Source organism: Melopsittacus undulatus, chromosome 6 (genome assembly GCF_012275295.1).
Source record: "Melopsittacus undulatus isolate bMelUnd1 chromosome 6, bMelUnd1.mat.Z, whole genome shotgun sequence".
Taxonomy (NCBI): Eukaryota; Metazoa; Chordata; class Aves; order Psittaciformes; family Psittaculidae; genus Melopsittacus; species Melopsittacus undulatus.
This window is the reverse complement of record NC_047532.1, coordinates 3116974-3351670: the sequence shown is the minus strand read 5'-3', so window position 1 is coordinate 3351670 and position 234697 is coordinate 3116974. Positions and strand designations below refer to the sequence as shown.

General features: G+C 37.7%; 2 protein-coding genes across 4 annotated transcripts; both read right to left on the bottom strand.

The window, feature by feature from the left end:
* Positions 1-9966: 9966 nt before the first annotated feature.
* APOOL (apolipoprotein O like) lies at positions 9967-24732 on the bottom strand. 3 transcript variants are annotated; one of them, XR_004549736.1, is made up of 10 exons: positions 24689-24732; positions 21294-21404; positions 20584-20703; positions 19415-19469; positions 18400-18498; positions 17590-17681; positions 16897-16983; positions 15489-15645; positions 12539-13775; positions 9967-11930 (listed from the first exon to the last, which is right to left on the bottom strand). XR_004549736.1 is itself a non-coding variant. In XM_034064288.1 (9 exons), the coding sequence occupies exons 1-9, from the start codon at positions 24698-24700 to the stop codon at positions 13678-13680; spliced, it is 831 nt and encodes a 276-aa protein (XP_033920179.1). In that variant the 5' UTR covers positions 24701-24732; the 3' UTR covers positions 9967-13677. The 3 variants fall into 3 exon arrangements, 1 of the variants encoding a protein (XP_033920179.1); XR_004549737.1 differs by having other exon boundaries at positions 9967-11106; XM_034064288.1 differs by having other exon boundaries at positions 9967-13775.
* A 9346-nt stretch (positions 24733-34078) lies between these two features.
* On the bottom strand, positions 34079-216618 carry LOC101877319 (connector enhancer of kinase suppressor of ras 2-like). The gene is made up of 24 exons (XM_034064033.1): positions 216552-216618; positions 155342-155505; positions 134050-134252; positions 132617-132704; positions 124995-125036; positions 120658-120777; positions 109276-109335; positions 105121-105189; positions 92957-93103; positions 82886-83019; positions 82026-82231; positions 77210-77295; positions 76387-76641; positions 68038-68072; positions 60094-60142; positions 57394-57442; positions 55905-56080; positions 54612-54685; positions 48402-48473; positions 37864-37934; positions 37052-37155; positions 35142-35649; positions 34653-34852; positions 34079-34294 (listed from the first exon to the last, which is right to left on the bottom strand). Exons 1-24 carry the CDS (start codon positions 216616-216618, stop codon positions 34079-34081), a joined length of 3195 nt encoding a protein of 1064 aa, XP_033919924.1.
* Positions 216619-234697: the final 18079 nt, after the last annotated feature.

The following is a 234697-nucleotide window of genomic DNA, read 5'->3' as shown; positions in this document are numbered from 1 at the left end:
TGGAGGGATCAGGTGGTTACACAGAGCAAAATGACAGCAAGTTACAGAACAGCTCACTGGGTATGTCAGCAGTTGTGTTTGGTATATAAAAACCCTGTATAAACCCATTGATCAGTTACTAAATATAATGCTTGTTAGAGACATTTTGAAGTGTGTAAATTCAGTTGATCTAAAAGACTCAGCAGAAGAAAAGCCCTTACATACTTGGGTAATGCAGAAAACACCTCTAAGGTATAAAAGAAACATCCAGCCCAGTAAGTGCAATTAAATAAACCAGGTATTAAGGGTTTTAGCAAGGCCTGGGTGTTTTGTTGAGTCTTTTATGATTAAACATTTCAGAAAGATGCTGCCACTCCACAAATAACAGTGAATTTCTCTGATTTATGCAAAACTGAGTCAAAAATTAAACTAAATACAATTAAGATCAATTGAACATTGTAGCTTACAGACTTGCTGCTGTCTTACCAAACATATTGCTGGGGAAAGAAGGAAAACACCATGAAGAAACAAGTGTTCCATGTGGTTCATAAAACTCATAAGTGATGTTCATTTGCTAAAGGTGGCTTTGTTTAAAAATGGAATGATCTGAAGCAGTTTTCATAACCAAGATACCCTCTAGAGAGCAGCAGTTCAGGAGTTCCTCTGCAGGAACTGATGCTTTCAGATGCAGATGCTGGTTTCCCCTCTTGCCTCTCTCAGACACTGCTGTCTGACCGGCACGACAGCAAAAGCTCAATGGCTTTTTCCAAGCCCACGTTTTCATGACCACCACATCCAGCCAGGAGATGAGGCAGTAACATCCCATGGACTGCAGCTTGCAGTCCAGAGCAGGAGAAAGGAGGAGACCAGGTTGGATGAAGCCTTGGGTGATATGGTTTAGTGTGAGGTGTCCCTGCCCATGGCAGGGGGGTTGGAACTAAATGATCTTGAGGTTCTTTCCAATCCTAACTATTCTATGGTTCTGTGATTCTATGACTTACTGCAGCCCTCTCAGAATGAGTTAAGAATTAAACAGCACCATCTCCTGGTGAAGGGAAGGTCATGCCTCATTTTTCCCCACTGATTATCCAAGATATTAATAATTTACAACTATATTTAACAGGAACTGATGTCTCAGACTATTTTCTTTCTTTTCTCAGCCAGCCTAAAATATTTTATTCTCAAATGCTATTCATTCCTTCATATGTAGGATAACCACTAAAGTCCCGAATGAGGAAAAGAACACAGACACAAATCCATTCCCTTTCATGCTGCTTTGTATTTCATATTTCCTGTATTGTTTTTGAAATGCATTTACCCCTCTTTGATATCCACTAGTTCAAGCAATGATCTCTATATAAAGCACATGTCACCTAATGGAAAAGGCTGGCATGGCAGCACATGAGCTTGCCACAAAGGTGCCTGCTTTCACAGTGTGGTCTGTGGAGACCAGTACTAAGTCCCAGCTCGGTCCCAGACTATCTTTGTAACCCTGTTAAAGGCGACTGTCTACTCTGTCTCACAGGGATGTTGCAAAGGTCCCAGTGAACCATTCTGTTACAAAGGGGATGCAGGGAATTCATTTCAGATTAGATTTAGGAAATTTCTCCTTTCTAGAAAAGAAATAATTCTAGCCCCAAAACTAACTCAGTTGTAGGCAGTGAATTTTAAACAACTAAATACAGCTAGAACTCTGCAAGGGCTTACATACTACAAGTAGTTACATGCTGCCATTCACACTTCATGCAGCTGAGATGACAACACATTTAGTACAACCATATCCTTCTGATCATCTCCACTGATCCCCCCAGCCTCCAAAAACATCACTGGAAAGCATCACTCCCAGTAGGAAAAGGAAACTCAGATTAACTTTAATTTTACCAGATGACCTTCTTTTGCTATTCATAAACCATTCTGTTGCCTCACAAAATCCTGTCTGCCTTCTGCTGGAATTAGGAACATGTATATCCCCACACACCAACATCTCTTACCCTTGGTGGCTGCTGAAAACCGTGCCCCAAGTTACCACCCATTTCAGGTGTAAATGCACGGTTCTGGTGTGCTTCATGGTATGGAGAATTCATCTGGTTCCTGGTTGGAAGAATAAGGAGAATTTAGAGCATGAGTGACAGTTTGGAGGGTGTTGACAAATCATTTTGCACTGCTGGTTGGTTCAACAGCCATGTCATAGGTTTAGATGTGCTGTGGCAACGGCTACGTGAGAGCTATGTCTAACTACAGTTTTCTATGACAGAGGAAGTACCAGCAACACACACCAATGGGGGTCAATGAAAGAAGAAATAAGAACATGTTGTCTGTATACCTGGGACAGGTGTTGGTGGGGAAAAAAAGATAAAGTGATGAAATCAAAAAGCAGCTCAAATATCCAATGCCTGGGACCCAAGAATGGGTTATAAAACCCCTTTTAACTGCATCCAGGGTAACTTACCCAGCCTTTTTGCTTTTGCAGTGGTAGACACAGTAGGATATTACAACAGCTATGATAACCAGGATTATTGCAGGAAGAGTAGCTACTAAAATGAAATCTAGAGTGTTCCAACGGTGGTTGCATTTGGGGCCCATGTACCAATACTCCTGCCAGTCCACTCTGTAGTAATCACATCTGCAAACGAAAATACTGTTTTTTTAGCACATTCTTTTCATTTAAAAATAACTAATACCAAACAAGAGTAACCTGTTTTGCTATATGATTATTTATTATTGAATACTTTGGGGTCAAGGGATTCCATATTTTTCCTGCTTGCCTGAAGATATTACTCATCTTAGTAATACACATCTTATTCCAGATTTGATGCAAATGCACTCTGCCAGGCTCCAGGTCAACCAAGTCCAAGTTAGTATTCCAGTAAGTCCAAGATTATAAGCTTTGTTGAGAAGAGGGTATATTGCTCGAGTCATGATTCAGGTCAAAGATCTCCTTTTATCAGCTGCAAGCATGGCAAAGCTTTTGCACTTCCAAAACAGACCACACAGCTATAACTTAGATGTCACACTTCTATCTATCATTACAACACTAATGTACCTTCTATGAAACGCAGCATCACCACCCGCAGTAGATCACAGACTGTGTCCCTTCTGCTTTTAAGAGTAAGACTTTGAATGGGATAAGAATGTTGCTTTTTTAAAGCCAAGTTATCTTCATTAATTCAGGGCTTCTTTTTTTCCTCTCCCAAAGCATCACTTCCTCTGCTAATACAATGGACATCACTAGAATACACTCTGTTCTTGTCCCAGCAATTCTCATGATGGGAAGGTTTTTGATAGGCATTTTGCAACATTTGTTAGTGCAAACAAGGGGAACCTTTTCTGAACCTTGATCTCCCACTACAGAAAATTCTCCTCTTTATGGGCAGCATTTGTATGGATATGATTAGAACACATAATTATAGCTTCAAGAATGTAGCTTTCTATTTCTTTGGAGCTGCACTAACATTTAGACAGTGTACTCTGCTGGCTACAACTGGAGGCTAGCTGCACGTTCACAGACTATGTCACAGAGAAAGTAGTTCCTTGAATCCATCAGGTAACCATATGGGCTTCATCATTTTCTTGCTAGTTTCCTGTCAAGTCTAGGGGCCAAGCTATATGTCACAAAGAAATAAGCTGGATCTAGGAACAAGATTCTCTGCTCGGATTGCTTTAAAACAAGGAAAAAGAAAACACCACATAGTGAAGAACAGGATTAAGATATCAGGAGGGGTTTTTAACGTGAGGAAAAAGTTAAGTTGCCATTACCCAGCATAACTCAGTTCTAAGGTAAAATACATAAGACAGTAGTGAGCATGTGAAAATGGAGGATTACAGTGATTACCTACCTAATAAATGACATGGCTTACACATACTCTAAAAATGCTGCACTCAGATCCTAGATTTGATGCTTTGTGTGAACTTATACAGATTGTGAATGATGATCAACATCTATTTTCATGAATCACATTGCAAAGTCTAAACTTAGTTCATCATTAAGACTATATTTGGGAATTACATTTACATAACATATATTTACACAAAGAAACCACCACCCCCCTACCTGCAGAAAGGTTTTTCATTTTTACATTGGCAAGAGATACTGGTAGGACAGAAGTTCTCTGTATTACCCAGGCAGGCCCCATAGTCCTTAACTCCAGTGCAGCTGGCTGTAAATTGAAACAAACCCAATATTCAGTTACTGCAATTACACCATAACATACTGTTCAGTGGGCTTAATTACCTTAGAGATATAATTCATACCATGAACTCTGGCTACTTGGATATTAAACCTTGCTTTCCAGTGACTTGCCACTTCAAAGCTTTGAAATCATTTGAGAAATGGTTAAGCTGAAGTTACTTCACCCTGGCTTGTACTTGTCTTCCAGTTAGCCAGTAAACCGTATGGCTTATGTTAGTAGGACTTTTATCACATCATTTAAGTATGGTTGTATCTGAATCCCATTACGTATCATCTCTGGACTGTTGTTGGCAAGGTTAAAACTCATGACACCCACTTGAGACTCAAACCTTCTAATTAATTATAACCCAAATTAAAGCCTTTTTGTGTGTTTTGCATCGGGATTCTTCCTTATTTTGGTCTACAAAAGGATTTGTTTTGTGATACTGTCAGTTCTCCTCCATCTCTTTTGCTGTGTAAACATTGTGGGCTGTAAATCATGTTCCAGAAGTTAAGTGCTAACAGTACTTCACAGGCTGTCTAAATATAGTTTCCTCATCAGCAGGCTAATAAAGACATCAAAAGCCACCATGTTTGACACTCAAGCACTACATTCTCTCCTACCTGTTTCTTTCTGGTGTGGGATTCAGACTGAATGCTTGTTGTGATTTAACCCAGCAGGCAGCTGAACACCACAACTTCTTGCTCGCTCCCCCAGTCCAGTGGGATGGGGGAGAGAATTGGCAGAAAAAGTAAGATTCATGGGTTGAGATAAAGACAGTTTAATAGGACAGGAAATAGTAATGATATAATCAATGATAAAATAACCAGAATATACAAAATAAGTGATGCACAATACAATTGCTCACCAACTGCCAACTGATGCCCAGCTTGCTCCCGAGCAGCAGCCCCCAGCCAGCTTTCCCCCAGTTTATATGCTGAGTATACCATGCAGTCTGGAATAACCCTTTGAGTCAGCTGTCCTCCTCCTGCAGCCTCCTTACTGGCAGGGCATGAGAAGCTGTAAAGTCCTTGACTTGGTATAAACACCATATAGCTACAACTAAAACATGGGTGAGTTATTAGCACCATTCTCAGCCTAAAGCCAGAACACAGCCCTGTACCATGTAACTAGGCAGAAAATTCTATCCCAGCTGAAGCCAGGACAATGCTGTGCTCATCATTCATACCAGCAAGCTACGAGCTGACACAGAGGTTCTGGTGCAAAGCCACTGAAGTCTATGACTTATGGAGATGAATCTGACATCCTGATGTGTGACCAAACAAGCAACTGCAAGACACCACTGGAGATGCCGAGGAGAAAAACCCCAACTGTGACTGTATGTTGTAAGGCCAAGCACCATTATGATACTTGAAAAAACCCCAAAACAGCTGAATAAACTTTTGTGTAACTCTTTATAATGAGATGCACTTTTAGAACGAAGCCAGAAAGTTAGAACTGGAAGAGATCTCTGAGCAGATCCTTCTGAGCCTACCTGGCAACTGACAGGGGAAAAGTCAGTATCAGAGCACCATTAATATCACTGGTTCGTTATTGTAAGAAGGATTTTCCACCAGCAATGGATGGATTAACAAACTCATGATGAATGCATTATTAGGCAGAGGAACTATGCTATGAGCAGCCTTTATTTCAGAACAAGATGGAAACCCCGTTCCTCCCCCCTGGCCAAGGCAAAAGCATTTAGTTTTGCATAGCTGTGTCTGTAAAATACCCCCATGCTCCTGACAGTGCAGAACCCAAGAACTATGAAACACTTATCAGCAAACACAGACAAGCAGTTGTCACACAGAGGTCTTCACTGTCTTCCCAGTATGTAAAATAAACTCCACCTAAACCATAAGGAGAATTTCCTCAGGAGCAATACCTCTGCAATATCACAGCAGCACTGCCATAGGTAAGCCCAGACTCTGACAGACACATCCCCATTCTGACAAGCTCTAAAGCAAAAAAGCAGCCATGCCTTACGTTCTGAGGCTTCTTTACTCAGTGCACCACTGGCCATGAACAGGATGAACAGCAAGGCTTTCAGAACACACATCCTGAAGCTGATTGCCACAAAGCTTCTTCAGTTTGCACCCTCTTTTCTGCTCCCCTTACTGTAGCAAGGTAATAAGGATCATGGATTTTGAGCTTGTTTTACAGCATAAGAATTACTAATTAACTTGGAACAGATACTTCCTGGTAACTTCACCAGCGTATTTTCCTTTATGACAACTGGGTAGTTGCATAAAAACATCTCATTGATCTTGTTATTTCTATAATACATATAAATATATAAAATAATACATCTAAATATATACACAATGTATTCCTTTAATGACAGAAGCTTCAGCACACAAAAGTATCTGTCATAAGCATGTATTTGGTCTCATTTTAGGGTTATGTTACCTTTCAAAGATAAACTTCAAATGTATTTGAAACTGAAATTCCTTGAATATACTCAGGTTTAAAAAACACATCAAAGACCTGGATCAAGAGTATAAAAATTATGATTAAAGGTTATTATCAGGCTGCTCTTAAGATGTTTTTGCTCCTAGAAAAAATGAGGTTTTGCTGCAATAATTACTGCTGCTCTGATCACGGCTGCAGCATGTAGAACATTGCCAACACTTCTTCCTTCAACCCACCTGTTCCATTACATGGTTGCAGTGTTCGATTTCCTCTTGATTTCCTGACTTCCAGTACCATGATTTTACCTACACTTCTCCCACAGTTTGGCATGAAGTATCAGGCGTATTCCTCCTCATTATTGCTAGAACATCTGTTAACAGCTATGAGAAATAAGTGTTTAAAATCATAGTGTTGATATAGGAGTCTATACCAAGACTACTACTTGCAACTTAATGATCATTCTCACTAGGATTTTGCTAGTGACTCAACTGGGTGCTTTCATTTGTGGTATCCAGATGTAGCACAAGTGGAAGCTGTAGTTCTCTTTCAGATATATATATATATATATATATATATATATTTAAGAAAAACATTTAATAGGAAAAAAAACCTAAAAATCCCCAAGTTTAATTTTAAGAGTATACCTTAAACAGTATATACCCATATATAAAGTAAAAATCTGACTGCCTAAAACAGGGAGATGAATTTTGGGTAAAAGAAGGGAATGAGAAAGTCAATAGCCCAAGTTATATCCCAGAGGTTTGTCTTTCTACCTGGAAGCTTCTGCTTCTTTGCTGTAGCATTTTCTTCCAAGCCTGGGTTCCATGTTTGCACCATGAGCTGCTTTGAAAGTTGCCCAGCAACACCTCAGGACTGTCTTGAAATTCTTTGTCTCAAAGAATAACAGGGAGAAAGCCATCATGGACAGGAATGTGACATCTTTACCCAAGATACTGCCTTCCCTACATCACTTCTTAAAGGCTTACTAGAATCTTCCCTGCTCATCATTTCCAAAGTGAGCATCCATCCCAGCTACTGCTGAAGTATTTATACTGTTAAAACCACCCACATATGACTTATCCTCAGCCCTACCAGAACAGTTCTTTATAACAGATCCCAGAATCACACTCACAAAGAAGAGAGAACTTAACATACACCTCAGTAAAAGAAATGGCGTGATCCTTCATCAGGTGTAACTTGTGTTCACACACATGCTTTGCTCTTCCAGGTGATGGAATTTCCTCTCTGGTTCCAGCTCAGAGCTGCCAAGTGCAGCTTCAGGTTGTGTGATAAACGAACACCTTTACTGGGGCTTTGACACTGGATGAGACAGGGATGCAGAAATCACCTTTCTGTGATATTGTTGCCATTGTACTGAATGCAACAGGTTTGGACCAGGCCCCACAATGGGCTGCAGAGGCCATCAGTAAGTTTCTTCTTTTAGTGCCTACTTAGGTAACAACAAATCAAACAAATGCCATTATGCAGAAATAGAAATTATCTTTACATTTCACAGGGTACCCAGTTATAGAATCATAGAATAGTTCGGGTTGGAAAGGACCTTAAGATCATCCAGTTCCAACCCCCCTGCCATGGGCAGGGACACCTCACACTAAACCATGTCACCCAAGGCTTCATTAGTTTCTGGAACACAGCACAATCAAATGAAAAGTGATGCATTCCACAGCTACAGTCTAGGTAGACTACCCCTAAATTAATTTTATTTCCTCCAATAAAGAGCTATAACTAAAGCAAAGTTACTGACCAAAATTAATGGTGGAAGCCAGTCAACTGCTCATTAACCTTAACTGGTTTCAGATTTGCTTCAAGACAGCTTTGGAGAACACTTTCTACCACCATTATGTAGCCAGGGTTCAAAGGGAGGCACAACAGAAAGCAAGGTACTTATTTCTCAAATATTGATATTAGGACTACTACAAAGAAAGCACAAAAAAAGTTATCAACACTTACACCCATGTTAAGCCTCAGTTTAGACCTATTAGCTGATCACAGCACGAAGGAAGTTCTTTAATGTAAGGGTGGTGAGGTACTGGAATGGGTTGCCCAGGGAGGTTGTGAATGCTCCATCCCTGGCAGTGTTCAAGACCAGGTTGGATGAAGCCCTGGGTGCCATGGTTTAGTGAGAGGTGTCCCTGCCCATGGCAGGGAGGTTGGAACTGGATGATCTTAAGGTCCTTTCCAACCCTAACTATGATTCTACAGCATCAGAAACACAAGGACTTTCTTTTCATTGTTTGAGTAAAAGCAATCTCCTCCAGCCCATAAACGAAAAGGGCAAAGAACTGATTGCACCTTGATTGACTGTGTTGACTCTGCCCTGCAGTAAACTCACAACTCCCAAATGCACGTCCCTTTCACCACTTGAGTCAATGATGAAATATCCACTTCCCTCTCCTTTCTCTTCTATGTGTTAGTATGTACTGATATACTCATTTTTTGCCACACAAAACAGATCCTGCCAGTAGACTTTGAAATGCAAAGAAGTTTCTTTAAATGAAAAGTGTAACAAAATTTCCCAGCTTTTAGATCTCCTCCTCCTTAGCATTTCAGTTTGATTTGTATGCTTGCTCTGAAGTGAAGAGCACATCAATATATGGTAATATAAATAATATCATAACTTCCAGAATGGTTCAGGGACAGCCTTTCTTGACAGCTGCTCACCATCAGCATGTATCCGAGCTTTGCTTCTTAGAATCTCTGCAACTTGAAAACTACAACCTTGTGCATACTCATGTTCCTTTTTATAAAGGACAGGCTTTTTGGACCCTACTTTCTTTAGAGATTTAAAATACACTTTCTGTATTTCAGTGTATTCAGAGATACTCCGAACTTTCACAAGGTAACTACAAAGATGCCCTTTATAGTATTCCTTAAGTTATTCAAGAATTGTAACTATAATCTGCCATCAAAATAGCCACATTATTTATTCATACAATTTTTCTTCTTTTAAGTAGTTACACTGTAGGTCACTTCATGTATTACATTATTTATGAACCCTGGATTAGCAAGTTACTTTACCTGCAAGATTATCATGAAGTTGCACTGAGAGAAATGTATTTGCTATCTGCTTCTGTTGTTCCTCCAGTACAGATAAAAGCCTTCCTTCCCAAGCTCTGAGCTACAGCATCCTTTAGAAATCACCACAAAAAGAAAATGGAAGCATTCCTTAAAATTTAAGACACATTAATACTCAGCATTCTGGATTTTCCATGTGCTGTTACTGCAGTGATTTCACCAGGAATGTATGTTTCAGTACCTCAGAGGTGAAGTTTTTGCCCCCCAACATAAGTGCGACGTAGTCATGTTTACCAAATTAACTCTTAACATGTACTTCAGAGAAAAGGCATTGACAATCTTCCCTACAGAGAAAACAACATACAAAGCCTTTAAAAAGTATCACATCACCCTTTATTTTCAGGTGCTTCACAGCAATATGACAAAATAAAGGATAAATCAGTTTTATGCAAATAAAAAATTAGTATCAACAAGTTCCAGATCTCTGTATAGTCAATATAATCATAAATAAAAAACATGCATTAAATTAACACTTTCTATATTATAAAATATTATGTGACCCAATTAGGACCTTGAACTTTTTACAAATATATAAAGATTACAGTATATATTCTTACTTATATTACATTATTGTATTACTGCATCATGAAAGAAACTGTAAATGACCATTCATGCCACATTTGAGAAGCATTTGAGTGCTTCAGTATAAATTCATAAAACCATGTCTTGCAGTGCAACTTTATCTGCATATCCACATTAGTTTTACATTGTTTAACAGGTTTGTGTACCGAGGCTGGGATCCTGAGATCAAGTCAGGCACACATTTAATATGAAGACTCACAAGCATGGCATAATGGAGATTTGAATTTGCTTTTTTAAAGCCATTGCATAGCACCTTTACTATAAATTATTGATAGAGAGATGTGGCTTCAGCTCCTTGTAGTTACAGGGTACAAGCCATCTGAAGAGTATGATACAAAACGTAGATGTTCAGGTGTCTGAACTGAAGAGAGGAAGCACCTTTTTACACTGAAACACTAGGAAATGGCAGCCAAGGAATAAAGATTCACAGGCACCATTCCAATATTTGCACTAGAGCAGATTAATAATCTGATCTGGTTTGCCTTCATTTCAGCAAATACACTCCAAGCCTCTCTATAATAACCCACATCTTTTTTGGTACCTCTAGAAATTTCTCTCAAGTATCTCACATGGGTGAAGACAATGCTGACTCCAACAGAAGTTCTGTTAGCAAGGAACCATTGCAATATACCATATTCCAGGCTTTACTAAAACATTCCTTCCCACTACTGACAAACCTATGCTCCAGGACAGAAATACCAGCTGAGATTATGTATTTCTGAAAAGCAGAGAGCACACCCAGACAGGATAGGAAACTTTTCATACTTTGTCCCATTTTCTTTGGCTGCAGACAGGGCAAGAGTCATCTCCGGCTGTAGCTGTTTCAGTGCCAACACCTAAGGCAGTAATTTTATTCCCAGCTTTTCAACTGTGTGGGGATATTTAACAAAAACTGTTAACAGAAAACAAGTAATTGAGTAATTTCAGACAAAAATACAGCCTAAGGATAGCTTTGTGTACCATGTCCATTTATAGGACAACCTGTTTCTAAAATCAGGGGTTGCAATACAAACTGCTTGCATGGAACATCTAATTCCTGACTGTAACCAGCACAGAGTCCCACATACCTTTTGCAGACCAGACACTTTCATGTGTGCTATGAGGTCTGAGTAGTAATGACCTTGTAAGTATGGAAAGGACCAGACTAGCTTTTGGCACTGCACAAAGAGATTCTTCTAAGGCCTGCTCTTGCCTGGAAAGGGCAGACATGCTTGTTCTTTAACAGCTATCCAAGGAACCTTCTCTCCCTGCTCCCAGAAGACCAATTCTTGTGTGCAGTTCCCCACTATGTGCTGAAAAGCATCACCACAGTAAAGCCTTACTAAACCCATGCAAACCTGCATCATCTTGCCTTTCTTGTTGACTCAAAGGACGTAAGTTAGAATTTAAACAGAATCTAGGAGTAAAGCAGATGGTTTTTGCGTTATGTTTTTTAATCCAGAATCCAGTGAAAAGGTAGACAGATCAAATGCAGTTTCTGCCATCCAGTCTTGCACTTCTAAGTAGTCATTTCTTCCCCATTTTCACTTCCTGCCTTACATCTTCATCCGTTTCCCTGGAAATGGTATATGAAGCCCACATACTAATTTTCCTACTCCTCTCTCTGTGATGGAACACTAAATGTGTCTTGTTCAGGAGCTCTGTAAAGACTGATATCCTCTGATTGCTGCCTGAGTTCTGAGTTTCCTGGACCTTAAGAGATAATTAAATAAACAAAACACATGAAATTCTAAGTCAGCTGTCCTAAACAAGTTTCACTAATAGAATTTCCCTTTTTTAAACCTCACATTTACTGACTTCACTTTACTTTGGACTCTGTAACAAAGTCCAACACTTTGCCTGAAATTTGGATTCCAAAATATCAATACTTCCCTGTTTCTGAAGCATCTTAAAAGCCTTACTTACTCTTTCACTCATTAATCATGTGTGCTTTGTGGACAACACACTGTGCATCTCCTCACAACTTCTGCTAGTCCTTCAATGACAGTAGGAATACTGCTTGCCTGTATTTCACTAGTCACTTGCCTTTACATTAGCATCAGAAGAAGGAATCAGGTTGTGAAATCTCTTCTTACAGAGAACATGAGCAAATACCCCTTCATATCCCATTCACTGTCCAACCAAAATATGTGTTTGTCTCAGTTTGCTCTTGCTTTCCCCCTCAACTTTACAACAAAGCACATATTTTCATTAACTGAAAGGTAACAGATTTCAGCAGATCGAAGGACAAAGTACAAGCACATTGTCCTTTTGCAGTTTATACATTAGGGAAGTGCCACAGTAGATACAGGTGAGATTACCTCTAGGCAGCAAGGTGATCATTGTGAGTTGCACTTTGTTCAAGGAAGGCCAGCAGATCTGTTCCAACCTTTATATGAGCTGTTTTGGTTTTTTTAAGAGGAACAGAGATCCAATAGCAGTAGAAAGCTATACACAATGATAAAAGCAGTGTTAGAAAGTTTAATCCTAGGAAATTTAATGCCTAATTTCATTCTTATGGAAAATGACAGAATTTTACAGAAACCTTACCAAGATCAATGGGCACTGCCTACAAACTTCTGGGAAGAAAGAGCTGGCTATTAATTCTGCATTTTTAATATTTGTGAGCACTTTAAGCCTCAAAACTACAGATGGTTGCCAACTTCCTGAACACTACTAATACATTCTATATAAATTCAAGCAGTATCAGCTTCATGGATTAAGCAATTTGCATACAGTTCTTCAAAGTATTAGAAGCAGGTGAAAACTAATGCAGACTATAAAGGATGTTTTAGAGATTAGTCGTGTGTTTTTCCAAACTTAAGTAACATTTAAACACAAAAGCAGCATGCAGGACAAGATGCTGCTTCCATTCACCTTTGTGAAAGAGGCAGACAACAAATGACATCAAAATGAAAATAAAACAAACAAACCAAACCAACAAAGTGGCTTGTTTATACATGTATTGAAGATAATGCTATTAGGATGATGTTAACAACTGACTTTTTAGGGCTAATCTCTTGCCCTTCACTCCAGAGCTCAAAGAAGAAAAAGATAATGAAGCTTTTGCAAACCACATCCATCACATTCTTCTTTCAGATCAACGAACATCTGAGCCAAACTATAGACGTATGTTTATACTTTCAAGTATCCTTTGTGAAGTGACATTTATTAACAAGCTTGGCACAGAGAAACCTCATTGTGAGAAGACACAGACAAAAGTCACTTTCTCGGTGTCTCACTAACAACACTGACAATGAGTGAACCCTCACTACTTACAGGTAGTGAAAAACGAAACACTCACTAAATAGAACTATGTAAGTGAATAATACAAACTGGGATATAAGAAAATACCTGATGAAGTTATACATCACAGAGTATGTATCGTAAGGAATATTCCTTCCCTTCTTTCCCTCCCCCTATCTGTAACACTTTGCAAAGATTTGTCAGCATATTTGTCTTAGCTTCTAGTACTGTACATATCCACATCCTCTGGGCTGGATTGACCATGGTCCAAAAGTTTTGGATCAGGCTTAAATTTTGATGTCTTCACTGTTCCTGTTAGAGATATTAAAGAAATTTAATTAATATATATATTTGAGCTGTAGAAAAAAAAACACAACATATTGACACATTTTGAGAATTATTGTATTAGCAAACACAAAGGATCAAAATATGTACATTCTACTTAAAACTGTGTAAGCAATTCAGGATGATGAAGGTATGTTCTAATTATTAGCATACAGCAGTGGACAGGGAGCAGCTCTTCCTTTTGCTCTCTATGCCTTAATACTACTTCTTGAACACAGCAGAATGAGAGAAGAAATAGTGATGCTTTGCCCTACACATGGAAAAAAGAAGAGAAAGTTTGGGACATGGAAAAAAGAATCTCCAGTCTTGTCCTGTTGATTGCAGGAACAGATCTGTCTCCCAAAACCAACCACATCAGTATCTTCCCTGAAGCTGCTGCCAGATGGCAAGAATTCCAGATTAAGACAAACTCTTACCTAGTTTCACTTCATGACTTCCAAAACCAACTAACTTTTACTAAAGCAATGAACCCTCACACTCACCCTGAATGGCAGTGCACAAAGAATGACATATTTAGTGATACTGTAATTCCAGAAGCTCTCAGAGAATATAAAGGCAGGTTATCTAGGACTGTGCCACCTACTACTAGCCTGCTTCTCTTCCAGCTACATCAGCTGGTTTAACTGAGGGTGCCATGCTCTCCTGAAAGCTATACCCTGTTTGGACTAGTGAAAATAAACATCTCTGACAACACTAATTTAGGGCACAGGCATTTTTGGCTGTATGAGGGACAAAAACTAATGCCACGAGAGCAAAGACATTGGATATCTCTACACACTGAACCATCAAAGACAGTCTGGCCTGAAGCCAATGTAAAAACAGATCAAAGCATTCCACAACTAAATCAGGAAAAATACAGATGCAAAGCAAAGAAAGACGTGAATGTACATTATAGTGAAAATAAAGGGACTAAAACCACCATTCAAATATTTTTTGCTTAAAAAAAGAATGCTCTGGTAAAGAACACAGTAAAAAGAAAGAAGCAAGTTTCAGCAACCAGAAAGAGTCAGAAACTGCCCCTATAAAAGGTAACTATTTTAAGATTAATTCAGTTCTCCTTCAATAGGTAATTGTACTCTTAGCAACTGGCCTGTCAAAATAGTCATATGTTAAATAAGCTTACATGATCTAGTCAATTATCTCAACCACTTAAGCTGCACAAAGAACACCACTGCAAACAACCTAGCAAATAAAATCCAGTTCCTCATTTGGCAATTACACATTCCTCTTCTACCCGTATCTTAAGATATAGAAGCCATATGGAGAAGTGAATAGTAACTCAAATTAGCTGTTCTCACAGAAGTCCAGCAGTAATCCTGTAAGTTATACTTATGGTAGCCTGATAACAGAAAGATAAAGTAGGTATTTAAGGGAAGTACTTGACATCATGTCATTAACTAGCAATCTGGGATATGGTCCACACCACATGGAATGAAAGAAAACATTATTGAGTGAGAACAACAGAAATATAAGAATTCTGACAGTGTGACAGGGTCCACAGTGAGAAAATTATCACCCCCCTGAGGCTCTGAAGTATATATTAAATAACAATGTCTACAATATATTTTCACGAATAATACACTGTAACAGTCTGCTCTATTTTAAAGCAAGAGTAACTACAAAATGATGTAACTGGAGTTGAAAGTTGCCCCCAGATTACACTTGAAATGTGTAATTCACCTGATGAAGGCACTGGATCTTTATTACTCCAGGACTCTACTGGAGAAGATGCTGTTCTGTTAAATGATCTTGACTCAACAGCAGACTCAGGTTTTGTACTAGAGATTTCTTTCTTTTTCTTATCTTCCTGAGTAACTGATATTGACTCTTGCTGTACCTGTGAACCAAAAATTAAGTAGGAAAAAGTCACTTGGGTATATGCTTAATACTTTATGGCAAGTCTGAAAGCTTATCTTTAATATCTATATTCAGATAGATATATCTTTTATCTATATTCAGATATAATATCATAGAATGATACTCAACTAGTAATGTTAAAGTCAGCTGCAAGCAAGGAACACAGATGGAGAAACTAAAATGCACAAAAGAACCCCACAGTTCACATACAACTTCAAATTCACATGTAAGGAAATTTACTTTGTCATCAGTATATACTTCAGTCTGACCCCCTCAAAGTCCTTCACAAGGAAGGAACTCTTCATTCACAGATGAGGAACCTAGAGCCTTGCACAAGACTGGAATAGCAGTTAGTTTGTTCAGAACACTTACTCCCTTATTCAATAGAAAATGGAGAGGTAAATCATGGTAATAACCTAGTAATGAAAGACAATACATTGTTTTAGAACAGGCTTCACTGAGGGGAAAAAAATTAATAGGAACTGTCTTTATCACATCAATTCTTGCTTCACTCTCAGTTTAATGACATTTATCTGAATCTCATTTTGAAAACTCATAATTCCATTTGTGCTCCTCAGTCAAAATATAAGGTGAGGACTGTATGCAAATGAACATCATAAATTTAAAGCAAAAATACTTCTAAATCTTCATATAAATGAGGAATTTACATCTTCTTTAAAAAGAGAAAAAGAAACAAATCACTGTGCAAGCCTGAAATTTTACTCAGGAAAGTACTACTTGTGCCAAGGGTTTATACATTTTCACTGGAGAAAAGCCCTTTCAGGTTGCAGAACAAAGCACGTTTAAGTCCACATTGTACTAACCCAAATTCCATATATAATTTACACTGACATGTTTAAGCATTAAGCCACTTATACCTTCTGTAATTCTTTTTATCTTTATCCTAAATTCAGTGGTCTCCTTAGAACCAAAGCTTGAACCAAGAATGGATGATTTTTGTCAAGATCAAAAAAGAGCTATAAGAGAAACTTGGTTTTCTCCTGTGCATCTTGTCTGTTTTGTAGGACTACACAAGAGATCTCACTATATATTGGTGCAAAAGCTGTAATGACTACGGCATCAATTAAACACTGAAGTTATAAAAGGGTTTTGGTGCCTCACATAACACAGTAAGTAACCTTAACAGTATGAGCAACCACTACTTGACCTTATAATTCGTTTGTTTCTCCCTCTGCATTTATGAGTTACAGACATTACTGAGAAAGCCTACCTTGGTGACATCTTCATTTATTGCCCACAGTGATTGCAAAGCCCCATAGGTTTGATGGCTTGCAGAACGCAACTTTTTCCCTGCCACCTATTTAGAAAAATGTAAATTAAAATCAGCTTTAAAAGTACTACAATACACAGACCATTTAAATTAAATTAGTATTATTTGCACGATCTAGTGCATTACTCTTACGTCAAGCAAAGCTTAAATAATGTTCAAATTGGTGTTAGAAATCCACAGGTAGCACTCACATGCTACATCCACCTACCCAAAATGAAATCAAAACCTGATCAGCCAACAGTATTTTGGCAATGTCAAGTAGACAACATCAAGATGACAACAACTGGAAAACAAGCAATTCTAACAGGAGATGTTATCCTCTAGTATCTCAAATTGTGTATCTATCAAGTTTGGCAAGGCTTTATTTTTTATTTACTTTCATTTCAGCAGGATAAAGTAATCTTCATTTATTTGAGAAATGAGCATTAAAAATAGAGATGCTGCATTTTAAAATTCAGTCATTTAATTACTTTTTTATAATTATGCAATTAATATCTGTGATGCATTACATGTTTTAATGAAGATGCATGTGAATTCTGACTCCTAGTCCCATGACACTTGAAATTCAAGAGAAATGGGAATACTGAGACTAAATCCACTGTTAACATAGCATTAAAATAGATGTAAACTTACCTTAGCAAATACCACTGACTGAGCTGGGTAACAAACTGAAATTCCTAAAGCAGCAAGTCCTAGTGGATAAAAAATTTTCTTCCATCTAGAGCCTGTATAAAGCCAAGTATTTCAAATAATCAGACACCAAAGAAACGTAAAGCAAAGTATTTGTATCACCTAAGTGCAGTTGTTTAACCCCTAGCCATTGCTTACATCAAGTTTATCACTGTAACAGCTGGAGATGAGTACACAGAGCGTGATAATAGTTTAGTACAGTCATGTTTGTAAGAGACACCAATACTCTGAACATTGGTTTCTTGAATGAGAAAAAAGCCCAAACTAGATTTTCCAATATAGTGAAAACTGGTAAGAAGGTCTGTGTCATTCAGCTGCATCTATAAAATTATCCTTCTGGCTTCAAAACTGTTGAAATCATGCCTTCTGACATGTATTCTCTTATACTTGTCAGCCAAATGCCAACATTCTTTAGCATCTTCCCTCTAAATTCCCTTTTCACTGTATTCAGTAACCTTAGTTGTTAATTTGCCTCCAATTTCATACCATACACACAGTTTCTCAAAACCAATAATGAGCAAACTCAAAACAAATGTCCTACTTAGATCTTCTGTTGATACCACCACTGAAAATGTCTATATAATCCTGTTCTATTAGGTCTTAGCCAGCTTCTAAACAAAGTATTTGATAATGTTCCTTCAACTTATCAGTTACACAGGTTTTTACCTATGTTTCAGAAAAGCCTTTTGACCATTGAAATTACTACATGTGACATTCAACACATCAATAGTGAAAACAAGCAAAAACCCCTACCTTTCCTTGCCAGTGCTAGGCCTGCCAAGCCTGACATTGTAATGATACCGACATTAGGAAGAAATTCTGGTGGTGGATTCTTCAGGTAAACGTAAGCATCTTAGAATTAAAAACAACAACAAAAACAAAGTACAGCAATTCAGTATTAACCCTTTATTTCCCACGTAAGAAATAAAGATGGAAGCAAAATGATGAGTATCTTAAACTGAAAACAGTCCACAGCTGGATTTCTTTCTTAATGATTGAAGATGTCTGATCTTGCAGATGCATTCTCTGCAGCCCTTTAGACAGAAGTAAAATCACAGTCCTCAAAACACAACAGCAGTTTTTCTCCTTAGAGACTTTTTTGTGTGTTTCAGAAGTCCTTAATAGGGAAATTTAAGAGATTTAAGCTTTAATTTCACTTTGAGTAAGTATACATTAAATGAGACAACACATATTTTGGCATCTGCCAATATACTGCTTTTAGGGAAAATAACTGCTATCTGAAAATAATCGTTTCTGATACTGAACTTGAATGCAAATATTGCTTGTAACTTGTGCTAGGATTAAGAAGCCATTTATATAACTAAGATGGGTTGTGGAATTTCCATCCCCACAGATGTTCAAGACCTAACTGGAAAGAGACAACCAACTTGCTTTGGCCTTGCTCTAAGCAGGTGACTGGACTGGATAATCTATAGAAGCGCCTCTACAGGGAGACCTACAGATCTAGAGACATTCCAGCTTCAACAGTTCTTAGATACTATGATTTTAAGGGCAATGCTAAAATCAAAGGAATTAGAAGTACTATTTCATTGGTCATTTTTCTCATTTGAGAACAGAAACAAAACTCCATTGTAAATTAAGATTAGTACAGGTTTGCTTCTCCCAGGCTTGCAGAAAGCATTTCCATGCACTCCCCTTTGACCCTTTCCCTCTCCTCCCCCTGTAACTGGAGTCTGCTGTTTCAACCATCTAAGCTGCAAGAAGAAACAACAAAAATACCTAATTCAGAAATATGAGACTAGCCTACCTTTTCCAAATTGGATTGAATCCATGACTCCATTTTTAACAAAGAGAAAAGCATCCTACAAAAAAAGAACAAAACAAAACAAAACCAGAGGAAACAAATACACAATCTTTGCAAAGGGAGATGCTTTCAGTAAAAAACTACTTGGTTGGTATATGTGGCTTAAAATGAGAGAAAGAAATAGTATGTAACTCTAAAAAAACCCAAACCAGATCAATGAACTTCTAGAGAGGTGTGGGGAGACCTAGCCCCTTTTTGACTACCATATCTGTATTTTTAAATATATATATAGATAGATAAGATATATATATCTACACTTGGAGTAGTGCAGGATTTGTACCAGCAGAGGTCACTGCTAGTCAATCTCGGAAACAATGAAGGGCCTGGAAAAGTTTGGTACAGCTTTAGAACTCAATGATTTCAGTTACACAGTCACTGACAACATTTTCAGATCAAAAAAATGAGAATTTACAGAAAATACAGGAAGGCATTTTGATTTATTTGGCTTTTCAAATAATAAAGTCTACTTTGTTTGTAAGACAAAATACATGCATAAAAATGCATGTTAACAGCAGCCAGGGTAAAGCTGTCATTTACCAGCAGTTAAGAGAATGGTGATAGGTATCACATTTTCTCCTGTGCCCAGACTATTCGATAACAGGCTGTGAGGTATTTTGGATGACTAATTATTAAGAGCCTGCTTTAATAGTTACATGGGATGCACTCACTCTGTCTTTCCTGAAGTACCTGAATCAGGTCTTTTAACCCATGCTTCAGAAGCAGCTCTTTGTGGTCTGTACCCAGAGTTTCACACTCTTAAACACTACCAAGTTCTGCCAGCAAGGATTTACCTACGCAAACCTTGCTGCAGAAGTTAACCAAAAGACATTTCTGAACCTGACATCGTGGGCTGACCTAGATCCAGCTTAACACTGGCTGAAGGGGAACCTGTTCTTGCTGCCTTTGGATGCAGGAAACAGGGAGAACATGATGTTCCCTGTTACAAGCACAGCAGAGAAAAATGAGAGAAAGGTTCATTTCTACATCTTAAATTATAGGTGTATGGTAATAAAGGAACTGCAAAAAAATACTCCAGATTGAAGTATGCTGTCAAAGTTTTACTCTAGTTCTGTCTGGAATTGCAGGAAATTTTGGATGTAGGAATTTCTTACCTTGCACCATCCAATATAGTGGCCAGTTTTCTGTCTTACTGAAGAGAATTGCTTCTGCAAGTAACCAGACTGTTCTTCAATGTATTTCAATTTCAGAGGTGGCAGAGAATAAACTGATAGCTGGAAAGAAAAGTGCAACTGTACTACAGGGAGATAATTTTGTACACTGATGAGTATTTACATTGATTAGTGTTTTTCAGGACTGCAAAACCTTAGCGTTCCCAAACCAAAAGCTCTATATTGAATTGCACTCTATTTACAAACTTACTTTTACACAAGTGTGACTACAGGCTACGGAACTGAACATTGAAGTACTGTACAGCTTCAAAGAAACAGAATTACTATGATAAAAGCAACCTTTTATTTACAAAAAGCATGACCAAGAATAATTGGAAGACATACACACATCTTACTAGAAACTGTACAATAGAAAAACACTAGCATGATCAGTGTTACTCTTTTACCTCTGTTGGCTTCAGCCTGGAAATAATGTAATAAGGAAAATGAGATAAAACTTTACTACAGTTCACATATAAGACTTCATTTTATTTGTGCTATAATGGTCAGTTATTTAGGAGGCAATTTTTATTATCACATATTATTTAGCTATGCATTTTCTATACCAGGTAATATAATTCAATGGAAAGAGATGGTGTTTTGTAGATTCTCCTAGTATTATTTAAAAGACGGACACACAGCAAGATTCTTACCTGATGTGGTTTCACCAGCTGGCTTTGTGATTCCTTGTCTGTTGCTGCATAGACAGTCAAACATGCAAAGGGCAGACCCGAAGACAGAGCTGCCAGCTTTGCCACCTGGGATTGATGGATGAAAAAAGGGAGTCTTAATGAAGAAATTAGAACTTCCTCCAGTAAAGTCTGGATTTTACTATTGTGTTGTGCTTGACCAAATATGGGATTAAGCAAGTGACTTTTAAGACCTTTTTACATCAGTTTGCCCTTTAGGAGCCTCTTCTGTCATACACAAAGATTTTAGCAAATTACAGTGGTAAAGAAAAAGCTGAGAGATCATGGACAGCAACAGTGAAGAAGAATTTCATGTTCAAAGCCATGTTGATCCTTCCATCATCCCTTAATGTAAATTAAGTTCTAATCTATACAACATACAGGCACTCCAAGTCAATGAATTACTCTTGTTTCAGCAAAAAGCACCTAGGTTTTATTTACAGCATCAGAAAAAAATGTTATCTGCTTTCCAATTCAGAGAATGATTTAACTATTGTCTGCCTGGAATAACTGTGCTGACAGTCAATGAAAGTACACAGCAGTAACTGAATCTAAGAATTACCATTGTAACACACAACCATGGAATGTTACAATGTCAGTTACAGAAATACAGCTTTGGTCATGAGACTTTGATGTCTACTTAAACCACTATTTGGAAATAAACACTTTATGTTTCACAAAGCCAAAACTCAAATACAGCTTCATATCAGTATTTTTTAACTGATTGCCATACGATTCCAATGGGAGCAATGGGAGCACACGACCATAGCATACATTCAAAAACTTGCCACATATTGAAGCACCAGCAACTTTGGTGTGATGGTTTTCACCTGAAGGATTCTTGAAACTCTAGGAATGTGAAAACAAGGATGAAAAATGCTGCCAGGTGCAGAGCAGACACTTTGCAAGTTAAACCTGCAGCATACCTGTATTTGAAGCAAGGCAGAGGGGGAGATACCAAGAGTCATCAAAGAGCTATGTTTTTCCCACGTCGACTTAACTGTACTGGGAATTGTGAATACAGCCTGAAGGAAGACAGAGGTGATACCACCTCCAAAAATCCATAGAGAAAAGTCCTACACACACCAAAGGAAACTACAGTCATGCTGACACCATGCATGCTGACCAGCACTGTGGAAAAACTCAGTCACATGTTGACAAGAGGTTTAATGTATTTCATTGAGCATCAATGTACCATAATCGCTTATTCCAGCACAATGTGATACCAAGACACCATACCAACTTTCAGTAGATACTAGAAGGAAAATCAAATTTAAAAGTGAGAAAGCATGAAAAAGTAATATTGTTCATTTAACAAATGTGATTAATTTGTTTTAAAAAGTCACAACAGAATTTATTGTGCTAAAAGAGAAAGCTATACTGGGAATGATGAAAGCTGTTCAATTCCTGACTGACAATAACTGCTTCACTTTTGGAGGCCTGAAGACAAATGCCTAAACGTTTAAAAATCCAAGAGAACATCTGTACTATCTAACATTTATGCTGGCACAATTATTCCAAGGTTTCACTCTTCCCATTGAAATCATAGAGAACCAAGGTGAACCAAAAGCAATGTCACCTTGACCACACTAAAGAGGCTTCACTGCATTGAGTTGCTTATCCTCTTTATCTAATGCCTAGGTATATGAGAAAGACCTCAATTAGCTAGTATTATTAAATCTACTTTACACAAATTACTTCAAAGCATACTATGGATTAAAGAAGGAAAAGCCCACAGTGTTTCACTAAAGAAATTGAAAGTCATTTTACTTATGAAATCTTCTAAAGAAGTTGCTGAAAATTAAGAAATGGCAGAATCATGAATTTATATCAAAGACTAGGAAAGGAGGATGGAGAAAAACATCTGCAATAAGCTCAAGCTGTAAAAGTCCTGGAATTGCATGGCCAGCCAGCACAATGTATCCTAAACACCATCAGAATTACAGACACTAGAAATCACTCACCTTAACATTCCGGTCAGTGGCAAGGGTTAAAACAGTTCCTGTGCACCTCTAACATGGCCATCACACTGCAACGTGTGCCACTTGTAGCATGGCATAAAAAGCACAATGGTGGTTTCAAAGCACTACCAACAGACAGAGTTTTCAACTCAAAAGATACAGAACACAAACTAAAGCATAATAAACACAGATATTTAATTTATGCTCATCTCCAAGACCTTAAGTACTGCATGCCACTGAGACTGCAAATCCTGCTTCAGGAACTGGAAGCACGAGTAAGGAAACTTGCCCTAAAGGTAGGAAGAAGCCTCAAACCAAAAGGAGCATCATTCTGCTTTAACTCCCTGATACTCCATGGATTAGTTTTTAACTGTTATTTGACAGATGGTAACCAATGGAGAGTAAAACCTTAAGCACAAAACTGTTATTTTTTCATAGTAAATAGTAAAGAACCCACATAAAAGTCCATCACTTCACTAGAGGTACCACATCCTTCAGGTTTATGTACTGAACTACACTGCTTCAAGGTGACCCAGTCACACAGCAGAACCAAAGTTTCTTTTTCCGGGTACTTGTAACAAACTACAGTCAAATGTTTCATTTTCACCCCTCTGTCCTCTTTGCATCACGTTTTTCACACACATTTTAAACGCTTTGCCAAAGTAAATATAAAGATCCATGTGAGAGCAACCAGTTTATCAAATCCACTGTGACAACTGGAAAACCTGTTGTAACTATTTGAGAAAGCCTCCTTCATTGCAGGTACATTCCCTCCCTGCTTAAAGACACTGCGTTATCTCTATAATTGAAAACATTTTAAGACACTTGTGACCCTGTTAGCTTCTAACGGGGTGATTTTAACATTCAGCCATACATAACAATGCATTAGCAACAGCAAACATGTTGTATATGATCTCTTAAGTCAGGAGTGGAAGGCTGTAAGCAAGTGGAGAACTACCACAAGTGAAACACTTCTTTCACTCCCTGCCGTACAATTGAACCAGCTCTATCTCTGCTTCTGCAACACATGGAGAACACAACCCTCAGACCTCGTTACTTCCCCTCGGAGCTCCCAAGCTGCAGGGATACCCCTGCTCCGACACACCGCGGCCTTCCCTTCCCCGTGCTGGAGCAGCGCTGGGTGCCCCCGGCACAGCTCCGGGCCTGGGGAGCACCGGGCACGGCGGCCGAGGGGCTGGGGAGCGACCCGAACGCCGTGGGCCTACCCCGGTGCTCGGCCCGGCCGCACACACCGGGGACCGGCTCCCCGTGTGGAGCTCACAAGGGACTGGAGAGCCCCCGCGGGGCGTCCTCCGTCTGCCCCCGGGCCATGGTGCTCCGGAGCCGGGCCGAAGGACGGCAGCAATACCGCACTGCTCCAGGCCAGGCGGCACTCACCTTAACCGCCATGTTAACAGCGAGTACGGAGGGGCTGGCGGCCGGGGGAGGAGCCGGCGCCCGGGGCGGGCTCACTGCGGCCGGATCGGGCCTGTCGCAGCAGGGCGTCGGAGCTGCCGTTACCGGCTCTGGGGTGTGGGCAGTGCCTACGGTGGGGGCCGTGTGCCGCACCGGAGCGGTCCGTGGCTCAGTGACCAGCACGGAGGTTGCCGTGAAGTGGCATCTAACCAGTGCTCGGTTTGTTGTGTTCGGGGTTTTTAACGTTCTGACCCCAGCATCTGCTCCGCAGTACAAGGTAACTAATTCTGTTTCAGGCAATAAAGCGCAAATCCCAAATGTCCCCGGCTTCAAACATGGAACAGAAGGAAAAGAGTATTTGCTCCGGCCAGGGGAAGGGCCATAAAAGCCATCTATGGGCTGCTCCTGTGCGGCAGCCACAGCTTGAGCTGTTGGAGGGATGCAGGAGGCACGGGCAGTGAGAGAGCCCATAAACTCACAGAATCCCAGCTTGGAACTGCAAGGATGAGCTGGTCCAACCTCTCCAGGCCAAACATGACCTAGACTGGTGTTCCAGCACCCTTTGAATGGCGTGTCCGTAAGCTCTGTGTCCTCCAGCTTAAATCCAGGTGTGATGCCTGGCTGGAATTACTCCTGCTTAGCACACACACACACACGAGCACACAATGTAAGTGCAGATAATCTCGTTTATTGAAGTCCAAATTTACAACCGAAGGTACAACATTATTTCCCCTTCCCCCCCCCCCCCCCCCCCCCCCCCCCCCCCCCCCCCCCCCCCCCCCCCCCCAAACCAAAAGCTTTGCTTGAATTTAGGAAGAATAAATGTTCTTTTTAATAATGTACAGACTATATCTCTTAAATAAGTTAATATCTTTGAAAAAAGAGCAATATGTTCCTTTTTTAATGTTGCAGTGCAACTTACAACTTACACGTCTGTGCAATGTACCATGAGGTATATGCCCAGTGAGCAACACACAGTGAAGTTTTCCATTCATAAATTTTCGTTGTAGACACACAAAAAGTTAACAAGTTAATCTGTGATAGAAAAAACGCAGCCGGGTACAGTAATTCACACAGAACTCATCTGAAAAGAGGGGAAAAAGAAACCTAGTGATCATTGCCTATATAAACTATTGGATCATCTCTCAACATAGACAAGTATAAAATTAAAAATACTGTTGTGAAACTGAAGAAATACTGTATTATCCAGGGGTTGAAACCTAGGTTTACCTGTATTGGTCTAGAGCAGTTCATTTTCTCTCTCTGTAGCATCGATGAGCTGAGGGCCTTCACTATGGTATCAGGAGAGCATCTGCTCCTAGAAACACTTAAGCAAGATGGTGATTATAGAAGAGTTGCAGAATGCTCCTAAACTGTGATGTAATTCAGCCCATTTCCTTGACCAGGAGGTTCACCATCACCTCTCAGCTCAGCTCACAGCCCATTACAAAACCAAGGTGGAAACACGTATTTGAAGCTTGGACACTTCAACCTTTTCAAGATGGCTCTAAAATACTGGTTTTTCATAATGACAGAAAACATATATTTATTCTAGAAAGAATCATCCACAACATAACTCTGTGATAAATAACAGTTCTGCCTCTAATACATATATACATACTGCTTGTAAACAAAAAATACCCACAGGTCATGGAGTCTCCATGATTTTTATACAAGGCGCTATAGATTGTTTTTGTTATTGAAAACAGTCCTAGTGAAAGTTTGGTTTATAATCTCCTATTGCTACAGAAACAGTAAGAACTATATTTACAAAGAAACAAAGACCATGGAGACCCCATAGCATTATTTGCTAAAGATTTGAAGTGAGTGGGGTTTTCAAAACACACATTGTCAGCATGTTCAGATATAATTAACAGTACAGGTTGAATACCAGCAGTACGATACTCTAGTGCATTGGTATTTCAACCCCTGAATATACAAAGACATTACTACAGCCTACTTCACAGTTTAATGCAAGTAAAGTGCAAGCCATAGTACAAGGGTGTCATACATTTTCATACATGTAAGCATTATCTAAAAAAGGCTCTATACAAGTTTTATTAGCTACTTTAGTAAACTAGACGGAAGTCACCTATGGCCCAGCAATTAATGGTCTTACAAGGATATTTTCTTTGTAATACAGTATGTGTCAAATGTAAAAAGTTTATTAATACTAGTGCATTTCTCTTATATCCTAACCTGTTTGCATCTCAGATTTTTCAGCTGAAATCCTTGTTTCTCAGTAAAACAGAAGTCTTAACTGGTAACAGGGTCTTCCTGGCATTTTGGCCAGTGAACACAATTTGTTAAGACATATTTGTTGTGTGGTTGCTAGTGAAAGAAGCAAGATAGTTAACATGACTAATGTGGAATCTTCATTTGATCTGCAGCATTCAGACAGATGTGTTTCCATTAGTCAAAAGATCTGTACCGATACGTTCTCCAATGCCTGGGTATGAACAATATTCTGAAGTGCAGGAAAGAAGCTAGTTGGCCAAACAGCAATTTGTCAGAGCATTTTATCAGGTTTACAACATTGCTTCCTTTTAAATACTGCTCATACAGTGGCATTAATGCATACACCAAAGTCCCTAACTGTCACTGTTAACACATGTATGTGCTTGGTAAAAAAGACAGATCTGCCTGGCCTGCATTATGAATGAATATGGTTATTTTCCTGATGATAAAGACAGATGGTATCTGTCTGATTTTGTTAATACTTTCACTAAGTGCAGGTCCCAGAAGCATATCAGCTATTTCAAACATTGAAAAAAGCTTGAACAGTGTTATTTGTAATACTCCTTGAGGATGTGGAAGTGTGGTATCACCCATAAACCACAGAAAATGCATTAGTTTTATCCAGACTAGAGTCACCTGCCTACACAGTAGTGAATGGAACTGATCAGAAGTACAATATTACGCTTACATATAATGGGAGCAAAGCAAATATTTACTTAGGATTGGCTAAGAAAATAGGACTTAACTAGTTTTTGTTTAAATAACAATGTATTTTCCATTCAGCAACTGATATGGCTCAGGTCTGATTTTCAGACATGTGCTCCTTAACGCCCATTGAGAGACTCAGACACATGAGTGAATTTGTCTGGGATAAGAGGAGATGGGGAACCTATCCCCATAGCAGCCTGAGAAAGCCACTCCAAACTTTAGCTTTAATAAGGGAAAGACCTGTGCTCCTTTTCTTAAGGAATCTCTCCAGGACTGGGTCCAGAGTGGTCAGGATCTCTGCAGCAACATCAGATTCTCTGACACTAACAGATTTGAGTGTTGAAACACTAAATAAAATTGTATGTAGGCATCCTGTGCACTGCAGTTCTGGGGTAGCTGACAGGTATTGCATATGGGGTTTAAGTTCTGTTCATCAGTTGTGCTGCCTCTTGCCTTGGCCAAGGACTGTTTTAAGCAACCCATCTTTGTAGCACTTTGGCTCCAACTGCATGAAGAATTTGTCTGAACTCTTAGTGAAGAATGCAGTAATGTTTTCCACTTTGAGAAGCCATCTGGAATGGCAAAAGGATTGTGGTTTTAATCTTGCACCCCAGGACTTGTTAGTATCTTGGAGAAAGATAGTAAAATTCACGTAAATGCTGTTGCTGTTTGTGCAGCATAGGACAGTTATGCGCTAAACATCTGAAGAATGTGGAGAAGGAGGATTTGGATTTGATGGTAGCCCCCTAGAGAAGGGATATTGTGAATAACAGAGCCAAATGTGCTGACAATGAGAATCAAGCCCAAGCACAGGCATCAGAGATGTTAGAAGGAGCTGAAGTATTTAGCTCTATAGCTATAGGTTATAGATTTGAATATTTGGAAACAAGTGGTATGGTAATCATGCTATTGAGAGTGTTGACAGGGATATTATTATTCACATGGCTCGGCTGCAGCAGAGCAACAAATAATGGCAGGCACATTGGCAGGTCCAGTGAATGTTCACGTACCTACCACCGATCCTAACTGGGAGCCTAACTGGGACCAGGGCAGACAATATCAAAGGTGGATTTTATTCGGTATTAAGAATGTGGTCCCCAGGGAAGTGAACTGGGTTAAGCTATGCAAAATAAAGCAAGATATAAATGAATCACCTTCTGGATTCATGGGAAGGTTAAAAGAGGTGATGCATAAATATACTACTATTGATCCTGAACCAGAGGGAGGAAGGAGAGAATTAGGCCATTTAATAAAAGGGGGAAGATATAAGGAAAAAGATACAAAAGCTTAAGGGGAAGACCAGTCTGAGTTGGGAAAAATAATGGATGTGCCCTAGGAGACCTATCCCAGTCAGACCACCACTGCGCTGGTTCAAGTTCCCTGAAATGGTTCAAATGGTGGTGGAAAGGGGTTTGAGTCCCCAGTTATTAATATATGTATATCCATATTATTAATATAATTATCTATATAATTATTAATGTAATACAATATCGTGTATTGTGGGTTATAGTGTGTCAGGTTTCAACTAGGAATCTGTTATTGTATATGTAGGGGCATAAGATAAGCTCCAGAGTAAAATCAGAATGTTGACGAACATTGTTGGCTGTAGCTCTCACCCAGGAAACCAGGAAAGGGGGGACCTGCCCAAGAGGAAAGAGTCAGAAAGAAGGGTTACATGGTAAGGTTTGTGAACAGACTGCATTGGAAGAGGGAATGCCCTGAGGATCAAAATAAAACCCAGAGATTTAGGGGAATGTCAGGACAGGCAGAGGAAATGATGACTTTAGATGAAGACTGAGGAGCACAGGGGAAAGATACGAAACCCTCCCCAGCAGAGCCCCTGGCTACAGTTAGGTTGGGGATTGCTAAGGTAAAATTTCTTGTAGAAACAGGGTCTACTTATTCTGTTATAAATACTTTAAAGGGCAATGAAGCAAACAAACAGCTTCGGTCATTGGTGCCACAGTGTGGACAGGAGCCCTGCCTTTCTTTCAACCTTTAAATCCTAAAAATCAGCTAACAGATGTTGACCCATCAATTTTGTTACGTGTCTGAGTGCCCCATGCTGTTACTGGCTAGAGATATACTGAGTAAGTTACATGCATACGTTATGGTTAAAGAAAGAAAGTTCACATATATGTTCCTGATGAAAAGGCTGTGGAGGTCCAAGTTTTATGCTACAGAAACCAGCCACTGAGCCAGCTATACCAGAAGAAGTGGACAATGCAGTCACACCACTAGCAGAGGCTGCAGAACCAGGAACTATTCATCATTTCAGACATCAAACCAGTAAGACAGAAACAATATCCCATAAGATCAGAAGCAAAAAAAGGACTAGAGCCTGTAATAGAAAATTATATCAAATACTTTGGGACAAAAATGGACTGTATTTGTACTTCACATGGTAACAACCATTCTGGAACAGAAAAGCAGTCATTGTCTTTCCCCAGGCAGGCTGTTAAAATATCAGGCTGTTCTTTTAGAACAAGGGGACATAGAATTGAAAGGAACTAACATTTTGAAGACAGCAGTAGTTTTCAAAACTGATCCAGAAGCAGGAGAGCTGACTCACAACTGTTTACAGACTATTGAGCAGGTGAATTCCAGTCATACCACCTGCAAGATACATCCCTGAAGGATGTGCACTACAAACTGTTTGTAGATGGTAGCTGCTTTATGAAAAATGGAAACTGAAAAGCAGGATACACTGTGGTAACCAAACATGGGATCATAGAGAGTTCTGGAATTGTCAGGAAGTAAAAATTTGCTTTCAAGGCATATTAATTTGATAATACTCCGGTGAATATTGGTAATCATGTTGCTGACAAAGCAGCCAAGATGCTGTGGGTGAGGACTTTATATTGCCTCATAAGTACCAGTGTTTGGATAACGAAGTTCCAGGTTATCAAACTGAGGATGAGAAATTACCTAGTCTATTGGGAGCCAAGAGGAATGGTGTGTTACATCAAACAGGCAAGCAGTAATTTGCCAGCCTCTTATGAGAAGAAAACCACCAGGCAACTTATGGGGGAATGGAATTAATTGCTTAGTTAAGGATACGAACACAACCAGGAAGGAATCATGTAAGTCCATATGAACTGGTGTATGAGCAGCCTCACCAACTGCCTTTTGTTCCTGGTGATATGTCTTTGCAGGGAAAACAAGATCTCAGACAATACCTGCTGCACAAGGTTAAAGCTCTGGGGATATCTTGGTAGGATGTTACCCAAACTGTAGCTTGACGATGTAACTTCAAATCAAAGAACCCCAGACAGGCTATTGGAATGCTCCAGAAGAGAAAGGGTGGTATTGGTTGTGTAATAGTATTGCTAGAAAAGCCCTTCCCACAGGATGGAGTGGAACATGTACACTGAGTATTGTACTCATGGATATTACAATAATCAAAACCCTCAAACCAGGAAAAGAACAGATAAGAACCTTCCTAAAAAGGACCAAGATATTCCGTAATGCCATTGTTGATTGTCCTGCAAAACATCACAGTTTTGTGAGGTGGTTTCTCCCTTGGTTGGTGGTGAGTGAATTAGAAAAGATTATCATAAATACATCAGCAGGAGCTGAAACATCAAAGACAACATTATAGATGTTATGCAGGCATTACAGATTGAGGTATCCAGCCTATCTCAGATAACACTGCAAAACTGTATGGTGCTTGATCAGCTATTATCTTCCCAGGGAGGTGTTTGTACAGTTCTAAACACAAGCTGCTGCACATACATAGACCAGAGCGGCAGGATACCCACAGTCTGGCAGATATCTGGAAGCAAGCTAAGGTCTTATATCAGGCTGCTAAAGATGATACTTCCTGGGGATTTGAAGAATTGTGGCATGGACTTCTTGGCTACTGAACTGAATATGGTTAAAAAATCCTTGTTTGTGATCATTGTGGTAATAATTTGTGTCTGTGTCCTAGCATGTATGATGATTCAATTTTGTAGTTGTTGGTCACAATGGTGTATTAGAATCGAATATGGGTAAAGGATATAGAAAGAGACTTACAGGATAAATATATACATATATCCTGTAAGTCTCAAAGGGGAAAATGTAGACTTAAATTACAGGTTTAAACTAACAATAGAGGTGTGACTTTAAAGTAATAGTAGAATAAAGCAAACTGTTCTAACTTGCTAACACGTAGAGAGAAAGAAATGTTGGGCTGACAGGAGAAGGAACATCATGGGACTGATAGCAACTGAGGAGACAATAAATCAGACCAAGGATGCCAGCCTTTAAGATAGTAGAGTGGCATCCAGTGTGGAACAGAACAGATGGCAGGACATACAAACTGCTAACTCAGCACTAGGACCTTGTGAACGTGCACAGGCACTGAGGTCATTCAGTAAACACAGTGAGGAAGACTATCAGGGACCAGCAGAGACCCCCACTCAGCAAGAAAGCGCATTTGTAATTAGGATGCAGATATTATAATTAGTTCCCGGGAATGTCATGAATATGTAAATAACTCCCTGGGAAAGCTGTAACTATGTATGAGTATGCTAAATATAGAGCTGCTGCCTTTAAGCAACGGATGCACTCACCTTTGTGAAACAATTCACATGTGCACCCAGAGCTGCAATGAAGAATGCTGCTTTCTGAAACTCCATATTGAGTCTTCGAGAGTTTCTCTGACAGACTTTTATGGTAATAATATTTTAAATTGACAATAAATTACATTAATTTTCTCCAAACCGAGTGTGTTTTGCCCATGGTAGGTGATCTCCCTGTTTCAACCCACAAGCTTTTCCATGATAGTTTCTCCCCATATCCTAATGAGGAAGAGGAATGAGTAAACTGGTGGTCAGCCAAGATGAGCCCACCACAGCTGCTTTGTGCAGAGTGAACTAAAAAGAAGTTTAGTTCAAACTTCACCAGCTTCTTGAATAATGAGATGTCTTCCTGGATAGCAGGACCTCACTAAGATAATGGTTTTTCCTATGTTATACTGAGCTGTATAAATTTTACAGTTCTTGATGCATGAGAGACAAGATTTACCTCATGAAAAGATTATCAGTGAATACTTGTGTTTAAGTGAAATGATGCCAGCTGAATTCACATCCCCTTTGTTCTGCTTTTAGAAACATTCTAGCAAGCATAGTCAAAGAAAATTGTGAATAGGAATTTATGTTCAGTAAATGCTACTGAATATAGAGCAATTTGTTTGTTTGTTTGTTCTTTTAATCTTTTTCTCCAAAGGTATTTTCCCCAAAATCTGATTCTTAGAGATCATTCCCATCCAGGCAAGGAAGTGAAATACACTATGTGACTCATGTGTCTTCCTAAACCAATCAATACAGATTGGTTTTCAAATGGTGTATTGAATAACTTCACCCACTTGCTAATGTACTAACAGTTAAAAATTATTGCCAGACATTGTGTCATTTTGGATCATTTTCTCAGCTCTAGGTGTCAGTCTATTACAGTTTAATTGATTAGTTCAGGAGTTTTTAAACCTAATTCTCATCCTTGAAGCATGCTCTTTAGATTGCTGTGACTCACAGTCACGCGTCACTTAAATTCACAGTGAAGAAATTATGGAAACCTGCAGTATGTAGCATATTCAGTGCAGATGTTTTTTCTTTCACCATGATATACTTCAAATTACATTAAAATCAGTTTAAGTTGCAGCATTAGTGAACAACCAACATTGTTCTACTCATATCTTAATCTCTGTGCCATACCTGCTTGCTTATATTCTTTCACTTTAAAGGCAGTCACAGTATGTTTCAAACACAGTACCTAAATGGCATGTACAGTATGCCCATAGGGCCAGACTGGGATCTATTTGCTAGATGTACAGTGTTCATTTTAAGGCACACTATAGGGATTGAGTTTACGTTTTGATAACTCTGTCCTTTTATTTGCAATGATGGTCACTACCTGGAAATGTTGCAAAAATGAACATTCATCTCTAAGAGTGGCCAGTGTGTTGATGGTTTCATTTTGTGTTTTTCTCAAGAAAGAATGTGTGAGGATGTGAACTTCAGGGCATTTTAAAAGTAATGTAAACTATTGTGTCACATTTTATATACATAGATATGTCTTGATCTATATCTAAATACAGATATGTCTTGATCTATATCTAAATATATAAAATGATTGTAGGAGCTCATATTATAAGCTTTGTTTTAGTACAGTACTTTAAATATACTGGTATTTATTTTCAGTTACACTTCTGCACTGCTTCTTTCTAATGCAGAGCTTGATACGGACGTTGGTTGATAATAGCAAATGGAAAAAATTAATAAAGAATATTATTGTCTTATCATGCAATGTAGTAGGCATCCTGTGGCACTATTCTCTTACCCAACCTATTTACAGTACTGCTGAGTCCATTATCAATAAATATTACAGTATTTGTCTTACTCAGTTTTTCATGGCACCCAGCAACTCTTCAGGATCTGAGTCCTGTCACACGTGAGTTTCAATGAAGGAGTGTGTATGTGTCAGCATTGGTGCTGAGGATGCAATTTCAGAGGCTCCATTTTGAGATTTCACAGCAGCACTGTACTCACAAATGTCCAGGAAAAACTCATAGTTCTTTAGTTTCCAGTCTTTAAACTTCTTTGATGTTAAGTTGGGATCATCCAGAAGACTATTGATAACAGTAAGGTCCCCTTCCTTTGCCTATCAAATTCCAGAAAGACAAAATACATGTCAAAATGAAACTTATGCCACATTTTGTATTTTGTCACTTTATTCCTTCTTTCATTTTAATGCAAAGGGTTAGGGAAACTGCTATGGACATGTGAAACTTTCACCTACATTCAGGAGCTTAAAATGTGAGAACTCCATCACATGCCTATGAAGAGTGCCAAATTATTTACTTATTTATTTTCCTTAAGCTGGAACATGTTTGTTTTCAAGTGTTCTTCATTTCTTTGGACCTTAATTCTGAAGCTCCAAAGAAAGCCTCATCTATGGGAAACATTTATAATTTACTAGTTTATGTTGCTTACACACAAAATTAGTGATAAAGCCTTACTTTTAAAGTGCTCTTGAGAACTCTGATGTGGTGCAGCTTTTCATTGATAACTGGATCATTACATCGCTTTACAAAAGACTTGCGGAACTCCTGCTTGGTGGAAGGACGCTGCTCTCCAAACGCTGACAAACTGGCTTGTTCCAGGGATCTGTAGAGCTCTTGCAGACCATCTGGACTTTCTCCTATTTCTTTTACATTTTCTGAAAGAAAGTAAAGCCTAACAATCAACCTAATGGTTCAGGTGAAGGTTTTAAAATCAGCAAGTGATACTGCAACTTCAGGCATAACAGTCCTCTGATTTTTGTTTTGCTAAAACAAGAACATTTTGATCAGCCCCAAAGCTATGCTCTTAGCATTATATCCAAGCATTTAAAATATAAAATCGTGCTACATGTGTTTGCCAACATAAAACTGTTAAACCACAAAAATGGCAATACTGCTCTGGCTTTCAACAGCATTCAGAGGATCAGAACATCTGCAAAAGCTTACCTTCAGCACAGAAACTATTATGCCTTCTAATAGGAACTTTCTCTTCTAGCTTGTCATCTGTTCCTTCTATGGACTTTACATGGCCCTTACACCTCACATCTCTGTTTCGGGGAAGGCTTTGACTACGCTGCTGCTGTGGCCTGCTACGAGAGTTATGTCCCCTTTGACATTCCACCAAAGGGAAAGGCCCATCCTGCTCATAATTGTGTCGTCTCTGGACCGGTAGCGTTGCTTGTCTTCGTCTGTCTGGTGACATTCCAGGCTGGCCACTCATGTACTCTGCATCAGGAGGAACAGTCTGAAGAAAATGGAGCCCTGAACTGGTTAGTGGAGTTTCTATGAGATCCTGCCATGAGCGTCTCTCTCGGTAGGGAGGTCTGCATCCTGATGAGTGGGTGCTTCCTGCTACATCTTGCCGAGAATCCTCAGCAGAAGAATGAGAATATGTTGATTCACTTGAAAAGTGTCGACCTTGTTTGACTTCAGGGAACGGACTTGAGGAATTCACCTGAAGAGATACAAAAGCACCTGACGATAAAGCAATGGTTTAGACAGACCCAAGAAATGACTGTAGTGTAGAACATTATATGATATACACTAATAAAATGGTCTGATATGTGTGTTTTGATATGTCATAATATGAACCCCTGTAAACAGAATATAATTAGCAGTGAGAACCTTTATGCCAGTGCTATGTTTTAACCACTCCCTATTCTTGTTTTACACATTCTCTGCCCATGAGCAACTCCTGCTGGAAAGAACAGTATAATCCTGGTACAGATTTCCTGAAGACCCATCCAATTTGTGCTTGGTCCAGCAGTATGCTGTGAAGACAAGAAAGTCCTCAAAAGAAACCATAATTGGATTTCTTCATTTTAGGGAATAAGTATCCAGCCAAATAGGAAAAAACAAAACCAAACAACTTCAGCACCCAGAGGGACTGCTGAATTCTCACATTATTTTAGTTACTTCTGCTGGGTCTTTATATAATTTTAATTCCAAAACAAAGAGAAAGGCAAAAATGTGGAAAAACAGAAAGGGAGGGGCTTAACCTGTATCTCAGTTGATAAAACAGCATCACATGGGTGAAAATCAGTCTGAACTTCACCCATGTGATGCTGTTGTCTCAGTCACTCTTTCTTTGGTTCTGGCTGTGTGAGGATCGTGTCATTGACGCTGAAGAAAAATCTGAAAGAAAAATAGAGAACAGTCCTATCTGCACTTAGAAATACAGAGTAATTATCACAGCTTGTCTATGCTCCATATAATAGACATGTTCTTATTTGCTGCTAGAGCCTCTTCATATACAGAATGTTTTTGCACCTCAGTTATCAAAACCTGTCTGCACACAATATATTAGAAGTACTTTTATCAGCTCCTTCACATCTTATGACTATCAGAAGATACTGTCACTACTATGGTATTGTACACAATGCTTCATACCGTAAATAAGCCGTTGCCTCTAAAGATATGTTGCTTAAAAATATGTTTGTACTAGAACAGGATCACTCCTGAATGTGATCTATCTTAATCTCTAGCATCTGGTATCCAATATTCATACTCAGAAAGCAGTCTCAGTATCCCATCCACCACATTCTTTTCATATTCTGCAGAAAAGTCAGTATTTGACTATTAGTAGATACAGTCTCTCAAATCCTATAAAGGTCACATTCACAGTCTGGTGACATATCTGTGTAAGAGACATTTACCACAGCTTTTTTTTGCAATTGTATTGTTAAGGAAATATCTGGGTCTTGGTTTATGATGAACAGCAGTAATTTCATTCTTACAATGAGATTCATCTTTGCTCTGCCTTGATGACAATTAAATATTCCAAACCAAGGAAAATGCAAATAAAGACACATACATTTTGTGGTGACCTACTGTCAAATGCAGTATTTATAACTCACTGAGGGTGTTCGATGATAGCTGTCACATAGTGTTGAAGAGCCTTCCTGCTTCAGGGTCAAAGAGCCATCAATGTCATCCTGGTCGCTTTCACTCCAGTAATCTGCTAGCAAAGCATTCTGGGTTTCATTCATGTGCTTTACATACCATTAGCATGCAAAGGTAAACATTTCACAGTCACCTAGGCAGTCACTAAGGAGCAGACTCGTGAAAATGTGTGGCACATTGATATGTAGAACCACCATCAAAGGTTTTAGGACAGTGTTACAGAAAGCAGGATAGGCACCTAACTACCACCATATGTAAAAACCACCTTCTGATCACAGCTTTTCAAAGAGAAGCTTCATTCTAGATGTCGAAGGAAAGTTGAGCCTCAACACTTCGTTTCATTATCTCAGCATAACAGCTTCCACTGTGGGTAGTGGTGAAAGAGGCAAGGCTGGCACCTGAGCTCAGGAGATGCAAAACCAGTCCTAAAGCACAGTGACCTGTGCTTGTGATGTCTTCACTTGCTCCAAGGTGATGAGCAAACCCGATGGCTGCAACTGGGGAGGTCATACATACCTCACCCTCAGCCTTGCATTTTCCTTATTGCTGGTTTTAAACAGTTTCAAGAATGTTTGCTTAGGATTTTATTTTCCCTGATGGTGGCAGCAGTAAATACAGTGCTTCAAGGATAGGGATTCTTAAGAAAATTGATATTTTAAAAGATATGGCTAATAAAGAAGACAGTTATGACATCTCCAACTTTGTTCAAACAATGAACAGGTATGTACTCTCTGCTTTTTTCTCCCCATTATATCTGAAGCATTACCTTCATCTGGATGAATATCCTTGTCATCAGGTGTGTAACCAATTGCTGCGAGCCCCAAACGATTCATCCATCTAATAGAATAAAAAATGAGTAAGACAGATACTTAAAAGGAACATTTAGTGTAAATCCTAACACATTCTTAACATCTGGAAAAGTCAGAGACAATGCTTAGCCCAGAAACTGAACACTGTTAAAATCATGATTCAGCTATGTTCAGTGGTTAATTATTTCAAGTGAGGGATGTTCCAGTTCAAGTACAATGCAGCTGTACCTCTGGGCTTCTGTTCACATCTGCTGGAGGATGTTTGTCAAACGGAGTATCAGACCCATTGCATTTTATTCTGCTGCATAGAGAACTGAAGAATCATGACATCAAGTCTTCCTTACATCATCAAGACAATATGAATCATATGCACTACACTCTAACTTTAGCACTGACTGAATGGAAGTTTAGAATAGTCTGTGTAGAACAGAGAGCATCCAGCTCAATCTCCACATCAAGCAGACTCAAATCCTCTCTAAGCTGCATCTGCAAACTGTTTGTGTGGAGTGGTTTCCAGAGGCATTGCATAAAGGAGCACATTGCATTTATTCTGATTGCTACTTATATTAATTTCAGGAACTTAACCTGAATTGCAAAAATGCTATCAAATAAAACAGAGTTATGAAAATAATTGTATGAAGATCTCTATTAGGAAATAAGTTGTGTTAAATGTGTAGGATCAAAAACCTAAATCTGACAGTGAGAGTATTCCACTGGTTATTTGCTACTCTAGATTCATACTACTCTAGGTTCATACTGCTGGTGATGTAAATGCCTAGGCTTGTTGAGCTGTGATATCAATATTATTTTGCTTTGATTTTTTCGCATGAAATCTTAGGTTTCTGAAACAAGAGTTGGAATGTTGGAAATACATCAATATTTGCATTTTACATTGGATGTTGTGGTTTCTTTGTTCCAAAATTAATCAGTTTGGACAAAAAATAAGCTTGTTTCATTAGGAAAATACCTAGTATATTTTGTATATGGTATAGTGAGCTTTGGGGAAAATACCCGTAGAGTTTTTTTTACATAACATTACTAGATGTCTATAAAATATATAATTGAAAGACAACAGAAAAGGAAATGAACACACAGAAGGGAGAGCCACTTCTTAATATTAAGCAAATTGAAAATCAAGAATTGCCCTATTTTCATTAACAAGGAAATATAACCAAAGAGAAGAGCCCTATTAATAGACATCTGCAATGATGGGGATGCATACTGAACTGTTCCCTTCACAGTGACTAAAGTATTTACTATGTTATCCATTTCCTGGTATGTTTCCTGGTAATCTCCAGAAGCAGTTCTTTTTTCCTTAACATTGCAACATGAAATTTGTTAATAATTATGTTCTTTGTTAGTGAATCTTATAATGACAAAAATACCTTTCAAAAGCTTCAAGAAAGACATAAGCAAACAATACCTAGTACAAGGGCAAGTTTTTTTGCAGATTAAAACAGTGTAATTCTTTCCCACTTGAACAGAAAAAAGCTCCTAAGGATATATGTGAATGTGTTATTGATTTAATAGTACAGTAGATGGAAGGTGGCATACACAGTAGGGAGGCAAGATGAGATGGATGAGTGAACTCTCCACTAAAAATAGCTCGCAGCTCAGCATCTATTGATCTCCTGGTCTAAGCAACACTTGGCAGTTGCTCAGAGCAATGATCTTAATCTGTAATATTGGATATAACACTGACTCATTTCATGGCCTTCAGCAAATCATTCTACATATGTTACAACTTTCTTAGGTATCCAAAGGGGACAGCAACATTTACTTCTCACAAGGAATTGTTGTAGGGTTTAATTGAGTTGCAAAACTATGAACATATAAAGATTGTACAATAATATTGTTTTGCATTTCAGTATTAGAACAGAAGCGAGCAGGTTGGAAATAGAAATGGAAATGCTGATTAGTTTTCACAAGGGCAGGGTTAGAACTGCTTACAGAGAGATTGTTTGCATTGGCATATCAATAACTTATCTCTATCACAAAAGAAGGAAATTGCAAGTGGATTAACAGGTTTGCAGAAAAGATTTTCTACAGTGCTCCCCAGTCTAATTTCATTCCACAAACAGCATGCTGATCACTTGACATTCTCTTGAAAGATGTATTCTTTATTGCAGCAATTGAAATGACATCATCCCCTTGCTCATTATTAAGCATTTGTATGCACTATTCTTTCAACTGTTGTTCCTGAATTTCTAAACTCATTAGCACTGGAACAGAATAGTTTTAGTCATTCTTTACCGTATGCCTTTGGCAATTAAGCAGGATGCCTGAGCATCTTCAGCTAAGGTTCTGCTTACGCACCAGTGATAAATGAAGGCTCATTACTATTTTCAAAGTTAAAGCAGATTCAGCTGTTTTGGTGGTCAGTGCATGGAAATTTATATTGTCTAAAATTTCTTGCCAGATTTATCTTGTTGCTCATTGTTAATTGGAGATTCTTTAGATCTTGGAAGCATATATATAGATAACAGTCAAAGTGTTAATCTTCAAGAGAACATGGATATTCTTGGCATACACAGAGTATCAGCTTTATTCATATGGTCTCCAATGCAACTTCTCTAATGCTGCTCAGATTTTTCTCTTCTAGAGGGCCAGAAGATCCCCAGCTATAGTTACAAGTACTTTCTTACTTCATTTTAGCACAATTCAGAGTCAGCTCTTTGTCAAGACAACAAAAAAGGTTATCTGATGACATTCAGTGGCTTATAATGATAAAATCTCTTCTGATAAGAGAAAAAGAATCTTAATTTGAGGTTTTGTGTGTTTTAAAAAAGCATGGGTGAATGTTTTTGAGGTTAATCAGCAGTTATAGAAGTGCTAAGATTACACAACCTTTTCTTGCAGTTAACATCAAATGCAAGCTCAGTTCAAAGGAAACCTATGTAAACTTGATGAATTTACTTGATGAGCAAACCACTTCCATTTTCAATGAAACAGGCAGTCAAGGTTATAAAAAGTTCTCTGTGGAAAGCTTAGGAACTCAGCTATTTGGATCTGAACTCTTCATTGAATGCCTTGTAGGAGTATGTGTCAGAACTGGACTCTACAGTGTAGATGACTGTGCTTAATTGAAGGTCATGCAATGCAAGACTCTATGCTGTGCCTGACAAGCAGCAATAGTGAAAAAGAATCATTTATCTAATTTAGTTCATATAGCTATATCCCTAATAGCTCTTTGAACTTCATGTGATCTCAGAAAGACATGAGATACTCTGGCAGGTACATGAACAGCACTCTTAAGTGCATGTCTCTATGTATCTTGCCCCCCTGAGGCAGAAAGTTGGACTCCTCCCCAAAAGTCTGCCTTTCTTCTTTGATGATTTCAAATATGTTGTTTTGATAGTTAAACAAAGAGCATTTTCCACTGAATCAGTTGTGATGACATGGAGCTGTACTAAACATCTCAAGGATGCTTTGCTACAACATTTTGATGCAAGGAATAGTGATGGACTAAGGAAAGGGTTAAGAGTTTTCTTCAAACTATATATTGATTGTCTTAGTATAGGGAACAGGTATGTTCTTGCTCTTGTTAGTTAAACTATAATCCAGAATAGAATAGGTAACCAAAACACGTTTAAAATCAGGGACCCTATTCCCTCAAGAAGATGAATGTCTGACAGGAACTTGTTTCAGCTAGTCTCTAAAAGACTTGAGATTGCCAACTGGGGAAACTGTGCCAAAGGTGAAAAGTACACTTCTTACTTCATCCAGAAGACCCCGGCCCAATGGCAGTGCACAGGCACAGAGGGGAAGGGAATGGTATTAATGAGTTCTTGGAGCTAACTATAATAATCTCCTCCTATGCTTGTGAAATCTGATGAATATATATGTTTGTGTGTAATAAATAACCAGCTTGTTGAGCTCTCGGTGTGCGAGTTAGGAGGAGCAAACCCCCTCACACCTGGCGCCCAATAGGCAACCTGTGAGTTGTGAAGTTCTAGTCTGTAAATCAATTTTACTTTCAACATTGTGCAACATCTCTATAAGATGTGGTATCTGTCTTACCGAGGTACGTTGTAACAATTTACAAGGGACAAACACGTGTATTATATTGAGTGTAACTTATTGAACAAAATGCAAGAAAAGATAAGCTTCAAGTGTTGTCATCTAAATACATAAGTGAGTTTTGTACTTGTCTCAATGGTTTAAACTTTAAATAAATCAGACTTGACTTTAATTAATTCTGTTAATTAGAAACAGGCACTGTTGTCATTGCTTTGGGATAAAATAGAGTTGCATGATAGGTAGTTAAGTTAAATTTACTGAGTTAATTCTGGTTAGTACCAGGGGATTACAGCCCCGGGTGTCTTTTGGGAGTCTGATTCTATCCCCAGGCCTGGCAAGCGATGATTACAAAGACACTGAGGGCAATGATGAACTAAGTAGCTGTTGCAATAATCAAAACTTGGTACAGAAGAGTGATTCATGCTTGAAATGCCCTGAATTGTCAGGAGCACATTCTCTTACTGATAAAAACACTGGAAAAGGCTGAAGAGGACCAAAGAACTGGGGAAACAATTTTGCATAGCTTCACTGTCCTAACACACTGCATTAAAAATGAGTGCTGTTACTCATTGTACAAATGCAGGAAGTTTCTCTTTAGTGCCTCTTATAATTTACCCTTGCTGAGTGTGGAGATGAGCTGGTCCAAGGTCAGTGTGAGGTTCTGGGACTGAAGGCAATGATAGTTTTCATAGTGGCATCACACTTTACCTACTTGGCTATTCCTTCCTACAGTTTAGAGTGAAATAGCATGGGTAAAAAAGCCAAACCAACTTGGACAATCTCAGTTATAACAAATTTCAGAGAACAGTTACATTTAGTGCATGAGAATGAAAACCAGAGGCAAAAGGGTAACCATTTTTTAAAGAAAGAGGCGTGAGTCTGTAATTTCTAAGGTTATAGTAAAACCATTCCATAAATTCCTGGAGAACAGGTCATGAAATAGTGAGTTGAAGTATGTTGAACCATGTTGAAGTATGGTTCAAGTTCTGTATTTCCTTTCTTTCTTGCATCTTTTCATCAATTGGTACTTGTATGTTGTCTTGGGCTTGTGCAATAAATATGTCAGTGCAGGAAAATATCTTTCTTCTCTTTTGAGATTGCATCTACACTTCACGTAATTTAATTAAAAGGAAAAAAACCAAAACTATAGTGAAAGTTAAATTTGACTTAATCAAGTTTTTAAGTCTATTAAAAATAGATTCCCTTGAACTACTTATTTCATACATAGAATTTATTCCCTGCAATTTATATTTAATTTCCAATTAAAAACTTAGTATTCCTTTTTCTATTTTCTTTCATGGGGGTAATCGGATTCTAGAATCCTTTTTTTTTTTGTAATACAAAACTGTATTTTTAACTGATTTAATTGTTTTTGTACTTGCTATGCTGGCTTCTTGCTGACCAGTCTCTCTTACTGGACACCTAAAAAAGAAATCAGTAAATTTCCCATATTGGTTCCTAAGGTACATTCTTTTCAGTGTTTTCTAACGTTATACTGTTAACATATTCATTTAACAGAATAAAGGTTCCTGTAGTAGGTATGGCTAAAATGATGCCTTGATTTTCCTCAACACAAAAAGAAGCCCCAAAATGTAGCCGACGTCTCACAGTGAAATACAGCACTAAGCAGAGTCTTCTCAATGAGCTCATCTCTCCAAACATATCAGCTCTTAGCAGCCTGTATTTCTGCTATTGTATTTGTCACAGTTGCTGGAATTTGTTAGGTAAATTCATTCACGACTAAACTGCAAGTACTTTCTTATTTAATCCTTTGACACGACTCTGTTGATCTTGTTTCCTGCATTGTCTTCTTAGATTTGTCAGGCTGGAAGAAAATGAAAAAGCCCCAGACAGCTTCAGAGCTGGCAAGTGAACCATGGCAGTTTGTGCCCTCCGTGCATATGCATCTACTTCATCCACTTAATGGGATTTTTGACTTCTCCCTGTCAGCCAGCTGCACTACTATGCCTTTGTAGTCAGAAGGCTGGTACTTAAAGGTACGGAAGCTGATACTTATAGGAATCTGTTAAGATGACAGTAAGATATTTTCTTCATTAGTCAAATGTGGCTTCTGGATTTTACTCTTCTGTAGCCTTGTACTATTGGATTTACCATGTTATTCTGTATAACTCACCAAACATTTTGGGCATTCAAGTACTGGCTGCTGCACTTGCCTACAGCTTCCTCTGCTGACTGTGACATTATATATCCTTCAGCATGTGCAGCCACATAGTGTTCTCCAGATCTTACCAAAGTACGAGGGAGAGATGTAAAGCTGTAAAAGTGCTTGGCCCAAAAGAAAGCTTTGAAGACATGAAATATTCTTTATGAGCAAGAGAACTGAGTTTAGTATGGTCTGAAAAGGTATGAGTGGGGTTTTTTTGGGTTTTAGAGGGCAACTTTTGTAAGAATGGGATGATTTACTTGTGAAATTATATAATTTTACTTCCACATATTCTTATTCCACATATTCATATTCCAGAAATTAGATCATATAGGCCAAACAATTCTGTTAAATGCCTGGCTTATTTAATTATATATATATTACTTATTTTCATTACTAAGAACTTGAGGTGTTGCAGTGTTAACTTCTTATCTCCAGCACAACATCACAATATGTGACTGTGAAGCAGGTGCATTCATCACTGAGAGGTACAGCACTGCAATCACAAAAATCTGCTATATTAAATGCAGTTAAACTGTTTAACTCTCAGAAGAACTATACTAATTCACAATGATACTATTTACAGCAGAATCTGATTAAGTTAATTTTGTAATATGAATTAGTACAGAAAGACAATGCAAATTCTAACTCCTACACATTAGGGATAAATTCATACCTGAATGCTGATTTGGATTGGGTATTGGATAATTGTAATTGTTTACTGCAAACTCCTTAGAGCTATGCTATAAGCAACTGGTTCTCAAACTGTATTAACTGGAAAAGAGTATTTCACAAGTCTGTTGTAAGTAGTCCATAAATCACAGAAAGGAGGAGTTAGGTGACTAGCCAGGAAAAGGAGATTTTAAAGATGTACAGCCATGTACTTACACTTCTTGGTGTAGTATTTTCCAAAACATAAAAAGGTAGCTCCACTATTGCACTGTTCACTCCCATATACAGTGATTGAAACAGCTCTCTGGGGCCTGCAGCTAATTCTGATCAGAAAATTGTTTTACTGGTGCTGCAACTTACGAGCTTTTATGTGAGAACATTAAATTAGAGGAGTGAAGTGGCCTTGGGCATGGACTGTTTTTCCTGGATTTGAAACAAGTTTATAGGAACATAAAGGAAGAAGGAGAGAACACGCTGTTTATGTTTACTTACACCACCACTGGGAATCTCCATTTCAGGGATTCTTATTTGAAACTACCTTTCATGTTCTGCAGAATGATCTCTTTTCATTGGGAAAGGAACTGGGGAGCAAGAGGTCTTTAATAACAATTCAGCTCTATTTATTAAAGAACTGTTTAATTAGGGCAGACAGATCTGACATGATTACTCTCCTGCTCACTTCTCAAGGAACTCTTGGTTATAAGATGGGCAATGTATAACAGGAGCATGGCTCTGAAATTTTTACTTGCTGAGATATCTTCTTAGCTGCTACCTTATTGGTAAGTGAAGATTCAAAGTAAGATAGAACTGTAAAAGATGTATTAATACTTTTAATTATTTAACTGGCTCACCATCTTCTAATATTAACTGGCTCACCATCAAATCAGATGTTACTGATCTATCAAAGAAACCAAAAAGATCTTGTTTGCCAAGATCTATCAAAGAAACTAAAATGCCCAAAATTTAAAGAAGACATAAAAATCAAAAGAGATATGCATCCTGAACTTGACTTATTATCAATATAGATTTAATTCAGATTACTTCAATTTTCAGAGTTTCCTTTTAAGAGAAATATTGTGTTATAATCTTTCAGCTGTTTACCTGAAAAATACTGGGAGCAACCCAGTAGCAGATATTTGTTCTATTGTTTTTGAATGAATGCAAAGGTTTATGGAAGTTATTAATATTGCAAAGTTAACCCAGTTATACAAATCAAATGTGATCAAGTTATTGAGCATAAAATACAAACTTTTCTAAATTTAACATTTGGAGTCCATAAGGAGATTTTAAATGGACTGCAGTGCACACGTCAATCACATGCAAGTTTTAAGTAAAGTAGATATTGTAAACCAGCTAAATATTAAATTCAGTGCTTGTTTCCTTAGGAGTATTAAAGCCATGAACAGGTTACGCATGATATAATAATAGATGAAGCACTTCTGGGAAATAAGGCTTTTAACAAGCTTGGAGCACCCTGTGACCATGGCAAGCAAAAGATGAGCTCATCAATTTCATTATTAATTCATTCCTAAGAACACAACTGCGCTCATGTAAGATCTGACAAAACAGCATGAGCATTAATTTTGCAAAGCTAAGTCTGTCTGCACCATACAACACAGCAGGCAAAATTCAGCTGCAAAGGAGTGACTCTACCTGCTACATACAAATCAATTACTACCCATTGGTATACAGTTCTTTCAACAGCAACGTGGTAATAAAGGCAGGTTACAATATTCTGGAGTGGAAAAAACTATTAAACAGTGAATGTGAAGTAGGAAACTCTAAAAACAGCTGTTCAAACAAAACCTGGTGGCAAACACAGTTAAGAAAGGGTGTATGTTCCCCACACGGTGAATAAAGAGATGCTGTGCTCCTCTCCGTATTAAAACTCCTTTACTTTTCAGCATGAAAGCTCTACCATTCTACCAGCATAGAAAATCCAGTTAAATCTTGTGGTGGCTGCAGGAGTGTGAGATGCCCTTTTTCCTTAGATATTTGCTGGGAAGACAGAGATTTGTGAAATTAGTATTTCAAGTGCATTTTGTATCTATGAATCTTGCTTATCAGTTTTTGAATGTCACACAGAATATCTTGAAGAAGGAATTCCAGGAAGCATTTAAAAGCTGCAAGGGATGCCCCAGAGGCAGCATGGTAATCCACCATTTGGATTGGAGAATGAATTCCAATTACTCTACAAGAACAGCATTTCTGAAGGAAAAATAGGGCAAATAATACTTCAAAAGGCGTTCACTTTTTGTCTTCTCCCATGGGAATCAGTCCCCAAAAAGTCAGGAAAAAGGCTCTCAAGAATTCATACTAAATGATATGAAATGATAGTATGATATGAAGATATATCCTGGTACCTTCCCAATGAAAGCTGTAAACTCTCATAAAGAAGACCTCATTAGCTCCCTGTAGAAAAATCCATTGATATTGTAGGAGCAGTTTATCGAATGTATGTCAAGACTCCTTGCATCAGAGCATTTTATGGTATAATAGGAAGACATGATCAATTGCACTTCAGCAAATGATAGCTGTCAAAGTAGCTAAAATCAAGGGAGGGACAATGCACAGTAAAAATAGCAGAACATCCTCACTTCAATTTTGGACCAAAGAAATCTCAGCCATATCACATAAATGAACAATGGAACATTATTAACATTGGAGACAATATGTTTCAGCAAATTTATATCCTAAAAATGACAGCTAGTCACAATGAGATACTCTGGATAACTGAACCTCAGCATCATCCTCATCAGTGGATGATGAACTGGCCTCAACTCTTTCAATACAGCCAATCTTACACATCAATACACTATTTCCTGAAGGACTTCATAAGCCACAGGATATAAATGCTCAATTTAAAAATCATTTTTAGACATTAGTATTGCAAAGGAAAAGATCCAACTGCATTCTAAAGTAATTCAGTCTTTCTAAGTCTGCGAACAGAAAAAACTAACTAAACCTCAAAGTTTGAGACATCTATGTGAGGAAATATTCAAGGCTTCAGAACACCCTAACATTGTCCCATGTGTCCTTGCTTCCTACCTCAGATGGGAATAAACAAATTAGTGAAGTAACAGGAGGAGGTAGAACATTTGACTCTGCCTTTGAGGGCAGAGAGTTGCTGTCCCACCTTTATCTAACCTCTGCCTTCATCACTGAACCACAAAATAGAAACACAGAGTAATTTAGGTTAGAAGAGACCCCAGGAGGTTGTCTGTTCCCACTCCCCACCCACAGCAAGGCCAACTTTGATGTTGGATCAGGTTGTTCAGGGCCTTGTCCAGGCAAGTTTTGAATGTCCTCCCAGCACATCCAAGGGCATTTAAAAGCACACAGTAATGCCAAAAATAGAACTTTCCTAGCCCTGTGCCTTGTGGGGAGAGTGATGTGATGAGACCAACAGAACTAACTTTCCAAACACATCTTTGCCACATTTTGACATGTAGCACGACAGAAAATTTCAGCAAAGTGAGTCACACAGTATGTATTAGAATTAATGGAGAACTACGTGGACTAAGTACCGAGAACACTATCAATCAGCATGTCACCATGTTCCAAGAGTGTATTTCTATGTGAGATGAAATATCATTTTCAATTATTGGAGTGCCATGATAAAGAGGGAACATAACTTACCTATTCATTTCTTCGAGGCAGTCTGTTGCAAAGTAGAAGCTCTTTATTTTGGGGTGGCATGCTTTGAAGGCACTATGGAATAAACACAAATAAAAATACCTTTTATTTCAGACAGTTTGTCTATGAATATGGAAGACTGACCTGCTCTATGATTCTTTCTCATGTTAGGGGTTTCGTAGCCATTTTGAACCTTCAGTCTGTATCTTACTGGATTAAATGATAGATGGATTCCTACTGATCCAATTACATTTACATTTGCAAACCTACCTCCTATTTTGTAAAAAGCCCTTGAATGACTTAGAAATATAAATCTTTTCAATAACCACTGATATTATGCATCTGAAAAATCCTTGGATGAATTCAAAAATCTTATTGAGTATATTTAACTACACGTTAGATGTAGTCCAAAGATCAACTAAAGGAATAAGAATTTAATCCCATCACCTCTTCTCATATATTTAGATGACTGTGTTTTGTGTCCTACTCAGATACTGAGAGCTGCCAGCTTATTGTTATAACAGTCTCGTGTCTTTATTTCAACTTTGATTCTGAAGATATACCTGAATTTATCCATTTTTTTTACATTAATAAATGAGGAAGAGAAGGAATATAAAGATGAATAACCAGCCAGTAACTGTATTCAACTGGAGATGACATTTAAAATACAGGGCACTCAAATTCTTTTTTCCTTAGCCATTAGCCTGTAAGATCTCTAGAATAAACTTGAGTAAAGGAATGTTTCCTAAATTTGATGCAGTATATTTTAAATCCCCAATTATAATATTAATTTGAGTTTAACAGAAGCAGTATGGAAAGTTCTAGGGAATGTAAGTGGCAGGTTTGCTTTGTTTGGAAGCAGATAATAATGAAGAAGTTTCTTAGAGAGTCTAAATACTGAGTCACTTCTAATTCCAGCAATTGCTATGCCAAGTTACTCTAAAACCAGCCATATCCCAAGTAAATGAGTGTTTTATTAATTATTATGATTTATTGTACTTTTTAGAGGCAAAAAATGAAAGCTGAAGAAGCTTCACTTGGCACACTGACTTCCTTATAGATACTATTAATAAACATGTATAGAGTGCCAGGCTATCCTAAAAGATGTTTTAAAGACAAATGAGATAACAGCAGTTGTATTTATGTTGTTTCCTTTTACATGAGATTAGATGTGTATTAAGGTTAAGTTTACTTTTGCATAGAGAGTCATCATAAAACGTCTTAATTGCATAAAAGAAGAACTGAGAGATATGTAAATAATATTTCAGCATCTGGAGATTGATAATTGTTGCTGCAGATCCTCTTCTCCTTAGCTACTTGTGTTTTACAAATGGAAATAGTGTGTGCATGGGAAACCCCAAAGAGGGAGGAAACCTTCCTCATGCCCACTAGATGGCATACACTTGTTAATTATATTTGCTGAATGGGAAGATTTTAATGCAAGGGATTTTGATCCTTAATTTTAAGTACATGTATGATTTGGTTTACCTCATTAGTGTAATATGATTTTACTGACAAAAATTCTTATCATCTTTAGTCTTCTGCTTCTTTATGCAGAACTATTTACTCCCCTTATGCCAGCTGACTACCAGCAGCACGCAACTGCATTAGCAAAACTGGATATCCATCTGTGAATAGGAAATGTGAAATAGTTTCCTATGTCTTTATAGACACGTGTATAAATAAAAGTGGTATATTACACATTGGTAACTACAAAGTAATTAACAAATACTATACCTCCTTAAAGAAGTTCCTAACAGAACTTTTAATACTAACAATAGGAAGTAATTACTAAACAAATACTCCTGCACTGCTATACTACGGTATGCTGTTTTGATGGGTGTATTTTTTGCATCAGCACGCTGTTTTCAGTTGGTGTGAACCCTGTGCAATATCTCCACCTTCTACTGCTTCATTTGCCCAACTGTCTTCCAGTTCTGAGATTAAAGAATTGGCTCAAATTGGAGAGGATTATGTGGGGGATCTAAAGATTCTAATCCTCTTGACTAATCCTGATAGAGTATCACATGATGGAGTTTCTGCTTGTAAATAGGATTATTTTCCTAGTCAGGAAATTTACGTACATAAAAGCATTAAATGCCAATATCAGGGATTCAAAGTCAACCTTTTAGAATTTTACAATATGCCAGAGCCTGTGCGATAAACAGAACTGAAATATGGCTCCACTGTGCTCTTGTAATGTGATGCAATCTATGATTATGGGTTTGAATTTCACACTCACACGAGCCCTGCTTCAGTTAGGATACAAAGAGTGGATGGGCTGGAGAAGTGAATCAGGATAATGTAACAGATAAAGCCACTTTCTGTCTTGGTTGTTACACAATTTGTGAATGTGTCATAAGATGCAGAAGGAGCAGGATTTTTTCAAGGTATCAGTTAAATGCTGCAGGTCTGCTTAAGCAAAGGACTTCTCACATGCTAAGTCACAGCAAACAGACTTAATATAATAATTGGTTATTAGATATTCCTTAATATCTTTGAGCCTGATATTCTGATAATTGACTGAAAGGGTGAGCACTTAGAGATGCAATAATGTATTTTGCTGTTACGTATTTACACACTCTGGAGAAAACAAGCCTTTATTGTTATGAAATGGAGATCTCAATTCTGTGGAACCTTTTTATGTAAATGTTTTGCAGTTCTGTTTCTGGGCTGGAAAACATAACAATAAAGCCATTTTCATCTCCCAGAAGTGTCACGAAGATTATTACTAGGGAAGCATTTAGATATGCTAGCATTAAGAACTGCAGAAAATTCTCCAGGGAAATCTAGAAGTACAGAGGAATATGAATAATGCAGAAGAACAATACCTGCATTTTTACCTTTGCCTTTTTTTGGAGAGCACAAAACTGGATGCAGTAATCTAGACACGGTGTTAAGAGTAACAAGTGTAAGGGTATAATCACTTCCTTTTATCTATTGCCTGCACTCCAGTTAACACAGGCTGCTAAGCTGTTAGCTCTCCTTACTGCGGGGGCCCAGTGGTGGCTCAAGTTTGATTTACTGCCTACCAAGACTGTAAAGTTCATTTCAGAAGGAGTAGTAAAAATTACTGAAGCTGTAGCAACCTTTAGACAACTTCATGTCTACCTATACTATACCAATGACATTTATATAGAATTCAAAGTGCACAGTTCCAATAAAGAGTATGGTATGTGCTTTCATAAGTTCAAGACCTGAATATGCATTAACTATGCAATGAAAATTCTGACCTGGTGAAGATTTTTGGAAGTTCAGGCAAAGCCCTAGTTAACAATGAGTAATTATATATGCAAGTCATTACGGGCCATTGTAATTATGAGTATCTTTGAAAATACCATAATATGCAGGTGATTCCACATCACACAAACTTAAATACTAAGATTTCTAATACACTATAATGATTTTAAATCATGGAAATGCAGGTGTTGCCTTAAAGCAGTGGAAAGTTTCTCAGTGTCAATGCAAGAAACCTCCTCTCTCAGGGACAAGGTCATTCTACATCCAAATATAGCCTGGAGAGCTAAACCAGTCTGAGATAATGTCATGATTCATATAATAATCAGGGTACCTTCATTAAATGCATTAGAGAGGCACATCATCAAACCATACAGAATAATGCATTCAATTACTCTACATTCTTGTGAAATCTTTCTTAAGGCTATTTCATTCAATGCATGCTATGGCCATCAGTAAGTCATTCTGTAAAACAGCACTCTCCATCTGACAGAATGGTGGAAAAGACAAATCTCGGTTACTGTAGTCAGACTTCAAACTCTTTTGTTCAATAAAGTTTGAACATTTCACATGGAGGGCTCTGAAAATAACAGAAATTTGAGGGGAAACCCAAGCTGAGTACCAAAATGTTCTTAGCTTTGATTTTGAGGGAGCTGAAAGAAAACTAATGCTGTGATTTTAGCTGGACTTCTTTATGCACTAAAATACCTGGTGTACTTTTGGGGATTTTGAAGTTTTATCTTATAAATAAATGAACCTACAGAGAAGGAAAAAGAGAGGAAGAAGGAAAGAACTAGGTTTCTTTCCCCTGTTCTTATTAACTGTCAAGATAAGTGCTTTACTAGCTTTTACATGGACTCAATCATACACAAGTGAGGGCACAACCACATTCGTACTTTCAGATTTCAAGCTTGCAATGAATTTATGTTACAGAAACTCCATTGTTCAATGAAAAATCATAATGCTAGTGAAAAAGGTTTCCTAAAGTGGAAAGAAGTGAGAACTGGTCTTATAAAATCTGACTCTCACTAGCTTCCTGAAAAGGAGGCAAGAAAATCCTAATTGGAATGTTTCCCTCTAGCAGAGACAGTAATGAAATCTGAGTTAGAACTTTTCCAGCATATGCTGTGCCAACATGGGTCACCATCTCCTTAATTTTATTTGTCCCTATGCTTACCAGAACCATTAGCTTTTCAGTGGATTCAGGCAATGGCAATCATGCTTAGTCCTGCCTGGTATGACAGCATAGAGGAGGATAGGTAAGTGGTTTGGAAGTGTGCTTAGAGAGGCTGTGGATTAGAGTTGGTTGCCACACAAGCAGGGGCCTCCATTCACATAAGCCAGATATAGTAGAATATGAGTGGAACACTGGATTGGATTTACTTTCTCTGCAATTTTCAGAAGAGCAAGTAAAACAGGGGCAAAAGTAGGGTGCAGTTTTTACGATGGGTTAATATATAAATGAGAGTCCTTGAAGGAAGAAATCAAAGGGAGATGCAGCTCAGTGAACAAAGGGAATACTATTAATGTCTTTATTATACTTTTAGCCCTGGACTTACCTCTTTTTGAAAGGATTCGAAGCCTGAAGGTATTTAGTTTTCAATAGCGTGCAAAGTTTTAGTTAATCGGACTTTTTCTTGTGCACATACCCTACAGAAATAGTACTCTAAGAAGTATTCTGGGGAAATGTGCTCTAATGCTTAGAGGAAGTCCCTAGAAGCTATTTCTAGCTGTGCACAATGACCTTCTGTTTGATCTTTGTTAATTCCTTGAAATTTGGGAAGTGTTTTATATTATAACAAGAGTATTATTTTTGGGGTATTTTTGTTCAATATAATTATTAATATCTACTCATTAGAGGTATTTATAGTGCTCAGTTCATGCGTAACATCTATAGTGATAAAAACCATAATAGAAGTATGAATTGCACTGTCTTCTAATTCTCTGACAGACTGTAATAACCCAAGACAAGAAAAAGCAATTGAAGAGGTTTGATCTGATGAGCAGTCTCTGTTGTAATTTATATGGTCAATATTTTTATTGTACACATGTTCATAGCTGTAGGTCTCGTATTTCTCAGCCCAAAAATGTGTCCAGTCATTGGACAAGCACAACAGAAATTCAGGATGCTTAATTATAAGTATGAAAGCTTTAGTTAGAGAGTATCTTCAATACTATTCTGTGTAGCACCTCGTGGCAGGAAGTTTCAAAAACCCAGATGCTACATATAGAACACACGTGCAAATAATACAGGAGATACCAGCAAAGTGCTAGTCTCAAAGCACTGGGATTGCTCTGTTAAACCTGCTGTTTGACAGCTCTGCATTTTGCAATCCCAATACTACTTGCAAACAGTTTCCAATGAGTTCTGTTATTAAATATCCCTTAAGTGTGGCAAAGCTTAGTTTATGCTTTTTACTGGAAGCATAATGCAGTAGCAGCAATATGCACAGAAGCAATAACACAATGTTCATTTTGCATCTGGAACCTAAATATTTTAGCAGTTGAGAATAACACAATATTGGTTATGTAAGCTTCCTCCATAGAGGAGGAAATGAAGTTTATATTCACTATCCCTTGTTATGATATTTTTAATGGTATTTCATATGGGAGTTGTTTCTTTCACACTTGATTCTTATCAAGATGGTCATTCTGAACCTAAGAAAACTTTATCTTTTGATTAGCAAATTCATTGTGTTTTGCTTTATTTAAATGAAGTTGTAACTGGGCTATCTGGATAGCTGACCAAATAGTTATCCAACTCTTTTTAAGATAGTATATGGAATTTACATTAAGTTATATCTTTTATAACAAAGACAAACAATACAGGTTAGGTGGATCTTTTATGTTTTATGTACAGATTTAAAGGTTTTCTGTGAAACTTCCTTCTCTGGACTTTGCCAATTGTCAGTACTGTATTAGTATATTTCCAAGAGTGATCCTTTAATTTACAAATACAATTTACACATTACTTACTGTTTTCGTCTGCATTCAATTGCTCTGTCTATCCTGAACTCAGGTAAACTAATGAATCCTTCTGCTTTTTCATCCTATCAAATGAGAAGAAAAAGCAGTTGTGAAGAAGAACATGAAGAGAAATGAGCAGTAGCCATTTGGGTTTTATACTAAGAACAAACATCCAATCAATTGAAACACTGAACATTTTCCACGTTTTTACTTAAAAATATGTATTAACTTAATCATACAGTGTCAATAACTTTTATGAAGTAAGTAAACTGACAATTAGGTAAAGGAGGTACAGTGATCCTAATTCCCCTTTGCTGAAGACTGCAGAAAACCTTTCAGTACCCAAAATAGCATTCAAGACATTGACAGCGACAGAGAATTCTCAGTTTCTCCATCACATAGTTTACATTTTAAAACCATTTTGTGGATGCCTGCTTTTAAAGTCACGGTTGTGCAGACCATCTGTCCTGCTAATAGTAATTGAGAAGGTTCCTACAGTGAGCTCACAAGTGATTATATCACCCACAGATCTGAAACAACACTGGTTTGGTCTGACAAGAAACGACTAAAACTAAGGATAATTATGCTAGTAAAATTGTCCTCTTATGGAAAATATGGAGTAAAATATCAGTAATCAAAGCAGGCTGCGACACTGACAGTTTCGATCTGGCACTGAGGCTCAATGCACACAAATGGAAGAACAGCAGTCTAAGGAATTTTGGCTTCTCCCCACCATTATCTTTTCCCTACATATAAGCAGATTGCACAAGCGTAGGCCCAGTGATTTTCAATAACATTTCGCCAAGAACAGCGTTTTGCACATGAGAAACTGCCAACTCCAGACTAATTCAGCAAAAAGCAAGAGGAACATCTATATAAGAATAACTTTCAGATAAAGAGATCTACAAATTCAGATGTTCGCATCTGCTTACATAATACACCACTAACATGAATAGTTAAGCTGTATACATCCCCACGCACAACTGAAACTAAGGAGAGCTGAGTGTGAGCACTGTTTTAAGTCCAAATAAATGCTATCTGTGGATAAGCATCAGCGACTGACATATTCATTTCTTTAAGAATGACATGAGAATCTGCTATTTTATTAAGTTTGGAAATGGACTCAGAGACCTGAAAATATAATTTCAGTTAAGATATTTCCAGCTAGAGTGACCCAGACCTGACAGTTAAAGTGGCAGTTTACTAAAATATCCTATCATGCAGTAAAAATAGACTTTACTCAATAGAATTATAAAGCTTAAGGTTTCATTTTGGCTTTCTCTAAACCTTGAGTATACTTACATTTTGGTTTGTGTACCAGTACAAGGCTGAATCCTTCAGAATAAACCAGTACTTTTTCCATTTCTGGGTGAAATAACCTTTGGCATCCTTCTTCTTCCACAGCCAACCTTCACAATCTCCATGCCCCAAGTCTTTGCAGGAAATCCGTCTTCTGCTCCCACTCGTTAGAGAGCTCCCTGAGAAGGCAACAATAGTGTGAGACATCCCGCTGAATGGAAGGGTGAAAGAACTGTATAAACATGCTACTAATTTTTAATGACGATTCAATTCAAAACCCTTCAAGCCAAATTCTCTCCAATTTCAGGGAGAGAAAATGGAATGAACAATTTCCAGATTTGACAATGCTCTGCAATTTTGGCTTCAGCATGAATACAAAGTGAAATGGGCCTGGTTTATGTAATGCTTTATTTAATTACTAGAGGGTTCATTCCTCTTAGGGCTGCATTTTTATCTGATTAATATGGCTGCATCATTCCAAAGTAAAAATGTATTCATTTAGGCCTCAGTCTGAAACTTAAAGAAGGTCATAATCTATATACAGATGTAGACACTACTTCTTCCATATATCTTCTGTTACTACTTTTAGGAATAGAAGGCTTATCAAATTCTGGGCACTGTTAAACTCAACATTTATAGTCAATATTTATAGTCAATAAAAAAGAAAGATCATTCACTTCCATAAAAATGCACATGCTTACATGTCTTCTATCCTGAATTTAACTGAAGAACAGTATTTTATCTTTACTGCATTCTGTTTAAAAGCCCAGCACCAGGCAAAGTTGGGGTTTTTGTCTGTTATTTCAATACATCCTAATGAACAGCTTAAAATTGTGAGCCTAAATAGCAGTTTTTTGTCATAATTATGGCATTGTTTTTCCTGAAAAAGGCTCTGTAGGAGATTTCCTTAAAATGTTAGATATTTCTCTGTGAAAAATCAAGTTTATATTGCTACAAGAATTAAGTTTGTCGTACAGTGGAACAATTATGTTGTCCTACTGTGAAACAGTAAAGAAATGTAGATAACATCAAAACGCCATCCTTTGATCTGCAACATTGTACAACCAAGTTCCTAACATATTATTCATTTTATTATAGCTATGCTGTGTCCTGGTCAGGCTTAGAAGAATTAAAAATATATAGTACAATAAAAGGAAAATTTTCATAGAAAGGATAATGAAACAAATAGAATAAAAAGAGCACAGTGGCCATATACTTTCATACACATTTATTATGCGCTAACTCGTTTTCATGTGGTCCTTGCTTAAACAGTCTCAAATAGGCCATGAGTCAGTAACAAACAGAGAAGAACTTACATGAGAAGAAATTTTACCACCAAGTCTAGCAACATTGCACATTTATTTGTTATTTTACTTTGGGATTTACCATCAAATTGAGAAATAAGTTGAATTTTGGAATTTGATCCAGATCACTTCTTATGACAAAGTAAGTCTCATTTTCTAGTTCCAAAATGTTAACATAAGGAAGTTACCTTTTGACCATTTTCTGCTTTTTACCCTGAGGGAAGCGTAATGGAATGACTGCAAGAAAAAAACATAAATTGTGAAAACCCAGTGCAGGTAACAGTAGTAATATGAAAGGCTGGCATTCATTCCCATCTCCATGGTTATCTTAGGATCTGTTAATATAGAATCAGTTCTCATCTCATTGCTGTCATTTTTCTCTTTCTGCCCTTATAAGCATCATAAACACAGTGCTATGCCTGCAAATTAAAATCCCCCCTTTTCACCAGTCATTAATTATAATTTAAATGAAATCATAAAGGATTCATTGCATGAATGGTTGTGTAGTAGTTTGAAAACTAAGTATATAAACTCTTATGAATGACCTAATAAAATGAATGATACCTGAAGTTTGTTGTAAATATACATGAGATAGTTATACTCATTCAGAAAGAAACATCCATCACAAGCATTACATAGTTGGTGTGTAAAGTCACGTGCTCAATGACATGTTGAAGTCCCATTCCTTAATTGTTTCCAACTATAGAAAACTGAGTGTTTTAGGTTGGTGGGTTGACAGAATAACTCTGAGGAGAAAAAATGTAATTCTTACTTTTGTGGCTGCATCATAAATGCATTCTGAATTCTTAAGAAAAACCTAAAAGCATCTCATTACTTACAACTTTAACAAACAGGGATACTACTCAAAAGACGGTAAAGATTTACCTCCAACATGTAAATACTAGGGGAAAACTTACAAGTCAACATAATGAAGTAGCTGCCTGATTGGTAAGTTATGCTGCCATTACCAGTAGAAAAACCAGTGACATTCACAGCATGATAAACCAGCAGATCCAGGCCAAAAATAGCATAGAAAGGGCCAGTTTTAAATTTTTCTTGGCTTTTCCTTTGTGACAGGTAACATTCAGCTCCACAGAGGGCCTAGAAGAAGGGTGCCACAGTCCCTGAGCAGGGTATCTCCATGCTGCCTTAACTCATGATATGACTACAGATAATCCCCTTATCCCAGAGATCACCAGGTTGCTTACCTGGCATTAGAGCAGGTCATCATGATGTGGTCAGAAAGCAAACACATGCTACAAAAGTCCTTATTAACTGTTCTGCAGCATACTAATTGTTTAAATGTCGCAATATTAAAATTTAAAATAACAGGATTATAATTAAAATTAAAAATTATTTAAATCAATATTCAGGATAATGAAGGATTCCACCTTAAAGCACCAAAGAAAACAGCTAGAAACAGGTCACCAAATATTGGAGTTTTATCTCAAATAAAGTGGAGGAGGGGGGAGTTATTTTGCCCAGGCAGGGACCTGTTTGCAGCCCTTTGCAGTTCAGCCAGTTTACAGTGTTGAATGGCATGAACATTTTCTAGTGACTTGAAGAAATGAGCAGTTCCTGACTCCTGGGGGAGCTGGCTGAGAGAACACAGGTGTTCTGTGCTCTGTCTCAGGCTGCTCTGCCAGTCAGTCACAGTATATGAATGCTTCACAAGTATATTGTAATTCTGACAGGTGACAAGCTCTGTAAGTGCATATACGTTTTATCACTGTAACACAGCATGTATTCTCCATTTAAGCTGATAACTGCAAATCCGTCCCTTTGTTTTGAGCACTAGAGAAGACAAAGATTAATGCTTGCTCCTCTGCTATAGAACAAGGAGTAAAAACCAGTCAGAAAAGGAAAAAAACACAAGTCTGTGACAAAATATCAAAGATGCACAGCAACACTGGGGCTTTTACTCATGTCTTGCAAGTCAAGGCAGCAGTACTGATCAGTCAAACTGTGCCACTGGAGTTCTGTGGTGACTGTGACTAAATTCATGGTAGTCCTGCGGAGAAGGACTTGGGGGGGTTAGTCAATGAGAAAATGAACATGAGCCAGCTTCAGTGTGCACTCCCAGCCCAGAGAGCAACCGTATCCTGGGCTGCATCAAAAGGAGCATGACCAGCAGGTCAAAGGAGGTGATCCTGCCCCTCTGCTCCGCTCTCATCAGACCTCACTTGGAGCATTGTGTGAAGTTCTGGTGTCCTCAACATAAAAAGAACATGGTACTGTTAGAACAAGTCCAGAGGAGGCCACGAGGATGATCAGGGACTGGAGCACCTCCTGTATGAAGACAGGCTGAGAAAGTTGGGGCTGTTCAGCCTGGAGAAGAGAAGGCTGCATGGAGACCTCATAGCAGCCTTCCAGTGTCTGAAGGGGGGCTATAGGGATGCTGGGGAGGGACTGTTCATTAGGGACTGTAGTGATAGGACAAGGGGTGATGGGTTGAAACTTAAACAGCAGAGGTTTAGATTGGATATAAGGAAGAAGTTCTTTACTGTTAGGGTGGTGAGGTACTGGAATGGGTTTCCCAGGGAGGTTGTGAATGCTCCATCCCTGGCAGTGTTCAAGGCCAGGTTGGATGAAGCCTTGGGTGATATGGTTTAGTGTGAGGTGTCCCTGCCCATGGCAGGAGGGTTGGAACTGGATGATCTTGAGGTCCTTTCCAATCCTAACTATTCTGTGATTCTATGATTCTAAGAAATATATACACACTGACCTGCTGTGGTTGCACTGAGTATAGAAATGATACAAACTTTTCGTGTTCAGCTGTTTCATAATACAAATTTCAAGGTTTGTGATATCTTCTGTGGCTTTTAAAAATATGACAATTAATTGAATTTTTGGAGATATTTTTTTTAAATGCATTTCTAAATTGTTACCTTCCTCATGGATGTGCTTCCTTGATGGTCAATGGCAGAACTTGCATATCTAGGACAGGAAAGAAGAAAGATGTCAGATAACTACAGGGAAAAAATAATCTGAATGAATAGTGCACATAGACACACACTCTGCTTTTCCAGATCATTCCAAGTATGCTTACAGATGTGATCATGTACCAAAACTATTTAAAATACAGTGCTTTGAATGGAAAGCCCTTTGGAAATGTAACCATTGTTTTCAATGAACAGTGTTAATGTTCTTAATAAACACAAAGACACTCTTCATATTCTGGTTTAAGAACACATAAATTATCTGAGAATATTTAGTTCTGTTTCAACCACAGGCCTAAAAAGAACCCTGATCAGCTAGGATTCTAAAGCAACCAAAGCTATTCCTCCCTCCTAAGGACTACAGGTTTAGGATGCATTAATCATTCTTTGTTGCAGGAATATCCCTTATTTGTGCATTTCCTGCAGCATCAACAACATTAAACACAGGTACAGTGGATTCCTAGAGCCCAATCTAAAATGGTAAAGATTAAGTATTTTTAAGCAGTAAAAAGGTAGACATACATGTAATGTAGCAATTCTGTTTTAAGAGTAATTTGCATTTTGAAAATGGAGCAGCTTATGGATTTGTATTTGAACTGATAATTCTGACCTTCAGGAAAGACTCATAATGTTCCTTATTTTGCATAGTTGCAAAATGTCATCCCCATGTCACTACAGACTCAAACCAAAGCTAACTCAAACTGTGCAGCACGTGTCTTCCTTTGAGTTACTTTTCAGGTGTCATCAGCAACGTATACAGGATGCCATGAACATAAAAAAATTACATAGACTTTAAAATGCAAAAATACTCTATGGGGTATCCAAGCATTCTCATCACCAGATGCTTTCCTTATCAAATTATGAACAGTATTGGATATTGATGGAAACAGGACACTGAATCAGGTTCGACTTTGTCTGATCTAGCATAGAAACTCTTAGACACAATTCCCATGGTTTAGACAAAATGTCATGTTTTCAGAAGTAAGAAAAAGGAGAAATGGGAAAACCCTAAAAAATGTGATTGCTTTCGTATAAGTGATACAAACAGAAAAGGAGTGCTAGAATGGGAAAAGATTTGAAGGGAGAAATGGGGAAATTAAAGAAGTTATAAAAGAATTGTGGGCATTTTTAACATAATCTCAAATTCTGTTGGGCATATTACTATCCGTCTTCAGTCAGCAAGACAAGAAGGGGCGTTTTCTCATTAGATTATTCCCATTGTTAGGAGAAATCAAATTTACCAGGAGAAACAACTGCTTCATTGTCAGTTAACAGCATCTCTCAGTCCTGAGTCAAAGAACATTTCCAGACAGCAGTGAAAAGATGGGATACATAACATTAAAATTAAAACCATAAAGTTAATAGGCAAGACTCAGAAACTCTGAGCTGCCTCTAGATTACAAGGATTCAGAGAAACAACTGAAAATCAGCAAAGTTCAGCTTACAACAGTTAGTAAAGGAATGGACATAAGCCCAAACTGCTGCAAGGCAGATTTTGTCATTACTACTCCATTTCTGTCTGCCCGTGAGAATGCCATAAATGCACTTCAGCCCTGCTGGGCATTTCCCCCCTTGTTTCTGGTCTGTTTCTTTAATCCTGGCTTTGACCCATCTGGAAAGTGTCAGTTCCAATGCTCCCATTCTTTCTCTCAGCCAATATACAATATGAATAATACATCTGTGTTTTTAGGTAAAAAGTCCTTAGTCAAGTTTTATTTGCTTCCATGCAAACACAATAATGTGTCTCCTTACAGTAATCACAGACTTTCATCAGCAAATATGTTGTAAAGTTATAGCAGCAGTCTGCAACTGAGCTTTTGAAAGCTCTACAAAAGTTGGCGTGTTATGAAAGGTCAGGAATGGGTGTTCTAATGCACCATGAACTTACTTTTCTTATTTGGGCATAGTTTCTAACAGTCTGCAGGAGGTTTTTTACGTTTTGTGTTTGTTTTTCCTTTTCTTAAAGATTTTATGTGTATCAAATACCACTCTCCAAGTCTAATTATTCCTCAGATATTCAAATCTACAGGTCACAGAAGAAGAAATACTGATCATCTCTTTAGGCATGTAAATGATCTGTCCGACAGTGACAGACCCAATTCATTTAGACAGGAGGGAACCGTGGAATGTTGTCTGTTCTGGTTGGAATACTCTGTATTATAATTATTCTTCACCTTTCTTTTTAGAAAGAGAGTTGTTACAGAAATAAAAGGGAAAAAAAGCGGGAGGGGGTGGGAGTAGTATATGCATTGTATGGTTATATTGGCCTGGACCAACACATCTCAAATCAGTTAAAACAGTTGATGATCTCTAAAGTGCTTGTTTTCTTTTGTGTAATACTGGTTTTGAAACTGGCAGAATCTAGAGAAAGGAGGAGCCATCACTTATGAATAACTTATACCAATTAAAAAACCCCCAAACCAAACAGCAACCAATCAAACAATTATTTCAGGGTGTTTGCAGAAACATTCAATGCAGAGTATGACATAAAAAGGGAAAATACTAAGCAAGTAACTTCAAAAGGAATTTGATTTTGTAATAAAGCTTGTTCTAAAATACTTATTCTATCATACAATTTTCCTCAAATGGATTTCTGAGATACTCATGTTTGACAGAAATACAAAGGACTTGAGCAATGTCTATTGCAAGTGTTGATATGCTCTGTCTAGCTTTGTGGCATATACTGGAATTTCTATGGATAAAAAGGTTGCCTCCCTCTTATTCAGTCTTCAGAACTCAAATTGTGTTTGTAAGCAAATAAAAATAAATATAAAAAGGGAAGATGTAGGTACTAAGAAGCAAACACAGATCAAGGTTAAATACAGTCTAAATACGGTCTCAGTATTCAAGCAGAATGATGCTTCTGAACACAGAAGTAGAAAGGTTAACAAGATTGAGCTAAAAAAGGATGGGAATTACTTTGACCTAAGTGGAAACAGAACACAGAGAATGTAAAGGACTCAAGTAGGTGTGGTAAATTCCAAATCCCATCTTAAAGCACATGCAAATGAGGTGCAAGTGTACTGATAAGATCAGTATACAAGTGTACTTATAAGGATTTCAAATGGGGAACAGTGTTGCATGATTAGAAAACAGTGATAATAAATCTCTAGAAAACAAACTAGAATGGAAAAACCTAGAAATATGGGAATAGCAGAACTAGTTTAACGTGTTTTATAAAAGCTGGAGGAATCAGAATGCAAAAACATACTCAGTAAAAGATTTCTCATGAATGGTGGGAATTGTCACCTACCAAAGACTGAATATGTGAAATTAACAGCATAGCTGCACACATTTCTGCACATTTGCTTTCAGAGCAGTTGTATCTATTTAAAAGCAGCACCATAATGCTGAGTAACCTGCACTTTCTGTTCATAAAAAACCTCTTTTTATAATGAACAGAAGTGACTTGCTATTGCTTCACAAAACAAGTCATCACTAAGCAAGTGCAACTGTGAATACCACCTCCATGTTGACACCCATTCCTCTTTTCCTTTTGAGGAATGTGTTTTCAGTTTCTGCTATAAAAAGATAACAACACATCTATAATTATCCCATAAACTCTAGTAAGGGATAAAGTCTTAGCTTGTAAAATGTATAGAATATCTACCAAAAGGACTGTTTTCAACCAGCTGCATACAAATTAAGCATCCCTTGATCATGTAAGCAATGCTCATAAAGAAAATGAAATAGAATGGCTCTTACACAATAGCAGCGCTCATAACTTCCCAATTCTCTTTCTATTACCTGTAGGATCACTGAATCCATCACTGAATGAAAGTTATAACTGTCTCAGAACAAACTGATGTATCTTATTACATTGCTATTGGTTTGGCTTCTCCACAGGTGACAGGATACAGATAATAAATCCCAATGAATGAATACAGCCTAGAAACAACAATATTTCCTTCAAGTGTTACTTACCTTTTACCTCATGTTTCGTATCTGTAATAGTTACAATCAATATATTCTGGCAGTAATGGATAGGATTATAAACTAGAAGTAATAGAAAATGATTCCAGTTATAACAAACTGCAAATATATATTTACCATTGATTAAACAATTTTGGATGGAATAATTTCTTTGGTTTGCATTTATTTGACCAAACAAAGCAATTGAAACTTGTTTTTTGACTATTCCCATTTGTTGGGTTTTTTTGTTTTTTATAAATCTAGGAAAATTTCCAGTAGGTAAAAAGAGAACATTATTAGCCAGAATCTACTCCTGGAACAGATATACCTGGGTATAAATCATTGGTTCTGTCATACTGTAACATGCTCTGAGCATTCTGACTGGAGTTTTATGTGAGCATCCAAGTTGCTGCACAAGCTGTAAACAGACTGTTTTGAGACCTTTTCTTGCTAGTCCTCTGTAGGATGGCTCCTGTTTCATAAGATTACATAAATATAAGAGCTTAGGAACACAGCACAGATGATCAAGAGATAATTTCAAAGCTGCTGGTTAAACACTATGGACAACAGTGATGCCTGTGCTTGAAAACACACTGTTAATCCCTGCTGCCACCTGCATTTCTTACAAGCATACAGTGATTCAAAACACAGAGAGCCTGAGGGACAACTCTACTGCTCCACAGCAGCTATAAACAATTACACTATGGCACCATAATCCTGCCTTTTTTATGTGGCAGACACTTGGGAGATGTAAATTTATAGGTGAAAGGGGCATGCAAAGCTCCCTTGGGCCTTAATGTCTCACATTCTCAGTGCTATTTGGTTGCAGCTCAGTGTCAGGGGCACCATAATTAACTTGAGAAAAACCCCCTAAATTCAGCATATTAGGAAACACATTTGTGAATAAAGGTATTGTAGATACAATGTGAAATTTCCTCACAGCTGGTTCACAAGAACACATATGTAGCAATTTCCATTTATCTACCTGATCACAGGACTGCATTTTTAATCACCTTGTCGGGCTCCATGATTTATATTGAGGTTATTAAAACCTCCACAGTTATGTAACCTATACCTGACACAACAAGTCAATTCTCACTGCAAATTAATTATTGAGTATTTTGTAGTGAGATTTGAAATCCCTTCTCAGTTCCAAAGTGGCTCAGCTACTGGCTCTGAACTATGCTACAGGCTATGACTTGATACTTCAAGTAACAGCCAGCTAGCTCAGATGTATCTGTACTGTTAATGCAGTCACTGCACTATAGGGGTATCTGTACATGCAAAGTTGACAAAACAATGTCAAGACTGAAAGTATTTTCAAAGTGTTTATCTCCTCTGACCTCTCCAGCACTAACCACAATAAAACAGTTCCCAAAGCATGCTACTGTGGACATGACTAGAACAATTCTTAAGCATTCATATTTACAAAGATAAAATGTGCTATGAAAATAAAGCCTGAGCAGCATTTTCACATGGAAACTCAGTGCAAATATTCATAAAACCTGTTTATTCAACTAGCAGTTGTGCAGTGCATGAATGATACAATTCCTTTCTGCCTTCTCTTCCCCTTGCAGGCCTGCGTGGTTAGCTGAGCAGAGTAAACTCTTCAAACCCAAGGTGTCCATAATGATGGTTACATTACACACGCATGTCTAGAATCTAAATATCAAAGTTCCCTATTACTAGAAGGAAAATTCTCCTAAAGTAAAATGAAGTTCAAAGAACACAGAGAACTGCGCTTAAGCATACAGTCAGATGTCTGTTTGCAACAGTCGCAGCAGCGACTAAGTGATAGATGCCCATTATCCCTTTCTCCTCTGTAAAACAACTACAAACAGGATAAACTGCTTCCAGTAAAAGGAAATCAAATTGGCTGCTTCTTCAGGAAGCATTTAAGTTAGCTTGCCTTCCTGAAACCTCAGAACAATCGCACATTAGTGATTCCACCTCCAATCACAGTGTAATTTCCTAACTCATGACACCTGCTCACAAGTGAAGTCACAACTTCCCTGTGGCTGCCCTACTTTTCTAGCCACAAAACTGCTCCAGAGCATAGCTCAGATTTTTCTCCATTATCTGTCAGAGAGGGGCAGAGTATAATGTGTAAATGGACAGTATCTTATAATGAGGGGTGCAGGTGTTCTGCGTGGGTGGTGAAAGTCCAGCCCTGTGCATAGCGCTGGGCCAAATCTGTGATGTACATGTGCCAAAATAGTTTGGAGGAAACCAGGGTTGTAATGCAGCTTTTGTTCTGCACAAGCTACAATTGCTTTACATTCTGCTTATGTGATGAGTTTAAAAAGTGAGATATTCATAGTAAGGATGCAGTCACATCATGGAAACTCAGTAGGCAACTGCACAGTTAATTAAGATAATGCTATTCCATCCAAACAAGACTCAATCCACATAGTTTGTCTCTCGCTCCCCAAAACCTAACTCTATGTGATAAGTATCTGAAGGGGTTTTATTCTGGTTTAAGCTGTTTAAACTACTTAGAAGAAGGTTATTAGGAACAAGAAGCTGTAATTCTGCCTCTTTTAAAGTGTTTTTCAACATGTTGAAAAGATTGTGGACCTGAATTTTAGAATGATTGGGAGTAGGATTAGGAAAGGGACAGTCATTCTATGGAAGAATATTGAAGAATAGCCCCTTGCTATGAAAGTTTGCCAAAATTTCATCAAGTCATATGTCACTGGAAAATATGTCTCAGCAGATGTCCAGTAGAGACTTGTGTCCTGTCCACAAAGCATGATCCATCTGGATTGCAATGTCCCTGCCAAACTGAGCATGTGCAATCCACTTGGAATAATTAGGCATGCTTTGTTCTATAAAGAGCAAAATCTATTTGCTCCTTCTGGTTGCAAGAAACTATGGGTGTCTGAGAAGGAAGACAAAACTGTGGTGAGGCTTTCTTAGGAGTGGTATGTGATTTCTTGCTGTTGCAGAAAGCCAGGTAGGAAGGACCTGAGGGAAGGAGCAGCCATCCTGGAATGAAGGGTGAGAAAAGAGAGTGCAAAATGTAGGGAGAAACAAGTGTGAGCAAAGAACAGGACAAGAGCACCTGGTGTGAAGGAGTTGGGAGATTAAGTGAAAAGAGCAAATGCAGAAAGTTCACAGAAAACACCAAGTTCTGAAAGCTCCAACACGAGCAGTAAGGGCAAAAGGTGAAATCCAACAGTTAAAAAGTGACTGAGAATGACTTACACAAGATATATGCTGCTTTGGTTCTGAATTGTAACTAAGTGGGACTATATTGATTTGTGGTAAAAATAAAAACCTACATATAGCTGAGGTGATGGATGACAAGGTAATGAACTACTACAGTGGTGACAATGGAGAGACAAGCCTGTCTTGTATAAGATGAAGTAGAATTTTAACCTAGAAAAAGTCTTTCAAACTCTACATTTACCTCACTTTCACCTGTGATAACAGTGCTGTTCGATTCGGTTGAATGCTGTTTTAAATGCTCATAGTACCCTGCAACTGGTAAGCATCAATAAATTCTTTTACTGATTACTGTAATTACCATTACAACTGTCTCTGAAATGAGCTGCGATGTTTAATACACATATACAGAGGCAAAAATGCTGACATTCCTGAAAGATCAGGCAGGAGGTGACTTGTATTTACGATCAGCAGCCATTATCATTGTGCCTCAGACTTCCAGCTGTAATGTAGTGGTACTTATATCATTGAAGAGTATCATTGTGAACTGTAAATCCTTTAGATTGGTGAAAACACTCTAAATTAATAACTTATCTTACATTCAGTGCATGGTTTAACTTCTTAAATAGGTTTAGGCCATACAGAGGATGAAAAAATGTTATTAATGATATTAAATTATATTAATGCCAATGTCACTAAATTCTGACAGTTTATTTCTCAAATATTGCAACTTAATTCTGGGAGTAGACAAATAAATATAATTCATAGATACATTATGTAGGTATTTAAGTACAGGGTAACAGAAGTAATTACCTTTCAGTATCTCCGCTGATTGTGTCTCCTGCTCTCTGTAGAAGAAAAACAAATAGCATTAAGCACGACTAAAGACTATATGTACTTCCTCAGTGCCCTCAACATAGTGGTATCTGCAGCGAGAGAAGTCACAGAAGTAAACCACAGTAGTCATTCTGCAACTTTAAGGAAAAGGAAATGGAAAATTCAGTTCAATTTCTAACTAAATGTTATTTCACAGTGAAGATCAAACTTAAAGCAGTTTTCATCTGCACTTATAGCTTCAGCTGCTGCATAATTGGGATCAAAGCTCATTAAAATAAGAAAGCTAAAAATTTGTCATAGTGTTTGCAAAAATATTCATATTTAAAAGGGAGTTTAAATGTAAAGGACAAATATTAGAATGTAGTATACAGAAGTTCCGAAGAACAAACTGTCACCAAAACTTTCTTTAATGCTGTTCTTACCTAGCTTTATATAACTTGATTTATTACACTGGTTATTCCTCTGAGGTTTGGAAATGAATTTGTCTTGCAGTAGTAAGTGATTCAGAAATGGTACAGCTGTAACAGTAATTAAAAGAATAAAATCTTCTGACTGTTTTTGTTACTTTAAACCAAGCTTTTTGATGGAGGTTTCCCACAGCTTGAAATTTCAACAAAGTATGCTTTAAAATGAATGTGTATTTATTTATAAATGTAGAAATCTATACTTGAAAACTCTTTGACTGTACATTTTCTGACCAACCAAGCATGAAACAGATTATTTTTGTACGTATAATATTTGTGTTTTAATATCACCACTTTAGGCATAGAGTAAGGTACTTAATCACATGTGACTTCAGAGAACAGCTACAGAACTGAAACGGATGCTGCACATGTAAAAGACAGGAAGTCTGCTGGGTCTGTGTAACCACATGGGCTGTAACACAGATATATTAGACCAGCAGGCTTTTCTAAGAAGACTTCAAGATCTTCAGGGCACAAGTATGTATTTTGCCATTCCCCTCCTTCTCATATTCCTTTGGTGTATCTGTATACAGAATCATTTCTCATCTTTTACCTTGCTGTTTCTACTATAGGTAATAGAAGATTCACCACTTGAAGAAGGCAAAAACACCTTAAGTGATCAAGTTATCCTGGTATATAATATATATAATATATATATTAACTAGTAGGTTTGCATGGGACTGATGATACCACAGTAATATGAAAATACATCAAGAGTCTTGTTTGTCACCTGCTTGCATCTAATAAGATAGTTATCTAAGCTAAGATCCAACAGACAATTTCCCCACAGCATGACCATGTAGATCTACATGGCTCTTTTTCTTTTCTCTTCAGCACTCCTGTTATCCAAAGCATTCATCATATCCAAATGAGAATCAGCCTCCCACAGGAACATCGTGAGTAGACAGTAGGATTATTAATGGCAAAGATTTATTTCCAAACTATCAAGCATATGAAGCTACTGACAGCCCATATAAAGTCAAAAGTGGATCACTAAATCAGTACATGTTTCATAATGATTATAGGGCTAAAAATTAAAGAATGGCAAGCACTCCTCTGATCTTGCAGCCAGCACATTCTGTGACAGGTTTGTGTTTTAACTGCCACAGCTAACCCACACTCAAGGCAGAGAATATGTCATGGCAAAACTGTTTTCAATACCACATAAATGACACGTAATTAAACATGTTCACTTACATAGACTTTCCTGTCTCTTACCTTCTGCAATATTAGGATGAGACAAATTTTACAAGTGACTTTTGATTTTCTTTTGTTGCTACATTAACTACTAGCCTTTTACTTCTGGTATTCTTCAAATATTCTAGCAAATACAAGTATCAAAGATAGTTACATTCAAATAAGAGAACTTAGCTATAATAAATAGTGTGTAACTTGTGTAACTGCACAGTCAGAACATTGACAACTACTTACATGTGGTAGACTCCTATATACAATTTCAGCAACCTTATATTTCAGCAGTTGCTTTGTTCCCAAAGTAGAATTTTACTTCACTTACTAAAAGGCCACATTCATGACTAGCAGACATGTGGGAGACTCAGGAGGCACAAGTCTTGTCGTGCTGTCACAGACTATAAATTCACAAATTCTTTGAAATTCAGGTCACTGGCACCTATCAGCGCTCTTTAGTCAGCTGCACATTTATGTAGCTCTAGGGATTTTAGCGGACCTACTTCTGACTTGCACAAGTAGAAATGAAAGGACAATAAGGCCTGTGAAAACTAACAGGGAGATCTGATGGTCCTTTCCTGTAGAAACTTCTATTTGCTTGACATTTCTACAAATAACTGTCAACAAAAATTGTTTCCTAGAATCAAGATTTCATAATGCAAATAAATATTTCCTCTTATAAAGGAAACAGAAAACAAAAGGACCCTGAATTGCAGAGGTAGTGTGAAAACATTCAAAAGTAATCGTTGTAGTTTACTAGTGGGAACAACTAGAATAGCTGGGAATGAGACTAGAATAGTCTGACAGTGTTACTAATCTCAGTGGTCAAATGTAATGTATTCAGTTCCACCTAGATATGTCATTTATTCAGATGGGAAGAAGGTTTTCACCTTTCTGATGAATACTGTCCTTCTATACTCAGATACTGAATTCCATACAAAAAACGATTTCTTCTTCTGCTTCCTTAACTCACATACTCATTATCCTAAGCATCACTTTACATTATGTTTGTTTCAAAATCAAACAATAGCCTGTTGCCGGGGGCTTTACTGATCTCTCCAGCTCAGTGGGCTGATGCTTAACCTATTGAATACACTTGTGAAATGATTATGCTCAGCTAAAAATGAAAGCAGCATTTGAGGTTTTTCTTCCACTTGCTCTTTGAGAGGTGAGATAATAGAGACAGGAAATAATCTCATGCAATTTGTAGCTATGTACATTTCTGAAAGTATTCTGAAAGAATGGATAAAGGACGAGTGTCTTGTGGCTAACAAAATTTATCTTATGTGTTAAAGCAAGAAATAGTCCAAAAGGACAAATCACAACAATGGATAAGTCGTGTTCTGTGTTGACCAAAGCCTACCTTTGTCCTCATTAATCCACTCTTTTAATTTGAGTGAAACAAAAGAGTATTTAAGCATATTAACTTGTATTATCTCAAACTCTTATATTTTTTTCTGGAGCAGACACCAGATATGATTCTGTTGAAATAAACCAACTGTAACTATGGAATTTTAAGGAATGAGCAATCATTCCATGTTGCATACTAGGAATCTTCATTTTATACATGATGTAGAGGGACTAAAGTGGACATTCACTTGGATTATCCACTAAAGTTTAGAGAATTTTATTTTATCACAGAAAAAAATCAAGGTAGAATATAGTCCCATTTAATAAGAAGCATGGTGAAGTTTCACAGATTTCAAATGAAAAACATAATGCAGTTCTTCCTGATACAGCTGGAAATCCAATCACATGAAATTATGCTGGTAGATGGAATGTATTTCTGTCTGCAACTTTCCACTGTCACGAAGCACAAACATTTTCTTGCTGAGAAGATAAGATCATCTGACATGCAGCCCAGTATTCAGCCATGATTTTCTGCATAAGACTCCACAGGAAAGGGAAGGGAAGTGGAAAAGGGGAATGGCCTTGAAGTTGAAAGGATGCAGTGTAGCTCAGGAAGTTACACAGGCCAGGGAAAAAGACAGTAAATTCTTTCCCCTTCCTTTTTCTCACTTTCTCCATTCCTCTAGGGACAGGCTGCCTGTGACCTGTCCTATACAGGACTGTCCTTTTCTGTCATGCAATGCTTTCTCTCATCCTCCAAAGCCCTCTCCTCATTCTCTTGGTGAGGAACATAGGAAGCCTGCTGAGAAGAGGTAAAGGGCAGGAAACAATGTCTGAACTAGTGAGGGAGAAAAACTTGGAGGAGAGTCTTCAAAGTACAACAGCTGGCTTCCCGTGTACTGATCCTTTTGTCAGCAGCAGTGGGAGATGGTATTTGTATTGTGAGTTTGCATATTATCATTCCTCTGGATTATATACATTGAGATTATGGGAGCAATAGTATCAATTATGGCTAATATTTATTAACAAATGCTCATACCTCAGCTGAGCTTCACAAATGTTCTACAGAGACAGGTGCACATATTATGCTTGGTTGAAGGCAGTATATTATTGCAGGAGTCAGCTCAACCATTTTACTAAGTGGCTTCTTTATCCGAAAAGGTCTATCTGAAACAAAGCTGGTTTGTGTTGTGCAGATACATGACCTAAATTTGGTCTAACGTAGAGAATCCATACATGGTTTTCATTTTGCATTATGCACAGTGTATAAAGGGTACCAGAAGTTCAGACTGAATAGTGATTTCTCTTCATTAGTGGAGATCAAAGGCAAAACTTTTCAGCATGACAGAACTTCCTTTGTGGAATTAATTGCTCAGCACTAAACCCTAACACAGATCCAACTGCCTTCTTGCTTCTTCTTATTGCAAGTAGGTGTTTTTTACAGCAATAAAGGACAACCATAGTTCTAGACTAACACTGTTTTAGGCCTTTTTTCCTGGATTCAGGTTGATTATAAAGTTCAGAAATACTGAATGAATGTAGAAATCTACAGGTCATTGACAGTATCAATAAAAAAGAATATTTTTTAACATTTTATTTCCCTTTATTTTCCTTTGTACTGTAAAATGCCTTTTCCCTTTTGAACTCTTTATAGATCAATGAAGAGTATACTTTAGAGAATCATCTCTGAACAGAACTGTAAAGAAATATGTTATTGGACATTGCTACTGATGGGTCCTAGACACTTGTCAGCTTGAGCCTTCATGTGCACAGTTACAGTACAGCACAGATGCAAAGAAAAAACCTTATTTTAAAATCAATACAACTAGACAGAATTATTGTGAAACTACCCTAGATAGACTCATATTAGCTTCTCTGAGCACCTAGACTCCATATAATCCTCCTCATAGTGATTTCTCAACATAATTGCAAGGTAGGGAAAGAAGTTTTCCATATTAAAGAGGTTTAAATTAAAAGCAAAGACAGACTTTATTCAGCAATTCAGAAAGGAAATAAAACTGTGAAAAAAGTAATTCTCATCCTCGACAGCACAGTTTTGTTTCTCCCTGCAGGACCAGGAAAGAAGAAATAAGATATGAGGACTTTTCCTTCCTACAAAATTGGCAGTAAAAGATTCCTCCTTTAGTCATATGGAGCTGAATACGTATGATTCCCCCAGACTTAGTTGTTATAGCACTCAGGCTGCTTATCACCAAAAGAGGCATCTGGAACATCTGGCCCATCCCAGCATGCATGCATTACAGAAAAACCAGCTCTACATTGATTTTGGACACATTTTAGTTCTCAGCATGTATCATTAAGCTTTATGTCGTTTGTCACGCTGACTTCTGCAGCTCCAAGAACAGTTAAATAGCATTTACATCACTTTGTGCTAAAAGGCATGCATTACCAACTTCCTGGGGTCAGCAGGAAGGAAATAAAAAGCAAATTAAGCAAATGCTGTGAAACAATGACTAACCCTGAACTACTATAATGCTTCGAGTTACCTTTAAAACAAAAAGGGACTCCTGCCATAATATTCTCAATGACTATCTTGAAGCAGTCATTATTTCTGTTATACTGTATAGGGAATATTGAAATGAAAAAAACTATCTTAAAATTAATTAAAAATTAAGTCCCTTCTATATACTGAATTCTAATTCACAAAAAAATTTAGAAGATTCAATAGTTTATAATCCAATTTCTTAATATATGACACTACAAAACAAAATATCCAATTACTTAGTAGATAATAGGCCAGAACATTTACTGCCAAGTAAAACCAGAAAAGAGATCATTATCTTATTTGAGAATTTAATGTAGTAACCAGTAAATTCAATTTCAGAGTTTCAGAAACTAGTGCAGACCTAAGGCAGTAAAACCACACAGTTGAACACCATGTGGATTTTCAGGCTGGGTCTGGGGTATGAACTTGATGAGCTAATATTCTTCAGAATGATCTCTTGTCAATATAAAATAGAAATATATCCAGATTTTAACTCTTTTCTGGTAAGGCCAGAGCCTATCCCAACAGTGCATTTCAACAGTCTCTAATGGATATACTTTTGTGGTATCTACTTATACCTCATTATTTAGCTTAAACAATGTCTCTTCAGAAGTGAAGCATAGTAAACATTGGAAGTCATGTTCTAAGAAATACTTTATTGATTAATAATTAACCATAATAGCCTTGTTAATTGTAATTGACTCTTCCTCAAATTCTGTGACTCATGTAATTGCGTATCAATTAAATTAGCATTATAAATATATCCTGAAAGGGGCAGTGTTTCTTGACAGTGATATTTTACTGCAACATAGCTTTATGCATCATTTTATATCCTGGGCATACTGCCAATGTTGCATTACCTAAATATCCATTTTATATAGTAACTCTGCATCCTCACAGCAACTTATGAAATCAGCCTAATTGTTTAATTTTAGGTTCCAAATCAACATTCTTTCCAAAGCATTAATCTAGTGGTGAATCTATGCAATTACCCATTTTGTACAACTTCTTACGTCTGTGTCTGGTAATTTAAACTACTGTTAAGTGAGTGCCTTTTTTTTTTGTGTATGCATTTATGTAAGTGCTTAGAAAATAAAGCAATGGCTAAGTGACGCTGTGTATCTCAGTTCCTCCTTCCATCTTGCCATTCTTGTTGGCTTAAAAGATGCTATCAATCACCTTCCCTTTACTAAAGATGGCTAAGATCCTCTTTAGCATTATCATCTCAATTTTACAAAGCTTTTAGGTAGGCTTAAATTTTTATCTCTATCCCAAAGTTGTTCTGGGCATGTATTAAGTGTAGAGGAAATAATGGAAATTTGATTATAACAGTCCTGCAGTTTTGACTTCCATAAAAAACCCACCCAACCAAAAAAACGAAACCAGTTTTGTCATCTGATAGTACTGCCTCCAGGCAGCTGAGAAAGAACAAAACACAGAGCAGAAGAGCAAGGGAAAGGGAAGCTGGCCTCAGACAAGTTCTTATTATTTCTTTATTTTTAATATGAAAGCAACAAAAGCTGGTTTACAGTGATTTGGGTTGCTAAAGTTTAGAAGTATTTTCTCTTTATTAACCTTAATCTTGCTCTAGACTGAATTCTTGATAAAGTCTCATTATCTAAATAAATAAATATATTAATGTGCTTATGAAAGTCCCAGTAACATCTTTAGATTTGAGATGATCCACTTAAAACCTAAATTTTAATTCAGGAACACATCTATCTGTTATTTTTATCTCCCTTTTTGTTACCAAAAAGCCATTAAATATTCTTTGATATTTAACATTTTCATTCTGGGCAGATATCTTTCAGGACAGATATATCAAACAGTGTTTTGCTTCTCTTTTCAGAATTCTTTCAGTATTCAAAGTGGACAGATGCGAATATGAATGATTCTGTACTGGCAAGAACCCACAAAACCTGTGTCAGCAACTCTTGTATATTTGTTGACTCAGTTCCTCTTGTATATTTATAAGGCAGTTGACTAAGTGCCTGAGATATTCCGATTCCTATGACTATCTCCTGAAAGACTGCAAAGGTCTGTCTCTAATGTTCAAAACATGTATGATAATAAAAGAATTGATACCACTCTCTCAGTCAATGAATAATCATTTTATATGTGTCCACCTCTGTAATTACTACACATTAGAGTTTATGAAAGGGGTACTGCACTGACTTCTTGGGTAGACCAACCATCACAGGTAATATTATCTGGTTTTCCCCAGTTTCCTGTATTTCCTTCAGTCCCCTTACATTTGATGTATTATGCCATTAGTTTCATATTTATTGTGTTATCCTACAATATCATATTACTAATTTATCTTGCCTGTTTCAAATAGTTGCATTCATATTAACGTGCAAAGAAAGCCACAGAATGAAGAACTGCCCCCAGTCACTGTGACTTACAAACAGTTGAAAAAATAAAACTGTGTATTTATTGCAGACATTTCAGATAAAATAATATTTCTATTGAAACTTCTGTTACTACTGATGATGAGAAATAAATTGACAATAAGCCTGGGAACTCAACCAATAACTATCATTATTTAAAAGGTGCAATTAGCATCTTACCCCATATGACTCATATCACTTTCTTCAGAAGACAGGTGAGTCAACAGACAATCATCACTCTTCCAGAAATTACCTAAAGCCAGTTGATTCATCTACCATCTTATGAAATACTATTCAGTTTTCTGTAGACTTGCATAATTTTCTCATTCATCCTAATAAATAAACTACTGCTTTTCTCTCTGGATCTGAAATCCTTTTCTGTGACTTTGTGATCCAGATAATCTATGTAAGATTTTTATGTACTTACATGATAAAGTGGAACTGTATTGTTTTCTGCCAGTGAGAAATTCAAGCCATCTTGCTGTCCAGGTTCAAGCCTAATATTAATAGTAGATGCCAATACAGATGGACTAATAGCGTAATTTGTACTGCTTGGGGGTTTGCCCTTTTTTCTTGATCTACGACCTGTGTCCCTTTTGTTGTCTTTTTGTGTCAAAGGCTCTTCCTGGATAACCAGTATCTTGTCGTCACTCAGATATCGCAGGAGTGAATTCTCAGAGTCAGTTGTTGAAGGAAAAGAAAAGAAAGAAGAAACATTAGTAAGAGGAAACAAAAAGAGAATAATGATAAAGGAAAAAAGAACTTTGCTATCACCAAGCTACTTGCAAAGTTCATAATTCCCACTGGAATCAATAGAAACTTATTCAATTAGGACTGTTGGTCTGAACACTGACAGTACAATTGCAGAGTCTTGTTTCAAATACTCATTCATACTAATTGAAACCTGTTTCAAAGGACATAACATCTATAACATCATTTATTGTTTTCCAGAACTGTGAAGATTAAGAACTGATTGCTATTAACATACATCTGAATTTTATAAGTCTTTTTTCCCCCTTGATGTTTATCTCTTTTTATACTACAATTAGATAGAGTAAATCCCTTCTACTAATACAAACTTTTTAATTAGCAGAAACACAAAAACCCAGATACTGAACAGGTTCTTTTATGTTCTCTGTGGTGCTCAAGAAAAACAGACTGGGTTCCTGTAATGGTATCTTCATGCTTCTTAGGTAACAAACTGAAAATACTTGGAGAAGAGGAGAAGAAAGAAATAAAAAATACTCACCTCTGCTTCCCCTCTTGTACATGTTTTGCTCTTTTGACTCCTCTATCCAACTGTACTCAGTAGGCATAGAAACAGGCCTTAAATCTCCTGGAAACAATTCCAAGATAAACCATTATAATTTCTGGAGACTAAAAATAGAGGAGGTATAGATTGTGTTTATAAATTACAGTCATGACATGACCCTTCAGAGCAATCCTTTTATCAGCACCTATATACTATTAAAGGTGTAGCATTCAGGATCAATTAAATATCATATATGCTGGATTTTCCTCTTCATCATACCAGTGTGAAGGAAAGTACCGCTGACTTTGGTGACATTCCTTGTAAATGGGAAGTTGATTACAAATGTATTTTTGAACTCTGTTCTGTAAAAACTTGCTCACTCATTAAATAGATGTTTTGGAATAATTAGAGAATTGGTTTTTAAATGGACTAATACGCTTTAGTAAAACTAGAAAGACTGTTAATACAGATACAACATTATATATGTATCAATTAAACAGTAAAACCTGTCTGGCTTAGAAAACGACATGGTGAGTAATGAGGGGATCTCATTTCAAGAGCATGAATTTTAAATGCCTTAAAAAGAAAACATGGAGTGCAGTTTGGTAACAAAAGCAACAACAAAAAAAGAAGATTCAGACATTAGGGGTTTTATTAATACAATTTTATTGCTCTATGGCTGTAAGATATTAATGGGCACTAATCTTTCCCTGCTATACTATCAGTAGAACATTAATAGCAGGCCATTAAAGGAGGAATACTACATATCCTACTATAAAGCATTAGCACTCTGGCCTTGTCAGTGTGTATTATTATCACAAAACACAGAAATACACCCTCTACATTATGGTTTAAGTTCTGTCTGACCCATAAAGCCAAAGAGTCATTTTTCCATGTACTAGCTGACTAGACTTTGTGTGTTTATTGAGCACTCAAACACATTTTTTAAGGTAGCTTGCTACTGTTCTGTTTCTAGGATAATTATGGAACTTAAATGTGAACAAGTGTTTCTTTTTCATTATGAATTTTCCCAGGTTGATTAGAGTGACAAAGTATTTTCTGTGGATTATTTGCATGCCAATATGGTATTTTATTCATCATTCTTCCAAAACACAGATTTGTAGCTACTAAAATGTTGGGGGGGGGGATTTAAGAACAAACAGGTTTATAAGACAAGTATCCTTCTGGGTAACATGTTTGTCTGAAAATGGGAGGGATAACACACCTAAAGTACTGAGATAGTCCCATATTATACTTCTGCTCATACCATAATAGTGTATAACTAATTGTATGGTAAATAAATGTTTCCCTATCTGCCTGACTGTTGAAACTAACTACAAATGTATTATTCAACTCCTAATCTCAAATTTAATGTTAGAAGAACAATATAAATTAAGAAATGAGTCAATCAACAGGATGAATCGGTAATATGGAAAAGAATGAGAAACAAGTGAAGATTATGAATTAAAAAAAGAAAGAATACAAATAACCAATGAAGATCAATGTAATAAAACTTAGCAGTATTTCTGTAAAGAGAAGTAAGGTCTGGAGCTCTGGAGAGATTTGTAACACAAATATTAGATACCTCAGCACAATTGGCATCAGAGTAGAAATATAGGAAAGGAAGCACACAAACCAAACATAGGAACCAGTGATTTTGCATATTGCTTATTTTGCTTCAAAGTTCTTTTACAAACAAATGTAACTTATGAAATATTTTAACATTTCAACTTGGACATTTAGAAATATACAAAATTATTGTGCACAAGTATCAGCATAAATCAAAAAGAAAAAAACCCTCCAAACTTACTTACGATGCTTTTGCCTCTAACACATAAGCCAGAAACAATTTGACAATGCTTTGCCACAAGAACTCTAAATACCATAGCCTGTTAGAGTAGGACTAATGTTGTAGTATAACTCTTGGTAACACAAAAAATTCACTGCAGCAATGATAAATACAAGCTTAGCTTTAAAAAAAATGGTTCAAGAAGATGAATGTATCTGCCTTACCAGATTTTGCATATATCATCAGTATGGGGTGTCTCATCTGCCTGAGTATCCTGCCACCTACCTGCTGCATCAGAGACTGGTTTTTAACAACCACTTTCTGTTAGGTCCATGTCAGGAACTTTCTGAACTGTGGTTTATGTGAGTCCTTGCAATACTGAAAGTGTCTGCTCAACCACCAAAAATTCAGTTTTCATTTCCTTACTTTGCCCATGGCCATCGGGTTCCAGCATTGGATAAGTGTTTATTGGATCTACCACAAATCCCGTCTTTCCACCAAAAGACATATCATCACTTTGAAGGGTCAAATGCACATCTTTAAGTAAAAAAATCAAAGAGTACAAATAAGTAGAAAAAAAATCCTTATTTTGAAGTCTGAAATAATTGACAGATTAATCTGTAGTTTAAAACAATTTGGGTTTGACAATTGGTTTAGAAACAAAGACGTATTCTTGAGACTTTAAAATCAGATTCCTGCTAGATTTTCAAGGTTACAGAAAATCAGAACTGCCCATCAGAAATACTAGAAAAATCTTGTATATTACTGGGATCAGGCACAGAGCCCGACATTTGAAGTCATTGTGCAGCCTGATTTTATGAAAGCAAGCCAAATACATCCACCTGGCTTCAATTTTAATCACAGTTAAGACTTATCTTTCTTTCTAATTTTATTATAAAATGATGTCCCTTATCAAGGGGATAAAGACTGAATATTACCAGTCTTAAGATGGAATCCTATTCTTCAATGTTACAGCTTTTCCAAGCATCAAGTATATGGCTGTACCAGTTACTAAAAATATTCTATATCTCACAAAGATTTATTAAAGTTTCCCTGTTCTGAAAACACAGTATGTGAATGTATATACACAATCCTGTCCACTTTATAATTGCTATTTTGTCATTTTTACCATAAATCCAGCTGTAGTTATTAAAATACAAATACAGGACAAAAGTTTAATTGAGAAACATAAGATAAGCTTGCTTACAATCCAGTAGAACAGCAAAGTCAAGACAAAACTTGGGAAGATGGATGTCTTTTGTCAGGAAAGTCTAGCTACAGTGAATTACCACACTCTAGCAGTGATAGTTCAACGCATTTTGACATAATTTGAAGTACTCTTGCAGCTTTTTAGATTCTACCCTCTCAGCTCTTGAAACAGCAGGTGCCACTTATTAGCAAAGGGTAATACAGCTGAAACCTTAATCAAGATGAGCTATGTAAACTATGCCATAGACACCTCACATAAGAAAACCTCAGCAAACAGTTACTGACAGAGGAAAATGTACAGCTTAACTACCAAAACCTGTTTAGGCATCTGGAGCCATCAGTTCTAACTCTTCTAACATTTCTGGTGGTAAGAACACTTCAGTCTGAGAACAGGGATAGGAAGCTGCATTGGCTCTAAGTTCTGACAACTGAAAGAAGCAGGGGAAACTACATTTAATAACACACATGGTATCAAATCCTGCACAACCAACCACATTTGTGGCAGAGCAACGGAATCAGTGCCTGGATTGCTGAAAGATTTTCCTTCTTTTTTTCCCCCTGAAGTGTGTTCCATTTCAGCTGTTATTGGATCTTCCACTGTAACTGCCTTTGGTATTATCTCAATTGAACTGCAGCATGTTTTTATTACCTGGGTTCTTCACAGGCACATTTTTCTTTACTACTCTGAGCTTCTGAGAGATTTTCCCTTTCCTGGATATCAAAGACCAACAAAAATTAGGAACTTTTTTCTTTTTTTCCTTTTTTTAACAAAATGTGAGAAAGGAAAAATCCTGAGTCTCAGAATGTTTTCTGAGTCTCATTCTCAGGTGAATTAAGTAGTTATTGATGGCATTGCATACATATATATATGTACACACACATACACACCTCAAAATATAGCACCTAGCAATACATAATGCTATGATCAGGACAAGTTCTCTCTTGGCTCAGAAATAATGTTATTTTCAAAAGCAGATATAATAACAGTTCTTAAAAGAAAACTGTTAAATTGGTAAACTTTACAAAAAAATTAACTTACTGTCTTAAAATAAAACCACTAAAACTGTACGGAGAATACACTGTTATATTTCAATTGTGTTCTTCTAAAATTCACCAGAACCAAGGAAATAAGTTTTAACAGATGAGCAAAAAAAATGTCAATTCATTTTCAGCAATACATTTTATATAGATATGGATACTCATATACAAGGTACATACACATATACCTGTATACTCACATGAATTTCCATACATAAGAAATTGCTATATAAACCCACAGCAAATGAATGTTTTAATAGCATCTTTGGTTTTAAGCAGTCCCTATTCTAAGATTTGGAAATATATTTCTGGTATTAACAAATGCACTGTAGGATACTAATGTAATTATATCAGTTTAATATAGCACTGAATTTTGGAGGGCCTTGAATCTTACAGATACTTTCATACTCCATGTAAGTCTTTTCAGGCCCTCCACTGAAGTTTAGCAGGCCACAACACTACAACTAAAATACTCTCCAAGAGCTTGTGAATGAAATTGAGTAAAGCAAGATGCTAGCGATACAAATAATATGAACTTCAGTAGCATTCACAATGTTAAGTATGCACTTGAGAATAAATCTATAAACAACTTATCCCTGATCATGAATGTTGGTTTGTAATTCTACTAATCATTCCTTCATATAAACGTTTGTTGTTTATTATTCAGAGCCAACGGGTCATGGTCTAACAAAGAATGACAGATATTTGAGGGCACTGCAGTGTCAACAGTACAATCTCCAAATTGAGTCAATTAAAAAATGTAAGAGATCAAACCTACCATGAGTGGGTGTTTTTTCTCTCCTCCGCACTCCTGTAGCTCTGCTTCTCTCATACTCAGAGCCCACATGGTGGCCTTCGCTCTCGATTAGGGTGTAGTATTTCCCACTTTCATGCTCCAGAAAATAGCTTGGAGAGTCAGAGCCTTTCATCCCGGACTTTCCAAATTTGCTGATGTCATCACAAGACATTATTCCAATTTCATCCCTATAAAAAGTAAATCAGAAGATTCTGGAGAATTTAACCACTTTATGATAAAGCTGAAGTGTAAAACTGTCTCTCCTAAGCACTACAAATAAAAAGTCCTATAACTGAAATGCTATTATGTGAGAACTTCCATAAAAGTGATTCAACAAATGTAAATTAATGAAATCATCATTAGGTTTCATTTTACCTGTAAGATAAACAGGTAAAATGAATAAAGTTAAGATAAAGTTATTCAGGAGTTTTCTAGTACCTGAGAGGCAGTGCAAGGAATTGATTTAACATAAGGAGACAAAGGGTTCCCTTGCAGAAATGCATGCTTTAGAATAAGATTCAAGTGATCACATAAAGGTAAATAAAACTAAACAATTAAAGACTTCTTTAAATGCTTTCTTGGTTTCAGCCTAAAACCAGGTTTTGCTCAACTTGTGTCTATCTAAATGAAAGTTAAGTCTCTCAAAATAACGATACACTGCTTAAGCTTACTAAACATTTAATTTTAATAAAAATTACTACCAATTTTAATAATGTTAATATTTATATTAATATTCAGTTTCATTCTGGGGCTTTCTGTTTTGTCTGGTTTTTATTAATCCAGTGAAATTCAAGTGTAAACTTTTATTTTTCAAAGCCTGAAATTAATAAGGAAGTAAATACCTGGGGCCATAAAGTCCTGACATGGGAGACAGAATGAAAACATCTTGGAGCGTGGAGTTGTCCATTTTTGAGGACATGCCCATTGTACTCGTTGGTGTTGTAGAACTGCTGGTTGGACTGGTTGGAATTACAGGCTGTAAGAAGGAAAAAAAAGGCACATGAAGAATAAATTAGTGTTTTCTGTGCTAACAATGGAGTCAATGTGCATCATTTTAAGAATCTTGGCCTCTTTTTTTGGATTATCCTGCTTTTCAAATTCAACTGAACTTTCTTCCAGAAAGGTGCTTGTGAAATACTGTTTTACCAGAGTTCAAGACTAGTTATGAAAGAAACTGATAAAAGACCACTGAAATTAATTTAAAAGCCATCTCATGGGAAAAATCTGAAGCTCAGAATCAGAATAAGATTTTTAATCAATGCAGAAAATAAATTACATGGGGAAGGAGGGCAGACACTATCAAATGCCATTAATACAAAAATAATTACAGGACTCTGGAATACTTACAGTGAATGGAAGTATACAGAAGCAGAATGTTGGGTTCAATAGAAGATTTACTATTAACAAGGACAGAATAACTAGATTTCTTTTAAGAAAGCAGAACTTATGATTGATTATGATCAAATCATGATTGATTCTTATTTTTTTATTAATCCATAGCAGAGACGATTGTACCGCTGTGATACAAAGAGAGGTTCTGTGGTGACTACCGATAAAATAGAAAGTAACCTAAGCAATAAATGTGAGCAATAAATATTGAAATAATAGCAATAAATATTAATATAATATAATATAATAAACATAATTAAAAAGTATGATGGTCTTTGGGGATTTTTGCATTTTTAATTTTTAAATAAAATTAAAAAGTATTTTTTGCTCAAATGCCATAAGGAAGCTCAAGTCCATGGCTATAAGGACTAGAACCAAATATTCTGTGAAGGATACAAAAATATACACAAAGAGTATTTTTCATCACTGGTACAGTCTGAGTTTATAGTAAAGAAACAGAAAATATTTTTATTTAATATTACTATCCAGATTTTCTATGAAAAATTCCCATTCAAATACAAAATTGTGCTGAAATTGATAGTTAGTTTTGTACTATGGCTAGTTTTGTACAGGTGGAAAGAAAACAGTGACCCTAAAAATTGGATGAAAGCCATGAAGCCCACTTATAATCTTTTTCTAAATACAAGGTTTTCTATCTTCCATAGAAAAACACTGACATTATTTTTGTGTGATTCAAAAAGGAAAAACAATCTTAAATACTAAAAAAGGATGTTTTTTTACGAGACTAACATTCTGCATAGGGGTACAAATTATACTCTGCTATGCTTATTGTTAAGCCTCTTTCACTCTGATCAAATGTGTTAGGTTTCTTTCATGCTATCAATATAAATAGATAAGTGACTTGCAAAGACAAGAATAATTCACTACTTACTTTCTTATATCTCCAGAAATTAGGAATATGAAACACAAGTGAAATAACTGATGCACATATTCCTATTTATATCTCTCAGTAAGGTGAGTTCCTTCCAAGATGACATTCAGCTTTTTCTTTACTGTAATTTTCACATTATTTGGAATTACTGCCGTATTATTCCATTGCTACATTCTTTAAAACTTCAGTTAATTATTTCCAAGTAGAAATAATCAAAGAAAAAATTACATTTGCCCTTCTTTCATTTCATTACGTTTTTAGAGCTTTTTTCTACTTTTCCACACTATAATTTTCCAATTCTTAAATACCAGGTGCCCTCTTGGGTCAGAACTGTGTGCAAATTTAGTAAGCAGATCCTTCAGGGTGTTGGGAAAAGATGGAGCTAAAACAGGTGTATAACCTGTTGAATATTAAAGGATACATTCTTTGTTTCATGGCAAACCACTAACAGTTATTCGCTAGGCAAGGTCATCAAGTAGTTTTCCACCCATTCAATCTCAGTTCCATCTAGTCCTGAATTTTCTATGCCTTACTTATGAGGATGTCGTAAGAAAAGGTATTAATATCAGGGTAAGATAGACAGATTCTGTCCTATCCACCAGGCCAGGCAACTGCTCACATTAGCGTTTTAAATCTGTTTAATGATTTCTTCATAATAAATTCATGTTGATTTTACTCATCTGTTACCTTCCAAGTGCCCACGAACTGTTTGTGCATACTGAATGACTGACTTTGAATTCTCCGGCTCTTACATTTCCACTTTCTGAAGACAAGCATTATACTTCTTGTTTTTTGAATGTTACTATAATTCATCCATCTCTCAATTTACAATAAATATGCCTGAAAAATAATGGTCAAAGAGTGCCCTGCCCCCAACAGAATAAAACAACCCCCAGCTCTTCTTGCCTTTTCCATTGGTGTACTGTAAGAACTCATCTGCTGAGTTTATAGAAATGTGTGTTCTTGGAGTTCACTGTCCATGTAAAAGGGCTGTAATTATTTAAGGAAATACACTGACTCGTGACTGTTCTCAGTAAGTTGTCTCCTGCCTTCTCCCTCTCGGGTTTATTTATGTTCTCTATATTCTGTATGAAAAATACCTGTCTTACTGCTTTCCAAGAATTTGTGGGCCATTATGTCTTTGGAGCAGGGCCTGTTTTTATCCCTTTCTCACAGGATGCATCCAACTCAAACTGTATTGGGTGACTCTGCTGCTTGCTGACAAGAAATCTTCACTGAGCTGGCCTGGGAATCTTTAACGAATAGAAGAGAGCACCCTCTTTCTTCTCCTTTATCAGCACTCAGATCATTCCAACTAATTTGGTTGTTCTATGATCTGGAGCTTAGGGCGAAGGTACCTGTACTGTGAGCTCTAGATATGTCTGTGATACCAGACATGGAATTTCAGTGGGTTTAGGTATCTGCAAAATAGCACAGGGGTCTTCTAATATTATTAAAATATTAGTTTAAGACATGTGTGTAAATAGAGGCAGAAATGAAAAAAACCCAAGAAAAACATATTTGTTTATAGGGGACTTCTGAAAAGTGACATTTTAAGTATCTGCTGTTCTTATTCAATTTTTTTTTCAAGAGAATAGGTAATTATTAGTAAAATAATTAAGCAATGCTGAGATATCAGAATAAAAACCAAAGACAAATGGTAAATCCAACACTTACCAGAAACAAAATGCATTGCTGTAACTCTGAGGGAACTTTGCAAATATGGAGGAAAGTAAATATTGTATCTCTTTTGAAAGTGCTGTTCAAAACAACAAACAAGATGCCATGCATCCTGCAAAAAGCCAAGAGGACAGGATGCAGGAAGCTGATAAAGCCTGGTGGTACAGCAACAGGAAGCTTGAATACGGACATCCCTTACCTTTTGAGGGGGTATGAAGATTAAGGTTGGGGTACTGAGTCTCTGCTTTCTCCCTTGAAGGAATAAACTCAATCCCCAGAATTCCCCTGATGGGTGAATTCACAGAAAACACACAGGTGTCATTCTTCTACATGGATTGCCTGCGGTAAGGGAAAATGGGGCTTTGTAACTGTGTATCACCCTATACATTCCTAGAGCGTGTCATTTTTGTCAGAATAGATTAATTCATGCCAGTGATACAGCTGACTAATAAGACAATTTTCTATTTAAAAAAATATTAGTGTTCAACAATACAGATACTACTCACAATAAGAAACAGAACTCTCAATATTGTGGAGCATTTCCTGCATACTGGCAAGTTGGCATAGCTGTGCTGTAAGACAGCAGGTATGTTCATGGTGCTTTCAAGTCTTGTGGATTTTGAAATTTGAAATATATATATATATATATATATTTTTAATGTGTAGATGATAATTTTTGTCCTCAGAGCAAGAGAATACAATGAAATATTTATTATTATGACAGGAGTCAATAAAAGCATTAGTGGCATTAAGATGAAGAGAAAATGATGGTTCAGCATCTCTTCTGAAACAAGACATTTAGAGAACAGGACACAACTTTATTACTTGCTGCATTTTCTTTGTGCTACAAGATTTTCCTTGCCTATTTTTTATCACTGAGATAATGAAGTATATGGGCAGCACATAATTTCAGAATTCATCTAAGCAATTCTATCAGGGTACAGTACCTGAACTGTGAACTGAAAACTGAGTTGAGTGCTATACACCAAATCTGCTATTTTCTTTTCACTCTACAAGCATCTGTTCTCATAATGCTGTAGAATTTATCTTTGTACAAAGCAAGAACTCTCCAAATTCATATGGTTTTCAACATCTGAAATGAGCTGTTTAGCTAGAATTATTCTGAAGGTACTTACAAAGATGCAGACCATAACATACATTTCTAATACGCAAGATAAATTGTCACTGTTGACATAAGCTTTACTAGTCATATCACTTGACAGATTCTGTATCTCAAGTTAAATAATAAGAAGTGCAATAATCTGGATCAAGTAGTTGTAATTCAATTTGAAAAATTCTGCAAATAAGAAGAAAAAATGCAATAAATGTTTTATTTTATTTGATTGAAGTGGCTGGTGTGCTCACTTTTATAAAGAACAGAGCACTATTTGCCATTGCAGATGGAAGAATCATTTTCTATTGAGTGAGAAGGTAAGCAGAGAATTTTAAAATTAAGAGTCTCCTAATATCACATAATGTCAACTAGAGGCAAAAGGAGAAAATGGTATCTACTGACATGCCTTACTGAAAGATAATTGTAGCACAAAACATGTTAACATTCTGCTGTTGTTAATTAAGCATCAAGGGAAACTATATGCAGCAAAGGAACACTGTGAGATCAAGAAATAAATGTTATAAGGATTCATAGGTTGTGTATCATTAATAATTCATAAATTAACTGTGTGGTATAATTTTAAACGTAATTATTGTGGAAAAAATACCAGTAACACCTGTGAGTGCCTTAAGCAAGAATGGAAAACACAGCACCATTTTCTTAACAAATTCCCCCTGCATATTAATGGAGTTATAAAATACTGTTTCTGGCCTCTTTTTCTATAGGTTGTTGCTTAAACTGGTCGTTCCCTCTCCTACATTCATACAGCTGCTTACTTTTGTCCAAGTATAAAACCTTCTGCCTATGCTGAATGTATTCTGCTTATTTCTGTCAACAGCCTCAGACAGTGCCTGCTCTGTGAGAACCGATTTAATCCGTTAATGATAGAAAACTCCGGAAAAGCAAATAAATAAACCCAGAAGCATTCAACAAATTAAACTGATCTACAGAGTCTAAAAAAGCCAAAGTCAAATAAAGGCGAGGACATTCTGCCGCCAAGAACAGGGAGAGGGAAGTGAGATCATTGCTTTCCAGCAGCATCAAGCTGTTATGTCAGCTGTCCAGGAAACACAAGCTCTAGTATCATCTTGAAATGTAATCATGCTAGTTCCAAGTCATTAATGACAATAACAAATAATACCAGATCCAGGTGAGACCTGCAGAAAACAGGCAAAAGCAAAATTTGTATCTTGAAATATATCCAGGTCCTGATACTTGAGCTTGCCTCTGTGGCATGAAGACTAAAGAAGACCTAAACATGCTCAAGATGACCCAAAGTTGGCTTTTCAACATATTGCAAAATCTACTGTTAAGAAGTATCACTGGCAATGCTTTTTGGATTGTCCAAAATTATGTATTTTTTTATTTAAATTCCTCAATGCATTGTTCTCCAATTCAGAAGAAACATATTCTAGTACTTAAAGTGCCCTTTATCCTCATGGGCTCTTGCTTTCTGGATCACCAGGAGAAGACACATCACAGAAACTGTAGATAATTACACAAAAATAGCTTGGTGTACTTTCCCTTATCTGGTCACCACAATAAAGGTTAGCATGTTTCATGGAAAATGCTATGTATACAGTACATATTGTTTTCACACTAGCAAAGCTTCCAGAACTAGCGCTGCTTGTGAATAATAATTCTTTAATGTAATAAAGAGAGGATCTCTATAGAAAACCTGTTGCAAATGCATTTCCATTTTGCTGCCCCTGCAGGCTTCATATGAAGTTAAAGGAATTGTAAAGCATTCAGGTGAGGAAAAATTCCTTTTGAAGAAGAGCAAGTTTCCTAAGACCTACATGTCACAGTACTTTAAGCTTCTGATGGAATGCAATGTAAGGCCTGCACGAGTAAAATTACTAGAGAACTGTTGAATAAGCAAGGCTTCCCAGCAATCCGAGATTATCACTTTGTGAATGCTATTGAAGAATCAGATTTCGGAAAATCATAATAAAGGAGAGTCTTCACTTGAAGATCAGAGATCAGCCAGTGGTTGGTCAGCTAATTCCTGACAGCAACCTGGAGGTGGTGAAGAGAATTTTGCTTGAAAGTAAAAATCATAGAATCATAGAATAGTTAGGATTGGAAAGGACCTCAAGATCATCCGGTTCCAACCCCCCTGCCATGGGCAGGGACACCTCACACTAAACCATGGCACCCAAGGCTTCATCCAACCTGGTCTTGAACACTCTCAGGGATGGAGCATTCACAACCTCCCTGGGCAACCCATTCCAGTGCCTCACCACCCTTACAGTAAAGAATTTCTTCCTTATAACCAGTCTAAACCTCTGCTGTTTAAGTTTGAACCCATTACCCCTTGTCCTATCACTATAGTCCCTAATGAAGAGTCCCTCCCCAGCATCCCTGTAGCCCCCCTTCAGATACTGGAAGGCTGCTATGAGATCTCCACGCAGCCTTCTCTTCTCCAGGCTGAACAGCCCCAACTTTCTCAGCCTGTCTTCATATGGGAGGTGCTCCAGTCCATTGAATTTCCTGTGATTATCAGAAATGCTTACTGGTACTGGTACAAGAAAGCCAGTTACAACTGGATGAAAATGAACTCCCTCATGCAATTCACTTTCTGAATGAATCAGGTGTACTCCTCTATTTTCAAGACCTAGCACTGCAGCTGAGAGGTCTATATTTTGTAGATCCTATGTGGCCGTGTAAAATCATGGCACAGATTCTGACAGTGAAAGTGGAAGGCTTTTCTAAATATTCTAGAGGGTGCAAGGTGTGAAAGGATGCCTCTGGTCTGGTCCCAGCAAGGAAGGAGGGGGCAAACTTCCCGGTCTAGATGGTGCCTGAGCTGGTCCAGACAGAGCCAGTGGCCCTGGCAAGGGCATTTGGGAACAGACAAGACCATGGTGATGATGCGCTCCTCTGGTTGACGGGTAAAATCTTTGCCATGTTCCATAGCTCGGTTGAGGTCAGGGGTTGAGAAGTCACCTCTTCTTCTTCTTCCTCTGATTCACATAATGATCATTCTTGATCAGATGCTGTCCTGTGTAGTAAGTGCATTGTTTCTTCACTTTTCTTCACCCTTGCCTATTTTTGCTTTTCCCCTTGCATGCAGGGGCAACAGGTACTGGCACAAATTGGTCCTCTGATTATCACTGTGGTTGGAGTGGCTGCAGTATCTGTTGTTGGGGTTTGGATAGCTGCTGTACTTGTCACTGGGGTTGGTGCAGCTGATGTGCTTGGAATTGGATTAGCTGCATTGTCTGTTGTAGTCAGAGTTTGAGCAGCTGCTGTACTTGTCACCGGGGTTGGTGTGGCTGCTGTATTTGGAGTTGGAGTAGCTGTGTTGTCTGTTGCTTTGCCATCAGATCCGGAGACATGTTTTTCCCTGTGAAGGTGCTGGATAGTGTTGAGCAGGGCTCTAAGCATAGGACAAGTCCCAGCACATTGCCATGATTTGTCCCTCTCTGGTATTACTAGCAAGACAACCCACCTCATTTAAGTGTTTTACTAATTTTTCTGGATTTTGCACTTGTTCAGTGGTGAAGTTCCAAAGCACTGGAGGGGCCCACTGGCCTAGATATTTGCCCATACTGTCCCAAATACCTTACCACTCATGGCTGTCCAGCCTCGGGGAAAATCTCTTGTTCCTCTTATATTGTCATCTAATCCTAGACAAGACCCAAACCTGACTCTGCTTAACTTTTATGATCAGATGAAATAGTTGTGGGTAAAACACACTCTGTATGTGTGCCAACATGCTGCTCCCCATCACAATCAGCAGGCAGGTCTCAAGGGTACCCAAAGGCCATTCAAAGCCTTCAGAACTCTCAAATGGTGCTGTAAATATTCTGGTGGGAGGGCTGGGAACATAAGAGAATATCTCCTTCATAGGTTGACCACCTGAGGAGGGGAAAAAAGATGTGTAATTGCTAAACACTTGTATTATACACCTACCAAAGTATAGAGGTGGTGACCACACCAGGAATGCAAGCCAGATCAGTTTCATGATCAATGAGTCTGTTACAAGTCATTATGATAAAGTACAGTGAAACAAGAACCTTAGCCCAAGCCCCCCAGCTGATAAACACTAAAACAGCAAATACGGGCTGTAAGTAAGGTACAACATGCTGAAACTGTGATATCAAGAGCAACAACTTTGAGAGCCAATAAATCAGCATTGTGATGAGTGACTATTAATCCAAAACAATAGATGCTTATATCACAAATACAATTAGACACACTCTGGTCAGATCTGTCATTATCTCCACCCTTTGTGCCCCACGCTGGGCACCAAAAAGAACTGTTGTGGTTTAAGCACAGCCGGCAACCCAGAACCATGCAGCTGCTAGTTCACTCCCCCTTCCTTTGTCCCCCCATCTCCTGGAGGGATGTGGAGGAGAATCAAAAGAATGCAACTCCCACAGGTTGAGATAAGAACAGTCCAGTAACTAAGGTATAATACAAACCACTACTGCTGTCACCAGTAATAATAATAAGGGAAATAATAAGGGAAGAGAACACAACTGCTAACTACCTGCTGACCGATACCCAGCCCAACTCAAGCAGTGGTCTAGCCCTTCCGGGTAACTGCCCCCAGTTTATATAGTGGCCATGACATGCTGTGGTATGGAATACCTCTTTGGCTAGTTTGATTCAGGTGTCCTGTCTCTGCTTCCTCCCAGCTTCCCCTCCTTCCTGGCAGAGCATAAGTCCTTGGTCAGTGTAAACATTACTGAGCAGCAACTAAAAACATCAGTGTTATCAGCATTGCTCCCAGGCTGAAAGTCAAAACCACAGCACTGCACCAGCTACTAAGGAGAAAGATGACTGCTACTGCTGAATCCAGGACACAAGTAGATTCACGAGCATGTTATTAGAGCAAAGAATGTTTTTTTTCCTGCACTCTTGTGACAGAAAAAGCTGAACAGTCCCGATTCTCTGGGTGTCATCATGCCCTTTTCCTCTCCCCCAGAAGTAGCCACAGAGAAAGAAAAGATGGCACTAAATCCAAGTGCCAGCATTCCTGCACCGCAAGGATTACACAAACTCATTGAGTGAAGCCGCTGTATAGGATTTAGGCACTTTGAGTAATGAAAGATTCAGGAAGTGCCAGGCAGGAAGGAATTTTGCCTGGTTAAGCTTGAAGGGTTTGCTCTGTTCCATTAATTGAAAAATTATTCAGAAACACATTCATACATTATGTGATCCAAACAAAGCCACTTCGAAGCTCCCTCCTTATGAAAGTGCATAAACTTCTTACAGAATGTTATACAGTACTAAAGATAAACATGCACACTTACTAACTTACTCAAAACCTTTCCTTTAATGGCATTTTGAGTTCAGTCTTTTTATGGTGAGTCAGTTTCTCCTACATGTTGATGCTGTAGGAAGAACCAGCTGTGATGTTCACAGCTGATTTTTTTTGATAACAGGTTTTCAAGGAAGAAGCATGAAAATAGTATTAGAGGTTCTATTAGCACTGCTACCAAAAACTCAAACAGGATGAGAGATGTGGAACAGAAGCAGACTTTTCCTGACATTTAAAAGGTCTGATACAAACAAGTACTTTTGACAGACTGTGAAATAATGGAAACAGAGAGAAACATTGCCTCTGCCAGCCAACAGAGCCTTAGGCAGCCTTCTTCTTCAGTAACATTGCCTGCAAACATTCTCTCCTGCGAATTCCTGTGGCTCCCAACAAAACAACCTTATTGACACATGCAGTATTGACACACATACTTATCTCAGCACCCACTTTGAAAGAATTTAGGACTTTTTAGAGGCTTTTGTCCCTTTCACTGGAAGGAAAAATTCTAGTGTTTTCTCTTGAGTAAAGGTTTTACCATGACACAAGCATTGCAGCAGCCTTCTTACCTGAAGTGCAAGAGGCTTCCACCTCACATTCTTCAGGAGGGCAGGAGCAGAAACCAGGGTATTCTGAGGACGTTTTTTCAAGGTTAAAATCACTCCATTTGGGTCTTCCCACAATGCATTTACTAGGTTCTTTAACTGCCAGCCAACCTAAGGATAAATTCCATAATTGAATTTTGTAAGCTTTCTGTTTAAATGTGAAGAAAGTCTTCTATTAACCAAAAAGGTCTATTACAGCTCTGCAGACATAAGCAGTTTTTATAAACTGTCTGATTACTTCCATTGGACTGAAATGATGCTGCTGAAACCGTATTTTGGTTTTGGTTTCTCACAATGAACACTGTTTCATACTTAATAATCTGTGAGATCATTTTAGTCAAATGAGGAGGACTAGGAGTCATGAAATCATTTCAGCCTGGACACTGAAACAGTCCTTGAAACACTGCTCAGGAGGAAGACAAACTATGCTATAGCAACATACGTAACATATATGTAACAGCTTTAAGATCCTAACTGAAGATAAATGATCATCTACTTGATTTATCTATAGATAAATATAGAGAGCTGAGCAATTTGAGTTCCTGTAAGTTGTAAACAAAGCCGTAAAGAAAGATCACTAGTACTGGAAGGATTTTATATGTGCTGCTAACAAAAAGCTACTTAGAGACATTTCTGAATTTTCTTGACTATTTAAATTTGAATTTACTGTGAAGTGTTTATACGTGAAAACAGAAAATGTATTTTATGTGTTTTTTAAAAATAAACGTTTACAATATGTTATCCTGAACAGTTGAAGAGATTTTAAAACTGGAAAATAATATGAACGACAGTACATAAAGATATTCATGATAAAAGTACTTTCTTATACATTTAAACACTGCTGAATTTCTACCCATATTTCCCCAGGCACACAAGAAATTCACATTTTTCCAAACCTCAGCCAATCTGCAATGTTATGGCACTGAAGTTACTGCAGTTGTACTAGTTTAAAAAAGAGAATAAATTTAGCTACACTCTTTTGCCCTTTCTATATGCAACTGATGCATTAGTTTGTTCGCTATGAATAAAATGAGAAAACCCTCCTGCTTAGCACTCCACAGGGAATTATCATTAAAGTTGATTTACACAATTTCCTGAGTAACAGGAAGTTTCTTTAATATTACAGTCTAAAAATAAATAAATAAATCCCTTGCAACACCCAAATTAGTAATGATAGACAAATCCATTGCAATGCTTGTAGGATTTGCTCACATTCACTTCTAAAGCTTGTCTTTTTGGTCAATATACTTATGACCTGATCTAGATGACCAGAATTACATTACAAAGTTTGAAATTAGTCTCTCTTCCATTGGCACCTGGAAAATGGTATGATACCTAAAGCAGACTCTTAGTTACTCACACCTAATCTTAGCTCTGGGTGCCCAGGGCTAAACTATTGCCTCCATTTACTCTGATCTTGTTATTTTCAGGCAGTACACGAAGGATCTTGCTGAAGCAACTCAAATTACAAGAACAAGCCTATCTAGAAAGGAATTATTGTAAAGAGTAACCACTTGCAAGTGACAATTAGGTTACTGATTCACATTCAGCTCTGGGAAACAGCGAGGCATACATGTTTAAAGGGAGGTTTTGGAGAGTATTCCTAGCTTTACTTATTCACATCTTCTCCAGTTCACACATGATTTCCAGATTTGCCAGGAAGGAAAATGAATAGGTGCATGATAGACTCTTCACTTACCCTTTTAAATATTGCATCCTTTATCAAATATTACTTGAGCCTGGTGTTAATTTGAAGACTGGTGTTCCCTATGCACAGGTCTGCTAAACAGAGCACTATGCACAGGATGCTTTTCTCAAAAGCCAATCTCTCACAGAAAAGCTGAGCTCTCAGCACCTCTAAAAGTGCCTGTATTAAACTCTTACCTCCATTTTCTGTTCCAAACATGGCAGATTTTTACAGTAGTAATAAATGACCACAGTAAAGACCTGTCATAAATGTTATAACTGTCACAAGTCTTAAGCCTAGTGTCAAGCAGAGCTGTAACAAATAGGAATTGGAATGCTGGGTTCATACAGCACTGCTCCAAACACAGCCTTACTTGAGGCCAAACTGAAGCAGCCTGAGAGTGAACATTTAAGAATGAAAACCTTAGGGAATATAAGAGCAGTAACTGTACTGCTGTTGTATTGCTCTTGCATTATGCAAGCATGAAGTGCAGTTGTATTTGCTAGGCTTTTTAGCTACATTTGACCTGTGTGTGGAACTTCACTATAACATTTTAATCAGACTTGCCTTTCTGGCTATGTGTGTATTCACACTGCTATAAAAAAACAAGGGAAGATAAAAAGAAAAAAGAGAAAGATTTAGGTGCTTAGAACCAGAGAAGTCAGCATAAATCACCATGCTGTAACGGGGACAGTTTGTAATGGCTTTATCTTAGAGGAAGATAATATCTAATTACACACAAGGGTGGAAGGAAAACAATAAAGGTAACCTTGAAGAGATTTAAATTCAAATCCTCTTATAAGGGCTGAAGAGAAGCTAAGGTTCTAGCTTGTCTCCACAGTGGGCCAAAGTCAGGTTCCCCAGCAGGAACATTTGGTCCAGAAAGAACTGCAGTATATGCTGTAATTCTACAAAGGATTTTGTTAGCATACTATTTTTAATGTTGCTGTTTGATTGAAAACTTTCTAAAAACACACTGGCCACAGGAAACCAGAAAATGGTTGTAACTACAAGCAGGGCACAGCCAAATAACTAGTCAACTTGCCTTCCAAACAAACTCTTCTAGTTTGTGCTTTGTTTATAAAGTGGCAGGGGCTATATCTATCCATCCATCTATCTATCTATCTTACTCAATTATAGAATTAAAAATTAACTATTTTTGATTTTTATAAGATTGATGTAATTTCTTGATGTAATTGTAAGAATGCGGAAATCTTCAGAGTTCCATGAGCTTCTTTTAGAAAAGAATGATAAATAATTAAGTTAATGATAAATTATTCCAATAAGAACCTTAATGACAAAACCATTAAATACCAAGATCTATTAGAGAACAGTCTACAGTCATTACTATTAGGCGATGATAAAATGCTCTGAGGAGTTAGGACATGTTATTATAAATTGTATTACTAAAAATATCTCTGAAAAAATAGAAGTCATTACAGTGAATTAAAAATCCTGCTTTAAAACCAGTCCTTGAGACAGATTTTGACATTTATTCTTAAAGAATCAGTTTCTAATAGCAATTACTAGCTTCCAGCTACTCTAAGATATATTCAGCAAAAGGGCTTTTTGCTCCTGTAAGATTTTTAGCACACACATTCAGTTAATCAGATTCTACAATATGGGTTAAGATATTTCACTCAGTAATAAAAGTTAACAGTAAAATTAGGCTAATGAAGGAAAAAGACTAATGTGATACCTTCTGTATTTTCCTGAATAAATTAAATCAGAGCAATTATGATACCATTACATTCAAAACAACAAATCCAGAAGATTATTATGTCCTATTTTCACAGCACAATAAAGCTGTAGTCATGGTGCACTGTTCTCTGCTAAACATATTTGCATATTGAAATACATTGCACTAGTTTTGATCTTTTTATAATCTACAATACCTAGAATGTGGAAAGCCACCTGCCTACTGCAGTCTTACTTCATAACTCAACGTACAAAATACAGTCAGGTGCCACCAATAAGAATTGCTACTACAATGATACACAGAGTTTGTGGATGCTTAATAGCTTAAAACAACTGATTTTTAACTTCATCTTTGTTTTGTTAATTTAGATGCTGAATATGGAAGAAATCTTGAAGAATGCAACACAATTCACTGTAAATGCTAAGAACCAGGCAAAAGCTTAAGATTTTGGTGAAAGAATTGGTGAATACTTAGAATTTGGTGAATACTTAGAATTGGTCTTATCAATATTTTTTGTTGGTTTGTACACCCTCAGTGTGGAGAGAAGGACTCCAGGGAAAAAAAGTGTGTATTATTCTCTAAGTTAAAGGATTCATTAGTTTTCTCATTGATGGCATAAGCTAGAGTATTAGTGGAAACTGTAAAATATAGTAACTTAAAAAAATAATAGGTCCAAAAAATATTAGTCCCTACAATGCTAAATTTCTTCACCATAAAAGTATAATGATTTAAATGTCCACAGCAGTGTAGTAATTTTGCATACCTAAACCTGACAATTTTGTAGCTGGGACTGCATAATTAATATGCTTAGAAAAATACAACTAACTTTCATTAGCTGACAATGAACTAATTTGTTTCCTAGTTCTCTAATATCTTCTTTAAAGTCTCCATATAGTGACATTGTTCCTTCTCATGTAGGTGTGGATGGATTGGATTTGGAATGCATGCTATCAGCAATAGGGATTTTGGCTTTTTTATAAACACAAACCCTGTTCATGCTGGGCAAGCATCTTTCCTTCTCTTTAAAGATAAAGGCTACCTGGCCAGTGATGACTCAGTGATGATGGGTATAAAACACAAAGTAACACAACATATCCTTAATTCTACAGACACACACAAAAAGACTGAAGAAAACACAAACTGGTGAGTTTGTGGATGACTTCACAGGCTTTAAGTGAGTGATACCTTTGTCTATTAGAAGGAAATGAAAAACAAGGTGGACTGTTGAATATGTTGGTGTTTATCAAAGGACTCTAGTAGTCAAAACCACCACAACAGTTAATCACCTCCACACCAGTTTCTTCCAAACACATTATACACTTGTTATGGTACAAATGTAGAAGATACAGCTCAAATAATGGAACTAGGAGTGCATAGTGGATACAATACCTATATCCCTTTCTCTGAAAATTCTGGGAATAAAGCAGAAGCACAGTTCCACAGTTCCTTCACTGCCTTATCAAACCACAACCATCTATCAGGGCTCTCAAGAATGAAAAAATCATATGAAATACAAAAATACAGACTGCACCTCACAGAAGCAAGGTATGTTCACCTTGCTTGTGAAACTTGTGCATATTCTACTCACTGCATCATATAGCAGCTTTAATGTTACCTAGGATCCAGAGCTATAACTAAACAGGCATTTAAGACCTCCCTTGTTAGGCATTTAACCTGGAAATCAATTGTACAGAATTATCTCTAAAAAATTACAACATACTATATTGCACACCAGCTGAAAACAAGTAATCCTGCTTCGACTGCAGTAACCCTTACACGAACCAGGACAGATGTTTCCCCTCAAGGCTCTTCAAATATATAATCAAAGCCATCTGGATACTTACTTGAACCCCAAAAGTATGACCTCTCTTCATATTTACATTTAAAAAAAGAAAGAAAAGGCTCATGTAAACTCAACTTTTTGTTAAGGAAATAGACTATCCTTTCTTATTTTAAGTCTACAATTCACTTTTGCCTCATTAGGGAATTGGCTTGACTAACACGGAAATCAGAAATTATTATTAGACAAAAATGTGCAAGAAGATCAGACTACTGTCTGTCACTGAATGGGAAGCTCATTATTAACACCTGTAGTTGATTCACTCCTTAACACCCTCACTGTTGCAAACAATATTTGATGATGGAAACCCAAATGTTCTTCAATTATTCTGTATAGTAACTTTCATTAACTAATGCAGAAATACTGCAAGATTACAAGAAGATGCAGTATCTGCTATTGGAAGTCGTGCATTACTAAGCGTTTTTAAAAGGCAGAAACCTGAAAATAAGTAACATGTGACAATCTGTTTGGAAACTGAACAACATCTTTTGGGGGAAGAAGTTGTAATTCTTGTGTCATATTTTGTCATCCCTTTTCCTACTTGTATTTCACAACACACGGAATGCTGAAAGACATATGGTGTGACCTGGCACTACATTTAAAGGTTTACCTCCATCTAAAATGAGCTCTCAATAACACTCAAATTTACAATTCAGCAAACATATACCAAGACTATTAATTCAAATGCAAATAAATTAGTGCTGAAATTATTTCACTGTGCCAGGGCTCCTGATACCCTTATAGTATGTAATTTGACAATGAACAGTATGAAAGGGTATTAGTCTGCTGATCATGCATTTAGAATCATGGAACAGTTTGGGTTGGAAGGGACCCTTAAAAGTCATGTGGTCCAACTCCCCTCCAATATGCAGAGACATCTTCAACTGGATCAGGTTGCTCAGAGCCCCATCCAGCCTGGTATTGAATGTTTCCATGGATGGGGTATCCACCACCTCGCTGTGCCAGTGCCTCAACACCCTCATCATCAAAAATTTTTCCTTATATCCAGTATGAAACTCCCATCTTCTAATTTAAAAACATTGCCCCTTGTCCTATCAAAATGAGCACTGCTATGCAGTCTGTCTCCATCTTTCTTAGAAGCTCCCCTTAAGTACTGAAACCATAGCATACATAATTCCAAAGAATAACCATATCAAGTATGAAATTGCAAGTCCATTAGTTAAAAAATAAACCCAGCTATTTTAAGATAACAAAAGAAACATGTTACACAGTGAAGCAAAGGTGTTGGAACCACAAGAGCCCTTCTATGCTACTACATCAGTTTTTTACTCTTCTGCATAGCTGCAGGCAACTATAACAGAAGAACTGATGGAACTGATTCCATCACAATCCTTGGCAGCCCTCTTTGAATTTACAGATTTACAGGTATTTGTATGAACACTTGTTGTGGCACAAGATTGGTTTATACCTGAAAGAGTGAGTTCTCTTTCTGGTCTGTATAGCCTCTGTCTGTAAAGAAAGAGGAACTCTGCCTCAGACTTTGCTGCTGGGTTAACTGAACTGGAATCCTTACAAATATTATTTTTATATGAGACAGAGGATACATTTTCTTTTTTACCCATTAATTTTTTTAATGTTCATATTTAACTTCACACTTGTAATGACTGTAAATGACCTGAACATCACACGGTATTTCAGACACGATATTACCATTGTCAAGACAATGGCATTAAAACTGTTTCTCCTGGAAACCTCTTCCTGATTAATTCCAAGCTCATCTTACCATTTTCAGTCACATCACCTCTATGGCGCTCAGCTGATTTGGGATTAATTACTACATTCTGACTTCTGGAGTCTTGCCAGTTGCTCTTCAGTAACATCGAGCTTTCAACAGGCATTACTAAAACCATTATTATTGCTCTCTGTCCTATTAAATGACCTTCAAATTCTAATCTTAAAAGAAAAAAAAGAAGGAAGAAAAATTCAAGTCAGTTTTCCCCAGGTTATCAAACACTTTTCTATACAGAAATAAGTCAGATTTTTTACAGATGATCAGGCATCTAGATCAATACTTTTTTGGATCTGCAATGTATCTTGTGTCTGAAAAATTGTCACAGGTGGAACATTAGTACTATTTAATTTTCATAAATTGATGCTGCATTTCACTTCACATGCATTTTGTTTCGTATCTTTAGTTGTCCTTTCCTCTCTAAGCTACCTAAAAATCTTGTGAAGTATTGACTAGCCAGTTTTACCTTATTAGATTTCCCCAGTGTACAATATTATCCTAAAGAAGACTATTCATTAAAGAAATCTCTGCTTAGTGAATTGCAATAGAAAGTTTCAATATCTTCAATAAACTGAGATGTAGATGATTTTGCATTAAATTATCCAACTTTGCTTTTGTTGTGAGTATGCATATGCCTATATATTTGTTATGACTAATTTTCTTCTCTTTGTTCTATGTTCAACACTATCCATGCTATGGAAAATTGAAACAAGTGTTTCTTGGCTAGTGACTATCTTAGTGTTAATTTTAACCTATTTTAACTGCATTACAGTCCCAATTCTCTGATTAAAGAGTTATGTCCCATGTATAAATTTATCCTAAAAAAAAACCCATGAAATTCACTATTTCAGTGAAGCAGCAGAAAATACAGCATCCACAGAACCTAAAGTGTCATCATTAATTTTGCAAACAAAGAAATGTGCAGTGGCATCTTCAGCACAAGAGAAAAAGTAAAGATCTACAAAAGGGAGAAGTACTGCCTGTTGTTACTTTAGGGAGAAAATAAAGAGTTGGTATGGCAGTAATTCGGAATGTATAACTCACTTTTTAAAGTTTCTTATGCTGTTATACTAAAACCTAATAAGCAAGAACAAGAAGCAGAAAAGCAAATAAGGAAATTGGATCATGATTAAATGATCTTAACAGCCAGTGGTGAATCGCCCGATTTAATTAATTTCTTGCTTAAAGTACTATTATTTTTTTCTTTGATCTTTTTAATTGTATTACAGAGTGTTTCTTGGTCAGAGCAGATTCCGCATTTTAAGTCTTTTATTTCTACCTCTTGCAATTGTTGCATTGTATAATTTGCAAGTTGCTTTCCTTTGATACATTCTGAACTCTTTTCCTTATTTTTCCTAACTGTCAGCTGCGTTGAAAAGTTATTTGAAAAGTAAAACAAGTGGTCTTAGTTTGTTAATATTTTTAATATATTTGTTAATATAGACGGTTTCAGAAAAAGAAAAATGTATGAATATCATACATGGCTATCTGATATTTCTTACTCAATACAGATAATGCTTTATACAAAGTGGAAGTTGCAAATGCTCCATCCCTGGCAGTGTTCAAGGCCAGGTTGGACAGAGCCTTGGGTGCCGTGGTTTAGTGTGAGGTGTCCCTGCCCATGGCAGGGGAGTTGGAACTGGATGATCTTAAGGTCCTTTCAAACCCTAATTATTCTATGATTCTGATTCCACGATTATATTAATTGAAGGCAATAATCTGGAAAACATACAGCTAAAATGTTCTCATCACATAAGTCCCAAAATGCTTAACTCCACACATCCAGTGATTCAGTGGGACTGACACTGTCAGCACACTTAATCCTCTGCTATAGCTGCTATAGCCCCAGAAAAGTGCTTCCAGGATTAGAAATGCTGTTAGCTGCGCTGACTCCACTCCAATGCAGGGATAGTACAACTATTTCCAAGTCTACACCTTCTTAAATCTGTTTAAAAGCTTAGTTGTCTCACAGATTCTCCTGTTAAAATGGGCTTCCTGATGGAAAGAGTCAAACTGAAATGACAAGTTTTGGTTTTAAAGAAAAAAATCCAAGAAAAAGTGGTCTCAGTTTCATTTTTGCCCACGTATAAATAAAAAATGGACACAAACCTTTAGGAAGAATAAACAGCTAGTTGGTAATGGCTACATTCATGTAGTTTCATTGGTACTATTTTAGCACAGGAGTATCACCCTAACCATGAATGAACAAGAGCTCTGTAACTCTGTGCTAAATATGTAAAGTATTACGTAGGATGACAAACTAGAAGTGCTCAAATTATATAGCTTACCAAAAAAGTGTGAAGAGGTAACTTGATTGCATCCTGAAAATACCTAAATGAGAAACCCAATCTCCAATCTAATGGATAAAAATACACACTGAAAGCTTGTGCCAGACAAATGTAGACTACAATTAAAATGACTTTTTTTTCCCACCCCCAGCAATGAGAATAATTAACTATGGTGACAATTTATTACAGGTTGTAGGAGCATCAAAAGAAGTTTTAAAGCTCAAATCTCATTAAATGAGCAAATATGAATTCATCTAGAAAATATTTTGGGCTAGCTCAGTAAAGTCAGATTAAATTATACCAGTATTCAGTTATGGGATTGGAATCTATTAGAAGAGATGCATACTTATCAGAAAAGTATTTTCATCAGTGGCAATACAAAATGACTGCATCTAATCACCTTCAGAACAGATTCTTTCAAAACACATTGTGTTGAATGGGATTTGTATTTGATGGACTGCCAAAGAGCTACAGAAACTTCATTCTTAAGAAAATGTCTCTGGTAGAACAACAGAGATAAAATCTGTTGGATGCAAAGTCTGTGAAGCATACAAGTACCTGCAGAAAGTGTATTTCTGTATCTTTACATTGTATAGTTTAACCTGTGTATAAATTCTATGAAAGCATGGATCCTCCCCTACCAATAAACAGGTAAAATTAGGAATAAGAAATAACACTAAGACCTATATTTTTGCCACCTAGGCTTTTAATGCTTTGAGTCTCTGTGGAAAATTAATACAAGACTGGACATCGTGGATTTCACCAGATACATCTATTGTAAATCATACTTTAACTATCTTGAAAATTTTTGTTACAACTCAAGAAATATTTAGGATACTAAACATAAAAAATTGTCCCTTCACAGGGCAATGCTAAAAGCTTCATATGAAATTAATTCAACAGAATTATACAGCAGAGAAATAAACACCTTCTTTCAGCTCCAAAACAAGTTGAAGGGAATACGAAAGCAGTGGGCTATACCTCATGAGCTGGTTTTGCTAGTATTAAAATATTAATTACGTGGAAACTTAATGAGCTGTTGCCTTTGAACTATACTAGTGCATCAATGGAAATAATGGCAATTATAAGCATGATATTGATCATCACAACATGCAAACACTATTACTGTCTGACTTTCCAAAGTCACAGTGAAGAAAAGAGTGAGATTTTCCCAGCTATTTCAAAGGAAGAATAAAGTTCTGAAAGAAACAGCTTGTCATTTATCTCTTTGCTTGTTATAAACTTCAGGATGAATAATTAATAGTAAGGGATTTTTCAGAAAGAGGTACTTTATGCCACTTGGCTCAGCTGTGGGTACCATGCCCTCTTTTGGGAAGGGATTACAAATATCATGCACCTTGGACCTGTTGTAACAACACACGAAAGAGTTCATATCCAGAAAGGCAATTCTTGAGTAGCTGAATAAGGGGATTTCATTTCTGGGAGTAAAGATTAAATCAGGCCTCTCACTTGAAGAGTATGTTTAATGGAGAAAGCCAGTTTAATGCATATTTCAACTTGTAACTATGACAACTTGTAGAACCTCTCTAATATAGTTAAGAGCTGCCCATTGCATGAATATTTAAAGTGTAAATGAATAATTTATATTTCTTTTAAAGAGAAAATATTTGCTCTCTAATCATAAGATTTTAATAGTTTAGACTTTCATATTTCCACCTCCCACAGATGACAGACAGAAGGAGATTTCTTAATTTTGCTACTGCTGTGTTTGGAGATGGGGCTCAGCAAGACAAAGTTAAATATCCACGTTGTAAGCACTTTAGGAAGTTACTGTCACAATGCTACTAATGCCTAATAAGAAACAAATACAAGTGTTCCTTTCACCTGTAGTCCCATCAGCAATGCTTCCATTCTTCTGCAACATACAATTCCATTTTTTCAAAAAGGACAGTCTTCATGACATAAGATAATAGTGGGATGAAATGTGACTACATTCTCTTTAGTAATGACCAGATTTGTAACTAACATGACTTATAAGGCAGCAGTTTATGTCATCACAAAATAGAAAGAAAATAACCATGCAATCTTGGATGAGGCTGTGATAGAATTTTTGGGGCTCAGTTACAAATTATTAATGTCAAAATGAAATTATTAATTCTTCAGTGAAGTCACTTGTGTTTTAAGTCACAATAAAATCCAATGGATGCTGCAGAAACATATTATTGTATTTCCACATAAAATGAAATGTAGTTTTGTGTTCCTACAGCACACAATACAGCACACAGCTGTGAAAGAAATGCAATGGTAGGCACATTTAAATGTAGGCAAACTATGTACAGCAATACCTGAGGCTCAGCATATACTTCTCGTACACAGTTACATGATTTTAAACAGATTAATAGTTTTGCTAACTGTTATCTGCCTAAAATCAGCAAACAAGAATGCACAAAAGCAAAATCTTGACAAATTTCTATCAACACTTCAATCGTCTTTATGGTTTTTTCCCCAATAGATTCAGAATACACATCTGTTACAGCAGTTCTGCATTTTTAATCCAAATTCTGTATTAAAGAGAATCTAAAATCCTGTTCAAGAGAAGTTACACTAGCTGGCACATCTGTAATGAGAAGTCTAAGGGTTTCAATGAAATATTCTGGGATCCTTTTATAAAGAGTATGGTGTTGAACAGCAACTGTGCAAAATAAAAACTTGGCTTAATCCTGCTTGGCTGGTTACTGACTCAACTTGTGCCTTTTCTTATGAAACATAAGTATTGGTTATGATATTTTAAGAGATACAAATAATAATATAGTTTAGCAAAGTTATGTTCTAAGAAGAATTATGACCTTTTTTGGAGTGGGAATGGACAAAGGCTGCAGAATAGAATTTCCCAAAACACTTACCACAGTTTGATGGTTGACCTGGATCACCTCATCACCAGCATGGATCTTCTTACACTGGTCAGCAGGAGACTGAGGACAAGAGACAATAATTGACTTTACATGGGAGGCATGGAGGGGGAAGGGAAGAGCAGGAATTAAAACAAAGAATGTCAATGGAGGCAAAAAGCTGTGCCCAAAGAAGTTTTTGCTATCAGTTAGTAATAATTACCCATATTTATAAGTAACTATGTTTTTATTGGTTACAGATGGCAATTTGATGAAGTAATCTAGAATCCCACTCCCATGGATGGTGAATAGCCTTTTTGACTGGTTGAATTATTCTAGCTTCTTTACCTCTCTGTGGGGAGTACAAGTATCTTTAAGACAAATCTATAAGGCATGCAGGAGATCAGCAGTCATACTCAGGAGGAGAGACTTGAGAATTCAAGGCAACTTACTTGCATTGGGCACTAGCTTACAAGAGCATGCTACTGACAGAACTTGAAATTTAAGAGAAAATAAGAAATAATTGAAGAGCTGAGACATCACCTTGAGGAGCTGGGAAGTGGAAGTAAGCTGTTAAGTGGAAGTTAGCTGTGGAAGTTAGCTATTAAATAAGTAGATCAGCTAGGAGACTTAGACAAGCTTCAATATTTACTCTACTTGCTAGATACGGAGTCAGAGAGAGGAGAGGACAGACTGTTCCATTTCAAACAATGTAGAAGCATTGAAAACAAAATACTCTTGGATTGACACTTAAAGTTCCCAAAGTAAGCAGACTTCTAACAAAGGCAAGAAAAGAGCCACTTGCAGCTACAGAAAGTGGAGTGGCTCTAATACTGCTGAAGACTTTCCTCACAGAAAAGGAGTTACATTACCAAAACTTAGTTCAGTTTCTGGATCTCTTTTAGAGACAGCCTATATATATAAATTGCTCACAGCACAAGAGCCAGGTGTCAAATGCAGAGGAAGAAAAGATTTATCTGAACTCAAAGTGATTTGTAGATGCTCATACACATGAGCTCACTGTGCACCGATAAAGACTTCCAGGAAACAGGCAAGAGCTCTCCAGCTGGACAGTCTTCATCAACCAAAAATTCCACCCATCATTTCCACCCATAATTTCCATCCCTTTTATGGATGGGGATTAAAAACATAAGATAAACAAATAAAAGGAACCAGACAAGAGGAAACAATATTAAAAACCCCTAAATCGCCACTGGGGAAAAAAATGACTGCAATTACTTCTGAATAAAATGCCAAAGAGACTCATCTATGAGGATGTCAAATCTCTCCCATCGTCAGCACCTGCTGACTAATCAATAGATTCTGCAGCCTACACAGCTGCTGAAGAGTGGTAGGAAACATCATTAATTATTCAATCAGTAAGAAAAAACAAGCCAACAGGGCAAATAGCCAATATTTGGCATAGAGATTCCAAGCCCAGCTTTTACCTTCAGCCTGCTGCTTGCTTATCATTCCTAACCATGCTCTGGCCAGCCTCCCCAACACGAGCCATGTTCCAACACCTCATCTGCTTGATCTTTGCTTGAGCTTTCATGAGGTCTTCTTTTATCTCCTGTCTTGGGGAGTCCAGCCCTTGAGCTAAACTACATCGTCATGGCACACACATCTCAACTCCAGCCATCTGAGTCTTTCTGCGTTAAATTGAACAGTATTTTACCTATGTATTTAATGGGATGGTGTGAAGAGCTACCTGGCTCCAGTGTCACTTTCTCCTTTCAGTGGAAGCTTGCAGAATTTTGGCAGACTGCTGTTTTGCACAGGACTAGACATGTAACAGCTATTTCTGACATTCAATGTAAATGCAAACTCAATTGCTCTAAGCAGTGAATGAAAGGGAAGCAGGAAACTGAAGTACCACCATTTAGAATATTTAACTTCAGTTGATGTTTGTTGGAAAAGCAGAGACCTCTTTCTCTTTTTAACTGCTTTCCTGACTTTGATGAGGATGAGCTACTTGTTATCTATGAAAATTAAAAGTAAACGCTGGCTCTGAGGTCAATTATCCCTTCAAAAGGAATGAAAAATCAATTTGCTGAAACACCAGAAATTAAATGTCTTTGAAGCTGCTTTATCTCACGTGTGATTATACTTTTAGCAAGAACAAAAAAGCAGCTTCTTATGTGGGTGTCTTACCAAAAGTTTTGACATCTAAAGTTTACTCAAAACGAAAATCATAGTGACTGGCAGTGTAGCAATTATAAGTATATAAATATTTTCCATACAACTGTATTATAATTCTCAAATGAATTAGAATTACAGTAAAAAAGTATATTAATTAGAGCACGAGTAATTCAGTCTATGAACATAACCTGCTGCAACATAATCAAGATGGATCATTCATAAGTTTCAAGACCCAGGGTACACATACAGTTATTTTAATAGTTCTAACTGCTGCCAATGACATTAATATAAACAAGCTAACAAATTGGAAGTTTAATTTGCATTAGACCTGTCTTCACGAATTCTGACACACAAATCATCAGCCTTTCCATGGGTTTGCACTGTCTAAAAGCTGAGTGACAAAAACTGTGCTGCAATACTACCCAATATATATAAATCATGTAGAATGAAATATCTCATTTGAAGCTTATCCATATGGGCCAGCATACCACAGCAAGTATTTACAGCTTTGGCTAGCTGCATAGTGCTAATTTTATATTCCCTGGGTGTCAGCATTACATAATTTCAATATCCACTTTATAAAATCTGAACTTGTCACTTATCCAGCTATGCACTGTTTAACAGATCCAAGACTGAATGAAAAGAGTGTGACTAAAGAACCATATCAAAACCAGAAGGGATGGGTCCTATTATGAAGTCTGTGATGGTAATTAGGCTGCAGCAGTTGAAGCAGATTTTATTTTATTTTTTTAATTTTTAATTATGAATTGCAAGTTAAGTAACAAGAAGGGTATTTAGAAGCTACTTTGTTATTCTTGTCACACTGTTTAGTTTCCTATGATCAGCCATACTGATTCATGCACGGCAGCATTTATGTGTGCTTTGGCTAACACTTCTGGGACTACAATGAAAATTATAATACATTTTACTTGGTCTCTTCTGTACTTCTACTACAGATGATGGAAAATATGAAAATACAATGGTGCTTAAGTTATCCTAATACAATTCTTTCTTACACTGAATAATGGATGATAATTTTCATAACAGAACTTTTTCATACATGTTCACACAACAGGGCTGTTAACTAATGTTTTCTTAGCAGTGTCAAATCATCCATCCCATTCCACTCATGCACCAAAACCTGTTTGCTTCCTTCCACAATTCCTGCCTTCTTAGATATAGTTCTGTCAGTAATTACTGTTAGCTTGGAAAACTCTCTGCTTTATCAAAGATTATTCTATAATCTGCCTGATGTCAAATATAGTATCTTTCATTATCTTTCTCCATTAGTTGTGTTTTTCATCCACCCAAGCTGATGATAACATAACTGTTTTAAAATTTATTATTTTACAATCTATTTTATCAGATCACTTATACATACAGAAGCTACTCATTTTCTATGAGTCAGTTCCAGGAAAGGCATCATCTTCAAAAGTCTGATTACTCTAGCATTCTTTCTAAATTAATTTGGTAATTAAAAAGAAAAATCACACAATAAAATTACTGTTCATTCTGAGAAAAAAACCCACAAAGAACTCTTAGCAAACATGTATTCATTATTGTATCACAACATTTACTCACTGCATAAAGTAAGTTGGCTGCACATATTAAAGGCTGCTCAGAGGACAGCTTCACTCATCAGCAACTCTAATATACAAGTCTTATTTTAGACTAGTGATGATGGTCTTACATTAGAAAAGTTTATTTAATATACAGGACAACAATTTCATGCCAGAGAGAGCATCACCATGAACACTATTAGAAAGGAGTCTCTGAAAAGCCATTTAGAACAGACTTTCAAGATTTTCATTTTACTATATTGTTAGCTGTTAGTCACTTCACCACAGATATATTTCTATGTCTATTTTCAAGGGTCCCAAGTTTTTAAAAAGGCAATATGCTACATGTACAGCAGAGATAAAAAGCATTAGTAAAAGTGGCTTAATTTAAAGCAAGATTTCATATTACAAAATTCACTGCATATATACAGAAAATACTTGTATGTATGATAAGAGTCTTTAAGCTCACGTTTTCAGTTGTTCCTGTGATTACATGTAGCCCATCATATGTTGATTTGATATACATTCCCTGGAAAAAAAGAGCAAGAGAGGTAATGAATATTTTCAGGAAATAAACAAATGATGTTTGCATGATAATTAAAACAGTATATTTATTCCAGTTTAAGGACCATAACATTTGAACAGACTGGAAGGGACCATGGTCAATTAATATTTGTGAATTTAAGTTTAACAAATATGTATCAAGACCCATTATAAACAGCACAGTTTTCTTAATGCTTTTCAAATTCCAAGCAAAGGTTTTTTTCTGACAGAACTCAACACTGAGCATCAGTATAAAAGCTTGTGCGTATTCAGCACTTGAAATATTTAACATGACCTCTTTTCATTACAAGAGACTTAAAAGTAGTATCAAAACCTGAAAACACAAACAGAAATTGCCTTTAAACTTAAATGCCCCATCTTCAGAGAGTTACTGATTCAATAAAAATGAAACCACAGTCTAACTCAGAAAACCCATGAACCAAGGCTCATATTGCTGAGTTATGGAGAAAAATGAACTTGGTGAACTAACAGGAGCTTTGCAATTAATCCAGCAATAATTTGCTTCAAGGAGGCAATGAACAAGATAGAGAGAGACAACCAAAGTAGGTATCTCTCTGGCTATACACATAAACACACATACACACACACATACACAGAGAACCTTAAATATCAGTGAGACTCAATTCCTTGTATGCTTGCCTCTCAAGAATAAGGTCATAGCTTCACATCTCTCCCTAGTATGGTTATCCATCACATTTTGAAATCTAATTAATCTAATTGGTATACTGTACTGTTGATTTATTATTCTTTCAATAATTCTGTATCACCTTGTGCTATCAAACTGGAAGTTTAGAGCACCCAGCAATAAGAAAGAACATCTTGTTCAGACTAATCAATTTCAAGATTCCTGAACACTAATGAAGATCTTCAGGGTAGTTGTTTACTCAAACACTCCCCACCCCACCAATCTTACATCAAAAAAGGTAAAATACTACAACAGTAAGATCATGCTGCTCTCTACAAGTACCTAAACTGGAAGGGTAAAGAGAAGATACAGCCAAACTCTTCTTCAGAGTACACAGTGGGAGGATGAGAAGCAAGGGACAAGTTGGAAATCAATTAAAGAAGAAGTTGTTTTGGTTTTAGTTTTACTGTGAGGATGATAAACCACTGGAACAGATTGGAAGGATGTGGAATCTGTAACTGTGAGATAATGAAAACATGACTGGATGAGGCCCTGAGTAACCTGCTCTAGCTGGATCTGGTTTGATTTTTTTTGTCATGAGAAAATGTGACTCCTACTTTAAGGCAAGCTAGTTCAATTTCAGCAAGTTCTCATCTTATTTATATCTTAAAAGTTCAAAACTAGAACTGGCTAAAACTCATCAGGTTGCTTAACTCTGCCGCATAGAAAACTCCATTTTAGATTTTACTCACCATGGCTACGTCTTCTCATAAATGAGACTGCTTTATGAGCTTTTTGTAAAAAAATTATATCCAAATTAGAACTTGAAAGTCTTGAAATCACATTCATAAAATGTGATTAGTTGGAAGAAAGAAGTTTCCGGGGAGTCTTCCAGTATTTCCTTCTATACAGTTGGATTAAATTTGTCAGTCTGCTATTCTGCTGTCTCTGTACTACCTTCAACTGTTAGTGACAGACATCTCATTCTCTTTGCCAACTAATAGACAGGAGCACTAGATCACGAAAAAAACCTGAATGTTCTCACTGAGAATGGGACGTTGAATCTCCATTCAAAAATCTAAACATTTAAATCCATCTAGTATGTGTAATGGATTTCCATAGTGAAACTTTAGCCGGAATGTTACACAACACTGCTGCAGTCATCACAGAAGTCTGTTATTTTAACACATAGTAAACTTCAGTAACACATTTCCAACCACACTTTTAATATAAAATTTAATATCGTAATTTTAACACCCTACTTGTTTTGACAAGATTCATTCCTCACTTAAACCAACAGACTAAGGTTTTTAACACCAAAACAGAACATAGTGCTACCTTTTTAACTGGAATTCATCACATAATTCTTCATAAAGTTCTGAGCCGCCTGTTAAGCTTATGTCTATTTTTGGAAAAATTAAATTACAATTTTATCTCTTAACATACGTCATCTGAGAGACATAAATACTGACTAATCACTAAGAATTATCCTACATTTTGCTATTGCTCTTTCATCTTAGCTATTAAACTTTAAGAACAAACTATATAAAAATAAACAACTGTAGTGAATGACTCATAGCCTTCAAATTAACCTAGGTGGAGCTTTCATCTTTGTTTTCCCCAAAGGAAAATAATGAAAAGAGCTTGATTCCTGTTGATTGTTAAAGTAGAACTGTATATCCTTGACATATCTGTGTTATCCAAACCCAAGAAAGATTACGTTCTACCTAAGAATATTAAAATTGTTATATTTGTGGGTTTTAAATATAGTTCAGAATGCAAAGTGTTTTATATTGTATAATATATTACATATATACATTTTACACACCTATATTACACAGAATAATAGCTCAAAACTATTTTTCCAGTTGGGGGAAGGTTTTGTGTATAATACTCAAGACAAGATTGAAAGTACTCTTAAAAAGAACCCCCTAAAAAACATGGTATCATAGAATCATAGAATAGTTAGGGTTGGGAAGGACCTTAAGATCATTTAGGTCCAACTCCCCTGCCATGGGCAGGGACACCTCACACTAAACCATATCACCCAAGGCACTGTCCAACATGGCCTTGAACACTGACAGGGATGGAGCATTCACAGCTTCCCTGGGCAACCCACTCCAGTGCCTCAGCACCCTAACAGTAAAGAATTTCTTCCTTATATCCAATCTAAACTTTCCCTGTGTAAGTTTTAATCCGTTACCCCTTGTCCTATCACTACAGTCCCTAATGAAGAGTCCCTCCCCAGCATCCTTATAGGCCCCCTTCAGATACTTGGAAGGCTGCTAGTTTCAGTCCCCTGATCATCCTCGTGGCCTCCTCTGGACTTGTTCCAGCAGTTACATGTCTTTTTTATGTTGTGGACACCAGAACTGCACACAATACTCCAAGTGAGGTCTCATGAGAGCAGAGGGGGATGCAAGTGCACACCGCCAGCTCATGTTAAGTTTCTCATTGACCAACACCCCCACGTCCTTTTCTTTGGGCTGCTCTGAATCTCTTCTCTGCCCAACCTGTAGCTGTGCCTGGGATTGCTCCGACCCAGGGGTAGGACCTTGCACTTGCATGGTTAAACTTCATGAGGTTGGCATCAGCCCACCTCACAAGTGCATTGAGGTCCCTCTGGATGGCATTCCTTCCCTCTAGCGTATCAACAGAACCACACAGCTTGGTGTCATCGGCAAACTTGCTGAGGGCACACTCAATCCCACTGTCCATGTCACTGATAAAGATGTCGAACAAGACCAGTCCTAACACTGATCCCTGAGGGACACTACTCATTACTGGTCTCCAGCTGGACAATGAACCAACATACACCAAGTCTGAAAGAGCTTTATTTAGTCCATGTCATCTGATCTAGAGGCCAGATTATGTTCCCTGCTTCAAATCACTCATTTCCAACCCTGTAAACATTTTTCCCTAGCTCCCCCCGTCCTTGATATGCTGACTGTCTGCACTTGCCTGTCCTTTTACAATAGATAATGTGGTTTTTAACATTGTCCACAGTTTAATCCAGCTCACAATTGCTTTCTGTTGTAGGATGATTTTAAAGGACAATTTATCCTTCTACATGAAAAGACTCACACTAAGAAAAATATTATTTCTAAAGGACAATCTGTGTCAACCCTATTTTAGTGATTCATGTGTTTCATCCCCAACCCCATCCTTGCTTTTCTTCTCAAAACCAGCACTTGTGAAGAGAAAGACTAGAATCTCCAGGTGTATTTCAAGCAATACTGGCACAGGTTAGCAGAACCTCTCAAAAGTTATAATTGCTCAAATACATATACAAAGTAGGTTTCAAAAGTGGGTCATTTTCATCAAAGTTCAGTTTAAAAATTAATCTACTCTGTTTTATGAGAAATGTTTGAAACTGCAAAATGTAGTCATTTAAAAAGCTGTTAATTCTGTGAACCCTGAAAAAGTATTCACAGCCTGAATTAGGCAGAAAAGCTGGACCTTTCTTTCGATTTAATGGCCTATTGGCCATCTCTTTGTTCATCATTGTTTCATTCTGTTTCCACTGATATAAGCATTTTTAATGGTTAATAAGACTGAAAAAAAAGAAAAGGAAATATATTCTGATTATTTTTTCTGTCAGATAATGTAGTTGCCATGCAAATACTGATTGAATACCAAAGCTGAAGAACAGAAGCAGCAAGCTTATTTTCCCCAAGCACAGATATGAATAGCTGAGTAGATCCTGTTGTGACAACTGCTACTGCTTCTGGAACTGTTAGTTAGAGTTATTTTGTTTACAGTTACTTTCTATTTATCTGTGACTTAAAGCAGTTATACTGATTCAGCATATTCAAGAGCCATATTCTTCTGTAATAATGTATTTTATAGCTATAAGCATAATCTTTAATTAACCTGTAAACTAGTTTATTAAAAGAGGATCCACCTATCTGCTATTGTGATCCTATTAATGTCTGTTTACAAAATAAATGTGATGGAAATGAAGCTATGCTCTTGTAAGCTGATTATTCTCAAATCACTCTTTATACAAACTGCTTGCTAACTATTTCATAGATTTCAGCCCTATAAGCTGTAAAAGCAAAACAGCAGAAACATCAGCTAGGACTAAATAAGAAGAATGATTTGTCAGGGGGTTTCACAGTCAAAAAGCACATAAATGAGGGAACTTCCAAATCCTGGAATCAATCCCAGGCTCTGGATGGGAAACTTTCAGTGGGAAGTGGCTTTTTTTCTTCTTGTCTTCCACCTCTCTCTTCTGGTCCTTCCTCTTCAACATGAAGAGCTATTCCTCTCAAATAAGTTTATAACCCCCACAGCCTTTCCATTAGCTCTGATCTCCCCTTCTGTGTTCAGTTCCCAAATGCCAGTCTTACTACAAGCTTTTTCCTACACGCATCCAGCCCCAGAATCACTATGCAGACAGAACGGATGGAACTCATCTGCTTTAATAGTGATATCCAAAGAATATTTTGTCACTTCAAGTTACTGGGTTAGAAATAAATAGTTGCTCTTTAATATGTAATATGTCAAATGTGAGACTCCAAAGAATTACACTGATGTATGAGAGGTGCCACAGGACATGGAAATGTTTCACAGGCTGTTATATCAGCAGTCTGACTGCTCCCAAGTAACTCTGTCACTGGCCTCTAATGAGAGCGACTTGAAAGCTTTTAATTAAAACCTGACCTTTGAAAACCTATGGGAAGGAGCCAGCCATTTAAAATTCCATTTTGAAAAGACTATTCCCCAGAAAATGGTATTTCCAGTTGTAAGCAGAATTTTCTTGAACATTTCTTGCAGACATCTGCAAATGACAGCAGTGTAATTTTATGTGTCAACAACTATACCCAGGTTAATTCATAGATATTTCAGATAATGTTTAAAGAGCTCTGAATTTCACAATAAGACTATACTCTTTTGGTATAAACTCATAATTCCAACACTTCCATGCAAGCTATTATTGCTTTCTGGGTAACACTGACCTGTTCTCAGAGTGTTCATGTTTTCGTACCACTCTGATGAAATATGACAAAATACTTGTGCAGGAAAAAATCAGGGTTTTAAAACTACAGTCCAGTGGTCTGTGTGTCTTCAACAGCACTTTCAGAAGGAGAGGAGTGCAAGCTTGACTTTTACAACACAATGAAACAGCAATAGCCAAGATTCAGGTCTTCTTTTTTTGGTCTACCTCATATGCTGCAGTCTTTTACCTACATTTAAACTAAATGCCTCTACTTTCTTTACTACTATACAGTAGCATTATTTATACTTCTTCCACAAAAGCAGAGTTTGGTTTATTTTGGCTTTCTGGTCCTTTTTGTGCTCCCTGCCCCCCGTTTAACCAAACATTTTAACTTCCTTTTTTTTTTTCTAAGTCTTTAAAATATATTCATCTAACTCAAAAGAGAGTTTATTCTTCTTTCTTATGTTCCTTTTACTAAATCTTGCCTAAATAGAAACCCACAGACAACAAAAAGTTAAGCTTTGGCAACCTTTTTATGTTAAGCATGATAGAAGCTTAAGTTTCTTTAAGCCTTTAAAAAATGTGAACTAACAGTTGGACAGACATCAGTATTTCCACAAAAAAACTGCCTTCATATTCTGGTTTTTCTTCTTAGATTCTCTTGCAGTTATTTTCTTGTACAAATGGAAAGATTGGTTTCCATCACCTTGACTTACAAATTCCACAGAAAGAGAAGTACTATTTGAAAGGGTAAGTGTACATTAGATAGATGAATAACCCATAAAGAAAGGGTTTAAAGAAAGGGTTTGTTTCTGACATCTTGTCTCTTTGGTTTTGCGGTTATTTTCCAATGATACACAGCTGGTCTTAGAAAAATGTTTATTCCACAATCTTTGCTTCCCTTAAATTATTAAATGAAACTGGAAATGTTCCCTCTGCAGGAAAGTTAACAAGGCTGTGGACACAAGTAGCATTATCTCAATTGAAGGGTGACAGGTTACACTGTTTCTATCAGCAGTAGGAAGCCCAGACACAAGAGACAACAGCAAGGGGGGAAAAAAGGAAGAGGAATAATAGTGCTGCTGCATTCGGTAAGCAAAACGTTCCTCAGACGTCAGAAAATACAAAACCAAACAATATAAGCCCAACAGCCTGCCTGGTTAGAATTTCCTGCTTACGGGTAATCATTAATCTCCTCAAAGAAGATTAAAGTTGCATGTACACATACAGCACATTGAGGTCAGAACATAAAGAAAAAGTTTAGTATGAAATAATACTGGCTCTAATAAAAAAAAAATCCACTACTGACAATCCCTGATCATCCAAGAATAGGAGAAGAGAAAAAAACCCCAAGCCTCCAAAACCCCTCCCTGCTCCCATCCCAAGTCTCCATATCCGTCAGCTCATACAAAACACTCTGCTCTCTTAGCCTGTCTTTGATTATTTGACAGTAAAACATCCATAAGGAAGTTTACCATGCAGTGTAATGAAATGGAAACCTATCTTTCCCTAAGCAGTAAGAAAACAATTTGTAATAAACATCTGTAAGTATAAAAACAATCCAGTGTCCTTTGTTATGCTACAAATCACCCTATAAATAACACAAAGAACTGAAAAACAAAAAGCCAAGGAGGGGAATTTTCTCAAGTCACAATGTTGAAGTTATTCTATTCTATTTCACAAAAATACCCATATGCATGTTCTCTTTCTGTCAGAGCTGACAGTGCTTCTCACAATCTAACTCTTTCTCAGTACAGGAGCTTATTTCAAGTTTGTGAAATTGGCTGTTTGAAACATGCTTTGCTTTCCAGACATCTTGTTCAGGCTGATCATGCCATACACATCAGATGGAAATGCTATTACCTTATCCAGCACTACCATTCAGGAGAAAAAGGGTTTTACAATCTCTAAAGTTATTTTAAAATGAAATAGAAAATATATGGAGGGTGTTTCAGTATTTGCCACTGAAAATGTAGCAGCCAAATAAAGAAAAGGAGGAAGCAACTAGACTGACATGTATGATGGGTATAGTCAGGGAACGGAAAGAGAGAGGAAAAATCCCAGTATGTTTCTAGAGGCAAACAAATGCCTGCAGAGATCAGGATACAAACACAGTCATCAGAACTTGGAATGGAACCTAAAACGTGTGCTTCCCAATGCAAATTCTGCATGGCAAAAACTGCCACGAAACTACCAACAGAGAGTGTGTTCTGGGCAATGTGTAAGACTTTTTTTATAAACCACACTGGAAAGAAGAGAGTTAAAAACCAACCAAACAAAACACCCCAACTACTGAGCTCATAAAAGCATTGACATAAGGTTAGAAAATGCTGGAACTGCAGATGCACATTCAAATGACATACAGCCCCTTTGTGAAAATACTTATGATCCAGAATTTGTTTAAACAATTAAACACAGACACTGCCACACAGGAGTTCTGACTGTGCAACTGCATGGACTTGGTCCTGGAAATTAATCCAGTTCCTGGGTAAGCCTTTGCAATGTCTATAGGATTTCTGGCTCATGTGTTGAAGAAATTAGAAGGCAAATAACGAAACCAGTTTGCAAACGGAGGAAGACTTATAATTAAGTCAACTGAGTATCATTCCAGATAACTGTTCTTATAGAAATCTGAGTAATTTACACCATGTTTTTCATCAATGGCAAATAACTGTGTCAATTTTCTAGATGCCAAAATGCATGAATCTCAAGCTAGAGTCCTCAATAGCTCTGAAAATCTTAGCTACACTTAAAAACAAGAGAGACTATGTGTTAAACTTACACTCTAAAAGTAACAAGTGTTCTGAACAACTGTATGGTGGTAAGCTTCTCCTAAAAAATAGATTTTGGGGGATTTTGACCCAAATGACTCTGTTAGATTCCTATCCATAAATTACAATATAATTTTTCACAAGTGTTTTGTGGGGATGAATTAATTGGTGTCTATGAAGCACACAGAAGGCCCTATAAAAAAACCCCAAAGCCAGGAACTCACAATGAAATTAGTAACTCGAAGGAATACAGAGCTTAGCTGAAGTGTGGTAAATAAGACCTCAACCCCTACACTGAATGATAAGGATAAAAATGGAACTCTGAATACATTCCCTTCAGTGAATAGCACTCATTTTTCTCTTGAATGGAACAGAGATCCTGTGGAAAAAAAAAATCCACTGCTATACAATCATGAAAAAACCATTTGTAATTCATTACTCTGTTCTATATTTGATTCTGATTAATGTTTTCTTTTCCTTTTCACATGATTTTTCTTTTATTCCCATTTATAGTCCTTTTTCATATTTTCTTCTAAACAGAACACAGTGTCAGCAAAATTGATTATAAGGAACTTTCCAACCTAACATGTTACAGCGCCTTCACAATTAGGCACAGAAAGCGCTGTTATTCACCGTGATTTCACTTCTTCTTAAAGAAAAAGAAGAACAAGGAAAAAATAGTCAGGCAATTTTGATTGCAGTATTTGTCTCATGTCCTCTGTCAGCAGTGCCCATTTACTGCAGTTTTGTTGGCTATAGATTTAGGAGTGCACTGTGGGTGAAGACTAAACCATGGTTCTTCCACCCAGTGTTAAGAGTCCAGTCTACAGCATGATCACAGCATCAGCCCTATCTGCCTGATGTTCTGTTAGTAATGAGAGCCATGTGAAGGAAAGTGGACCACATGACAGACCACAACAATACAGTCAACAACTCTCATCTTGACACTCACACCTTAAAGGTTTAAATCATACTTTGATACTTTATGATAAGATGCTTAGAAAGTGTATCATTCATTCCCAGGGGCTCTGGAAAGACACCTGCCTAATATTGCACATTTTCAGCTCATGACCAGACATGCTATTTTTGAAGTAGGCTACGCTCTTTCTGTCCTCCAGCAGTCTACACCCCTGTCCTAGATCTAGAGTATCACTGAACAGGAAACACTAGCACTGCCAAGCCCTGCTTGCTATACTGCATCATCTCTGAGGAAAAAGCATCTTATCTCTGTTCACATTCTCTTCAGTACTGAGAGTGACCTTTCCTCTAAGTAGACCAGCAGAAATACATTGCAGTTCGTGATAGAAAGGAAAGCTACACAGAGATCCAGACTACTAGCATACAGGATGTATTAGTCCTAATGTGAGTAGAAAGCACTGACAGATTTACAGCATATATACTACACAAACTGTAAATGACCTGGTATTTCTGGGCACCCCTGCACTAAGCCAGAAATCAGACCAAGAGGGGAAACTGGGCTACAAAGGGAACACATTTGGCCACTGGGATGCAGGAGCACAGCAAGCAAATTTTATCTGTCTTCAGGATTACATACTGGGCTTTGCATCTGTGATGCCACAGAATTAAAATTAGATTAGTTTTATACTGTTGTAATGATCTTTGTTGACTTAATCTAAGAATAAAGTAAACATATGCAGTCATACAAAACCTCCTCATGTTATTAAAATACACCATTCTCAAATTAATATGCACACCTCAAAATCATGTTCTTGTAACTTCAACAGGATTTGCATTCAATTCATGCTATTCAATGTCAGAACAAAGAGTAAGATATTGAAATGATACACCGCATCTCAACTAGCAGAAATTTAACTGTAAATCATGCTGAACTGCAATCAAGAAACATGCCAGAATGCCTATAGTAACATACACATGCATTTTATTTATTGAAGCTGGGGTATTTGGCAGATAAGTCTTATGGTTACCAATTTCTCTACATCTTTTTTATCTCTTCCAGCTGATTCCACCAACCCAGGAACAACATTCTTGGATACCTCCTCTTTAGGGGCTGGGGGGATGTAAACATGAGAAAACCAAACCCAAACCCTGAGAGGGCAGCTGGAGATAGGAGGTTGCACTGGGAAAAGTAGTCTGTCTCTTGAGGAGAATGTGCAAGAACATCCTCATGCCTGCAGTGCTACCTTATGCTTTAGCTTTTATTGAGGTACTAGATTCCCTTATCCTCCTGCAGCCTACCAACAGCAGAATGTAAAGCAAAGGACTACTGGGAGGAGACAGAAATCTTTAACCACTGCCCCTAAAACATCCCAAAAATCCCTTGTCCAAAATATGTAACAGTACATTATTGTTTAAAAGTGGTAGCCAAATAACTATTAAACTATTACCTCTGAAGAAAATATTAATGGTGTGACCCATTTTACCTCAGAGCAGCTGTGGCATTCAAGACACCTGACTAGTCTGCTCGGTGAACAATAATTTATGGGATTCCATTTTGGGGTGATACTTCAGAAAGCTTTATTTGAACTGAATCCTTAGGGAGGCATATAACTATTTTCATGCAACCCCAAGAAACATGTCTTCCACTAATCATTTTCAAACCACATTCACAGTGTTTAGTTCATTTTATTTGTATATGTATGTATTTGGGGATTACTTTGGTACATGCCAAACCTGCAATATGGCTATCAAATGGCTATAACCTTTCTCTAGCTGCTCATGTGGTTACCAGTTGCACATGAAGCCCTAGGTGAAAAAAGGTTTTAATTTCTTAAAAAAATCACAATTCCTTTATTTAGATACATGTTAATTAAACCACTTTCGGAAATTTTAATCAGTTTACCAAATAAGTAGGACACTGCATGTAAATACATTCTGATTTCATGATAAATCAAAAAGTTATTGCCCTGAAGAACTGAGGCTTGTATTCTGTACTCTAACAGGTAAACTTTAAACTGCTTTGCTACTTACCAAACCCTCACTGGGCATAATGCTGGTGAGATGAACTACCTCAAGATGTGCTGACTGTGACACCAGAGAATCGGATGAGAGCGAAATGATGTGGTCACAAATCCCAGACAAGGTTTTACACTACGAAGAAAAACAAGTCAATGTGATTCCTCATATTAAACTGAAACGACTAGTGAAGAAGTTCTTATTCTGAGAACTAATTGAGAACAGATATTTTTACTTAGCATTGTAAAAACTACAGGTATATAACAGTCAAGAACAAGAAGTTCAGGGAACAGAAAATACCCATAAATTTCAGAAAAGTTCACATGCATACACATACATGTTCTTCTGATCAAAAGATTTTACTGTGTACTGAGAACAACTGCGTATCTGAACAATCTTCTCAACTCCAACTACACACAAAACCAGAAACAACACGATGAACTTCATCCTATCTGTCATTATAATGTATCAGTATAAATACAATGGAAGTCAAGTGAAAAATGTCAAAATAAATGCCTTATCCACCAACTCAATAATTTATTTCAGCTACCAAAAGAGCAACCCTACCAGCAGTGATCATTGGGTGAATTCTGCATTAAATAACTTAGAAAGTGTTTCCTTTGTTAAAAATTACATTGGCAGATGAGTGCCTTATTTAAATAATTTCCTGAAGTAAAATTCTTATGCATCTTTGCACACATCCTTTAACTGATATTCTGGATCACTGCAACTGTGCAATCATTTTGTTATCCTGCCTTCCAGCTAAAGATCTCAAAATCTTAATGCCAATCCACACAAACACCTTCGAAGTAGGAACTCCATTGCACAGTATTACTGAAAGATTAAACTTGTCTCTCAAGGGCAAACTGTAACTATATGGATTAGAAAGGAGTCGATCTGTACTCTTGGAGAATCTTCATATATAAAGATTGATTCCCAAGTTTGCTTGTGTTGCTTAAAGCTTTCGTTCAAAAAGACTATGCCTAAAAATATTTGAACCTAATCTGAAAGTGAAAGCATTCATATGGATGAATTTCTGGATTTTCTTCTGGTCAAAGTTGTGCTGTATGCAGCTATTTTCCTTTGGGGACTATACTCTCTTTTTCCCTAATTACAGCAAATTCTAGTGAAATCTCTTAAGGGAAGTTTTATTTCAGGCATTTACAAAAGCATGAAGACTTCTAATAACTCATTTGACATTATACATGAGTTAAACAAACAAAGTTGTCACAATGTATAAATTAACTGCCTGAATTTAGAGATTATGTTTCCATTCACTGTATAGTTACTCATCTGGAAATCCAAGTACAGCTCTGGAGTACTGGATGTAGCACCTGTATTCTGTACTAGCTGCAAGGTGCAAAGTCTTCCATTGAGATATGCGTGACTGCACCTAAAGGTCATCATTATCCAAAATATTTCTAGTAGTTTCAGCTTTGGGCCAGAACCCCTAAACAAAACTTTAGGTCCTGTCTTCTCCCACCAGAGCCATAGAAACTGACTTGATCAAAAAGTGTACCCTACTGCTTATTCTACATATGAATTTATGTTTGACCCTGTCTGTGAGTATATGCTTTCATCCAGCTTTTGACTTAGACATATCAAAACACTGTGATGATTTCAAACTGAAGCCCTCTCTTATGCCTAACATTTAAGATCATATGTATAGACTGGATGCAGACTAAATCCCAGGTACCTCACTTTCTACTTTCTGATGTAGTTCAAATACTTTTTCAGTAAATAAACTTTGGAATGAAATAAACAAAGAAGGTTTCAGTCAAATTTACTGTTATGAATCTGTAAGACTCAATAAAATCTATGTAGGAGTTTATCATGAGGAACATATTCAAGAAAATTGTATTAGAGTATATAAAAATACCAGTTTGCTGCAAAAGGAGTTCAGCAGATACAAGAGAGGACTGACACCAGTTGTAAATAATGCCAAGGCCAGGGTCAGGAAGTAATGTTTGGTATGGATTATCAACATGGGATGATACACTAACATTTGCTAAAGTATTTTGGGCACTGAAAAAAAGGGAAGAACCAAAGTCTTGAGTCCTAGCTCTGAAAGCAACAGAAGCAAAGTGAACACTCTCAAGATGGTGCAATACAACTGTGCTTCAGAAAATCTCAGACAAAAAAAGGGTTCTTCAACAAGTTCAGTACAGTTTTACAGGTTGTTCAACATCAGCATTCATTTGTTAGACTTCCCTCAATGGGCCATGACAAGAGACTCTCTAGGTAGCCACTAAGTCTTGAACAAGCCATACAAACTTGTATGTCACAAAAGGTTATTTTAGAATGGCAGCTACTGCTTGGATGGTAGAACGGATATAGTTAATAATCTGTATGTACTGCTGAGAGAAAGAACTAGCAGGTTGTCATCTATTTATTATGAGAGGCATACTATATTATATTAAAGAACTGAGGCAGTCCCAGTAATGACATTTGCTGAACGGATATCCAAAAGAAATCTGACTCTCCAACATGCAGTTCAGAGTGATCCTGATGACGACTCCTTCATAATTTGTCTTTTCTCATAATACTTGAGTGCAGAGTAGACACAGTCCAGTCCCATGACAACTGAGGGAATAGCATCTGTGCCCTGTGATCACAGCCAAGAACATTCTCCCTCAGTGTGGAGATATTCCAAACAAATATACACTTCAGTGAATATCTCCAGTAGCCAATGAAGAAAGTCAACCATCGATCATCATTCTATAGATCTGTATTTACTTCTAAGTATACCTTTCTTGATATCTTTCAGAAAGAGAACAAAAGCCCATGTGGTGTTTAAGAGATATAGATTCTCTTACAAATGTACTTTTTTACTTTAGAGCATCAAAATTATTTTTCTTATTTTTTATTTATTTTCATAAATATAGGGACCATAAAAGAAATCGGCTGTTTACAAAGCTTATTCTTTAATTCAGTGTCCTTGAAATAATTTTTTATTAAAGATGGTGATTCTTCTCACTTTACCCAGAGTTATGATGATAATCAGGTCAATTCTTAGAGCCAGGATGCTCTAGGTCAGGTAGTTTCACATGATTTTGCTCAGGCTAAGATGAATTCTACTGCCTTGGGATTTAGGTTCCTTAAGGTTCATCACACTCTCACTGCTGAGCCTGTGGAAGGCTTAAAAATGGAAACTTTTCTCTCTTCACTTCCATCTTTTCAGGTTACCATTAACAAGAGGTAGAAAAGTCAAAAGTAGTATTCCTGCTAAAGATGTATTTGTGAAAGTCATATCAATTAGAATCATGAGTTAAAAATATACATATATGTATCTATATATACATAGATGCACACACACACTCCAAATCCCAGAAGACCTCAGGTGCTTTTAGATGTCCATTTCAGAATCAGGTAAGCGATATCAGAATAGTAAGTTACTTTCTAAAAGTCACTGCACACTTTCTGAGTTTAACAGCACATAAATGTTTTATGACATATTTTAATCCCTGCTGGAAGCAGAGTATGTGTAAAAGGTTTGGGGTTTTTGTTTTCCTGCTAAAATGAGTCAGGCACTTGGTTAGAGCTTGTCAAAAGCTTAGCTGAACTTGTAAATCCTTTGAGATTTCCCTTTCACCACAGGATTTAACTCTGTCTCAGTCAGTACAAGTTTTCAGTGCTGGTAAAATATAAAGGATTTGAACTTTATAGGACAGTATCTAATCAATAACTTTTTATATAAGATTATTCCATTCCTCATCATGGTATTTTTGTGTGCACACTCTGCACCAACGGCTCAGTGTGACAACAAGTGAAGGCACCAGGTCTGAGGGATCCATTACTGGAAATCCACGCCAGCAATCCTAATAGGTGTATTATACTAGCAAGAGTACTGAGAAGCTTCTAAAACAATCTAAGAGCAATAATTATGCATTAGAAATTAACTATGGATATAACAGGAATATAAGAACAGTGTCAGGGGAGTGAGAGGGAGTATCTGACTTTGCCTGCTAAAATAAACAGGTGTGGGTGTTATTTTATTACTATTGTTTGGGTAGGATCTCCATTTCTTTATGTTGATGTAAAAACCCCACATTTTAGAGTGTTAAATCTAGAGCACTGGGGCAGTCAGTAAACTGGCTGGTAGGAAGCAGAGACTTTTACTAAGTTAGTCTCAGGCAGGGTCACAAAACACGTAAGCTGATCTCTCTCTTGCTGGTCTTCACCTTATTTATGAAAACTTGAAGTTTTATCAACTGCCATAATTCATTAGAAGCTGTGTCAAACAGTAAGGAACTTAATTTTTCTATAGTAGCTTTAATTTTGTTTTTTTAATATCATTCAAGTAAATGGGGTATGATTGGAGAAGAGCAAAGCAGAACACTCAGATTACTTACCACATGAAGAATTTTGTTTTCTGTTTCATACACTGTACAATCCTGTGGTAAAACAAACAATAAGTACACGTTATTTCAAATTTCCCATGAAGAAATAAAAGCAGGTTTATGCTGATAGCTATCTCCTACAGAGGCACGTGTAAAGACAAATGAGCTCTTGAGTTTGTCATGGCCAAAAGGTTACTTTACAATCTCAGGACACTTGACTTCTCTTGTGGCTAGTTAACCTCAGGGATCTATTCATCCCTTGACAGTCCTAAAACTCGTGTTCAGTACTAGCAACAATATAAATGTAAGCAGGGGGGACAGATTCATGATAGTGAGAAAGAAGTAACTGGATATAATTAATGTGGCACGTCAGATTTTCAATGATGTGCAGAGCAAGAGCTGCACTGCCTGGCCTTAAATCAGGCAGACTGTTTGTTACCTGTCTCACAAGCTGTGCAGGGTGCAGTCACGTCAGACCTGTCCCTAGGTAGATTGTGTTACTATAAGGCATGGAAAGGAAGAGCAAACAGACAATGTTTGACAAGTACAATGTGAAAGATGTTAAACATTGTGTGTCCATTCTGTCAGTTTCTTCTGCTCCATCTTTTGCTGCAAGGCCTGACTGTCTACACTGTGTGCAATGGACAGCAAACAGCAGTGGTCCCCTTTGCTTGCAGAAGTCACATAACTGCTTGAGCTTTGAACTGCCACACCAAAAAGGGATGAGAAAGGACACAGGGTTGTTCATGCTGATCACTGATCCAGGAATATCCAGAAGGTTTCACTGCCATAAGACCTCCCAAAGAACAACTCTGTCCCAGCTTTCCATTACACAATGTTGCTCTTAAGCACTTTAAAGCAGGCCTGAAAAACAATATTCCTGGTAAACCTCTGAATTTGCCTGTAACTTCTAGAGCAGCCATTGTATTATTTTAGTTATTTTTTAAAGAATAATAAATCTTATAACTCTGTAACTTAAGAGTTATTACTCTCTTAATGTCGGTTTTAACCTAGTGATATTACAGTGCCTAGAATAGCACCTTTCCTGTGTGGAACAAAGCACACAGATTCCTCAAAAGGGCCTCTACTGCTTTTTAATGTTTAGCAAACTTCCTCAGCACAGCTCTCTGTAAAGCAAGGCACAGCCATGGCAGAAGTGTTTCACCCCTTGCTGCAGGAGAGGCCCTGGGTGCACTGAGGCGGCTCCACCTCATCCTGCTCCCACCGATCAGCACTCCACATCATGGAATCATAGAGCCATAGAATAGTTAGGATTGGAAAGGACTTTAAGATCATCCAATTCCAACCCCCCTACCATGGGCAGGGACACCTCACACTAAACCATATCACCCAAGGCTTCATCCAACCTGGTCTTGAACACTGCCAGGGATGGAGCATTCACAACCTCCCTGGGCAACCCATTCCAGTACCTCACCACCCTAACAGGAAAGAATTTCTTCCTTATATCCAATCTAAACCTCTGCTGTTTAAGTTTCAACTGGTTACCCCTTGTCCTATCGCTACAGTCCCTAATGAACAGTCCCTCTCCAGCATCCCTGTCACCACAGTCTCTCCAGTTGTATTTCACTAAAACACAGAATTAAAACAGAAATACAGAAGCCTCATGTTTACCTCACAGAGATGAGTGTCCCCAGAAACCATGGTCACCTCTGAGGGCAGCCACAGCCGAGGCTTTCCCCCACCCAACCCCGGCCATGCTCCCTCTCCCCACAGCTCTAGAACCTTCCGTCATGGCGGGCAGCCCACTGCACTCCGGCACAGGCACCAGCAGGCAGCACCCGCCATCAAAGGGGAGGTTTTTGCATGAAAACCTGAGGAGGAAACATTCCTGAGGTATCTTCTTGGCATCTCCTTGTGTTCAGGGAGCCCCACACCCGACCCTGAGGCAGGCGGGAGCCCCAGGGCCCTGTGAGGGAGGGGAAGGACAGCCCTCCATGACCCTGTGGGGTCCTCACGTCACCAGCATCCATGTTTAGCGCAGCCTTCCTGTCTATAGTGCCATAGGTGCATTGATTGATTGCATTTAAGCAAATGGATGATTAACAGAAAAGTTATGTTGGGAGATTGTTAAATACTTCTCCAAATGATATGCCATGTTGGAAAGAGTTTTCTACAAAGCAAGATGAGGATTTCAGAACATATTTGTAAGGATTTGATGAGTCTATGATTCTGTGATGAGTAAAAACCAATCTGCTTTGTTTAGGTGTCTTAGGTGCTTAGGTTTTGTGTAAAGTTTAACTTATTGATATACCTAAAAGACCTCCTCAAGTAACTTAAGATTCCCTATAATTTCTCTTTCCTGGACCATAATACCTTTGCAATAACAGTTAATTATTTTAAACTTCCCATTAAACAATTCCAACATCCCCACTCTATTTACTCTAGAAGCAGATTAGCTTTATGATCAGCTCGGGTTGTGTTACTCTGTGAGAGAAACAGCAGCAAATCTCTGCTCCGCTTGTCCAGGGGCTTAAAACCTCAGCTGTATCCCACCACTGAGGGATACAGTGCCCAGCTCCCAAGCTATGTTCCTGGGGTGCTGCTCTGAGGACCCTGTCCTTCAGCCCATCCATGGCTGCTGCAGATCTGATTCAACCTGCCCAAGATGCTCAGCCCCATGTACAGGCAACTACTGCAGCCTCTGCCCCAAGGGTCATGTTTGTTTTGGAGCAGCAGCACTTTTATAGAGGAATTAATCTCTAAGTGAACACAGTTTAGAGAATATTGTGACAGAATAAGAAAGTTAAAATCAGAAGACTGAGAGTGCCAAGAAACACAGAGAAGAATTTATATTAGCATTTCATGGTCAAGTATTCCTTTGATGTTTCTTCTGTATTCATACTGTTATTTTCTAGAGCACAAAAAAAGAATTCAATTAGTCAGTGTGGATGGCAATGCCCAAGGCAGTTTTCCCTACAAGTTTTACACACTTCAAACAACACATCCACCATCTCCTTTTAACCCTCCGAGTACCAAGAGAACAAATTGATCACAGCAGGGCATGCTGCTTGACTTCAGAGCTAATGCTCCTTTCTAAATTATTCCTTTAATTTCTGTGCTAGAAATGCAATATGAGCTTCATTCTGAACAAACTTAATTACTTCAGGTCAGAGAATAGAAGCCTTTTGTATAGAAAAACTGAAATTTTAATGTTTTGTAGAGCAGAATTAATGTCAACTATACTTATGTTGCACATTCAAGATTACATTAGCATTAAAAATGTTAATGGCTTTGGGATTCCTTCCAAAATAGATACATATTGACTTTTTTTACTTAAATACATCAGACTAGTTTAACTGAGAGGTTAAAAGCACTTCCAATATTACACTAATATATTAAGATATGTAGGTCACAATATTCTTCTGATATATTTTTCTCTGATACATAGCTATGCACTAGGGACCTCATTAAAAAAAATAGAAAACCTTCCAAAACGAACATGTATAGAATTTTGATCCATTTTTCTTTGGAAATAAATAATAGTTATAGTGATGCTCTTCCTACATCCTCCTTAAGCAGGATGACAGGTTTAAAATGGTTTGAGCTAAAAAACCTCTTAACAAAGCACCTGCATTCTATTTCCCCTCTGTAAAATGGTAAAATACAGGAATTATCAGAACAATCACAGCAGCAGTGTTACATACAAGTCAGCTTCTGCACTCTGCAGAACATCCTACCTTTCAAAGGTACAGTACACATTCGCAACTCTATGATAAAGTAAAACAGCATTATTTGAATATTCATAAAGAGAAAAGGTCAGTAAGACTTGTGCTCACCCACACTATGTTCATAATTTAGGTCCTATTTCCAAAAGGGAAAAATGCAAGCACTACTGAAATTTGCAGATAGATACCTTAAAGAATGTTTTATAAGAAATGTTGAGGACAGTTAACCAGCACATAAAGGTAGTAATACAAGTAAAATATTTAGTTCATTACCTTAGCACAATAAACCTGCATGAGTTAAGTCAACTACTGAAAAAAACCCAACCCTATAAAGGAGCAGCCTGGAAGAGAACTTCAAGCTTTATGATGTTTGCCAGTTGAATGCCATTTCCCAATATAACACTGCACTAAAGATCTATTGCAAGCTTCGTGTGGTGGATATGACAACATATTGCTTGCATACATAAAATCAAACACTTCTGGAATTAAAAAGAATGAGATTGCTCTGAAATTAGGCAAATATGCAGTGGTAAATAGACTGAAGTAACTTATTTTACTTGGTTTAATTAAGGTAAAGACTCGATCATAATCTATATTTAGAAAACAGTGAACAGATGTTCAATAACAAAATGTTCTTTAGCAAATGCAAGCCAAATAAGATGGAGGGCCTGAAAGCTGAAGTCTGCAAAGTTCAAACTGAAAATAACACCCACATTTTTACTGGCAGTTGCTGAATCACAGAGTAGTTCAGGTGGAAGGGACCTCTGGAGGTTATCTAGTCCAACCACCTGCTCAGAGGAGCAAATAAAAGCTATACCAGGTATAGGAAACTACTGCGAAACAATTTCTTTTCATGGCAGTACACACTAGATAGCTTTAAAAAACAGAGCTTCATCCTGAACTCAACGTGTTTGGATAAAAGTAGGGTAAAAATCTGTGTTATAGTCTCTGAATTTATCTCAGTGAGGATAATTAAACATTAATGAAGGGGAGAACAAGCAAAAGTGTGTTTGGCATTTGTTGGAAAAAAATTAGCCTGAGTTGTGCTGACATTCTTTCATGAGGCACAATCAAACTTCTTGTTTAGAGGCCATTTGTTCGTGCAGTATAATGGATGTACCAGAGCATCTATCACAAGTTTAAACAGACAGAAACAGCGAAAAAAATCAGAAACCCATTTCTATTAGAACAAGTGAACTCTTTCTACTCAATGAAAAATTAACCAGTGCCTACATTTTATGAGCAAAATTCCAAACCTGTTCCTCCCCTGTTATTTCAGTTATCTTCCCCCCAGGGTAACCTTGGCACTAGAGCATGACCAAATCCAAATTCAGTTAAGAAAGTCTGGTGGATTCATTTTCAGAGGAGAAAGGAGAGCTAGTCTACCTTGAAGCTAAAGTTGCACTTCAAAATGAAGTCAGCAGCTCAAACACTGCAATACTCTGTTCTAACATGCTTTTTTTGCACATTGTCATCAGCACATTTTGATAGGACATCACACCTTAAAATCAGGATGTGCCTGCAGCTTTCCGCATAATGCTATTCTTTCATAGTTTCCCTGCTTATTCTAGTGAAGGTGATATTGTGAGAGATAAAAAAACTGAGTAAAGTACAATCCCAAGCATAAATGGACAGGTTTAAAATTCCTCTAAAACTAAAGATCAGTGTTCTCATAACCAGTATGAAAAAATACTGTTTACAGATAAACAAGTGAGTGCTTACTCATCATAGCATTTATGTGGTGTGTAAATAATAATACCCAGTTCATATTTAGTTTAAATTTCAAGTGAAGATTTCATCTTCACAGTTATACAGAGAAGGAAAATGACATAAAAGCTAAAAAAACCTACTTCCTAATTAGAGCTAAGAGTATGTCACTCACATACGTAAAGTACATCCCAGCAAGAAGCTTCACAAGCAGTGTCTGTATTAAACTAAGGTTATGCAGCAATGCCCCCTATTCAGAAGGAAGTTCACCCTGAATGGTAGCTGTAAGTTAACCACAAAAGCATGTTAATTTTGCACCAAACAAATCATCAGGTTGAAGGCATTCCACAATGTGCCAAATGCACAGCCCTGACTGCTACTTTCACACTGACTAAATTAGACACCTAACATATACATTGTTCATGAAACAAAGAGTACGTGAAAGGATCTGGGATCCAGGTTTCTATTAGTTCCACCTTTCAATTCATATTTTAACCTATAGTTAAGACTGAAATTCTGGGATAGGTGAAACATTTCTGCTTTCACACATTAAGATCAATTTTCCTCAGATTTAGTAATGTCAGAACATTCTCCCTATCAACGATTTTGGTTTTTATTACTCTTTCTGGTTGCTAAATTTAGTCTACTGTAAAAAGGTCTCAAGAGATGACTATGGAACAACCTAGACCTGACAAAAAGGGGAAGACAAAACTTGATTTGTAACAGACCTGAAGAACTAACTAAACATTTCTCATCTTGGAATATCTTGGAGTTTATGTTAAAAGATAGATTGTTTTTATATTGTCAAAAAGAGGACAGCTTTGGGAGTGGTGCTGAAGACTCGGAATTGAGAAAAGAACCAAACTACCAAACTATTGCTGGCAAAGCAGAACTGAAATTCATCTGCCAAAACCAGCAAAATGAATGACAGAAAGGGGGACAGCAATTCAAGAGTATACTGTTCTCACCTAGACCACGGGGAAAAATCAAACACACAAAGTGCAATATCAGCTGAAGGGCAGAAACAGAATCCGGAGTTTTTATACTGTAGAGAAGTTCATTTTGCTTAGTCTGTAAATCAAAAATAGCCTAGTGCTATAAACACCTTGTAAGAGAAAGCTTAATAAAGATACATAAATAATTAAATGCCTACATAGGAGTTTTTAAACCAAGAAAACAGAAAAAGGATTTCTTTTTCACTGTAAAAATGCATAAAGGACAAAATTTCTAACAGGAATAAAGCTGAATATTATAAATTAAGGATAATAGTGTAAAATACAAAGATTGATACTTATAAGCCTTAATTCATTTTTTCCAAGAATTAAAATGAAATTGAAGATGGGGAAAAGACAAAAGAGTTTGCAGAAAGCAGCTACTCTGTACTTCATTGTTATGTTGGAGGCAGGGCCATTTGGCCGGCCACTGTTTAGACAGTGCTTATGAAACTACAGCTTTAACTAAGCTTTTTTCTTCTTTGCCTTCCTACAACACTTTCATCTTTCTCTTTTGCTTCATTCCAAGACAGCCCTGCCTGTTCTTTAACCTCTCCACATCTTGCAGTAACACTGTTTTTTCTCATCAGTACTTTCATCTGCTCACAAGAGGAGAAGCTCACTGTAAATATTTGTAAAGCTACTTCCACTTAGTGTTTCTGTACCTGTGTGTCACCTCTTGTCTTCCTTCAGGGGCAGGCACTGTTAGAGGCTATTATTATTTGTATGTTACATAGCACCACCGACCAGATACATTTTTTTGTGTACCTGTGGACACTACTATATTACAATTAATTAATGAACATTAGTGATGATAACACTGCTACCATTATCTCTTCCATATTTGGTTTGCTCAGTGTTATGAATATTTCATGTTAATCACTAAACAACTTCCAAGTAACTGGCTCTCCTTTAACTGAACAAGCCACAGTGCAAACACATTTATTTGTATGTATTCTAACAACTTGTCCCTGAAAGAATTTTGATCATTCGTATTTTAACATGTAATAAACTGTTAGCAGCAGTTATGCTGTTTCACACTGTAGCTTTGTTCTTGTTTTTAACACTTGCATGGTGGCAGATAACCTGTCATGAAATCTTCCCAGCACTCCCAGAGAATATGTAAAGAAAAGAGAGGTAAAGCTAAAACAGTTTTTCTGATGAAATAAAAGCTTAGCAATGTTTTTAATACTGCTATTCTTAAGCATCAGAATGAGGAGGACTCAGAGAGGGAGATAATCACTCCTACCTGTTGCACAATGGTTGTAAGTTCCAGGCACAGTTGAACGATGTTGTTTTTCAGCAATGAGTATTCTGTCACACTGACAAATGGAGACCTGTCAGAAAGGAAGGGTAGGTTAATACAGACTTAACAATTACGCCTCCTGTTCAACGAATAATCACATTCTACAGCACAGAAATATGAAATACCAAATCATAACAATTTCCAGTATCAAGTTACACATCTTTTCTAAGGTATACCTTTGAAACAAGAAACAATGTAGGCAGGAAGGCTGTAAACTGGATTCTGGCCAAAAAATCAGAAGTTATAGTTCTTGTTGCAAGTGGAAATAGAAGCTTCCTAAAAACTGTCAATAGTCCAGATTTCCTTTGTACAGCTTATTACAAAGACAGCTTTTCTAATATGACACCACTCTTCAGCAGCAGTTAGCACCTTAATTAAGACAGCAAAGTAATGCTTACTTAGTCACTAACAGCTTCCTGCACACTCGGATTTTCTTCAGGCTTTGCAAATTCTAGCTGAATCTGGTCCCATTTGAATTCATAAGAACTGACAAGGTCATAGCCCAAGAGAATATGACTGCTGGCATTAGGTTAGAAAAATGTCACCAGGATTATACAAATCCTGAAAAGGAAGGTGATTCATGCTCACTGTGATTTCTAAGGTGCCATTTATACATTCGAAAGCATTCAGATTCAAGATAAGACTATTTGTTGCTATAACTCCAAAGAAAGAGAAACAAAACTCAAGTGCTAGCTTGTGTTTTGGTTTCTGTCTTTCCACCATCAAAAATTTAACTTCATTTATTCAGATACTTTAAGTCAAATTCTGAGCTTGGAAATTAATAACATCAAACCCAGCAGTGGTTGATTGTTGAGCACTAACACCACAACTGTATCTAACACATCAATCCTACTCTTGAGAAGAACTCTAATAAGAAAAACTAATTTTCAGACAAAGCATATGTTATAATTTATTTTGAATATTCTTAATGGATTTGTTCAACTCCAGCTTTGTTGTGTCTCTTTGATGGCTGAAGGACAGTTCAAACTCTACATTCTTTTCTTCCTTGCCCTTCTTTCTGAAATTACCCATGACATTACTCTTGTGGCAGTGAAATGTCAACTTGGAATAGGGCACAAAATATTTCACACAAATACCATCAGACTGAAAGTAACTAGAGGAAACTTTAACACCCTCTGACAGAAAAGGGGACTGGACTTTTTCCTCCTACATTTGAGAAATTTGCCAAACAAAATTTAGAACTAAATTCTAGAACTAAACTAAAATTTAGAACTAAATTTAGAACTAGAATTTAGAATTCCAGAACTGACATTTTAATATTAGAATATCACAGTACAAGAGAAAAAGACAAAACAAATACAAAACAACCCAAAGATTTATTCTTATGTACAAAGGATCAAGGAATAGTAAATTACCTGTCCAGCCAGGCTAGTAAGTTCTTGGCAGCACCAATCAGGTCAACTACAGAGGTAAGAAAATCATTTGGCAGTCGTCTGGAGGCCCTGCCATCATAGTGGCCACTCCTCCTTCTACCCGTTATAAAGTTCTGAAGATTTTTGGCTGAGGAATTCAGCTTGTGAGACAGAGTTCTCAGGTTTTCAGTCTCCAAACCATAATTCTGAGGGGAAAGAAGAAGATACACAATGAAGTGAAATAGTGCGTTGTCAGCTATGCAAACAAAACCAGAAGGTTAAACGTTCTGAATGGTATTGGCTGAAAGGCTGGGGGACTTATGGTTTCCACAGACCCATTGGTCCAGCTAAGTCACCAAGGGGAAGGCAAAAAGAATCCTTATATGCTGAGTCTGAAGCTCTTTCCCATTTCCCCTACCTGCTACGATTCAATGTTAGCCAACTATGTGGTGTATAGCAAGTTTAGCAAATATTTAGCAGCCCCACTGCCCTGGATCTCACTCACTCAGATTGCACCAGTGCCTCCACTAAGCTGGAATGACAGCCTTGGCAGAACTTCCTTCTCACTTACGCTTTCATAGGAAAATTCCTGAACCCTGCTATTGGTGGTGAGCAGCTGTCCTATATGTAATGTAAGATGTGAACAGTCAAATGAGGTCAGAGTAAAGACATGGTACTGTGTCTGGTAACTGCACAGGGAAGAATCAGAGAAAAGAGCAAGTATGTTGTAACAGCTGTTAGTGTTCAGAGACTTCAGCCACTGACAGGGTCTTTATATTTAATAGTTCTTAATGGATCTTCTTCCACCATTCTAGTTCTGATGGGGAGTTGGGGTGTTGTACCTAAGTAAAGTTTCCCACACACAAGTCCGTTTTCCCTTTATCCAGCATTGCTTCATCTACGTCGCTGTCCTTTTATCACCAAGCCAATTCCGCACTTAGACCCAGGTAACAAGCACAAAGATATCTGAGCTCAAATACATTAAATAATTTACTCAGATTCACATAGAAAGTCTGAAACATACTGAACTGAACACAGATTTCTTGCTGCCACAACCCATGGCAGGGAGGTTGGAACTAGATGATCTTGAGGTCCTTTCCAATCCTAACTATTCTATGATTCTATGTGAAAGAATTTAATGAGCATTTAAATAAATCAACTTTCAGAGTGTGATTTGACTGCTCACTATTTATTTCAACTGTGCTTATGTTACATCATGAATATCCCATGTTATTTTTCTTGCCTAAACTTGTTCCTCAAAACAGAAAATTAAGAACTGCAAATAACATATACTCTTGGTGGATGCCAATACGGATATTTTTACTGGCAATCATAATTTCCAATACCAAAAACAAAAGGAAAATGCATTGACCATTAACAAGCTTATGAAATGGAATTGGATGGAAGTCAAACAAAACACAAACCTTTGGTAAAGTTGTCTGGACCACTTACAGCTTATACTGAGGACCATGCTCTCTCTGCCAGCCATTCTCCTGCTTAAAGTTCACACTGAAAAATAGATCAAGCCCCTGCCTCAAGCTTGGAGGGCAACCTACAAGGAATGGAGACACTTCGCTATCTGAGTTAGATCTGCAAAGAACTCAGATTTAAAATAGTTTTAAATAGTAGGGGCAGAATTAATTTGTTATATACATATCATGCCTAAAGCATCACAGTCAGTCAATGAGGTTTGGAATTTGAGGTTAAGATTGAACAGTGAAACAAACGGAAGTTGCAATGGTTTATTTAGCTATAGATGAGGACAATGCTCTCCATCTTTTTTCATAACAAATACTGTGCAGTTAGTCAGCATCTCTAAAGTAAGTCATTCTATTTTGTTAAAGTTTAAAGTTAAAAAGCCAGCTGTATTTGATATTAATATGCCATCTGTTTAATATTTGTAGCAAATCTTTAGTTTATTAAAGCACTGAAGGAATTCCTTCCCCTGCCCTATTTTTCTCCCAACTTCTTGTGCCAAGATGATGACTAAGTGGATGTATCAGGATGCCTTTACTGACTAGCAACCAACTAGACAGTGCTTGGTTTCCCCTCGGAAAGAGTTTGAATTTGCACACTCAACAACACATTACAAAGATGCTAAACCATTGCTATTTCCAAGCCCAGCTTTGCTTATCCCTGTGGAAAGAAGCAGAAAGTATTTCTCCCAGTAATTCAATATTGCATAAAAGCTCTGGAAACCTCTCAGTTTACTGTCAAGAAAAGTTAAGCAGAAATGGAAACAGATTGGCCAGTGAAGCTATAAAAGCCATAAAGTATGCTAGGTGCTACCAAGTAGTAAGCAACTGGAGTGATCTTCTCAAGTCATCAGTAAATATGCAGAATTGAACAGAAAAAGTGTTTGAGGAAATCCATCTAGTGAATGGATAAGTTCGTTGTTTTATCCTTATTAATTACATGCCAATGGCAACCTCAATTACTGTGAGCATAAAATTCAAAATACAGCAAAGCACAGATAAAGTATGTCCATAAAGATAATCAGAAGATGAAAGGAAATTGTTCCTCACAGTAGAAGTGCTGATGCAAGGGAGTGGTTTAGCTGAGACTTCACAAGCCACAGGAAAGAGGAAAAGATAGAAATATTACAAAAAATCACAGTGAATCAGTATCTCTGTAGAAGAAACAAATTATATTGCTCAACATTTAAGCTTGCCTTAAATCCAAGATCTTCAGTTTAAAATGAAACTACCATAATTAATTATAAAATGGGAAAAAGTCAGAAATGATCCTCACAAGTAGCACCTCTGAGCACCTCATCCTGACTCTCAGCACCCAGCTAACCTCATGTTAGCTGCATGTTTCTCTCTCCAATGCACCTTCCCTCATCAGCAACCAAGGTGACATGATATAAAAGAGATTGCTCCAGAGCAGAAAAGAGCAGGGAAGTGGGTGTACACACAGATGTGAACTGCATTGGTTCAGATTCTGTGAATGCACCTGAAAACACAGCTGGAAGAGTTGCAGTTTATGACAAGTAGGTGTGTAGCCTTGTTCTGTAGACGTGACACTGCAAGTATCCAGATAACTTCCAGTTCCTGTAGGCATCTCATCTGCATGATGATGACTGAGATAGTCTCAAACCTGCCAGACTAACTCATTATCCCAGCTACTCTACCAGCCTTCAGTTTCACAGCCATATATTCTGCTCCTGCTGTGTTAAATATGTGCTGTTATTGTGAGATGCACCACAGAAATGATGCTCCTGAGCCTGTAAAATTCTGCCTCCTGGCAGGTGATTTCTTTCTTCCACAGTAAATCCTAGATATAATTTCTGGGGAAAAAAAGGGAAAAGCCTCTAAAAGGGACAAGAGGGTGCCATTAGCATAGGCAGGATTATTTTTCATACCAAGAGCAGGGAAAAAAACAACCAAACAAGGTTTAATCCATTCCATGTTGCACAGTCATTTTTACCACTTTTTCTTTACTTGACCTGTGGAAATGGACATACAGGTTTAGAGAATTACTGCAGACTATTAAAAGTGACACCAAACACTGTCTGTCCAGAACTACACAGTCATATAAATTGTCACATTATTACTATATCTGAATTCTAAACTGCTTAGTTGGAACAGAAGGTGGACTCAAGTCAACCACACTCCATTTCAGTCAAACAGGCCTGACAGGCACACAGCAGAAGGGGTAACTGGGGGCCAGGGACAAAGTAATGACATCTTGAACACAGGAAGATATGATTGTAAATTGGTAAATCTATTAAAAGTTTATTCAAGCTTCTTCACATAAAAGCACTGTTCAAACAATGAGAAATCCTGCATGTTCACTGAGTATAATGTATGATAGCATTATTACCTTCACATTAAATAAAGGAAGTTACCTAGAGGTTATCTGATTTGTTCAGGCTGATGCAGTAGTGGATTTTAGGTTAGAGCTCAGCAATTCCTAACGCCCTGTACAATAACAGAAGTTGGAAAGAAGGATTTCAAGAGGCAGAAATGAAATGCAAATGAGATGAAAGCCAGACAAGTTTATTATGGAAGAATATCATTAGTGATAATGCCAAGATGAAGCTGTGCTGGAAATGACACTTGTTAATGAGATGTACAACTGATTTGTGTTTAAGGATAAGTCTGCTTGCTGTCTGCAAAACACAGTTTTTACTGTTAGAAATCTCATTCTCTAATGACTGTCAGTGAGGATTCCTGCCATCCCCCCCAGCTCCCCTCTCCTGTTTGGTTGGAGATGCCTGTTCCAGTGTTTCTAGTAATTCAGGTTATTGTAGGGTGGTAAGAGGGCAGGTTGCTCCAGGGCTTATTCAGCTGGTCAAAGTGCTGACAGAGTGTAAGGGATGATGTAAAAATAAGTTATTGACTATTCCATATAGTTAAAAATGCCTATTGGAAATTGAAAACCAGGGAATCTGTCTCCAAACAGATATTTCTTCCTTTTTGCATCATAAATCCAAACTGCCGAAATAAATAGCTAAATACAGTGTGACACGAACCCTCCTGCTCTGTGCCTGTATTGCAAATCCAGGTAAAAACTCTTCCTGTTTTGTACATACATTCTGGTTTGAAGTTCCCTTTTTAGAAGACAGTGGGAAAACAGAGAAAATCCTTTATCCATCTGACAATAGAATACCTGTGGGTTGCACATACTCAGAGAGGTGGAATGAGGAAAAGTCTTCAGCTATTGCATAGGGTGTTTTCATATCTTACGGCAGGTATGTAATAACATCACAAATGAGTATATTCTATGAATAGATTTTAAGCCACTAAGATAAAATCGTCCAAATTATTGTAGCAAACAAATAAAAGAAAATAAATAAAATAAAATAAAAGAAATAAAAAATAACAAATACAATGGGGGAAAAAAAGGATAAGTACTAATTAGTTTTTTTGTGAACACCTGAACAGCAGAGCAAGAAATACCTGCAATATAAGAGGAGTTTATTTCTTCTGTGGACACCCCACCCCAGCATTATATACTTAAAAGTACTAATACAATGAAATTACTTTGCTGTAATGTGTCACAGAGAGGTTAAAATGTGTGCACATCAAAATTTATCTGACACAGGATATCATTTTGGCTAGATAATTTATATTGCATGAGTGATGACTTTAACCTATCTCAAGAAGAGACTTATATTTAATTATAGTAATTTTTCTTGGTGTTGCCATTCATGTAAGTAGTCAATGTAATTTATGAATAAATACATATAAACACATGGATGTATATACTGCTTTTTTGTAGGTGATATTTTGAGAATGTTCCCATTTTCACTGGATTGTAAGGTTCAGAGAAAAGGAAGTGCAGAGCCACAGATCTGACTGAGGAGATTAAAGGAAACAGCCCTGACAGAATTTCAGGCATCTTACATTAAATTCACCATGTTAAGGTGTTTAAAACACCAGAACCTAAATATTGTGCTACACTCCCATTTTTGTGTTTCATGTACAGGCATAAGGAAACCCCACAGTTTATGAGCCCAGTTCAACTGTGGTAGCCACCACTGCAGGTCTCAGTTTCAAATGTGAGCTCAGGACCATTAACAAACCCATGCGGCAGCTCCACCTTTGCCCCCATCATCAGCCTGCCTTAACACACAACCGTGCTTGGCACAGCAGGCTTCTCCCATACGCTCTTCCTGAGTGCCAGCACCACTGTACAATGAGCAGGATTAGGAGGTCAATTTAAAAGCTCCATCTTCAGGAACATCTCTCCCACTATGCAGTGTTCTTTGACCTGTTCCCAGATTATTCAAGAATTGACTTTAAGTTATTGTGGACTTCCTACATCAGATGCAGCTCCTCGGGGATGCTCTGCCCAGTTCCTGCTTGCCTGCCAGCCCTGCTGGTCCCAGTTACAGCCCTGGTAGGACACCATAAGACCTCTCCCACCAGTCTCCCTGGGGGGCACAGTTGAGCACAGGGCTCTGAGATGACAAGGAAACAGAATTCCCTAAGGCAGCTCTGGGCTTTTAGAATCTCCTTCGGGAAAACATGACATGCCAGATGGGATCCCACAACTCCCTGCTGTCTGCCTTGCTGTGTATGCTGCTCCTGCTAAGGTCTTATCTTTGCAATTAAAGTTATGGTGCTTGCGATAGCATGTAGTCATTTAGCACTGACTGAATAAAACCAAACAAACAGCCTATTTAATAAAAGCAAAAACGTAAAATAATTATAGACTGTGATTTAAGCCTAAATAGTTCTGACACATAAATAGAACAAGAACAATCAGAATGCATTTTCTGTCTTCATTTTCCTCTCTGGAGGTATGTTTTTAAAGGCTAAGAGCCTAATGGCAAACACAGCAGAAACCTTATTCTTGTCTCTGAACACTTCTGTGATTTCATCAGGAAGATCAGTTAAAATTTTGTGGTAATATGTCTATGATACAACTTAAACCTGAAATTCTTGTTTGAAATTATCTGAACAAGGAAACACATTTTAGTATACAATTGAAAATCCTAAATCAAAAGTATGCATTAAACTTTGGTTCCACAGAATGTGACCCACTCTAAGTATTTATCTGAAGTCTGTAAGTGCTAGATTGGTATCAAATCAAAGAAATGGAGTAAGTTTTATTAAGGAAACTCCATGTTAGATGTAGGTCATACAGTGTCAGGCTTGTCACTGCACTGTAGGGTTTTAACAGGGTCATGTTCATCATAACCACCTACTCTGTGAGCAGAGTAATGGGGCCTCTGAATGAGAGGTAACTGAACCCAATGTGACTGAATGTCCCTGTGTCCTATCACAAATCCTCACTTCTGTGCAGTTTAACTTACCTGTCTGTAGTAACTGTCCAGTGGAATTACTACTGTAGTGGTCATTCCAGTTACCTTATAGCAAAGAGATGCTGTACTGCACACCAAAAGTATTGTAACACTCAGAATTATACCTGCTTTGATATTAACTAAGATGAATTTCTCAAATGACAAGAGAAGCCTTATTTACTAAATAAACTTGCTTTTCTCTGCCTTAAAAAATAGAAGGCTTTTCTGTATATGTGCTACTTAAGCTGAAATACTCAATAATTTATGAGATTTTAAAGATACATAAAATCCCAGCTCCTGTTGTTCTGCAAACTACAAATGTATGAAGATAATACATTTTATCCTAACAGCTGGGGACTGCAGTTCAAGCACAACAGTACCCAAATTTCTTCCAGCTTTTACTTTAAAAGCTCTTCTTGTTCTAAATCAGTAAATTAGCAATGCTACATAATAAAAACCATAATAAAAAACCCCATCCCTCTCACTACTTTTAATAACATTTGCTTATCACTGTATTAAAACAGTTAAACTGCAGTATTATAACCGAGATTATATACACAGAATACAATGAGATTTCATAAAAATGCAAGTCTGCAATTTATTAATAACTATGGTAATACTATGCAAATATACAACATCATAATACAAATTAGAGTGTCTTATCTGAAACAGCTCAAGTCTTTCCTATGTGCAGCTTTCCTCCCCCTTGGGCTCCCTTCCATTATAATTATCCCACCTTCCAGAAGCAAATGGTGTCACAACTTGTTCTTCTCTCCCGAGTCTATAATTTGGAACTTGTCGCAGTGCTTCTAAGCACTTCCTGTGCCTTCCTATTACCTTGTAAATAGACACAGTAAGTAGATAGTGTTAAGATTACCTTCTTTAAAAACTCAACACCTGCATTATATCTTTTACTTCCAGAAGAAGCTTTAGCATTTCCATTGTAATTGATATATATAAATATCATCGAGCATAATTAAGGTGCCTTTAAAAGTATTTTATTGAAAAAGATGTGCTTCTGATCCCCGTGTTTCAGTTTCTGATCTCAGATAAGAATTAGAAATACATTAGAGTCTTTCCTTTAACAATCGGACTCAAAAAGACTGTAGACCAGCCTCTGAAACAGGTTCTTTCAGAATATGGTATCTAAATCAATCATTAAGTTTATGTTTAAGTGTCAAATGACTGGACAGCTGGTAAGAGGAACAGAGTTAGAGAAAGGCAGAAGATGAGGTTATATCCCTGCAGATACCTCTCTGAAAACATGAAGAATACATGAAGAGACTGGACCTTGAAGGTGATCAAGAGAAGACTCAGACATAGTGTGCAGGTTTGTTGTTAATGGATCTCAGAAGGGTCACTGATTATGACAAGGCTTGATCCAAGTTAAATCTGCACTGTATGATGCTTTCTATTGTGAAATAGTCAAGATGATCAAGAATTAACCAGTGTTTGTATCTCCTGACTAAACATTTTCCAAGTAGCTTTTACACTGCAGCTCTTGCTACAGATCTCTGAACAAACTGTGTAAAGCCTTTCTTGGTCTGTTTAATCCTAATGAAGTCAACGTGACTTATATTGTGTAATATCCAAATACTCTCATTAGGTAAGCTTGAATAAACTGGAACATCTTAATGTTTCTGTTTATGTATGTATACATATCTATCTCTGGAGAGAGAGAGCGAGAATATATTACTATGGTACAAGTATCTAAAACATAAAAAGATAGGAGAAAATTAAATTCATTAAAAACAGCACAGGGATTTGAAAGTGTTCTACAATGTTAAACAAATAGAATATACAAGTATTTCTGTCAGGCTAATCCTAACCAGACTGATCCTAACCTATGCTTAAAACAGTACTTCAGCTTATCTGAAAGAGAATGCTTTTAACTACTTCTTGATGGAACTTCAGCAGCATCCCTCTGAGCTGTTCCTAACTGCTCTCCCACTGTACTTCTAATGCACATCTTTTGCTCAACTCTATCTTCACAAAGAGTTTAGGTCTAAATTCCCTGGCAGTCAATTTGCATTTAAAAAAATGTCTCCAGTTCAAAATGTATTTCATCTTCTCTTACATTTTTGAGCTAAATCTTAATATTACAGCAGCATGGGATAATAAAACCTCCTCATAAGTATACTGACATAAAATGAGGAATGTATCACATCATCCCTATACCATTTGTCCTCTGTCAAACTTACATCTGTGCATGTTTAATAGCTTCAATGTCAACTCTAAGGAAATGTTTCGGTAGGAAAATAAAGCTGTGGCAGCATTTCTTTTCTGACATGCACAGAAGCAAGACCAAGGAGGATGAGGGAAGTCAGTCTATTTTGTGGCTCCTTCACGACAAGAGAAATTGTTTCCAATCACTTTATTTCAGTATTAAGTAAGGACTGATCCGTATATGGATTCAGTTAAAAAACATATGTTAGCCAGACATCTGTGATGGCTTGACCTCTTCCATATGTGTATGAAAACAAGCTATGCAGAATATACTGACTAGGGATACCGTGATAAGTAAACAAGACCAAAGGGTGACTAGAAGATATTACCTCCAAAAGCATATTAGAAGCTATTCTGCCAACTTTAAAACTGATTACCAAATATCGCCTGCATTAGTTGCTCCCATGCCTCCAATAGCTGCTTTCCAGTGTGTGCCATGCTGCAAGTGACTGCCAACACTTAAGTCTCTCAGAAATACTGCAAATACACCCAAATCCTTCTTTAAACTTGTTGCTAGTCCAGGGAACTCCACTGGCTTTATTGCAAGGACAAAATGTCCTAACCTTTTACTGTACCTTTCCAGTAGTCTGATCTTTATTCATGTGCTGCATCCTCAGCAAGATCTAATGAAGCCATATATGTAACAAATAACAAAGGTTTACACTGTTTAATAATTACAAACCTTTGTTATTTGTTACTAGAACCCTGTGACCAGTTAAACTTTACTATTTATTTCACAATAATCCTAGTTGTATGTAAAACCCAACATCTCCTTGTAGGAAGTCTCATTTTCTCAATCTTTTAAGTGCCTCTTAAAATGAATGATGAGGCAGAAATGCAAGATTAAGGAGAATAAGAGCTTATGTATGTAACAGAAAATTCCAATTTGAAACAGCAGCAAATGAATAATTCAGAGAATAAATGATGGGCTTGTCTCCTGGAAATAAAATATCAACACTGACCATTTATTTCACTTAGGCCAGATATTTAGATTAGGTTCTTGCAGAACTGGTAGTTCCATGTGAAAACTGCATCCATTCAGGAAAAATATGTTACATATATTCATAAAAACTCAGAGGGAAGCATACAGAAATTAAATTAGCAACCAGATTCTTCTGAATGGGCATTAATGAGAATATGAAAGAAGTACATTTATTTTTATCATGAATTTGCTGAAGGCTGCTCAAGCAGCTCACAGTTGTCAACAATTACGTGAATATTCATGTGCATACATATATATATTTGCATGCATCTGACTATGTATAACAATAACTGATCATAGATAATTACTCAGGAATTCAGGCAGCTTATAGCGATTGCTATTGTAACACAGAGCGCTGTGAAAAATAACTTACTGGGAATATATGACAGAAACTGCTCCTTGTAAATGAGGAAAGTGAATTTTCATAGGGCAAATGTCATCATTCCTAACTTACAGTGATGTACTCTCAGCAATGCCTTCACACAGAGAATTGCTGTGGTATAGTGCGTGCTACCAGGGCAATGTAGCGTGCATTGCATCACTCAGTGCACATTTCAAATCATGATCCCAAAGAAAATATAAGTAGTGCTTTCTGCAGGAGAAAGAAGCATCTGCAGATGAAACACAAGTAATACATAAAATGTAATCCTTGACAGTGACAAACAATCAGCCTTGGGAAAAAGAGGCTAATTTTTAAAGTTCATAATAACATTTATGCCTAATTATTTAAAATGCTATCTAAATAGTAGTGTAGTTTGTCCCTGCTCATGGCAGGGGGGTTAGAACTGGATGATCTTAAGGTTCTTTCCAACCCTAACTATTCTATGATTCTATGATTAAAAGACTAAGAATTACCGATGTGTTTCACATGGACCATTACAGAGACAACAATTTCTTTCATGTTTGAAACTTTGAACACATGAACAAACCACAACAATTTCTGACCTTTTGGGTAATTAAAAAAAATCATAATTTTTATGTTAGTGGAATAATACTTTATTCATTTCATGGTGACAAGTTAATCTCTTCCTGCAATACTGTGCATTAGTCTTCCTTTTTGTTCCAAAAATAGAACCCTGTACTATTAATTTAATATACCTTGACCCTACATTTAATGTAATTATCTAGGCCTGAATTATTATTCCATTAAGTGGATTCAGTCAATGAACTGTTTTTCACTGCTTGCATTGCTCTAATTCTAAGGTGTTCAGTGCTGGCACACCACAAGCATAAGTTACAGCAATGTTAGCAATCCAGGAGTCATGCACAGATACTTAAAATCACAGTGTAAGGAATAACAAAGTGTTCATTGAGGTACTGAAAAGGGCTGATTTCAATCACCTGTTTTGCTGCTTAACACATCTCCTTCCTCCCTTGCCCCCATGTAACCTGCACACTAGGAGCCAGGGAAAGCCACCTCATAGCTGGCCACAGGGGCCACAGGAACCTCTCATTGACCATATGGCTCATGCCTCTTTGCAAGGACCAAGTGCTTTTCTCCCAGCAAGTCACTGGTGTAGGATACACCCCTGAATGAGACTGGCTAAAACACCCAAACCTTCTTGGACACGCTGCAGGGATGAGCTGGTGCAGACATGGGTAGCACAGTGACAAAGCCCCTCCTCTCTGCTTTCAGAACTACTCGTGTTTGGATGGGTCTCACACCTAAATATATATGGGAATTCAAACAGCTTTGGTAATGGCTTTTAACGAAGTATGCCAAGTAAAGATTATCAATTTCAGCTGGCTAATGGATTTAAATTATATATTGTTTAATGGAAGAGTATCCAATTTAGTGCTGTTATCTACCAGTACACCAAAACCATATGCTGGTTTCTGACAAAAAGCACAAAATCCCTCCTTGCTACAAGTCCTGATTTCAGAAAAACAATGCTTTCCTTCCATGTACACTGCATGACATCCTATTTGTGTTTGTAATAATAGTTAAGAATGGAAGAGGTACCATTCAGGTACCACTGAGATTCCTGAACTTAAAACTTATCTCTTGCACAAAAGGATGGTGGTTTAGTGGCATTTTTGTGAAACCACAGCACACTTTGCAAGATCTGTGGTTTTATGCTTTACAGAATGGAGCACTCATGATGAGAACAGGCCAACCACTTCAAACCGTGTTTTTTGTAACAATGATGTGAAGTCATCAGTGAAATTGTTTCAGCAGTGAAATTATTCACTATAAAGAATATATCTGTAATAGTCTACAAAGTATGTATAGCATGCGAGACACCAGAACACAGAACTGAAGTTACCGGTATTGAAACAGCACTTCTTTGCTCCTGCTAGCTTTGCCCTTCTTGTGCATGAAGAATCTAAACAAGGATAAAGACCATCTAAGCCACTGACATGAGACTTGGTTTTCACAAGTCAGTGCACACGTGGATGTCTCAACCCAGTAAATTAACATGGATTTGCATCAACAACCAGTAATTATGTTTTATGTCAGCCAATAAAGAGCAGGAGAACAATGAGTTCCTACAGCCAGAGCCACACTATATTCAACCACAGAAGTGGTACCAGTGCCAAAATTTAATGCATCTGCCAAACGAAAACAAAACCCAAACCCACCCCAGCCTTAAATGTAGTCCCCAGCCAAATCCCAAAACATGTCTGACTACATATATAAACTTGGCCAGTGTTTCTGCACTGTCCCAAACCGGAGACATTTCCATAGTTCTCAAAACAAGTGTACTCACTTCACTCGCTCTCTTGGCCAAGATTCAGTTATCTGAGCCAGTTTTCATACCATTTTCTCTATATGGAATTTTGCTTTATATATTTGCATGAATCCAGACATTTTGGCTATACAGCGCTATGAAATGCCAAAGCAATGCCCACTTTGACACAAAAGGAAGACACAGTTGTTCAGTGCTAAGCACCACTTAATGCAATACTGTTATCTGAAAAGCACATTGGCTAGAGACGTTATATTCTGTGGCCTACAGCATTATGTATAAAAGCAGGGACTCTTAAAGTAAGAGCTGACCATTTTGTGCAAGTGTTTTTGTATGGCAGCATTGCTACTAGTATTATAACATAATAAATGTCATTTTAAGACCAGACCTAGAAAGTTTAACCTGACTTGCACCAAACCTCACACTTACAACTTAGAGCTTTCTCCCTCCACAGTGGTCAACTCACAAGTGGTTGGCTCTCATTCCTGTGCTCACAGTCTTGCAAAACATTAAATACCTGTTTTCTTCAAGGCTCTGTGAAAACATAAGTGCATTCTTACCTCAAAGTCCCCCACAAATATCACCCAGAAATGGAAAAGGAAAAGTGTAAAGCGCTATTTTATCTCAGAGATTAATGTTTGTGGTAGCATTGACAAGAACCCCTCACAAGATTCATAGAATCATAGAATAGTTAGGGTTGGAAAGGACCTTAAGATCATCCAATTCCAACCCCCCTGCCATGGGCAGGGACACCTCACACTAAACCATATCACCCAAGGCTTCATCCAACCTGGCCTTGAACACTGCCAGGGATGGAGCATTCACAACCTCCCTGGGCAACCCATTCCTTTTTGTGGAAGGCTTTAATCAAGTACATCATAATGTTATCAAAAGCAGTGTAGACAGCTGGCACCATACTTTATCATGACACAGGACAAAAACATTACAAGAATAGTTCTTCTTAATTATTTTTGTGTAGAAAGAAGAAGATGATAGAAAAGAAAATGTGGGTCTTCCATTGCAAAATGTATACATGTGTCACTAGCAGGATATTCCATCCACTTCACATTGAAATTCTAGCGAAAGCAAGAATTCATATGAATTAATCGTATGTCAATTCTAATTAGCCCACAAAGGCTAAGTAAGTGTCCTGGGGAGACTGCAGGGTATCTCCACATTGCTGCAGTCAAGTCAAGTATCCAGCCTTGACCAGTCTGTGTCTTGGGATATAAGAGAGCTTACACAGAGCAATGCAGAGTGTTGGAGAAAGGCAGCAGGGGAACAGGTTAAGAAAACAAAGCCTTCCTGCTTTTTGCTGGTTTTGGCAAACTAGACCAATGGGCAATAAGTGATGCTTTCTGAAACGGACAGAAATCAAAGCAAAAGAAGCAATAAACATTCACTCAACACTGTAACATGCAGTGTTCCGACAGCTGCTTCTGAAGCAAAACAGAAGGTTACCATGAAGGTTTTGCTTTTCACTGTGCAGGGAAAATGTCCACTCCTTTATCCCTAGAAGTAATTGTGATCATTATCATCAGCCTTGAGGAAACCGGACATCCAGATGGGCTGGAATTACAAACAAAACCCTTGTCTTCCAGATGTAAACCTCAAAAGAATCCAAATGATGTCAGAAATGAATGTACCATTAACACCCCCTAAACCAGGGGTAGAATATACACCAATTACAATGTATACCAACACCATTTGGATTGGACTTCAGCCAGTATTTCCCTCTTGCCCTCATCTACAGCATCGGACATGTGGGGTTTTTGGTGCCATATCATTATGGCACCTACTCATTTGCACTAATTTCTCCTTCTACACTGACCTAATAAGCAGCAATGCGATTTAATTGTACATATTATGCACTGTTCTCTACCAGCAACTGACAGTAGCTCACAGTATGAAAAGGAATTAAACATTCATTCATTGATAGAATACCACTGGTTTTACCCAGACACAAGATACAGTAATGGATTGCTACAGATTATAGTAATCCATTACTATATATTGATAGATATAGTATTATAGATTTATAAATGGGAATAAGTACATTAATTTTCAGAAGCATGCAGTAGTGCCTGTAGTTGCCTATTCACCAGCCTAGCCTGCAATGGATTAGGATCCTCATTCTCACTGCTACTTAAAAGATGCATTTCAGAAGAAAATTACAAGCTTTGGAACAGATTTAGCACTTTGAATAGAACACGTTTCTCCTTTTTTTAAATGTAAACCAGGCTTAAGCAGGAAAAATACAGAAATACTTATAGCCTGAAGTAATTTATCTGAAGTTTGATAGCCTGATAATATACAGACTGAATGCATTGCTTGTGGAAAATAATTAGATGTGGTCTATCTGACCTTTCGGGCTCTATGAAGGTAGCTGAAATTTGAGTAAAATGCAACCAACCTCCATTCTTTTATTTCCAGTACATACACCTCATCATATGAGAACAGATCACATACACTTTGGAATACCCGCACAGGACCATTTCCACCTGTGTTTGGCTCTGTCTGATATGCAGACATCACATAACCAGAGGGTCCTGTGCCTTCATCAGAGGTTGTGGCCTGACTGTGAGGCACTGTTGCTGGACAAGAATGACAAATACACATAGTATAGAGTTTTCAAAAGAGCCCCAGCCTAACTTAACACACAAAACACAAACTCACAAGTCACTTAGGTTCTAAATTCCTTTCAAAACAATCCTGTGCTTTGGTACCTCTGAATATTTTATGTAGTAAACATTGATACAAACACTGATAGTACTGTTAGAGTACAAAATGTTCTTACTGTGCAAATTCTAGTCTTGGAAACCATGCACTGCTATGGAGCAGCTGGTGTAGAGGTAGTGGTGTTTGAAGAGAAAACTGAGAAGACGTCAAGAAAAGTTACCTTCTACTTTGTTCCCTACTGTATCACCTCACACAGATGCCTTTACATCTGGTAAGGGAACACGACATGAGTTCGCAATAGGAGAACTTCATTTGCACCAGGTAGCTCCTACAAATAACTTGTAGTTGCATCCGAGATTCTCCTTTTTCAGCATAGCAGCTTAGCCAGACCTCGAATTTCTCACTTCTTACCAATAAGACAAACCTATTATGCACGAGTGCTAAACACCTGTGAACACAAGCACTTTAGGCTGCTAGAACTGTTTGTACAAACTTACTTATCTTCCTTCAGCATCCTCATCCTTAAAAACTCTTTAAAATGCAAAAATTGGCAACAGACTTGAAAATGAGTAAAAACAGACAATCCTTAAAACAGTTCATTTTACCAAATTGTGGGATTGGAAGGACCAAAAAAGAGTGAAGCATCTACTTAGACTAAGCAAAAGATGACATTTCCTTTCTAATATATGGAATAATTAGCTGACACATTCAGTAGTATTAATTCCAAGGTTTGGCATAGCCTAATAAATAGCACTGGACTGCTGAAACTTAACTCATTTCCCAATTGAGATTAATAAAGTTCTCTGGATGCATATATGTTTGCATAGACAAAAATAATGTATGTGCCAGGTTTCTCATTATACTGAGGAGATGGACTATCTCTTCATCTCTCACTAAGAGAGATGGCATTCCATTTCAAAGATTTATTTCCATCTATTTAAGCATCAATATATATGTAAAGTGAGGATTTTACTCTAGAAACCTTACCTTTGAATAACCTTTAAAGTGTGAGGGAAAAATAAGAATCTGAGATATTGAATGACTCAGAAATGAAACTTGATTACATATTGGGTAAAGTAAGAAAAAATACTTCCTAATATATGCACAGTATTGATAAATCAAAAAGCACATCAGCAAAATGAAAGATCAAAAGGATCTCAAGAAAGGTCCTTGTAGTTATGGCCATTAACAAGTAGTATTAATTCAGAAGAAACAACCTTATCAATAGATACAGATACAGCAGGGAAAGGTTGGCTGCGTCATCAGCATAGCATCCTTAAGAACAAATTATTGCAAACTGCTTTCCATCTGATCAACAAAACACTATTCCTGGTGCAATCTTGTTAAAGAGCTGCCTAATAAAGAAATCCCTTAGAAAATGGTAGGAAAATGAACAAACAAAAAAGCATGTTTGTTTGGTAGCTGTGTTCCATTCGTTGCTTAAAAACACAGCAAATAGGGAAGCAAATGAAGCTCACGCCAGTTGTTATAAACATGTTGACCCACAGGTGACTTTATTGTGCCTTCTAGCAGAAAAACTCTCATGCTTGGATTGCCAGCTTCTGCAGAGAGACATTCCCTAATCTTTATTTCTCCTTGAATGCTATCACAGCACAGTGCCTACATTTCGCTAGCTGCATGCCTATGAATTAACAGTACTTTTAATTATTTTAGATACAATCTATATCTGAGCATGCTTTTCGTTTTGCATTCATCTTTCTCCCATTCATTATCAGCCTTTTTACTAGACTGTTTGTATTTTAATTCGTGCAGGCTTTAACAATACCCTGACTCCAATACTGCCCTAATTGAATTAAATTTACTTGCACAGATTTAACAACCCTTTGTTGACATCAGAAGTGCTCCTTTTGCTTCTGTCCAATGTATTTTACTGTTTATCAAAGTTATTTTCCCCAGGCCCTACTACTGTTTTAGAGCTGAAACTCGTCCTCCAATGCATATCCAGATTAGTATTTCAGCTTTAATACAATTACAGTCCAAGTTCTAACTGGCCTGCACTTTTTAGTCCATAAATGTTATTTAGGTCCCTTCAAATACATAACTGCAGAGCAGCTTCTGACCACAGTGGGAAGAATGTTTAAGCTTTGATTTTTCCACCACAGCCATCATTCCCAATTTTCTTCATAATTAAAACCCTACTCAAAAATGTCTTCCTAGAATGGGCAAAGAACCAAAGCTGAAAGCATGGCTCACCTATGACTTTTCCTTTCATCCCACATAAATTCACCCCTGAGCAATCCCAAGAAAGCATCAGTATTTTCTCTCCTACAGTGGGAGATACTCTCATCTTTTGCACTTAATTTTACCCTTTCAGAACCTGGATTATTCCAACATTTTAACATTATTTCCAAATCACCACATTGCCACTCCTGTTATGCACAGAGGGATCCAATAAATCCCTTTTCCCCTGTTTATGTTTCTTACATTTCCTTTTTCCCTGCTGTAGGTCGTCTTCCTCCGGTGTAGAATCTTCTCTAGGCAGAACTCTCATATATAATGCTTAGTTCCTGAAAGCTCTCAATTTAGCTTCCTCTCAAAAGAAATATTATCATCTGTAATAGTAATAGGACTCTCTCTTTTGAATTATTCAGAAATAATATGGTGGTTTGAATCAATTAAACAAGGCATAATACTGGTGGGTCATGTTTATTTGTGTAAAGGGGATAGAAAATCATATTGAGGGCAAATGCATAATAGTAAACCTTTCTGCCATTAGTAATTTGCATCTGAGGGTCTAACTAATATGTGCTTTAGGACAGGGAAGAGAAACACAGGAGATGCCTCCTTTATTTTTCATTTTCTCTTGCTCTTAGAACCCTCATTATAGGGCAGCATTTAGTTAACATATATGCTGCATAATGACTTGTATCACTAAGACAGAAGCAGAGGCATTGCTCTTTGATGTGGAACCCCATCAAACACCTACCCCTAGAAGCCAGTGGGTATGCTCACTGACTGGCCAGCCACTGGGAGGGAAAATATGGCATCACAACATCCATGTTCAGTGCCTTCCAAGAGCTTGAGATGAGACAGCCAAATTTCTCTTGGTTTCCTGAAGCTGTTCTGCAGCTAAACTCATGACCAACATGCAGCTCAATTCCTGATGCACCACTGAGCCTAAGCTTACCTGAGAGATTTCTACAGTACGTTGGAGATGCCTCTGTTTAATGTGTTACACAACCTTAGCAAAGATGGAGTGGAACATCCTGTTAGTACTGCCTGGGAGAAATAGGTCATATAACTTGGACACTGCCAATTGCCAAACAGAAATCAATTAAGAAATCCATGTATGGAAAAGAAAAATCAGTGGTCACTGACATGGCCCAATGATTGGGTGATATGCAGAGCACAAAGTAGTACTGACATGTATTGATGTAACGAGGAGTGCAGCTATCTGTGATCCAGACAGGAAGGAAACAGTGTGCACAGCATCATGGATGTCCTGCCAGCATGGGGCTGGGAGCACATGGGGCGAACAGAGGGATGGAGGGAGAGAACAAGCTATGGCTCCTGCTGTTACCAACCCTCCACATGTGGAATTTTAGACTGAATTGATGTTACCCCTCGTGTTTTCATAATAATCTATGACAAAAATGTTAAAGTATGTCTATATACAAATCTACAAATACACTTCACACTCTGCCCCATAGATACAAACACACACACATTAAGGTACTGACATCCTACTGACTGTGGCTGTATTCTAGCTGCTCACAAACTGTGTTAAGTTTGCTCACAATGTAACTCAGAAAATCAGGGGTAAAATGATGCATTCCTTAAGACATTCCAACTCAAATAATTCCTTATATGCTAGTTCCTGTTACATGGCATAAGCATACCCCTAAACCCTCCCCTCCTTTTTTAATTACTTTTAAAAGTAGGGTCTTTCTTCTGTTTTCTTTTTAGACTAAAAATCCACTGCAGTGATGAACAAATTTCACTGATCACTCAAACAGACTTCATATTTTACTGCAATAATCTACTAATATTTCAAGATTTAGCACAGAATAAGAATACAACTGTAATTTTCAGACATATATGTCTGTTATTAACAAAGGCAGCATCAGATCTCCTACCATTCAATTACTGTCATTATTTAAAAGAATTAAGATAAATTCTTCATGATGCTTTTTGGCTACATAGATTAAAACCTTTCCAAATTATTACATATTAAAAACATATATTCCTCATCTTGTGAAACTTTCACTTGTGATCCTGGCTCAGTAAGAAGCTGCAAGAACTGAAGAATATGATGTGCACAGAAGGAAGGCAGAAATGTCAGAAGCAGGAGAATACCCCCAAGAGCAGAGCCGCAGGCAGCAGACTCACTCAGCAGAAAGCATATGGAATGGGCAGGAAGATAAGAGTTTAGAAGCAGGAAAAAAACCCCAAACAGGCATTTTAGAGACTGAGTGAGAAAGGAATGGTAAGGACTTAAATGCAGGAGGCTAAATAAATGATACCAGGAGCTGGAAAATCCCCATCGTGCTTTAAAAGAAGAAATAAGGTCATGAGACAGCACAGTAAGAGAACTGCAGCGCTGACCAGCAGCAGGGACAGTGTTTAAGAGGTACAGTTTCTTTGTTTAAAGAAGGAAAAGTAATAATAAGGAAAACCAGCAAGGGTCCTCCTAATGGGCAGACTTCACTGAGGGGCATTCGTTTTCCAGAGGGAACTTCTGGGGTCTGCTATGTCTCCCCAGTGTCAGGGCACAGCACTGCATTGTTCTGTAGATAACACAACATAACGCTGTGGGGTAGTTACCATTCCTTTCATGTGGAAAATAGCGTGTCAGGGGGGAAACTCTACAGCTCCATTTTCAATGTTTCCAAAACACAGAAGTCTGTTGGGTTACGCAGTATGCCCCAGTTCACAGGTACAGCTGCATCAGGGCCAAGGCATGTCTCTGGTTTGACATATACCTTAGTTTTAAGAGAGGATCTCAAGCTACATCCATTATGTTCTGTAATTAGAGGTACTTGCATGAAGCATATGCATAATAAGAGGTACTTCATAATGCTTTCTGCTCAGCTCAAGTGCATTCTTCCCCACTTGTTTTCTATTTTACTATTAAGTGCCAGTTTCCCTGTTGGAGACAATTTACTGGACCAGAATCACAGAGGATAACCTAGTTTGTTCAAAACCAGAACTGATCAAGAATTAAACCACTGGGGATGTTATATGTAATTTACCTATATGTAGTTTTATTACTTTATATTTCTGTATTTCCAATATCCTTTCACTGTTCACCTACATAAAATAAAGCTTGTTTTCCTTTAGAATTAAGTTAATACATTGCATTTTATTCGCTGGTAGGGATTACATAACAGAGGAAAACAGGAACTTTCTGACATCAAATACTTTGGTAAGAAGCTGGGTGAATTAATGACCTGTTATATATAAACCCCAGTGTTCTTCCAAATGCTTATATTTTCCTAAACACCCCTCTCCCCAAACTTCAGATTGACACATGTATCTACACTTTAGATAAGGTCAATTTTACCATTCCAATCTTGTCTCAAAGCTCGTTTTAAACAATCTTCCAGTCTAATTAGCATTACCTTCTGGCTCCTTAGTACCATCCTTTTGAATATTGGCATGGTTAAACCGCTCAGGTCTACTTGGTTTAGTATAGTGTAGCAAATGTCAGTGAAATAGGAGGGCATATGGCATATAATTACAGAACCATATGGATGCCAGTAGTGATAGTCAACAGTATTTGAACTCGAGACCAAGCAAGTCAGAGGAAGAGCAACAAAAGACCATCATAATCATAAAATGGATGTATATAACTTCTTTACAGCTCAAAGCAGCCTCTACACGTCCAAGCAAAGCTATTGTGTCCATACAAGCACACTGCTGGGGAGTGGAGTCCATATTATTTCTACTGTGGTTTGCAAATTCATAAACACAGATTATTAAGTGATACAAGAAATCACTCACCAATGCACAGAGCAGATCAACTGCTTCCAGAATGAGCTCTTGGTGGCCAATCCGAGTGACTCCCAGTTCCTCAAGCTCCTGATGAGTGATGTGCAGCAGCTGCTCGCCATTGATCTTTTCTCTTTCAAAGTTTTTAATGTATTGTTGGAGGCAGTCATCGAGGCCTGTTTGAAAAAGCCAACAATGCATATTCAGAGAACAGGGACAATAATAATCCTGCAATTCAGAGTTTCCAAGTTGCTTGGGAATGCAAATATAATTCCTTGTTTGGATTTGTTATGGAAAAATGTGTGAAAAGTATAATTTAACTTTCATAGTTCAGTGCATACTGCTAAAGAGAAAAGTTTCTATTACTGGCATTATTTTCAACACACTTCATAGAGCAGTTCGGGTTGGAAAGGACCTTAAGATCATCCAGTTCCAACCCCCCTGCCATGGGCAGGGACACCTCACACTAAACCATGCCACCCAAGGCTCTGTCCAACCTGGCCTTGAACATCACCAGCGATGGAGCATTCACAACCTCCCTGGGCAACCCATTCCAGTGCCTCAGCACCCTCACAGTAAAGAATTTCTTCCTTATATCCAATCTAAACCTCTGCTGTTTAAGTTTCAACCCATTACCCCTTGTCCTATCACTACAGTCCCTAATGAACAGTCCCTCCCCAGCATCCCTGTAGGCCCCCTTCAGATACTGGAAGGCTGCTATGAGGTCTCCATGCAGCCTTCTCTTCTGCAGGCTGAACAGCCCCAACTTTCTCAGCCTGTCTTCATACAGGAGGTGCTCCAGTCCCTGATCATCCTGGGGGCCCTCCTTGTTTTAACACTAACTTTTATCCTCCATGGTGCTCACTATGGAGACACAGGAAGAGCAAGGAAGCACAGAGAGTGCCATTGCAATAAAACCTTTTTCTTCCAATGTCATGAGGACCCAACTGTAAATTTAGGTTATGGAAGAATATGATTAGGAGCACATTCTTCCTGGTATTCCTCTTGTAGGACTCTTCAAAGTCACACACTGTAGCCCACTGTATCATACCACTCATTAGGAGAGTGGTTTTGAGGCTCAGTAACTACCTACACTAACTGCTACACCCAGTGCCAATATATTTATTTATGTCAAACTCTCAACTTTCTGAAACTCAATAACATACAAATGATTTTGTTATAAAACCTGTGATTAATAATTCGATTTTACTCATGAACAGAGAACTATTGCATTTTGCCATGAAAATCGATGATGCAAGAAACATTGTGTTATATACAGAGAACATCACCATTATGGTTGAATTAAGGGGAAAACGTTTGTGCAAGCACTAAGAAAAGCCAATGGATATAAAGAAAAGCAAGAGGCATATGAATTATATTGTTCTTGTTTGTCTGTTTATAAGTTCTCACAGACCCAATAAAAACAGAAATAAAGCAAAGTTAATTGTGTTTTAATTTCCTGGATTATTATAATGGAAACTGGTAATTCTATCATTCACCTTAGTATCTTTGAAAGAGAAACCTGTAGGTATTTTAACATTTTTTGAATCACAGAGGTCCTTTTAAGTAACCAGATGATACAATATGGCAATGAAAACCAGAAATACATTGCAGGAATCCTGCGGAACTGAAAGCAAGCCAGCAAATGTGGAATTTAAAACTATCCTGTAGACAATACTTGATATTGTCCATGCTTTTCTATTCTCAGGTTTATTAAATAGAGTATCTGACAAAGAGAGATCTGATATCTCATATTTGGCATGCTGATTATTACCACTTTAAGTTTCAGTTAAGCCGACATAGTTCAGTTGAGATACAAGGATTGTGACGACACAAGAACTGAATAAAACAAAACAATGTATTTGTCTTCTGTTCCAGAAATACAAGGGGATGTACTTCAGTTTCCTTCAATGAAATTACCTTCCAAAATTACTCAGTTATTTACTCTGTAAACAGATTGTCCTAAGTTACGTTACAGTGCTCTATTATCATTTAGCATGTAGCCATCACCACCTTATAGACACTTAGACATACAGCCCATCCAAAACTAGGTCAGTGATGTAAAATGTCACATGTTATGTTGTTATCCATAATTATGAGATAGTTTGGTTTAATTTTGCTTCTTGGTTTTGTTTCGCTGGGTGTTTTGTTTCTTTTTAACTCAAATCAGCAGTCTCTTTGTAACCAATACCTAAGCCTTTTCTCTGCTATGGTTTGCAAACAGGACACTATTTCTCTGCATCTCTTTGTGGTTTTAAATGATTCGATGAACAATTATGTGTAAGAGTATTTCAGTTTGGATTTAACATTTGAAATTCTGAGCCATTACACACTCCTGCTCCCTGCTTGCTCAAGAACAATTCCAGAGCAAATTCCAAGACCCTGTGTTTCAGGTTTGCTTTTAGTGACTATTTGCCTGAAAGTCATCATAAAAAGTCACTAAAACTGATACCAGATATTAAATTATTTTGAACAGAAGTTAAGAAAGGTAATTAGAAACCTTAGCCACAAATAAGCATTTGTAGTATTCAGAAAGGTTTAGAAAATACCGAATTAACATCACATCCTATACAAACTCTGTAGCCAGATGTATTAAATGTCCCTTTGTGCCAGAGAGAATGTACGACAAGAGCAAAATATGAAATTTGCATTATTCATACTGCTCTGTAATAGCTCCCCAGGGCATCTTTAGAAGGCATTTACTTAATAGTGCAAACAGTATGGCAGTTGACAACAGAATACAGAAATATATCATTAAAGGACCAGGCTGTCTCATAGCATGACAGCGTTTGATAAATACACACACAGAGAAAGAAATGTCCATTGCTCATTGCTTTTCTGTCTATCTAGGAGGTAGGAATCATATTCCATTGTTCCTTTTCTTACAATGTAAAAGTGTTTTTTGATGACTGTGAGGTGTTACAAAGCAGGAATTTATCTAAGGGTAGTTTCATTCTTTATAATTGTGGCTGTAATTGCTTTTAGCATGAAAATATCAAAGATGCAATTACAAAGAGCATGGAATAAGATCATTTTGACTCACCAAAGCCAAGTGGAATATTTATTTCCTCAAGCCATTCAAATTGCTCTTTATGCAATTTTCTCAATATGATTTCTGTTTACAAGTAAGACTTACATACAAACAACTAACTGGCATTAATTCTGCTTTATAGATAGGTAAATAAAACCACTAGTGCCAAGTTATACAGTATTGGTGTCAGGCAGGAAACACAGAGGCTTGCAGTTCTGATCCTGCACATTCCTACTATTTTTGGGGTACAGTTTGTAACTAACCCATATAGCCATCATACTGCAGTATATTAATTAAAGGAAAAAGGTTTAAACATGTTTGCTTTATTTTAAAGCTGAGACTTAGCAAGAAACATGATGAGAGATCTGCTATATTTGTCTCTGCTGTATTGTCTCTTGTGCATCTCTTGGCCCAGGCAGCCAAGAAGGCCAACAGCATCCTGACCTGTATCAGAAGTAGCCTAGCCAACAGGGCCAGGACAGGGACCATCCACACCTAGAATACTGTGTTCAGGCTCAGGGGGAACTTATAGCTCTCTATAGCTACCTGAAAGGAGGCTGCAGCGAGATGGGATCAGTCTCTTCCCCCAAGTAACAACTGATAGGACAAGAGGTAACAGCCTCAAGTTGCTGCAGGTGAGGTTTAGATTGGATATTAGGAACAATTTCTTCACAGAGAGGGTGGTCAAGCATTGGAACAGGCTGCCCAGGGCAGTGGTGGAGTCACAATCCCTGGAAGCATGCATAAAACATGTGGACAAGGTCCCCAGTGATAGGGTTTAGTGGTAGTCTTGGCAGTGCTAGGGAATAGTTGGACTTGATTTTAAGGATCTTTTCCAACCTAGTTGATTCTGTGATCCTTTCCATTTTAAAGTAAAAAACTAGGACCAGGAAAACTTTATCCCTGTGTTCAAAGAGCAGAGGAAAACCAAGCATCTGTGGTATACCGACTGCCAATGATGCTTTTGCAAATAAGGCATGCAGTAAATTGCCTAAATCAGAGAGAGATGAAAAAGAGGAGGCAGAAAAATCAGGTAGGGAGAAAGGGCAGGAAAAGACAAGCCAGTTAGCTCTAAGAGGTTTATTTATAGACCTGCATAATTAAGAAAACAGAATCATTAAAACAACAAAGCAAACCAACACATTATAAAAAACCTCTCTGTAGAGCTAGCTAAAATTAGACATAAGTGTTAGCTCGGAGCCAGCATTACCAAAGTGATGCTACGTATTGTAGGCAATAAGACCCACTGAAATCAAAATGAATCCTTTCATTGATGTCAAACAACATCATGTTTGTTTTATATTGAAAGCATAAGCATAGTTGCCATGTTATGCTAAGGTCTGTCCCTTTCTCTCTAGCACAAGACAGAGACACTGATAGAAAATTACTGTAAGAATAAATGGAGGAAAACCATAAGTTGTTGCCTGCTCTTCAGGAAGTCAAATTATATAAGACAGGGCAGGTCTCACAGGGGGAAATGTGGTGACAATAACTTTATCAAATGTGATCCATCACAAAAGAAAAGTAATTTTAAGTTTAAAAAGTCTAATTTCCAATTTTTCACAAATCTCTCCATATACTACATTTATTTGCTTCTTTTTCCATATATTTTAGTGGAACTCTGTTGCCTACACTGGTTTTATAATCTACCCTAAAAATTCCTCACCAAGTGATGGTTTTGTTCATACCACATCATTATTCCCAGAGGAAAATATACAGCAGCTGGCTAGAAGAGCAGAACACTGGCTGTGAAATGGAGGGGTTACGTGGAGGGCAGACAGGAAAGGTCTGTGCCAGTTCAGCTTGTCACAAGCACGACTGCTCTCAAGAGAGGATTCTTCTGACAGAAGAGGGTATGCAAAGTGATAGGCTCCGTTCTAAAAATGCAGCGTTGCTCATTCTGCTTTTAGGTACAAGATGAAAGAGAATGAAAACAGCTCAGTGGAAATGCATTTATCACTGCTGACTTCTACAAGGAAGTGTTAAGAGTCCATTTATAGCCAGTTGGGCAAGAAATCAAACCCACCTTGAGTGAGGGTCTGAGAAAGTACTTAACACCTTTCCTAATTAAAATAACTACTAAAATAAAAAGCATGTAGAATACTAAAATCACAATTGCTTAACAAAAGGCTTATAAATTGCTCATCAAAAGGCTTATACACAGCAGCAAATTTGAGGTACGTACGTAAGTGTTGGTGGGATCTGGATCTAAGGAACAGAACCTGAAAGCCAAGGGAATGACCTCAGCTTGTTCAGAATAATTACACTTTGGTCTGACAAGAGCAAATTAATATTCCTATTAATGTGTCTCATTTGACTAATAAAAGCTATACAACAATCGTATCTGGTTTTGCAGATGTGAAAATCAATAAATCAAAGGGAAAAAGGGGACAAAATCCATTTTCAAATGTCATCCTGCTGGATGCTGGAGGAAATCCACTGGAGCTGCAGTGTCCTTCAGGGAAGATAAATGCAAACAGTGACTGCGCTTGTTCATGAGGGCAGGAATCCTGTCTAATATGACCACAGTGCACAACAGGAACGTGCCTGCACCAGCGTATGCATCTCAGGAGCGTGAGACACCAGGGTCACCTAATAATTCAAGAGAAAACTGATTGTACTGAAACTGCCTCAGGTGACAAGGATGAAAGAAAAGGATGGAAACACTGCAAAGAAGGGGGGAGAAAGGGTAAAACACAACCAGAAACTGCGCTTTGAGAATGGGAATAGAGCAGACTGCAGAAGGAGGTTTGGAATCACAAGCAAAGAAACATTGATTCTTGCTGGTTTTTGGAAGGGACCTCGGACATGACCTTCCAGATAAACAGGACTGCACCTGAGACAACTCACCTGGTTCCACCAGTGGCTTCTGTTCTCAGGCAAAGCGCTTGCAAGTCCAGAAAATGAATTATTCACTATGAGACAAAAAGAAGTCTCTAAGTTCTGTGCTGGAAATTACCTAATTAACTGGGGAAGGCAGCACAACCTTCAGCTTACATGTGCAGATCTGCTTGAATATATCGGAGACCTCTTAGCAGCCTTCCAGTATCTGAAGGGGGCCTACAGGGATGCTGGGGAGGGACTGTTCATTAGGGACTGTAGTGATAGGACAAGGGGTAATGGGTTGAAACTTAAACAGCAGAGGTTTAGATTGGATATAAGGAAGAAATTCTTCACTGTAAGGGTGGTGAGGTACTGGAATGGGTTGCCCAGGGAGGTTGTGAATGCTCCATCCCTGGCAGTGTTCAAGACCAGGTTGGATGAAGCCTTGGGTGATATGGTTTAGTGTGAGGTGTCCCTGCCCATGGCAGGGGGGTTGGAACTAGATGATCTTGAGGTCCTTTCCAATCCTAACTATTTTATGATTCTATGATTCTATTGAACACACACACCAGTTCATGGGTGTTCTTTATCGCAAACCCCTTTGATTTACTTCATTGGACTTAGGCACAGTGGATCTGTTCCCATTCCTACATAACTTGTAACAATGAAAATCATCAGGTGGGTATTTTTTGTCAAGGACATTAAAAGCTTTTGAAGAATTATTCAATCCAAATAAAGAAAATGTATAATCCTCAGGACCCTGCTCATGTTAGGCTGACTCTCAGATAGCAGCTATTTGTTCTTAAAGCCTTTTCAGGAGGAAACAAGCACAAAAGCAAAACCAAAACACTGTTAGGAGTGCCTGGGGAAAGGGATCCTCAAACCCACACAACCCTGTGTCTGGAAACACTCTGGACTACCAAGCTGAGAGCTTTACAGACCTAAACTTCCCTAAAGCTTGGAGTCTATTTAGAAACTAGACTATCATATAGTATTTGCATCTTTAAGCTACCCTACTTGTTACAAACCTGATCTGTAGCAATAAGGTAGCTAGATTACAAAAGTTCACACAAAAAGTACATTTAAAACTGCAAGTTAGAGCAGGAATGCACAAACACCCAAAAAAGAAAGAATTAAGATTATTTTGAGAAAAATAATCCCTGAATTCTGGCATTATGTGACCTTTAAATGCTTGGCTGTGCAAGTATTATGGGCTTAAATGTTGCTTCCCAGATGAGTTTCCTCTGCGTCACTGCAATATTCACACAGATACAGATGGATGTTTTAGATGCAAATGCAAGCAGACTTTTGCTGCTTGCATTTACAGACCTATCATCTGCATGAACAGGAACTGGTGCAGAATGAGCACTTTGAATGAATGCTTCTCAAAGACCAACTGACACCCAAAAAGGCTGAGTTCCAGGCTTCAAAGTGGGTTGAACTTCACCAAACTGTTCCAGTTGTTTCACACCACTGGCTGAGGTCCACAATCTAACTTCACTTCCTCCTGTCCTACTCTCCTGATAGTTCCTCATTGGCCATATGAGAACAGACACACTCAAGATCCAGCATCCAGCCTCTCCCATCCTCATCCTGCTGCTACATCCCACACACCAGCCTGTCACTGGCTCAGTAGCCCTGGTTATAAGTATGATCTCACCCCCCTAATTCTTATCACATTCCATTTCCCCTCCACCAGCAAAATCCCATACATTTTCAACTCCATTTACCACCAGTTTCCATGCCCAGTTGTCACATACTTTCCTCTTTCCACACTGTCCCTATTGTGTTTTCTCTAGGTGAGGTAGGCAGCTTTGCCTTGCCTGTACCAGCGGGGGGAAGCAGTGCTATGAGAGCACAAGCTGGAGGGAGCTGGGAGCTTCCAGTCTCAGTCCCTCTCCCATCCCCAGAACAGGTCAGAGTCTCACTTGCAATGACAGGACCTCCTCAGCCACAAGCACCTTTGTTAAAAGGGATGCAATCCTCAAGAAATATCCATTGCAAGTTCCTGAGCATAGGAATTACACACACACCCACTGAATAAAGGCAAACATCACAGCCTCTTCACCAAGAGTGCATGTCTGACACACAAACCAGCCTGCCAAATTCTATCTACAAAACCAATGGGTATACTACATCATCATGTGCATGGCCAAGGCTTTCCCATTATCTCAGTGTCTATGATTACAAGCTCTTTTGGCAGCAATTTTCCAAGAAAAACATATCACCAAGACTAAAATTGTGCTGAAATTATTAATATTTAAGAGTTCAGAGCATCTGAGAAGGTTTTGTAAGGGGATGTGTCAAGCAATATTAATAACAAATTATCAAACTGCTGCATCTATACAATTTGATGTAATAATATTCCATCTCGCTTAAAGTGACATTAAGTGACTTAATATAGTTCTGCCTTCATTACCTGCGTGTGAGTAATAGGAAATGAAGCCATTTAACTTCTTCCACAAAAATTGACCCATGTTGTTGAGCTGTGGCATTATCACAGAGGTAATAAACAGCCAGAACTAGGCCTGACCTTAAAGATGCTTCTGGAAGAGAAGTGTCACACATCACATTTTCAGACACAAATGCCTGTCCTTGCTGTCACATTTCACAGCAACCTTAACCTCGAGGTATGTCACTGATGCAGTTATTAGTGAATTCCCCACAGAAGTGATAAAAACCAGAAGTGTCTTTATTAGATTGCTGTGTTAATAAAAATCTAAGTCTTTCCAGAGTCTCAGTGACTTTCTCCTTGATAAAGATAGATTTCTGAAGCAGCGTGGATGAAGTGACCTGGAAGTGCTCACAAGCCTCAAAAAGCCAGCACATTCATACCTCTATTTATCTGATTATATGCTTCCACTCATCCAATGTGACTAAGCTGAGAATACTTGGACCCCAAATCTGCCTCATTACCTTTGCTTTAATAGGGTAATGCTTTGGCCAAATGCCAGACAAGCCCTTCAATCTATTTTCTGTACTAGACTAATGTAACACACTGCTTTTCTTTTTCCAGTCAGTTTGATGAGCATCTTTGCTGACAGAAGCACTGGCTCCAAGTTAGAGTGGTACCGTTGTACATCCTTGTGCCTCATACAGCTCTGTGCATGGCTGTGGAGTGAATCGGGTCAGAATTCTCTCCATGTTAACTTCACTCCTTTTTGTTACCAGCTATTTTTAACTGGCACAGATGCAGTGGAATACACCAGTGGATGAAAGAGCAGATGCTTAAGCTGGCACAACTGCCAACGAACATTCTTTTCAAGCTACACCACGAGAAAGCCATAGTTGTTGATTCTTTACTGAGCTTTCTCTCCCATTAGCTGAGATGGCAAATGTCTGATCACCATCCCAGCCATTGCTCTAGCCATCCAGCCCACCTAATCTTGAAAAGCTTTTAGGAATTACAGCTAAATACAGGAATATTAGCTAGAAAGACAATATAAAATAAATTCACAAGGCAAAAAATAGATTCATATTTCAAAGAATCTTGATTTATACTCAAACCAAAATGCAGAACCAGCATAATTAAACTCTCAAAACTCTACCCACTCACAAAAGAGCAAAGATTTCTGTGTCAGAACAGCTCTGGTGATGACTGAACATCTCCAGGATCAGTAGCAACAGTCAGAAGAAACAACATCTACCCTGCATACCCGAGGGATAGTGTTGCTTACAAGTGGAGAACTGACATGATCAAGTTTTGTATTCCTCCTTTTTGCAATAACTGCCAAAGGTTGTCTTCTCATCACCCTGGATTGGAGGGTAGTGGTGTATTACAGTTCTCTATTAACCTGCTACCAAAGATGATGGGGGAAAGACAACCAGCAAACCAAAACCAAAAGACAAACCAAACAAAAAACAACCAACAAAAAGGAACCATTCTTAGATGGAAAGAAAACCATTCGAAAATCAAGTTTCCTTCAGTAGAGCCTAAGAACATTGTCTCTGTTTTAGAAAGGTCAGCAATTGTAATAAGGAACTGCATTAACCATGTTCTCATTTACAAGGACTAATCTTAAAAGCAAAAGTACCAGAACAAATAGATATAACTGAAAGCTCCTTTCTGCAGCTTCCGAGGATTTATCCTCCTTGCACTCCCCACAGGCAAGTTTCTGCCACAGACTGACCTTCAAACACTAGTTTGATATCACACAAAACCATGCCAAGCAAGTTGTTGTACAAGTAATACAGAGAATTCCCCACTTTTACCTTGTTCCCTGTGAAGGAAAAAGATACCAAACAGACACATAACAAGTCTGAGCTGATCAACAGAGATAGAAGGTAACTTGTTGGGCAAAATGTATGCAATTGTCAGGTAGACATTTAAATTTAGGTGAAATTAGTTCTGCCCTAGAAGCATCTGATGAGCCCTTGCTATAGGGCTCTATAGCAAATGCAGTTCATATCCAAAGACATCCAGCATAATGTCACAGATGCTTCAGAACAAACTTCCTGGCCAAAACATGCACAAGGAAATGGAAGTTTTCTGAGGCATACGTTTGCCTGCAAGATGTTTTCACTAAAGTAAACCTGTAACAGGACAGTCAGAATCTGACAGTGTTCTCTGTCAGAAGTGCCAAGGCCTGCAAAGCTGACTGGTGATAAACTGTTGACATAGAAGGATCAAATGAGTAGTGCTATAGATGTTCCAGTTCCAAAATACATTCATTCTTGTTTCAACATCGCTGCCCTATTTTACTAACAATCCTCGGTATCAGAAGAGCAGCCAAATCCAGTGTAGGTGTTTATAGTGAAAAGCCTCAAGAAATAGTATTTCTGCTCAGCACAATTTCTTCAACAACTATGAGTTTACAACCTAATTCACAACTAATAGTTTAAACAGCTGCAAGATGCAAATCCTACAAGTAGACGGTGGCCTTGGCAATTCCTAATGCAGTTCTTCACATAGTTGCCAAAAAATCACAGGGAAGCTGCTTTCAGATTTCTGTAATAGATAAAGGAAAGGCTGGGATTTGTTGTTTTCAGGGATCTTCAGAAGCTTTGGTGATGGCATCTGTTGGATGACAGCTTGGGAAGAGGCTATAGATCTATTGGTCTGGGTTTCCATGCATGCCTCTCTCATTCCTTTTACTTAAGGAAACACTGAGGGAGTCATGCACAACACTGCAGCTCCTGTTCATGTTGTCCTGTTGACTCTATACATCTGGATGGTGCTAAATTAGGTTCTTTACTTAAGTAGTTGGGAAGAATTAGCTCTACTAACTGATAGTTAACTTGGTTAAAGGCAGGTGGATTTGTCAGGAATTGTTGAACAACTGTCAGGGAATTCCCAACCTGGGAATACTTTTATAGCAACAAATGATGCGAAACCAGCATAAATAAGCAAATGTGAAGAAACCACAAAACAAAGAAAAATCAGATTGTAAATCCTACTGAAGAAGCTTTTCTCCTTCCTTACGTTTACCCATTTTTATTCCACATATTTACGTTACACGATTATGCCAAATTTATTATAGTTCTTATTGAACAGAATGAGAGCTGGAAGTTTTTATTCACTACCAGTTTTCCTGCAGTATCAGATTAAGATAGATTAAGTCTCTGGCTTCAACTACATGATGAAAAAATATTACTACATCTTAAATCACTATTATTTTGTGGTTTAATTCTGAATTCTGAATGTTGTGCTGTTTGATCTGGCCATAGCTTATCCAAGATTAAATACCTTTGTGAAGTAACATGAAACAGGCTAGAATTTTATCATATCTAAAGCAATATATAGCCAACGTCCATGAATAAAATATGATTGCAGCTCAACGCATAAGAAAATTCTAATCAGCCCAGCAGAGAAATAAAGTTATTGGTAATTCAGTACAAAAAACTAAGGTATAATCAAGTGATTACAAACCATTTTAAAACCACGGGATATCACTCACTCGTATGCTTGAAATATTACTTTTTCATATACTTTAAATGATTAAATCTTGTACATGCAGCACACAGAAAGGGGACATGGGTCAGGCCTAGCATCTGAAATGTGTTTCTTTTTGCCATGAAAGCATCAGGCTGGAAGTACTACAGTCTGCATCTCAACCTAAACACTGGTGCAGCTATAGAGCCTCCTAGTGCCAGAGGATAACAGGAGAACCAACACAGTTCTTGGACCATTCCTAGTTATTTGTCTGTTCTTCATAAGTAAGCAGTTGAAGCTTCTCTTTCTTAATATCAGACAAGGAATAAGAGATATGTAATAGTAATGAGAACTGTCCATAAAAACTCTAAATGGAGGTGCTAGTGAAAACATAAATGTATTAACTCATTAAAGATACAGACCCAACCACCCAGAGCAATGCACTCTATTAACTAGGCAGGATAAATGAATTCCATGGCAGCAGAAGTAGCAAAATATGGAATAATGTTTCTGGAGATATACCTCATGGTTTCACAGGGAGCAGGCTCCTGCCCTGCTGTAGCAGCCTTCCCTGTAAAGCCCCAGAAAGTAAAGTCTCTTCTGGTTTACCCTGTTTATGTGCCAGAGAACTACATATGGAAAGACATTAAAGGTTAGACAGCACCTTGAGACACACTTAGGAAGTGGTTTGATCCTCTCACCACACTTTGCTACAGAGAGACATGCTTTAGGTGACATCCTCTGGTCACTGAGCACGACCTTGAGATAACATGGGTGGGAAGCTCAAGCAGCACCAAGTTATAACCAGAGTTTCACAGAAGCAACAAGTTACTGGAAATGTGAGTTTCCAGATAGATCAAAGAACTACAGGTTTCTGTATGTAATAAAATAGCTGTGATCAGAATAAAAGCAGGGAAGTAAGGCAGATAATCAGAAAAGGTCAGAGAGTGTACTAACTTACAAAACACTTTGTCTTTAAATCATGATCTGATTAGCTTTTTCTAACTGGCCTTTTTCTTGAGCTTCCAGAAGTAAGATATGAAACAAAGACGACTTCATTTCTCAGGATGTCACTAATTCTCCATGAAAATGCATTGTGTCACCTATTGCTGCAAGGATTTTTCCTGTGATATCACTTGGTAAATTAATAAGCAAATCTGGCAGCTCCAATCTCTTGCAGCAAATACAGAGAAAGGTCAGTGCATCCTGGATCCAAGAGATGTTCTCTTTCAAACTTTTATACTAGTAAAAGCAAAAAGAAAACTTGAAAAGCTTTTATGTGAGTCTTATAGTACCTGATTTCAAAAGGAAACGTTGCCATTTATAACAAAGGGGTTTAGTCCACATTTGATGATTAAGTGCTTACAAATAGGCAATAGCAGAGGTGTTGCAGAGTCAGGAAAGTGCTGGATGAGCAGAGCTACTTGAAGGAATACATTACACAACTGGCCCATGACACAGGCAATCAAAAGAGCAGGCAAAGAGCAAATGTAACTTGATTGCTGATTTTACAGACCACAGCGAAATTTCAGGCTCCTTCATCACTAAGAGGATTTAGCAAAGATTCAGCTGCAGTTTGCTTCTTCAGTAGGTGGAAATGGAAGCCTGGTGCACCTGTGTTAAGAGGATTGTACATGTAAAGGGTGGCAACTTGCATCTGTACTTCGGCCAGAAGCATAGACACGTTTTTGTGCCATAAGAGCATGTGATTAGTAGTTTTAGATACTGTTATGCTGCAACTGTATGCTTCCCCATATGATCCAGATGCTCCATCCCTGAAAGTGTTCAAGGCCAGGCTGGACAGGGCTTTTGACAGATCATAGAATCATAGATGAGCTACATTTGAGAGTATGACTTGTTAAGTAACTTGCTAATGTATAGCAATTGGCAGTACTATTCACAGTGTTTCTTTTCCCTAAAAATGTAGAAATAAGACTGGAAAACTTCAAATGGTGATGACATTTACTACACATCTTAGGATGCTGTTGGCTCCATAGTTACCAGTTTGCAAATCCTAACTTTAAAAAGCAAACCAGGTACCTGCAAACATGCTAAAAATGATTTATGAAAATTGAACGTCCTTGACTTTAGTCATTCCCAGGGACAAGATGAGAAATCAGTATTCCCTCTAGAGGGCTTCAAGGTCTATAGTATATCACAAGGCTTCTAAGTTATTTTTCACTAAGTGACTGCATTACTAAGGGTTGGAAAGGCTCATTGGTATTCTGATCACAATTACTTAGATGCATAGATAACACTGATGAGCCTGACATGGATACTGTCTTCTCCTTGCTATACCATTACAGGAAACCAGAAAGTGAGATGGGGACTATATGATTATCATTACTAGAAATGCTGAATAACTTTCCAGTTTATGTTTTCTTGGAATATTTCTCCCTGTGGAGAACCTGACCTCTCTTTAAAGATTATTTTAATACCAGGCTACTATTACTTCAGGATTTAACAAGACATTCTAAATCAATGCATGTGCAAAAGTCACATAATAAACTACTATTTGAATGTTTCTCTAAGTCTGCGTTGTGACAATGCTGTTAACCAAGTTCCTGATGCAAAGAGTGTATACACTACTAGTAAATTCAACTGGAGTTTGGGGCTCCAAATTTAATCACACTGTGCCTCAGTGTTTCCACATCTGCCACCAGGAACCCTAGGCCTGATCAGCTAAGTTTGTGCTATATTCTTTTGCAAAACCTGTGCTTTATATGTCTACATGTCTATTCACTACCCCTCAGCAGCTCTTACTTTTTAGGTATCTGATGTATCTACTGTACTTCCTAAGATGATATATTTCTTATCTTTTTAGATAGAAAAAAGTCACAAAGTGCAGTTCTGTAATGGGCTCGAGCCAATTTCAGACCATGCTGCTGCCAAGAAAGGCAACAACTTTTCCTCCCCACTCCACTTGTATTGGCGTCAGTAATTCTCCATCAGCACAGTGCCTCAGATCCTCTGTTTCAGCAAGCTGAAGGTGAAGCATGCAGAAGGTGAAAGGAAGCTCAACCTTTTTCTGTCAAAAGCCTGTGAAACAGCTTTGGTTTGAAAACCCAGCAGCTGAAGCTGTCATTTTCTGCTCTTCGCTGCCACTTGCTGCTACCTCCAAATGTCTTTGTGGCTGCGTGCTGAGCTGCACTGGGGAACTGATCCATGGGAACAATGGATCAATGGGAACAAAGGAAAAGTGTTATTGTTTGGCAGATGACTGTTCTTCAGTTTGCAACACAGGCACAGAAACCAGAGCCAGCATTCGCAGGAGACAGGGCAAAGAGGAATTGCAGGAGCATAAGCATAGAGGTAGAACACAGGGAGCAACAGATGAGTCCTTTTCCACTAGGCAGAAACTGCTTTAGTCCCGAGTGCCTCTGGTGGTTCTTTATACAAATATGAGGAATGAAACCAAAGATTGTGTCAATGGAACTGTAAGATGGTAGACAACCAATTTTGATATGTTGCACTAGGAATTAAGAAATCATCAGTTAAATCCTTGGCAGCTACAGAAAATCATCTTAAGATGTATGTTCTGTTTAATTTCATGTCTGAAACAGTCTGACTGTAAACTCACCAAATCAAACACATTTTCTTTTAAAACAGAAATCTAATTAGACTTATGTCCATCTTACTCATGCCCAGATTACTGAGCACATAGCTATTTGAGGAATAAATGTTTTATGAATTCTGGTCTGATCGCAGAGGGTCCTATTCTTTGACCAGTCATTATTTGAGATAGGAGGCACTACAGTGATGATTGGTGTGAATGTTGCCTTAACCCAACAAAGAATCTAAGTGCCTGCCTCGCTTCCCTGTATACTGCTAATCCTCCAATTGATTTGAACAGGGATATTCACATGATTCAAATCAAACTTAAGTGCACTGCTGGAGCAGAGCCAGAGTGCACTGAATATTGCATGACTGAGCTCACGAGGGCCAAAGGTTTGGAGATGGTCCCATTCAATTTCACAGATCGAAATCCATGTCTCTGTGGAAGGACATCACACAGAAGATTTATATCTCACTTAAAGCTTTCTCCATTTTGAAAAATGCAAGAATTAACATCTATGAAATGTACTGGTATGTATGTGCCTGACAAAAACATACACACAATGCACAAACCCAGTCTTCTCACTTCAATGTTAAAAGCATCCACAAATCTCATCACCAGTGTTTTGTGTATAAAATGAGATGCAGAGTACACTGAGCTAATGCTGATGTTTGAGACGAGAATTGAACATGCCATATGGATATTGCTAGGGCAAGAAAATGATCCATGTCTGGTTCTCCAACACATGTATCCACACCTCCACACATGTATCCAAACTGACGTGAACCATTACTTATGCTACTCACTCAAAGACAGAAAAACAGAATATCTGTTTTCTGTGCTGGCACAAATGGTATCCTACAATATTGGTACATCTTCAATAGCTCCTTACATCTGGTAGACCCACTGAAGTGGTCAACCACACATCTCAACAAGCAATCCAGTGGTGTAGCTTATCAGAGGACAAGTTAAAGCATATTTTGCCATCTTTCCAGCTATAAGCACCTAATCAAACAAGATAGTCTTGTAAGCAATACCCCCATACCACTTCAGTGGTAACATGTAAGGAGTTTATCTTTCATGCTGGGAAATTTCCATGTTTCATTCTAAAACAGGTTGTTACATCTCGCTACTACAAAGTTGGCAGTTGTGCTGTATTTTGGATATACTGTGAACACATTCTGATTTGATTCTGGCAGGCTCCCAGTTTAGCTGAACTACAATGAATGCCAACACATTACGATTTCTTTCAGTAAACACAAGCCACAGTTTCTCAGGCAAACAGCCATATGCCGTGTTCTTGCGCTATTCATTTTTAACCCAAAAAGCTGAATTTAGCTGTTGCTTGTGAGGAAAGAAACAGTCAATGTAACTGCTCTGCACTTAGAAAAAGCTGAGTTTGTCTCAGTGTCAGATAAAGATCTGTATGGAATGGCACTGCACAGCTGTATCCGCTGGAGAAAGGCAATTGCATTTCCAAGGACTAGAAGCATAGGTGACAGCAGGAAGGTGATACCTCCTGTTCTCTCTGCTTTTCAGTGTTTGTTTTGAGTTGGGGAGGATTGGCTTCTATGGTCATGCACGCTTCAAAACTACTCAAACCATCACTTGCTGCAGCATGGGGATGTCCAAGCATGCCAGTTTAAGGAGCGTTTTCTGCCTTAAGTAAATTCCCTTTGAGAATATAGAGTTTTATTTTAGAGAGAACATCAGGATTTCAGTTAAAAATGCAGGAAGATGAAGGAAACCCTGCAGGGACAGGGCCAGAATTCACAGCTCACCCCTCATTAAAGATCTCATTTCTCACAATGAATGTGTGACGGGAACTTCCAGACAGCTAAATATGTGTTTCTCAGGAAAATGTTTCTCTTCAAAGTCTAATATTGATCAAAATTGTCCAAATATTTCATCATTTCCTCGAGACAGCTCTGACAAAACTGTTTTGGTAAGCCAGTGACAAGCAGAAACACTGTGAGTAGAGAGCTCTTTAAATATAGCAGAAATGACAACTCTCTTCTTTGAAGCCTGTCCAAGAGACAATGGAAATGGGAGAGCTCAAATGCACTTACACAGTTACAACCACCTTCCTGCTGAAAGGAGATACTCCAAGGTTAGCTCTGGCTTCTTAGCATACAAGCTGTCAAGAAGCACAGATACATAAACCTAAAGAGCTTGGAACTCATCATAATTCCCTATTTCACAGGTAGGAAAACTGAGCCAAAGAGATGTAAAGCAATTTTCACAGAATCACACTGAAGAGCAGTGGGAGAACCAGAAATAGGCCCATGTCTGTTCACAGCTTTCATGCAGGAGCCTAATTAGCTGGGATAAAATCCCATCTTCTCTAACAGCAGTGAAAGGGAGATCACACACTAACTAATCCTCCACCAAAACATTCCTGGTCTCCAAGAGGAAATAGGAAAATTCATGACATACACTTTGGCCTCTCTTCTTTGGAAAGAATTGGAAGTATTTGCAATAAGCACTGTTCAAGCAGCATTTGCCTCTCCTGCATTTTAGCTCACAAGTGTTCATCATCAAAATAAATTCATCCAAGTATTGTAAACGAGGCAGAGAAAATTACATCCACTTGATCTACGACATCTTTATCACATTCTTCATGCCAAAAAAAGATCAAATTACTACATATTATGTATTCGCACATTCTGCTGCTTGCTCTTTAACTCTACTTGTTTTCCCACACATCTCTTGTTCATTTTGCAAATGCTATCTTTACATCCTTGTCTTGTTTTAGTCCTCTGTACTCCCGTTCCTTAGTCTCAGTATCTCTGCTCTCTGATTTTACATTGACATTCTGTTTATAACATTTGCTTCCTGCAATGTCAGCTCTAACTCCCATTTCCTAACCTGTGCTTTCTGTTACCATTTCTAACGTGCAGCTGAGCGGCTGCTGAGAGCACAGCAATGATGCAGATACATTACAGTTTGCAGTCCATCCCCTTTTGCAGTCCACTCTATCCCATTCTAAACAATTCTAATTCCACTCTGCAAGTATGTGGCATTTCCACTTTTCTCCCCCTCAAACAACATGCCAATGCTATGTCAAAACTAATACCCTTCAAAAGCTTTGTTAACAAGTTAATACAATAAAAATCAATTCTCTTTTGTATTTCTCCTGAACACAATTGTGCCATAGCATAAAGAATCTCTCAGTCCTTGGTTTTCCATTATTTTAATCTGATGTGTTGTCACAATTCTCCTACAACCATTTCTCTTGCTGCAGTAAACCTGCAGGTCTCCATATCTCTGCATGGTTTCAATCTCTCATGAGGAGATGGAACAACAGAAGAGCCAACTTCCAACTGCAAGGAAAGCAGTCTTTGAAAATAGGGATAATGTACAACCAAGACCTCTCAAAAGCACACAAAACATTTCACCATTGTTTCCATAACTGAAAACCATCATGGATTGCAGTACGAGCAAACTCTAGTTTCTGCCTCATTTCAGAACCAGAAGGGTATAAGCTGCTTCTTCAGTTATAGTGCCTCCTTATCCATGGACCTTGGTGGTGCCTTTTCAGAAGTGCAAGCATGAATGTAACTGTTGATGTCACTGTAACATTAAGACCATCAGACCTCAGCTGAAAGGCTCTTCATTTCTCACTCATATTCCAGAGAAATTTGGAAGACTCCACTTTTCTCACCTCACAGACACCAAATGGTAAAAAAGTGAGTAAGGGCTGCTTAGAACTTTTTAAGCTAAGCGAATCTAATGTGCACACTGCTATACCTTGAACTTACTGCTATACCTTGAACTTATAGGTAGAAAATGAGTAAAAGTTCCTCAAATTTACCCTTCTCTCCCAGTTCCCCTTTGTGAAGTGCAGTTATCTCACACAAAATACCTTTTCTCTTTCACTCTTACTCTCATTATCCTCTAATTACTCTGTCCTTTTTGATCTTAAGCACTTTTTTCTTCCCTCTCTCTTGAAAAACATCAAGTCTCTCTGGGAATCCACCTCCAAACTCTTTATAGCTCATCCACCAATTTACCTTCCAGGTCTCACAGCATATTTTCTCTTCCTCTTGCACACATTTCCTTTCTGCTGGCTTGTTTAAATTGGCTTCTTTCACATTCCATCAAAAGTGCTCCCTTTCATTTTCATGAAACACATTAACAATAAATTTAAAAGGCTGCGTCAATAAAAAGACTGAAATATTGTCTGCAGAGAACTGTATGACTTTGAGAACTAGATCACTTGGAATGAAATCGAGTAATACAACAGGTCATGCCATGAGAACTATTAACAGATTACTGCTACTGTGTGGAGAGTCATTAGTTAGAGGACAAAGAGGGAAGAAAGGGAAGTGAAAAAGCAAAGAACCTGGGTACTCCAGGGACAGAGGACTGCCTGACAGCAATGAGCCAGGGCTGTGAGGAAGTGAAATACAAACCTCAAGTGAATTGGGAGATACATATTCAGCATTTTAATTTACTCATACACAAATCAGCCAAAGATCTGTGGTGATTTCCTTCTTCTCCATTGTAAATCTGTCAAAGTTCCCTTAATAATCAGCTTTATGACTACACAAAAACGTGTTCCTGAGATTCTGCCACAAATATAAAGAAGTTGAAGTGTATTCTAAAAGCTGATTGCCTCAATTATTTTGTATTTGCTCATTTTACTTTAGGAGTCTGGAGTGCCATATTGGATTCTCTTAAACCCAGAGCCTACCAAATGTATTACATGTCCACACTTTAGTTTTCCCTACACAGTACATTATCTGGAGTGCCGGAACAGGGAGAGGTGCATCCTACTGCAGAATCACGTTGGTTAACTTTTCTAAAAGACAAGTTTGACAAATAAGACTTCAAAGGTTGAAATCAAGTCAGTAGGAAAACAACTATCACAGCAGCACTCAGAAAAAGTATGGTTACTGCTTCTAGGCATTTAACACAGCCCATCCTGCTCCATCAGCATCTATCACAGCCTTCTTTTCCAGAAGAAAACACTCCCAAAATGTAGATAATCTCATGAAGGATGTTCCGATTCTCTGCTCAATTCACTGCAATTCTGATTTCAGAAATTGTTGAGTTCATGTTTAAGAATCTTATCTGGAAAAGCACCTAAAAAGAGAAGCAGGAGGACTGAGAAACTGATGACAACCTCACGTGTTACTGATCAACAGGTTATTTTGTATATAGCAGACCTATGCACACAGAAATAATAAAGTGGAGTCGTATATAACAAGTGAGGTATTCCACAGGGACAGTTCTTGTTTCTGGCTACATCTGCTCATACAAGCTTTCATAAGAATTATCCTTTGCCTTGTCAAGTTTCAAGTGCCTTAGGAGATATTCAATTCACTGCCACTGAATTTAGCATATTTGCTGCTACCAGTGTAAGTTGCTAGCATAATTTCTGGGTTAACCAGGCACTTCTCACATCACATTATATTAAGACAGTGTAAAACTGACTATTGTCACATTTATCAATTTTATCAGATTACCAAAGTTATCACATTTTCCTAGCAAGTTTGCACTGCTCCTTATATAACAGAATGATCTGCTCTTACCTCAGACTTTATTAAACTTTAATATTAAACCTTTTTTCAGGCCTGTGAAACTTTGTGCACATCTATTAAGCTATAAATAACACAAATGCATTAAGAAAAGTAGACCTGAAAGAGTAAAACTATTTCCTCAAGTGTGCCATGTTGCCATGGAAGGAGGAACAGAGCAAGGTTTCAGAATGAAAAGAACCAGAATTATGGGAAGCATCTAAAAACTTAGAAGAGGGAGGAGGATTGTTTGGGTTTTATTGATATAAAATCTAATCAGGAACTATGTAAAAGTGATTTCAAATGTGTCAGATTTATTCATTCTTAACGTGGTTTCTACCAAACTTGTCTAGTGGAGGAATCAGGTTTATTTCTCCAGTACTCCATAGTCACATAATAATCCCTTTTAAAGATTTACATCTCATTTGCAACCTTCTATCTCTCTGGTACTGGGCCTCCGTTGAAGCAAAGATGATCTATCAGTTTCCTCACCTTTGAGGTTGGGTTGTGTTTTGTGCCTGGATTGTTTTGGTTTTAAGACTTTTAGGAATATTCTAATAAAAGAGCTTGTAACAATTCCTTATTGTCCACCAATTTATTACATAAACTGTCTGCTAACAATTCCATTTCAGACAATGCTCCAGACATATTTCCTTTGCAGCATATCCTCCTGATCTCCTCTTGTAAGCCATTATTTGTTTTACATGATATTTTCAATTCAGCAGACAAAAGACAAATGATGTTATGTATAATGTAGTTTATCGGAGGAGCATGTAATGCTCAAATTAGGCAATTACCTGTAAAACAGTTGTGATGAATATTGCACTTAAACTCAATCATGCTCATTTTTGATATATCTCTGGTACTATGTACAGGCCACAACCTCCTAAATGGATGTAGATATTCAAGTACTGAAATGAATGATTAGCAGAAAAATTAAACTTGTTATCAAAATGCAACCCTATTGTTAACAGATGAAAAATGAGTGGCTCAAATGACTGCAGCAGGAAAACCTAATAACAGCTCATTGTAACCTGTCATCTGCCACAGCACTTAATTCATAGTAACTTATACTCACCAATTATTTTGTACCTGCATGTATTTTTATCTCTCTAAAGTAATTTCAGGGTTCAGCTACGCAATGTAATTTCTGAATTAGTGGTTTCCAGGGAATGTGTTATCAGAGTAAGAGACTGAAAAACAGAAAGGGGAAAGAGGGAAGATGGGAACCTGCTTGGGACAGTATAGTAAAGGTACTTTCAGGGTTTGAATATGAAATGAAAGGGGGAAAAAAGAGAGTTTCCACCATTATGCTAGGCTTATTTTCTATTTCTGTGTTCTAATGACAGAACTAAGAGAGAGTCAGAGGTATGAAGCAATAGCACATATTACCAGTCTCAGCTGTTGAAAAGTGTCTAAGTTTCACTTCAAATATCAAGCGACATGTGCCTCTCATCCAACAATTTAATAAAGAGCAAGTCAATCTCAATTTTGATGCAGCCATGATGGTCTAAGCATCACCTAAAGACACCTTTGCTAGAAACTTCAATTTACTGAGCAACAGTTTGTTAGTATAAAAAACAAGCAGTAATATCCATATTCATGCTGTCATAATGAGAAATGCTCTCCTTTGAAAATACATGCATATATAAAAGGGCTTTCTGATGATAAACTAATAGGTATAAACATCACTGTTGAACCATAGCTGATACACAAAAGGAAGGAACTGACAAACTGAAAGACAATCAGCACGTGGTGAAAAGTATAATATACAGGTGATCAATGGGCTCATAAACCTCTGATACCATCTGGGAGAGCCCTGCAGCCATCACGCCATTATCCAAAGTATTACTAATGTGGGTGAAATCTTCATAAGAAAATGATCCTTTTCAGCCTGTAAAATACATGCTATTCCATCAGAACAGCTCCAAAGCCTTCCGTGCTCAGCTTTCCATCACAGCTTCCTATTGATAACTTCTGCAAGTCAGAGCTACCCAGGAGCCAAACAAGGCTTTCAATGCTTTCCATTCAGTTTCCTCAGACAGAAAGAAAATAGCAAAAACCTTTATTTTCATTAATGGTTCATTTTAACCCAGAATTTGCTCATTTTTATGACAGCTGAAATACATGAGTCAAAAAGCAATGCTTGACTCAGTGAGAGAGGGGAAAAACCCCTAAATTCTTATGTCTTTAAAAGGTATGTCCTTCCTTTTTAATATTATTGGATCAGCTTTTGGTACTATAATATTTGGATCAGCTTTTCGGTACTATAATATTAGAAAGCATTTACAGCTTCACAGCATTCTCAATTCAGTGATCTTTAAACCTTCACCAAAAAATCTCCCATGTACAGATCCTAATCCCACTGCCTCCAAAACTGAAACTATGGAAGAGCATGAAGGCCACCATTGTTTTGTGCATGTTATTTTCATAATACTAATTTTATAATGCCATTTGAAGCAAATTATTCCTTAAAATGACATTTTAGAGCTTTAAATTTATTGTAAAAATATCAACCAGTAATTGCTTTTACCATCAGACTGAGAGAAGCCATTAGTATGATTTCAGTTCTGTAATCAACACACACTCTCAGCCGCAGAACTCAGCCTGACTCATTCCCTGCACAGACTCTAATTAACTTCCGAAGGAAAGCCAGGGGATTCCTGTGCAAGTAATAATGCTATTGAGACATTATGCAAAGCTTCACCTCTAGGAAACGATCTTGTTTAACGGTGATTGCATCTCAACAACAATGCAGGAAGCTTTCTAATTTGGTCATGAAGAGAATGTCATCAATCTGTCGGCAAGAGTGAAGGGAAAGTCTTTTTCCCTTTTAAAATGAAAGCACATCCAGAAATATTAGGAAAACACCATAGATAAATTGGATCCTATATTAGGTGCTTTAAACACATATGATATACTGCACGTTATTCAGTTATCAATTGAGAAGCTAGTGACTTCACACTCCAAACGTGTGAGTGCCAGCACTGAGGCTGCCATCACCAACAGGCTTCTTCCAGGAATAGAGTGGGGGGGAAGAAATCTGACATTACTTATACAACATCATGGAAGTAATACAACTGAAAAACCAACCTAAAAATCCCCAAACTACAATCCCTGAAGAACATTTGGGGTTTTTTCCATTGTATTTAAAAATTATTAAAAACATACATATTAACTAAGGGGACATTGAAATTGATCTTTAAAAGAAACAGGACAAAGGTTGTCTAATTTTTGTTATTATTTGTATTTCTTGCATTTTTTCTCTCTTAATTACATAATACACATGGTCCTTTATCCATCTCCTATTCAGTTCCAACATCCCATATTTATACTTCAACTGCTTCTGCAACAGACAAAAAACCCTCATTTCCTCATTGCAAACCATTCCTGAACACATTTCATTCATTTCATGTATTATTATGATCTTATCAATCATCTTTTTTCATTGCTTCCTTTGAACCAAGTTTTTTATATATCTTCATTTTTCACATCCTTTGGCAGGTGATTAATATTTTACATTCAATTACCACAATTTCTTTCTGTCCCTCATTAAAAATCTCTGCTGGTGTTAAATACAAGACTATGGCAAATAAAATGGAGAGATTACAGAAAGATGTAAATAATGGTGACATTGGGGCAGTTGTACAGCACAATCTGGATCATTTAATGTTTGACCCACTCAAAGTAGTGCATACTTTAAATGGTCAAATCCATTTTACACATCCAGGAATGGAGACTGAAGGAATGGGGGCACACATCAGGGAAATCAGATACTCTGAATAAGACTTGAGATGGGACAGTAACCTAATATGAGCCCCAGGATATAACGGTATGGTAAAAGATATAACTTGATCCTTAGGTAAATATGTAAGAATGTACTGACAGAAATAGGGAAGTAATTTTACCTCTGGGTGTACCATGGGTGAAGTGGTACTTAAATACTGCAGCCAATTTTGATGCCTACAATTTTAGGATGTTTAAAATCAGAGACAATACATAGAAGTGTTATAGGATTTAGAGGACCATCATGAGATAATCTCCTCAATTCATTTAACTTCATGAACATAAGACTTAAGTGCTACAGCTACAATTTATTAGTACTTGTTCAAAGAAATAATACACCAGGAACTGAAGCACTTTAATTTCAGCAGTGAAAGACTGGTTCAAAGTTAAAGCCAGCCAAAAAGATGGAAATTAACTGATTCAAAAACCAAACAACAGAACACTGAAAACCCATCAGTGAATGTTATTAAACAGAACAAGCACCCTCAAGCAATGGATATTCTGTTTCTTAATATTCTCTAATGTACCTCTCTGGAAAATCCTCCTTTAGTGAAGTCAGTTACTGAACACAGCACCTGGCAAACAGGCTCCAGATTTTATGTAGCACACAAGCCCTACCAGTCACCTCAGAATACAGATACTGGGGTTGATACTCCATCAGCTGTAATTTCCAGTAATACATGAACAATAAATTATGTTACCTCTACTACTATTTTAAAGCACTATATGTAGTTACTAACTGCAGACTGCAAGAAGATAAATCAAGTGCTGCAAGCCTTAGGAACAAAATCAGACAACCAAGAGTGGGGGAATAATCCCAAAGATGGAGACTGTATCATATGCATAAGAAAGGAGCAAAACAGCAATTGCTGTGCTCTCACTACAGAACCTGTAGAGCACTAATGAAATTACCTTGCTTAGTCAAGGATCTTCCCTTTTCTTCTCTAAGATTCAAGCTTATTGTTGATCCTGGTCTACACTTTCAGCAAAGCTATTTCATGTAAGAAAAACCTTGCCTTGTGTAGCAGGCTCTGAACTGTGTAGAACACAGAGCACACTAAGGTAGTTAGGTAAAGCCTGCAGGAGTCATAAATGTCAAAAAGCAGAGCAGCTTTCTGGCTTGAAAAGGGGAACATTAGCAGGACTGTATTACTCCACCATATTTATCACTACCAATTCAGATAGTCTTCAGGTGCCAGAATAACTATTTGGACTCTGAACAATGCGCTTATGCTGTTTACATATAGCCAGACTATGGGGTTTTAGTGTCCATGTAGATGTCCTCCCACTTAGCATATTTTATAAGGTTATCTGGATAAAGAATCCGAACTTGTGTTCGGCTTGTGTTCAATATACTCTGTGATTTATTTCTGAAGAAACTAATGAAAAGGGGGTAAAGGAATAATAATAAAATGGTATTTTGTGAATCATAAAGTATGTGTATGGAGTTAAGTTGTAAACAGAATTAGTGACACTATTTAGCTTAAAATTGAATCGGAGAGCAGAGGGGCATTTTTAGCCCACTGATACCTTCCACAGAAACCCCTACATAATACAGTTGTTACTAGCACAGTCAGGGAGACTGGGGACTTACAGAATTGTATTAAACTGAATTTAACTTTACCTAAAAGTATATGAAACTGTAGTTTATGTGTTCATTGGGCAGTGAAATGATTACCTTTGCTCTTCAGCAGAGATTTGTTCACATGCATGCTATAAAACTGTGCATGACAGTAAGTAGTAAAAATGACAAAACCGGAATATAGCTACACTTTTGTTGCTGAGAATGATGATGATTTTTGTTAAATAGCTAAATTTTGATTCTGAATTGTGGAACTAATTGTTCTATTTAAATAATGCCTATTAAGTTTAATACTGTGTGAAAACATTACTAAGTTTTTGTGAGATTGTTTACTATTCAAGCACCTTAATTAAAGCATTGATAATCATTATTTCTGCCTGAAATATTATCATCTGCTAAAGTCACCATTATGTCATAATGAAGATGCAGAAAAGCATATAAACACAAGTAGTGCCAGCATTATTTAGGTTGTAATATGAAAAACCAGAACACCCAACTGCACTGGCAGATCCTTTTCAGGTGAATTATGTGGCCCCAGTTAGGACCTCAGTCCACAAAGTCTCATTGCTATACCTTCTTTGTTCAGCCACTTAATTTCAGATGCCTTATTGCTAAAATATCAATTGTGCAGTTTTGCCAAGCTAAAAATGGAATAATAAATAGGAAAATGCTGTACAAAAAAAACCAAACCCAAAACCCAACTGACAAAGTACACATTTGCAGCCAGTTTTCTTTGGGATCAAATACAACACCTAGTAACCCCATAGGTTGCATGTGGCCCCACTGAGGTTAGAAGGAAAAATAGCCACCAAGTAAAAGGACAAGATAAAGCCCTAAAAACACAGTAGTAGAAATAGGAAGCCATCTGACTTATCAGAAGTCACACATAACTATGAAACTCTAAATGTAAGCCTACTGTCTACAAACCAGGATTTTAGTGTCCGTACACCAATTCTTCCTCCTCAGGTTTCTATTCTCTTTACCACAATATTCTGCCTTTCATGTAATTAGCAATTACTTTCTGAGGTAATTAACTTGTTACCAGTAAAACCCTACCCCAAACCGACCAGTGAATAATGACTGGCAGCTTTTCTGTCCTAAGACACCCAAGACTTTGAGATATTTTCCTTAGAAGTAGGTAACAACTAAGGTTTTATGAAATAACATCAGGACCAGCAAGACCAGTTGCATACAATATCCCAGTCAGATGCCCAAGGCTTCAGCAAAAGGTGTGCATAGACAAGAATATTCAGCACATGCTACAGTAACGTTGGCATTGAGATCCAGATCTTCAAAAGGGATTTCCACAAATAATGAAATGCATTAGAGCTGTGAGAGACCATATACCAGCTAGAAGACTGCAATGGATTACTGAGATACTTAGAGCTGAGCTTTCATAACCATCAACAAGCACAGTAATGAATCAGAGCTTTAATCCCCTTCCAGACACACACACAAACCCCAATCTTAACCCAAAAATTAAGAAACAAAGTTAAGACAAAATATACATCACACAATCTAAAACAATGAGATCTGAGAGTAGTTGTTTCATATTTCAGCCATATGAACCAGAAAACTTCCATAGTAAGGGACTTAAAATGAAAGAAATGCTCGTGTTCTTAAAGGAAAAAGCCCAAAACAAAGCAAAATGCCCCTACACAGAATTGGATGCTGAACAGATTACTGAGCTAGTAAGTGCATTCTGATGCAAGTGATACATAGCCCCAGGTAAAATGAAGTCTCTATTTCTAAATCAGCAGTCATTCTGGTTTGAAAACTGGTGGTTTTGATGAAACTAATGTTTCTAAGTTATCATTTAACATACCTTTTCTAGAAACACTGAGGTTCCTGTAACATCAAAGAGTTATCATATGTGATTAGAAGAACAGAACTCACAAACATATACTTAGCAGTGGTAACAATTAATATGGCATGCCACCACTCAAGTACAAAGCAGCAGAGAACTGTACTTAGGCAAAGAACTGAAAGCTTAGGAGTTTTTTGAATTGCAGTATGGGATGATCTTATGTATTTTTAAAGCTCTGTTCTTACTTAAGGATACTACTAGATAATGCATATAGAGCTAACATCATACACGTCTGAACAATGATCAGGAGTATTTATCCATTTCACACCTCAAAAATTATGGAACAGGCATAAATACATGAAATTATGTACATCAGGAAAAAAAAAAGCACTTTTAAAACTGAAAATATGCTAATTAATTGTAAAGAAGAATAGATTTTATATTATTTGTATGCATTAAAAGGACTAAAAACCACCTAGACTCAGAAGTGCTCAACTCCAATGTTCCAATTAACCAAAAAGAAACTGATATATTCATAGTTCTACCAAAACATTCCTTAGAATTATTTTACCCTATTCTTTGGCTGGGACTATCAAACATAACTAAAAGTAATTCAGATGGAAACATTTAGTGCATATCACATAAAAGGCTTAATATAACATACCTGTTTTCTTCTTTAATCTTTATAAGAACCGTGTATGCTTCTGCTAAGAGAACATGGAACATAGCTCTCCCATTTACAAACTCATTTGAGCATCCACTGAAAACAAAATACATATCTCAGTGGTCTATAAATTAAACAGCATAACATTTAGGGGCACATACATGTGTTGCTCTACTGGAAATGAAACACATGCTTTTAAAGAATATTACATTAAAAGATGTTTCTGGAATTTCTTTACAATGGCTTTTAACACTAAAAATAACTTTGTCCTTAAACCAGCTTAAAACTGGAAGTTCCTATAATAAAAATGCTTAATGCTTGATACTCCAAGCTCCTAAATAACCTGGAGTAAGTCAAGCTAAACAACCCCTTAGAAGTTAAAGATATAAGATTAGCAAAGAACCACCACACTTCTTAGCCTTTAGAGAGGACCTGCCTGAATTTATCCTCTCAAAAAGGGAGCTAAGGCAGAGCTGCATAATGAAATAAAAGCCTGCACCTGAGAAAGGTCAAGCCTTCATTTCCATTACGCCTGAGTTTTCTCCAGCTGATCTGATAGCAGGATTTTATCATTAGCATGTCATCATTCATAATTAAACAGGATTTAGAAATTATAGTCAAACTTGTGATAGAAGTGGGTACATCAACCTGAGAATCAGCTTCCCATTATATTATTAGCAAGCTCATTATTTACATTTCCTGAATAAATTTTCTTGTTAATGGAGAGATCTAAAACTGGCTTATTGCAGTCATGTGAAATACTCATAGCTAACTTCATGCCAGCTTTAACCAAAAAATAAGGAGTCAAAAGCTCAGCAGGAAAATGAAAGAGTTTACTGTATTCAAAAGAAACCAAGGCTCAGTTCCTTGTCTGAATGAGCACAGAAAAGAGTAATATAATATCTAATGAGGCACTTGGTGAATTATACATACTGTTCCTTATTTTGGAGAAGAATAGTGCAGAAACATAAATAGGGGATTCTCCAAAGTATAATGCTTTACAGCTTGTGCATTGAAACTAATGTCGAGCAGGATTCCTCACATAGGGGACACAAATGTCAGTAGAATTGGCCAAAATTGCCTGCAGATGTCTGCTGGCCATGCAACCAGGCAGCAAGTCAGAACCAAAAGGGTATTTAATGCAGCCATGACAAAACAATTACACAAGACCCTTGTCTTTCTCTGCTTTTGAAAAGATGCCAAAGGTCCCTATATCACTTTATTTTCACTCATTGCTTCCCTTTAGCCTTGTAAAAAGCTATTTCTTCCTGAATTCTATCATTATGTCTGACTGCAATTCCCCATCTCTACCTTCATCTGATTCTTTGTGCAAATCCTCTGGAATGATCAAATTGCCCAGACTCCTCATACTATTGCACTGATTTCAATTTCTTTCCTACATCCTCAAGAAATTCCAAAGCTGCATGGCAAATTTAAGCATATTGAAAACAGGCTTGCTTTGCTTTAAAAAGGAGTACCTAAAGTCAGCCTGAGAGTCTTCCTACCCACAGGCCCCTTCAGAATGTGTCCAACTACAAACATTCAATGGGCATTTATCCTATTAATGATTACAGTTTGCTATGTTTATGTAGAATTAAATATAAAAGCATGCATCATCTCTTTTACATTAGGGATTACATGTGTTTTAAAGATTATTCACCTTTACTGTTCTCACCTCTTGACCAGAAACAAGGATGGACTGTAAGTGCCATGCATGGTATATATTATATCATAATGAAATAATTCGTTTATTTCGTTATGTGAAAATATGTACTACAAAAAGCTGAAAGAAGTTCACTTAAGGTGATCCCAACAATTTTATTCTGCTTTTAAGTCATAGCAGATAATTTACAAGATTAAAACATGTAATTTTGCTGTTTCCACAGGGTACTCAATAATTCCCATTAACCAGGCCAATGATAACAATATGCAAATGTAGAATTTGTATCCTGAAATCTTATTTAAAAATAAAGAGGTATAGTAAGTGAGTCTACATACATCTCAAAGACTTATGCTTATAGATTGAGATGGTTTCTATACCAACTGTTAAAGTGGAAGCAGTCCGCTTTATTTAAGGCATCTTAAAACATACGTTTTTAACTAGTAACCCTTTCAAATTGGGACCAGACTGCCCTATGGCTACAATTCAAAGTGTCAGCAGCAAAAGAAATACATCTTTGTTTCCAGCAGCAGGGAATAAATAATCCTACATTCAGCCCTGACAAATATGATGCACATTACACTTTTTACAGATAGTCTGAATAAATGAAGCACCATATCAGCAGGCAAGAGAAATTAACTATTTATAGCATGAGTATAAGCTCATGTTGGTTAAAATACATTATAGGTATGTAGCAAATAAATATGGTTCAGGGATATTTTCTCCTTTGGAGGCCAAAACATAGAATGTGTGCTAAGTTTATTTTCTGTTATTCTGGTTCCACATGCTAGTCAAGAACTCAGATAATAATGAAAATACACGATTATCTCTTAAATGAAAAAATAAGAAAGTCTTATTCAGCCAATACTAATATCAGAAAGGCTGATTTTTGAGTTCTAGCATTATAAAAGGTATTTTTAAACAGTATTACTTTTTATTTGTTTCACCTTCAACAGCTGCCCAAATAATATGCTTTTCTTAAGAAAACTCAGCAGTTTTCCATAGTTTAAGCAGAAATGGCTTAAATTAAAAAGCCATGGGGGAGTAGAAGTGTTCTACATGATATTCTGCACATCTTGGTAATTTTATTTCTTTTTTAATTCACATTTTATGTTCTGGGTAAATCTGCTTTCAGAAAATGCATCAAAATGAGCAAGTATCTGCTCATTCCCCTTTCTAGCCTTTCAGATCCAAGCCAACCCATCCCTGGAATGGTTGGCAAAGTGCTTTAAAATCCACAGGTTTTTGGTCTCAAGCTTTTTTAACATACCCTGAAAATGTGCTCAAGAAGCCAAAAAAACCAAAAACCCACCAAAAATTAGGGAGGAGTTGCATTTCAGTTAGAATTTCTCTGTAATTATCTCTATAAAAAGACCAACCGGAACAATTGTGTAACTGCTCAAAACAAAATCCTTTTTCTTATTACTTTAATATATTTATAGACAAAACACCATAATCCATGAAAACATAATTTAAATTTGGGGTTTACTCTGTTTGTATCTATTGAGAAACTAAAAAGCTAGATGCAGAGTACACGTTTCCTCCTGTTTAAGGTCTTGTTATACAGCCCTGCTTCAAATACACCTACGTGTTGTTGTTCAAACCCCCCTTCAGAGAATACTAGAGCTACACTGCTGGCATGAGCACAGAGAAAAAACTGGAGCATGAATAACTGCTAGAATCACAAAGCCATTAAGGCATCACCAGCATCCACTGACTGGGAGCAAGTTTTAGAGATCTTTCAGAAACTATATAGGTCAGCATCTGTCATTCAGAGTCCAACTTGACAAAGCTTCTATCTGTTAATAGTTTAAATCAGATTTGTCACCTGGGACTGTTGCTGTATCAAGCAGCACAAAGTATATATTTACATCCAGCTAACTTATCCTTCACTGAGTACATTTCAGGTTATTCCCCCTCTTCCTTCAGCAGGAATACAGAGGTTTTGCTCTTTGAGAATGAGTTTTGCTCAGCTCTATGTATTTAATTTCTGAGCCAATGTGTGGATCCTCACTGACTATGAAGGAATAAACTGGACATAACTGTTTGTGCTATAACACTAGGAAGTTGTATGAAGTACTAATCACTGAATGCATTCAGTTCTCAATATTCAAAGAAGTTTTAGGCTTCCAAACCCAGATTTGCTTGAGTCTCAGCATTCACTGAGCTTCTTGAATAATTAAAATGTTTTTTTGTGCTATTGGATGTCTGGAAAAACATGAGATTAAGATGCCAAGCAAATAAGAAAGAGAAACTCTTTACAATCGTGTTGCTCAAAACCATTTTTTATTCCACATGAGAGACCATATACCTTCTTTATTCACACTGGCAAGAACGGAACAACAATACTACTGGGACTCTTTGGTTTGGTAGTCATTCTTTAGGCTGAGGCAAAAAGAGGCCATGGAGGAAGGCAATGACTTTCTGATTATAAAAAGGGAAATTACTCCTAAGAGATAAATCCATAAGGAAAATGTAAACTAATAAACCTTTCCTCTACTTCAAGTGGCAGAGAACTGTACTTCAGGACTACAGAAATCAAAGCTGCAGCCTTAATTCCTTTCATCTCTATGTTCATAATTAAAGTGTTTCTGGAAATGGTTCCACTGATGGCTGCAATGTAGCCTAGAAATAAAATGAGTGAGCTTAAAAACTGTCTAGAACAGAACCAACTTAGTTACTGTGGGTCAGTTAACTTTGCTGGCTTCAGACTTATCTGAAGTTCTTTTGGATTTGTGTGCACTATGGGCAGTTTTCAGTACAGACTTCATTTATTTACATTACAGTAACTCCTTCCTGAAGGCTAAAAACCAAAATGAACGTTTTTAAAAGGTAACTAAAACAAAAAGAAAGACAGAAGCAATCCCTAATGCCAAGACGAGCTTAGATAACCAGTGTGTTCAAGCTGAAATGATCAGATGTAGCTGTTGTCAACAACAGTCTTGATAGCGTTTTAAAGCATTAAATTTGCCTATTTAACTTTACAGTTTGTGCACCATTTAAGATTGATTTGTAAGAGGTTTTTCTCTGAGCAGCATGGTTATAGAGATTCAGTAAGGGAGTACTGCCTTATGTACCATTTGGAAGGTTTTCACCATACCAACACTAAAATCCTCTACAACCCTTATTCAGACCTACTCTCAGTGAATATCTGCAGACAAAATCTGACCAGCTATTTGTTATACACCTTCTCCAGTGAAAATTATCCCAGTATAAGTTCTTGGCAGGATCGCTGGCATGTGCTCCAGTACAGACTCAGCTTTTGTGCTAATATAGCACTTACAGCAAAGAGAGAGCATGATCCTATGCTGGAAACACTTCTGCCGGTCTAAGTCCCTGAGTAGGTTGTTTTCTTATTAAAATGCCCACACTTGACTCCCATATTCCTCTTTCTATAGCAGAATAACAAAAAATACACCCAGAAAATATTATCCCTATGAAAAGGAGTAACTTACAGCTCTAGCAAGGATGTAAACTGGGCCATTATTATGGTAAACCATGCCTTTTTTCCTCTACATCAATGTATCAGATTCATAGGTCACCTATCAGACCTCCACCTTGCACGTTTTAGCCATTATTTGTTTTTTTACTTATAGAGGTATCTTTTTACTTACACAGAAAAAATAAGATTAATATTTCAAAGCTGCTATATATAAGTGCTGGAAACTCCTATTTAAACAATCTATAATCAGGCCTTTGTTTGATCTTGTTTCCCTTTTTTTCCCATCCCAAGACTCCTTTCAAGTGTTAGACAAATCTCCAGTCTAACATCAAAACATCCTGACAGGAATAAGACTGCAAGGCTGCTAGCTTCTCTCAAGCAATGCCACCCATTGATCCATGAATAAATGTTCCAGCTTCAAGGCACATCTCTGCTGTAAAGCTATCTCTTTTGAGATTCAAAGAAGAGCTCCTTGTCTGGTGCCCAGAGATCTGAAAACCTGCTGTAGTAACTGTGGGAGTCAGAACCTGACATCATGGGTTGCAGCATTCAGTAGGATTTAGCATCTCATTATCTTATGCAATAACAACAGCATTTGAGAAGAATTGCATACAAGATTTAAACGCTTTATTTTCACCTCCTGCATTTTGTTGCCAATTTTCTAATGGCTTAAATAAAAACCCTTAAATAAAACCCCTCAAATTACACAAAATACATATATATTATAATCCCAAACCATAATTGAAAAGGTCTTGCTTTCATTTTGTCAACAAATACATTTTTAATGCTATTGCAGTAATTTACCTAAAGAATTAGTAGAGCATTGCATTGCCTACAACACAATAGGAATATTGAAGCTACAACTAAAGAATTTACAAATCTGAATTAAGAAAATCTTTTAGAAACTCACTAACAATAAAAGCTTTCAGGTATATGGCTTTGGTTCTACATCCACTAAATGAATAGGACTTCAAACATGCAATGTCATTCATGTTTCCCCAAAAGCCTCTGTGAAGTAGTTGCCTAGCTTCTTACTCAGACCCGGTTTTAAATCTCTCTCGAGGCTTAGCTCCTGGAAACCAAGCACATCTAAGAAGAGTAGTAAATTGCTTCTGGATCTTAAATATGAAGTAAAGTTGTTTCAATCTCTATGGCATTCACAAATTCAAAACCTCATTACTACTGAGGTGTATAAGCTGAAAAAAACACTAAAACGTGCACCTTATGTGGGCATCTATAACATGGAATTCCATGGCAATAGTTGATTTGGTGTCAAGTGCTCCAGTTTGCATACACAGCTGAAAGAGAGAGCCTAAGAAAAGAGGAGGGGTGGGGGAGAGAAACATAACAAATATGACTGGACTCCTGACTGAACTTTATCTGAAGAGCTGTGATGAATGATGCTATAATCTATCAAATGCCAGTTAACAATAGTCTACTGAAAAAGAGCTGGCTTTGGGATGTATTTACTCACGTCATTCTTGGCAAGCATACAAAGTATGAGTCAGTCCTGGAACATTTATGCTACTTGTTACATTCAAAAAGAGGTTGAGGTCTGACTATTAATACTCAATGTGAAAGATATTTGGTTTCCTACATGACTGTTTCCTAAATTCTGATGTTTAAAGTACATTTAATTTCTTTTCCAGGAAGAAATACTGTCCTGGAAGCAAGAACCTATCTGAAGAGCAAAACGGCAATGTGCATTGGCTGAATCTGATTCAAATTGATCTGAGCTAAACAGTGAAACGGAAATACAGGTTGAAACCAAGCTGCCAGCCTGTTTCTGACAGAGGTTTTAGTTCAATTCCCTCAAACCTGGCATTAGTTTTCCCAGGGAATGTGAATGTAAACTCTGTTCCAAATCACACCAAGTTGCCACAATACCAAGCACAATCACCTGTCAAGTACTGAAAGCCATTGAGAGTTCCAGTAACACAAACCAAGCAAAACCACAGTAGTTACACAAATACATGCAAATTAAACTGCAGAGAGCACCAAAGAACCAGGAACGCCGTAGACTGGGAAAGCAGAGATCCCACAGCAAGCACCGACCCAAGTCACGAAGCCACATAGAGCAGCATTGCATCAAGTACAGCTCCTCTGCTTTCACACACCTGCAGCCTGAATAACTGTGAGGTGGTTTGCAGGAATCAAATGAAAATGAGCAAGCTTTTGCTTTCTGCAGAGCTATTTAGCACAAAGGCATCACTGCAGTGCATATGGTTTGCAAGGAACTAGAAAAGGAATGGAAAATAATGGGCTACTGTTTTCCTCAACAGCTATGATTCTAACTTTAATGTACCTCATCATTTCCTAGAAAATTATATACACAAGAATTTACAACAAATGTGCAGTTTAAAATGTGGCTTGGAGTTTATATCATTACCTTCTCTTAGCATATTAGATAATTACAGGGTTATTCATACTTGATATATGAACAAACAGACACATAGCAAATATCCTAGGGCTGAATATATAGGTGTTTTGTTAGTCAATAATATCCAAGGGAGAAATTGCAAGTACTTCAGTGAGCTGCTCCTTTTGGCATATAAAACTGTTGGGAGGAAGATTATAGTAGGAAATCAAGGTGCAGATGAGGTTAGGAGTGAATGTGGGTATTGTTCTTGTTTAACAGCCGTTACTTATTCAATCTGTGCTCAATTTAAGCAACTAAACAGACAAAGCGACTGACTAGTATGATTCTAGCAGCTCCTCATCAATATTTGGAAAACAACAGCAGTATCATTCACACGTATTTGCACAAATATGTGCTCAGTCTCAGCCCATTGCATCTGTTTGTCCTGCTCGCACCCACTCACGTCAGCCAGCGCTCATCCCACATCAACACTTGCTGGAGTTATTTCATCTTAAGCAGGCTCCATCACAAATCTATTTAATATGTTATACATGTAGACAAGCACTTACGTATATACATTACTCGCAGCAGCAGCTCATCCTCCTGCTGCAGGCCTGTGTCCAAGCCTCCTCCACACCGCTGTCCATTATACACTGCTCTCCCCACTCATCTTGTGCAGTTTGGAACTTTGCACTTTGTTGGCACTCGTTCTGTTAATGTGTTTATGACATTTATACACATAATAACTGTGTATATATCCCTGTACATTTTCTCTCCCAAACCTCAATCCCAGTCCTCATGGAGGAAGCCTCAAGAGTGCCCCTTGCTGCTCACCTGCTCCAGTCCCTGCCACCTTGGCTTTGCTCATGTCCCTGTTCTCCACCACCCACCACCTCCCTCGACCTGCACTGCCCAGTGGGCCCATGCCATCACCAGAAGCATTCCCTGCTTCCAGGTCACCATCCTCTGATTCCACTCTGCCATTCAGCCTCCTTGGCCTAGCTTTAGCTGCCACTGGGGGTTTCTGCAGGCTGGAATCCCCTCCTCATCCTCCTTCTTCCTCATGGAGAACAGAGCTGCAGTCCACAACATGCCCTTTGAAGGAGGAAAGTCTCTCCAAGTCCCTGTAGTGCCTCAGTGACCAGGACAGTCCATACAGCATCCTTGAGGTGTCCTAGAGAGAAGGGGGCCCTGAGTTTCCCCTCACCCTAAAAGCACTCTGGTGACCTGAACTGCAGAGGGGGTTTTACCCAGAGGGAAACAGCACAGAAATAATGCTGCAAATCAAACACAGGCACGTGTTTGTCCTCGTGGAATTGTGCTGGTCCCTTCTTTCTGAATGGGAACACAGATTTAACCATAGAAGGCAGGAACTGCTTATGAAGCAATCCAGTTTCTAAATGTTATGTATTATTAACTGTACTCTCTAGTATATATACTATATCCTATATCTTATATCCTATACAGACTATTTCAGCACAGCAATATGCATAGAAGTTGTTCATATTAATTGGTCATTTAGGAATGCAAATCTTAAGGAAAAGCATGCTGAGGCCATAGGGATTAATATTAGATTTATACACTTATAAACATTTATAACACTTATACTGTTATATACAGTGAAGTGTTCACTTCATCTTGCTGCTGTAACCATAATGTGCATTATTTACTTTACAATACTATAATTAAATAAATAATTTAATGATAATTATGTTTTATATCCCCACAAAAGTCCTCGATCAATATACCTGACATCCATATAAAAATCAGGAACAGGTTTAACTCAGGTGATTTTGCTTCCCAGACAATTAACTAAATGTCCAAGTGTGTTACTAAATCAGTGATGAGTGCTGCTGGTTTGGCAAAACCAGCTGGAGGTGGTAGTGAAAAACCAGCTTTACAGAGCTGTCCCATCACAGGTTGTATATTGGAGCTCTGTATATTGGAGATCAAAAGGACTTTTGGGTCTTTTTCAGACCAGCTTTCTGGAAGCTGCAGGAAGAACTGGTTCATAACCTCCAGGCCCCTTTCTGCTCTCAAATGTTTCTATACGCTCAGGATATTGGATCTTTAAGGCATGTATACCTCAACAGTAGATTGCTCATGTTTCCTGAGTGCAGCTCAGTGTTAGTTTGGGACCTATTGTGCAACAATCATTAAAGTGCTGTTTGTTGGAGCCAAGCAATTTTTGTTGTATATTTAAAATAGTCTTATTTGCACATAGACATATCCTGTTCAAAACCTGAATCAAAAGAAAAAGACAGAAGCATCCCATCTCTCTTATGTGGAAAAACTATACTAGAAAGAGGTATAAACTGCAAATCATCATTGCTCCTGCATGATAAAGATGATGGTAGGAAACTTAGACAAATACAGTATTTGCCTTAGGATCAGTTCATATTGTGATAGCATGTCTATAATTGAATCTGCCTAATTTAAAAGCAAGAAGATGAAACATTTGACATTATCAAATCATAGGAATATGTGTATTAATCTCTGTCAACACGAACATACATGGGATCATTGAGATGTCAGAAGGCACACACACATATAAATGTATCTTTGCAGGAATCCAAGAAATACATCCTTTGGTTGTACAACTCTAAGGATATTAATTCAGTTTCTGATATGGATATGACTACATAAGTTACCAATAAGGCATGACTGCATCATTAGACTGAATTAAGTTTATTAGATTGAATGAAGTTTACTGTAGATTTTTTTCCAAAGACTGAATAGCTCAGTACTCAACTTTTGCTTATTTATTGATGTTGGTCCTCCTCTCCAGACAGTTTACCTTTTGAGTGCTGTTAAGTATTTATATGCTGTCAGAAGGAGTAAAGAGATGGAACAATAACTGACATTATCAAACATTGTAAAGCCATTTTTAATCTTCTCCACTAGTTTAATGAAAAAAAAGAAGACATCATCTGCTAAATAATCTGCATAGTTTTATTCACAGCCAAGGACTTTGCAGAGAGTTAGGATAATAGTATCATCCTACAAGTGAGAGAACTTCACATTTATTGGTTCATTTTTCTGTGGAGCACTTCATATGGCCACTGCCATATCATCCATATATGTTCCCACTGACACACTCCTGAGGTCGCTGGAATTTGAAGCTCACACTTTTGAAGCCTTGTAAAAAAGAAATATGTATTTACTGAAGAGTAATGTCATTTTTCTTAGAAGCCATTTTGCGCTGATTTGGCACTAAAAAACGTGCCACTTGTTTACCAAAATGTGTTCTTCTAAACTACATTATTATATAAAATACAAGTTTGAAGAAGGAAATTTTATTTTATAAAGCATGTCCTATTTTAAACTGCAGTATCAGTCCTATGCTTGTGTTGATTGAACAGTGTGCTTTGTTTCATCAACATGATTTAGTGAAGTATCTGCATGTATATCAATGCAAAACTCTTTTTCACCAAACTCTTTCTCTGCAGTTCCCAGAAACAAACATTACTTTACTCAGAATAATGAGTTGTAGTCATAATTTTCATTGTTTTCTCTACCCTATTATATAAAGTTTACTTAACCCAGAGAAGGTCTTTCAAACCTCAGCATTATTCAAGGGAGCTGCTGATACACAGTTGTAAATTTAAGCAGTTATTGAGTAATGGGCCTTATTATCATGTTGTATCAACTGGGGGGGGGGGGGGGATATGAGACTGAGTATCAAATGTTTACAAAGCAGTTATAAAAAAATTGCCATTAATTCAGTATTTAATTTTGTTTTACTTTTCTAGCTCTTTTTTCATCATACCCTCAGTCTTTGTTGCACATGCTGCTCACCATTTATTCCTTCTTTTTATATTGTTGCTCATCAGGATATGGCAAATAACACTGTCCTTATTGCCTGCAATAACTTAGATCCTGCGTGTTATGCCACCTTAAGTTCTGTCAACTAAAAATAGCTATTCAAAGGCAGTACTGGGGATTTAGGCCCCAAACTAATGTAAATATGTAAAAAATTACAGTTGGAGCATGTGGGGCATTTTAGTGCTACAGAAGGAAAGAAAATCAACGTTTCCTTTGAAAACTATACTTTATCAAGCCATATTTATTTCACAAGCTACTTGGCTGTATTGTAGACTATTTCTAGGTATAGAATACAGTGGGTGTTGAAATTGTTAAACCATTAACTAGCTGTCTCCTACTTTTGTGACGTCTTTCTGAAACCAAAAAGTTCTATTGTTAGTTTTTGCCTCAGCGTTGCCAAAATAGTCTGCATAAAGTTATTCACATGCACATGTGTATTTGCACTTCACAGCACCTGCACTGCTCTCTTCATTCATCTCCTTAAAAGCCAGGCGAAGCATGGCTGAATACAGCAGAGTATGAAAGAACATAATTGACCCATTTATTCCCAGCAGATTAATTTTTAAAGGTTGGAATAACCTGATAATTAGATAAATTATGAAGATCTGTTGGTATAAATGTATAATAATGGTGGTATAATCTGTGAAACAAATTTCGGGCATCCAGCCCTCATCACACTACTGATTGCTAGCCACTACTTCACTTTGTGACTGGCTGCTGAGCCACTGTGATGTGACAGGGCTGTTGCAAGCAATTTCCCTGTGTAACCCATTGAACTGCATTTAAACAACCCATGAAAGCTATCTAAATAGACACACTTTATCAAGTCAGACTGAAGGATCCAAATTAAGTTTAGTAGGTATGTCTTCATATAATTCATGCACAGAATGTCTCATGGAAATATGTTTGAAAAGCCAGCCTGCATGCGTTTCTTCCTGTAATCCTCAAAGACAGCACAATGAGTCATTTCTCTGCTGAGCTTCAGGCTGCTCAGAATTCATTCATTCACTCTACCTGGAAAGCTGACAAAAAATGAGCTCTACCTCCTCTCTTCCTCCTTTTGTGGGTTTCCACTCCTCCATTTGATATTTCATGAAGATATTAATTGTGTGTAATAGCTCTCACTTTGTGTCAGAGTTGTGATAATTTCCAATCTCCACTAATTTACTGGAAAGAATCAAAAGACTATTTTTTCCAAGGGTCTATGCTTGTCCATCACAAGCTTCCATCACCAATATCTGGTACCCTAAGTGTTAGTATGAATAGCAGAAAGCTTCTAAATGCCGTTCAAGCCTGAAGATTCATTAGAAGAACAAAATAGAATTCAAAACCCATCTAAATGAGTTGGGATTTGAATACAGATGTGCAGTGCAGGTGTTTCAGTGGTGTATTAAAGAGTCACCCACTCCACCCAGGTCATCATCCTATTTTCGCTATGTTCCTTTGCCCTCTTTCAGAGGCAATTCATCCTTCCCCTATCATATCTCTATGTAGAAGCATATGTGTGGGTTTTGTCAATTAGATTGTCTAAATGCTCCACCATTTATTTAAGAGGGCTTAAACTAATCCAGATCATTTTCAGACTTGACTTTCCACAGGAACTGATCCTGAATATTTGTAGCTGCTTGTGAAAACCATAGTCCTCTTTAGCTGACAAAAACCAGCATATATAATAATATACGTCAAGATCACCTTTCCTCAGTGAGTTTAGTTCTTCAGCTTATTCCTGAGTTTCTGGGTTAGGATAGCTTCTCCTGATGGCTCTGTATTAATTCTAAGGAACAGAAATGCTGGGAAGTCATTTCTGTGAATTCTGTCTTGATAGAAGTCACCAATCTATGCAGGCAGGTAGTGTCAGCTGTAGTTATTGCTTTATTAAATACAGTTCTCTCCTTGCCCTTGGTATTACACATATAATTCTTTCTTCAATTCAGAGGCAGCACCAGTATAATGTTAGGCATTAACTGTAACCTTCTGTGTGTTCTTTTCCAGTTGCAAATATGATCCTGTGAGAATCCCCCCAGTGCATTGCCAACATCTTGCCCTCTTGATGTAATCTTGCTTCTTTTAGAGCCAACTCTTTCAGGATCTTATTGATTACTGTTCTACTGTTTAAGCCTACCACCTTTCGCAGTCATGCATTATGCATCTGCTTCTCTGACTTCTAATGTTCTTATCTAATGTTCTCTCTTTTATTTTTTGGCAAATGTTACTGGCTTTACTAACTTATTTATTCTGGAAAAACTGCCAGATACATCTACCCTCTGTAGTGTCTTTCTTTTTTCCCCTTAAAACATGCAGCATGCAGTCTGGACAGTGCGCTTGCTGCAGTGATCTTGATATGAACTGATTGTCCTTCATTAAGTACACTCACTTTTGCTGCCAGCTCAAAAGTGTTCACTTCATGTGTAATTCAGTCTGGTGGGAACCTGAGTTGAAGTTCATGTTTTCTGTGTAAGCAAGATCCTTAACTCCAGTAAGGTTCAGGGGACTCATAGATCTTAAACCTATTTACAGCTTTTCTTATCTACAGATGGGAACACTATCTCACTGTCTGGGTTCTTGGAATAGAAATGTTTTAAAGGAAACTGTTGAAGGGCTATGAGCTAGAGCCTTTTTTGGCATGTAATCCAAATTTATGTCCTATCCTGTCACTGACACTCATTCGCAAACCCATGGGGTCCTTCTTTGAAGACACTATGAACTCTTTTAAGTTCTGCACAATAAGAGGCATCTTTAGCAGCTGTAGATGCCTGTTATTAAAAGGAATGAATATTCCTATGCATAGAGAGAGGTTTTCAAGTGGATGTGATTTACATAGCATGTGCTGATATGCAGTTTGCTCTAATAGGGAACGATATTTCTTTGTATATGGAAGAACACAGCTGAAAGTAGCAGGAAAGGCTGCAGCGTGCAGTAGCTGAATGACTTCCATATATGCAGTATGAAAAATGCTCTGCCATTTTGAAGGTAGATCAACTTCAGTTTGTTTTGGTTTTAATCAGTATATGGATATATTTTTACCAAATAACTGTGTGGACCCATTACATTCTAGCCACAAGTGCCATGAGATGTTTGGGCTCAAGTAACTATTTATTATTTCCTATTATTTTACAAACAGCTGTGCTATTAGAAGATGCTGTCTTCGTGCAGTTCTTTCTCTAATATCTTCTATGGCCTCAAAGCTTACTTTAGGTTTCAGTATTCTTTTAGTGCAAAAATAACACTTTCTGCTTACACAAGTTTGAATGGAATTGCTATTAGTACATCTCTCATTTTTTTCCTTTACAATAAGTCAATGCCCTCCAACATTGGGGTATCATCATTTCAGACAAATTGAGTCCCCTCACTCCCACATATAGATATTCCAATAACCATAATGTAAATATTTCTATGAAAATATATGAGACTGCTTATAAAGTAAAGGAAGATGTGCTGCTTTAAGGGTACAATAACATCAGATTTTTCAGCATTTGGTGTAGACAGTGGTCATTTTGTCCATCAGTGGATCCTTCAGGCAATGCTTTAGGGAAATACAGGCATTTTATTTAATCTATTTTTTATGTTTCTTATGATTTTGAGGTTATTCACATCAATATGGAAATCAAAGGCAAGTGGATGAGACAAACGCTGTTTATTCTCCTCCAGAACAAGGCACCTATGGGGATAAACTAAATGTGACCCTCAGAGCTGTCAAAACAAATTAACTGGTCATGAACCATCTAAACAAATACAAGTTTAAACTGTGTAACACTGAAAAGAAGGGTATCTCATCTGTCATACCTTGCACTTAGACCTACGCTGTTTAAGCAGTGAGAAGGACCTTCTTTTATTTTCCCTAAAGGACAAGCATCTTTAAAAAGGAACCAGTAACATCTGAAGCATTAATGAATTGTCACCAGCAGCCAGAATGAGCTTCAAAGCCAGGTGAAAAAGGCTTTTATTTTTTGCAATGAAAGTTAATTCAGTAAAAGTTATCCTAACTGCCAAACTGGTAATGTGGTGATGGGGAATTTAAGTTGTAAGCAAAACCAATGTCAATTTTCCAGGCAGATGAGCCAAATGCCACTAGAGAGAATTAAATCACAGATATTTCTTTGGAGTGAAATTCTTTTGGTGAGGAAGGTGATTTCTCATGCAAAAAGATATAGTCTGTATTCTGAAAATCAGCAAAATCATACTCATGAAATTAAATGTGAACAAGAATTATTGGGAGGCTGGAAAATGCTCAAGTTAGCTGTTAGGAAGAAAGTTTTGGTGATTATTATTATTATTTATGGGACTATCTGACAGAGATACATGAATTCTGTTATCATTCTTGACCATGTAGATTGCATAACATTGGCTGTATCAAAACACAGTGTGATTAAGAATGCACTTTACATTAAGACTGCAGTCAAAGAACCACAGAATCATGGAATGCTTTAGGTTGCAAGGGACCTCAAAGCTCATCCAGTTCCAACCCTCCTGCCATGCGCAGGGACACTTTCCACTAGGGTAGGTTGCTCCAAGCCCCATCCAACCTGGCCTTGAACACTGCCAGGGATGGGGCAGCCATAGCTCCTCTGGGCACCCTGTGCCAGCGCCTCAGCACCCTCACAGGGAAGAACATCTGATCTATATCTCCCCTCAGGCAGGTTAAAGCCATTCCCCTTTGTCCTGTCCCTACATGCCCTTGTCAAAAGTCCTTCTCCAGATTTCTTGTAGCCTTTTTAGATATTGGGAGGTTGCTCTAAGGTCTCTCCAGAACCTTCTCTTCTCCATGCAGAGCAAGCCCAGCTCTCAGCCTGTCTCCAGAGCAGAGGTGCTTCAGCCCTTGGAGCATCTTTGTGGCCTCCTCCAGATTCGTTCCAACAGGTTTACATCCTTCTTATGGTGGGGACCCAAGAGCTGAATGTGGTACTCCAGGTGGGATCTCACAAGAGCAGAGTAAATGGGGAGAATCACCTCCCTTGTCCTGCAGCTCACACTGCTGGTGATGCAGCCCAGCATACAACTGGCTTCCTGGGTTGCAAGTGCACATTGTTGGTCATGCTGAGCTTATTATTTCTTTACAGCAGTAGTTTATCTGTGCCTTCTCTCATGATCCTTCTGTCATTTCTTTTAGCACCTTCGCTCATAAATGCTCAGTTGCTGCATGTATTGATTTCTGCTGTAGCTTGCTCCCTAGAGCTTTGTGTTATCACTTTTATGATGCTTATAACAGCAATTTTCTTTTGCAAAGTGAAGATCCCATTTATAATGAAAGCATTTACCTGTGAGAGCAAGTACATGCTTTTATTAGGTTGTGTTCTCCTTCAGACTTTGCCCTTGATGGCATTCTTGACTTGGTCCAAGAACATGGAGAAACTGTGTGACACTGACTGGACTTCCCTGAATTTCTGAAGACCTCTATGAACTGGTGATTATGAGATTGTTTGAACTTCAGCTGAATTCCAAAGAAGATTGAATTCAGCTACTGAATTCAAGATGAGCAAGATCTTTAAGTAGAGAACATAAACATCAGTCCGCATTTAGGCAGTATTCTGGGATGCTATTTCCTGCGTTTAGAGCTCTCAGTCTTCTGAGACAAAATGTACTGCACAACGAGCCCTTGCTAAACAAAAAGGATGTCTTATGGAATCTAGTTTGTTATCATTGTATACCCCCCCCTTAATTGCTTACTTTCATTTTCTCCTGATGGAATGCTCAAAATAGAGCAGTTGGTTAGAAATTCAAAACTGAAGTGAAAATCATAGAATCATAGAATAGTTAGGGTTGGAAAGGACCTCAAGATCATCTAGTTCCAACCCCCCTGCCATGGGCAGGGACACCTCACACTAAACCCGTGTAACTCAGATGTAATGTGTTAGTGCTCCACATTCTAACCAACCATGGCTTTTTAATCTTGTAATATCCATTAGTGGAAGGGCTGACAAAAGGTAGAAAGTTGGAAAGAGTGACAGAATAATATCTTGCTCTTGCCTTTCACCCAGCTACCTACAAAGAGCAAAGGAACTATGTGAGATTACAACAACCAGGAAAAAATAGAATGAAAAGGGAGAGATGTCATGGAAATTCCTATAAAATCTATTCTGTGATTAGAGGTACTGTAAAGTGAATGAAGAAACACAGGGGATTGCCTGGAGTATTCTTATGACTCAGAGGCATCACCACATGGTGGAGCAGACATCTGTACTCTTCGTGATATGGCAATATTTTCCAATGTATTTATTGCAGCAGAAGATAAAAAACATTATATGCACTTCTTCAATTAAAAAGGAGAGAGGCTGGGTAGCCTGTTTGGAACCTAACCACAGAAAACAGCCTTCTCTAGATTCATGAACTAATTAAAATCTATAATGCACAGAGTACCAAGAGAGAAATAAGTCAACTTTACACATTCAGTTAATGCTTAACAGTGAGTGTATTTTTTTGGTCTTAAAGGTCTGTGCAGTGCACAGAAAAGAAAGTAAGCACAGGATTTTCACCCTATTAAATTGCTAAAACAATTCTTTGAGTATAGGGCTAGTCCTGCAGAGGCAGTTCTCCATGCTTTAAAATGGGAAATAAGAGAATGGCAAAAGTGGCAAGTATTTTAGCAACATTAAGCAACATACCCCTGAAATCATTATGGTTTTGGACATCACCCATGGCTTTAGTTCTCCACACCTACACTTATTGCACAAAGAATTCATTATTTTCACCTTCTTAATGGTGATAAAAGATGCCACAAATGGAAACGTGAAACTAACATGATATCCTTGCCCTGAGAATGAAATTTCCTGGTTCTGTTTTAACAGCAGTGTAACTGTGTCACTTCACAAAACACATGCAGACCTTGCCTATGTCTCTTCTCACACATCCATGTGGCCTCGGGGATTCAACTGCTTCTGTGATCTCAAGGCTGGTACCCCAGGCAAAACAGATGGAAGTCTGTAATTAAATACCTGTTTAGGTTTCAGATTCAAGGTTGGAATTTGTGACAAAGTGTTAGATTCTCAGTGTAGAAAGAGGTACAGTGGAAGGTTGGTTGAGGAGATGTATTGTCCTATTGGGATAATCTTCTGCCTAAAAAATCAGTATTCAGTATTTCCCTGCAAAAAGAAAGGAATAATAAAAAGGAAGACTGAGAAGTTTTGGCAAAGATGATGACAGTTAGAGCTCTTGTATAGTCCAGGGATTTCTATGGCAGAAGATCCTTCCTTTTGCTGTGATTCTCCTTTGTGGTACCTACATTTATTGGCTTAGTGTACATGCTGGTTGCAGAAAGAGTTTTGGGTTTTTTCTGATGTTCATTTGATCTGGTTTTGAAAATGATGAACATTCTAGGTCAATGCTTTCTACAGGGTAACAAAGTCTATTGCAAAGATCCAGCTCTCTCTTTCCAAGAGTTTGTTCTTCAGACACAACGTCCCAGAATTGTCTGTCTGTCTTATTTGATGTCTTCCTCAGCCTGGTCCTCCTCCTTTCTGAATTGCATGCTGATGTAAAATGTTTCTGTAGGATAACATCAAAGAAGCCTGGATGCATGTCAATCCCACAGTGATACTTAGGACATTGCTAGCATTTATGTTATGTAAATGTAAGAGAATCGCTGCTTGAGAAAAGCTGCTACAAAGCAGGTAGTGATTTAATGAAAAGCGCAAAGATTGAAAGGGGTTTGCCGGAGCACTGTGTGATGTGAATGTTAAGAAGCCTATTCACGTCATCAGCTTCCCTGCTGTACTCTCTATTCTCCCTCTTTTTTCAAGCCAACTTGAATACAGGGAACTGCCTGCTAAGGAAAACCTTGAACTAAATGTGTAATCAGAAGAGCCACAATCAATGCAGAACAATTAGTAATTTTTATTAATCAGATTAATTAGCTTTCCTTTTTTTGCTGTATCTGCTTCACTTTTGAAAGAGGACCCTGTAAGATGTGTTTAGATTGTAGTTACTTCCAGAAAACACCATTTATACACTCAAAAGAAAAACCAAGATTATTCTTTCTAAGAGGGATGTTCAGGTACTACATATTTAAATAACAAACCCATATGTCTAACGCATAGTTTAACAGTCAAGTTTAGCTTTAAGGATCTGACTCTTCCCTTGAAGCTGTGAAAATGTGAACTAATGCATCTGAAAAAGAAATAATTACTAAGACTGTAAACCCCTGTTAAAAGAGAGCTTGCTGGAGTCAAGGAATTTCTGCTCCAATCGGTTATGGGATTACAGCCAAGCTTAGCCTATAGGTGTCTGGAGGTACACATGAACAGACAAATGATCACCACAAGAGCTTTTTAGGTTAACAGAGCCAACATGGTTTTTGGCTCAGCAAGCCTACAAATTCTACCTTAATTCTCTTCAAAAAAATAGAAAAGTGCATTTTCCATTGAGGCACTTCAGTTCCACCACATACTATTGATGTTTGTTGCTTCACAGACAAAACAATATCCTAAATAGTAGCATATTCTAGAAGTAGTCCCATTGATTTAAGTGGACCATTCAGTGCACATGCTGTTGATGTCACCTAGGGGTGAATAAAGTAGTTTTCATTACCTGACATGAAGAATTAAGTGGACTTCCCTTATATTTTAATAGAGAGAATTCCTTTTACTTCTAAACCAGATTGGTTTTGTAAGCAATGAAGCATAAATCTGTTACCAGCTGGATGCAGTGATTCCCAGTGAAAATGTACCAGTGATTTACACTGGCAGGAGTGGCAGGAGAAAGAGGCATCATATCCCCGTAAGTGTTTTTTTCCTATATATATACTGTCATTAATTAAAAGGCCAGTGTAACTGCTGCAAAGTAAAATTGCCTAACCTGTTGCATCCTTCAGAATGAAATATCAATGCATTTAACACTGGAAAAAATAGGCTGGATAGTAAAATACTTCACTTTATCATTTTTTGGACACCACAGGATACAGGAATTTTATATTTATATATAATACAGGAAGTATTTTTATAGAGTTTTTTAGTTTTTTGTCTAGCAGTGGCTCTTTAACATAAGTAAATAGACCATAGTATTTAAATGCCTTTGAATTCCAAGGGATGTGACACTCCCAAGTGTAATTTAAGCCTTTTAAAATTAATAAATATTTTATAAAAGTATAGAATATATTATAGTACAATTCCTTAGGATCTTGCCCAGGGTCTGAGAAGTTTTCTATAATTCTTACCCACTTTTCTTGTAGAAAAGATTTGTTCCATCAAGAAAGAGGATATTTACCCACATACTTTGATTTATTTTTTCTTATTCACATCTTCTTGTTTTCCTCATCATCCTTCTTGGCCTCATTCTAGTGCAAACCAATGAGCTAAGTGGCATGAAATACATCAATTTCAAGCCTAGTAAGATTACATTGTTAAATATTGGCAGTATGTATTTTTAGCAGGAGATTCTTTTTTCAGCCACATATTTCTGCAGTGGCAAATTCCAGCTGAAGTCAATGGACACTGGTTTCTAAATGCTATGTAAAACATCAGTTTTCTTTCTGACTGACCTGCTTACAGTAATTAGCTTCTTCCTTATGCTGAACTGACAGCTACCTGAGAAACAGCAGGAATTCTCAATGTTAATAATGCTATGCAGCCCAAGGCCTTTTTTCTTACATTATTACCATAAAGAAGATTGCAGCAAGTCATAGTTGTTGGATAAATTGTGAAGATGTTTTAACTTAACAAATTCAAAGATGAAATCAAAATACACCAAAAAAAGGAGCGGAGAATTAATATTGTATTTTTCCATAGGCTCTGGTTCACAAAGTACTAGGCTTATGATGACCAGATGACTTAATTTTGTCTTCATAAGTGATTCCTGGTTAATGCTTAGACCTGAATTAGTATCATAGTGTCCTATTAAAGATATCTGTAAAGGTTGTTTGGCCTTAGACAAGGAAACATTTCTCCATCATGGCTTGGGGATAACAGTACAGTATCTTTAGGTGAAAAATCATCAGATTTTTCTGAATCAAGGTTTATTACGTTCATACTTCATGTACTTATTATAAGAGGTAGTTCCTTCAGCAAAACAGATTCCTTTCTAAGTGCCCATGGATGGAACAGACAGCCACAGAGTGACTCTTTCAAGTTAGCAGGGAAGATCAAGGATCATGAAGAATTATCATCTTGTCCACTATATGTCTTGCTGTACCACACAAAATACAGCTGCAGTTCTTTCACTAGCTCATGTTATGTCACGTACCCACTTCCATCTTCAAAGAATTGAACACCTGAGCATTTGCACCAAATCTTACATCAGGATATCTATACTAACTAAATCCACACTAAGATTTGACATTTCAGTGCAATAGGAATCCACAACATAGATACATTTAGAAAAGAAGACAATTCACCACAAAAAAAAACCCAGTGCAATATAAACCATTTTCTGAACATTAGGTTTGACAATAGATATGTAAATTATGTTCTACTTTGAACATGTTTCCAAATAAGTAAACTCAGTAACTTGTCAAACACAGCATATGCTTTTGGAGAGCTGTGAGGCATGACAGGACAGTAAGGAGCTTTCATTCAAGAGGAAAGCACATGGAGCAGTCCTCCTGAAGGACTTGATTCTGTCATTAAAAAGACATTTTTGTTGTATTTCTGTAACAATTAGCTAATGATTCCCAACCCATATGCCTATACCAGATGTCTGAACTTTCACAGGCCAAAACATATTTATTTCTTCAGACGAACCATTTCATATTACTTAATAATAATAGTCAAGATCATTATTTTAATTCTCATCACTTCAAATCCAAACACAGCAAACATGATGAATAATATGCTTCAGTTTTCCTCTTGATTACTAGGCTATATGTGTGCAGAAAACTGCTTCAGTCTTGAAGATGCAGTTTCCCCAGTGAAGCCATTTCTTGCCAGGCCTTCTTTCCTGGAGCAGTTTCCCTGCACTATGGCACAATGATTGTGATTCTAAAGTGCAAGCACCCAAAATGAAAGTTTCATGTGCTACAGGTACTAATGTAATAACTGCCAGTTCTCTGCATTTCACCCTGTCTCCCTGTCACTATTAAGAGTTGTTGCTTTTGAAATACTTCTTATCTTTAAAGTTCAGAACCTCTGGTTTGAACTTCTCATATCTCTTCCAGTCCCTACCAACTCTCTCTGTCCCTGCGGATGTTCTCTCTAGCAATCCAAAAATGCCCTGAACCATGTAACAGCAGTTTCATGTTTTAATACTGCTACATGGGAGACACCAAAGCCTAAATAAAAGTTAATAGCCTACAATGTATATAAGGTTTCCATTACTCTGTGGTCATAAATATTGTTTTGTCCCCAGTTACTTGATCTGAAAAAGAACCTAACAAGCAGCAGGATGCTGATAATGATCCTACATTTACATAGTGCTTTTCACCTCAGAAGCTTTAAACTGTGCTGTAAAAACTGTACAAGGACAATGTTATCCTTAGCTGAAACACAAGCTGTGGGATGAAATGTGATTCTTGCTTAAAACAGAAGTGATTCACGCAATACAAACTGCTTTCTATCATCTCTGTTGGAATCTGTTTAGATCACATTACCATGTACTTTCATTGAGACAAAAAGTGCCACGATGATGACTTGGTTTAATATGGATTTAGGAAAATTATCATTTTCTGAATGATAAATATCATGGTGGATTATTCACAAGTTCTCTTCATTCTTCAAGGTTTATTTCCGGACAAACAACATCTCTGAGCTACTGCTCTAAGTGGATCCATTTCTTTTTATATGACATTCAAGTAGTGAATAATCCAAACTTCTCTATTAGTTCTGGACTTACATTATTCTGTTTCCTCCAACTACATGTTTCAAATGCAGTTTTCAAAGTGTGATTTTTTCTCTGCTTTGGATGTTTTTTCCTCTGTAAACCATAAAGTTGCTTTCTGCATAACTAAGGAAAATTCTCAGTGTGGCTTGGCAATAAAATCTCTTGACAATGGCCAATTAAAATATCTCCTTAGTGTTCTGTAAGTTAGGACTTCATTATGAGCTCATTGTTCATGCTGAGTGATCAATAACAGATGCCTACATATGTCTTTCCTGGGTTTAGGAATGTGCCCACTGCAGCACATTCCTATCTAGTATAAGATACATTCTTAGTCATTGAAAAGTATTTTGTAAATAGGTGCCATTGTTGAGCTACTTCCCCCATGTCTTCCAGGGAAGCAACACTTCATAGTCTGAAAGAGAAGTTAGATGCATCCTTGCTTTTAATATAGAATCAATGAAACATCAACATATGTCCTCTTGTAACTGCACTTCAAAGCTACCAGAAGATGTGATAGAGTTCTCTAGGCAGGGGGTTTTCATCTTGCTCAACTTAATCTGAGGATGTTGAAATGGTAACCCTTTATTTATAAGAGTATTCTGGTGGAACTGCTCACATTTGCAACATACAGCAGCACTCCTGGCTTGCCAAGCTCAAGATCAACATTTGCTGATACATGTCACTTTCTGTTATCTGTAATGCTTAACGTGGACACATCTTTGTTATTTTGAGAAGGAAGAAATATTTGCATGTCAGGACAGATAACACGGTACAGCACAGAGGTGTCTGCTCTTTATATAGTTTAGATAGCACCTGAACTCTGTACAATAGGACAGTAAAAACTCCTGTGCAGGATCAGCCACCGATCTAAGAGGGACAGAGGAGGAAAAGATATCACTCCCACATTGTTTCTTCCACTCTTTCCACCCACTGCTAGCCCTTTGTTAGCTCTCCTGGATTTTGAATGCTGCTCATTTCCAAACAGTGCAACCTTCTCTGAGATATATAAAGCCAGACCTAGGCTTTTTTAATGAATGAATCTTCACAATCTGATGCTTACTCTCTATTTGGTTATGAAAAAGGCAAGAAATAAACTGCTAACGAGTAGTATGAATAAACAAGAGGAGAGAGACAAAGAGAAAACAGGGCAGGCTGGTGGGGAGAGAGAGCTATAACATGCTCTTCATTCAAGTGATAATTGCTATGTCTGACTTGTCAGGCTGATGACACTACTGTCTGCTTTAACTCAAACAGAGGCAGTTTTCTATGTAAGCTAAAAAGCAGATTGTCAAATGAATCCTCTCTATAGTTGTAGTAGTTTCAGTGTGGTTATAGAAGACACTATTTCTGCCTTCAGAACTCCTGAAATCTGCAGACTTTTTCTAGGCTTTGTATGATGTTTAGGATGAGAAAGGTGCTCACGGCTGTAGAATACAGCTGAATGTATTTTGAACATTACTGTCTGTTACATATTTATTTTAAATGTACACCTAGGTTATAATTGAAATGTACCAAAATCTTTTTATAACTAATTTTTACTGGAAAATGGAGGAGAATTTGAGTAGGAAATTGAACGTTGCACTGAATTTTTCTGAGTAGAAGGTCAACAAGGATACTTGTTGAGAGCTGTTTGATTATCAGTTAATCAGAAATAATCTCATTTTGATCCATCCCTAGAGCTCTTCACAAATACAACCTTATAATTTTTATATCTCTCTGAATGCGATAACAGTAACTCCTGAAGCTCCATCTTTCCAACTCCTGTCATCACTACAATGACATCGGAGGACAGGGGAAAGTTTCATGGTGAGTAAAAGAACCTTAACTACAAAAACAGCATTTAGAAGATATCTACAAAATTATTCTGGGAGAAAGGATGAATGTCTATTATTACTCAGCAATATTCTATACTGTTGTCATTTATCAAGTGCAATACTGCATTTAATATCAATGGTGCCACTAATTTCACCAGCAGAACTACAACCTCCATTTCTGTCAGCATGGCAGGACAGCTGTTCTCAGACAGAATGGCATTAAAAGGATAAGTTGTTTTCTTTTTAGCTTTTAAAGCTTTGTAGGTGCATAAAGCACCTCAGGACAAATTGTAACATACTTTTTAGTTTCCTGGCATATGCAAGTGTTGTAATATTTATTGTGCCTCATGCCTTTTTTCTTTCATTACAAATAGAAATGCAAGACATTAAACCTATCAGAAGGACATGTATGGAAATTTCATTAGGTAGGAATACTTCTTTACTCAAGCACATGAAGCATCCATCTGACCCCATACTTTGGGGAAAGATCTAGAAAGCATGCAGCTGCCTCCCCACTGGTTTTGAGACATGAGAATGGGAACAGGATTTTGCCTGACTCTGCTGTCTAGACAGAATTTCATCAGCATGCACTAAAATGCTATTCATAACGTATTTTTCTGCAAAAGTGCAATGCTTCTAAAACTTCTTTCCAACTTATGTAGCCACAGATACTGCAATACTGAGATTTTATACTATTTTTCTAAGAAATAACGTTTTATAAACTTGTAAAAGTGATTCTGATGCATTATACACAGAATTCTCAATGTGTATGTGTGTTGTCAAAGGAAGCAAATATCTATACTCCAGAATTCTTAGGGCAAGAACATGTTATCAGGGTTATGTCTGGGAAGAAATCATGGAAGTATATTACTGGTCAGAGGGATCCAGTATCTTTGCAGTTTTTTGACATACAGTCCCTCATTTAATGTGAATGTGTCATTCACAGGATCCCATTTGTTCTGTATTTTGTTTCCTAATATGATAGATTGTGAAATAATGATCTGCAGAAGGCAGATCTGATCTCATTGCCACTCTGTTCTCCCTGTATGGTCAGAATCTGACGAAAGTCGAGGATTTGCATGATGTGTTTTAAGAACATACAGTAAGGTTACAAGACAGCAATGCACATTTGTGTCTGACTGCCTATATCAAGGTTCAAGACAATCAAGTCAATTTATTTATATAATGACCTGGAAGATTAGTTAGGCTTGATAGATGTGGCTTGAGAGACATTCATTCAGCTCAGACTTTCCTCTGCAAGGAGAACTGAATTACATTTCTTTAAAAGGTCTGAATGTACCTGCTCTACAGTTAGGGAGATTTTAGAATGTACTCCTAAACCTCCAGATAATAATCTAGACCATTAAATTGCTAAATGTTGCTGAAACATTTTATGGAGATAGTGCTAATCCACTTGGTTCTTGGAAGATATATAGACCAGTTTCTAATTGGTCCTCAAAAAGGTGCTAGTAAAAATGAGGTAATAGTGATAGGGATGCAGAAATATCTCAGCTGAATAATCTCCATAGAATATTACAGGTAGACCTGGTATATAGACGTCTTTGTACAATACCCTACCCAGCTTGTAGGTCAGCTTACTGTGACTCTAAATACAGCTGCATGGTTACTTAGAAGGCAGAAAATGGAGTAATGGACTCAACAAAGTGTTAGGCTGTCTGTCCAGGCTGCCAGTAGAACACAGGTTGAATTCAAAGTAAAGATAGTTAAAGCCTTGAAGATACTGGGTCTTCTAGGCTCTGTATGATATCTTGATCTCTTAGATTGAAAGGAATGGGGCTTTTGTAAAATGTTAGTAAAAATGGAATGGCTGTATATTTGCTGCTGGTGCTGAAATGATGAATTATCATGTCTTCTGTTCTCAGGAGGCTATGCAACCAGCTTGTTGTAAAATACATTAAGGTTTTTGAACTTTAGACATTTGGAACAGAGTATTGACTTGATCTAAAATACTTTGTGTCTGACTTGCTTTTGTTAGACTTCCACTAGAGTTTAATATTTTCCTTCTATGTCTACATATTATGCATATACCTATATTGCTCACAATTTATAGTCAATATTGATTACATCTGCTTTCATTTTCCATGTGTACAGTAGGCGGTAATAAAAACATGGTTTGCCAGTAACTTTTATAAATATTAATTCTTCATATTAATGCAGATATTTTAGAAGAAATCAAAATGAAAAATAAAGAAATTAAAAAATTAAATGAAAGATAATAAAGCAAAATGCAATGTGTCCTTATGTCATATTTGCTCATCATGAAAGAACAACTCACCTGCACTAGGCTCCCTTTGCAAGAAAAAGTGAGTGGTAATCTTGAGCTTTCAGATTACAGTTTGTGCATGATTTTTCTCATATACTCTCCTAAATAAGTTGTAGTTGTCCCGCAATACAATTTTCCCATTGAGACTAGTTCTCAGATTATCTGAAATGCAGCTTCATCCCAGCTGTATACCTATGTCTGCAGCTAAGATAAGCTTTTCACAAAGGTATTCTGCAAAATATGAACCGTGAAATATCCAGAAGGAAGCTAGAGCTGTAATCTCTTCAGAGCTCTCTCACATATCTTTGTGCACAAAGATGCAAAAAACCATCCCAAGATCTTGCTTAAGTTGCAGAAGCTTTGAGAAGACATTAGTCCATTCTGCTGTGGACACACTGGGCAAATAAACCATTCCAGAGGGATGTTTGTCTGAGCTCGTCTTAGTTGTGTTCGACATCTCCTGCATAGGAAACAGCCAAACCTGCCCAGACAGCTTATTCCGACACTTAGCTGTACCTATGTCTGTTCATTGAAATCTGATCTTAACCACCTACATTGCAAAGCATTCAACTCTGAGGTGTGCTCTGCTGACCTTTTAAAAGCAAACAGTTTAAAACATTCAACAGAGTAATTGTTGCCAAAATTCATATCTAAAAAGTATTGCAGTCTGAAACTTGTAAGAGGAATTGGAGAGGAACCACAGACAATTCCAGTTCAGTGACTTTCTAATGACAACTGGAAATGTAGTACAAGTGGAACACAGTCCTCCAAGGGGGAGGCACAACAGTAAATTGTTTGTTTCAGTGTTTAAATTGGTGAGAGTAGACTGAAAATGGTGAAACCTTTACTTTGGAACTGCTTGGAAACTCAAAGCTAATTCTGAGGGCGTCTCTATTGGTGGCTCTCAGTTTCCTTCCAAACCTATTTGTCTTCAGAAAGAACTGAAAGGATGTTATGTACCCTGCATTTTACTAAATAAGATATGACCTGGGTTAACCACTCAAGCTTCAAATTGTATCTTGTGAAGTCGAGTTCTTATATTATGGGATTCTAAGGTCATGAAGGGGAACCAAGGAAGCAAAGTATCATCCAGCTCAGTACCTATAAGGCTGCTTTTGCAGTAGATCATCATATTTAGCTGTGTTTCCAGCATGCTGTAAGATTTCATGTATTACTTTCTGTAAATAGAGGGAGACTCCCTGGTTACGACATTGCTACAGAACAGGTAGTGATCGAATGAAGAGCAAAGGAAGACTGAGAAGGGGTTTGCCGGAGCCCTGCGTGACATGAATGCTAACAAGTCCACTCACGTCATCAGCTTCCTTGCTCTCAGCTCCCCCCTCCCTCCCTTCCTTTCTCTTTTATGAGCCAGCTTGAAATCAGGGAATTACATGCTAAGGAAAACCCTTCAGCTAAACATATAATTATTCTGCACAGGATCAGCTCAGCACACTTAGTCAGTTTACCAACTGAATTCATCTTTATTTTTTCATTTCTGCATCTCCTGTTGAGGGTGATGAAATTCTGGATTTAAAGGGGAAAAAACCCGCCTGGCAGTTGTGAAATGAGTATCCAAAGCTGAGCATATATTAGGAGAGAAACTGCCACTGCAGGCTGTTTTGTCAGTGCTCAGGACTTTGAATAAGTGACTCCATGTGGAGTTATTACTTACAGGTACTTAAGAAACAACTGGTTTCTTATTTTATTTTTCAGCTGTTTAATAACACTCCATTCCCCCAAAGTCACAGCTTTATTCCATTGTATTTCATTTCATTGCATCGCATTGTTCGGGAAAGTTAGCATTTAGCTGGAAAGAGGCATCACTTCTCTGTAAATGAGTTCACATTTTAAATGACCTACTTGTAAACTGCTTCACTTAGGAAGTACAAACTCATAAATTCTGTTATAAGTACAGAGAACACCGTCTACAGCCTGAAATGAAAACACAAACTATCATGCTTTCACTAATCCTAATTGCGAATCAGAGGCAGCAGTAAGGCATCATACCTCCCCTCTGTGCCCCAAGCCCCCAAAACTCTGTACAGGATCACTTTCCAGGGTACATGCATATAAAAACAGCCAGCCTTTGGTTTAGGAGCACTCTGATAACCTCCTGGCAATGGCAATGGGTCACCAAGTTTCACAGAAAACTCATAGGCCAAAAAGCAATCAAAGTCTGAAGGTAGAAGCATTGCAGATGGAAATATAAAAGTGCCACACTAATATGTTAAAGTAAAACCACTCTGATTCTTCATGTACTTGAAAGCTTTATGGCTATATTTCTTTTCCAACAGTGCCACAATGGAATTTGAGCAAGGAAAAGTTCTTTCTCTTAAAATGCCTTTTGGGTCCATAGTAGATATCCCCAGGAAAAAACTGCATTATGTAAGAAATATACCAGAAGAAAAACTTCCTTATTTCTGAAGCGAAAAACATTTAGAGAAATATAGAATTTTAGGAAATCTGGGGAAAAAATAGAATAGTGCCTGAAAACTGTTGTTAAAAATATCTTCACAATTAACATTTTCCACTCCTTTGAAAACTTTCCTTTTAACCACACTGACTTCTGCCGTGTATTTGCTAAACTTTACAGAATATGTTAATATAAAGGCAATTTTTTAGCACAAAGTTATCTGGAGCCTTAACTTCTAGATCCTCTGTAAACCTCAAGAATCAGTTTTGAAAGACTTCCATGGCCTTTTCAGGTTGTCCACATTTTCCAATTCCAGTTGAATGCATTCCTGACAAAGGAACTGTGGGTAAATACAAGATGCCAGCTTGTCATAATAATGTTCCTTTAACCCTATCAGTTTTTACTTTTTTGGCAGGTAATGTTTCCTTAAAGAAGAGACTAGAAGGGTGTCCCCTTCTGGTTGGGGCTTAGGCTACAGCTACTTCTGGTAACGGAACACTGGAACAAGGATGCATTCTGGGCAGCCAGGTCTCAGAACATTAGTATCATTTTTGTGACTTTCATCTTCTCTTCAATTATGTGATATTGCTGGTACTCACTGCTATTTGATTTTAAAGCATGTACTTTGCTAGCAGCTTTTATAAATAAGCTATGATAGCTTAAATAACCTGGTAAATTCAAGTTTAAAAGGCATATTACTATAATTTCCCTATGAAATTTTTGCTTTACAAATAAAGCTAACTGACTACATATTTTTAAGCCAAAAAAAGGCACATTACACTTGCCATATTTGTCTCATTGTTTATTAACATGTTGCTATCTGTAGTAGAGATAACACTCTGCAGTCATAGCGTGATAATTTTCCTAACATGTCTTGAACTTTTTAACACTGTCAAAGAACTGCACTTTTCAGTATAGAAGACATACATAAAAGCTATCTTATCACTTGAAAATTACTACCTGTGCAGACCTTTGACCTCTCCAATGCATTAATAGCTATTAGCAGAATGACTACAGCTAATAGAGCTGACATACAGAATATATGTAAATTACAGGCAAACAGTGGCCACAACTGTGCGTTATTGGTAAAGTGAGGCATTTACAAGTAGTTTGAAACTAACTCTGGTATGCTTCCATTTATGTGTGTTAGGGCTTTTCTTTGGCTACAGCTGGAGTATGCATTTATAAAGGTAAATATCAGGATAAAAGAAGGACTTGCAATATTAGCATGGTAAAAATGGATAAATAGGCAACTTGTATGTTTGTGGATGTGTAGCACTGATGTTACCAAGGAACACACTTCTCTTGTATATACTTCAATGTTCGTTGCATTATCCTCATTAATACTGAAGCCCAGAGGCACGCAGACATCACTGCCTACTCCACACATCCCTATGGATGCAGGATGCAGTCTTGTATACAAATTTTACTGTCAGGAAACTCCACATGTTTTAGAACCCTTTGCTTATGTGACCTTCTTGCTTCCCATGGTATGCACTACAGATGTTATGGGTTCATGTTAACAGAGATGTAATTAGTTAGGGTAAATTAGTAAAGGGCAAAAAAGCATCAGGAAGTATTTTTAAATTAGCAACAAGTCTTATACACACTTTGACATTTAATTTACACTATAATTGAAGTCATGAGTTAAAATAGCATAATTACCTGCCCACTTTTCAGGTCTTGTATGTACTGAAAACTCTCCTCTGCATGTACATTAGGATTTGATTTCAAGTAATGACATTGGAGAATGGGAATCAGTCTTGTATCTAACTGTTTCAGGATCCTTCCTGATGACCTGCTTAAGACCTTCCAAATAACCTGAGTTCACAAACACCTGAGAAAAACTCCATGCATCCTCCAAGATACCATTTGCTTCATAATACTATATACTTGTAAAAGAATGGTTTGCTCATAATTGTACTGTGTCTGACAAGCACCTAAAGAGACCAATTTCAGTGAAGTACGGAGATGCATCTCAGCAAAATGAAATTAGAACCGTTCTCTTATTAATGATAATACTTTGAAAGCTTCAAGGATATTATAGTGGGCATCTGACTCAACCCTCTAATAAGCTCAGTAATCACATTGCAGAAATGTGTAACATAAACCCAAAATTTGCACCTCTTCTCCTTATATAATGGACCAGAAATTGTTTGCCTCTAAGACAGACAGCTCATCAGAAGTCATGAATAACAACACTAATGCCTCCTACCATGGAAATACATTTTTCCCCACACTGGAGAAATTTAAACCACTCATCATCACGAACAATTCTTCGCCCTCCCATCCAATCCAATCTGTTTGCAGCACAGCCGAGCATTGTGAGGCAAAACATGTCACAGCTTATGGCTGTGTTGTGAAACTGCAAATGTGCAGGGAAATCATCATTCCTGTCAAGTTACCAGGAAGAGTTTTCCCAGCGAAGCCAAGCTCAGCCCTGCGTGCTCCCCCTCGCGCACCCCACGCACGGCAGGGGCTGCACTGTCCACGGTACCAGTGACGGACGGGGACCGGGTGTGATGGACATGGCAGCAGCACGAGCAGGAGCAGCTGGGAAGCGTGAACACATCAGGACTAATGTGACATCATGTCAGTAAAGAAGCAGAATTCCTCATCCAGCCACCGGCACCTTATGCTCCTTGTGGTACCCTAAAACTACACACAAGTGCTGCACAGGCACTGCATCAGATCACCTGATATGAGCAAAACAGACCTAATCAGGGCAAATTTAAAGCAACCAAACATACTAATGTTACACTGTTCAATGCATAATGGAGCCATGAGACACAAACACTTTATGTCTGCGTTTAGCAACAAATGCATTTGATCCCTACTCAGCTCTCGGCAGAAATTCCAACAACATTCTGCACAGCTGAAACAGCCTCTCTGCTCAGTTGTGTCTTTAAAACTACTGTGCAAAGCAGCATACAGATGATTTAAACTGAATAAACTCTTCCCAAAACAAATAATACAAAAGCAAATATGTAAATTGCAAGGATCCAAAGTACAGACAATACATGGCAATAAATGATCATACCTTTCATCCAATCCACTACTTGCTTGGGCGTCCACTTGCTAATAGGTTCCATAACGAGAGCCATCATCAGATCACTTTATCATTCACACCAAAATCAGGAAAAGAAGAGAAAAAATGTATCAAAGCATGGCTAGGCTAAGAGAGCTGTAGGATTTTACAGTGCAGTTCAAAGGGAAGATGATGCTTTGTCCCTCCAGGTTTCTCCTGCACTGATTCAGTAATGTATAAAATTACACTGCTTGATCAGCGCTGGCACCTCCCCCACTGCACACAGCCTGCAACACACTGGAGCACAGAGCCAGGAAATGGTGCAGTACGTATAGACTTACTTACCAAAGCCTCTACCCAGTGATCTACTTATTAGACTGGCACAAATATAAAATGATATTACACAGAGAGCAATTCAAGCTGGAGCTATTCCAGACACTGAGTTTTAAGGAGCTTTATTCCAACAAGCTCTGGGATCTTCATCAGGGAAAATATCATTACTGTAACTTGATAGCAGATTGTCTTGGCTTCATTGTGAATATGCTGTCACTCAGTTTAAAGTGAAAAGATAAATATCAGAATATCACTTGGCATCTGGCAAAATGCTGAGCATCTCCATCTCTACAATACAAAATGTTGCTGGAGTCTTATTCTACATAATCATGTAATTCAGAATGTCAAATACAGTGTGAAAAGTCTTACCCAAGAAAAAAACTACTGGAAGAAAACTCTTTTTTCTGGCCACATTCAGAGCCAATATATTTCCTCCTATGAGCTGCTCATTTTATAGTGAAAGAATGACAGCATGGAAGAGTCAATTTTTACTACTACAGCACTTTAATATAGACAAGTATAGCAAGTATTTGAATTCAAAGCAGTGGGACTATTAGCCAACCTCTCTTTTTTTTAGGGAGGAAAAAAATGTTTTAATATTCCTAATACTGAAGTTTACTACCTTTCCATAAGATGAAGGTGAAACATTGCAATGAGATGTACCACACAGCCCATTTTGGACCCATTTGTGACTCTTTGCACCTCAAGTAGCACAAGTTCCTCATCATGTCACTGAATAGATGTATGCTTTCTGTATGATCCATTGTCTGAGATATCCATCCCCACTATTTTATCCTCGGGGGAGAAACTCAGACTCCAGGAAAAAAAGGCAGAACAAAGCAGTTCCACCTTCCTTTTCAGTAATCTTTCATCTGTTCATCCTGCACTGCTCCAAGTTCCACGAGCACATCAGGGTAAGAAGATGATATCATTACCATGTCTGCCTCATTCCACCAGGGCTGTGTTCATTTACACAGGCTGAGGTCTCTCCTCTCTCTCTCATATGGGGGAACATAAAATACAAATGCAGTATTCATGCTATACTGTTTCAGGGTTCTTTATATAAATAAGGATGCAGACAGGCATCCCCCCCCCGAAATGTCTCCAAAGAGGTGTACCACTCTCAGTTCAGTGGTGCACTCTATCCTTCCTTATTTTCCTTTTGCTTTGGGAAGTAGCATGATTAGATTCTATGATGTATTTTGAGTGCTCAGAGCACAGATCTCCTTTACAAAAGCACTCACATCAATTCTCTTTTGAGAGCATTTCAGTTTCCTCCATGAGTTTTGGGAGACCACTTTCAGTAGCTTTAGTTCTAAGTAGCTGCTTATAGTGGACATAATAACAACAAAGATTTCAAATGCACAATACTTCTTTCTTTATATGATAGTGGGCTAGAATTGAGATATGTAGTATAAATACTTAGCTTGGAGATTGGAAACCACATAAGATGTTTGTCTGGGGGCCAGGTTTTCTTATATTCTTTTTCACCCAATGATCACCTCTTGTAAGTTCTTGTAAGTTCAAGACAAGCATGGAAGAAATAGAGGTAAGCTGTGTTTTGTATGAATTTAATACTTGGACACAATTACTTGAAATAATCTTCATTCACGATTGCTTGGATTATTTCCCTAATTTCTGCAATTTGACAGTTGTTCTATCGATGCCCTTTTGTCTTCCATTTCCTACCCATGTTTGACTGGACAGACTCTTTTATTTATATATATATATATATATATATATACATATTGTCATATTTTTGAAAGAGGATGGAGGCTGAATTCAAGCCCATAAGTGCTGGTGATTGTGTGGAAGTATGCCCCCTGTGTCAGTGGGCATACTTCCATTTACGTTAATTGCACTCGGATGACAAGAAGCCCAAATCCATTATTTTGGAATCGGTCCTTCCATTTTCAGGATAAGAACTTTTTCATGTCCTTTCCTGAGGCTCCTCACCACAAAGATGGTTTGTGTTTTCATTGATTCATACTGTTATGCACCAACATGCTTCAGCAGTGACATTTACCTGAAAGATCTTAACTACCAGATGTTCTTTTCTTTGTTATTGCTAGTCACAGTTTGTCTGTATTTGGGGATTCTACAGCCTTATGGGCAACTGTCTACTTTTCCTTCTACTTCTTGGAATCAAATATTTAAAGTTGTTAAAAACTCTGTTTTAAAGTAACTCTGTTTCTTTCCTTCCTGAGCAGACGTTTTATTCAGGTTTATTATCATTGCATAGTTGGTGCACATAGCCATAGCTTGTCACGAATCATTCTAAACCCAGGCAAATGTTCCTCTAACTTTCCTCATGGGTATGCTCATCATGGCAGTCTATTGTACCTGGGTATTTCCTCTGCTTCTTGCTTTGCTAGCTCAAGATAGACTTCTTTCTCATGCCCTGTCATATAAGAATGTCACAGAAACATCTGTCTAGATCAGAAAAGGAGCCTGTGATGGGCCACAGATCTGAGTAAGGGATACAATGGAGAAACAGCTAAGGCCAAATGGAGTCAAGATGTGTTCAGACTATTTCCATAGCAGTTCAAGTCAGTTCATAGCACTTTTTAATATAGGTTGTCCAGTATGCCAGCTGAGGTAATGACTCTGAAATGAGTAATCATGGAGTAAGACACCCATTGCACTGGGGTATCCTCCTTATTACTAACATGGTTCTAAACATAGCTATGCTAGAGTTAAATCACTGACCGTACAGTTGTCAGCTCCAGGTCACTGTAGTAAAACCAAGTTTGAAAAGTCACTAAACAAGAAACTTTTTGTAAAAAATAAGCAAAACTGTGTAATCCCTAAAGCTATTCCATGTGTTTTTCTGCCCATTTATTGCAAGGCTTCTGCCTAGATCTCTCCCCCTATCTACCTAGCACTGCTTCCTAATACCGACATAAAAGAAACAATGCATTCCCATGACTCTGTTTTCCTTCCAGGCTGAATATAGCAAATCAAGAGAAAAAGAGATCAAGGAACATCTTTCTCACTATTATTCTATCTAGGTCATGTAAATGAGAAATACTTTCTGACTGAAGTCTGCATGAGCATAAGAGCAAAGTAAGGCATTTGAAACAGAGAAACAGACCCTTCACTACATGATGCAACATTCTTGTCGAAAGCCTTTATGAAATAATCTGGTGATTCCAAGCCATAATCTCTGCTATCACCTTTGACAGCAAAGGCATAAGGCTGAGCATACTGGTGGGAACGTTCTGAGTCTCTCCTTCACAGCAATAATGCTGGTAGTGCTGGTAGCAATAATGCTGCATTTTCATGGTCACTGTGGGCAGCATGGCCAGTGATAACTTTCCTGTTAATGATTGTGCCCAAACCTGGTAACACAGTATAACACCGAGAGCAATGAAATACTCTTGCATTTTTAATTTGATAACAATTATTCTCATATTCTTTGATGAAGAAATAGCCTGCATGCTCTGAAATAAGTGCTTTATAAGCAGATTAGTTTAAGAAAATCTTGACATTGCATTTGATAGCCATTATGGAAAACATAAGCATGCAGTTTCAGATTAATTAAGTCATGAATACCCTGAAAAAGTGGTATGTAATGTTATATCTTAGGATATCTATAATTTATATTATTAATGAAAATACAAGCAAAATGGCTGTTGAACTCTTGATTATAATGAATTTCTTTTATCATGTAACAGTCATGTATTATACAGCCATTTTGTGTGGAAAAGTACATTTTTGAAGAACAGAAGGTATTAGTTTTGCTCAGTTCTGTTCTAAGCTGGGTTCTGCCTGGTGCTGCTTTCATGCCATCTCTTCTTTGCATCATAACTCTCAAGACTTGTGTTTCGAAGATGCAGGGCAAAATGTTGCCTTTGGTGAATTTGTATGACAGCAATAAAGCTTGTGCTATGAGGAACAAAAAACCTGGTTCACAGTGGTGATAGGCTATTTAATTATAAACCTTTGCCTTAATTTACCCTGTGTTTACAAGCTGAAAGGTTGGGTTTTGACTGTCCTCAACGAAGTTCAGAAGAGTTGGAGGAAGCTTCCTGTGCTTTGAGAATCCCCTACAAAGGCTGTAAAGAAGGCGAAGACCACTGCCAACAAGGGTTAACAGTAACATGCTGCATGATAGGTCTGTCCTACTGCTTTTGAAATAGGTTGGATATATAAAGTGAGCATATGTTGGAGAAGATACACCACCAGCTGGTGCTGGGAGGTGTTTAGCCCTGTGGAGGCATTAGCTCTTATTCTTCTTTCTCTTAGTATCTCGACTCCAACAGAGCCCAAGGGGTGACCAAAGGAGTCCATTGCCCGCACCCAGCCAGCCCGAAGACCCAGCGCCGGTGTTACACGTTCTGGAGTGCCATCTACTGGCACCATACTCATCTGTGCAAGCCAGGAACCTGCCAGGAGTGAGCACAAAGCTGTGCCAAACACCCATCACCTTCCCTTTTGTAGGCCGTCAGTTATTTGGTTCACCTGCAAGATTTGTCTGTATTGACTAGGCTGCAATGATGGCTGGAAGCATCCCTCTGGGATTTCACCTGCAAGGTAAAGTTCATGAAGGTTTTGAACTTTAAAAGCAGGAACATTTTGGCTTAAAAAAATAGGAAGCAAACAGTTCAATTTGACTGCTGATTGTATTGTTACAACATTTTGTAGTACCTTTTTCATAGAAGTCCACTGTAGCGTCTGCAATTCAGTCACAGATGTTGTTTCTATATGCCAGTTTTACATGTAGCTTCATTAGAAATCTGTATTTTTCATGCTCCATTAGGTGATATAACTGTTTTATTGATGTGCATTTGTGATATGATACTTTACATTAATTTGGTGTTAAAACACCCTTAACAAACGGTTTTGGAAATCAGGGCTAGATCACAAAAATGCAAGAAATACTCAGTTTTTTAGGACTAGAGGGAAATTATTTCATAGTCACTTACTAAAACGTGTGTCTTGACATTTCTGAGATGGTTTTATGGAGTGGTTTTTCTTAGCATATTTGAGTGTTCACAAAAGCTCCTACCTTGACACCTCTTGAGACTGAAGTCCTCTATTCAGCCACAAAACATGTATAGTATGGACAGGGGAGGTGCAAATTTCATCCTATCTTGCCATTACTTTATCATCATATCCTTCTCCTCCTCCATATCCCCCCGAATTTCCCTTCAAGTATGGTACAATTCCTTGAAGTCAGCAGTAGTTTATGTAGGATGAATTCTCCAGATTACATATCCCTGGGAGAAAACAATAACTTTTTGCAGCCATGTTCAGAGTTTAAAATGCACAGTAAGTGTATTCATATCAAAGATATCTAAAACCATACGAAAACTTAACATGAAGAATACAGTTCTTCTCTACTATAAATCCATCATCTTCAGAAAAGACATTGTGAAGTTACAACTGGAGTAATTTATTCACATAGAAGATGAACTCTGTGTTGCTTTGACTAGGACTGCAGATGTTTTTCTGAGCAGAGAATACCAAGATGTTTTCGTATTAAAGGGAAACAGGATCATCTGTTTTTAGTCTGCTTGCTAATATTGTCAACATGTTTACAGTCTTCTAAACAGCTCCAAATAACAGGGCATGCTCAAATCTGTGAATCACTGGGACAATCTTTGAAGCACAGATACAAGAAGAAAGCATCGTGAAGAAGTGCCTGTCAAATATGCGTCTACCTTGCCAAGGAAAAGGGTTCTTTCATACACAGGCTTGTACCACCAGAGCTAATCACAGCTTCCTCCCCGCAGAAAAGTAACCGACATGAGGATACAGATATTTGGGCAAATCTTCACTCTGAGCTGATGGAAAAGAGAGGATTAGTAATACAGATGTCTCATCTGCATAATTTATCTCCTCAGTTTGCCATCCTTGGCTTGGTAAACAAGGAAAAACAGCAGAAAAATCCTTTGTTATCATTTTTCTACATGGAATTCCTCTAGGAATTACTATAAAATGCTGCTACATTCAGATCTGACTGGCTAGTGTAACTAAACTAAGGAAAACAGGAAAACATCTTAGAGCAAGTCTGTCTGAGTCTCATGCAACTTGCGACCTTCTGAGGGGATCCTGTGGCATTGGGCTGATGATTCTGTGCTCAAAATGGATTCACCCTGTTTCCAAAACATGGGGCTTATAGAATTAACAGTCACAGGGTCAACGTGGAGATTTCTGAAAGCAAAAGAGGACAATCTCCTTCTAAAATATGTTCCAGCTCACCAGAAATTGTCAGTGTGATGCCAAAATCATTACGTGTGGATCAGTGGTCTGTATTATGTAGGTATTGAGTAGATCAGACTAGATTCTCATAACTCTTCTTTTTGGCCCTCAAATCTTTGCATTTATGAGTTTGAAAATTTGAGTGGCTCTTAACTCTAGCTTCTATTAAGAAAATATTAGAAAGAGTATTTTAACAAAATGTAAACATTATTATTATGATGGTACATTTAATTTCCTGTCAGTACATCCATATTCACTTGTATACAATATAATTTCTATTTGCCTTTCCCCTTCTTCTAGTAAATAAATGGACAATATTTAGTTGATAAAAACACTCAAAGTGTTCAATATACTTCCTCAGCAAGAAGCATATAACCACTTACAAGCGATAAACCATCTGCTTCTCACTACATGAAGTAAACCATATTACTTCAGAAAAAAAGCAGTAATAATGGGAAACCTGACAACAGTAATAAAACTTCCAAACTGTTGATAGCAGATTCCCTTGTTATTCATTATTTGCTGGCTGGAAAGTAAGCTTTGAAACAAAATTGCCTGTTGATTTTCCTAATGTTTTCAGGGAACTTGATCTGTATATTCCATGTAAGATTTATTATTTGAAGAAAGCAGTCCAGCAGCATTGCAAATGGGATTTGTTTTGCTACTGAAAGACACTCACTCTGCTGGCAAAGGAAATAAAAGTTCAAATTCAAGCATACAGGAGAGTACTGGGATGCAATCTAGGCAATGATATGGAGAAGTATTTCACTGTGAAGAAACACTTTGTTCTTCTTCATCTTCTCCATCAGCCCATGGTGAAGTTTGCCTTACAGAAATATTTGAACACAGGCTTAAATATTAAAAGAGTCATTTTGCCTTGCAGAGATATCTGATGGGGTCACTCAGGATGTGCTCCAAGGAGAATGTCAGATTCATGAAACAATTATTGTTATGCCATCTTTATTTTTCTGCATGATTCTTGGTCCAAGCTTGTCATTCATGTTGCCAAGTGACTGGTGACAGGCAAAGCTTTTCTTGGAGGCATTTGCAAGATGCCTTTATCTTAGCATCTCTGCAAAGCCCTGCTATTATTAGTTCTTTCTAATGCCTTGGTTAAAACCTCTGAGATTATGCTCCTACTTTATACTCCAATAACCTCTTCATTCATGATGTTTAGTTAGACTAAATATTTGCCTGGAGGACTGGCTGTGCAGTGACTCTAGAGATAGTCTCAGTGCGTGACTAGAGCCAAATTTTTTGTTGCCTCAATATTGTGAACAGAAAGAGAGATACAATCTGATAGCCAGAAAATCTATATAGGTCTCTAAGACTTGCCAGACTAACCTAACATCAAAACATTTGCTGCAGCCTTTGCTGTGTTTACTTTAGAGAATTTAATATGTGAAGCTTCCTATACTGCCCTTGATACATTTATGAATGACTGGTGGATGAAACATTGGGTTTAAATGCAGAGCTGGGAGGTTTTGATTCTCTCTCTAGTAATACACCGACACAAGGAAAACAGTAATACAAAAGAAGGATGCAGAATAAAAAGGTCTCTTCCCTTCAACCTGTCTCCCCAAATTAACTTGCTTTGATGTTTAAATAGACCAAAAAGATGATGGTGATATGTCCTGTCGTGGTTTCCACTATATCCCAGCAGCACGCTCTTTGCCCTTAACCAGGAGCCTTTGCATTAGCAACCAGCTTTCCTTCTGCAATTAATCTGTCAGGACTTTTCCTTTGCTTTTACTATTCTACACAGCTCTGCTCTCTCTTACATGTAATGGTAGCTTTATTTTTAAAGAGCTTGGGTTGTAAACACCATCATGTTTTCCTGTTCTCTTGAAAGTGCCCTTGGACAACCTGAAACCATTTTAGATAGTGACAATACCTGCTCTGATCAAGCAGAGGTAGGTATAAAGTAATTTCCAAGAACTGGAAAGCTCTGTGTTTCAAAGTCAGCTTCCATTTCCCTCTGACTCTCGTGGAGTCACAGATTGCATGAGCTCAGCTCCAAAATGAAGACCTGCCATCCGGATGCCTTGTTTATAGCAATAGCTGTCAGAAACCCCCTGCCATCTGCAGCTCCTGCTCGCCTTGCTCCCCCTGACCCGCGGCATTTCCTTCCTTCTGCTGGGTGTCTCGACAGCTCTGCAGCCAGACTAGTCCTTTTGTTCCCTGTGAGGGAAGGACAGACTCAATAGTAAGTTCTTCAGCCAACAAAGACCATCCACAGCCCTGCCATTAAAATCTGGGCACAGTTTTTTCCTCTCTCTTTGCTTCAGTGGTCTTCAACAGTTACAGCAATTCTTTAAGTGCTCTCTAATTTCTGATGACAGATACTGAGTGTTTTCTTAGGACCTGTGTCCTCCAAGGCCTTACAACAGCTAGCATTTTTAGCTCTTCTCTTAATAGGGATTGTTTTGCATATCAGAATAATTAGAAATGCTAATGGCTGCAAGTATCATAATACTTAGTCCTAAAAAAAAGGATCCATGACTCTTTTAATACAGATATGACCATGGCTGAGCCTTGCCCTTGGAGCCCTGCTACCTGTCCATCAGCAGCTCCCCATGTCACTAAGTTTTGCTTTACTCGCTCCTCAAGCTTCTGTGAGTTTCCCAGTCAAATTCAGTCCACCAGGTTTTCTCCAGAGGAAAATACCTCGTGCAGTTCAAGTAGTCGTGTTTTCATTTTTCAGCTCAGTGAAGTAGCAGCAGCAGCAGCAATTTTTGGCTACAAAACCTCTCGGTAGGTGGTTAGCACTGTGAGCCAGCTCTGTGAAAAGGTGAGACAGACAAGAAAGCTGTTATGCATTTGACCCTTATTTCACAGTCCCTGTAGACAAGGTTCTGTGCCTTCTGTTTGGAAGAGCTCAATGATTTTTGTGACTATTTCATTCTGGGTTTAGACTGGATTCAGCTTCCAGTCCTCATGCCTTTTTGGGCCTGCTTTTTTTTATTAGGTAGATTAAAATGCGACATTATAAATGTAGCTGAGAAACTTATCCCTAGGTTCAGCTGAGACCAAGGCTCCCACTGCTTGACTCTGCTTGTATTCCATATCCTCACTCACTCTGAACTTGGTACCAGTTCCCACTTTTACTTGGAATGGGTGATGTGACTCTGGAGATGGTCCTGCAGCAGCAACCAGCCACAGTGGCAGAGAGAAGTAAGAGGTGTCTGGAGGTATCATCGCTCACACTTGCAGCAAGAAGCTCAAGTTAAATAGAAACCTAAGCTGTATATTCCAATATTACCTTCCTCTTCATCCTAGTTCCTTCAAGGTTAATCTTGGGATGATAGCTTTTCATCATTTAAGCTACACATTTAATATTTCCTTAACTCTTTGGTAAAGGGGAGTAACTGTGCAACTGTTTTAAATTAATTTGGGAGAGTTAGGAAAAATACTGATTTCATTTATCTATCTGTAAAATTATTAATATTAGCTCCATTTATTATTTATAAATAATTTCATTTTGCATTCTAACCTGAAACACACAACGTTACTGATGTGTAATGCTGCCTACATTTTACTGATGAAGCGCCACATTTGCTGCATCTCTGCATCTATCTTTGCAATAAATGTCTGCACTTATACAATCATGTATCTTCCTAAGGAAGTTCTTACACCTTTTCTATAGCTCACCAATTCTGCTGTACAGCTGCTTTCTCACACTACATCATCACGAAACTTAGCAGAACATTCTTCATGTTAATTGAATATTCTGCTCATACGTACAGACATTTATAATCTCCTAGGGGAAAAGCTGGTTTAGTGCTTTTCCACAGCACAATTCATTTTCCTATTTCTGTTTATTCACAGAAAATGCTACGATTAAAAACAGCTCAGGCTGATAACTTTCTTGAAAGCTTTTTCCCCTAAAATTCCAAATTTCCTGATTTTACACTTAAACAAAAATATGTATTACATTGAGCTGTGAAGAAGTGACAGAAAGACGACTACTTTTGAAATGTATTGCTTCATTGAAAACAGCCACGTATACTGGTTGCTGATACATCTTGGATGAGCTTTTCTGGTTGGACATTGTCCTGGTTAGAATTCTAGTATATATATTAGAATGTAAAAGTAAATTCTTTTCCTGTTAAAATACCACTAGCATCAAAGCTTTTCAGGAATTGTGACTCAAGTTTTTCCAGTTTTGACCTCAAGAAAAAGGGATCCTTTGTGATTTTCAAAGTTCCTAGTTTCCCATTCGCAATACTTTTGTCTTCATAGGTTCACAGCTTCTCTGCAAATCTTGTTTTCTTCAAGTGCTTTATTCAAGTACAAATCCTTCGTTTGAACTCCAAGTCTCCAAATAAAACACAATCAAAACGCCCCAAAGGAATTCTTCAGATTAACAATTTATTGTTAAATCAGTACACATGCAAAAAATCAGTGTCCTTCTGGGGAGGCTCAATAGTGGAAGTCACCCTGTCATATAAAGAAAGAAAAGAAAGTCTTTGAGAGCTAGTAGATGGAGTTGCCTAATGAAAAATGAAAACTTTATATGGCAATTAATTTTGTCAGTGCAATTATTTGTGCAATTGCACTGTATACTATCTATTTCATTTAAATGCTGACCAAGTATTTCAAGTAGATAACTTGGTATCTGGAGGCATGGTTTTTAAACCTTTGTTGTAAGCCATGGATACGAGTGTGAGCGGCTGCTGGGACACTTTCAACAAGGACAGCTAAGCAAAGATGCTTGAATGTTTTGGCTTTGGACATTTACCCAGCTGGGGCAATGCTGTAGGATGCAGTGTCTGCCTTGAAGAATCTGAAGAGGCCACTGGCTGGCCACCCAGCTGGTGTCTGGTTTTCCAGGCACACAATCTGACTTTAACCAAGTGTTGTGCCAGGAGTTGTCAGAAAGGATATCAAAACTAGAGCACCATATCCTGGTTAAATGGCACTTTCTAAAAACATCAAGCCAAGATTGTTTTCCAAAGACTTGCTCATCTGCACCCTTACGATGCCAGCGCAAGCAAACTGCAGCCTCCTGTCAGTTAATGAAATAAGACATTGGGTTCAAATCCTTAATCTCAGAATGTTTTGAAACTTTTCAACACATATATTTCAACATGAACACATTTTGTACAAAATATCCCAGTACAAGAGATTGTCAGTACTTGTATGCACTGTGGCTTATAAGAACAGTCTTGTGATATCTGCCCTAAAGTTCCCAAGTCTTTCAGAAACCAGCAACGATCCTGTCACATTGTTAACTGACAGAATAATTTTGCCTTTTATACCACATTCAGATTTGTATCATGGATTAGGTTTGCATGGGTCACTACTTGCGTAGGCTGTGACCCTCTTTGTTGGGACAGCGTTTTCAAATTCTTACATGTAGCACAAATGTCTTTGACAATAAAATGTTCCCCACGCAAATATTTTGGTTTTCTGCTGTAAATAAGCATTCCCCTTTGTATAATTTTAGCTGCATCAAGTTAATATCTCTAAAATATGATTGATTTTAACCTTAGCTTTCACTTTGCCAGTGTAACACCTAGAAAGTGATGCACAATCAGGGCAAGCTTTCCTGGCTCACATGAGCTTGCCTGGTGCCCAAGTTTAGTAAGGCTGAGAGTTTCAGCAACTGAGAATAAAGTGTTTTAACCAGAGCACAGGGCTCAGTATTTAAGGGGGCCATCTCTGCAGCATACTGATATGACAGGGAGAGGGCTGACATTAGAAAACAAAGCAGAATTACATTTCCATTTTCCAGATTTCAGGTCTTCACCTTTTATGAGCCAGTTGTGCCAGTCTTGTGGTTAAAAAACCCACAACTGCTATTGACTATTCCTTCCTGGCTGCTTGTGTCCCCTCTCTTACAGTCCTTTCACCAGGATTATGATTCCTACTTGGATTAGGAAAACAATGAAATTCTGTATTAAAAATTACTGTAGTAAAGTTCCATTTTTGTCCATGAAGAATTTTGTTGCCTGGAGTAAAAAATCCTTTGGGCTCACGACAGGTTGTGTCAATCAGAGCACATTCACCCATTAATACCACTTAAGCAAAGCACAAGGGTCTGGCTTGACTTGGAAAGTGGTTATGCTAATTAGCTTAAATTTGCAATAATGTGACTCAATAGAAACAACTTGACATTTAGTTTGAAAGGTCTAAATGTTCCTGCAGAGCCCAGGTAACACCACTGCTGGCAGGATAGTCCTTTTTACCCCTTTCCCAAATGACGCTACAGATGCAAAAAAGTTCATTTGCAAATGTTTACCTAAAATTAAATGATTTATGTGAAGACCCCTCAATGCAGCTGACACAGATCTTGATTTAGTCAAAGTTGAATCCCTAGCAATAGAGTCTGCCACACAAGTCGGGCTATTTGCTTTTCTTGAATCCTCCCTAGCTTTAGATGCTTTCAAATCTTTTCTAATCCTTGCTGAAGGGCATAGCTAATTAACCTGGGAACAGTGCTACGCTATTGCTTTAGCAAACTACAATGACATACCTGCACAATATTGAACTGCGTCTGTAGATATATCAAGTAGCTCAGGGGAAAATATGTTTGCGGTATGGCACAAAGCCACCTTTCCTTCCCCTTTTTAAGACATACCAAAGATATGTCTCCTCCGGCACAGCATCTGAGACATGCTGTTTGCTGGGCTGTACCTACAGCATCCGACTGATAACAATTACTGATTTATTTATTTCTATGCTTTATAATTCCAAAGCACATTAGTTCTTCAAGACATTTATCACCCTGTTTCACTGCCCTGTTCTCCCATAGCAAACACAGTGATATTTGGTGTTTCCTTTGTAATCCAGTTTTCATGTCGCTGTTAAAAAACTGCTTTGAAGTTCTGCTTCCTGTGAAGCTGTAGAAGTACAATATTGTGTTGACCACTGCTTTTAATTCCCAGAGTTAGAAATTGATTAGTTAATGGAGCTCTGGCTCCACAGCTTGCAGCACACTGCACCCTTTCATTAGCTGTGAATCCAAGAAAAGAACAGTGATTTAGGTCTCCTGGGCAAATCCATCAGCTGTGTATCATGACAGGTTGCTTCTGCTTTTGCTTTCAGGTCTTTATTGAAATAGACTGCTAACAGCTACTATTTCTTTTTCTCCCCCATTATATCAAAAAGCTTCTTTTACTCTTAATATGATGTGTTAGGGCACAGTAGAGGTGGTGGTCCCAGAGGGCAAGACGGAATGGGTGCTCCCCAAAGGGCAGGGTCTCACAGCCAGGACCCAGGTGCCCCAAGGAAAGGGGGCCTAGAAGAGAACACTGGGATACGTGGTTGGGAGAAGAATGCAGCAAAAGACAAAAGCAGCTAAGTCCATCTGCGCTTTCCAGATGCCACTGCCTCTTCTGTGATTCAAATTGTTAATTTAAATGGGTTTTTGAGTCACTCCAGCCAAGCTAAGACACTCTAATAAATCACAGCTATCCATCTATTCTATGTACTCAAATAATCCAAGTTGCTGGGTGCTTAATTACAAATACACATGTGCTTGAGTATTGGTATTTTTAGAGGAAACCAAGTGACAAGCTGACTAACTATCCTGAGTCCTGGTGGTACAGACCCTACTCTGACTCAAAATTGTTGCATTCAAACATATGCTGGAAGGCCAACATACCCCCAGCTACAGGTCTCAGTTAAACAAGTGGCCTGGATGTACCTGTCACTGAGTTTGCCACTACAGAAGAGGCATTTACACTCCACATTTTACCATCTGTATGTGCTAGTGCATCCTTTTGCAGTTTTGGATTTATTCAGGCAAAATCAGTTTTCAGAACAAAATATGTGGTAAACAAGATTCCATTTAATGCAATGCAGACTTGCCCTGGTTTTATTCACTGCAGAATAAAAGAGCACAACCCACATTGTTGCTGATACGGATGCATCCACTAACGTAATGCTGCTTGTTTTAACCCACAGTAATTTCAAATAGTATAGCATATTCTCCTAAATCTATATCTAATGGCAAAAAAAGAATATATTAAAGGGATTATTGAAACATGAAGTCTTAAATAGGGACTTGCTTTAAAGTTTACCGGTGGTTTTCTGATCTTTAATTCTATTTACTGTATGGAAAAAAATAAGGTGGAAAAAGAATGAGTGATGAAGCTGGATGAAGTAATAGACTTTGGGGACAAAATGAATCAAAATGTCCATGTGAGTGTAAAATATATTATTTTACAATGAAATGTATGCAATGGATGAAATATATAATGAAATCCAGATTTTTCATTGGAAAATACAGAGATCAAAATTAGTTATTGATACTGATGAACACTAATGATTAACATTATTATTCTAAGGTTTCATAGCTGGAAATCCCTTGGTCAGCAATACGTTGATACTGTCATGAAACACAAATTCCCACAGGTCATCTTTGGTGCATCAAAACATGATAAACAGTGTATTTCTTTCATCAAAAATACTGACTGCTTGAATTACACTCTATATGTGAGTTTTTACTGTCCTTTAACGCAAAACATCTACCGTCAGCTACTGTCAGGGACAGGATGTTAGGCTAAAAATGCTTTTGATAGGATACAACACAGTTGTCCTGTGTTCCTGTGCTCTTATCTTGTTTTAAAAAGGACACAACTCTATTTCTGCACCAAATTCTGCTTTCAAGTGCATCACCACAGCAGCATTGCCTTATGATAACAAGCACAGATGACAGTGGCTAGGCCTGTATCTAAAAAAGATTTGGCACCCTGTCTTACACTCAAAGGAGATAAAAGGACATTTTTCTAGATGCGTTTGTTCAAGAAAAAGCATCTATTAGGAACCCAACAGTACAAACTGTAGATGCAGCAACTGGGAAAAGTATATAAACTTCCCCTTCCCTTAAAAAATCCTCCCTTTAATGTTACATCATTCCACTTTATCCGGACTGGGATTAAACAAGATTGTATGTATGGAGGAAGTAAACCAGGTTGAAAACAATACAAACAGTTCTGTAGTCCTACCACAAGTAGGACTTCATTTAGGAAATTGTTCAAACAAATAGTGATTAATACAAAAGTGCCTGCAAAGCTTTGAAATTACTGCCTGCTTTCATGAAACAAGGAATTTGCATTTAAACAAACTCCTCTGTGTGTAGATAGAATAAACTGACAGCATTAGTCTAAAGGGAATATTATTTGGCATCAAACCATCAATACTTCAATTTTATTGTTCTCTCAAGGACAGAGATAGAAGATTCCTTTGTAAACATAGTTCTTAACAGGGTAATTTTCTAATGAGTGATAGCAGTTTGTGATAACATTTAATCTTACACAGTCTTTCTGCAAAATATATGTGATGCTCTGGGACTGAAGAAAGTAGGACATTTTGTCTTCAGAAAGACAATGGCTGTGGCACAAGGAGGACACTTCACCTGATGCACTTGGTCTCTCCCCATCTCAGGAATTGTGCTGTGCTTTTAGAAATATTCAGAAGAAAATAATTTTTTGTGAAACAGTTAAGGATGAAAATATGTTTTACTACACATACTTGGAATGGTCAGACATGATATTCTTGTACCAAAGCCAGGGCCACAGAGGCTCAGAACAGGCTGAGGAACTGCTCAGAAAACTGTTATAGTCTTTTGATGCAACAAAAGGAGCAAGCTGGGTTTTGCTGTGGTCAGTCCTGAGCCTGAAACTTAACTAATCTCTTCTGAGGGTTTAACGTATCAAAGATTCAGCACGAATGTTAGCAAAAAATTCACAATGGGGGAACAGCCAAGCACTAGATTAACTGTGGGCTTTGCATTACCAGCTTCTCCCGTACATCTCCCCAAGCTCTTACCTACCTGATCTGCTAAAAATACAAAAATGGTACACGCTGCTGGAAAAGGGAGAAGGTCTTGGCACTGGGAAGTGAGGAATTGTGTTATTTGACAGGTGGGTTCCTGGCTGTGGACTACAGAATAGGGCTTTTACCATGTTCCACATCCCATGTGGGAATGATGGGGTTGCCGTTAAAGCAGGCAGTACCTACGCACTGTGCTCACAAATCAGCGCACGTATGTATGGGAAATGCTTTCTCTGCCACGTAGAAGCAGTAACCCATACTGAGCTAAGTAACTAATAGTAAGCTGAGCTAATTAGCTTAATGAGCTAATACAAAGTAGCTACATCAGAGAGTCTCGCTTTGATGTTAATTCCCTCATGTAAGGAGTCCTTTTATGTCCTGGGCTACTGTTTAAACTCCTGGATCAATTTGCCAGCCTCTGTTAATTTAAATCTATTATTAATGAATGAGAAAGCATGTGGATGTGGCTGCAGTGGAAGAATCATTTGTTTTATTTCATCCTGTCATATATTTTCCCTCCAGGTGTGTCTCAGGGCAAACAAAAACCAGAGAAGGAAGTAAATAGGATGAAGCTCTTTCTGGAGCTTGTTATTCTGCTGCTGCAAATGGCAGTGGCTTTTTGATCCCATACATCCAGTTTACTCTTTTGTATTGTCAAGTGTGTATTGTTAAGCGCAGCTCTTCTACCCAGCTCCTATCACTAGCATGACTATATTTATTCATGTCCTTTACTCTTTTTTCTTTTCATATTCTGCTTGCTCTTAGCTTTTGGTCTTACCTTCTATACTGAGAGAAATTTCTGTTGCTATGACCTATGAATTTTTTCTGTGGCCAGAAGTCCACGTACAGGATTCTTCAAAAACTTAAATACACAGCTGATGTCTCCTTTAAGAACAATCCTATGACCTTTTGATATTAACTATAGAAAAAGCACCCGTAAGCACATTATTAGTCAAATAACAGCTCTTGAAATACTAACATCATTTCACATTTTAAGAGTTTAATAAGAGGTATTTTATCAAACACTTTTTCATTTTTAAGAAACCAACTCACCATGTTTGTTTCCCAAGCCCCACAGAATGTAAGAAGAAAATGCACCAGATTTCTCTGGTGTCCTTCCAAATTCCAAAACAATACATTCTATTAAAGCAGTGTAGGGTTTTTACAGTTGCTGTATTTAATTTTTACAAGGTATATGTTGATGGCACAGAGAGGAAAGGGATATATGTAGAGGAAGCAGAAGTATAATGCTAGATTAAGAGTTTAAGATACATAGACTCTCTGTAAGATCCTGTTATCAAATTCAGGGTGCTTACTACTACATCTAATCCACACAATCACTGGGTAAAGGAAATACTGTATCAAAGTATCTTGTGTATTACCAAAAGTTGAAAGCATGTAGAGCTCTCCACAACAGCTACACCAGGGGAGATGTACATGAGCTGGCTTGGTACATCTTCTGCTTTATAGGGCAGGAAAAGGAAGATAAAGACTGGATTAAGCTTTATTGATTGACTTTCCCAAGTGGTGAAGGAAATGTAATCACAATGTGGACAGAACATGAACTACTATTCAACTATTAAAAGACACTCTAGAAGATCCTACTTTATTTGTGGATGACCAAACATTCAGCACGTTTTCCTGCTGCACTGCTTATGGAAAACTATAGACAAAACTTTAGGTGGCCAAAAAACTGTGTTAAATCTGTCAGAAGTCAGTATTAAAATCTTTAAACAATGTAATTCACTTCCTGTAATTTTAAAATGAACATGCACATTGACCACTTTTCTCCTCCTTGCCTGTAAATAACCAGGAGCAATTATTTCCCTTCAGTC

Bases quoted from the DNA above. Each gene is read 5' to 3' on its own strand.
- LOC101877319 (XM_034064033.1), bottom strand. From the start codon at position 216,618: ATGATGGCTCTCGTTATGGAACCTATTAGCAAGTGGACGCCCAAGCAA. The intron at 93,104-105,120 runs GTAAGTGTTTTG...ATTTATCCTTAG, and splicing joins AGGTCAACCATCAAACTGTG to GTTGGCTGGCAGTTAAAGAA. The intron at 48,474-54,611 runs GTAAGTAATGTG...TTTATTCCATAG, and splicing joins ATTGAATGCAGACGAAAACA to TGCCTTCAAAGCATGCCACC.
- APOOL (XM_034064288.1), bottom strand. The intron at 19,470-20,583 runs GTAAGAAATTCC...CTTTTTTTGTAG, and splicing joins ACTATATTGGATGGTGCAAG to GATGCTTTTCTCTTTGTTAA. The intron at 18,499-19,414 runs GTAGGCTAGTCT...TTTAATTCTAAG, and splicing joins TTCAATCCAATTTGGAAAAG to ATGCTTACGTTTACCTGAAG.